At 37.0% G+C, this 281,436-nt stretch overlaps 5 protein-coding genes across 10 annotated transcripts; 4 read left to right on the top strand and 1 right to left on the bottom strand.

The window, feature by feature from the left end:
* Positions 1-45,350: 45,350 nt before the first annotated feature.
* ALB (albumin) lies at positions 45,351-62,262 on the top strand. The gene is made up of 15 exons (XM_084885556.1): positions 45,351-45,513; positions 46,127-46,184; positions 47,051-47,183; positions 47,670-47,881; positions 48,719-48,851; positions 50,050-50,147; positions 52,307-52,436; positions 53,104-53,321; positions 54,490-54,622; positions 55,723-55,820; positions 57,531-57,669; positions 58,457-58,680; positions 60,040-60,172; positions 60,803-60,870; positions 62,096-62,262. Exons 1-14 carry the CDS (start codon positions 45,435-45,437, stop codon positions 60,842-60,844), a joined length of 1,830 nt encoding a protein of 609 aa, XP_084741682.1. The 5' UTR covers positions 45,351-45,434; the 3' UTR covers positions 60,845-60,870; positions 62,096-62,262.
* A 9,502-nt stretch (positions 62,263-71,764) lies between these two features.
* Positions 71,765-96,016, top strand: AFP (alpha fetoprotein). 2 transcript variants are annotated; one of them, XM_084902525.1, is made up of 14 exons: positions 71,765-71,848; positions 72,775-72,907; positions 74,732-74,943; positions 76,030-76,162; positions 77,265-77,362; positions 80,503-80,632; positions 83,173-83,387; positions 85,000-85,132; positions 85,782-85,879; positions 86,428-86,566; positions 88,365-88,588; positions 89,718-89,850; positions 90,815-90,869; positions 95,377-96,016. In XM_084902525.1, exons 2-13 carry the CDS (start codon positions 72,833-72,835, stop codon positions 90,857-90,859), a joined length of 1,635 nt encoding a protein of 544 aa, XP_084758651.1. In that variant the 5' UTR covers positions 71,765-71,848; positions 72,775-72,832; the 3' UTR covers positions 90,860-90,869; positions 95,377-96,016. The 2 variants fall into 2 exon arrangements, with proteins under 2 accessions (XP_084758651.1, XP_084758650.1); XM_084902524.1 differs by lacking the exon at positions 95,377-96,016 and adding an exon at positions 91,213-91,359.
* A 3,993-nt stretch (positions 96,017-100,009) lies between these two features.
* Positions 100,010-120,942, top strand: AFM (afamin). The gene is made up of 15 exons (XM_084891088.1): positions 100,010-100,176; positions 102,515-102,563; positions 102,868-103,000; positions 103,692-103,903; positions 104,739-104,871; positions 105,483-105,580; positions 106,352-106,481; positions 108,240-108,451; positions 111,961-112,093; positions 114,182-114,279; positions 115,728-115,860; positions 117,224-117,444; positions 118,667-118,799; positions 120,060-120,117; positions 120,799-120,942. Exons 1-14 carry the CDS (start codon positions 100,092-100,094, stop codon positions 120,093-120,095), a joined length of 1,806 nt encoding a protein of 601 aa, XP_084747214.1. The 5' UTR covers positions 100,010-100,091; the 3' UTR covers positions 120,096-120,117; positions 120,799-120,942.
* Positions 120,943-124,972: 4,030 nt separating this feature from the next.
* LOC311623636 (alpha-fetoprotein-like) lies at positions 124,973-157,024 on the top strand. Of its 4 annotated transcripts, XM_084885992.1 has the most exons (14): positions 124,979-125,093; positions 126,213-126,264; positions 126,411-126,552; positions 128,121-128,332; positions 130,356-130,488; positions 135,654-135,751; positions 136,761-136,890; positions 138,389-138,603; positions 140,441-140,573; positions 144,033-144,130; positions 146,384-146,522; positions 147,772-147,998; positions 151,198-151,330; positions 156,535-157,024. In XM_084885992.1, exons 1-14 carry the CDS (start codon positions 125,009-125,011, stop codon positions 156,577-156,579), a joined length of 1,842 nt encoding a protein of 613 aa, XP_084742118.1. In that variant the 5' UTR covers positions 124,979-125,008; the 3' UTR covers positions 156,580-157,024. The 4 variants fall into 4 exon arrangements, with proteins under 4 accessions (XP_084742121.1, XP_084742120.1, XP_084742118.1 ...); XM_084885995.1 differs by lacking the exon at positions 126,411-126,552 and having other exon boundaries at positions 124,973-125,093; XM_084885994.1 differs by lacking the exons at positions 126,213-126,264; positions 126,411-126,552 and having other exon boundaries at positions 124,973-125,093.
* Positions 157,025-157,826: 802 nt separating this feature from the next.
* Positions 157,827-214,876, bottom strand: RASSF6 (Ras association domain family member 6). 2 transcript variants are annotated; one of them, XM_084886028.1, is made up of 11 exons: positions 214,624-214,876; positions 201,419-201,517; positions 182,215-182,293; positions 180,157-180,293; positions 171,658-171,755; positions 170,146-170,330; positions 165,407-165,508; positions 165,034-165,085; positions 162,586-162,704; positions 162,391-162,488; positions 157,827-162,292 (listed from the first exon to the last, which is right to left on the bottom strand). In XM_084886028.1, exons 2-11 carry the CDS (start codon positions 201,481-201,483, stop codon positions 162,217-162,219), a joined length of 1,011 nt encoding a protein of 336 aa, XP_084742154.1. In that variant the 5' UTR covers positions 201,484-201,517; positions 214,624-214,876; the 3' UTR covers positions 157,827-162,216. The 2 variants fall into 2 exon arrangements, with proteins under 2 accessions (XP_084742154.1, XP_084742155.1); XM_084886029.1 differs by lacking the exon at positions 214,624-214,876 and adding an exon at positions 214,536-214,588.
* Between the last annotated feature and the right edge of the window lie 66,560 nt (positions 214,877-281,436).

Below are 281,436 nucleotides of genomic sequence, written 5' to 3'. Positions count from 1 at the left end.
AGAGGCCTCATCCCAAAGTAGCTCAAGTGAAAACAAACAAACAAAAAAACACAGTTGGTGATTGTGAACACAAGGTGGCACTCTTGTCCCAGTGAGTGACATAGAGCAATCCATTAGTCAAAGGATGCACCACTTCAAGAGATATGATTGGTCTGAACACTAGGAGTCTGCCTGACAGTCAGAACAGTAACTGGGCACAGAGTCAGCCACATGTGGGCTTCAGAAAGTGGACTAGTGTAATAGAGCAGGGGGGAAAAACGTCATATAGCAACAACCTAAGAAAAATAAGAACCAGTGTCTGAAAGTATGTAATAGTATACTCATTAGTTACCTTCATTATTTATTTTAATCTTTATAACAGTCATCTTTTCACTGCTGCTCCATACACATGCCCAAGACAATGATTAAATAAAGACATTTCTAGGTAGAAATAGTGGCTCCACATGGTCTTTGGAATAAAATCCAGCTCTATCTACCTCCAATCTTCCCTTTTTCTTCATTACTGAAGTGTCTGAGGTTCCTGAAATGCAACTGGTTCTCTTGCATCTGCTTTATTGTGTATGACAGCATTCCACCTAGGATTTTCTTTGTCCTTCCATCTTTGTGGATGATTCCTGCTTCTCCATTCTGTGTCAACACAGACATCACTTCCTCTTATAAGCCTTCTATGACCACCTCCATGTGGCAAGAGTGTGAGGACTGAAGTATATGTAAAGTGCTGACTGTGAGGGAATAAATAGAATCTACAAGTCCAATTATATTTGCATACCAATTATTTTTATTTATTTATCCATGGGTGTTTACTATCTCTTGAATCATCTTCTTCTGGTCTGTAAGGGAATGACCAGAATGCTACGTAATAGTTCCCTTCATGAAGTGTAAGATGACATTTTCTGTCAAATGAAAAATTTGTGCCTTATTCAAGATCTTATGCATAATTATGGTACACTTACAATGTGGGACACTATGATGTTATAAAAATGAAGGCTCCCTTACTCTTTGAGACAGCATGGAAGGATCTGGAGAGTATCATGCTAAGTGAAATAAACCAGTCAGAGAAAGTCAAGTATCACATGATCTCACTTATATGTGGAATCAAATGAAAAAACAAAATAAAACAAAACTGATGAACAAAAGAGATCCAGAGATATAGAATCATGGGACAGACAGGAAAATCTACTAGGGAAGACAGTGGTGGGTGGGGAGAGATTAATTAAAGAACTTATATGCATATATGCATCACACATGGAAATAGACAATAGTGTGGTGAAGGCCTGTGTGTGGGGAGTGTGGGGTGGAGGGGATCATTGTGGAATAAAATGGGACATCTGTAATACTTTTAACAATAAAGATAAATTTTTAAAAAAGATCTTATGCATAATTGTGAATTAAGGCCTTTGACTAGTCTGGGACCTGGAAAGAATGAGAAACCATCTCTAAGTAGGCAACTTGAGAAAGGACTCCTTATGGAGGTGTGGGAAGTGTTTAGAAAAGCAAACGATCCTAGGGCTAGCAAAATGAGGCCGTAGTAAGCCTACTAGGCCTCAAGAAGCAAGGAGAGGGGACAGATTGGGGAACTCAGAGAAGGTAGCTGTAGGGAGAAGACCGCCTGATCAGAGCTGAATTTCTGCAGACAGAGACAGCCTTTCTATGGTGACCAGCAGGTGGTGAGCTGGGAAATTCCTGTTCTCACCTCATTCTCCTACCATCCCAATCTGCCACCAAGGGTTCCCATTGACAAGACACCATGGAATATCGAGGGCAAGGGATTCAGTTGATACAGTTCACAAAGATCAGCCTACTGTGCCATAGATTCAAGGATCACACCTTAGGAAGGGGATAAGAGAAATAAATTAGCCATCACTTTATGGAGTACTGTAAGCACAATGGGTTATACTAGCAATGGTCGGCAAACTCATTAGTCAACAGAGCCAAATATCAACAGTACAATGATTGAAATTTCTTTTGAGAGCCAAAGTTTTAAAACTTAAACTTCTTCTAACATCACTTCTTCAAAATAGTCTCTCCCAGGCCGTGGTATTTTGTGGAAGAGCCAAACTCAAGGAGCCAAAGAGCCGCATGTGGCTCGTGAGCCACAGTTTGTAGTCCATTGGGTTCTAAGAAGGAACAGGGACAATGGTAGCTCAGAGGCAGGTTATTCCAATAATATTCCAATTTACAGATTGTCCGGAAGGCTTCCTAGAACAGGTGATTTGGGTAGACTCCTTAAATTATTTGTAGCTTCTTTTTTCATATTTATTTAATTCTTTGAAGATCTATAGTAGATTGTTTCTATGGGTTTTCTTTTTCTTCTTTTCCAATTTCTACCTTCTTAACTCCTGTTTTAATTCAGTAGATATGTATTTATTCTTTTGTTAAGTCAAATTTTTAATAAGATATTGTTGTTTTAGGTGTGTGACATAGTGATTTTATATTTGTATATACTATGAAATAATCACCACAATAATTCCAGTTAACATTCATCTCTACATACATAGTTCCAATATTTTTTTTATTGTGATGAGAACTTTTAAAATCTACTCTTAGAAAATTTTAATTATATAATATTTTCTTACTACTATAGTCATTATGCTATATATTGTATCTCCATAACATTATATGTGGAAGTTTGTAATTTTTAACTCTCTTCAGTCATTATGTACACTTCTCCCACCCTCTCTGGCAACCACCAATCTGTTCTTTGCATTCATGAGCTGGTTCTTATTTTATTTTTTTTAGATTCCACAGATAGTTGAGATTTTATGGTACTTATATTTCTTTGACTTATTTCAATTAGCACAATTGCCCTCAAAGTCCATTCATGTTGTCATAAATGGCAAGATTGTCTTTCATTTTTATGGATGAATAATATTCCATGGTATTATATATATCAAATTCTTTATCCACTCATCCATTGATGGACACGTAGGTTGCTTTCATATCTGTGTTATTTTAAATAATGCTACAGTGAACATAGGGGTGAAGATGTCTTTTAGAGTTAGTGTTTTCATTATAATCACAAAAATACATAGAAGTAGAATTGCTAAATCATATTGTAGTTCTATTTTTAATTTCTTGAGGCACTTCCATATTGTCTTCTACAGTGATGGCACCAATTTACATTTCTAACAATTCACAGAGTTGCATTTTCTCCACAATGTTACCAGCATTTGTTAGTTCTTGTCTTTTGATCATAGACATTCTAGCAGGTGTGGAGTGCTATTTTATAGTGGTTTTGATTTGCATTTGTTTTCATTTATTTATTTTTTTGCTATTGAGCCATATGAATTCTCTATATATTTTGAATATTAACCCCTTGTCAGATATATGGTTTGGAAACATTTTCTACCATTTGGTAGATTTTATTCCATGGTATAAATGCACCATGGATTTTTTTTTTATTCACTCATTCTACTGATGGGTGCATTGGTCCTTTAAGAGAATTCCTGCCTTTAAGAGAGTTCCTGTATTTCCAACCTTCTCTCCCTAGCAGATAGCAACTCTATTGCTTTCACAACCAGATGTTGAGTGGGCACCTTTTTCAGTTCTGATTCTCTGGGCTTAGAAGTCCAGCTTTGAGTTTAGACAGCAAAGTTATCAGTGTGAACCCCCCTCCTTTCTTCTCCTCCCCCCCCCCCCCCCCCACACACATCTGAGATATCCCTCTGAAACTTCAGCTGCTGCCTGAGGGAGTCTGGCCAGCTCTTTTGCAACTCAGCACTTCCTAACAGCCTCTGTGGTCTCTACTTTTCTTCCTTGGCTATCAGGTTTCTCTCCAGCTAGACTTCAGTTGATTATTCAGGATGCTTTTTCTTTATTTAAATTGTAATTCCAGTTTGGTCTGGGAGAGTGTCAGTGTAGCTTTCACTTACTTTGCCACCATTTTGGAATCTCTCTCCTGACACCATTTCTTGAAGAGACTGCCTCTCTCCCATTGTGTATTTTTGGTTCCTTTGTTATAAAATAATTGATCATAAATGTTTGGGTTTCTCTCTGGGTCCACTATTCTGTTACATTGATTTAGTATCTGTTCTTATGATAATCCCATAGTGTCTGATTACTATAGTTGTACTATATAGTTTGAAATAAAGGAGAGTGATGTCTCCAGCTTGATTTTTTCTTCTCAAAATTCTATTGGCTATTTGCTGTTTTTGTGGTTCTATGAGAGTTATACAACTTTTTTTTCTTCTATTTCTGTGAAAAACATCATTGGAATAATGATAGGACCTGCATTAAATGTGCAGATTGCTTTGGTTAATATGGACATTTGAACAATATTTACTTTTCCAATTCATAAACAGAATATCTTTGAATTTATTTGTACTTTTTTATTTAATTTCATCATTGGCTTATAGTTTTCAGTGTACATATCTTTTACCTCCTTGGTTACATTTATTCTACAGTTTTTTAAAAAAATATAATTGTTATCATATTGTTTTCTTAATTTTTCATTTCTGATAATTCATTCTTAGTATACAGATATGCAACATACTTTTGTATACAAATTCATGTACATTGAATTTTATTGATTTTTCCCCACTGTATTAATTCTTAATTATGCTTGTTTAATATTGAGATCAGCAGTATATATTTTACAAATTGCTGGACCAATCTCTGGACTATTTTTGTTCTTTTGCATTTGGGATGACCACAAGATTTTAATTTTCTTACTAATTTTTTTGGTAACATTTTAGTGGTTTTGGAATTGCTTAATAAGGAGCTGAAGTAAAGACATTCTATGTATGTAATATTTAGTTATTATAACTACTGAAAGAATTAGGGTGAAAAGGAGAACTTATCTGCATAGGACATGTTTAAGCATGTAGTTATTATGCATATAGGTAAATATTAATACTGTCATGAGCTTCCATGAACATAAATGTTTGGCTGCATCTCTAAATCCTACAAAGTGTGGATTACTATGTCAAATGGAATGAACATTTTTATGGTTCTGGATCCATATCGCCACATTGTCTTCAGAAAGATTGTACACTACTATACACCAATGTCACATGTTTTGACTATCACTGTGAATGATGCATTTTTTACATATTCTGGTTTTGCTTTCTGCTTCCTGTTAGCTGGCTGTCATGTCAACTTAGCTTTATCAGTGGCCTTTTCCCTTGCAACAGCAATTGGTTCCAGTTTTCACCTTCTTTTCATCTTCCCAGTACTAGCTGTATTTCACTGCCTTAGATATATGAGCATCAGTAGTACCTCTTTTAAGATGTCTGAGTCCCAGCTTCCCCCAAGATACATTGTACTATCCTCCTACTAGTATATGTATAAATATGTTCTTATTATCTCACTATTTCCTTTGTTTATAGTCCATTTTCCATTGGCATTAGAGTTTTGTAGATTTTTAAGATCTAAATAATCTAGTCTGGCATGCTGAAAACAGAAACCCCCAATGCTATTATTTCTTTTTATCCCTGTTGTAACTTTGGCTATGTGTTCTCTATTGCAATTCAAATTTCTTTTGCTTTCTCTTTTTTTCTTGGTCAATTATGCCGGAGGTTTGAAAATTTTATTAATATTTTTAAAGGACCATATTTTGTGCATAATGAATTTTTCTGTTTTATCTTTTTTTTTTATTTCACCAACTTCTGCTCTTATCTACATTTTTTGTTTTTCATATTTATAAGTCTTCCTTCTGCCTTCTAAAGCCCCCTTCCCCTGCTACAGATTTTAACAGGAATTAATTGACAGAGAATAAATGCAATTTTTGTAGTCCTAATCTTAGTTTTTATAAAAAGCAGAAAAGAATAATGTATTTGAACATGAGAGACAATTGTTTAAGAACCAACTAATATGGCCCCCAAACAAATGTATTTTTGGAATTTAACTTTTATTTTCCAAATATACAAAATTTATTTATTAATTTTTTTTTTAATCTTTCCTCTCCTCTGTTTTCTATATGTAACCATTGTATTACCTGGCTGTAGGCACAGGTAATGTAATGGTTACGTATAGAAGAATTGGAAAGGTTATGACATCCAAGTCTTTCTCAGTATACATTGCTTATTTGAAATCCTGCATTTGCTGCAAGATATAATGAACTGCTCTTTCGCTACAGCATGGTGAAGGCTAAGAGACAGGTGCTTAAATCTGATGTGGGTTTGTATCCTGTTTACTTTCCAACTAGGTCTGTAGCCTAGGGTAAGTTATCTAACTTCTCCAAATGTCAATTCCCTTATTTGCTGTGAGGGTTAAAGTGAATTATTCTGTAAAAGTCAGTTCTGGGCACAAGATAAGTCCTCAATGAATCTTAGCTTCTTATAATCACACAGATCCAACCTCTATGGAAGATATTTTTTCTCATATAAAACATTGTAGAAATACCTATCATCTATTAATTTCCTGAAGTCCAAAGGTAGAAGAACTTAATGTTCAAAGGCCTCCATGACCATGCAGTGACATTACATGGAAAAAAAACCCACAAATATTTGGATAAACACTAAGGAAATGACAGGTGTTTGCGATATTGGCTGGCTGATAAAGTAATTTGAGTTGCTTAATGGTGCACAAGGGCAAGGCAAAAACAGTCTCTTTAGATGTGTAATGTCTTCACCTTTAAGTTCTTTTTTAGGTACTTAAAAACTGGGGAAAAAACATTTTTATATCTTAAGTGCATGGGTTATAGACACCCTGAGGGATTTCTGATTTCTAAAAATCAAAGAAAAAATGTTCACTGTATTTCTTCTCTTTAAATGTGAATTACATTGCTTTGTATATTTCTTGCCTTATAATTTATGCACTGCTTGAAATGTTTTAAACATTAAAATAATTATCTGCAAGAAGGCACAGCAATTCTCCTGGAGCCTTGGGCTCTGTCAAAACTGAGTAGCTTTCTTTGCCCAAGCTTATACAATTAATCAATCAAAGACCTATATAATTGGTCAGTTCCTTTCCACAAATATGTTATGAGCACTTAAGACAGGCCAAAGAGCTTTGTAAACAGGACTGGCATCTATGAGCCAAAAGGCTACCTACACATGTATTGCTGGAAATAGAGAGAGCACACCAATGTAAACACCATTAAGGTATCATTTTAGTAAAAGAATTACAGGAGTCTCCCTAATTTCCAAGACAATACTGATTCTTCACCCGGTGATGGTGGCAACAACATTTGATTTTAAAAATAATACTCTAAGTGACTCAAGAAAATCTCTGAGGCATTATTTTTTATAATTTTTTAAATAAAAGATTAATACAAATACATGAATTTGATAAAATTAATTTGCAAATCCTTAGAGGGATTATCTGGCCCAACATAGTTTACTAATAGGTAATTAATGTGCACCTTTTGGGTAATTAAAGCTAATGTTTCTGAAGAAGTCCATGCCTTTCTTTTGAGTATCCTTAGTACTTTGTGGTATTTTTCTTTCTTCTTACCACTTCATCACTAACTTTACTGTTTTTCTCTGAAACTCTGGTTTCCATTAAGCTTGTGGAATTGCTGCCAATCAGGAACTTTCTAGAATTACCATTTCATTAGCCTTTGAATTTTGGTTCTCAGCCAATAGTGTTAAAATCACAGTAATGCAGTCTAACGTTGTCTGCCTACAAGTGCTGCAGTATGAAAGAGCCCGATGATAATCTTCAGTTTTTACAGAGGCTGACTGAGCCCCAACTAGGTTAAAAAATGTGTTAAATTGCAGAGCAATTTCAAGCAGAATAAAGATGAAAACTCACAAAAAAAGAAAAAAAATATTTACAGGTTTGTAGAGTACAGTATAGAGAACATAATCAACATCTTATCTATGTATGGTGTCAGATGGATAGTAGCCTTATTGTGATGATCACTTTGTAAGGCATATAAATATCTAATCACTATGTAGTACTTCTGAAACTAATATTATATTGTATGTCAACTATAATTTTAAACAAATTATAAGAAAAACCTCAGGTTTCTTAACTCCTTGTTTAATAATACCTTTTGCATACTTGACAGATTCCCCCTCCCCCCCCTCCCCCCACTATTTGAATAGTGTTATAGAACCTTCCCGCATGTCCCCAAAAGCAAACAAGAGATTTATGCATTCGCGCCCAGCCAGCATGGCTCAGTTGTTGAACATCAATCCAGGTACCAGGAGGTTTCGGTTTGATTCTTGGTCAGGGCACATGCCCAGATTACGGAATGATCCCCAGATGGGGGTGTGCAGGGGGCAGCCGATCAATGATTCTCTCTTATCATTGATGTTTCTATCTCTCGTTATCTCTCCCTTCCTCTCTGAAATCAATAAAAATATATTTTAAAAAAGAGAGTTATGTATTCTAAAGTGTTCGGTTTCTCTGTCAAAATATAATATTCACATAATTTATCTTTAAAAATATTTCATGGAGTGTGTTTGATAGAAGCAAGGTTCCTTTAACTTTGTTGGAAGAAGCCACCTGGAACTCTTGTTGTACACTGTGTAATAGTAAACATTGGAAATCTTTTGTAATTTGGAGAGACACCAGATGAAATAAAAACAGAGTAGCAAATTATATTAAGAAAGCCCTTAAAATTCACATTTTTATATTTTTCAAATACTATTTCTCTGTAGAAGTGCTATAGTTACATTATAGAATATCTGGAAACTTCAGAGGGAGAAAAACTCTGGTTCAACTTTAGAAATGTAATCTCATCACTATTTTGCTTTCTAATTTACACTTTTCCCCATATGTCCACTAAAAACACAATTATACTTACAGTACACACTTAATTGCCATTTTGAATTTCTTTTAGTTAATAATATAATGAGAATTATATTTTTAAGTGAAAAAATTCAAGAGGAAAAAGTAAATTTCCAAATACTTTTGTTTAAATGTGAGTCAATTATAAGTTGATTACTTAAAAGTTAATTTTTTTATTGTTTAAAGTATTACATATATCTCCTTTCTCCCCCAATTGATCCCCCTGCCACTCCCACCTCCAGGACAAGCCCCTACAGCCCCAGTGTCCATGTCCATTGGTCATGCCAATATGCATGCATACAAGTTCTTTGGTTGATCTCCTATCCCCTTTTCCCCTGCCTTTCCTCTGAGGCTGGACAGTCTGTTCAGTGTTTCTTTCTCTCTGGATCTATTTTTGTTCATCAGTTTATGTTGTTAATTACATCCCACTATGAGTGAGATCATGTGATATTTATCTTTCCCCTACTGGCTTACTTTACTTGGCATAATGCTCTCTAGGTCCATCTATGCTGTTCAAATGGTATAAGTTCCTTCTTTTTTTAAAAAAAATATTTTATTGATATTTTTACAGAGAGGAAGAGAGAAGGATAGAGAGTCAGAAACATCGATGAGAGAGAAACATCGATCAGCTGCCTCCTGCAAATGCCCCACTGGGGAAGTGCCCGCAACCAAGGCAACCAAAGTACATGCTCTTGACTGGAATTGAACCCGGGGACCTTTCAGTCCTCAGGCTGACATTCTATCTACTGAGCCAAACTGGTTTTGGCAGTTCCTTCTATTTTATAGCAGTGTAGTATACCATTGTGTAAATGTACCACAGTTTTTTAACCCACTTATTCGCTGATGGGCACTTAGGCTATTTCCAAATCTTAGTTATTATAAATTGTACTGCTATGAACATAATATTTTTTATTCTCACCAAACCAGCCCAGCAAAAATTGCTAAAAGGATTGTTGTAAGAGGAAGAAATATAGAGAAAGAGAAGTACAGAGGTATAAAGAGTAGGAATGGCAAAAAATAATTACCTATCAATAATAACCTTAAATGTAAATGGTTTAAAAGCTCCAATCGAAAGACATAGGATAGCTGAATGAATAAGAAAACATGACCCATTTTTTTTTTTACTGTCTAAAAGAGACCTACCTCAGAAAAAAAGACTCACAAAGAATAAAAGTGAAGTGATGGAAAACATTTTCCAGGAAAATGGAAATAAAAATGAAAAGCTGGAGTAGCAATACTCATATATAATAAAATAGACTTCAGAATGAAGGCCATTAGAAGAGACAATGAAGGCCACAGCATAATGCTAAAAGACTGATACAGAGGACATAACTTTGCACATGTACCCATCAAAGTAGCATCAAAAGTCTCTCTACAGGTTCAAGAAGGTTGAAATCATATAAGCATCTTGGATCACAATGGCATGAAATTAGAAATCAACTACAGTAAAAAAACTCCAAGACATTAAAACAAAGAGAGGCTAAATAGCATGTTATCAAAGAATGAATGGGTTACCAATGAGATCAAGAAATAAATTTAAAAAGTCCTGAAAACAAATGAAAATGAACACATAACAGCATAAAATCTATGGGACACACTGAAAGCAGTCCTCTGAGGGAAGTTCTAAGCACTACAGGCATACCTCAAAAAAACAATAAAAACTTCTAATAAACTACCTAACCCCCTACAACCTAAAGAATCAGAAAGATAACAATAAGCAAAGCCCAGAGCAAGTATAATAGAAGGAAGAAAATAATAAAAGACATAAAGACTAAAACAAACAAACAAAGCCAACACAAAATGTTAATGAAACCACAAGTTGGTTCTTAGAAAAAATAAACAAATAGATGAGCCATTAGCCAGATTCATCAAGAAACAAAGAGAGAGGACCCAAATAAACAAAATCAGAAACTGGAGTAAAAGATAACAACTAGAGTTTTGGCCAGCACAACTGAATGGAGGATAGGCCCATTTAATTGAGTTTGTGAGATTAGACATTTGGCAGAAGGTATTAATTTCTTTCTGCATGTGTCTGTCCAATTTTCCCAGCACCATTTATTAAAGGGACTGTCTTGACTCCATTGTATGCTCTTGCCTCCTTTGTCAAGTATTAATTGAGCATAATGGCTTGGGTCAATCAGGCTGCTTTGAATACAGTGGCTTTTTAGTATAATGATATCTGGTATTGTGATCTCTCCAACTTTGTTTTCTCTCAGGATTGCTGCAGCTTTTGGGGTCTTTATTGGTTCCATATAAATTTTTGGAGTGTTTGTTCTAGATCTGTACACTATACCTTTGGTATTTTAATAGGGATTGCATAGAATCTACAGATTGCTTTGGGTAGTATGGACATTTTAATGATGTTGATTCTACCAATCCATAAACACGGTATATTCTTCCACTTGTTTATATATCTTCCTCTATCTCTTTTTTCAATGTCCTATAGTTTTCTGAGTACAAGTTTTTACCTCCTTGGTTAATCTTATTTCTAAGTATCTTAGTTTTTTGTTGCAGTGGTAAATGTGGTTGCCTGCTTAGTTTCTTTTTCTGAGAAATCATTCTTGGTGTATAAAAATATCATTGATTTCTGGGTGTTGATTTTGTTTCCTGCTACATTGCCAAATTAATTTATTAAATTGAGTAGTTTTTTTGTTTTGGTGGAGTCTTTAGGGTTTTTTCTATGTACAATATTATGTCATCTGTGAATAATGACAGTTTTACTTCCTTCTTTCCAACTTGGATGCCTTTTATTTCTTCTTCTTGTCTGATCACTATGGCTAGGACTTCCAGTATGCTGTTGAATTTGAGTGGTGAAAGCAGACATCCCTTCTTATTCCCATTCTTAGAGGAAATTGTTTGTTTTTTTCCTCATTGAGTATAATGTTGGCTGTAGGATTGTCATATATGGTCTTTATTATTTTGAGTTATGATCATTTATCAGTTTGGGTTGACATCCTCTGTAACTTCAAAGTCTACTCAACTCCCCATCAGATAATATTCTTCCTGACTGCTTTGTAATGTACATATCCCCAAAGAGTGAAAACTTTAGCCATTTTAAGAACTGATAGTGATTTGAAGACAAATCTTTTCCTTGATCCAAGGAGGACAGGATGGAATCAATTTAAAATTGCCTACTTGCTGGTAGAGCAGAAGAACGGAATGAATCTTTTACATAGAATTTTATGTGCTTGGATATATTAGGTAATGAATTTTAGAAAAATATAATTGCGAAGTTCCAGCCTTCCTAAGCATTGACATTTTCAAGAAATCCAAATATATGCACAGAGAGGATTTTACTTAGATTTGTATAAAAATGAAGTGCACTGGCCATAAAAGTTAATGTTTTCATTTTCTTCAAAGTCTCTAACTTGGGAGACAGCTAAGATGGCAGCATAGGTAAACACCTGTACTTGCTGTACTAAAAGACAGAACAGCTGTCATCCAGAGCTGTGGGAAAGCTGGCTGAGTGGAAGTTCTACAACAAGTGGTAATGAAGAAAGCACATTGAGACTGGTAAGAGGTGTGGAGGCATGGAAGGGGCTGGCAACCGGGTGGGCTGCTTATTTAATGGGGAGGGAGATACAAGTTCCTGCTTGCTCTGAACTCCAGTTTTGGGCAAGACTTGGAAGGACTCAGACACACACAGGGAGAAATTGGATTGTCTGGCATTGGGACAGAAACGCGAGGGTGGCTTTCTTTCAGATGGAGGTGCTCGCAGCAGTCATTGTTCCTGCACCAGGATCTCTCTAGTGCAGGGCTGACTGGCAGCCATTGCTGTTTTCTCTGCCCTGGTGATTTCCTGAGACCCTACCCCTCCCAGTTTACAATTCCACCTAAGCTGTGCACAGCAGCTTTTACATATGAATAGCCTATCCTGTCTCAGTCTAAAACCTGTCAAACTGACAGCAGCTGGGTCAGGCCTGCAGCAGCAGTCTGCCTTGCTTCACAGCTGGGCCTTTCCAAACACGATACAAAGAGGAGAAATCTGCAGATCTCTCTGTAGCTCCAATTAGGTGGCCACAGGCAGTGGCTGACTTTGCACCTCCATGGAGACCCAAGGGCCAGTGTACCCAGTGGTCAGTATGAGACCATACCAGATTACAATTCTTCACATCAATAAGTAACACACTAAAGGAGCAGACTAAGTGAGCACCAAAGCCCCACTGAAGCAAGTCCTTCCACAGAAGCTCTTCCATTGTAGACACAGCTGGTCCTCACAGCCAATTGGCCTGGATGTCAATTCCTCCCAATGATACTAACAGCAATCAAGACTTAACTACAATAAGACTGTGTACACAGCCCACAAAGTGGTGCACCAAGAGTGTCCACCTCAGGTGATTGGGGAGGTGAGCCACTGGGCCCTACAGGACATCTACCACACGAGGCCACTCTATTAACTCAAGGAGACTTAGCAGCTACCCAATACAGAGGAACAAACACAGGGAAGCAGCCAAAATGCAGAGAAACATGTTACAAATTAAAGTAATGGATGAAAGCAAAATACTTGATATAGAGTTCAAAACCACAGTTATAAGGTTACTCAAGAATCTTCTAGAAACGTCCGAGGAACTTAGACCTTCAAGGATCTTAGTGAGAATGCAAAAAAAAAAAAAAAAAAAAGGAAAAGGAAAAGGATCAGTAAAAAATTAAGCATACACTGACTGAAATAAAGAATAATATACAGAGATAGACAGTAGAATAGAGGATTCCAAGAATCAAGTCAAAGACTTAAAATACAAAGAAGCAATAAACACCCAATCTTCGAAGAGAAAAAAAAAAAGAATCCAAAATTTGAAGATAGTTGAGCCTCTGGACAACTTCAAGCATACCAACATCCAAATTATGGGGATGCCTGAAGAAGAGAGAGAGCAAGATATTGAAAAATTATTTGAAGAAATAATGACAGAAAACTTCCCCTCCCTTGTGAAAGAAATAGATTTACAAGTCCAGGAAGTGCAGAGGACCCCAAACAAGAGGAATACAAAGAGGACCACACTAAGACACATAATAATTAAAATGCCAAGGACAAAAGACAAATAGAGAATCTTAAAAGCAACAAGAGAAAAACAGACAGTTATGTACAAGGGAGTACTCATATGACTATCAGTTGATTTCTCAACAGAAACTATGCAGGCCAGAAGAGAGTGGCAAGAAATGTACAAAGTGGACGAAACTGGTTTGGCTCAGTGGTGGAGCGTAGGTCTGCGGACTGAAAGGTCCCGGGTTAGATTCTGGTCAAGGGCATGTACCTTGGTTGCAGGCACATCCCCAGTAGGGAGTGTGCAAGAGGCAGCTGGTCGATGTTTCTCTCTCATCGACGTTTCTAGCTCTCTATCTCTCTCCCTTCCTCTCTGTAAAAAAATCAATAAAATATATTAAAAAAAGAGAAATGTACAAAGTGGTGAATAGCAAGAAATTACAACTAAGTTTACTATACCCAGCAAAGCTATCATTTAGAATTGAAGATCAGATAAAGAGCTCCACAGACAAGAAATAGCTAAAGGAGTTCTTCACCATCAAACCAGTATTATATAAAAGGCTGTAGGTATTCTTTAAGAAGAGGAGGAAGAAGAAAAAGGTAAAGGTAAAAATTTATAGACAACAAATACCTGTCTATCAACAAGTGAGTCTGTAAATCAAAGGAATAAAAAAATCTGAAGAACAGAATAAACTTATGAATATAATAGAAAGGGAGTGGACTGATAATTCTCAGAGGGAAGGGGGTGTGAAGGGTTGGGGAAGAGATTGGACAAAGATCTTACACTTAAGGATGAGGACAGCGGGGGAGTGAGGATCCTGGGTAGAGTAGGAACCAGGTGGAGGGGAGCTATGGCGGGGAAAAAAGAGAACATCTGCAATAATCTGAACAATAAAGATAAAAAGTCTCTAAATTGGATATAAAACATTATTTAAAATTTTTTATATATGTATAATACACACAATTAAGTATATATATGTTATATATAAGGGATATAACACACAAACATTTTCTCCTGTCAACTAAATGAAAAGGCTTCTGAAATATGTGATTTCAAACATCATTTAACATCTCTAGGATTAATAGGATGATGTAATAAAATTTGCCAGTTCTAAGATTCACAAAAGACTACTTCATATATTAAATATTTGATCAATTTTAATTTTAATCATTTAAAATATTTGTTCAATACTAATAGCAATTATTTTAATAGATTGTACATTAATATGATTCAAATTTTTACAGAGGCATAAGTGAGTATTTAATAAAAACGATTTATTCTATAACTGTTCCATAGTCAACCAGCTCCTCCCCCAGGAGCCAACCAATGTTAACATTTTCTAGCATATTGTTCGAATCAATTCAGATTATTTTATGGTAAATTATTCAACACTTATAAGTGTTAATGCACCCCTTTTAAAAACTTAAGTGATAGCATATTATACACTCTGTTCTTATTTTCCTTTTCTATACATTTTACGTTTTTTTCCTAAAATATATACCTTAGAGAACAATGATATGTGTATATAAGGGCTTTTTTCTTTCCTTGTATAGGGCATGGTATTCCACTGAATTGATGCACTAATGCATTTCAGCATTGAAGATCATGTTAAAATAAGCATTAAATCATTCTTGTGTGAAATGTTGCTGAAAGAATATAATTCATTAAGAATTATTCTATTACCCCCTTGATGATTGTAGACTCATAAAAGATTGAAACCCATTCCACTAGAGTAGCAATAGGACCACACATGTTACTTTGGTTCACATTCATCCAATGGCGTCAGAATGGCAAATGATATTGGTTATTTTACATTTACACTCTTTTCTGCAAGGCCAGATATTTTAAAATCCCATTGAATATCAAACTTAGAAGTATTTAAAGGTCAAAGAGAGGAAATTCTCTCCATGCAAGTGAGAAAAAGGAGATTTATATTTTTCAAAAGTTAGTAACTTTTATAGCTTGTCTTGAATTAAATACCTGCTAAAGAACAAAAATTTAATGGAGTCAATTAGAAGATCTAATTGTCTTGACTGAATGATTCATGAATCAGGCAGCATCCCAACTAGTAAGCAGAGAAGTGCTCTGAGAAGCTGTAATATGTAAGAGGCTTTTATAGGCAGAAACTGGGCTTGACAAGAAAATTGTTAGCAAAACAAAAGATAGGATTGTTCAGAAGTTACCTTCCCTGGTAAAGTTGGGGTCTTGACAAGCAGTTTGCCTCAGCTTCCTTTTGGGGGATGGAGAGGGCTCATTTGACCATTGCTACTGACCAGCCAATTCCAGAATGACTGAAACTACTCTTAGGTTGGATGCCATGAACATTAGCACAAGTGATTCCATGTTGGGTCTCTGGTTTTCCTTAACACATAAATGGTGTTTGAAATAAAGGAGACATAGCACTTTGTTCAGAGTGATGAGATATTGGGAATAAGTATGGGAAAAATAGAAGGAATGGGTGCCTTTTCCAGTGTATTTGTTTGCTTTTTTTTTCTTTTCTGTTGGGAAAATGATCTCTGTCTTGATAATATGTGAGCACTAGTCCCATGGTTAAGTATTTCATGGCCTGAATCAATAGGCTCTTTGTAGGGGCAGTAAAATTTTGTGGTAGGACACATTGTAGACAAACATGGGTGGGTGATTTCTCTGGAATAAAACACATTATAAACATTCTAGATTACTTTCCATGTGACAATAGACTTACTGATTAAATATTGCCAAAGGGGCTGTTATCCTTTACTGGGTTGTGCTTCTCTGAGTCCTTTAAAAAAAAAAAAAGAAATTCTTTATTGTTGAAAGTATTACATGTCTCCTCCCCCCCCCCATTGACCTTTTCCCAGCCACCTCTTCCCCCAGCATATGTCACCACACCTCTACTGCCTGTGTCCATTGGTTATGCTTATATGTATGCATACAAGTCCTATGGTTGATCTCATCTCCCTTCCCTCCAAGACTCTATTATTTTTTTGAGTCCTTTTGAGAACATAAGGTTGTTATCTCAAGGTAGTCCAAGGACAGTTATCTCAAGATAGTCCAAGAAGGACCATCCAAATGATGGTCACAGTTCAAGACTCTATTTCCTTTCTGTTTTGGAGCTAAGGTAAAAATGAAAGATTAGTATTTAGCTTTCCAATTCTGCCACACTTGTGAGTGTTTCAATTTTACTACTGTATAGTACTCTGCAGTCTTTTCTTTAGTATTCCTACATTTAATTTCCCTATTCCACAAGGTTCATGTACTTTCCACACAGGGGAGAAAATGCTAATGTCCATCACCTGTAACTAACATAAAGCTCCATGAGGAACATATTTGGCTACACTCAGATAAAATGGCTGATGAATTCATCAAATAAGGTTGTCTTACCACCAACTTCAAATGAGTTGGGCCTATGAGTATAGCGTACATAACTTTCATTCATTTAGGTAAAACTATATTAGACATTATCAAGACACAGTGTTGTAGATCATATAAAAAAGTCCCTGTCATTATGCAGGTGTATTCATTTCTTCTATGTGAGGGCGTCCTCTTAGTGCCTCATGGATACTGTGTGAGGGAGGCTTCTTTCTAAGGGCTCTTGTTGGAAACAGCAGAACTGCTTTTTGCTTCCTTCTCCACATTTCAAATCCTATTTTCCTTGTTGGGAAAATAGATCTCAGAGTGACACTGGCTCTGTATTCATCCTCTTCTCTTTTCTCTTGCCCCTGTAGCCTTCCTCTGGAAAAGCTCTCCATTTTATTCTGAGGTAGAATGGAATGTCTCTTAATCCCATTTTCTCTATCTAAAGTTTATCAAAGCAAAACAAACAAACAAACAAAAAACAATGTAGCCTGAGACCATTCGTGTTTAGATATGTGGATGAACAATATTAAAGTGTAAAAATATTTGACTCATTGTTACTTAAAAATCCTATAATAATGGATGAATATTAACAGCTCCTTTTCTTTGCATTCCAGCTATAACATTTTTAATCCTCCTGAGGGCATTGAATAGGGAGACCATATACAAAGACGTAAAAAACATTAAAAAATATTATTCTAATTAAATATGTCCATATTTTCATATCTATGTCTATTGATCCTGCCCCTGCCTTCTCACATTCAGTAAATTGACTTTATTTCTAACAGTTTGCTGCAGGTAATTGTATTCTCTCATTCTAAGGTTCTCTTCTCTCTCTGTCCCTAAGAGATCCTCCGGGGTCATTATTGGCATCCAGATTTTTATGAATATTACTTCTTTCACCCCTAATTAGGTCATGCCAACTCTCAGTTCACTATTTCCTCCTTATATCCAGCAGACATGTTTATATCCCCAACCTTTTAACCCCAAGCCTATTTCTTACCTTCTATATACTTCCATGCCCTTGAAACCTAGACCTCCAGTTCATTCGCAAGTGCTTATTGGACACAAATTATGTGTAATTGTCTCCTTTTGGTATTTTGTATTCATCAATCTGTTGACTTTTGATTGCCTTAAAAGATCCTGCATTTTAAAAAATCCTAAATTGGTCAAATGATACCGATTCTAAGACTCTCATTTCTAGATTGAAGAGGTGCTGCTTTCCTTTATGTATCAGAGCCTAGTACATTTTTAGTTTGGATTTTATTTTATAGAGAAAAAAGTCTATAAATATTTGAGCAGAATACTGATTGCACATTATGCTGTGGAACAGTATTTGTAGGAGTAATGTACAAGATTACTTGTGGTTTGAAATGTGTATACACATTAATACATTTAAACAAAATAGAAATGAGAGAATAAATAGACTGAAAGAAGGAAATGATTTCTGACGGAATCAATAGAAGGCAAAGCAGCCATTGGTTAAGAGATTTAAAAAAAGTGTTGCCAGCAGTTAAGCAAATATGGAACTAGGTAATATACTTTTATGGAGATAAACATAACAGGGGCAAATAAATGTCATTGACTGAATCCTTTCATATGCATGAAATATATAGGAAATGTGTTCCTTCAAGGTTGAATACTTGAGTTGCAGTGTCAGAGCAGTGGTTTAGACAGAAGTTATTTGGAGGAAATTGAACAGGGAAATGAGTTATTAGGTAATTATGCATGCAGGGCCCAAGGCTATGGCACACTTTTCTGATGATAGAATCTCACAACAAGATCAGCTGAATATTCTAGTTAAGAACTGAGCTCTATAGGTTGGTTCATCTGCCTTGCAGGAGTGGGGAGGCTTAAGGATTTTCCAGTTTTGCATTCTCTTACACTTAGTCCTGTATTTCCAGGACATCTTTTCCACAGCAGGAGTGGAAGTTGTAGAACTCCAGGGTTCCAGACACTCCCTTGGTTGGCTGTTATTTATTTTTCTAATTGGGGCATTATAAAATTATAAATGTTTCCAGATTTTAAAACAAACAATTTCTCAAGTTGTCTTGATAAAAGAGGATCTTTCTCAGGTTATCTTTACTCTGATGGAATGTCCATCAGCTTGAAACCAAGATTAGAAGATCAACTGTCTGCCAAGACCAGGCAGGAGTGACACAAATGTCCAAAATAGGCTCAATGTAAAACCATGGGGAGTGACTTCCTCTAGTAAATGGACAGGGTGCTCCACCCAATAACATGCAAATTCAAATACTTTCCGAACATTCTTTACTGCAGGGCAAACAACATGAATACATGAGTGTTTGAACAATGTGTTTTAATGTAGTTTATGTTAAAATTGAGGACCTCCCACTGAATTTCTGCTCTTGACATGCTATGGGCTTGTCACATTCTTGCCCTATATTAAATGAATGTACAGGCTGGACCTTCTATTTTATATCATATCTTTGCTCGTGACTGAGTTAAAATTTAGGAAATGAAAAGGCACTAAGAATTATCCTATGATTGACCCTGAATTATCCTTTGATTGACCACACCATTATCTTGGGGTTTGGAATAAGTCAACGTCTGCATTGTTACTATTAGAATTTATTCTACCCTCCACCCACTTCTAAAAAAGACTGAAGCTATACAAAAACTTCGACAAAAAGCAGAAGCCTCATGGCTCCTAGCTGAGAGCCCTGCTGTCTTGTGCCAGCCAATTAAAGGCAGCTGCTTTGGAGAAAACAAAAACAAATAAAAAGCACATCTCAATAAAACCTCAGTAAAAAAAAAAACAACCAAATGAATAGTGTCAGAATTTAACCTGTTTCTTTATTTTCTCTTTAGTATTTTTAATGCAAAGAAGTAATTATTGGCCAATATTAGAATAAATATTCTGAACATTATTATCAGTGATTATGGGAAATTAATTTACTTTAATTAATTTAAAGTAAGGGTGGGGGTAAGGAGGAGAGATCAACCAAAGGATTTGTATGCATGCATATAAGCCTAACCAATGGGCACAGACAACAGGGAGGTGAAGGCATGAGTGGGGGGAGGGATGGGAGGTATAATGGGGAGGATAAGGAGACACATGTAATACCTTAATCAATAAAGAAATTAAAAAAAGAATATTACAAAGCAAAAGATAAATTTTATAATATTTACATTTTAATAAGATATTTTAAGATTAATTTCAAATAGGTGTAATTCCAGATCCCATAGTCCTGAAGAATAAAACAGAGAGGCATTGACATCTTTTCATATACAGTGTGGGTGAAAGAAAATATAGGAAATACAAGTGTTTTTATTCAGCCCAAGGAATATTAGATTTAGTTTGACTATCTCTTATCAATGAAAATTTCTGTTCATAGGTAGGGAACAAAGTTCATTAAAAGGCAGGTGGGTATATCCAAGGGTTTGTTCAACTTAAATAGATACATTATCTCTAAGTTTTCCAAACAAAAATGGCCAGTTCAAAGTTCTATGACCAGTGGCAAGCAAACTGAAGCAATCAGTGCAAGCCTGGTGATGCGCTGTTAAAATTTCAAAGGTTACCATGCGTGGGCTTTAGAATTTGTTTAGAGGAACATGGTAACCTTGACTCTCAGTAAAGTACAAATTTATTCATCTGAGCCCCATCATTCACATATAAATAATTAATTTTTTCCCTCTAGGTTCAGGTAATCATATTCCACTATAGATTACTTGGTTCTTATAGCTGAGTGATTATAAACTGGCTTTTCCCCATGCCTTGCCATTTTAAATTGTTATATTTAGAGTTTAATTTTAATCCAATTTACTCAATTCAGTGGCAGGTGGCCCAACACAGTTATAGGTCTTTGTGCCTATAACAGGATTAGGCTTGGACTTGATTGCCAAACTCAGGCATTTTTGTGTGTTCAGTTTCTAAGTGCTAAAACATAAATAGACCTGATTTTGCTCAATAAATTAGAGAGATCACTTTTAACTAAAATCTCACTGGTTAACAAAGATGAATCTTACCTTGGAAACATATCAATGTATATGGTTGAGGTTAAAAGTTCTTAAAACTCATTTACTCAGTGAGTATCTCTTAAAGTTCATTTATATCCAACTTAAAGTTCATTTATATCATTTAAAAAAACATTTTTACTGATTTCAGAGAGAGAGGGAGAGAGAGATAGAAATATCAGTGATGAGAGACAAACAATCATTGATCAGCTGCCTCTTGCATATCCCCTACTAGGGATCAAGCCCACAACCCAGGCAAGTGTCCTGATTAGGAACTGAACCTGGGACCTTTCAGTCCAAAGACTTATACTCTATCCACTGAACCAAACTGACTAGGGCCTTTTCCCAGTTTTAATTTGAATGCTTCTCAATGGTCTTTTAATGTTTCTAAAAAAACAAACTTGCCTTTCTACTTTATAAGGCATAACCAAAACCCAATTGTTATCTTCTGATTTTATTCTTTCATCTGCCACAAGAATAAGTTATGTTTTTTTCTTGATATATTTGCATTAGTTGTAGGTAAATCTTTCTCTTCTTTCATAAATTCTCTGTTTAGGTATTTTAAATGAAAAGTATGATAATGAAAAGCAACTAGATCTCAAACTTAGAAGAACCAGGGATTTTGTTTTGGCTCTACCAGTCATTCACATTTCAACCTTAGTCAAGTTTATTCTCTTTTGATTATTCTCATAGTCTCCAACTGCTGTTGGAAGAATTATATTTAACATTATACAAGATATTACATTATACTGTTATAAATTTTTATTGTAATCATTATTTGATCCTGGAATAAAAGACTATGGCCTATTCAATTAAATTATGTGGATTACACTTTGAACTACAAATAAATACTTATGGTTTAACAAATGATTTCTTTTTTATTTGTGGGTTTAAATGGCAAGCTTTAAAATATACAAAAATAAATCATATACAGTTATGGTTTTAGCCAAAGACAATATTGAACAGAATGAAATTAAATAAAAATCAATTTGGAACAATAGTACAGAGCACAGAAATAAACCCTCACTTACATGGCCAATTAATCTAAGAAAAAAGAGCAAAAGTATCAAATGGAGAAAAGATGGTCCCTTCACAAAGTAGCTCTAGGAAAACTGGATAGACACATGCAAAAATTAAAACTGGACCACTCTCTTACACCATCTACAAGCTAAACTAAAAATGGATTAAAGACTTAAATGTAAGACATCAAACCATAAAATCTTAGAAGACATGGATAGCAAACTATTTGACATCAGTCTTAATATTTCCTCAAGCAAGGGATACAAAAGCAAAAGTAAACATATGAAAGTATATCAAACTAAAAAGCTTCTGCACATAGAAGAAAACCATCAACAGAATGAAGAGATAACCTAATAAATGAGAGAAGATATTTACAAAAGATAAATGATAAGGGGTTGATATCCAAAACATATAAGGAACACATATAACTCAATAACACACACACACACACACACACACATAATAATCCAATCAATACATGGGCAGAGGACATGAAGAAACATTTCTCCAAAGAATACACACAGACAGCCAACAGTTCTATGAAAAGATACTCAATATCACTAATCATTAGGAAAATGCAATTGAAGACACAATAAGATACCACTTAAATAGTTAGAATGGCTATTATGGAAAAACCCAACATTTGACAAGTGCTGGGAAGGATGTGGAGGAAAGAGTACCCTAGTCCACTGCTGGTGGGACTGCAAATTTGTGTAGACATTATGGAAAACAGTACAGAGAGTCTTCACAAAACTAAAAATAGAACTACCATATGACCCAGCATTTCCACTTCTGGGTATTTATCTATAGAAAATAAAAACAGTAATTTGAAAAGAGATATGTGCCTCTACATTCATTGCATCATTATTTACAATAGCCAGAATATGGAAACTACCTATATGTCCATCAATAGATGAACGCCTAAAGAAGAGGTAGTACATATATGCAATGGAAAATTATTTAGCCATAAAGAGAATGAGATCTTACCATCTGCCAAAACACAGATGGACCTATAGGGCATTATGCTAAGTGAAATATGTTGAATACCTCCCCCCCCCATATAAACAACAAAACAAATGAAAACAGAACAAAACTAAAACAGATTCAGAAATAAGGAACAAATTTATGGTTGCCAGAGGGGAGGGAGGTGGAGAGATGGGTGAAAGAGGTAAAGGGGAATATAGTCAATAATAATGTGATAACTTTGCTCGGTGACAGATAGTTACTAGACTTAATATGGTGATCACACAGCAAGATATATAAATGTCAAATCACTATGTTGTATTCCTGAAAATGATCGTATTAGAAGCCAACTATACCTTAATAAAAAATATATTTATTTTATAAAATTCAGGTGGTGGTTTGCCATATATAGGGATCAAATAATTTGGTTCTGTAAGCAGTAAATTGATTAATAAAATACTAGGGCTAGCCCTAGCCAGTGTGGCTTAGTGGTTAGAATGTTGGCACTCGAACTGAAGGGTAATGGGTTTAATTTCTCCCTCGGACAATGGGTACATGCGGGGCCAGTCATATTGTGGGGGTGTCTCTCTCATATTGATGTTTCTCTCTCTCTGTCCCCCTCCCTTCCACTCTCTCTAAAATCGATGTGAAAAATATCCTCTGGTGAGGATTAACAACAAAAAATATACTGGGATTCTAGCCAGTTTGGCTCAGTGGATAGAGCGCCAGCCTGTGGACTGAAGAGTCCTGGGTTTGATTGAGCTGGGTTGTGGGCTCAATCCTTAGTAGGGGGCATGCAATATGCAGTCCACCAATAATTCTCTCTCATCATTGATGTTTCTATCTCTCCCTCTTCCTTCCTCTCTGAAATCAATAAAAAAATTAAAAATAAATAAAAATTCTGTAACCATCCTTCCTTTCCTTATCTCCCTTCTCCCCAAACCCTATCACCCTCAACTCCACGTCTGGCTCCTAACTTTACAAGCATCTACTTTGAAAAAAAATAATGGGGATAATATTGCTCTCTAATAAATGTATTTGTTTTTTTTAGTAGAAGAGAAAACAGAAGAAAATGGCTTTGTTTTCTAAAAATAAATTTACCTGTTCTACAATTAATTCATCAAACATTGTTGTATATCTACTCACTCATTTAACAAATACTTATTGAAAGCCCAGTATTCTATTCACTGGGGATAGAGTAAGAATCAAGATGGAGGGTCTCAGTTCTCCAGGAGCCCACAGTCAAGAGTGAGAGTTGTTTTGTAATTAAGAGTGAGGAGCCAGGTGGCCTTCAAAAGGCAGACTAAACTGAGGAACAAAATAGATCCAGAGACATGGAACAGACTGAGGAATCTTAGAGGGAAGTGGGGGGTGTGGTGAGAAGAGAATAACCAAAGAATTTATGTGCATATATCATAACCCATGGACACAGTAGTGGGGTGAGGCCTGGGGAGAGGTTAAAGACCTGGGGAGAGGGCAGAAATTACCGTAGAAGGGGAAATGGAGGGGCATATGTAATATTTTCAACAAATGAAGATTAAATTTTTAAAAAGGCAGAATAAAAATTCAGATAATAATAAGAAGGCAGGAAAAGAGATCTGCTTCCTCATGAGAACCCTATTTTCAATTAAAGAGCAAATATCATTAAAATGTTGAGTGGAATTTCAAGATGATAATTTTTTTCCCCCAAGGACAATTTACTTTTAAGCACAGTTAAGTCAAATTTGCAGCAGGAGTTTTGAGTCACACTTCCTTCTAGCACTCCAACAGCCCACATATGGTCAGCCCTGCCCCCGACCTTGGCTAATATGTAGGGAACCTGGAGGAGTTCTATGAGTCTGAAATAATCGGTGGGTCCCATGATTCTTAGGTATGCAGCTCTGTGGAGTGGTTAAGAGCACCCTTAAATAAATTAATCTATTTACCTGATACTTCAAGTTCTTCATCTGTTAAGTGGGCATAATAATAGTACCTGGCTCAGCTGTGAGGATTAAATGCTTGCAAATGTGTCAAGTGCTTTCAACAGGGACTGGTCTCTCATAAGTTCTTTTTAAGTGCTTCTTTTTGGGAGTAAAGGCTCATTTCCACTTACTGATGCTACTCAGCCTAATCTCCTGGAGACTTGTCTCTTGAAGATATAAAGATGTGGAGTCAGTCACTCACTTATTCTTTCATTCACTACAAATATTTATTGTGCATTACCATATGTCAGTCAATCACCTACACTCAGTAAACATTTGTGGAAGGATTGAATAAAACAATGATTGCTTCGAAGAGCATAATATATATCAAGATGATCTTAATATTTCTTTACATTACTTGCTGGCATATAATTAAATTCTATGAATAAAACAGTGAAATAAAAAGAGAGACATGCTTTAATCAGAAATAGTTTTCATTGTTTAAAGACAATCACTATAACATTTATTGATAAAATGGTGATGGAAAAATAAAATAAAAATAAAAATAAAATAAGATAAATTTCATATGTATTCATTAAATATGAGCATATATATAATATTGTGGCTAGAAATTGAACAAATGTTCATTGTGAGATATTGATGATGAAACCAAAATGAGTGAACTTTGAAAATGGTACTTAAATCTTATTTCTTCTGAAAATACTTAAATATGAATTATTCTCATAGAATTGTTTAATTTATAAATAATAGAGGAAATGAACCTGAATAATTTATTTATATCATTATTTTCACATATATGCTATTCTGGGTCTTGATATACTATATTAAGCATTTATGAAACTCCTGGGTTTGCCAAAAATTTGGTAGAACATAGATACATTTTCAAAGCAAAATTAGTTTGAATATACTTATATACATGTAGGTGCATGTGTATATGTATGTTTTGTACATAAAGCAGTTATGTAAGAATGCAACTTTCCTTAAATTTTGTAAATCAAATTCAGTTCAATTTTCATCTTCATCAATTTGGGGTCTCCTTGCTTTCTCTGAGTTGGCTAAGACATGACATGGTTGTCAACCTGTGGGGTGAAGGGTCCATTCGCCTCTTAGTTGTTTATATAGTTATCTGCCAAGATGTGAATTACTGCCTAGCTGGCCCTCTGTTCTTTCTTCATGTAGCTTGCCTATGAGATGCCCCTCCATCTTATTGGCAACCCTTCAGTTCTGTTCAAGTTATCTTTTTCTCCTATACCAAGCTTGGGAATATTGGAATAATTTCATTGCTTCTCTCTATCTCTATAAACCTGCCAAGGTTGGGGCTTCTTAAGACATGCCACAGCTGAAACTGGTTTGGCTCATTGGATAGAGTGTTAGCATGTGGACTGAAGGGTCCCAGGTTCGATTCCGGTCAAGGACATGTACCTTGGTTGCAGGCACAACCCCGGTAGGGAGTGTGCAGGAGGCAGGTGGTTGATGTTTCTCTCTCATCGATGTTTTTAGCTCTCTATTCCTATCCCTTACTTTCTGTAAAAAAATCAATAAAATATATATAAAAAAAGACATGCCACAATAATTTCTTTCCTGGGGTCTTGCCCCCTCCCACAGCCCTTCCTGGAATAGAACATGCTCCCCCCCGACAAGATAATTTTTTTTTAACCTTTCCTATGCTATATAAGAAAAAGAGAGTCTGTCAGACAAGCCTTCCTCTCTGACCTCCAGGAACCATATCTTATTACTCCCCTCCATGTCTAACTCTCTCAGTCTCTGGGATTACTCTAGTCTCTTCTCATATCCTCTGATCTCCCCCAAGTATTTCTCCCAAAATGTTTGTCTACCTTAGGAATACTGTCAGCTCCTCTAAGAGTTTAAGTTTTAGAAGCAAAGATCATAAGGAACCCTTTGTTCATGCTTTCCCTAATTTTACATTTCTTCTCCAAAGCAGTTAGCACAGAATGGACTAATTACTCAATGCAACATTTTCTGAAGAAAGATAATTTACTAGAAAAAGAAATGTTACCCCATCACAAAGATCCTGGTATTTTAGTTTGTGGGGACAGGTCATCTTCAGTTCATTTGGTAAATATCCATGGACTGTACTGTCAATTCCAAAAAATTTGGGAATCCTCATCTAAAGAAGGAGGTCCTAAATCATTCTGTATTGTTGAATTAAAATGGAAGGTAAAGATCTTTAGAGAAAGTATCTTTCCTGTGATGTTTTGGAAAATGATAAAAAGGGACCATTTAACTGTGAGCCTTAATTCACTTAAAAAATTTAAATAGTGCTTAACACCAGAGGAAACTTATGAATAATACATAGTAACTATTATTTCTTACAGTAGGAGCTATAAAACTGAGACAGAGATGTAATTCAATCCAAGGTCATAGCACATTAGTGGCAGAATTCAGAACTGACTCCTTATATCAGAATTCTGCTAGGTGCTCATTACTATTCTAGGTGCTTAATGTGCAGATATAAAATAAAATAAAATAAAAACTTCTAGAGTTTTTTTTTTTGATATTTTTTTCCCTTTAGGGATTCCAGGTTAATTTTGGCAGCTTTTAACTGTATCATTAAAAGATTTTAATTACAGGGAAAATGTAAAGGTTCTTTAGAGAGTGTACAGGTTAGTCTTGCAAATACTTTCTGGAGTTACCAGTGCAAGTACCATGAAGAACTGGATATAAGTAAATGGGCATGTGTATTCTCTCTTTACCTAAAGTATATTCTGTTTTTTGAATTTCTTAGATTCTTCATTCCAATTTGTTTGCTTGTTTTTTTCATTGTATTTTTATAAAATTTATATTTATTGTTGAAAGTATTTTCCCCCATGATCCCCTCCAATCTGCACGGGCCCCTCCCAAGGACTTCACCACACTATTGTCCATAGGCTATGCATATTTGCATATAAGTTCCCTGGTTAATCTCTCCTCACCCCTGCCCTCCACCATAATTACCACACATACATTTACTTGTGTTCTTACAACATATAATAACACTAAAGTAGATATAATAACCAACATTTATTTTATATTTACTATGTGCCTGGTACTATCCAGTCATATGTATGAAATCACTGATTCCTTTAAAACAAACTCATGTTCCCAATTTATAATTGAGGCATACAGAAGTTAAGTAACTGTTTAATGCCAAAACCTGGCAAATGGCAAGAGGTAAACCTGTGTGGAAGGAGGATCACATTCAGGCAGACTGTGAGCTTAGTGGCTTCTCTATCTGAATATGAAAGTGGGACTTATTTGTTGAATTTCTGCCCATGAGGTCTCCCAGACTGATAACAAAATCTGCAGGATTCAGCATTTCTCTTTCTCTCCACATCCAGGGAGGTCATTCTCTGTGTGGACTTTCTGTAATTCATTTGCCCAAAGTATACTTTTCCATGGACATAGTTCACTCTTTGTTGATTAGAGTTGTAAAGTATTTGCTGTCTTCCTGTGTTTTGCAAATTATCTGTGGTAAAGGGTTAAAGTATAAAATATTGAGTCAATGGCCTTGAATGTGGTGGATGGTCTGATATTATTGTTTAAACATTTTTAGTGAATTCATTCTTTAATATGCTGAAGGATTTCTTCAAGATGCTTTTTTTGTATGGAAAAATAATTAACTGTGGTTACGGGTGGTTATAAAGTTTAAGAGGTTGGCTATCTCTACATATTAAAATTTAGAAGTACTATGAATGCATAAAATTGCTTATTGCTTGCACCTGTATTTAGCAAGTCATAGCCTAATGTCTTGTATTATAGATTTCATGGCTTTTTAATTTATAAAATCTTTGGGAGAAATTACTGTGCATATTCACAATGTTGTGCATTTGATAAAGGTCCAAAATTGTTTCTGCTACAATGTATATTCTCAAGAAAGATTTTGAATGAACTATTTATCCAAATTAAGCACAACTATTAACCTATCTCATTCTTTGCACAAGATTATTTAAATCTTAGGGTCAAGATATATAGATGTGGTCAACAGGATAGGTATTGAGTCACAAATTTAGAGAGTGTGATATGACTAAGCAATTATTGCTCAAGAGGATAACCAAGTAATATCACACAGAAATATCCACTTGCAAGTCAGTGGGACTATAGTAAATATAGAAATTTATTACCTTTACTTTGGTTTTCATGTGTCACATACATGTATAACTAATCATAGTAATTACTTAATGAGTTCTATCCATATACTTGCCATATATTTAGCTCTACTAAGTACTGGTGGTAATACAGAAATAAAATAACTAGAAACTTAAGGCCTCTGATAAGCCTCTGCTGTGTTTAAGATACATATACAGTTAGCAGTCCTATCTACTACTAACCAGCAACATAACTTTATTGTTACTTTCTTAGACTTCTACAACACAGACACTCTTGGTTTTCCTCTTCCTTCATAGCTTCTCCTTGCCAATAGGTTTCTGTGGCTCTTCTTCCACCATCAAGACCCTCCCTATATATTGTAGTTCTGTCCTTGGCATCCATTTATTCTCTGTCTACAATCTCTTCTGAAGTGATCAGATAATATCATTTAAATCCAGGGCTTTAAACACACCAATGTTTAAATATATCTATGTGATCTAGTTTTTCAATTTTTTACTCATAGCTAGAACCACTCCCCTGAGTTTTAGATTCATGGATTGAACAACATGACATTTCTACCAGATGTCTGACATATTTTAAACATAATAATGCCAAACAGACCTACTAATTATCTTCCTTAAATCTGGTATATCATTCCTCACCTTCCTCTCCTGTATCCCTACCCATAAATGGCTCCAGCATAGCTCAAAACCCAAGAGTCACTATTGCATCCTTTTTCCTCCTCATATATCACATTTAATTTATCAGTAAAGCTGACAGTACTATATATTCAGAATCTGACCATTGGTAACCATTTCCTTTGCGATAATCTTAGTTTAAACTACCACCAGTTCTTGCCTGGGTTGTTGCCACTGCCACACTCTACTGGATTTCCTACCTCCACTCTTGCCCACTGTGGTATGTTACATCAGTGTCTTTCTAAAGTTTGAATTAGATCTTGTCATGCTGCTACTTAAGAATAAATTTAAATCTCCTTCCTGAGGTCCCTAGAGCTCAGTTTCTGCCTCCCTCTGGATCTCATCTTTTTCTACTTTCCCCTGTTCATTGCACTATTGCCACCCTGGCCTTCTCATCCCTTCTTAGAGCCGTTGGACTTATTTTTACTTCAAATGACCTTTGCCCTCTGCCCCAATCTCATATGCCTGTCTCCTTGTCATCATTCAGATCTCAACTGAAATGCCACTTTCTCAAACAGGCCTTCTTTGACACCCTTTTAGAAAGCTACTGCCTTTTACTAGTCACATTCTCTAATAGTACTTGATTTTATTATCTTCAACTTAACAGTACATTAAATTAGATGTTTATTTACATTCACTTGTTTATTTGTTGTCTTTTCCACTGGAATATCAGCTGCATGAGGTCAAGGGTTAGGCATATTTTGCTCATTGCTGAATCTCTGGCACCTACAGAATGGAGGCTGGCACATAGTAGGTTATCAAAAAATATGTGCTGATGGACTGGCTAATTGACCTTTATATTCTTGTCTTTAAGCAAAGGGCATGGAACCAATTATCTCTAATAATCTTTCCAGTCCTAAAATTTAGTTCTAGTTTATTAACACTGAATTGGTCTGAATAATGATGATAGGAGAATGTCCATGTCATACTGATATTCTAAGATACTGATTAAGTCGCACCTGTGACCACCCTGCCCAACAGAGATCTCTCCAGCCCTCCCTATGTGGACAACTTTAGAGACTATACAGGCCAGTCTGCAGTTAGCCATGTGCTATTTTGCCTTCTTGGTTAAGTGCTCTTACATCTGTGCCTATTGGTGCAATTTCATTTGAACATTTTTGAGGAAAGAGCCTATGCTGATTCCAGCCTGCTTTTTTCTCATGGTAATAATGACAATGCCAGCTAAAATTCAGTGAGTGTTAATATATGCCATCACTTGTTCATGAACTAACTTAATCCTCAGAGTGACCCCAATAAATAACATTATTTCTAATACGGAGGAGAGAAAACCAAGGGACAAAAATTGAATAAACTTTCCCAATTCTATATAGCTGGTGATGGGGCTGGTGTTTAAACTTGGGAAGTCTGTTTCTGAATCATTGCTCTTAATGAATGATAATGCCTTATATGGTATCTACTATGGATACTATAAACATGAAAGACACTTGATATTCATTAAAAAAATGAATGAATGAATAAAAAATATGCAGTAGCAGTTCTATGGAGTGGCTGCATATCTCATGAGAAAATTATTATATAAATAGTGCTCAGAACCACGAATACCTTGCTTTTTTTGGGTGGCTACTTTCACGAGGTTTGCATTTATATGTACATTATAGTCCACTCTGCCTCTGCTTAACACAGCAGTTTTGTATCTGAGAGCCCATCTGTCTTCAAACAAATTCCATGGATATCTCGTCTAATTTACTTAGCTTGAAAGGGCAATTATTAGTACAACTAAACTGAAAACAAACTCACACCACATCTTCCGAGGAACAGCAGGTCTTTGTGTGCCTTAGAAGGACTTTGCTTTTAAAGTTATGAAAGAGTATGCTTGCTACATGTCTTCTAGACGTGGCAAAGTAAACCATTGACAGTTAAAATATTTTAAAACTTTGACTCCTTTAAACACTAGAAAAAAATAATGTAAATGAGTGGATTCTGATTTCATTTATTGTCAGATTATGTGAAATTTGAAATATTCATGGATGTTTTAGTGCCTCATTCCTAACCTGGCTGCCAGTGTCTATTTTCCTCTCCAGCTTGTATTGCCATCTCTATCAACTATCTCTCTTGCTGCTGTAGCCTCTGGATTGTTACAGGGAGGGAAAAAGCAAGGTCTTTAGGACACTTGGAGATATTACTTCAGGAGAACAAAGAATAAAGCATAAGATAAAGAGGGTCCATCCTCATGTTATGTTATGCAGCCCAAATACAAGAAAAAATATTTCTACTGACAATGCTAATATATATTTTTTAATATAAGGAAATTGCTGCCTGAGTTCTTAATTGTTGCTTTATTGCTCACTACTGACCTTGGCCAAATTATAATTTCAGTTACTTTACCTTAACCTCAGTTTCCTCAGTTGTAAAATAGAGATAATAACAGTGCTGCCCCCATAAGGTTGTTTTGAGGAGTAAATGAGCTAATGCAGAGCACTGCTGAGAACAGGGATTGACACATTTAAGTACTTTATAAATGTTTATTAAATAACTTTATAAATGTTTGTCATTTTCCTCCTGACACACTTAGTAGAGTTGATATAGTTCTAAGCTAATGTAAAGGCACTTGAGTGTTAATAGCCTCATCATGACTAAATGAAAAATTTCTATGGTTATTATTTTTGAAATATTAACAATAAGCTCACGGACTTTCATTATGCTTTCATGGCTATCAAGGAGTTGATGAACTCCAGGCTGGATACTGTTGATCTGTTTGTTTATTCATTCACTTGTCTATTCAACTTACATTTATGGAGCTCCTACTATATGGCAGGAATGTGTAAGATCCCTTACAATAATCCTAAATTTGACAGAGCTGGGTACTTTACAACCCTAAAATCCAAGAGATCTGACGAAGAACTAAAACAAAGTAGCAGAGATATTGGAAGTGAGTGAGGAGAAGGTAAGCCTGGGGGAGAGAAGATTCTGAGGTGTGTTCCGAAGAAGAGGAGGGTTTAGATAGGTTGAAAGTAGGAGGGAGTCTTCATGGTAGGAGACAACCTAATAAAGAGAGACTTTTGTTTTGGAAATGAACTTGGCATGCTGAGAAACATGGAGATGGCCTTATAGTATCATGTAGAGTCTTCTTACCTTTAGTGTTGTCTTATATTTTGGAAATTTTCAAAAGTCTCACCATGAATATTACCCACTTAATGAAGGGAACTTTTATGTGAATGAGAAAGAAGGTTTTGCTATTGAGACCATTCCTGCATTTATTTTTACATTCACTTACTCATCAACCTAAGACATACTATTGAACATGCATCATGTACCAGTCATACCAGTCATGTGTTATCCACTGGGAATATTATAATAATGGAGAAAAATATAATCTCTGCTTTCATTAATGATATAAACTAGTAGAATTAGATTACTGAACATGTTGAATACCAATATAAGAAGCTTGGAATTCATTTAAAATGTAATGGGAAACATTAAAATATTATAAGGAGAGGAAAATTCTAGGATTAATTACAGAGTCAAGGTCTGAAAATTAATTGTTTATTATAATAACTCAGGCATGATTTAGTGAGAACCCAAACCAGAGTGATGTCAGCATCTACTCTGCCTCTGCTTAACTCAGCAGTTTTGTATCTGAGTACCGATCTGTCTCAGATACAAAATGTGAAATTTTAAAGGAAGCATCAAAGTTAGGGACAAACTTTGTAACATTTCAGAGTAAACATTTATCTAACAACCACAATGATCCAAACTGGATACATGAGATGTGAGAGGTATTAAAATTACTGTAACATTATGAAAATGAATGACATGGATAATTATGGTATCATAAGTTAAATGGGTAAATTTGGGGGGAAAAATTAGATATGAGTCATGGTGGGAAGATGACAAATTGATTTTGAACACACTGACATAATGAGCTTATAGCAAGTGGATTTAAAAGGGAGAAACTTCAAATTTTTTGACAATGACTATAATAATAAATACATTTTATATGGTAATTTTTTTGACAATGACTATAATAATAAATCTTCAAATTTTTTGACAATGACTATAATAATAAATACATTTTATATGGTAACCCTCCTTAGTTTTTTCCAGATGATCATTTTGCAAATCTTTTTTCTCATACTAATGTATGTATCAAAAATTTGAAAAGATACTTACAATATTTTAAAAAATATTTTAAAATTGTATCTATCTATATCTATCTATCTATCTATCTATCTATCTATCTATCTATCTATCTAGAGACTTTGACCAACTGCCTTCTGCATGCCCCTTCCAGGGATCAAATCTGCAACCAGGGCTTGTGCCCTAACCAGGAATCAGACCAGCAACCTTTTGTTCATGGGACAACACCCATTCAACTGAGCCATACTGGCCAGGGTGATACTTACACTATTATACTCAATGTGTTCTGATCAATTCTATTCATTTTATTTTGCTAATAAAAATGTACTTGTCATAAGACACTAAATTTATTTCATGATACCAATTAAAAACTGATAAAAAATACTTGAAAATTGGGATCTTACTGTTGTAGGTGTGTTTTAGAGATTTTTTTGGAAACAAGGAGCTTGTTTTAGAAATTTCTATAAATAAAGGGCTTGAGATTTCGGAAAATAAGAGTCAAGGCTAATATATATTTTAGATTGTGTCATATGGCATAAGAAAATAAGTTTATATTAACAGGATATACAATAGAAACTTTTTCTAGATGATCATAGCTACAGAGAGATTCCAACACACGAATAAACTAGACATACTCCAGGGTATGGAAACCATTAGAAAGAAATAGCATGTAATCTAATAATTATTTTTTCCTATAAAAACACGTGTTAGTTTGAAAATAGGATGTCTGTGTTGATGTATATTTTCACCAGATTTTTCCTATTGAGTAAAGTAATGCTAACCATACTCTCTCCTCCCCATCTCTGAAGACACATTTCATATTGGATACTTCCTAGGAATATGCTCATAGTTTTAAAGTATACTCAGAATGAACCAAATAATAACTTTTAAATGGACTGATTTAGGCTATTGTAGTTGCCAGTTTGATTTGGCTGAAGAGGAAGAAATTGTACCTACGTGGTTAGTGGCCATGAGTAATTTTCTCTACAGGTGAATGTGCTTCACTTAAGTGGTTGAGTCATTGGAAAAATTTTCATGTTTTATCTCTTTAAACACTTTTTTTGCTTACTCACTCAACCTGAATATAAAAGAATATAAATAGGAATTAATATTGGTTTGGGACTTGAATTGAGATGGGGAGAGCAAAGAAGTGCCAGCCATATGGCCCTTGCTAAGAACTGAGCAGCATTTTGGGCAATTTTGGGCAATGGATGTGGCTGTTGGGATATATAGCATTGTAAACCGCAAATGCCCAAAGGCTAGAATGCTTTTTAGTCTCTTTAGTTGGTCAGGATTGAAGGAAGTCAGCTTCTGTTAGTCCCCTTGCCTCCACTTTATTTTTCTAACTAAATGAATTCCCAGACTTCATTTTAATGAGAAAAGAAAAATATGTAAGGACACACAATAGCAAGTTGCTCATGGCCGTAGTTACCTCTTGATCAGTCAAACTAAGCTGGCAGTCAATTGAAGTTTAGAATGGCTCCTATATCCAAGCCATTCAATGGATCTAGTGAAAGAATGGTTTATATCTTCAAGAATATTATTATTTTGAGGATGTGGGACATAAATTGTAACATTTCAGAGTAAACATTTATCTAACAACCACAATGATCCAAAAAAAGAAGAGAGAAAATGTTCCTTACCAATCAAATAGAGATTATAAGGTTCAAGCATCAAAGTTCAGGCCCTAATGGTTATTTACAAGGGTCTTTAACCTCTGCCCCAGCGACCTACTTGGTGAGATTTGGAGAACCTTAGAACCAATGCCTCCGATTTTTCTCTTCAGTTTCTTATGTCTGAGATCCCACTCATTAGGGATTTACTGACAGATCAGCAGTCCTTTTTAAAATGCCCCTTTTTCTATGGAGGTTAGGTGTTGTTTCTATAGGAAACAGAGTAAAACCTACTTGTCTTTGCCTGCAAATTTAGAAATGACAGTTCTGGCACAGGGTGTGCAGAGAGGAGCACATAGAATTAAAGCAGGTCCTAGTGGTGGGCTTAGGGCACCTGAGAGAAGAATAGTGCTGGGGTGAGTCTAAGACGTGGGTTTGAGGTATGCAGAGGGCAGTGAAAGGCTGGAGAAGAAGGTGAGTGCCACAGAGAGTGTTTTCTGACTTTTTAGTTTAGCCCATGACAATGTCTCTGCTCACTGCTTGCCCTCACTTTGCAAATAAATATTTATTTTTTCCAGTTTCCTCAAACATTCAACTCCAAGTCTTCTTTCTTAGTGTTCCATTATACACTTTACAGAGAACATAGAAGCCACCATTAGTAGAACCCTTCATACTTCCTTCTATCTGCTCACAAGGAAAAGTATTCATTGATTCTAAACTCCCTTCAGCTGCCCCATTCTCATCAAATTTCTTGGAAGAGATAATAAATAATATTCTTTGACTTTACCTCTGACCTCTAGATTGTGTGTCTATAACTAACAATATGACATTTCTTCTTAGATGTCTCAAAGGTGTCAAAGATTCTTACAAGCAAACATGTCTAAATCATGCTAATGATCTTTCTATGTAGCTCTGGCTTTTGTCATACCACAACCATTGAATTATACAAGGCAGAAGGCTAGAAATCATCTCTACTTTTCTTAGCACCCATTTTTTAGTCCATCGAGTACTGCTAATTTTATTTCATGGGGGAGATCCAGCCCCCATCCCTGGCCCATCTTGTCTCTCTGGTTACCATGGGCTCCATCATGTACTATGAAAGGGCCTCCTTTAGGTGTATGTGGAAACAACCTCTCGTGTCCTAGCTCTTCCAAACAGTTGCCTCTTGGTCTCTTCTCAGGCCTAGGGGTACATATATCAGTGATATGGCCTGCACATGGAAGGCGTGCTTTTATGTAAGGGGCCTTATCAGGCACAAGAAGAAATTTAAGGCTATTTGAACAGGAACTTCCAGGATCAGGGTGCCTGAATCATGGTCTAGAAAAGGAGGAAGACAAGTTTTAGTGGGCATATACCCTTGTATTTGTGGACTTTTTGCCCTCTGGGATAGAGCATACCTGGAAGATGCCAGAGAGTGCCTTCTAAAGCATGGGAAGAAGCTCTGCTCTTTTGTCTGGGTCTATGTTTAGTACCATTCCTAGTATCTCTCCAATCTGTCCATTTCTCTTCTTTTCTACACCATCGATGTAGCTCAAAATTTCACCATCCCTTGCTAGGACTATTGCATTAGTGCTCTATCTAATCTTCCTATATATACTCTGGCCCTCTAAAATCTCTTCACCACATTGGAGCCAGATAACTTTCTGAACCCCAAATCAGATATTATTGAGCTAATTAAAGACATTGAACTTCTCATTGTTTTTAGAATAAAGACCAAAATATTTAATATAGCTAAGATGATGTGCAATGCCATTTATTTATTATTATCATGTTTCATGTCATGCTCTTCTTCCCTTCATCTCTTTGTCTAATATTTCTTTTTAATGCTTTTTCTTACTTTAAGCATTTGTACATGTTGTCCCCTGTGACTGGAAGGCTATTCTCTTCCCTCATTACTCATGCCCATTTAAAAAATTCTCAGTTTAAAAGTCATGTACCCAGGAAGCATTTTCAGACTACTAAGACCACAGTATTACAAAGAAATGCAGCCTAAATCAGGAATACTGTTTCATCACTTACTAGTATAATTGAGTGATCTACCAGCTTGGTCAATCACCTTAGATAAGCCCTATGGAAATTTGGTAGTTTTCTACAAGGGCAAATATCTTTCTTTGGGGCTTGTAATATTAAAATGACAATCCCCATTCTTAGCTTTGCCTAAAAATATAAATAACTGAACATTTTGCTTTTCTTTTCTGCCTGCCAGCTTTATTTCTTACTCCTACAGGAAGTGCCATTGTCTTTTAAATGAGGCCTCTTTCCTTTCTGTTTTTGGTCTTTTGTCAAATATTTAGAAATTACACATGGTCATATGTGTACTTCCCCTATTCATACCACTTCTTCAGTCAATGTTCCTTCACAAGCAAAAATGAATATAAAGAATGCAAATTTGAAGTTTTACCATTGGTTGAATTGCATAGGTAACTACAGAGTTTAGAGCCTACATATTTTATTTATGCATTAGATTGCCCTTGGATTTAAAGCTTCTCCACTATTACTTCTTTACCACTCCAGGAAACCTTGTATTCTACATGCACGGTAACTTATTTTATTGCATTAGAATTATCATTTTATCTGTCCATCTTCTTAATAGATTGTTGGCTCACTGAAGTCAGAGACTGTGTCTCATTAAACTTTTGTACTCCTCACAGCCTAGCAAATGGTTGGCATTTAGTGGGAACTCAATAAACTTTGAGCATGAATGAAAACTACATGGTGCTACTTAAAATAAACATAAAACAGTTTGCTGGATTGTGCCTTGTCAGCAAGAACACCGGTGTTCTTAAATAAATAGTGAGTTTGTTGATGCCAAGACAATATTTGCTTTTGGATCTCATCATTCTTGATGTGTATTTTTGACTATTTTCCCATGTGACAGCCGAGAGACATTTGGACTCATCAATAACTATTATTTACTTTTAAATAGTGAAGAGGAATTTATATAATTTTAATGGATGCATAACTGTCTAATGTAAATATAATAATAAAAATGGAAGTGAAATAGCAATTTTGTATATTTAATCTGGTAATTTAAACTATAGTTGTCAAATACACTGAATATCTCACAATTGTGAATCAGAAGCATTTGGAAAGAGAGTGCCATTATTAACATCATGCCATTGAAATGACTTCTTTCTGTTGTTTGAATTCATTATTTTGGCATCACATTCTTAAATGAGCTTTTTTTGCCAACAAAACCTTCAAAGCTATAAATATTACTCTAATAGAATTTTGTTCTTTTCAATGTCTATATAATGGAAAACTAATTTAAAAACTTAATGCTCATATATGAAGTAATAATATTTAAAAATTATTTTGAAAATATTTACTTATATAGCTTATCATAATTTTGCTAGAGGTGAATTTTAAAAACACAAAACACAAGTCAATTATTTATTTGATATATTTCTTAAAGTTATAAATTTTTTGAATAAGATAATTCATTTCTTGATGTTAGCCCCTACATAGGTTCCTGAAAAACTGACAGGAATTTTAAGAATTACATTCCAAGGCTCAGCTGGGTGGCAGGGCAGAGAATTTTTAGCTGAAGACTGGCACTGGAAGATTAAAAAATATCAATTAAATTTTAATTTAGAAGACATCAGGAGAAAAAATATTATCTTCTAATGAAAACTTTCTAAACTTGTTCCACTGAAGTTTAACAGAGGGATATTTTAGCTACACAACTTTTATTGCTTTAAAATATATTTTTAATTGATTTCAGAGAGGAAGAGAGAGGGAGAGACAAATAGAAATATCAATAATGAGAGAGAATCATTGATTGGCTGCCTCTAGCATGCACCTCAGACAGGGAATCAAATCGTGACCATAGGTCAATGTTCAACCACTGAGCCATGCTGGCAGGCAACTTTTATTATTTGACAAGAGGTTTTAAAAGTTAAATTTTGTAACTTTAAATTAAACTCATTTTAGGTAATGAGTCTCTTTAATTATATTCAGGAAAATATTGAAGAAGAATAAACTAAGAACTATTAAATTCTCAGAAGTATATTTATCTTTGATCTGTAGCTATCATTATGGAAAGGAGTTAACTAGCATTAATTTCAATTTATATGTTTATAGAATATGCTGTTTTTTCTGTTAACTTATATAAAGTATGGATTCTGGGCATTAGTTATATTTTTTATTGGAAAAACAATGAAAGAATTTGGGAAAGTGCCATTTTGTGTATGTAGTTTAGAAGTTTAAATTACCTTTTTACTAAAAAAAAAATGTTAACCTGAACTAGGTAGAGAATAATGCCTAAGGATCCATTGGGCAGCTCAGCAATGAACAAATTCTCAAATTTGGTTATCAATTCCCTGACTTGATACAGGTTTCTCCTTGCTATTCAGAAGTAAATATTTCTTACAAAATCTTTTGTAAGCCGAAATAGTGTAAAGCAAAGAAGCAATTATCATAATTTGTATGGAAGAAATTCTTGAGTGATCTCAGACCGCAAATTCAACACATGCAGTATTTACTTTGCTCACTAGGATTGAAATGCTTAATTATACTCAATTGTAAGCTAAACAAAACACCCCTATTAGCTCTCTTAGGCTTTTCTGTTACCTTAGGACACATCTTGCTAACGGATGCGCAAAATAAATCTGGATAAAGCACAGATGCTCACAGACACAGTTCAAAGCGGTGAGACTTGATGCTGAGATGCTGAGTGCAGTTCCTGAGGAAGGAGCTGAAGGGCCCCTCTCTTTGCTGGGGTATGTGCTACCTGTATAAGGGCTCCCTGCAAAACATGCTGACCGCTGTTTCAGTTTTCATAGTTTTTGTTGTAAAAGTAAAAATCCTTTAAAGATTTCTTTTTGTTATAAACCCCAGATACTGCCCTGCTCGGGTTGCTCAGTTGGTTGGAGCATCTTCCCCTACACATAAAGGCAGTGGGTTCGATTCCTGATTAAGGCACATACCTAAGTTGCAGGTTCTATACCCGAGATCGGGTGCATACAGAAGGCAACTGATTATTTTCTCTCTCTCTTTTTCCTTCCCTCTCTCTCTAAAATCAATGAAAACATATCAGAGTGATATGTTAAAATAATAATGAAAAACAAACAAACAAACAAACCAGGTACTAACGTAGTTTTTTTTTTGTTTTGTTTTTTTTGTTTTTTTTTGTTTTGTTTTTGTAAGAGCCAAGTGGGGGAATGTGAACTATTGAAAAGCAGGGGGTATCTTTATAGTCATTCTACCAGCCAGGTCCTTTTCTCATTTCAAAAGACTGTAGCATGGGAATAGGGAAGCATAGGCTGTTCAAGATAGAAAATCCTTACAAATAATTCAATTCATTCCTAGCTGGTTTGGCAAGTGGCTAGCAGATCTGTCTGCAGACGGAAGGGTCCCTGGTTGGATTCAAGTCAAGGGCACAAGCTCTGGTTGCAAGCTCCATCCCCAGTAGGGGGTGTGCAGGAGGTAGCCGATCAATGATTCTCTCTCATCAATGATGTTTATTTCTCTCTCTCTCCCTACCCCTTTCTCTCTGAAATCAGTAAAAATATACTTAAAAATATACTATTGCTGTGGAGGTATATACAGATCTGCATGTTTGAGTTTGGAGCTAGAAATTGACATGGAGTTGCATTAAGCTGCAGAGTAAGGAGCTGAGATAAATTTGAAGTAAATGGTTAATATATTTGAGAGGAGTTAGATGTAAATCCCAGAGGCCCAGTGAACATGAGAAAAGGCAGAAATGGGAGCCTCCTGCTAGGGGATATTCAGAATCTTCAGCAAATTTTTTATTTCTTACTAATGCAAGAAATATTGGGATGGGGGATGACTTATGGAGGGTGATGAGAGAAACATTGATATTTAGATTACATCATAATTTTTAATTTGCATGAGATATGTTTATGCACATTCCATACATTTTGAACAATTCATTTAAAAAAATATATTTTATTGATTTTTTACAGAGAGGAAGGTAGAGAGATAGAGAGCCAGAAACGTCGATGAGAGAGAAACATCGACCAGCTGCCTCCTGCACACCCCACACTGGGGATGTGCCCACAACCAACGTACATGCCCCTGACCGGAATCGAACCTGGGACCCGTCAGTCTGCAGACCGACGCTCTACCGCTGAGCCAAACCGGTCTCGGCTGAACAATTCATTTTTAAACTTTTTTTTTTTTTTAATGAGAAATGTATTTTCACAAGTAAATATTAAATCTCTTACCATGTTCAATTGGTTAGTTTAATGCTTAATAGTTTTTTGTTTTTCTACCTTCTGTTTTTTTTTTAAAAACAGCCCAGGCCCTTCATGGATAGGTAAGATCTGCATGTATCTACAGTACAGTAGGGAGAATGTTAAGGAAAGATTTCCATGTTTTTATTTTTCTCGCCAAATGAAATCAAATTTCCCCTATTTTCTAAAGACTTTTTAAAAAATATATTGATTTTGTATAGAGAGTAAGGGAGAGAGATAGAGAGAAGCATTAATGAGAGAGAGTCATTGATCAGCTGCCTCTTGCACACCCCCTACTGGGGATATGCCCACAACCAAGGTACATGCCCTTGACCAGAATCAAACCCAGGTCCCTTCAGTCCCCAAGCCAACACTCTATCCATTGAGCCAAACCAGTTTCTGCTATTTTCTAAAGACTTTTGATTCAAGAGGTTGTCTATTAAAACACTGTAGCTATTGCTAGATATTGTTGTCACATTCTATGCATATGTTTCACTTTTTCCTAAGAGAAGGTGACTCAGAAGTAGTAGTCTATCATAGAAGGGGACCACATAAAGGCTGAACCAAGAAGATGGCCAGTTGGAGAGGAACCTGGTTTGAAGGACTTGCTGAGAAGCTTCAGGAATCCCAGGGTAGTAGGAGAGTGCAGGTTTAAGGTTATGATTCACAATACAAAGAAGTGGGGGACTGGTCCAAAGAGATATTTCATCTGCTTCAATACTATGCCAATTTCATCCTGTCAAAATGAATGGAAAACAAAGGACAAAGGGTTAAAAACTCAGGTTTAATTCCAAGTTATATTTATATTTCAATTAGGCATTTTTTTTCTCTTCTAAATGATCAGTGCACTACTATTCTTTCCATAAGAAGCAATTTTCTTAACTATTTTCCCATAAAATGGAAAACATTTAAAAATCACTGGAGCTCATTTCCTACTTACTTAAAAACTAGATTCTGTAAGCCATGTTTATAACTCTTGGTTGAAATATATGCATTTATTCTCATGCCAGAGTCCTTGGTTAACATAAGAATTTAAAAGCTTGAAGAACAGGTTTAATCTCCAACATCTACAGGGAACTTATACAACTCAATAAAAGGAAGATAAATGATCCAATAAAAAAATGGGCAACGGACCTAAATATAATCTTTTTAAAAGAAGAGAGAAGGAAGGCCAAGAGACATATGGAAACATACTCAAAGTCACTAATTATCTGAGAGTTGCAAATTAAAACGACAACGTGGTACCATCTCACACCTGTCAGAATGGCTATTATCAACAAATCAACAAACCACAAGTGTGGGCCAGGATGCTGAGAAAAAGGAACCCCCATGCACTGCTGGTGGGAATGCAGACTGGTGCAGCCACTGTGGAGAACAGCATGGAGTTTCCTCAAAAACCTAAAAATGGAACTCCCATTTGTCCCAGTGATCCCACTTCTAGGAATATATCCCAAGGAACTAGAAACACTAATCAGAAAGGATATATGCACCCCTATGTTCAGAGCAGCACAATTCACCGTAGCTAAGATTTGGAAATAGCCTAAATGCCCATCAACAGATGAGTGGATTAGAAAACTATGGTACATCTACACAATGGAATACTACACTAATATAAAAAAGAATGAATTCTTACCATTTGCAGCAGCATGGATGGACCTGGAGAGCATTATGTTAAGTAAAATAAGCCAGGCAATGAAAGAAAAATACTACATGATCTCACTCATTTTTGGAAAATAAAGAACATTATAACCTAATGAATAAAAATATAGATACAGAGGCAGTAAAGCACTGAACAGACTGTCAATTTATAACAGGAAGGCTGGGGAGTGTTGCGGGGGTGGGGGGGAGAGATCATCTAAAGGACTTGTAGGCATGCATATAAGCACACCAATGGACACAAGACACTGGGGGTGTGGAATGAGGGCATGCGACAGGGGGTAGGGGCGACAGGAGGAAGGTCAAAGGGGAAAACAAAAGGAGATATATGTACTACTATATGTAATACTTTATAAAAAATAAAAGCTTGAAGAACATTGTATCTATAAATCACTAACATTTATTTTTTTATTCTTCTCAGTATAGAATACATTTGCGCAGTAGAAAAAATGTTGGAATTCTTACTTTAGAAATTCACAAAATGCAAATGTTAAAGCATTTCTTATTAATTAAGATAGATTTTTAAGCATGAAGATAGTATTAAGAATAAAACATTTTAACTTTATAACCACTTATTAATCTTTAATAATGATATGCACAAGAAATACACCTTATTGGTAATGCAGGGAAAGATTCAAGAGTTTTGATTTTTATGTTTGAGAACTATGGGATCTTCATGGAACATAGGAAAATCCATGATCAGCTTCTAAAATCATGAATGACTTTTTTTTTTGGTTTTTCCTCTTTTTAAAAATATATATTTTATTGATTTTTTTACAGAGAGGAAGGGAGAGGGAGAGAGTTGGAAACATTGATGAGAGAGAAACATCGATCAACTGCCTCCTTCACACCTCCATAATGGGGATGTGCTCACAACCAAGGTATCTGCCCTTGACTAGAATTGTACCTGGGACCCTTCAGTCCACAGGCTGATGCTCTATTCACTGAGCCAAACCAGTTAGGGCATGGTTTTCCCTCTTTATTATTGTATTACAATATGATATTGCAGTGCAAAGTAGGAGGAGAAACAAATATTATTCTTTTAATTTATTAAATGAAACATATGTACAAAGTATATGTGTGCATGACAAAAGCTAATCTTGAGCATTAGTAATACAACTAGAGGCCCAATGCAAGAATAGGGCTTCCTTCCCCTGACTGCAGGCACCGGTTTCCCTCTGGCACCCAGGACCTGGGATTTTGCTTTGACTGCTGTCTTCTGCATTGCTCTGGCCCTGCAGCTCCTGTAGCTCCCTGTGTGCTGCCCAGAGGCCCAGCACAGCAGGGGTGGGATGGAACACCTGCGTTGTCACCATGGCGATGACACAAGTGTCCCATCCTGACCACTACCAACTTTGTTGTGCCAATTTGCATATTCCCTCTTTATTGGCTGTGGGAGCTGCCATCTTTGTTGAGAATTGATGGTCAATTTGCAAATTCCATCTTTATTAATAGGATTATACTGAATTACAAGAATTTCCTGTTTGATCAAGTCTTTCCTGGAAACGCATTAAAAAATAACACTATTTTTGACATCAACTTCAAGTCAAAGGTACTTACTCTTTCTCAAAAGCTAAAGAAAAGCTGGCATAATTTATCCTCCAAAAGGAATCATTTTCTCTATTTAGAAAATTAGAATAGTTTTCTATTCTAATTTAAGATTTCTCCAATGGAAATAAGTCCATAGGCAGACATTCTTTTATTTCCATTCATCTGTGACATAAAGGGCAAGTCTGGTTCCATTATTCATTATAAAAATGAATAATGAATTTGTAATATATATGGTTCAGAGCTTAGCTCTTTTAGTATGTCTTATTCCCATACTGAGTCATTGGTTTGGCTAAATTTTTGCAAATATTAAAAACTAAAATGTTCAAATGGTAAATCACAGACAAAGAACATGGTCATGAATGACAGGTACAGATTGTTTAAACTCTTAGGTAAAATTTGATAAGATATTTTACATAACTTGAATGAACTGACAAGGTCTTTGTGGAGCAAACAGGTCCAGATGGCAAACATACGCAAGGGATTTAGTCAAACAATTTTTTGGCAAGAACATTATGAATTTTGTAATCAGGTGGAAGCCAATGAAATACAAAGATGAGTCTAGTTAATAATCTACAATGATCGGTTAAAGAAGTATATTAGTGCTAATTTCTCTCCATTCATTCTACCTTTCCCTTCAACCCCACAAGCCTTTGGCACAATGAAGGGGATAACCTTCATTTGTGTTCTCTTTCTTTTCAGCTCTGCCTACTCCAGGGGTGTGTTTCGTCGAGATGCACGTAAGAATTCTATTTTTTTTTTCATTGTTCAAATTTATTTCATTTTACCAGTAAAAGAAAGTTTCAGGAAACCTTGCATCTATAAAGAAGTAAGCTTTCCTTTAGCACTAATTTCTAGATTGTGACAATATTTTGCATTTGTGAACCTTTAGAAAGTTATCCTAAGTGAAAAAGGTGGGGATTGTTTAGTGACTGTCTTTTCCCTTTGCATATGATGGGACATGGAGGGACTTAAACTTCAGTTGAAGATAGAATTCATAACTCGAAATTGTCAAAGCCTTTATTATTGCACCTTAATGCATTAAAACAACACAACCTGTGTTGATAGCCTTATGAATAAAATTTGTGTTTATATTTTTTCCTTCATACGGTCCTCTCAGTAGCATTATATCTTATCCAACTTTGAATATAAAGCTATAAATATTTAATGATTTTTCAAATAGTATCATTGGCGATTGAACATCTCTTATTTAAAAGCAGAAGAAATAGTTCACTGTCATCCCAATATTTTTGAGCAAATGAATACTAAGTCAAATGGAGAGAAACATAAAAAGTCATATAATAACCAGTTGTTTTCTTCAGTATTTAAACAAATCTTCCTTCCCCCCACCAGACAAGAGTGAAGTTGCTCATCGGTTCAAGGATTTAGGAGAAGAATATTTCAGAGGCCTGTAAGTTATAATATTGAAGAGTCAAATTTAATGTGTCTAATAGGATTGGTTATTATTCTGAAGTTTTCACATTCCCCTGTCATCAGAGTCCAGATGCTCGAACAGTACTGTTTAGTAGAATTTTCTGCATTCACGATGACATTCCATATCAGTATTGACCAATGTGCTAGCCACTGGTCACACATGGTTGTTGAGAACTTTGAACTTGGCAAATGCAACTGAGAATCAAAAGTTTTAGTTGTATGTAATTTTAATTAATTTAACTATATAGTTACACGTGGCTGATGGCTACTGTATGGGGAAGTGTAGTAGCTCTGGAACTCTTACATAAGCTTGATTGAGGGGAAAGACTTTAAAATATGGTTCCTTTCCCAGAACACTCTCAGATTCCTTTACCTAGCAAATTGATGTCATTTCTAGAGAGCATTTTAATATGTTTTTAATTTAGTAAAGAACGAGAAAATAGTTTATTTTTTAAAGGCCAATTTCATTCTATAGCCTGATTAAAGGAGATGTATGTATGATTTTTGTTTTTTTTGTTTTAAATAGTACAAGGGCCTATGTAATGCCCCTAATCTTAACAATTATACCTATTTAGAATGCATGTTGCTTGCTATGTGGTCATCTGCTCACTTATATACTTAAATATGGTGGAAACACATATCTTCTTTGCTTAAAAAACCACATATACCAGTTTAGGCCTCAGATGATTGCTGATGTGAATAGTCTCTCAGGATAATAGGAAGAGGCAAAAAATATTATAGCACATTTGTTCTCTAGCCTAGCAACCTATTTGTTCTCTAGCATAGCAACCTATTTTATATTAAAGTTTTATTATACCAATTTTTTTATGTCCTATGTTTCAGGGTGCTGGTCACCTTTGCCCAGTATCTCCAGCAATGCCCATTTGAAGAGCATGTAAAGTTAGCAAATGAAGTAACCGCGTTTGCAAAAACTTGTGTTGACAATGAGTCAGGTGAAAATTGTGGCAAGTCCCTGGTAAGTACATTGTGATTTTGAGTGTTATTTCTTCTTATTTTAAGTAACTCTGAGCACTACAAAGGGAAAACACCCCATTTTGGCTTTCTCTATTATTATTAAATGACCATATTTGCAAGCAACACTCACAAATGGATAGAGCCATCATTTCTTCTATGAGAGAGACATTCTAGCTATGCCTATAGTTCTAAAGCTTTTCTTTATTGAGGTCACACACAGTGATCATAATGGATTTAAATACACTTTCTTCTCTAATGTGCCCTTCTATTTTATCCTCTGTAACTAACAGTGTGATAATTACTTCTTAAAAAATTACACATAGATTATCAAGTCAGGGGAAACTCTCTAAACCTGAGGAAAAAAGTGAGTTGTAATATCATATCCTCACCAAGATTTACCAGAATATAACATTTTTAATACTGTTCTTTGGGTGAAAAGAAAATAAAAACACTGCCTAGCAATTTGAAGCCTCTCTCTTCCATTTAGCACACGCTTTTCGGAGATAAATTGTGTACGGTCGCATCTCTTCGGGACACCTATGGTGACATGGCTGACTGCTGTGAGAAACAAGAACCTGAGAGAAACGAATGCTTCCTGAAACACAAAGATGATAACCCAAACCTGCCTGCATTGGTGAGACCAGATCCCGAAGCAATGTGCACCGCCTATAAGGAAAACGAACAGAAGTTGTTGGGAACGTAAGTAATCAGATTTTTAAATCCTTATCAGAGGGTATATTTTTATTGATTAGGGAGAGAGAGAGAGAGAGAGAGAGAGAGAGAGAGAGAGAGAGAGAGAGAGAGAGAGAGAGAGAGAGAGAAAGGGAGAAAGGGAGAAAGAGAGAGACATTGATTGGTTGCCTACAGAATCAAAACGTGTTTCAGCCCCTTCCCTTCTCCCCCGCCCCCGCCCCCCCCCCCCCCCCCCCCAGAACTTTGGTGTAGGAGAGGATTCTCCAACCAACTGGGCCATACGCCCAGGGCAGGAATCAGATATTTGTGCTTCAACATTAAAAATTATAAAATAGGTCAAGACTCCTTATAACAACTACTATAAAAATAATTTCAACATTAAGACTTAGAAGCTTTTGTTCTAATGACAAATTCAAAGAAATACTACTTACTGCTACAAAATTCTACACAATAAAAAATTTGATCAATTATCTATTGGAATTAATTGAAACAGGATATGATCTGTATGGAAAACATTAACAGTTCCCTTTTCCCTGGCAATGCCCGCATGATGGTTGTTCATTACTTAGGGGTGTCCACATTAAAAATTATGAACTAACTTCATTTAGTTTTTGCCAGAATTAACTTTGCTTATTGTCTGAATTAACTTAATTTTACTTTATACATGTGCATATAAGTTTAATCTTTTTATTGACTTAAATTATGACAAAGGCAAATTGGTTTAATTGATAAGTTAGATATCTTTGAGTTTTGGAGTTTCTAGGGAAATTGTTGATAATAATTGTCCCTGTAATACTGTCTGCTACAGAAAAAATGACTGCCTCTTCTTCTTTAAAATTATAGGTACTTATATGAAGTTGCCAGGAGACATCCTTTCTTCTATGGCCCAGAGCTCCTTTACTTTGCTGAAAAATACAAAAAAGTTTTGAAAGAATGCTGTGCAGTGGCTGATAAAGCTGCCTGCCTGGGACCAAAGGTATGCACAGCAGAACAGAAGATCCAGTTAAGACTCAAACCTCAGATTTGGGACACTTTATGGCTAGATGAAGGGTACCTAAGTCTCTGATATAAACTTCTTTTCTTAGTTAAAAAAAAAAAGCCTTCCTTACTTTATTCACCCCAAAGATTTTTCACCTGCATTGAAGGTTGATGACATTCTCATTCCTCCTTCTAAGTTTTACCCAGCAGATCTCATAGAGAACCACTGAGTATGTGTCTAAATACCCTCTTCTTTTTATAGTGAAACTAGAGGTCTGGTGCATGAAATTCATGCACTTTGGGGTTGGGGAAGGGGAGGGTGTCCATTGGGACGTGCCCTCTTGCAGTCCAAGAGCCTTTGGGGGATGTCCAACTGACAGCTTAGGCCCACTCCCCATGGGAAGTGGGCTTAAGCCAGCAGTCAGACATCCTTAGTGCTGTAGCAGAGGCAGGAGAGTTTCCCTGCCATGCTACTGCTGTTGCACTTGCCATCCTGGGGCCCAACTTCAGGCTGAGCCGTGCTCCTCCTGTGGGAGAGCAATGAACACCAGGGGCAGCTCCTGCGTTGAGCATCTACTCTCCTGGTGGTCAGTGTGGGTCATAGTGACCAGTCATTCTGCTGTTCGGTCAATTTGCATATTAGCCTTTTATTATATAGGATAAACTCATTTGTAAAATTGCACAGCAAAGGGCCACAGTTTTTGTTTATCTTTTCATGAGTCTTTCCTATTGTGGAGGGAATTCAAAGTGGAGAATTTCAGTGCTTCTAGAAGCTTGGCTTGTTTCATTCATTCCATAAATTTTTATTATGTACTCATCATCTTTTCTAGGCAGTTTATTGATGTGAGAGTTGGTGAAGGAGGGATTGAAATGGACTTATGCAAAATTAAGAAATCAATAAAATCATATTCCCTGGGATGTTAGTATACTTTGTTCTTCTACCATTCTCTTCAGTTCCCTTTTCTCTGGGCATGCCCCCAAGTGGGTTGTTCACTACCTAGGGGCATCCATTATGACCGGACTGATTTTTCCTCTCACCACACAGCAAATTAATTATTTGCCAATGGTGAATACTTGGGAGTTTAAGCGTACAATATGTCTTTAAAACTTAATTTGTTAAAGTCTTATCTGAACTTATGAAGGGGTGCTTTATATAGAGTTTTAAAATATATTTCCAAAATTATTTCTTTTTGTAGTTGGATGCCTTGAAGGAAAAAGTAGTGGTTTCAGGTGCCCGACAGAGACTAAAGTGCTCCAGTCTTCAGAAATTCGGTGACAGAGCTTTCAAAGCATGGTATTTAAAATTTAGTTTTTGTATTTTATAATGATGTAAATGATGATGGTTCAGTTGACAAAATTGTACTTTCATATGAGTTTTTTTTCTTAATTTTCACGTGAGGATATGTTTTTATTGATTTTTTTTTTTTAAGCAAGAGAGGGAGAGAGAGAGATCGATGTTAGAGAGAAACCTAGATCAGTGCTTTCCCAATCAGGGAAGACACCTGCTACCTAGTTATGTGACCTGATCAGTAATCAGAAAATCTTTGGGGCATGGGATAATGTTCCAACTAACTGAGCCAGGGAACATTTGTATAAGTTTTTACACAGTACTTTCATGTATATCCTTCTTGTTATCTAAAAGTCAGAAATTTAACAGAAGTGAAAAATCAGAGCATAATTGACAATTCATCATTATTTTTGTTATATGTTTTCAAAGTAGTAAAAAAAATTAGATGATTTTTTTGGGTAATTCTATGATAGTTATTTAAACTCCCATTTACTTCTAAAGACAAGAGGTCTTACTCTTTTTTAAAAATAATTTTTTTAATATATATTTTATTGATTTTTAACAGAGAGGAAGAGAGAGATATAGAGAGCTAGAAACATCGATGAGAGAGAATCATCGATCAGCTGCCTCTTGCACATCCCCTACTAGGGATGTGCCCGCAACCAAGGTACATGCCCTTGACCGGAATCGAACCTGGGACCTTTCAGTCCGCAGGCCGACGCTCTATCCACTGAGCCAAACTGGTTTTGGCTAAAAATAATTTTTATTTTTCAATTATAGTTCATACTAATACAATATTATATTAGTTTTATATGTACTCCAGTGATTAGATATTATAACTTAAGTAAGTGATCATCCCAATAAAACTTGTACCCATCTTTAGTTATTAGAATATTGTTGACTATATTTCCTAAACTGTACTTTATGTCCCCATGATTATTTTGATACTACCAATTTGTACTTAATTCCTTCACATTTTTAATAGGGATTTTATTCTAATGGTCCATGATTTTTATACTGTCATAGTCAGGGTTGTTATTTAATTTTGTCTCCTCTAGCCCCTTGCAATTATCTGAAACTATCTGCTTGTTTTTTAAGTTGTGATAATTAATTCAGCCACAAGATCACTTCTCATTTTCTTATAGTTCCAGCTCCATACTTAATTTATTGCTTTTGCCTGGACTTCTATTTTTATATTACTTAGCTGATTCTAAAAGCCAAGAACCCCCTTCCTACTCTCATCCCAATTCCTAGTTTGCCTATCAACAGCAAATCAACATGAACAGAAGATAGAATAACAGACATTTTGCAAGGTTTTTAGAAACCATAATTTGTACTATCTTTGCTTGTCACCTCTATCATCTACACATTAAAATCTAACAAATAATTAAACAAAATCATCCAATGTGAAACAATGCACAATTAAACAGGCTGTGACTGGTTTTGGCGAAGTATCTTTTATCAGATTTAGGCAAGTCTGAAATGATTTGTGAAAGCTTGTGGTTATTAGCCATTTCACATCTTGTCATCAGGCTTAGAGACTGTGCTGGATCAATTTCTTGGTAAAAATACATTAGACTCTCTAATCTTGAAAATTAACCTTTCTTTTCTCTGTGTACTTTGGAACTCAGCAAGAAGGCTTTTTATTGGTAACAAAGACAACTGGAGTTTGTGTGACCCTTTCCAGTTTATAAAATGCTTTCCTATTCACCATCTAATCTAATTCTCACCACAGTCCTCTGATGCAGCATGCTGTGTGTCTCTTCAGGGCTAAAGCTCAGAGAATCTAAGTAACTACTTGAGGATCACACTGATATTAAGCAATAAAGTTAGACCTGGAAGTCAGATATGGGGTCCAAACCTGATGCTCTCATATGTCACCTCTTTCAGGATGCATCTTTGATTTCTGATTTTATGAATTGCTGACATTTTTCTGCCCACCACACAAACTTATTTAGAGTAGAGAATTGTGCCCTAAAGAAACGTTTTGCCCTAAGATAACAATTTGATTTAGAAATAGCACTAAAATGAGAATGAATGAATTTTATAAATTATTTCTGTATTTAATTTTGCCCTAAATTTTTTCTTAAAAGTACTATTTTTGTAGTGCTTTCACATAAAATATTGGACTTTAATAAATTGTGATGGGTGAATTTTCTTTTTAGGTCCCTCGCTCGCCTGAGCCAGAAATTTCCCAAAGCTGACTTTACGGAAGTTTCCAAACTGGTGTCTGATCTTACCAAAGTCCACAAGGAATGCTGCGCAGGTGACATGCTTGAATGTGCAGATGACAGGGTAAGAAATCCTCAGCATTCTCTTTAGTAACATGCGTCAGTGGGTACAATGAATTTGCTTAGTATAATTGTTGATCACTAATAATAAACTGAAATTATCTTCTATGTCAAATATGCTCAATTCTTTTCCTGCCTTGTGGCATGTTATTTATTTATTTATTTATTTATTTATTTATTTATTTACATGGCTATCCCATTCACAAAATGATCTGATAAATACATTCAGTAATTTCTAATTCCTTTCAGTCATATTCTGAGAACAAAAGTTTAAACTGAAGTAGCACAGCTGCAAAAGTAGTTTACAAAGAAAAATTTTTGGGACATGTGACTATTCTGTAACTGAAGAAATTTGTATTTCTTCATCTCTACATATTTTTCACCCAGCCCTCTACTATTGGGTTTTAATTTTGAAACTTAAGTGCCTTAACAGTAGAAATATAGATTTAATAAATAACGGTTATTGACTAGCTTTTAAACAAGTGGAAATATTTTCATAGTTCTGAGTCTCCAGATTTCTGAGCATAGACTGAAAATGTTCATAGAAGGCAGGTTGGTATGTACATGGTCTTAGAATACAGTGGACATGTTCTCCCAACGTAATAGAAGTCTGGAGAGGAAGCATAGGGATGTCAATTTAATTTGAACAATTTTCATCAACTTGCTTATAGGCAAATCTTGCCAAGTATATGTGTGAAAACAAAGAGTTATTATTCAACACTAAACTGGAGGGATGCTGTGGTAAACCTTTGTTGGAAAAATCCCAATGCATTGCTGATATGGAAAATGGTGATTTGCCTGGTGACTTGCCCACATTAAATGCTGACTATGCTGAAGATGAGAATGTTTGCAATCACTATAAGGATAACAAAGATGTCTTCCTGGGCATGTAAGTGGATAAAGAAGGATCCTTTCATAGCTTTTATAGGCTCTGAGGATTTAGAAAACAGTTCTAGGCTTTTCTTTGGAGTTGTTACAATTGTTGCCTGCAGTGCTACTTTATCCTTTCTTCTCTGAGTCTTCAAAAGTTTTGGAAAAAATCAATTGGTTTTTAAAATATGCATAAAATAATATCTGCTCATGGCAAAAATCTCAATCAATAGAAAAGAGGAGAAAGTAAAATTTTCTATTACCACACCCTCCCCCATTCTTTGCTCCTTATGAATATTTCTGGCAATAACTGTAGAAACATTTTGTGTATATATAAATTATATACATATTATTAGCTTATTTATTTAAAGAGTATTTCTTGAACTTTAGCATGACATATATGGATAAATATAAGTCATACATCTTCATAGCTCTGTATCTACCTTTCAGCAGAATAGGTGTATAAAAAGAAGTATGGAGTCTGCTAAGAGGCATTTTAATTTGCGAGTAAAGACCAGATGTTCAGTAGCATGGCAAGGCAGCATACAATTAAATGATAAAATAAATGATTATTTATAGTCAGTAAGTGGTGGTAAGCTTTTGAATTTTTTTGTTGGATTACAATAGCATTCTGTGTACTAAATAATATTTTACAAAATTATGTGCCCTTCAAGATTTCACTCCTACATAGAGGAAACTAAAAATTTAAGAATATCTATCTATCTATCTATCTATCTATATCTATCTATCTATCTATCTATCTATCTATCTATCTATCTATCATCTATTCGAACCTTTCTGAGATGAAGTCCAAAGTAAACAAAAGAAACATAATAACAGGTATCATTGATCAAACATTTCATAGGCACCAGTGTGTATTATGCACACCCTATGACCTGTGTTTCTCACAATCCACCTTCTGAGATATGTCCTATTATTATCTCCATTCTAAAGAAGAGGGAACTAAGGTTCTGATAGTTTTAATCAGTTGCCTAAGGTGATATAGTAAAATAAGTGTTAGAGTTAGGATTTGAATGTAAGTCTGAACCCTAGCCCCTAGCCGCCAAGCTTTATTGATGGGTTTGGTCAAATTGAACCTTTGGGGTATGAGTGATGCTTGTGGTTAGTTAGGTGATTTTTCTTGCATATTTGTTCAACTAAGTCTATTTTATTTTCATCTTAATTAGGTTTTTGTATGAGTACTCAAGAAGGCATCCTGACCATGCTGTCTCAATGATACTGAGATTTGTCAAGGGATATGAAGCTACACTGGAGAAGTGCTGTGCCACCGATGATTCTCATACATGCCTTTCCAAAGTGGTAGGTTTCTCAAAGTTCTTTGGTGATTCCAATAATAAGAGAGAAAAATAATGCCAGAAAGCAATATATTCTATAATGCAATTGAGATATTCTCTGGAGATAATTTCAATTTTGTGCTCTTAAGCATTTTAGGGGAAATGGCCTCAATAGACTAGTTAATAAAAACTAGAGTAGTATATATATATAAAAACAAAGCTCAGAAAAGAGCAAGCTCTAATTTCAAAAATATTGACCACATCTTTCCTCTTTTTCATAGAACAAAATAAGATAAAGGAAATGTAAATGTTAATTTAAAGTGCTATAACTTAGATATGAAGATAATTAACTTGATTTCAAGATTTATCTAGTATTAAAAATTAGTATCTTAAGGAAGATTGTGAAATCTATTCAGTTAGAATATTTTAAAATCTTTTTGAGAAGGTTTAGGAATGGTCTTACAAGAAATTTAGTAAGTTGAGAAAATCAGTTCTCGAGGACTTTTAATATATTTTGCTATGCTAACATGGGATTTTTAGCAGGTTTAGAATATTTAGCATTTTCAACATGTGGAGTGGTTTCCAATTTTTTTTTTCCTTTACCAAGAACCTGCTATATGCCAGGCACCATGGCTGGATTCCATGCCCAAGATAAAATCTCTTATTTCAGAGAGCTTAGGATCCAACTGGAGAGATGGCTTAAAAATAATAGTGCTTATAATCATAGCTATAATTTATTGAACTTCTACTATGTTCCAAGAACTATTGCAATTTCATTAGCTCAGGTGGTTTTTATAGAGCATTCTCTGGGTTGGTACCATCTTCATCCCCATTTTAGAGGTGAGGTTCCTAAAACTTGGTGATTAGAAGTCAAGTTCCACAACTAGAAAAGGAGTCAGATGACCTTGCTTAAAAAACCAGCAGTGTCACTCCAGAGCTTGAATATTCTTAATCACCTATACTATGTAGTGTGGATATACTGTAACAGGTTTGGTATCAAAGGTTTATTTACATGACTTTGGGAAGAAACATTCAAAAAACCTCTCAGTCTACCTATAGGGGCAAAAAACATCCTGCATCTGGTCCATTGGTGGAACCTTTAAACACAATTCTTTTATTTTTTAGTTTGATGAACTGAAGCCACTTGTGGATGAGCCAAAGGGATTAGTCACAAAAAATTGTGAACTCTTTGAAAACCTTGGAGAGTATGGCTTCCAAAATGCGTATGTATTTTTGCTTTTGACTAATGTCATTCTTGATCAATTTGTAGGTTTTTAAATTTTTATTTATTTTATAAAAATTTATCTTTATTGTTGAGTCTTAGAGTTGTCCCCTCTTCCTTCCCCTCACCCCTCAGTTTACCCCTTCGAATCACTCCCCTCTCTCAAGGCCTTCACCACACTATTGTCTGTGTTTATGGGTTATGCATATATGAATATATGTTCTTTGGTTAATCACTTCTTGCCCCCCACCCATGCCCTCTGTGATTCGTTAGTCTGTTCCATGTTTCCAGGTCTCTGGATCTATTTTATTCATCAGTTTATTTTGTTTACTAGACTCCACATATAAGTGAGATCAATTTATAATTTTTAAGACTACATATATATCTCACCTGTCATAGAACTCATAATCATGAAAATACAGTATATATTTATAACTCCTCTCCATAAAGAAAGACTGGAGAATGAGAGATAAAATAGTTGGTGGGTTGAAGAGACCTATATTTGAGTTCAGTTTAAAAAATTAGCCTCTTGAGACTGGGAAGGAAAATACTAAATATTTTGCTATAGGAACTGAGGATGCCCTCTGAAAGTTAAGGAAGAATTTATGGACAAAAAACAGAACAAAACAAAACAACAGCAATGCTTTTCCAGAATAGCAAATAGTTGGACTTGAATAGCAGTGACTCAAGAAGTACTGTAATATATAAGTTGATGAATAATATCCTGATCTAATAGAGCCTTACTTGTGGAGCTAAAGACAAAAGGGACACACTATTAGCTAGATATTTACTGATCATTGTCAACACTCTTCTAACTGTGGGTGCTAGGGATAGCAATAATTAACAAGTCTCTTCCCTTGAGTAGATTACAGCCATACATTGCCTTTCAATGGTGGTTGGAATTCCTAATAAATGGTTGTTACCTGGTAGATCTTACTCCAGGTTGATGGCATACTTTATGTCTTTTAATCCTTGCACCATTCCTACTGAGTCAGGTACATATCCTCTTTTTTATAGACGAGAAAACTCATCCATATCTTTCTAATTTAGCACAGTGCTGCTATTCAAAGTAGCATGACAGTTGTGAGTAAGCTAAACACAGAGTTAATAAAGCTGTAGTAATAATCCTAACCTGCATGTCTTTTTAAAAAATATATATATTTTATTGATTTTTTTACAGAGAGGAAGGGAGAGAGTTAGAGAGCTAGGAACGTCGATGAGAGAGAAACATCGATCAGCTGCCTCTTGCACACCCCCTACTGGGGATGTGCCTGCAACCAAGGTAAATGCCCTTGACTGGAATTGAACCTGGGACCTTTCAGTCCTCAGACTGACTCTCTACCACTGAGCCAAACCGGTTTCGGCATGCATGTCTTTTTCTATATGAGCAACTATAAAGCTACTTCAGCCCACCCCTGCATATTAAACTCTCAGTAGATTTCATTGGAAGAAAGAAGCAATTAATAAATGAATTTTAGTAAGCTAAGTGACTTTCCTAAAATTAAGCAGCACAGCTGGAATTCAAAGTTAAGCTTGCCTAGTTGCTTAGAACAAGGTCTTCCCCGAATTCTACTTCACAAAACAAAAGATAGAGATGATTTTATGAATGGAAAATAATTGTAATTGATTTTGTCTAATTGTTCTTTGCTTCACCTACTATGTTAGGAAAAATAGCTTCTTGCCTGGTTGAAAACACAGTCTTTTGTTACAGGCTCTTAGTTCGTTACACGAAGAAATTACCCCAAGTGTCAACTCCAACTCTTGTGGATGTCTCAAGAAAACTAGGCAGAGTGGGCAGTCACTGCTGCACGCTTCCAGAAGTGAAAAGAATGGGTTGTGCTGAAGACTATGTGAGTCCTTTAAAATATATAATAAGTCAATAATGATGAATTTTGCCTTTATAACGTTACCTTTCAGAAGCAGGAGTGAACTAATGTGTGTGTGTGTGTGTGTGTGTGTGTGTGTGTGTGTATGTGTGAGTAGAACTTGGTTCTCTATATCATCCTGACCATCAGAATGAGGATTGAGACAAGATTCTGAAGATGATAAATTATTCTGAAAAAAAAAAAATCCATGAGTATTTAATGCTTCATCCTAGCATTTAAAAATTTTTACTTTTGGGAGGTCTTCCTGTATCAGTATAAGACTGCTTTCTCCCACTCCTGCACATGTCCTAGGAATCACTTCAAATTATTTTAATGAATTATTTTCTCAAATGTAGTCATGGATTATTCTGCAAATGTAGACATATAAAAAAGAAAAGACTTTATTAAAAAATTATCCTTATTGCTGAAAATATTACAGATGTTTCCCTGCTTCCCCCCATTCACCCCCTCCTTCCTACTTCTGCCCCCTCCCCAGGCCTTCACCTCACTATTCTCTGTGTCCATAGGTTATGCAAATCTCTTCCTGGTCCTCTTTCCCCGATTTGCCTCTGAGATTCATCAGTCTGTTCCCTAGAAGATCTATTTTGATCATCAGAGTATTTTATTCATTATATTCCAAGTGAGATGAATCTTGCATTCAGTGTTGCTAGTTAAAATACAACACTTCTTTTGGTCTATTGGAAAGTAGGAGTTCATGGAAAACTTTTCATTATGCTCCTTTTGAATTTCTGCTCTACTCCCTGTTCTTCAGCTGTCCGTGGTCTTGAACTGGTTGTGCGTGTCACACGAGAAAGCACCAGTGAGTGACAAAGTAACCAAATGCTGCACGGAGTCATTGGTGGGCAGACGGCCATGCTTTTCTGCACTGGAAGCTGATGAAACCTTTACTCCCAAAGAATTTAACGCTGAAACATTCACCTTCCATGCCGATGTATGCGCACTTCCCGAGCCTGAGCAACAAGTCAAGAAACAAACGTGAGAAACATTTCATTCCTACACGTGCTTGTAATCTTAATCGGGGAAACTGCAAAATATTCTTAAGTAGTATTAAATTCCTTAGAAAAAAGAACTTAAGTATTTGCCTTCTTAAGGTGATAAAACTGTCAAAATTAAAATGGATAGGTTTTTGTTCTCTTACCAAAGTAAACAATAACAACAAAATTATATTATAAATTTCTGTAGAAATCATTCAGAATAGTTATGTGGAAAAAGGCTGCCTAAGTAATAAGATTAACATTTTAGGACAAGTCCAGTAGAAAAAGCTGAACAATTCATTGATTCATTGTGAAGATAGCAAATTAGTTAGTAGAAGTCTTAGAAAAATTTATTTCTAGGCATAAGTGATTATTTGAAGTTTGTTCTATGGCAACCCACAGGCAAGGTAAACCTCCAACATGTGACTTTTGAGAATGGAATTTGGGTGAAAGACATCTAGAAATGCAAGTTCTGAAGCATGACTCTGCTTCTGTCACTAGGGGTTAGATAGGCAAAGCACAGTTGCTATCATGTCTGGTGGGTTCTGATCATGGCCACAGACTTAAGAGGAATATTGCAAAACTTGTGCTCACACGATTCTCTAGTACTATTATCTCTGCAGACGTCAATGAAAGAGAACCACCAGCTTCAATGAATTGGATAGTCTTGTTTCCCATGGCCTCTGCATATTCATTTTGAATGGGCCAATTAAAGACCAAAATGATAAATTCTTGAATTAAAAACTTATTAAAAATTTTAAGTTGATTTCAGAGAGGAAGAGATAGGGAGACAAGAACAACAATGGTGAGAGAGTCATTGATCAGCTGCCCCTGCACACCCCACATTGGGAATCAAGCCCACAACCAGGCATGTGCCCTGGCCAGGAATCAAACCATGGGTTGATGCTCCAACCACTGGGCCATGCTGGCCAGGTTTTGATTAAAAACTTTTAAATGGAGTCCAAATAATTAAGCTTTGAAGGATCGTTTTTAGCTCTTAAATTGCTATAAACTTCAACACGGCACACATTTAAAAATCTGAATACTTTCTAAATGTAATAACATAATCATTTCTAGAGATTTAACTGAAAAGAGATTTATTGATATAACAGATGTTAAACAATTTACTTTGATGATTTTATTTGAACCTAGCATCAACACCATAAAAGTAGATTTTGTTCTCCTCCTTGTGGAAATGAGAATATTGAATTTTTATAGTGATAAGCTTGGGCCTCAAGCTCAAAGTTGCCTGGCTTTAAGACTTATGATCTCAAACAACAGTACTAATGTCTTCAGCATCTACATTTTTCTCATGTGAGTAACCATTTCCCTGTTCTGTTTTCATTTTGTTTAAATGCAGTGCACTTGTGGAGCTGTTGAAACACAAACCCAAAGCAACTGATGAACAACTGAAGACTGTTATGGGAGAATTCACAACCTTCTTCCAGAAGTGCTGTACAGCTGCTGACAAAGAAGCCTGCTTTGCAGAGGAGGTGCAGGAGTCGTCTTCATTTTAATATGCACAGTGCCCTTTATTGCTGCTTGATCAGGCTAGGGCTCAGGAGACTGTATCTGAAGACACATATACATTGGGGCTCCAAATTTTTCTTCTACATACAGTTGTCTGAAAAAAAAAATGACTTAAATTAATTCTTTTTAAAAAATCTCCTGCTAACTTGAAGCATATTATTAGATATTTGTAGCATTTGTTCTGTTTCCAAAGTTGGGTCACATATGAATTCAAATAGAAATATTCAGAAGTTTTGAAATCTTTTTGGTAAAGACATAGTTAAAACAAAACCTTTGTTTAAGCATTTTCTTTAAAAGTATTGGTTTGCAATTGGGTTGAATCTGTGTGCTTGATTTCTCAGGCGGGTGGAAAGTTTATATTTAAATGTCTGAGTCACTTACTATTTTTTCTTTACAACTTGAGAGTAATGTTTTTATTGCTTTGGGTGCAATGAGTGTTCATAGTTTTCTCCTAGAGATTCTAGTACTAAGCTGGTATTAAAGGGTATGAAACATGGAAAATTATTTTGTAATCATCAATGGCTGTATAAATATTCATTTATCCTAATAGTGATGCTAATACTTCCCCAAACTTCTCATTTCTTTGTATTCAGGGTCCAAAACTTGTTGCTTCAAGTCAAGCCGCCTTGGCCTAAAAACAACACACTCACAAACATCTCAGGTAATATTCTCTGGATTTCCTTTAAAAAATTAATTATAATAGTTAATATTATAATAGCTAAGAGCCGTATGAACTAGTGCCAATCACTGTTTTAAGGCCTTTGTATATATTAACTTATTTAATTCTCACAATAGTTTTCTGGATTGAGTTCCATTATAATTCCAATATTTCAGATGGCAAAATGAAATTACAGATCAAAGCATAGACTAAGTAGTTAACTCATTGATCACCCAGCCTCTGAGAGGTGGAGCTACAATTAAAAATTGAAACCAGAGCTTGACAGTTAATCACTGTCCTGTTCTGACCTAGTGTGACACAGTAGACAGAGCCATTCAACTCAGCAATGACTCAGAGTGGATGACTTCAGCTATTAGGCAAGATGACATGCATTTTTGAAGGTTAAAAAAAGTTGAATGACAATGATTTCACAAAGTTCAACTTAATAGCTCAATAGCAAATTCATGTCATTGGAGAATATGAGAAATCTGTTATGTGAATTCCTACTTAATAGTACATAATCTGCTACTAAGTTTCCATGTGTCAACATGCTGAGTTTTAATAGACTTTCTCTTCTTAGGACAAAAAGGCCCACTTTAAAATTTAGATGTTTGACCATAAACACGTTTTATCCAATTTTGGTTGTAATATGTTGAGGAAAATTAAAAGAAATTATATATAACACTTCTCTTTTACATGAAAAACAAGTTGTGCAACATTTTTCTGAGCATTAATTCCTTCTATATTTTCCAAACTGACCTTGATGCTTATTCCACTAATTGGACTTTAACTTACTCTTTGTCACATGATAAAACCTACATATTGTGCATTCAGACAAGGAAGACCTTCCTGTCTCTGCAAATTTGGTTGTTTCAAAATGTGGTTTGTTTCAGTCCCAAATGGCAATTAACTTGAAGAAGACACCTTGTGTGTTTGCAATTAGTGTAGGTAAGAAACAGCTGTTAGGTAAAGGACGGAGGATTATGAAAGTTTGTGACTCTGAATAAGTATGAAGTCATCAGTGATGAAGAGAGGACTTTACAATACCTGGTGGGGTGTCTGCTCCCCTAGCTCAGCAGAAGAATTCAGCTGCCATGGGTTGAGGGCAAGCTTGACTTATTTTCGTTGGTGAAAATTGGAAATTAAGCTATTTGACATTTATTGAGGTAGATTTGAAAAACACAAGCCATTTTACAAACGGTATTTATATTGTCCTTTTATTTTTCAGCTTATCCTAAGAGAAAGAGAGAAACGAAGACCCAAAGCTTATTCATCTGTTTTTTCCTTTCCTTTGGTATAAAACCAACAGTCTATCTAAAGTACATACATGTCTTTAAATATTTTTCCTCCTTCTCTGTGATGCAATTAATAAAAATAAAAAAAAACCTAATACAATGGCTCAGGACTGTTATTTTTAGAAGAATAGTTGCCATCTTGAACATTTCGTGGGTTCCGTGAAAATCTCCTCTGTGTTCCCCACTTCATAGGAGGACTTCTAATTCCTAAGGAGTTAATTAGTTAAAGGGAACATTAATACTCTTCTTAGTTAAGGATTATGAACATTGAAAGTAATATTTTAGCATTATTATAATTTTGAATAAAAGAGTAAAGATTGTGGTCCAGTACGATATATGAAACATGGCATTCCCTTACTACTAGAGCCCTCTAAGCAATGTGAGGCAATAAAGCTACAGATCATTGTAAAAATAGTTAATTTATTTGGGAAATAAACCCTGACCCTAAAATAAATGTAACAGCCTAGGATGAGAATACATAAAGAGTATAAGAAACTTAACAAGTTTGTAGAAGCATTAGTGGAAGAGGGAATTAGGAGATCTGGAGAAAAGTGCATGTGATGTGATTTAGGAATACTAATTGAAGAAGTATTAGGGGTGAGAGGGGGGTGGTGTCTCTCAGCCCAGCCTGCACCCTCTCCAATCTGGGACTCCTCAAGGGATGTTAAACTGCCCGTTTAGACCTGATCCCACCGGATATCCCTCTCACAATCCAGGACTGCTGACTCCCAACTAATCACCTGCCTGCCTTCCTGATTGCCCCTAACCACTTCTGACTGCCAGCCTGATCACCTCTAACCACTCCCCTGCTAGCCTGTTTGCCTCCAACTTCCCTCCTCTGCCAGCCTGGCCACCCCTAACTGCCCTCCCCTACAGGGTTGATCACGTCCAACTGCCCTCCCTTACATACCTGGTCCCTCTCAACTGCCCTCCCTTGCAGGCCTGGTGCCTTCCAACTGCCCTCCCCTGCTGGCCATTTTGTCGTGGCCATCTTGTGTCCACATAGGGGCAGGATCTTTGACCACATGGGGGCAGCCATCTTGTGTGTTGGAGTGATGGTCAATCTGCATATTACTCTTTTATTAGATAGGATAGAGGCCTGGTACATGGATGAGGGCCAGCTGGTTTGCCCTGAAGGGTGTCCAGGATCAGGGTGGGGGTTCCCTTGTGGTGTGAGGTGGCCTAGGCGAGGGGCCTGTGGTGGTTTGCATGCCGGCCATGCTCCCAGTGACCTAAGCAGAGACTCTGGTATCTGGAATTTATTTACCTTCTATAATTGAAACTTTGTAACCTTGAGTGGAGGCCTAGGCTGGCCAGAGTGTGTGGAAAGCTTGGCTTCCTCTATTGAAACCCAAGCCTCTCAACTGCTCTCTGTGGCTGTAGCCATCTTGGTTGGGATTAATTTGCATAATTGCTCTGATTGGCTGGTGGGCATGGTTTGAGCAGAATGGTGGTTAATTTGCATATTACTCAAGCATATATATATTTTAAAAGGCGAAAGATTTATGCAATCTGAAGAGAAACCAGAGTAAACATATATATATTTTAAATCAAGATGTTATATTCAATATTGGGCTTCTTTTCCCTGGTCCAAGAAATAGTCAAGAATATCAGACTGTTGTCTACAAATTTACATACTTAAAAGTCCTTTATAGTCTTGTTACTTTGTATAGTTTTTATTTTTATAGAATTCGTTTCATACTGTACATGCTATTCCACAACTTATTTATTTTGTCTTTAATAATAATAATGCTTATAGTTTTAGTTTAAGTATGATTTTTGCAAATGATTTTGGTACCAAGTTAAAATGAAAAGCTCCTTGTTTATCTGGAATGTTACAATCCACACCTTTCCCCATTCACACCCAACTCCACTTTGGCCTCATACTGATTGTATCAAATAATTTCCCCATCTGTTAGAATCATCTCAAAGGGGGAAGAGAGCCTGGGAGGGGAGAAATGGAGATGGAGTGGCTTGTTTAGGGTCTCAGAGGCAGACATAGAAGATTTTGAGGAAGGTGTTTCCACATAACTGGACTAGGTCTCAGCACTCTTACCTGGATGTCTTGCAGTCCAGTCACCAAATGGGTATTTAAAACTTTTGGAAAAAACATTCCAAAGTGTGGACTCCTGGAGCCCAGCTTCCCCCAATTTATTCATGGTCAGGCAAATTCCCCAAATTTCCTGAACACTGGAGCCTAAGAGTGGTCCAGGAGCCCAGTGCCTTCCCTGGTTCTGAGACATCAACTTGGAAAGTGCATCATCTGCTGTCTGGCTCTCACTGTATGTCTTTTTCTACACGATATGGGAGATTGGGCAACCAGATAGTGCAGGCACTCAGATATGATTCTGTGTGTGTGTGTGTGTGTGTGCGTGTGAATTGTTCTCATTTCTCAACAGGAGGTACATAATATCCACAAGATTTATCACCAGGAATTTTAAGATTGAGCACTTTGTTACAGTAGAGATTGCCAGTTTTCTATAATACACTGTACAATTATTACTTTTCCCTTTCCATATCTATTTTTGGAAGCAAGTCACTAAATTTAGTCCCAGTAGAAGAGAGTGGGAGAGAACATGAAGCTCTTGGAAGGATAAATATTGACATATATATTCAAAATTCTTTTGTAAAAACAATTTTCACTTCTTATATTTATTTATTCACTTTTTTATACTACCATGAACTCAATTGTATTTATTTTACACTTTAGGTTATAATACAATACTATTGTATATTATTGAATTTTGTGACTTAAATTATTCCAGCTTTGGCTTTTGGGGGTTATCAAATAGGCTCCTTGTGTCCCTTTGATGTGCCCCTGAACTTTATTTTTGAACACATCTTAACTTTCTGGCACTACAAAAATCTCCAGGCTCATCTTGCATTTTCCCTCCTTCAGACAGCCATTTCTTCAGGGAGCTTTGATTCTGTTTACTACAGAGTGGTATTAGGAACAAAGTTTTGAGCCCAGGGTGTAGTCATTGCTAATGGGTTATCATTGCTTCTAGACTGTTTCAGGGGACAGCTAAAAATGTAGGTTTGTACACTAACCCATGCATGTACACATACTTATATATTTTTTTACGTCTACATCTGTCTGTCTATCAATCTGGCTAAATATGAATGCATACTGATTTCTCTGACTCTGCTCCAGAATCACAGAGTTTATTTGTCTTCTCTTTTTGTTTATTTATAACTTCCTCTGACAGTGAAAAACTTGGCTCCCCTATCTACCATCCATTTCCTTATTGTTCAACCCCAAGATACAAGTGAAGGAATTTCAGAACTGTTGACTCATACCTCTATGAGAAACAAATTTATAACTAGAGCACAGTATTTATGTATACTTCCTTTTATCTTTAGCATTATATTTTCCAGTCAAAACAAAAGATAATTTTTCAAAGTTACTTGGGGCAGCCCAATATTTCCTCTTCTTGGATGAGATTTAGACCAGTGAGTTTTAGATGAATCATTCACATTGGACACAAGGTGAGCTTGGATTCTGTGCTGTTGACTGAACTTTGGGATGATCTGAGTGTGTGGGCAGCTCTTTCCTGTCTGTATCAGTGGTATAGTCTCTGTCTACAGTACACAAAGGAGGCAGGTATCTTTACCCAGTGTGCTCCCTGGGTGCACACTGCTTATTGGCAACCAGGACGGATACTGCAAGTCCTTCACAAAGTTCACATCAAGTGTCATGCAGTTTTCATGGTGGGCATGTCTATTACTTTTGAGGGCTTTGGAGAGCATTGCTCTGTAATGCCCCTGGGCCCTTCCAGTTGAAGTCCTCTCTCGCCTCTGTCAGTGTAGTTATTTTGTGCTGGGTTGGTATTGAGCTCTTCCAAACATGCCTCATAGGAATGGGTCACTCTTCTTGCTTAACCACAGCCCCTCACATATCTTCCCTGTATATGGAAGTCTGGGATGCAGTTAACATGGACAGAGATCACATTCTAAAAATGAAGTCATTATGGTCTAAGAGTTCAGGAAGAAATAAGTGTTGGAAGATGTATTCGTGCTAAGAAAGGCATAATAGTAAATTTAAGATGACTTTGCATTTGTGGTTATCATCAATGAAACACAGTGATCATTAAGGAAGTTCTTGGGAGCTAGAATTCATGCTGATGTGAGGGAGGATGTATCATTATGAATAATGATGAAACAGGTATTAAATATATAGTAAAAGAGTACTATTGAGGCAAGAATATTTATTTGTTTCAATGCAAACAATCTTCAAGGAATGATAGCATTGCTACCTTTTTCCTGAGATAGCATATTTAAAATTAGCCAGGAATGAGATGCACTTGACAATAAAGAAGGTAGTACCAACTTCAGATATTATCTGAACCTGAACAGGAAGATATGGTGCCATAGGAAGAATCTTCATGTGCACATATTGGACAATAAATAAGTAATTGTTGCTTCTCTACTCATTATTCAAAATCTTAATTACCAAATTGGTGTAATTCATATTGGCCCATACTGGTGTTGCATAAATCCCGAGGACATCATTAATGTAGAAAGGGAATGTAGAAGCCAAGGCTAGATGAGAAAAGGTAAGAAAGAAGTAGGGGGAGAGATAAAGAAAGGAGGTTGGTTAGGGCTCAACATGAGAAGAAAAATCAGGTGGTGTTGATGTAAAATGAAAGCCTTTTCATGTCTGATTTCAAGTTCCTTGCTACAAACTAGTGTTGGGGTTCTTTGAAAAAGCAATTGAGAGGTAACCAATGTATGGTTCAGGACAAAGAAGAAGGAGTATGTATAAGAGGGACTATAAAGCATAGGTAAAGATAAACTTTAGCAGTACCAGGAAATAAGAGCCAGAGTTATCAAGGATAAAGGCAAGCAGTCCTCCATGACTCTTGAATTCTTAGAAATCTAGAGAGGATGGTGGTGGTAATTCTAGTTGTTCTTCATATATGGGATCAGGATGGAGGAAAAGGTACTAAATCTAAAGAGTCAAGAAGGCCCTATTGGGCTGGAAAACTCTGGGTACTTTCATCCTACTGGAATGTGAATTATATCTAATTGATGGAGTTTGTTTCAAGCTCTACAACTTGTGACAAGACTCCTTCCAGCACTGTCCTCTTCTGAGATCTGTCCCAGGGCCTCTATACCCTGAATGTCAGAGAAAATTATAAATGCAGAGGGGGAAAAAGATTTCAATAATGCTCTGTGGTGAATAGGGTATTTGTATAATATGAATTAGTGGCACAATTAGTGATCCTGACCACAACAATCTATTCATTTTCTATGATAAAGGTTCTTCTTTGTGCCAGACATTGTGCTAGGTACCACGGGACTCACAAAGATGAATCCTTGAATCCAACAAGTAACCTATCTAGGAAGAATTGCATAAGCTTGCAAATGACCGAGGTAAGGCTAAATGAGAAGTACCATGGAAAAACAACCAACCATTCAAGCTAACAAACAACTAACGAAATGGATCCCAGAAAGAATATGTAGTCCAATATTGTTTGGAGAGAAGTCATTTTCTAGCAGTCACATGCATAGCTTACTTGCTGTGAAGAAGAGTAGATATAATATTTATCATGAATACAATGCTAACCATGAAAGCAAGCGTTATATTTTTAAATTGTCTCCTAAGTAGCAGATACTTTAAAGGGATCACTTCATCTATACATAAAATAAAAAAAACAACTTTAGGTGAAATATCATTTTTATTATATATATGAGAAAACTAAGAATCAGAGTGATTAAATTATTTGCCTAATGTAATATGAATAATAATTGACAAAGCCAGAATTAGAATCTGTCTGACACCAAAGTCCAGTTTACTATGCTTTGCTGCTTCTGAGCAGTTGCACGTATTTAAGAAAAAATAAACAGACTCAGAATTCAGGCAGTGGAAAAACATTTGATGTGCACTATGTACTTAGATCGAACTTTGAACAATGACATATAGATCAAAGTTTGTTTGCAGTTAGTAGAAAAACTCTGGTTCGAAGCTCTTCTTTATTGCCATCTCTTAAAATTTGGTGATCCTTCGGGTGACCACGTTCTCTACAATCACTCTCTCTTCTTAATCACATGGCTGTAATAACCTTCTCCAAGATGATGATTCCTGAACCTCCATCTCCAGCCTCAATCTTGGGAGAGAGGGTAAGAATCACTACTCAACTGCTGGTCACCTTCTCAACTTCAAGGTCTTCAGGATACTTCAACACACAAACCAGGATGTTCTGCTTAATAATTACTCTAAGTCAATAGACACAAACCAGTTCTGTTTGAGTAATATGGTCACTCTATCTTGCGCTCAATACCTATATCCAAAACAGCACGTATTCATTAAGTTCTTTTGATTTTATCTCATTCATACCACTTAACTTCATCCACAGACCTCATTTCCCATTAGCACTACTCTCATCCAGGCCACTTACTGGATCATTATAGCAAAAACTTCCTAACATATCATTAGCATAATCTTGTGCCCCTCTATATCAAAAGAGATGGCCTTAAAGCACACATGTGATTTTTTTGTTGGCTTCCTTTTGTAGTATTCTATTATCTTAGGATTAGGTGTAAATTTGATTTAAAAGGTCTTCGAGATGTGGCCCCTGCCAGCTTTGCAGAAAATGACCTTTATGGAATAAATTTCCTCATCTTTAAACTTTGTACTTAATTGAAAATACATGTTTTCAGTTATTTATATACACCAGGCTTGCCCTCACCAAGGGGATATTTCCACGATTTTCTACATTTGCCTGGACATGTTTCCCTCCCTTTTGTTCTGATGTCCAGGACAATGTTACTTACTCCAGGAAGACTTACCTGACACGCTCTGAAAATGTCAGGTGTTTCTTTTTTCACTCTTCTTATCATTGCATCCATCACACTGTTTTATAACTGCTGATATACTAACTATCTGTTTCTCCCATGAGATGCTAAATGTAGCAAGAGTGTGATGGTGCCTGCTTCTTGTTACTGATGATTCTAATCAAATTTCAGTGCTGGGTGTGCAGACGTCATGCTCTTGTTGAATGAATAAGTGAAGCTCCCATCTACGATGTGCTACTCTGTGCAAAGCCCTCTTCTGAGCCACTTATGATTATTAATTTATTTAATCCTCAGTCATTTATGAAGGAGGTCCATTACTGTCCTTATTTTATAGATGATAAAATAAACCCAGAGAAATTTAAATAACTTATCCAAAGTCATGCAGCAATAAGTGACAGGGTAATTCAGACCTGGTTCTGAGCCCACATGTTTAACCATGGCACTGCACTGCCATTCTGGTCATATGGTGAAAAATGGCAGAGGTCAGCTTGGTGAGTGAGAACATGGAAGGAGATTAAAGGAAGACACAAGACCAGCACAATATCAGAGGAAAGATCCAAGAAAACCAAACAAACCTGGACTGACAGTAAAGCTGTTACTCCTGGTTTAGTCTTATTAGCGTCCTGATGAATGATACTGGTGACTGTTACAACACACCTCAAGCTTAATGTGCACATAATATTTATAATTATGTGTCTATTTATATCTATATCTATAATATTGAAATAATAAAAATTTTATAAATTCATATTATTTGCCAAGCTTTTTAAGTATCTCCCTTCAAATCTTTTTTTTTTAACCCAATGAGACCTTATTTATTTATTTATTTATTTATTTTTATATTCCTTTTTTTAAAATTGATTATGGTCTCACATAATTGTCCTTATTCCCCCATTCCCATCCCAAACCCCTCCCTAGATATGCCCCCCCCCCATTGTCCATGGCCACTGGCTAGGCCCATATGTATGCGCACAAGTTCTTTGGTTGATCTCTTCCCCTTACCCCCATCCCCCCTTATTTTCCCTCTGAGGTTTGAGAGTCTGATCGCTGGTTCTCTTTCTCTGGGTTTGTTTGTGTTGTTCATTATTTCCTCTAGATGATGCCTCAGCATACCAGCAGACAGCAGTCCCCTCAAATCTTTTGATGAATGATGAAATTGGATTATCCAGCCTTGAGCATATTTCCATATCATTGAATATTATTCCACAAAAATATTTTTGGCTGCATATTATTCCATCTTATGAATGTATCCTACTTATTCCCTATAAAAGCTGATTTGATTTTTAAATATTAACTATAGAATAATGAATCAACTGTGAATTTTTAGAAAATACTAGGTCCCAATGCCAAAAGATTCTGATTTATTTTGTCCAAATACTTAAAAATGGACCTTATTGGCATATGAATCAGGTGAAAAGGATTTTTGAGCGAAACAGCAACATAATAATTAATCAATGGATTCTTTAGAGAAAGCCTGAGCTGGTCATTGTGTCCAGAGCATGGCATGTGATAGGCATTCAATTAATATTTTTTAATGAATTGATGGATTTAGTTGAATTTCATACAAAATCTGTTCTCTTTTTTTTATAATCTCATTCATTTTTTCAATTTGAAAGGAATGAATTATTGTACAATTTAGGAAAAAACAATGTCTTTGAATATTCTGTAGTTTGAGAAGAATATTTGTTATATTTTCAACATGGGATGAATTTGCAACTTGTTTTTTTTTCTTTTTTCACCCAAAAGAGACCTGTGTCCTTGAACATTAAATACAAATAATCCTTGAACTGTTAATTATTGGCAAGTTGTCCATTTCAACTTAAGGAAATAAAGTGACAGATATACCAATAAAAGATTACTAGTTAACAGGCACTGCTTGAGAAGGGTATAAAAGTATTTCAGCATGATTTTCAATATTCTTGCCTGACCTTTGCCAACAACAACGAAATAACCAGTAACCATGAAGTGGGTGGTATCAATTCTTTTAATTTTCTTACTAAATATTACTGAATCCAGAACAATGCATAACAATGCATATGGAATAGGTAAGATATTTTGTTTTAATTTTATGTCTTTTCTCTATATTAAAATTCTTCAATTTGAATTTATTCATTTGTATTAATTTATTCATCACCCTTACTGTTCTACACAGGGGAAAATATTTAATTAGTGAATATCTTTAAATTCATGATAAACATAACTTTACAAGAGGTTTATAAAATTATGGCAGTGTTTAACATTATCTGTTGAATGGTTTGTATTCTTCATGCTGAATTCATTTTTGTACAGTATTTATTCAATTGATATACCTATTTACATATATATATATATATATATATATATATATATATATATGTATATATCTGACCATAATCCTGGTTCCATTACATGAAAAAACCCCCAGACTGGTAAAATAAGTAATATAAGTAACATATTTATTCTTTCTTTTAGAGAAAAATGGGTTATCTAACTGAAGAAGATGGATACAAATGGGCAAGCAAACTATGGTGTAAATATGTACAAAAGGATGGCTAAATTAATAATTTTAATCATTGATTTCCAAACCTACTAGAGCATCACAGTACAGGGGGAGAAACAAACAATTAGAAGATATAAAATATGGATTTTTAGTGTTGTCTTCTATAAATTATTCTTAACTTTGTTTCTTAGTTTTCTTAAGTACAAAATTAAGACGTTTGGATAAATGATTATTAATGTCTTCTTATTTCTAAAATTGTTTACTTCCAACTTAAATACAAACATTTACATGTAATAATGATTACTTTCCTGGTTGCAATTGAAAACTCCATTTTTCATGGTTTATTTTGCTTTCCAGCTTCCATACTGGATTCTTCCCAATGCTCTGCAGAGGTGAAATTAGCTGATCTGTAAGTTTTGCTTGTGTAGATCCACTTTAAACATGCAAAGCAATGATAAATTTAGTTAAGTAATTAAATAAAATTGGGTAGTCCTATGAGTTTTTTTAAATATAAAAGCATATTAGTCAATGTCAAGAAAAGTTATATGTTTAATATCAGGTTGATATTTTAGAGGTTGAGCATTGGTCTACATCCTAGATGTTAGCTTCTAGATTTCTTGCAATTCCATGGGACAAATCAAATCAGATTTTAGATACTGAAGATTAGTATCTGATCAGTGGCACTCAAAAAGAATTCAGGAAATTTTCTCATCAATACCAATCAAATGATATTGCAATATTTTCTATTTTGAATACTATTTAATCCTAGTAATAAAATAGAAGAGATAAAATATTAGATTTTCTGTTATTTTAAATATAGTGTGTTGTTCTTTTGAATGCTATTTTTCTGTACCACACTTCTGATGTTTCTAATAAGGAATTTAAAGGAATGTGTTAGTTACTACTACTGTTTGCACATAGAGACCTGCTAAAGCAACACTTTGGGTCAACCCCCAAGCACATCAGTCTTGAATCAGACCTTGATCATGCTGGGAGTAAACACAGGCAGATGTCTGATGACCAATTCTTTGCTTAAATTTAAAAGAAACTACAAAGAATATAAATACCCTTGATTATAGTTGCATTGCAAAAGGAGGAACCACTCTTATAGAATACTCACTTATTTTGATTTTTTACAGATATGTGTATATTTGTGGGGAATGAGGACAAGGAGAAGAATTATATTTTTTCCTGAATGGTTAGAACCTAATTTCACATTAATTTTTAGTAAAGGTTACCTCCTAAATAGGTCATAATATAACAGAAACAAAAACAAGTGAAAACTAAACTTGATATAAGGTGCTTCCTCAGCATTTATATGTATTTTTGTTTCAGAGCTACCATATTTTTTGCCCAGTTTGTTCAAGAAGCCACTTATCAGGAAGTAAGCAAGATGGTACAAGATGTATTGCCTGTAATTGGAAAACCCTCTGGCAATGAACAGCCTGCAGGGTGTCTAGAAAACAAGGTGAGTGAATAATAATAATAATAATAATAATAATAATAATAACAACAACAACAACAATAATAATTATTGATACAATAATAATATTTATTATTTGACCAAAATTTAACATGTAGAAGAGAAGATACAGGATAGCATAAGAAACACATTTAAATATTTGAAGAATTATTGTGTGAAAGAGGCATTAGATTAATTCTGAATTGCTAAAGAAGATAGAAGAGAAAACAATGACTAATTATTGAAAAGAGACAATAAAAGCATGGTGATTAGGAGCTAATGTTCTGAAATAAGCGTGTCTGGGTAACCATAGGCATATTTCTTAACTTTTTTAACCTTTAGTTTCCCTATCTACAAAATAAAGAATAATAATAGCTTCCATTTCAGGATTATCATGGAAATTAATATAATTCTAATAATAGGAATTAATTTTATTAAGTGACAGGCTTTATTCTAAGAAGTGTTACATACATATTGATACTCAAAATATTTTATGACATAGAACATAGCACTGATGAATCAGAATGGCTGTCCAGTGAGCCAAGAGACCCTGGCTGGGTCTTATTGGCAGAATATCAGCTTTGCTTGCAAATATAATTGATTAAATCTTTATGATAATCCAAAGGATAGATGCTAGTCTTCCAGTTGAGGAAGCCGAGCCATAGAGAGGTGAAGCAACTTGCTTAAGGGAGCCCAGATCCAATCAGGATTTCAACTAGGCCATGTGGCTGCAGCACTAATAACCCTGGAAGCTTCACTACACTATACCCTGCACTGTAGTGAATGTGAGTGCATAGCACATAGGGTTACCTAGCAAACGGCAATGACAAAACTTGAAGCCCACTTAAATTTAAATTTCAGGGAAATAATGAATACCTTTTCCAGTATAAGGATATTCTAAGGTGGAAGATCAATAAATGATAGTTGTTGTTACTTTATTTCAATATAGAAAAGAACTTTATACTGATTAGAGCTACCTTAATTATGGAACAAAATGCCCAGAGAATCTTTGTCATGGTGGGTTGATGAAGTGATCAAAAGACAATGGACCTGGAATACTAAGAGGAGATGCCATTTTAAAAATATGAAGCACTTTCAAATATGAATTTGATGATTTAATAAAGACCCCTGTTTTGCATCTCTATTTTTGGCTTGTCCTGATAATCTTTAAGGATGTGTATAAAATCAACATCATACATTTCATATTGCAACTTTATCTCAGAGGAGAGATTCGGTGTAATTTTACAGATTGGTGATTTATCTTTATCAAGTTAAAGGCATGATTTTTTATGTAGATTAGGAACTGGAAGACTTACTTAAGATATCCCAAGTTCTCTAAATGTTAGCAGCTCTGAAAGCTAAATTAAAAGTTTCCTGAAATGAATGAAACACACTATTCCTCAGTGTCATTGTTCAGAATATTGGTGGCATCATCTGACCTTGGTAAAGTTAAGGCAACAAAAAAGGTTTTTAAACATTTAAAATGTACTTTTTAAAATATTTTGGGTAAATCTCTAATTATGCCCCATGAAAAATATTCAATGTTATTTTTGTTCCATTTCAGATTTTTTTTTGTGTGTCTAAAAATAATATCCAGTGTGGTGATTGTGGGGGAGAAGGAGTGGATAGAAGTGGATGAGGGAATAAATGGTGATGGGGGGGGGGGGGGGAAACCACACACACACAAAAAAAACTAAATATGTTGAAATTGTTTGGGGAATCATTTCCTTAATCTATAGTTCTGATTTTGGATATTAGAAAAAATTTAGTGTGTTTCCCAGATTTATTAAAAGTCAGTTGTCTTTTATTAAAAAGAAATCTTTCTTCCAGCTCTCTGTCTTTATGGAAGAAATTTGTCATGAGAAGGAAATTTCTGAAAAGTATGGACTTTCACACTGCTGCAGCCAAGGTGAAGAAGAAAGACATAACTGTTTACTGGCGCATAAAAAGGCTTCTCCCACATCCATCCCACCTTTTCAGCTTCCAGAACCTGTCACGAGTTGTAAAGAGTATAAAGAAAACAGGGAGGCGTTCATGAACCGGTAAGGATCCGATACAGATGGAGATTAAAACCCCAGAAAGGGAGCAGTCCCAAGCAGAATATAACATTTCTGCAAATCACAGTTGCACTCTAAAACATGGAGGAGGAGAAGTCCTGGGTCCTGCACTGGGAAGTTGGGTGAGCAGCTTTCAGGGAACCTTTCTTTCCTCCGCATGCCAGAGAGATGCAGCCAGGGCCACACAGCAGACCCGCCAGTGTTCCTGTGGCCTCTTGGGATACATCTTGGCTTTTCCCTTCAACTCTCTCAATTTTAGTTTGCCCAAGGATGTATTAGTACCTCACAGAAAGACTTATTTTGAAGCCAAATATTTGGTGTTTTGTGTTAAACTAATTTCCTTTAAATAAAATCATGTGATCCAGGAATAGGTAAGATACACAAATATAGCTAACATTTATTGTGCACGTAGGATGTTATCAGAACATGTGTTCTTGCCGCACAGGATCAGATCTATGCTCACAGCAGCCTTTGAAGTCTCCTTGTCCTCTTTCTCTTCATTTTTCTTCCTCTTTCCATTTTGCAAATGGATGAGGAGATTGAAATTTAGAATATTAGAGAAACTGGGTTAGGGCACATGGCTCATACACCCCCAAGCTGGGGTTTGAACCCATGTTCTCTGTAAGGAAAGCCTGTATCTAACCCTTAATCACTGGTGTCTCCTCGGTTGCTACCTCAACCAGAAAACTGGGGAGACTGCCCTTAGAATAAATCTGCTCTGGAGACAGACAACATAGATAATTCTATTCTGCACTGATGACGAAAAATAAATCCACCATTCTGTTTTACTTGGTGGTTGTCTGGCCTTGCTGGGCCTTGAGTAGATTTACTGAAAAGGACATTTTAATAAGAAGCATAGTAAGCCTCTCTGCCAGTTTTGTTCTCAGAATGTGGTATCTGTTGTCCAATTTTTTTTTCCCCCGGGGGATTTTTAATGAGAAAATTTTTTCATAGCACCTGGATAAAAAATATGATGGTTTTCTGTATTTTTAAACATATTTCAGAGTTCCCAAGCAGTAGTGGCCTTATTTTATGTGCTTGACAATCTTACAGTTCTATTTCATTTCACAGATACATCTATGAGATAGCAAGGAGGCATCCCTTCCTGTATGCACCTTCACTTCTTTCTTTGGCTGCTCATTATGACAAAATAATTCCACTTTGTTGCAAAACTGAAAATGCAATAGAATGCTTCCAGACAAAGGTATTATATTTGTGTGAATATCTGAACCAACACTTTCACCTGGCTATGACTCATTAAGACCAAAGTTTAAAATGGAAATATGCTTTGTATAGAAGGTCATTTCCAGAATAGAACATATTTCAATAGTCTTATACTCTTTGGGTTAAAAAACCTGATATTTCTTTGTTTTTATTCATTCACTTATTCTTTCATTCAGCCAAAATTATTTTATTATTAAGGAAGTGAGTCTGGTGGGACTAAAGAAAGACAAATGTCGAGATGATAAATGAAAGAGAGGTGAAAGAAAAAAGTGAAAGAGGATAGAATAAGAGTAGGAGAATAGGAGCAGCAGCAGAAGAGGAAAATAGTGAAAAGAAAACTATGATAAGTGCTTTACATTCATTATTTCTTTTAATCATTAGAACAAATTTGAGGTGTAAGTGCAGGTGACCCAGTTGACCCTTGAACAATATAAGGGTTAGGTGTTCCTTATGAAAAATGGCATAGAGCAATGCATACTATCAGCACTCCACATTCGTGGACTCCCAACCAAAGATAACAAATAGTACAGGCATTTATTGACAAAATCCACATTGAAGTGGACCTGCACAGTTCAAATTCATGTTGTTATTGTTATTTAACAATCAAGACAACTTAGGTTGAGAGAAGCGAATAGCTTTCTTAGAGTCAGAGAGCTAGAACAAGATCCACAATTAATTGCTTGCCACCAGAAACCCTACAACAAAAATTTTCAAAGGATTATAACTATTTCCAGAATGTCAGTCTGTGATACAATCTTTTTTTTTTTGTGACTGAGCAGAAATTTAATAAATTATCAGGTTTTAATCGGTCTTACAGTTCTTTATTCATTATACCAAATATGAAAGTTATAAGATTTTTGTTTTAAGGTATTTAAAAAAAATCTATGTGGCATAGATGCACATAAACCAGCTTAAAATAATAAATAAACAAATACAGTTCTACAAAAATATATTTATAATTTTTAGTAAAACATTTATTTTATAGAGTTTCACACTTTACCTATATCTATTGTTTTGGAAATTATTAGAGGATGTAATAGAAAATACATGCTTTCTTGATGCTTTGTTTCTTCGAATTTTAGGCAGCATCAGTTACAAAAGAATTAAGAGAAAGCAGCTTGTTAAATCAACATGTATGTGCAGTAAGGAAGAATTTTGGTCCCCGAACCTTTGGAGCCATGTAAGTTAAAAGTTCTATCTAGGGAACAAGGTGAGGTCTGCAGAATTACAATTTTGTAATTTAAGTTCATTTTATCTTTGTCACTATAGTAGGGAGCAGTTTCCTTTGAAGAGAGCTAATTTGATTGAGAATCACGAAATCTTAGCATTGGAAGGAAGCTAATAGATCAATTTGCTGTTTCACATTTATTAATCTAGATGAGAAAATACTTAAAGATGGTATCTAGGACTTAAACTGTTGATCTATTCTAGATACTCTTACATTCCTGGGCTGTAATCAAATTATACCTCATAGGCTGTTTTTCTAGATTCTCTTCATAATAGACTAGTCTTCACTGATGTGTCATTTAATATTGTTTGCTTAAGAACAAGTCCCCCCCCCCCCCTATTAATTTTGCTTCCTAGTCTGCTTTCAATTCCATTATGTCAATTGCTCCTTTCCATGAAAATATTCACTTGAGTCAATAATCTAAGAATCGAGTCACAGGAGAAAAACAAATGGTCATGTGTGAAGAACTAAGATGTATTCTAGCTGATGAAAGCAATGTTACTCACTGAAGTTTGTGTTCTTGTCCCAGCTGCTAAAAAGCTCAAAGGCAAATTTGGAATTTTTCAATTGTCCATATTAACTCTTACACTAGTCATATTTACCTTCTCCCCTTTTAAATTGCCTTTATCTGTCTATCAATCTATTATATTTACCTATCTTTATCTAGCTACTTGAGGCTTGGTGCATGAATTTGTGCTCCAGTGGGGTCTCTCATCTGGATTGCAGGATCGGGCTGAACCTGGCTCTCCAACATCCCACAGTGGGTTCTGGATTGCTAGAGGGTGCAGGCCAGGCCAAGGGACCCCACCAGTTCACGATGATGGCTGGGGAGGGACGCAGGAGGTTGGCCAGCCAGGGAGGGACTGCGACAGGGCTTCAGGGTTGTGTCCAACCCTTCTTGCTCAGTCCTCATAGGCTGGACACCAGTAGCAAGCTAATTTACCCGTCAGAGCGTCTGCCCCCCCTGGTGGTCAGTGCATGTCATAGTGATTGGTTGACTGCCCTCTGGTGGCCAGTGTACATCATAGCTGGTTGTTAGATGCCTTGGACAACTAGATGACAGGATGACCATACACTTAGCATATTAGGCTTTCATTATATAGGATATTCTATCTTCTATCTATCTATCTATCTATCTATCTATCTATCTATCTATTATCTATCTAATCTTTTTAACCACCCATCCTACTTCTATCTTATTTCTTCTATCTTTGTTGTTACAATGAAGAGGAATATAATATAAATCCAGTTAAATCATCTAGTCCAACCTCTTCATTTTACACATGAGTAACTTGAAGGCCACAACTCTTTATCCAAGAGTATACTGCTGGACATCAGAAGCTAGTTTTCTAGGTCTTGTCATGATTTATTTTCATTATACTTATTTGTCTACTACATCAGTGTTCTTTAATTTTCTGTATTCTGACAATGAACCATTGAAGTCAGATACAAAAATCAGAACTATCAATGGTTTAGAGCTGTGCTATCCAATATGGCAGCTGCTGGCCCCATGTAGCTCCTGAGTATTTGAAAGGTCACTAGAGCAAATGGGAAATTGGGCTCTAAGTGTAAAATATAAACCAGATTTCAAAGACTTGTTATGAAGAAGAGGATGTAAAATATCTCATTAGTAGGTTTTAATGTTGATTTCACATTAAGATAATGTATATTTTAAAAATTTTACATTCAATATTATTTTGTATTAGTTTTAGGTGTACAGCATAGTGTTAGACAATCATATACTTTACAAAGTGATTCCCTGCTATTTCCAATCCCACTGGTCCCATAAATAGTTATTACAATATTATTGGCTATAATCTTTATGCTGTACTTCATATCCATGTGACTATTTTGTAACTATTTTGTAACAACTTGTACTTCTTAATCCCTTCACCTTTTTTTACCCCAACACCTCCTCCCTTCTGGCAACCATCAACCTGTTCTCTGTATTAAAATATTTTTGGTATGTGGTGTTAAAAATACTATACTATTGAAGTGAATTTAACCTGTTTTATTTTACTTTTCAATGCAACTGCTAAATTTTTAAAATTACACACTGGTTAAAATATTATATAAATTTTATGAAGAAATATTTCTAGGAAATATTTCTAGGAAAACATCTGAGCTGCTAATCAAAAAGTATTAATTATATGCATTCACATTATATTTCTTTGCTAATTTGCTTGTAAATTACACAGTTAAGAATATTGCACACAATAGTAGCCTAGATTTAACTTTTTAGACATGGAGTTAGGTCCAAGATTGACTGAAATTTCTTCTTGGGAGAGGTCAAATTTATATTTATCCTCTCATTCTATTAGAAACTTAAAGATTGATTCATTTAAATTTATCTTAGTAATAACTATAAATTAGATATTTTTCTAATGACTTTATTATTTGATATCCATAAGTGATTAAACTTAAATGTTGTGAATTTATGAAGAAAATTTATCTTCATCAGTTGTAGCATCACCAGCTGCTCTAGGGAGTCTCACCTAGACATCTCTTAAATTTAATGAAATGCAGAAGGAAAAAGATTTTTATGTCTTACCTCCCTTTTGGGCCACATGACATGTCTTGGTATGATGACACATCTGAATGTATATTCTGTTCCATTTTCTTGTCCCATTTTATTGATTTACCCATATAGACCCCTCCCTGTATTCTCAGAATTATTATTTCTTCCTCCCAAGTAAAAAATGATTGTCATACTTGTGGAATTTTCCATTTCTTACTGGTTTATTCTTTTTTTTTAATTTTTCACCCCACTCACTACACTGATCCTAAGTGCTCAGCATCAAGGATGAACAGCAAAAAGATAGGTTTCATCACAATTCCTAGGAAGCATTTTAGGTAAACATAAGTCACTTTCAAACCTTTTGTGGGACCAAGTCATAATTATAGAGCCACTCCCCTGAGAAATTGCTGCAATCAAGAAGATGTGTAACACTTGTCTTTCCCTCTTGAAATGACAAGGTTATTTCAGTTCTTTGTCTTTGGAAATGAAATTATATTTCTACTTGAAAAATGCTATTTAATTTTGATAAATAATCTAGATTTATTTTTAATTCTTGCCCCCCCCCCCTCTCTAGAACCATTGCAAAATTGAGTCAAAAGTTACCCCAAACTAATTTTACTGAAATTCAGAAACTGGTCCTAGATGTGGCTCACACACATGAGGAATGCTGCAGAGGAAACGTGCTGGAGTGTCTGCAGGATGCGGTGAGGAGTCTTGCTTCCTAAAAAAAGGAGACATATTTCCATCCCCTTTTCTTCCTTTTGCTCTCATTCTAAACGGGAGAAGGCTATCTGAGTTGAGCTGGTCATAGGCGATGGTAGCTAGCTGAATCAGTGAAGTTAGACTTGGTGCTAGTGAAGCAAACCATCGTTTATCGATCCTGCCTTTCACTTAAGAGATGCTCTCCGCTTCATTCTTACTTCTGAAGGAGATGGAACCATCTCAGAAGGCCTCCACATCAGATTTGGGGAGGGGGATCAGACTCTTTACTTTTAACGTATTTGGTTTTCATCCACGTGTTCTTTCATTTGACAAAGACATATTAAATAATTTCTATGCAACAGCCACTGTAAAGGACATTTGTCATCAATGCACATGCTGACCTCAAGAACATTTATAGGCTTATAGGTGAGCTAAGACAGATGACTTCCTTGGGGTAGTTGTTGTCTTTTGTTTATTGTTATCTTCATAGGCTGCCAGCACCTGGGAGACACTCTATTATATATTAATTGGAGGCCCAGGACTAGGCCTAAACCGGCAGTCGGACATCCCTCTCACAATCCTGGTCTGCGGGCTCCTAACCTCTCACCTGCCTGCTGGCCTGATCGCTGCTTACTGTACCCCCTGCTGGCCTGGTCACCCCCTCACCCAAACCCCTCCCCCCACACACACACACCGGCTTGGTCACCTCTCACTGCCATCCTGGCGCTTAACTGCCCCCTTCTGCTTGGGCATGGTGGTGGAAGGGAGCTCTGAGCTCCAGCTGTGGGCGTGGTGGTGACAGGGAGCTAGCTTTGGGCCTCAGGTTTGAAGGCCGGCCACGACCTTGATCATGGGAGTCCCAATATTCTGCCATGCTCTATCTTGGGCCCAGAGATCCCTTTCACTGCTGGGCATGACCAGGGGTATGGTGGCAATAGGGAGCTCTGGACCCTGGGTTTGAAGGTCAGCCACGTTCCTGATAGCGAGGGACCTAGAGTTTCACTGTGCTCTGGCTGGGGCCCAGAGCTCCCTTATGCCACTGCATCCAGACCAGAGTCCAGGGACTGGTCATTTGGTTGTCCCTCACTGCTCTCCTCTCCTTCCCCTCCCGCCAGCCTGGTTGCCCCATGCAGCCTCCTGTTCAGTTGTTTGTTCAGTTGTGATGGCCCCTGGCTTTTTATATATTAGGACAGATTTAGTATATGAGTACAACAAAGTAACACAAAAACTATTCTATAAGGTAAAACTACAGCCTTTCCAAAGACAGGTACAAATAAAGGGTTCTAGGAAAATTAAAAACCAAGACCACACCACCCTAACAACAGATTCCATTGAGAATGCCATAGTCACAATTTTTGCAGTGTGGCATTGGTCTATTTTGGCCAACCCTAGGCTTCCTAGAGATTGTATGAGAGGTCTGTCTATTCCGAAATCACTCCCTCTCTGGTCCTTATGATATATCTTCTTCTCCAAGGAAACTTAAATATGGTTTTCAGAAGATGGAAAGTGAGGGCAAAATGTTCACTTCAGTGGCAATTTGGCTGAGCTAATCTTGGAAGTGAGCAAGGAGTCACAACTGCAGGGAGAGTGACAGTCTTTGAGCACAGGTAGAGACCCTGGTGTAAGGAGTGGGGAAAGATGAACTGAGAGGGGGCTACCACCGAGACAGATTTTCTTATTTTATTTACTTTACCTTTTAGAAGAATTTACATGCAGATAAGGGGCAGTGACTGAGGACAATTTTGTCTTTCTTTGAGGTCAGTTTTCTCAGTGTTAATTGACAATTTGATTACTTTGTATAGTCATTTAAAAATTGGTTTTTCAATTTTTTTGGAACTCATAAGCACTTTTTCTTTTAAAGTGGAAACATTAATTGCAATATGATATGTAATTTGGATTTTAATGACGAAATTATGGGTTCTAATCATCCCTGTTTAGAATACACAGAATGTTCCGTCCTGTCAGGGGAATGTGCATTCTCGGGTTTTCTAGCCACTGAGGTGAACTACTTCATCATTGATAGGCTGCCCTCTGGAGGTCATTGTGGGTCACTGCAGATTGTTTTGTTATAGAGCAGGTTTGGCTCTCCATGTTATAGCAACAGTAAATGTATTTAGCAGCAAATTTCAACATTAATAGAAAGATATACACAGATGTGCATGTCATTTGTCTTGAGGAGTACATTTATCTCTTGTTTTTAAAAGTTTCCTATTAAATGAGTAGGTTTTAGAGGGAGACTATCAAAAAATTTGAATAAACGGGTAGAAAGGAGTGAGGAAAGGCAACATTGGGAGAAAACACTAAAACAGGAGACAAGGTAAAATGTATTATTCTTTCCCTACTTTGATTATACTTTCCTTCCCCCTCCCTCCCTCCCTCCCTCCCTCCCTCCCTCCCTCCCTCCCTCCCTCCCTCCCTCCCTCCCTCTCTTCCTTCCTTCCTTCCTTTCTTCCTCCTTCCACTTTTCTTCCTTCCTCTCTGAAACTGGCCTTGAGGTTCTGCATTAAACCTTATAATGTATACTTTATTTTTTCTATCACAGGAAAAAATTATGTTCTACATATGTTCTCAACAAGATACTCTGTCAAGCAAAATAGCAGAATGCTGCAAATTGCCCACACTTGAACTTGGTCAATGCATAATTCATGCAGAAAATGATGACAAACCTGAAAGTTTATCTCCAACTCTAAATAGGTTTTTAGGAGAGAGAGATTTCAACCAATTTTCTTCAAGGGAAAAAGACCTCTTTATGGCAAGGTAAACACACTCTATCAACGTACATTCACATAAGTAAAGATTATGTAACTGACAGCTTTGTGTTGTTGAAATGCAGAGTGAAGGCTATGGATTTTTAGCTTGGTATGTGAGAATAATGCTAGAATGTACTTAGCCAAAATATATTTGAGCAGAAAACTAGGGAATAAGGAATGAAATCTATTTTATATGGATGGGACTTACCCCATACTATTATTAAATGCTTGCTTTTTAGGCTGTAGTTTAATTTTATATGAATTTCTCTGGAATCTGAAGCATTGTCATCCCTGTTTGGATTACTCAGAGGAAAATCACCTTTGAACTTCCACATAGGATGCAAATACTTTTTAAAAAGAAGGGTTTATGATTCAGAATGTGCTTTTTCACTGTGCATATTTTACCTTCCCTCCCAATATAATGCAATAGTTAATGCTAGATAAAAGGATTTTTATTGGGACAGTTTATTTGCTATTTATTGAATTCATGTTTTATTTTTTTAAGAAAATAAAAAGGTTTTTAGAGACATTTGCAGTCTAGTAATTTGTTGTGATTAATGTGGCGTGTTCTCCTTCTGTTTGCCTTTAAAGGAACAAGCAGTCAATGCATCTTCCTTTATTGTACAGTGTATTTCTATGGACACTATTAGGGAGGAATTTGTGCAGCTCTAAGCCATTATATATAATGATCTCCAAAGTTCTTTCTAAATTTAAGAGTCTGTTTCTAATGTAGTAATGAAAATAAGGGCCCAATTTTCTCTTTAATATTCTCCAAGGATATTACTCTATTTTTACATTAAAATTAGACATTCACACATTGATTGCACAGCTAAATAAAATTATGCAAAATGAGAACAATGCCAAGATTTAAGAATCCATATTGACAATTTATTGGTGGCAGAACTCACATAACCATTTCTATAATCTGGGAATACAATTAGTAAATTCAAGAGTTATCTTTGAATTTACACATCTGTAAATGTCCACAGCTTGTTGTGTATGTAATTGAAGCAGTTCCTCAATTGGAAAGGTTCTTTGCAGTAGAAATTTTTTCAGCCGAGAATGATCTTCCCCAAGAAACTTGTGTGGCTCCCTTCACCCAGGTTTCTGGTCTGAAAGAGCTACCAGAGGGAATTTTCTTGACTGCACACTCTAACTTAGGTGTCACCTCCTTCCCTCTATTCTAACTTCCTTTATTTCTCTTCATTGATTTATCACCACTGAAAATTAGATGACACATTTCTTGTTTATTTTTTTTCTGCCACCCTATAATGTATGCTTTTGAGAGGTCAGGCATTTTATCTTGTACATTATTGAAAATTTGCTGCTTAAAGAAATGCTTGCATAGAGTCAGCACTTAAGAAATATTTGCTGAATAAATGAATGTAAAGTCCACAATTAAAAAGCCAAAATGAAGGTTGCAAAAGAAGATAAAACACAGCATTTTAAAACAATCTGAGGTATTATAATTTGTACTAATAGTTTTGCCATGCAGATAGTTTAAATTATATTTGACCTCCAGGGTTATTTATTTGAATTTTAGTTTCTGCTTGCCATATAACAAAGGAAGACTTTATCTCTTGATTGTAATAATATTATTTTTTTCAAACATATTTCAGATTTACTTATGAATATTCAAGAAGACATACTAAGTTTGCTATTCCAGTAATTCTAAGAGTTGCTAAAGGATATCAGGAGTTGTTGGAGAAGTGTTCCCAGTCTCAAAACTCTCTTGAATGCCAAGATAAAGGGGTAAATTGCTCTAGCTTTGTAGGAAGACTATGAAATATTGGATAGATATGGTCCATTAAAAATGCTGTTAGTTGCCTGGGCAGGTTTGGCTCAGTGGATAGAGCGTCGGCCTGTGGACTGAAAGGTCCTGGGTTCTATTCCGGTCAAGGGCATGTACCTTGGTTGCGGGCACATCCCTACTGGGGGGTGTTCAAGAGGCAGCTTATTGATGATTCTCTCTCATTGAGTCATCTAGATATTAAGTAGCTATTAACTAGTTGTCAACAACTAGTGGCTTACTTGGGAAATAAAAATGTTATCCATAAGTTCTTTGATGCACAGAATAAAAATAACATTCATTTTTAACAGCTCCAGAAAAGCAAGAATTTGTATAGAAAGAACTGCAATCCTTTATCCAAAGATTGAATTCTGTCATCAAGTAACTTGGTGTTTCACCAAGTTTTAAACTTAATTTTCTCAAAGTCCATTTGCTTTAATTCTCACAATTCAAACTTTGCCATCTTTAATATTTAAAAAAAAATCCCTCTAAAATTGCTTTCTCTAAGATTGGTATCATCATAGAATAAAATATAATTGGTCAATTTTTACATACAAAGTTGTGTGTCCAAGAAGAGAAAAAAAATGTATGAAATAATTTTTGTATTTTCAGGAAGAAGAGTTAGAGAAATATATCCAGGAGAGCCAAGCATTGGCAAAGCGAAGTTGTGGCCTCTTCCAGAAACTAGGAGAATATTACTTACAAAATGCGTAAGTTGTTGTTTTTTTTTTAGCAGTAATTTTGGTGATTTAAAATTATGAACCTATGAGGGAAATATAGATATACATTAATCTCTCATCTGACTCTAATTTTAGCTCCTATTTCAGATTGGGAGTCAGTATAATGTGATCACCCGATTTCCCCTGGGAGAAGGCAGCCCTCCGAGTCCCCTGGTTCAGGAAGCAACATGCATGGCCTATAAAGTCCGATTGGAGGCACGGCTTTAGTTTCCCTCAAATCAAGCAGTAAAGCTATCCATTCTGTCAGAGTCTGTCGTCCTTAAAGCACTAAGAGATCCAAGTTAAAATCAATGAAGCTTCCAAGGTTGGGAATAGGAGTCAACCTTCTGCCCAGGGGTTGCTTTCCCATTGTGATAAGTTGGTATCACATGAGTAGAAGGGGTGGTTGTTAGAATAATCTCATCTCCAAAGTTAGTCCAAACACCCTGTGGATGATAAAATGAGCTGCGTTCATGTCTTCTGACACCAAAAGAGACTCGTGAACGACTCAGCAGGATTTGGTGACAAATGCCTTTCAGGTTTCTTGTTGCTTACACAAAGAAAGCCCCTCAGCTGACCGCCCCTGAGCTGATGGCCTACACCAGGAAAATGGCAAGCGCAGCAGCCACCTGTTGCAGGCTCAGTGAGGAGAAACAATTGGCCTGCGGTGAGGGAGCGGTGAGTGTTTTATCCAGGCTCATCGGGTTTCTGCTCTGTTTGATTGAAATGACCTCAAACTTCCCATTTAGAGGAAATGGTAAAAACCAGTGCAGAGGTGACGTTAGTAGACTTATTCACGTAGTTGCAGTCAGAGGGGGTGTGAGAACTCAGCTCTGATCAGTTAGCATGGGGTCAGGCTTCCTGTCCTAGAACTGCTGATGGAATGCAACCAGTTTATTCAACAATGTCTGAGCAAGCTTTACATAAAGGGCAGAGAGATTGGCCAACGCATCATTCACTCCATAATTTTCTTGTTTTCTTCATTGAATATTTACTTTAATGTTGAAAAGAAAAAAAAAAAGCTTCATTTTTGATGGATTAAAATAAGTCATTTTCTTTTTAGCCATACATTATACAACATAATTTTATCCTTTGTAGTATAATCGTATTGTGATTTTAGGAATAAGTTGTTCCCTTTTGGGTGTAGGGTACAGAACAGGGTAAGTCTCATGTCCTCAATAGTAAAATGACTGATTTCACCAGTGTCCTACATATGATTACAGTTTTTTTTTTTAACAAATATTTTTTCTGAAAGTCACAATTATGACCAAAATTGTATACAAAAATTTCCCCTTTTCTCTTTTTAATGATGAGTGATTTGCCACTTAATTTACATGTCTTGGGACTTTTCACCAGAGATTAGAAGGAAAAGGAGAATTTCTTGTGATTAAGCATAATCTTTGTTTTTTATTGAATTCTGTATGTTGGGAGGATGCAGGGATATAGGATGTGCAATGGTTCAAGAGTATGTTCTGGGGGGAGAGGGCTCCTAACTACAGTCCCTTCCCATTTTCAAAACTTGTTAGTCATTTCACACTGGGGAAGCTAGTTACCTCACTAAACTTGAGCTTTTTCATCTGGCATATCATCTTCATAAGATGGCTGTCACAAGGTCATATGCCCAACTCACTTGTATTAGGACTAGCCTAAGACATATTGCACACAAATGTATGCTGGCCCTTATTACAAGTTATTAGTAGGTACTCGAAAATAGCTCCGAAGTATGGAAGGTAGGAGGATTCCACATTAGGAAAGCCTAAAACACACACATACACACACACACACACACACACACACACACACACACACACACACACAATGGCTAAATTTGTGCTATTCTTACCTTCAGAAGGTGACTCTCTGGGACACAAAAGTAAAATAGAAAACTCAACCAGATAACAAGGAAAATGTAAGCTATGTATTGATTTCCTAGGTCAGGGAAGACACTTTTCCCCTTCGGAAGCATCTTTCAAAGAACTAAAATAGAGTTGAAGAGACTATCTTCAACATCACCTATAGGACACCTATCACTAAATGCTGAAGTTCATCCCAAATAAATGGGTAAACAAGAATCTACAATGTAACTGAAACTGGTTTGGCTCAATGGATAGAGCGTCGGCCTGTGGACTGAAAGGTCCCAGGTTCGATTCCGGTCAAGGTCATGTACATTGATTGCGGGCACATCCCCACTAGGGGTTGTGTAAGAGGCAGCTGGTCGATGTTTCGCTCGTCATTGATGTTTCTAGCTCTCTATCCCTCTCCCTTCCTCTCTGTAAAAAATCAATAAAGTATATTAAAAGAAAAGAATCTACAATATAGCAATACATGATCCTTTACAGACAGCAAATTTTTTGTAACATTAATTAAGTTATAATATATTAAAATTATTGCAATAATTTTCTGGAAACCTGAATCAATTTTATGGCTAATGCTTACTCCCCTTCTTTTCTTCCCCCCCCCCCATTCTCCTAACTAGGCGGACCTTATTATTGGTCAGTTATGCATCAGGCATGGAGAGACGCCTATAAACTCTGCTGTTGGCCAGTGCTGCACTTCTTCATATGCCAACAGGAGGCCATGCTTCAGCAGCTTGGTGGTGGATGAAACTTATGTCCCTCCACCGTTCTCTGATGACAAGTTCATCTTCCATAAGGATCTGTGCCAAGCTCAGGGTGTAGCACTGCAAACAATGAAGCAACAGTAAGAAATTGTTATTTGCTAGCACGGAGAGGGCTGACACCACCAAATAGCAGTTGATATTTCTATGCTACACACCCAACACTCTTGGGCTCCTCGGGAGAACAGCATTACTCGGGAGAACAGAAAGTGGCTTTTAAAATAGTCTTCTCTCAGTGACTTCACAGCCTCACTGGGATGTAGATCTGGAAAAAATCAGTAAGGCAGACAATGTCCTGTTTGTAAAAGCAGTTTCTACTGGAACTATTGTGGTAATGCTATTTTGGGACTGCGGAAAATGAGCAATTTATTTTGGGGAATTAGGATATATCTTTACAATAAGTCTGTGTACTTTTATTCCAAAAAAAAAAAAAAAACAACAACAACCCTAAATCTTTTTTTTCCTTCACATCATTTACTCTTTGAAAAGAATATATTTAATTCAGCCATGAAGTGTGGGTGTTAAGAAATGGAATGCGCATTTCAATTAATTGTGGGAGGCATTCTGTAATGGTAATGGTAAAGCAAGTCAATGAAACACATGGTCTCCAAATCCCCATGCATTTTAATACTCGCCTGTTTTGTAAATGGTCTTCCTTCATTTTGGAAAACCTGGTCCTCCCTTTTTTTCTCTGTTAAAATCTGGGGCATGTTGCAAGGTACATACAGTAAGAATGCTATCTCTTCCGGAGGCCTTTCCTATTGCTCTATCCAACATTCATTCCAACATGAAAGCATTGCTCAATGAGTAGAGCAGGCAATTAGTATTGCTAGTGCACAGGTAAGGGTCTCATAATTATGAATGGCAGGTATTGGCAAATCTGGGCCTTTGAGAAGAGAGAATTGGAACAATATTCTGGATAATTAAGAAACAGACTGTATTTCACTACATGTAAGTGTGGTGGCGCTATTAAACAATGTTTCCTCTATAATCTGCACAAATGCAGACCAGTGGAACACATGGCATGTTCCTACACTGTCTTTCTAATGAAAGTATTAGACAAAGTGTGTGAGCTAAGTCTGGGAAGGGGCTGATGGGAAGAGGGTTTATGACGAGGGTTGCCAAGACTGAATATTCTCTACGAGAAAGGCTTTAGAAAAATATCATTGCATAACAGACTTCTCTCGTGTTTTGTTTTGTTTTAAATCATAGGTTTCTCATTAACCTTGTGAAGCAAAAGCCACAAATATCAGAGGAACAACTTGAGGCTGTCATTGCAGATTTCTCTAGCCTTCTGGAAAAGTGCTGCCAAAGTCAAGAAAAGGAAGTCTGCTTTGCAGAAGAGGTATGTGCAGCTCATTTTTACAATCAAAATACTTAGTACAGAATTTTCTGCAATGAATAGTGAAAAGAACATACCACTGATCTATAACTTTAAAATAATGCCAGAGAGATGTAAATTTCATTTAGAAATAGATTGAAGAATTAGGTGACATTTAAAAAACAATCATAGTTTTCTCACCAAATATTAGGAAGTAGTATAATTTAAAATATATTAAGAAAATTATTAATTTTGGTTTATTTCCTAGTAGATAAAATAGTAAAGTGAATATATAGTTAATTGATGATAATTTAGGTAGTTTCTGACCTAAAATTTATTTGTTAAGCTGAATATATTAAATGGATTATTAGCAAATGAATTGTACAAACAGGATCCTGGAGAAATATTTACAGAAAATATATTTAAACTCCTTTGGAAACATGGCTTTGAATATCAATAGAGTAGTAGTTAGGAATTATCTTAATCTAATTATTTAGAAATTTTAGCTTTATTTGTAACTGGCTACATTTTGTAAGTCTAATTTATATTATTAAATGTCTAAAAATATAACATCACTATATTTAAAAATATATTGTATAATTTAGCCTTTTGCCAATTTTGTCTCTTTCCTAGTGTAAAAGTTTTTAATATAAATTCCAAAGATATATAATATTTAGAAATCTTGAGCTTTTAATAGATAATATAATTAAATGTACTTGAGTGTGCACATTTAATTATATTATGTGGCTGTGTTTCAGAGATTAGTGTAGGAAAAACAAAATCTACTATTGCTTTGAATAGATTTTTCTCTCTCTCTGGTTGCCATCGTGTTAGCTTGTTGGCATCAGAAATGTATAGCTTTATTTTTTTTAAGTTGTTTCTTCTATAAACCTGCAAATTCATGCTTGGATAGTGGAGAATTAACTGTATGACTAGAACAGTAACTAATTTCTTTTTCTAATGATTCTTATTTGTTCTTAATTTGCAGGGTCAAAAACTGATTTCAAAAACTCGTGCTGCTTTGGGAGTTTAAATTATCTCAGGTAACAAAAAGTTCAGACAAAGCTAAATGCTGTTGAAAGTCCCCAAATATCAATCTATAGTGAAATACACCTTAATAACTACCATTAAATGCATTTTCTACCAAATAAATGCAATTCAATAAAAATCTTTATTTTAAAGATACTGAAACAAAATTATGTCTAAAATGTTCATTAGTGACTCAGTGAACTCAAAATTCTTTGAGGTTGATTCAGAGGCCTCAGGGAATGTCATCAGAACTTCCTATTTATGTAATATTTCTCTGTTATCAAATAATAGAACCAGTAAATCTTCTGCACTTACTCATTTAATAATCCATTTAATATACTTTTGTTCATATTACAGGATGAAGAGAAGAAGACAAAATATGTCTTTATGATTTGGTGTGAACTTTTTAATTCTAAATGACTAGTATTTTTTATGAATTAATGAAATAATGAAGATTTTTATGTGGGATTTCCTTATCATAGAAATAAAGTATCTTCAAATGTCTCCTTTTTCCTACTTGCTTCTTTATGAAAACCTAATGATGATTTCTTTAAATAGTACTTTACATTTTTCTTTCAAATCTGTTGCAATATCTGTGGACTTCATTGGATTTTGTTGTAATTCTAAGAGGTATTAATTTGAGATCACAATAAGATGAAGTAGAATTCAATTTGAAAGCATTAAGTAAGAAAAATACATATATATATATATTTTTTCTTTTTTGGTTAAGAGGGAAGTTCAATATGATAAAAATATTGGAAAAATCTATGATGTTTCAGTGAAATACATTAAAAAATGGAAACACAAGGACAAATTGACATCAATGCAATAGTAAATTGGAGATTTTAAATAATTTTTACTTCTTTGAAAAAATAAGTCAGGCAAATAAATAAAGATTCAAGGAAACATCTAATCAAGGTTAAAATGACCTGCAGGCTGCAAAATCCAGTATGTAGTCACTTCTCGGTCTCTAGCTTACTTGAGTTCTCTCAGTGCAACCTGACAGAATTGATCATTCTCTTTCTTTTCTTTTTTTAAATTTCTTTATTGACTATGGTGTCACATAATTGTCCTCATCCCCCCATTCCCATCCCAAACCCCTCCCCATGTATACCCAACCCCTGTTGTCCATGACTTTTGGTTAGGCTTATATGCATGCACACAAGTCCTTTGGTTGATATCTCCCCTTTGCCCCCACCCTCTCCTACCTTCCCCTTGAGGCCCGACAGTCTGATCGCTGCTTCTCTGTCTCCAAGTCTGTTTCTGTTAATCAATTTATGTTGTTCATTATTTCCCCTAGATGGGTTATAAGGAATTCCCTTATAAGGACGGAAACTGAAACAAGCCATAATGGTTATGCTGAGAGGCAAATGAATCAGTCTGCAGTGTGTTCTTTTCTGGGTCAACAGTTCTTTTGAGTCCCCATTTCAATGTCAAACAGTTCCTTATGTGTACATGTCAGCCATGATATTTCAGATCTGGTTAGTTGACAAATGATGTTGATGCAGTTCCAACCGTCCCTGGTTTGGTCCTGGGCATCCTTCAGTGACACACAGCTCGTGTCTGCTAGTATGGCAAGGTGTTGTCAGCGTCTTCCATCTCTGGACTGATTCTCTTCTGTCTTCATGGCTGGGGCACTCCTGTCAATTCCTCCTCTGTTGCAGGAAACATTTTTCTACTCTGCTTTGCATTTCCCTCCAGTCTTATGGCTGCACCTCCCAAGTCTTCTTCACTTTAGTTTCTGCAACTCTGACCTCTAAGTACTGGAGTGTCTCAGAGCAGCCTTTCCTGAATCGAAACTCACTCTCTGAATGATCTCAAACATATTAATATTTGTTTACAATAAACATTTCTATACAGCCCAGATTTTTTTTCTTAATTGCCAGCTTCTTTCTTTACATTTCCATGTTGATAATGCAGAAAGAACACAAACTTAGCACATTCCAAACTGAACTATTCTCTATCCCAAACTTGTGTTTCCCTCCATCTTGTCAATTCTTCTAGTTTCCCAAGCCACAAGCCTTAGAGTCATCTCTGGTTCTTCTCTTCCATATCGCCCCTACATTTAATCTATGAGCAAAGTCTGTTGGCTTTACCTTCAAAATACATCGAGAATTTGACTCTTTCTCAATACCTATATTACAAGCCAAAAGCACACATGGATTATTGCAATAGTATCTTAATTGGTCTCCTCTCAAGTATCTTTGCCCTACCCCCTCCAGTTCTGGTTTCAATATACTAAGTGAAATAATTCTTTACATCATTATGCCTGGAAACAAAAAATCACAGGAAGATTGAGACTCAGAAAAACAACAATGGAAGAATTAGGAAAGATCTTCAAGAGTAAATATGTTTCATTAGAGATCAAGGATAAGATCATCCACATCCCCAAATTCCCAATTACTATCTGTGGATGCGAAAGTTGGGCTAGTATAAAGGGATGATAAAAAAATTTGATTCACTTGAAAGGTGATGTTGGAGGAGAGTTTTATGGATACCCTGGTCCACCAGAAAGACAGACAAGTGGGTCTTAGAGCAAATTAAAGTAGAAACATCCCTGGAGGCAAAAAAATGACAAAACTGTCTCACTTTGAGCACATCATGAGAAAGCAGGGTTCTTGGGGAAGAAAGTAATGTTGGAAAAATAAAAGGCATCAGGAAAAGAGAAAGACCTAATATGAGATGGATGATTCCATAAAAGAAGCCATATGCACGAATCTGCAGGAGCTAAGCTGGGCTACTGAGGACAGAACATTGTGGAATCACCCATTCATAGGGTCGCCAGGACTTGGACCTGATTCAATAGCTTATAACACACACATTATGTCAGTTTTTTAAACTAAAAATCTCTAGTGTCTTCCAATCTCACTCAGAGTAAAATGTAATGTCTATACACAGTCCCTACATTGTGGTCCCTTTCTGCCCTCTTCTTTTTTCGCCTTTCCCATTGGGTCCCTTTGCTCGAGCCAGTGGTCTCCTTCATGTTTTTCAAATCATCAATCAATTTCCTGTTTAGATTTTTGCCTTTGTGATTCTTCTTGCTTAGAAAACTGCCCTCAATATTTGTGGGGCTCACTCCATCACCCCCTCACACTTTCTACTCATTATCATCTACTGGATGTTAATGTCTTCCTTTAGTGTCCTATTTTAAATTATACCATTATCACTATCCCCCACATCTCTTGTTTTTCTTTTTTTTTCTGTCTACCTCCACTAATGGAAGCCCCATGAGGACAGAGATTTCAGTCTGTTTTGTTCACTTCTGTTATCTTCAGCACAGAGAGCAGTGTATGGAATATAATAGATATTCTATAAATATTTATTGGATATGTGGAGGGATGCCTGTATATTCTTAGAAGGTGGTGAACTAGAGAGGTTTCTAGCTTCATCCTCTAAAAGGCACACTGGGGAGAGGAAGAAGCATGGGTCTAAAAATTAACATAAAAAACATGAGAAAACACATTTATCCTTCACAAGGAAAAGATCTGGTGTGTGTGTGTGTGTGTGTGTGTGTGTGTGTGTGTGTGTGTGTATGTGTGTGTGAGTGTGTGTGATGGGGGTTGGAAAGTGGTAAGAGGCTAGGGTAGCAGGTTTTAAAGAGGATGAATAGGTATGTGTTGGGAGGGTAGAATTAATTTGTGCTCTTGTCTGTACACTAATTTGCAAAGAAGACCATCACTGGACATGTTGCTTCTGTGAAACAAACAGACGCAGTGATCATATTGCCTGCTGTCAACAGGATTAGATTCATTTTTCTGAAGTGAGGTTTGATAGTTTGTGTCTTTCAAGGCATTTGCCCATTTTTATCTAAACTGTCAAAGTCATTGACAAAATATTTTTCAAAATATTTCCTTGCTATCATTTTAACATCTATGGTCATGTCACCTTTCTCATTCTTGATATTAATAAACTAAAAACTCCTGTGGGAGTGGCAAACTGTTCAAAACAGGTGAGCACGAACAGCCTCTCTTAAGAATTTGCCCCCACATCGTCCATGGACACAGACAATAGAGTGGGGAAGGCCCGGGAGGGGTGGGTGTGAGGTGGAGGGGATCAATGTGAAAAACAAACAAGCAAGCAAGCAAGCAAACAAACAGACAAACAAATAGGACACTTGTAATACTTTCAACAATAAAGATAAAAATAAAAATACTTTAAAAAAGTACAAATTGGTAGATACAAAATAGTCAAGAGGTTATAAACTACAGCGTAAGAAATAGCTATCAAGACTACATTATAAAATTTTCAAAAGCCTCCTACTATTTAAATAAAAAAAGGGGGGATGGTGGAAGAATATCATGTAAGGAAAAATATCCTGAAAGTAAATTACATCTAGAAAACTTGTATTTTAGAAAATTTATTGTAATGCTAACAGCAAAACACCCATGAAAAACACACATGATATCAAAACAAGCCAGAGAAAAATCATTTGAGCAAAAAATGAAAAAGGATCCCAAGTCAAATTTATAGAAAATATTCCTTTATTAACTTTTGGTCAAGAATATGTTTGTATATTTTCAGAAAACAACTCTGAGACCATGTAAATTCTGGCAACAGAGAGGAAATGATAGGACTACTCCAACCATGAAGACAGAAGAGAAGCAGTCCAGAGATGGAAGACACTGACGACACCTTGCCATAATAGCAGTCAGCAACTGTGTATCACTGCAGGTTGCCCAGAACCAAACCAGAGAGGGTCGGATCTGCATTACCACCATTTGTCCACCATCCAGAACTGAAATATCATTGCTGACATGTACACCTAAGGAACTGTTTGAAATTGAAATTGGGTCTCAAAAGAACTGTTGACCCAGAAAGAAACTCACTACAGACTGATTCATATGCCTTTCAGCCTAATGATTACTGATTGTCTAATTTTTTATTCTTATATTTCCAGTAGGACATGATCTCACTCATCTAGGGGAAATGGTAAACAACATAGACTGATGAACAAGAACAGACTCAGAGATAAGGAGCCATGGGCCAGACTGTTGTACCTCAAAGGGAGGGTGGAGATAAAAGGGAGAAATCAACCAAACGACTTATGTGCATACATATGAGCCTAACCAGTGGTTAAGGACAATAGGAGGGTGGGGGCATGAGTGGGGAGGGGTGGGGCATTCAAATGAGGGGTTGAGGACAAATATGTGATACCTTAATCAATAAAGAAATTAAAAAAATATATGTATTATTTTTAATTTTTTTTTTAAAAAAGAAAAAAATATATATGGTCAGTAATCTTATCCAATAAAAGAGTAATATGCAAATTGGCCATACCTCTGATACACTAACAAGCCACTCTCACCAGCCATGCCCACCAGTCAATCAGAGTGAGTATGCAAATTAACCCCAACCAAGATTGCTGCAGCCACAGACAGCAGGAGAGAGGCTTGGGTTTCCCAGGCAATGGAAGAAGCCAAGCTTTCCACCTGCACTTGTCCGCCTAAGCCTCCACTCAAGGCTACAAAGTTTCAATTATAGAAGGTAAACAAATTCAAACACTAATGGCAGCAGCCAAGGAGCAAGCAGAAGGCTTGGCTCCTCTCCAGGCTACAAAGTTTCAGTTGTAAAAGGTAAATAAATTCCAGATACCAGGGCCTCAGATTGGGTCACTGGGGGGCCTGGCGGGCCTGCAAACCACCACAGGTCCCTCACCCAGGCTTCCCCATGCCTCAAGGGAACCCCCACACTGATCCGGGACACCCTTCAGGGCAATCCAGCTGGCCCCCACCGATGCACCAGGCCTCTATCCTATCTAATAAAAGAGTAAGATGCAGATTGACCATCACTCCAACACACATCATGGCTGCCCCCATGCTGTCAAAGATCCTGCCCCCATGTGGATACAAGATGGCCACCACAAGATGGTCAGCAGGGGAGGGCAGTTGGGAGGGACCAGGCCTGCAAGGGAGGGCAGTTGTGGGTGATCAGGCAAGCAAGGGAGGGCAGCTGGGAGGCACCAGGCCTGCAGGGAAGGGCAGTTAGGGGTGACCAGGCCAGCAGAGGAGGGAAGTTGTGGGCAAACAGGCTGGCAGGGGAGCAGTTAGACATCAATCAGGCTGGCATGGGAGTGTGATCAGGCTGGCAGTCAGAAGTGGTTAGGGGCAATCAGGTCGGCAGGCAGATGAGCAGTTGGGAGCCAGCAGTCCTGGATTGTGAGAGGGTTGTCCCAGATTAGAGAGGGTGAAGACTGGTCTGAGGTACACCCTTCCCCCTCCCCCGTGCACAAATTTCATGTACCAGGCCTCTATTATTGAAATAACTATCTATGGTGCCAGGTGGGTACTGGAAATAGCAGAAGGAACGCTATGAAAAATATATGATTGTCTAACTGCTAAACTGTACACCTGAAACTAACCCTATAAAATAAAGAGGTAATATGCAAATTAACCATCACAATATCATAAGATGGTTGTTCCCACAGCAGAGGCAGGGTTCCTATAATGAGTGATGATGAGGGACCTGAGGCTGCATGGTGCCGGCTCAGGGCAGGGGACCTGAAGCTGTGCCCCCTGCCCAGTGGGGCTTGACTAGGGGTCTCAGGCTGCACCCCGCCCCCCCACCCCTGTGCTGGCCTGAGGGACCTGAGGCTGCACTCCCCAACCGGTGGGGCTTGATGGGGGACCTGAGGCTGTGCCTCCTGCCCAGCGTTGGGCCAGCAGACTTGATGCTGTGCCCCCTGTTCAGTGGGGCTTGACAGGGGTGGAGCCAGCCAAGTCTGGATCTCATCCAATGGGGATGGGCTGGCCAGGTCTGGGACTTGTACAATTTCGATGCACCCATGGGTGGGCAGGGACTTGACTCTGGGTCCCCCAGCATGCCCCAGACTCTGACAAAAGGAAGATTTTCATATATATATATTTTACTAATTTCCTTTCATCTCTGACATTTCTATTATAGAGAAAGGACAAATAGCAATACTAAAATATTTCCTCTAATTAATTCCCTTGTAATGTGCATAAATTTCGTGCACTGGGCGACTAGTAAAAAATAAAATTGAGCAAGAAAAGAAAAAGAATGAGTTCTCCCAAACTTTTCCCTGCTCCATCTGGCCCACTTATATAAGGAATCATGGATTACCATGTAAGGAATTTGTCTTCCTCAAAGAGAGTTAAGTGAGATTTTAGAGAATTGCTTGATAGCATGGGATTAAATTGGTAATAAATGATAGTGGGGTTTCTGGAAACCCCAAAATGTTCATGAACTAAATCTATAATTTCTAAAGAACTCATGAGCCGTAAAAGCAAAGAGCTGAAAATTCTTTGCTCCCACTCTGGGGTGTGAATGGGGCGGGCACCATCAGCATGTGGGAGCAGCAGTGGTGGCAGGAGTGGGGCTGCTGGCAGACAAGGGCCCGGGGGCCCCGGTGGGAGAGGCTGGGTGGGTGTATGGAGGATGGGCCAATACCTGCCCCTTTGCCCACTGCAGCTTTGCTGCCCACAGTTCCTTTCAAGGTACATGAAGTCATATACTGGGCCCCTAGGAATAATAATAAGGGAGTATTTTGAAAAATATTTTTCCAATAAGTTTGATAACTCAGATGAAATTGACAAATGCCTCAAAAGACACAAATTACCAAAGGTCACTCCAGAAAAAAAAATATAATCTGATTAATTCTGTATCTGTTAAAGAAATGAAAAATTTCATTAAGGTTATTTAAATAAAGAAACCTGCAGGCTTAACTGGTAAATTCTCCTAAACATTTAAAGAAGAAATAATTCCAATTATACAAAAACTCTTCCAAAAAATTGAAGAGAAAGAAATATTTTCCAACTCATGAGGCCTGATACCCCCCTTTCCCCCGCCTCCCCACTCCTGAGGATACAACCAGAAGTCAGCCACCTACCTATAACCCAGAAGAGAGCTCTCATAGAATTTGAACATGTTGAGGGGTTATCTCACATTTCCAGCTTCCAGAACTGTAGGAAATACATTTCTGTGGTTTAAAAGCCACCAAGTTTATGGCATTTTGTTAGAGAACCCTAAACTGATTAAGAATCTATCCCTTCTCTCCTGTTCTCCCTTTCTCCTATAATAATACCTCTTCTTAGTTCTATTTAATCTACCTGTTCTTTATTTTTCATATCTAAGCAAATATGTATATAAATATGTTCCTATTACACCATTCTATCTTTATTATAGAGTGGTTACATATTTCAAATGTTGTTCTAGACCTTGCTTTTTTCACTTAAAAATGTAATCCTGACAATCACTCAATATTATGCATAATTTTCCCCCTAAAATTTTAAAAACAGCTTCATAAAATCTCTTTGTGTGTATATCTATATTTTCTTAACCACCCTTCTATTGATGGACATTTGGATTATTTCCATTCTTCTACTATAGCAAACAATGCCACAATGTATAACCTAGTACTTTCGTCATCTTACCTAATAGTAGAGAAACATGTAAATTGACCATACCTCCACTATGCTCATAGCCAATCAGAGTGGGTATACAAATTAACCTCGGCCAGTGGATAAATTCCCCAGCTTCCCATTCCTCTAAAAGGATGATTCTAGGAAATCTTCCACTTCTTGGACAATTCCCAGTAAGATTGCACCCAGTTGCTTACACTGTTACTCTTCTCATTAACACCTGATTTGTTAGCTTGTTTATTTATTTATTTATTTATTTTTATCATGTACTTTAAAATAGTTCCATATTTAGGATCATGTTCTTAATAAATATATTTATTCAAATTTGAGTGATTGGTTCAAATAACAAATATTTTTAAGACTATTAATCCTTATAAACTTGTTTTTCAAAAGCTTTGAATATATGGGTACCTGTTTTGCTATATGTTTACCAGAATATTTTAATTGTTTTATTTTTCTTAATTCTATTAGGTGTAAAAATTATTATTGTTAAATTTGACTTCCTTTGATTACCAACAAAATTTAATATTCCCCTAGTTGTGTTTGGTGAATTATTTACTTTAGTTCTTTTTTTTTCTTAGCATTCACAATATTTCAATTTTTTTCGGTTATTTATTTGATTAGGTATTGTGCATACTTGCTCTATGGACTTTTTTCTAACTCAATAGATTCTTTTTCCAGTAAAACACATAATTTTTTCCTAATTAATAATTAGCAAACGTTCTGCAATGTGGTTGAGTAGCAACCAAATATGAGGTTAAACAGGTTACTTTTTTACTAGTAGTGCTGGAGAATGATATAAAAACTTGATTTTCCTCAATCACATTACTTTCCTTTGTGAATGTGATTTCTAAAGAAATGGGACAATTAAAACTTGCCAGTTTTGTTGTTTTATTGTTCTTTTTGACTGAATGCCTAAACTTACCCACAAAGCCTCAAGATGGTAAGAAATTTACTTGTATATTAGCTAAGGAATGACTAAGTTGGGGTAATTTCTATTTTTAACTTGTATTCTTTCAACTTAATTTTTATTTGTGTTCTTTTTTTTTTCTCTCCCCTGCCCCTGTTAGTTTGTATATACTGATTGAATATCCGAAATTATTCCAGATTTTGTATTTTGGTGATCATAGTACCCATTCCACAGACAGAAACCTAGTTTTATGTTAGTATGGAAAGTATTGCTGGGAGATAATTTGGATTTGAAAATATTCATATTTCTCACAAATGTGGATAGTGTATAGTAAAAGCGAACACTAAATTTGAGTTGGGATTTTTCTGGAACCTTTAGTTGTTCAACATATCTCCAACAGGGTAAAAAATACCTTTAAGGTATTCTGGACCCTGCTTCTTTCAACTATATAGTTTCTAAATCTCCCCAAACCTGTACATCCCCCTGCTCACAAACCTGGCCAAGGAGTGACCTTTTGGATGAAAGGGTGACATTTATATTTCTTCTGTCCAAAGGGAAATTTTTGAACTTAATCTGATCAGAGGAGGTATCTTGTTGTAATTTCTTTGGCCTGAAAAGAGTGCCTTTTTGTAACTTGCACAAAGATGCAGTAAGTGTTTTGATTGCTACATAATGTACATAATGGCCTGAAGATGAGGAGTGTGTCTTACTCAATTTGATAGCCCACAGTGCCTGCGAGTGAGACCCAGTCACAAGGCTTGAACAAGAGTGGTCCTTCTTGAGTTTTCATTCTCATTTGCCCCTTGTAACAACTTGTTCAAAAATGCTATTGATTTTTTTCTCTGATATCTTTTGCATCTATGTTTTCCTTTGTATTTCTATTATCCTACTAAAATCAATGTCGTGTTAATTTCTCAATAAAAATCTCCTGGTGGTTTTGCTTTTTTGGTTTTTTTTTAAATTTTTCTATCCATTCATTCACTCCTCTGTCCCTCTATTTGACATAGTTCTTGTCACTTTCTATTTATTAGTCACTGTGGGAGATCCCAGCTGGTTTTTCTTAGCATATAGAATAGAGAAATAATAATTTCAGATACACATTTCAATGGCTCTTTATGGCTTCCAATTTCAGCCCAAACTCACAGCTTTCTATGCAAGACCCCCATAGTCTGGACCCAGGTCCTTTCTATTTTAAGTTCCATTCTTCTTCTTTATCGCCAATGTTCTCATCAAAGTGGATTTATTGACTTTCCTTAAAAACATACCAAAATGTCTCACATTTGTATCCACATTATTCTATCTACACAGAAAGATGAGTCTCCTTATTTTTCTGTTAGCTGAAATATTGCACTTCTTTTTTTTCAGATTCAACTCATATGTCACACCTACCATAATCCATTTTTAGTTACTCACCCAGGGATCATAAAGCATGCCTTTTAGATACTTACCCACCTTATTTTAGAATGTCATATACATTTTATTTATTTATTTTTTCAATTATAGTTTACACTCAATATCATTTTGTATTAGTTTCAGGTGTATAGTATAATGGGATTAAGAAGTACAAATTGGTAGGTATGAATAGTCATGGGGATATAAACTGCAGCATAGAGAAAATATTCAATAATATTGTGATAACTGTATGGTGTCAGATAGGTACTGGAAATATTGGGGGGAATGTTTTGTAAAGTAAATGATTGTCTAACCAATATGCTGCCATATACATTTTAAATTGCATTATACATAATCATGTTCATGAGTCACTTGTACTGTGAGAGTACTTAGGAACCTGATGTCCAAGGATGGGTCATCATTTGTTGTCTCATAATGTACAGCTCAATATTTTGTAAAAGTAGTCGTTGTGGAAAAATATAAATGTGCTTGGATTATGCTCATTGGGAGGGAATCGATGACCTAAGATTAGTCCAGAGATCACCAAAATAAGTATGTTTGGCTAGCACTGTAAATCCTACTGACCATCAACATTGCTGTATTGTAATATTACATCATCAATCAGTTTACCTTCACATTACTTTTATAGTCTTACATGATAAATACTTAACACAGAAGTGGTGCTTGTATTTCACATTTGTGACTGGGGAGCCATCGATGGCAAATCTAGTCTGGTCAGTTTGAGATGAATTCAAAGTCAACTCAATTTAATGAATGTATCTTGAAAAACAATCAGATGTGATTAAGATCCCATATTTGGTTCATATGACTTTTTTCTTCTTGTTAAATATACCAAAATATTTTCTACCATTAGTTCTCTCTTTTATACTTTGTGAACTTAAATAACCTATATAGTTATTGGGAAACTGTTAAAAAAAATACCAGGATATTTTATAATTTTAATATCTTTGCTTTTCAGATAATTTTAAAGTTACCCAGAAATTTATAGAGGACAATCTTGGATATCTGTGAGTTTCTCTAATGTCTTTTTGATGATGATGATGTTTATTATAATCTAATCTGATATATTCCAGAACTGTTAGTACTTATTAAAAGTAATTTAATTAAATAGAAACCATATAAAAAGTAAATATAGTATTAATCATAAAATTCAGATGAGGTCATTGAATTGTCAAGAAGTTGTACAATTTGTAGCCTTACACTTTGATAATTTCCTGAGGTTAGTCAACAAGTGGATGTCCCTATGAGTTTGTTGGACATTCATGGAAATTCTGCAGGTAATCATTGTGTACTCTGTTTGGACTATTGCAGCACCACCATTTCATTTGCTCAATATGTTCAGGAGGCATCATTTGAGGAAGTCGAAATGTTGGTAAAAGCCATGACAGAATACAGAGATCAATGCTTGGCCAACAGGAAACTCCCTCAGTGTTCAAAATTAGCTGTAAGTAACTTGTTTCCATTTCATAAATAAACAAGATTATTTGTCAACACAGAATTTTTGACCTGAAAAATTTAAAATAAAAATACTATATGCCCTTGTTTTATTTTGACTGGTATTTGGGATAAGGCAGTTTCCTAGGAGAGGTGCAATTCTGTATTATGATGCACAAGAGGATCCGATCATGAGCTCGCAGTCCAGGCTGTATACATAAAGTTACAGGGCAACCAGAGTCTGGCAAAGCTCAGAGAAGTACGGAGGTACCCTCCTTCCTGCCTCTCTCAATGTGTACTCTACCATCACACCCTCTTTTCCAGGCCTTTCCTGCACCAAATCACCATCTACATCTCTAAAAAAGTCTTACTAAACACCTTTACTAAATACTTTACCAATACACTCACACTCTGAGCTCATCACCTTGGGAGAGGTGGAAAAACACTGTTATGCAAGGGATTTATAAGCAGCAAATAAAAAGTACGAGGTTAGAGAGCCTCAGGATAGGATAGAAAAAGTTTCCTGAAAGTTTGCCAAAGGGATGGTTGTCAAAGGTGTGGGTCAATATCCTTAGCTGCTGAAGTTGGGAAAATTGCAATATTTTCCTGAAAGGGGGATGCTCACTAATCATTGCATCATTTCAAAATGGTGAGAAAGTATACACTGAATGAAAAATGTCTTTTTCCTCTCTGTTGTCCAGAATGATGCTTTACTAGAAGCAATATGTGCTATGGAGGGGGTGCCACAAAAGTACAACTTTTCACACTGCTGCACTAAGGTTGACTTTGAAAGAAGATTCTGTTTCTTCCATAATAAGAAAGATGATATAGGATTTCTACCTCCTCTTCCTACTCTGGATCCTGAAGTGAAATGCCAGGCTTATAAAAATAACAGAGAATATTTTCTAAGACAGTAAGTTTAATAGAAAAATGATCTAATTGAAGAAATCTCCTTAGGCTAAAGATTACCTAATATCTATTTCCAAGGAATATAGTGGTGCTCATTGAGTGATTAATTCATCCCGTGTTTATTGTGTCAGATTCTGTGTTCAGTGTTGAAAATATAAACATAAGATATGAAACCTGCTTTCAAGATCTTCTTATTAATGATGTGCATTTTCTAATGTGATAAGCCCTAGAACAGAAGTGTATACATGGTGAAAAATTGCTAGTGGAGGAAATAATATTGCCATCCAAGGGAAGGTGCAGCTTTTACTGAGAATAAAGATGAAATCAGTAACTGTTTAGCAAAACTCTGTTTTCAGTAGTACAGTAATTACAGAAACAGACACTTTTTCTGTATACTCAGAGATTGTAAATCACAAGTCTGTTTGAACATAAGTGAACTTGATCCCTGAATCTCAGATGGAGTGTGTCTAGGTAGCTGTTCTTTAAACATGGAAAGGAGAGATGCCAACCATCTGGCAGCATAGGAAGGGAAGTCAATAGCCATATCTCAATGTTCAGGATTATAACTCATCAATCTCATTTTAGAGTTGGAAATTCAATGATAAGACTGTAAATTCAATGATAAGACTGTAAATTTAATGATAATCTCCACTTTTATTGGAGACTGGATAACACTGCCATATATTGAAGATTTCTAATAGGAAGTCCTTCTTTTAATAGTACTTTGATTTTCACACTTTGATCTCCTTGTCTTTTTCTATCATTCCTTTCCCTTCTCTTGTTCCCTCTCTATTTTACCATTCTTTCATTTCTTTCCCTTCCTATTTTTTCTTTTATAGCTATCTCTATGAAGTTTCTAGAAGGAATCCTTATGTTTTCACCCCCACTCTTCTAACAAACATGGCTCATATTGAGGAGATTACTAAAACATGCTGTGAAGAACAAGACAAAGCTAACTGCTTTCAGACAAAGGTAGGGATTTCATTTATTTCATGGATAAGGATAAGGAGACACCCAACTTTCAAATTTAATTGAAAATTAAATTATAGCAAAAGAGTTGTTCACCATTTATAACCATTCTCTTCCTACTTTCACCAGTTTTCAACCCATTGACCACTTGCTCTGATCTAAATGTCCTTATTTCCTGAGACCCTTGACAGACAATCACCCATTTCCAGGGTCTCCCTTACGGCTTTGTCTTACTTGCAAATTGCAAGAAAGCTCTAGTGAATTACTATTCAGGGTAAAGTTTGACATTTTATCTATATCCTTGGCAAGTTTTCTCTTAGATATGTAACCCTAACATGGGTTCATCCCAGTAAAGAAGAAGAAGATCATAGTGTACAGCCTGACTCACTTCCCACCAAGTCAATGTAGTTATCAGAAAGACTGGCCTCACCTTTCAAATGTGTCACAAATGAGTATTTCTTCTGATATGTAAATTTATTACAATAAAAATCTCATAGATTTTTAAAAAATTTTCTGAGCAAGTTTTGGAATAATTTGGCTGACATGTAGTTAAGAGAGAAGAGAATAGTGGGATTTTGCTCTTGCTTAAACGGAATTTTCTTTTTCTCCTTCAGGCAATACGTGCCATGATATACTTAAGAGGATTATCTTCTTTTCAAAAAACCGTGTGTGGGGCATATTTGAAATTTGGACCAAAAGCCATAAAATCTACGTGAGTGTTATTATACATATCTAGTATCTACTTGTATTTTTTTTTTTGTGTGTGTGTTCCATTTTTGTTAAATTGTTGATGACTTTTTATTTATACTCTTCCTAGTTCCTCAGTCTACGTGGATAACTCAGAACCAGGGCATTGTGTTGGGATGATAAAGACTTGGGAGGTTGGGAGAGCCCAGAAAGAGAGAGGGCTAGTTCTGAGATATTTTATGGTTAGTTGAGAATATGAATTGGTCTGAGAGCTCCCAGTTAAGGAACTAAATCCTCCAAGTGCTTTAATATGACATATCTACCTATCTTTGACCTTAATGACTAGAAGACTACTTTACATGGATACATTTTATCTCAATTGCTTGCTCTAACCAATTAGTAATGGTGCTAGTACAATGTTTTAAGAAAAATTCTGAGATTTCAAGTAGATCAGCAGGACAATGGCCTGTGATGGGTTACCTATGCTGACCATAGGCTCACAACTGGAAGTGATGGTCCTAAGAGGATGAGCTTTGCTGTAAAAATTATGGGAGAGAGCACTTCTATCTGGTTGTTTTATCCTCAGTCCTGATATAGGACTCAACTATAAGCCTAGGATTTTCAAAGCTGTCATGCAGGTCATGCAATGTATAAACAGCTATTTGGTAAAGACTTATGTGAAAAAACAAGGGTACCAATACTTTTTTGCAGCTACTTACACTGTATCATCAAATAACTCCCTCTTGTCTTACTTGCTGTTCGAGATGTTTTAGTGATTTGTCAATTCTCTTTCCAGATACCTTGTTATACTTAGTCAAAAATTCCCCAAGATTGGATTTGAAGACCTTACCTCCATTCTAGAAGATGTTTCTTCCAAGTATGATGGATGCTGTGAAGGGGATACTGTGCACTGCATCCGTGGCAGGGTAAATATTCTCTAAAATCAAGTAAAGGTAGTGATTTTTACAGCCATTTTTTTAATCCTAAAGTTGCACTAATGTGTGGCTACTTTACCATAATGGAATGCGAATGTTAATATATTGTTGAATAAAAACAAAATAAATATAATAAGAAAGTAAAATGTAAAAATATATGCCCCCCCAAAAAAAAACCCCTTTTTTTTTTAATACATGGGATTGTTTTTAGATTATTCAGCAGATTTCATTTTATATGGCTAAATGTGTTTGACATAAAACTTTATAAGTATACTTGTGAACATTCATTAACACCATATTGAAATATTCTTTAATAGTGCAAATTCTACCCTGACTAGGTGATGTGGTTGGTTGGAGCATAGTCCTATACACCAATTCCTGGTCAGGGCACATACCTAGGTTACGGGTTTGAGCTGATCAATGTTCCTCACAGCAATGTTTTTTTCTCTCTCATTAGCTACTTATTTTTATATTGTTTGTTTATGGGCATGTGGATTTTATAATAGTAAGTATAATGTACTGAATTAAGATATAATTAAAGGTTTTTCTATGGAGTTTGGAGCTGAGACAAATGGATCATATTATATTTTTAATATTTTCTTTGATGCCTTTATAGAGAAATAAGAGAAACTGAATTATTGTTCATTCAAAATAGAAATGAATTCCAGACAATATGAATTCCAGATATGTATTGCCTCGAATGATAATGGCCTTAGGTGAGATGTGTATATGTTTGCAAAGACTTGCTCTCTGGTTCTATGTAGTTTATGGAAAACATGATTCCAACCCCCATTCCACTTCTCACCTCCACCCAGAGCTGCATCCCATTCTTCACCCTCAGTAAGCATCGGAAAAAGACTCTAGGCAGGAGGAAGAACTTGAGCAAAACCAGAGAGCTCTGGAATATCCTGGTGTTTTTATGGAACTCGATGAAGTTCATGTGAACTGCAATAGAGAGTAGAAACAACGTTCAGCCTCATTATGGAGAGTCAGGAGAAGGAATTAGAGGCCAGATCAGCTTATAAAAAATATCTAACTAATGTATAAATAAGATAACCTCGTCCTCTCTCTTATTTCCACAGCTTTATGTGGAGATCAGAATTGGGATGAGGGACAGGGAGCAAGACTAGGGTAGGTTTTTCTATTTTGTACATATTTGATAGTTGGAACAGCTTCAAATTAATAGTATCTATCAGAAAAAAACAACAATGAGTAGAATGGTTTTTTATGTTTCAGAAGTCTTCATCTGGTAGTTACTAGAGTGGTTCATTTGTTTACCTTTCTTTCTTTCACTTACCAAATGTTTATTGAGTTTCTAGTATGTGCTTGGCAGTGTAGTTTTAGGCCACATGGAAGAAAACTAGGATTATAGATATAACATATCTTGGTAGCTCTCATTGAAGCACAGGTAAACTCTTATGGGAAAGAAGCAATATGTAGAATTTAAAATGCCAATATACCAGAGAAATAGGGTTAAAGTATTTAAATTACTACTATTTATCAATAAATATGAACTTGTATAACAGAGCTTACTTTTCATAGTCATATCATCTAAAATCTTGAGCAAAAAAGCTTATTTTAATATGATACTTTATGTATATTAAATTAATACAAAATTTAAATAAATTATATCCATCAAAATGAAGCAATTTCAGATGCTATGCTCATGGTTGGCTTTGCATTTCATTAATGAAGGAAAATTCAGGCCCAACAAAGTTGGGAAAATAAATTCATTTCTCATTTTTACAGAGCAAGGTTATGAGCCATATTTGTTCAAAACAAGATTCTATCTCTAGCAAAATTAAAGAGTGCTGTAGTATGAAAATACCAGAGCGTGGCCAGTGTATAATTAACAAGAATAAAGATGACAAGCCAAAGGATTTATCTCTAAAAGCAGAAACATTTACTGACAAAAATGTGTGTGAAGAACGAAATGCTGACCAAGAAACCTTCATGGATAAGTAATGTAACTCCATATCGAAATTTATAAGGCAAACAGAAACTTATGATTTGATCTATTTTGGCTAATTTGGGTGGAAAGAATGGTCACCACTTAAATCATTGGGTATGATATAATTTTAAAAAATCATGGTTGTAGATTATGGTATTTTCACAATTTTAAGAAAATTCCACTGTGTTTTTATAGTGATGGCTAATATTTATTGAGTACTTAGTGTGTGCCAGATAATGGGCTAAATACTTTATATACACTATCTATTTCAATTCTTACAAGGTCATGTAAAATAAATGATTCCCCCTATGTTTTCAGATGAGGTACAGAGAAGCTCAGTAACTTGCCCAAAATTCACAGCTAAAAAAATGACAGAGTAAGGATTTGACTCCAGAAGGTTGTGGGCTTTACTGTCATAGGATGCCACCCCATCTGTTCAAGGCAAAACTAATGGACTTGGAACCAAAGGGACAAGATATATATCCTGATTGAGTCACTGGTACAAGTTAACCTTTCTGTGCTTTAATTTACCATCTATAAAATTCATGGAATATTCATTCATTCATTCATTCATTCATTCATTCATTCAAAGTTTATTGATAATGAAATATAATTCAGGAGCTTTACTAGGTTTATTAGAGGGTTTCTATATCTCCATCAGCTTTCATCAATAGGGAGTATAATATGAGAAGATACAGACATATAAATGAGTGCAAGAAATGTTCTTTTATTCCTTGCACTATATGCTAAGTAATGTGAGGGCAGAGAAGAAGGAAGTGGTCAATTGAACTTGGGGCTGCTGGAAAAGCTTGATCAGAAGAAAGTTCTTGAGGAAATTTTGGTATCCCAGGGGGTAGAGCATGGGTTGAAGTATAAAACCGCTTGGTGTATATGTGGCTATGAATAGGGTATCTGCAGAGAGAGACAGGGTAGTAAGAAGTGAAAGGGGTCAGATCATGCAGATATGCTAAGTAACAAGATGCTGCTGAAGGATTTTCATTAAAGAATGAGGAAGGACAAAATCACTTATTTTTTTGAAACTTCATCTGGAATGAATCCCAGTTTGGGGCTTAGGTGGTGGGGTAAGTAGTTTTCAGATTCAACGAGATGAAAAGCATGGGGAAGAATAAGTTTTGGGGAGTCTAATAACATATTTGAATCTATGCACATTGACTGTGAGGTGCCTGTAGAATAATTAATTGGAACTGTCAAGAGAAAATTTTGCAGGACAACCTGGAGCTCTGGAAGGAGGCCTGGACTGAAGGTACAGGCTATTGAATATTTAGCAAATTTTAAGTGCTTCTCACCTATTATATATATATATATATATATATATATATATATATATATATATATATATGTATGTATATATATACACACACAACCCTCTGAGGTTAAAATATTTTATTATTCTCATTTTATAAGCAAGGAAACTGAAGCACAGAGGTTAAGTAAATTGCTTTAAAGTCACATAGCTAATATGCAGTGGAGCCAGAATTCAAATGCAAGTAGTCTGACTCCAGACTCCTGTTGTTATAACCACTGTGATATATTGCTTCTCACAAGTCATGGTGCTAAGTCAAATTAAAGTCAACCAGCTGATAAATATAATGCATTTCACTTGAGCCTGGCAGAGGCATTTCCTAAAGGCAAGCAATTTTTATCATCATCACGATCTCCTCCTCCTCCTCCTCCTCCTCCTCCTCCTCCTCCTCCTCCTCCTCCTCCTCCTCCTCCTCCTCCTCCTCCTCCTTCTTCTTCTTCTTCTTCTTCTTCTTCTTCTTCTTCTATTTCTTCTTCTTCTTCTTCCTCCGCTGCTGCTGCTGCTGCTGCTGCTTCTTCTTCTTCTTCTTCTTCTTCTTCTTCTTCTTCTTCTTCTTCTTCTTCTTCTTCTTCTTCTTCTTCTTCTTCTTCTTCATCATCATCATCATCATCATCATCACAACATAGATAGCGTTTGAAGTATAGGGAGAAATGATAGAGCAACAATGAGCATGTTAGGTCAGAAATAGAGATTTAAAGTGCAGTCTTTCTGGGTGTGAATGTTTGATGTAAGACTTCAATCCTACCCTGCCAAGCTAGGGTAGGATTCTAAGGGTTTTTGTTTGTAACATTTTGGTGATGCTTTAGATGTAATTTTATTCTTGTGGAAAGGTCCATGACTTATGTCAGATATTAAAGGGAGCCTTTAGTTATCTGAAAGATAATCAACTCTGCTTTAGGGGATGGGAATATATCCTACAAATGGGACTGAGAAGGCAGTTGGAAAAGGAGAGATGTCAGAAAAACCAAGATGAATCAAGACAGTCAAAGGCTGCAAAGCAAAAGGGTTAAAAAATTGTTCCCTGGACTTCAAAAATTCTTGTGAGGTACTGCTCTCAAAAAACATGGAAGAGCCCAACTTCCCTCCTATGCTGGCCTGGTCACCCCTAATTGCCCTCCCCTGCAGGCTTGATTGCCCCCAATTGCCCTCCCTTGCAGGCCTGGTCTCTTCCAACTGCCTTCCCCTGCTGGCCATCTTGTGGAGGCCATCTTGTGTCCACATGGGGGCAGCTATCTTTGACCACACAAAGGCAGCCATCTTATGTGTTGGAGTGTGGGTCAATTTTTATATTACTCTTTTATTAGATAATATTATTTAAATGATCACCTGAGGAGATTTTTCTATTGATTTTTAGAGAGAGGGAGAGAGAGGGAAAGACAGAGAGAAATATTGATGTGAGAGAAACATATCAATTGGTTGCCTCCTGTACACACCCTGGCCAGGGCCTGGCCCAAGGAGGATCTGGCAACCTAGGTATCTATCCTTGCCAGAATTTAATCTGGGACTCTTCAGTCCATAGGCTGATTCTCTAACCACTGAGCATAACAGGCTAAGACAGAAAGACCATTATAATTTATTTTGAATGGGTAATGTTTTCTTAAGGTGAAGACTGTGAACAAATGAGTACTTAGAGAAGAGTTCTCTTGAGAAGAGTTTAAGAGGAGAGTTTTATAGTTTAAAAAAGAATGAAGTAGGCATCATATAGAAACTAGGTTCAAATTCTGTTTTTCCATTAATAGCAAGGTGCTTAATTGGTCAGAGACTTAGTTTCCTCAGCTATAAAATAGTACTTATCTTGAGGACTAAGTATATCTATAACTATATTTAGTTGAAAATCTGAATGCATTTTCCAGCAGAATTATACATGACCTGTATTTTCTCAAGTATTGGTGGTATGATATACTATTTCTGATGCTTTATTAATTAAATAATCTTAATAATTAATTCTAAATAGCTCTAACAATTTTATCCTCTAAGTAAAAGCATTGTTAATTTAAATCATTATATATAGAGAATTTAGGTAAAATGATCGCCTGTAGTTATATTGCCCTCCTAAATCACTCCCTGACCAAACCAGAGGAGGCATGGCATTGAGAGCAGACTTATATTAGATCTGACTAGACTTAAAAATAGCAGGATTTTGTGTTTTGTTCATTCTCTGAGTTCTAATATACAAGGTACTTTATACATCACAGGTTTCTTTATGAATACTCACGGAGACATCAAGAACTGTCTACACCAGAGCTTTTAAGAATTGCTAGTGTGTACGATGACCTCCTGAAAGAGTGTTGCAAAGCAGATAACCCTCCAGACTGTTACAGTAACATGGTAGGTTCCATTCCGTGGGCCCAGAGGAATAAACAAAACCCACAAATCAAAACAACAAACATATAAAAATTGATATCTATTCTTTAATTTAGTCTAGGGGGTAGAATATGTGATTGACCAATCTGAGTCTACTTTGAATTCAGTGCAAGGTGACCACTAAGAAGACCAAAATCAGTGGGTTATGTATAATGTTCTGAACTATTAATCCTGTGTGTTGATGAACCAACTTCCCATTAAACACTTTGCATTTGTATTTTTATTTATGTACTCTGTATCTTATTGAATCATATTGAATATTTTTATGATTGTAAATGTAATAAATGATTATTAAAGAGAATTCCAAAAGTACCATAAGTTACAAAGAAAAATATACAAACTTTCTGATTCCGTCACCAAGAAATAGTTATAATTAACATTTCTTTCATCTTTTGAATTAAAATATTCTTACACAGGGTGGGGCAGAAGTATAGTTTATAATTGTTCATATAGAAAACAATATAATAATTAATAAATAATAAGACAAGAATAATCTGTGTTTTGTGCACTCAAACCTACTTTTGCCCACCCTGTATATGAGTGTTTATCAAAATAAGATTAGAATAATATTTCTGATAGAATTTTTGAATGTGGCTTTTATTTAGTGTTATAGAAATATGTCATTAAATGGAATTTAAAATCTACTTTTCTTTAAACAGAGGTATACCATCATAAAAATTTACTTAATTGCTTTTCTACTATGTTGGGAATTTTTGATGTTTAGTTATTAGGTTATTTTTAATCTCATAAGCAAACCTGAAATATCTTTATACTCATTTTTATTAATAGTTATTATTAGTTATTTTCTTAAAATAGATTATTAGAAGAGAAATTATTAGGTTAAATATGTTGACATAAAAATTTAATATAAATGACTTAGTTAATTTCTAGAAAGTTTTTACCAGCATATAGTCCTACAAGAATACTTAAAAATGCTCATTTTACTCTCACCTTCACCAATGTTGCACATGAAAATGAACTTTACTATATATATATATATATATATATATATATATATATATATAGTGAATATATTTTAAGCAAACCTTTGATTTTTTTAATGAAATTAAGCTTTTCCCATATAATTTTAGCTATAACAATTATGTTTTCTATAAACAATTTAATCATGTTAGTTACCCATTTTCCTATTGAAATTCATGTTTTTAATATCAATTCATATATATATACTCTTTTTGTATTATAAAATTATTTGAAATTTATGATTTATTTCTCATTCATTTGATATATATGCTGTTTTTGGTTTATTTAAAAAAAATTATTCCACTTGCCATAAAAGCCAGTTTATATTCATTTATATTTGAGCAAGGAAGTAAGAAGACTTGAGGTTCGGTACAGCTCTACCCAGAGCTACCACTGTCCCTAAGGAGGAGGTCTTTTTCTGATCCTTAAATGAATCATACTGCTATAATTTTTTTATTTTACATGGAGATACAATTTGTCCCACAGCATCTACCCACTGGTGTATAGTTTTCTCTCTGGTGTTGACTCAGAAAGTGTCCAATTTTATGTCTCATGAGAGAGAGAGTTTATAAAGTATTTGAAGACAACTTTTGGAGGTTCTAATTTCCAACATGAACTAGTGAAAAAGAAGGTATAACATAAAAAAGTAAATGGGACTTAAAATATTCTTTAGCAGTACTTATTAGCTGGATCATTCTGGGCAAGTCACTATTTCACAAGTTCAGTTTAACAACTGCTCTGTCGATTTAAAGTGAAAATCGAATATATAATAATCCTTATCACCATGAGATTTGAATTACACTTTGTAAACTGGAAAGCTAAAAAATGTATAAAAGTCTGATAAAAAAAAAGTTGGACTTTCATCTTTAAGCAAAAAATATCTATAACTATAATTAATTGAGATACATATTTTTACACACACACATATAAAGAAAACTATCCTTGATTTAGTGAGTAGTATAAGCTAATAATGGTTTGAAAATAGTATATAAATTAAAAAAGCTATTTGACAACAGTTTATGATTAAATTTTAAATAAAATATTCATAAACATAATCGTTCTTATTTTCAGGAAAGCAAATTCAATGAGACAACTGAGAAAAGCCGCAAAATAGTACAACGAGAATGTGAACATTTCTATAATTTGAAGCAAGAGGACTTGAAATACCAGTAAGTTGTTTGCACAAGTCGGTTAACACTTGTGACCAGGATAAAATAAAAAGAGCCACCAAGTGTCAACATTTTAGTTCAGTCATTCAGTTATGGTGAATTCATAAACTCTGGGAAAGAATAAAACCACAAAGCCAGGAATGTACATTGAGCTAGCATAGTAAGCTCTTATCAGGAAAGAGGCTAGAAATCAAAGAAATATAGGATTCTGGAGAAACTGATTCTATAATGCTTTAGTTTTTGTTTGGACTTGTCTTTCCTACTCTCAACCCAGAATTTCTGGATTCTTCCACATCTGAAGGTGAGGGTGAGGTGAAGTAAACTTTAAGTGGTTACAATTTCCCAAGGAAAGGATGGTTTGCCAGGATTTAAGCCCATCTTACTAAGTTTGTAGAAATAACTATGGATTTGCTTAAAGCTTTAATATTTATTTTCTAGTGCTCTAGTGAACATTCATAGATAATATGCAACTTATTCTGGATTTTCTTAATTAATTTCATAGTAATCTAGTGTGTGTTGAAACCAAACATCTTCAAATCAAACAAAACACTTAAAATATTGTTTTTTGTTTGTTTAAAGTATTGCATATCTCCTTTCTTTCCTGGTTACATCCTCTGGCCACTCCCAACCTTGAGGGCAAGCTCCCATTGCCCCAGTGTCTGTGTCCATTGGTCATGCTAATATGTATGTTTACTTTGGAAACAGCCTAAGTGCCCATCAGCAGATGATTGAATTAAAAAACTGTGGTATGTCTACACAATGGAATACTACCAGGCTGCAAAAAAAGAAGGAACTCTTACCATTTGCAATAACCTGGATGGTACTGGAGAGCATTATGCTAAGTGAAATAAGCCAGTCAGAGAAAGATAAATATTACATGATCTCACTCATATGTGCGGTATAATGGTCACCATAAACTGATGAACAAAAATGGATCCAGAGATAAGATGACACTGAGCAGACTGAGTCCAACCAAAATATGTTTTAACTATTTCTGCAATCTGGCTATTTGCTGGGAAGTCACTCAGCCCATTTAAATATCTAAGTTTTTTTCATTTCAGTCTATCCTTTTCCACTTGTATTTATTAAAGTATCCCTTTACAATATTTATTACCATGCAAGGGATTTTAAGCAGGATTTTACGTTCTAGCCAAGGTATTTGCTGCCAAGGAGCTCCTCATTTCACAGGTAAAACAGGAAGGGCAAATTTGAGAGTTTCTGAGATCACCGTGAAATTAGAAGGAAACCAAAATACAGAGATCTAGAAGGCAGGGTGCAGGAAAACAGGGTGAAGAGACAGTTCTCTATCTTTTTATGAGAGAGCTGAGGTTCACATTGTCCTTACTAGTGCATTGACTGTAATCTAAAGTGTTGGGGTTTCAAGTAGCAAGACAAGGAAAAATGGGTATCTGCTTCATTCAGAACCAAACAGACAAATGTTCTTTCAGCAACCTTATCAAATTCACAAAGATAGCCCCTCAGCTCTCCACTGAAGAACTGATCTTTCTTGGCGAGGACATGGAGACAGCTTTACTCACCTGCTGCACTCTGAGTGAAGAGTTTGGCTGCGCTGATAATTTGGTGAGCATGGCCCATGTACCTAACTATTCCTACCAAACAGAATTGATACTTATAGTCATAATGTCCTCAAAATGTATACACACTTTAAGTGATGATAAAGTCAGTGTTTATTAACATATAGTTCATTTTCAAAATTTAAAAGTATCTGCAGAAATTGAATTATTTTGTTTTGTCAATGTCAATTGTTTTCAAATTGATGACCGTTTGGTCCAGGCACTGCTGAAAACCGCTCACCAATGGAATCACAAACATCAAGAATCATTGCCTTTGGTATTTGTACACCCTCGATTTGCCAACTGTTGCCAGTTTTGTACCATAAACTTTATCTTTTATGTGTCCCCATAAAAAAAATGTCTTTTCCCAAATCTTATTCTGACTCCACCTATTATTTCAAATCAGTTAATCCGGAAAAGGTGTGAAAATTAAGTGAGTTACCAGTTGTTATAGTGTGTCTACATTTTTATACACACTGAATAATTATGAAGGCAGTATTTGTACTTCAACTGCATTTTCAAACTTCCAGTAGCATTTTAGGATTAATTTCCTTTATTCAAAGCTTAATCTGGCTGAAAAGAAAGAAACGGGTATTGAGCCATCAGCTATTAAAGTGTGTATACATGTATTTGGGACACTCTGTATATGTCCTCATTGCTTTACAGAAATTATGTGTTTTCCTCTCTTTATTGTTTTTAAGGAATTGTTAAGCAAGGAATGTCAAGTTTTCTTTTTGATTCACTGAATCCAAATCCTAAGAAGAAAAAGAGAATGTCTTAAATATTTTCTTGGAGTTCTCCAAATCATCTTTCTTACCTCTTATTAATATGGAAGTAATTTGTGAGGACAAATGTTTTAGGAATCATAATAATGTTCCAGAAGGATATAGAAAACCTTATCATTTTAAGCAATGCTACAAAGTCTCCCTCTTGCCCACCAGGTCAGTCAGGGAATTGCTGTTTCCCTGGCCCTCCCAAACCAACACTGCAAGTTGAGAGTATTTTAGGGCTAGGGTGAACAGTACCCTGGGACATGTCCCAGGAGAGACATAAATCTAAGGGCCACCGTGTTTGGCTGCCACTTTCATTTAGCTGTTTGCAGCTAACAATCCCAAATTTGTACATGTGATAACAAGCAATCTATCTCTAGGCATTTGCATGGCTGTGGCTTGAAATGTTGTTATATGTAATGCCACTTAGGGCCCCGGCTCCTACTTTTCTGTGTGCATAGTGTCATGTTACACGTGCATGGGTTTTTCTGAGTAAAGTTAACAGTGGACACATAACGATTTAATGGTTCACTTAACCGTATTTCAGAGCACTATTCAAGTTTTAAAGTCCTATCTGAGTTCCAACTTTCATTGGTGCAGGTGGATTTAGTTCTTGGAGCGGTATGTGGAGTAAAGAATCGAACCGTCAACGCTGCTGTGGACCACTGTTGTAAAAACAACTTTGCCTTCAGAAGGCACTGCTTTGATGCCCTGGAAGCCGATAAAACATATGTGCCTCCATCTGCCTCTCAAGGTTTATTCACGTTTCACACAGACTTGTGTCAGGCACATAAGGAGGAGCTCCAGAGAAAGAAAGAGAGGTACTACCATTCTCTTCCACTCATCTTTTTCTACAGCGGGAAGACACATCGTGTGTTAATGGGAAGGTTTATTGTAATGGATATGTGATTTCAGTACTACAGTCCTTTTCCTTCCATCAAACTGTCCTGTCCCTCCAACTCAGAAAAACACCATAGCATATTGATTGCATCGTTTAATGTTGAAACCTAGCTAGCCTTTTCCTTTGCTGTGGACATGGAGTGTCCAGCAGAAAGTGAGTTGGGAAAGTGAATTAGGATACCCAGTAGAAAGGCTTATCCTATATAATAAAATCGTCCCTTAATTATACCATGGGCCCTTTTCTGTTTTGAATCATCCCTTATTTAAAACAAACAAACAAATAAACAAACAAACAAAAAACAGACCCCAAAAACAAAAAACAAAAACAAAAACAAACTGCAGAATGAATGGTTCCCATGATGCACCAGGGGAAGACGCTCAACGCAGGAGCTACCCCCTGATAGTCATTATGCTCCCACAGGGGAGCACTGCTCAGCCAGAAGCCAGAAGCCAGGCTCATGGCTGGCATGCGCAGCGGAGGTGGTGGGACTCTCTTCGGCCTCCACAGCAGTGCTAAGGACCCCTTGGGGGAGCAGTCGGACATCCTATGAGGGGTTCTGGACTGTGAGAGGGTGTGGACCAGGCTGAAGGGACCTCCCACCAACCCCAGTGTATGAATGCCATGCACGGGGCTTCTAGTAGGATTATAATGAATCAAATTTTCTTAAGAGAATGCCCTGAGAATCTTACTTAGTGTTTGAAATAAGGGGAGGCCTAAAAGTGACAGGAATCTTACTTTTATTTTCTTAGGCAATACTATAAATGTCAAGAAATAGACTAGTTTTTAGGTTTAGGCAAAGTCTGTATCAAGTGGAGTGGAAGTAAATTTTCTAGGAAGATCAAATGTAGTCACATATTCTATAATACCGTGATAATGAAGACATAAAATATATTCACATTTTTTTATACTATCTTGCTATACAAAGCCCTATAAAGAATGTTACCATGGAAATCCGTTCCATAAGTTTAACAGAAACATTTCAGGAGAACCTTTCAAAAGTGGGGACCTTTTAATTTTTTATACTCATTCAAATTGAGACCCCTCCCTTCCCAAGATATACGATACTATGACAAGCATTTTGGAGAAGAAGAACTTAAGAAATTTTTTTATAACTAATTCTATTTGACATCTTTGGGTCACAGGTTTCTTGTGAATTTAGTGAAGCTAAAGCCTGAACGTACAGATGAGGAGCTGCGGTCATCGCTTAAGGAGTTCACTAACCTAGTGGACAAGTGCTGCAAAGCCGAGGAGCCGGAAGCCTGCTTCAAAGACGAGGTAGTTACCTCTATTTTCCCCTGGAATTATCCCGGTGTTCCCAAATAACATGCAACAGAACTCCCCACAGGGTTCCAACTCATCCCCCCATGACTCAGAGGCTGATCTTAGAGGGCGTCTTTGCTACACAGCTACTATGCAGCCTGTCACTGATAGGGTTTTGGCTCTGTCTCCTTGGTGACAACATGGTGTAAGAAAAGATGTTAGGAAAACCTGGGTTCAGATGCCACCAGTCTTAGAATGAACTGCAGTTCATCACCAGTAAATAAGGATGGTTGGCAATCATTGTCCCTTAATTATACCATGGGCCCTTTTCTGTTTTGAATCATCCCTTATTTAAAACAAACAAACAAATAAACAAACAAACAAAAAACAGACCCCAAAAACAAAAAACAAAAACAAAAACAAAACAGCAGTCAAACTGACTTGGGAAGAAAATTAATCAACTTCACAGGCAAATGTAAAGGGCATGAGTATGTCAAGTCTTTCAGGCATTAGTATGTGAAGTCTCTCATCTTCCTGACCTTGTCCCACCATCCCTAGGTGGAGAAAAGATGTGTTTGAAGTGAGGAAGTGGGAGGTAAGGGTAGGAGGGAACGAGGAAAGAGAGGACATGTGTCCTGCTTCTTCTCACTCCAGTGACCAGTCTGACGGACACACTGTGGTGTCCAGGCATCCTCAGTTCTTGTGAATGCAGCCCCAGTGATGGCTCCTTGGAAGTACTTCTTCACCCTTTGCCAACATTGTTTATCACCATTTCTTATGTAGCAACACCAACTCTACTCCAGCCTTCCTCACAATTCACACACACACTGACTTTGTGCACAATCGGTAATTGTGCACATTCACAGGCGCACACACACCCGCGGCTTTCATTTCGGTTGAGAACCCTCTGTGCTTGCATTGAGTGCTTAGTCTATGAGAAATTTATTTTGAAACAAGTCATTAGTTTTTTTTAAAAAAAGATGTTTAACTTAATTAGGGCATAAGTCAATATCTAGCATCTAACCGAGTGACTGTGTACCTGAGGCAGCGTGAAAGGAGGGATAAATTCACTGGCAGTTCATGAAAGGCTTGGGGTGTCTGGACTCAAATTCATGTGAAGAAAGAGTGTTCACTGTCTCTCTGCACAATATGTGAATAGTTTAATTTTTATTTCCAAAATTCAAGGCATCATGCTTCTCTAAATTTAAATAATGTCTTAAATTTTAATTAATTAATTAATTTACTTACTTACTTATTTCTGTTTCTCCCTCTTAGGGTTCAAAATTGGCAGCCAAAAACCAGGCTTCTTGAGAAATAAAAAAGAACAAGCAAGGTAACATTTCAATCAAATGACAAATGTGTTTGTAGCTTCTCTGGTTGTCCCGGCTTCCCCATCCTAGTGCGCCAGGTCTATTTCTGGTTTATCCCACACGCCTTGTACTAACAGACCCTGATATTGAACCTGTGACGTTCCTCTGGGTGCCTACCATTCCTAGTGGGCTGGCACTGCCGCCCTGAAGATCAAATGTAGTCACATATTCTAGAATATGTGTCCAGCAGTTTTCTAAATAACCCAAAGGCACCCACTCCTCTGGCTCAGCTGTTACGCTCTGCTCTCTGGACCAGAAACGGGAGACAATTAAATGTCTGGATGTTGACAGAGAGAGGAGGGGTTGGCATGGCAGACAAGCCTCACAACCTGTTCCAAGAGTCCTACTGCAGCATTTACATAAACAAAAAGCAATGCTGTGATTTCAAAAAAATATATAGATAGATGTGCTTTCTTCTGCACATTAGGTGATATTCATATACAAATTCTAGGAACAAAATGTTGCGTAGATATAACAATGATATTCAATGCCCAGGAAAAGAGACATGGCCACTGTAGGGAATAGGTTTGTATCTACAAAAGGCAGAACACAGCTATTTCTATACACATGACTTTCCATCACCCAAGCTATAATATTTCACATTCTTTTGTTTCATAAGATACTATTTTTTTTTTTCTTCCCAGGTTGTGGAGAAAAGAGAGGAAGAACAATTTACCCACTTCCAGCTGTCCTGAAATTTCATTTTCTGAGAAGAATACAGTAAAAAAAAAAAAAAAACTTACCTAAAATGTTATTGTAACACAAAATATAGAGTTATTTCTCAAAGACTGATGTCATGTGTTTTATTCCATCAGTATCTCTGGCTCACTGGCTAAATCTATTCCGTAGACAGAAGGATTCAAATAGCAAAGGTGTGGGCATAATCCTCACAGACTCCCTTCTTGCTGCTATTGGCAAGGAAAAGGGGAGTTGAGGGCTCCCAGCATTGCTGCTGCTGCTACTACTACTATTATCAACTGTCACTTAATGCTTTCCATGTACCAAACACTGTCCCTAGGTACTTTTCAGGCATTATCGCATTTAATCCTAACAATCTATGCAGTATACATCATTTCTATTCTTATTTTACAAGTAGGGAATCTGAGGCTTGGGGAGATAACTAATTCATTCAGGGTCATATGACTCATAGTTGGCAGAATCAAAGTTTGAGCCCTCTAATTCCAGAAGGATATTCTTAGCCACGTACCCACAACCTCTCAGGTCTGGCCATGCTGCATGCCTTATAAACTCTGTTATTTAGAGAGAAGGAAGACTGATAGTGACTCTTCTCACCCTCCATCCCAAGCCAAAATTTCTGTGATGTTGCAGCTGTAAGTGTGTGGCAGTGATGTCTAAGCAGAGGGAGTGATAAGAACTGGGAATCCAGGAAGTGAAGGTTGATCATTGGTGCCGGGTCTGACCATCCTTACCAGTCTCTTAACTTTTAAGGCTTTAGTGTTTCAATGTCTGAAAGTGAAGATGATGATCACTTAATAAGTAATACTTGAGACTATTCACAAAGTTTTTTTGGTATGGCATGGAAGGCATAATGTTTGGGATTCTTATTCACTTATTCAACAAATATTTATCAGACTCTTATTGTGTGTCAGATATTGTGGATACAAATGTGAGTTAACTAGACATGGTTCTTGTGTCTTGCTGGGCAGGGGGGAAGGTCCATAAGCAAGCAATCACACATGTCATAGGTGCAGAGCTGGGAAAAGGGCCCTGCTGTGGTACACACTGCACAGGTCTAAGCTGAAGATACAGGGTGAGAAGAGGGTGGGGAATTTCAAATTCCTACTGTCATTAACCTGCTGCATACTAGCGGCTTCAGACAAGTTCTCTGCAACCTAGACCTCCATTGCTTTAGGTAGGATGGAGAATAACCTTTATGTCACAAAGGCTTCAGAGAAACATATTAAACCACTCTACTACAACATCCCTAATACAGTGGCCAGCAGATGATAGGTATTCAGTTCATGGAGCTATTTTTTCCTTTTGCCATTTTTTTCTAAACACTTATTTACTAATAAGGATGACAAGGAAGAAAGTTTTACGTAAATAATAGATTATAAATTCAGCCAACAAAAGTGAGACTGAGCACAATTAGCTAATTCTATATTGTATCAAATAGTGGATCCTCTTCTGTGTCCAATATTATGCTAAGAGCAGCAGCTATGGCACCTGAGCCCTAGAAACCTGTTACCACCACAAGGCTCTTCATCACAAAGGAAACTGCCACACAACTCTCTGCTGATGTGCTAGAGAACAAACTAATACTGACCAATGTGATGTGAAAAGGGGAGGAATGGTTTATTCAAAACACACATTTTACATGGAGAAGTGAGGACTCAGAACCACTTATTCTGTATTGCTCAGACAAAACCTAAGGAGTAGAACATACCTAGACTTGTGCAGGAAGAATGCTCTGGTACTAGAGATGCTTGTAAGTGTGATACGCCTCCTGATGCACTAATGAATGTCAAGACTAATGAGTGCACGAACAACCACCACCCAGGATTTTGGTGGGGTCTAGGGATCCAGTCATGGTTTTTTCTGAAGTTCCTTTGAACTCTGTTTCCATTAGTTGGGCAAGGATCAAGTTTTCTGTCCAAATAACATTTGTTAAAAATTATCAGTGTGTTCTGTACTTGTACACCTTCCATTTCTTATATTAAAGGTCAGGTTGAAGATCTAACTCTCTTAGGGAACAAATCATTTGCTGTCTTTTGAATCCTGTCACAAAACTCATTCCTCGCCCTTTCTTAAATAACTACTTGTCTTTCCTCTGGTCTGAAATTCCACCATCAGGCTTAACATCTTTTTATGTTTTCAAAAGTCTTACTCTGAGAGGATGGTTCTCCTGGGAAGTTAATTTCATTCAAGTTTTTTTTTTTTTTTAGAAAGATTAATGAGTTTTACAAGTTCCAATTCCAATCAGTTAACAGTGGCTGTCCTATGGCATAGTTCTGTGAATAATTTTAAGACTGAGTCTAGGTTCAGAGAGAAAGCATGAAATCATCAATGAGTAATGTCATCCCTAGAATAATAGATCCATTTCTGATAGTTCCCAGAGGTTTAGAGTAAGATCTCAAGGGGAGGGCTCTAAGAATGCATGACTAAAGAAATGTTGAGCATTGGGACTATTTAGAGAACCCTGAAAATTATGACAGAAACCTGGCAAAGACACTCTTCCATTTGCTGACCCTGGCTTTCTATCACACATGGCCATCAGTATTCTTTACATTAGCCAGTGTGTCCCAATTTCAAATAATAATAGTTTTGTTTTTTTAAACAAATATCTCTCTTAGTTGTGATATACTTTGCCTAGAAGACCAGAAATGAGAATACATGGGTAACAGAATCAAGCAATGGACTGCCTGCCTTAGAGATGGCCTGATCCAAACCCTTCATCTGCAAATGAGGAAACTGAGGACAGGAATGATTAAAGTGGTAATCAGTGAGGTCCCATTTCCAAAAATGTGGACTTTACATTTATTTTAGAATTTTTATTTAATCAGTAGTTACCTGTTTCCTGCCTTAGATGCAAGAATTCAATGACAGGCAAGCAGACAGTAGCTGAGGAATGTTGGGACCTCAGCTTTTGATACTAGCTATTGGCTGGTATAGGCTCTGAAGTCAGACAAGCCTTAATCTCTACCTGTGAGTGCATGAGCAAATAATATGACCCTGTCTTAATTCCTTATTCAAGAAAGGGTATTGCTATTATCCTATCTAATAAAAGAGTGATATGCAAATTGACCTTTACTCCAACACACAAGATGGCTGCTCCCATGTGGACACAAATGGTCACCACAAGATGGTCAGCAGAGGAGGGCAGTTGAGAGGGATCAGATATGCAAGGGAGGGAAGTTGGGAGGGACCAGGCGTGCAAGGGAGGGCAGTTGGGGGCCATCAAGCCTATAGTGGAGGGCAGTTAGGGGTGATTAGGCCAGCAGAGGAGGAAAGTTGGGGGGAACCAGGCCTGCAGGGAAGGCAGTTAAGGGTGACCAGGTCTGCAGGGAGGGCAGTTAGGGGCAATCAGGCTGGCAGGGGAGCAGTTAGGCATTAATAAGGCTTGCAGGGTAGTGGTTAGGGGTGATCAGGCTGGCAGGCAAAAGCGGTTAGGAACAATCAGAAAGATAGGCAGGTGAGCATTTGGGAGCCAGCAGTCCTGGATTGTGAGAGGGATGTCCGACTGCCCATTTAGGTGCGATCGTACTGGTAAGATTGAGCCTGAATAGGTAGTCAGACATCCCTCAAGGGTCCCAGATTGAAGAGGTGCGGGCTGGGCTGAAGGACACATACACACATACCCATGCATTAATTTCTTGCACTGGGCCTCTAGTATGGTAATAGCGCCAGGCTCACAATAAGCATAAATCAGTTTGGTCCCATTCCCTTGTGCTTTCTCCAAAGGCTCGTGCTTCCTACTTTTCTCAGGAACCTGAAAAGGTGTCTAGCACTGAAACTTGGGCCTTAACCATTTATTTGAATTGGGGGTGGGTTCATGTTTATCTTCTTCCCTCAGTTTAGAACTTTGACCGTGTCAGCAGATACTTTCAGGAAAAGAGATATTTACCCAAAGTGTTATTGATTACTTCATTGCAAGGCCTACATGGTGTATTATTAAAAAACCAAGTACATTGACATAACTCATTTTAAAATCCAGTATTCGTTAATGAATGGCTATCCATCAACAACATTTCTTCATTGCTATGAATTCTTTGACTTGATCAAAGTCATAGTGGCCTGGCTAAATATTCACCAGAAAAAAGTTTAACTATATAAGGGGACTCTTCAATTCCCTCAAATGATAGAGCACCTTCCATAAAAGTTTGTCTGAAAAAAATGAAGACTGTCAGATTCATATATTTTCTTGCTTTCTTCAGCCACATTAAATGTCAAACTCTTCAGAGAAGTTTACTAGATGCAGGTAGGGAATCCTATTTCCAATTTATACATTCCATGTGCCCAGAGTAAGAGGTAATGACCTACTAAAATGAATATGAAAACACTTCTCTTTCTCAGTGTTCATCACTGTCATTGGGTTGTTAAAAATTGCTGGAAATTAACTTATAGAATGAATGAATGAAGAGAGCTAATATATTGAATCAATTCACAAGAAGACCTCATTTTAGACTTATTTTCACTCTGTTGAGAAATTAAAGCAGGGTCATATTATTTGCTCAGGTACTCACAGGTAGAGATTAACTTGCATTTAAAATTTGGTAAATGGCTTTAGATAAATCAAAAGTATTCATAATAGCAGAATAATATTAGAGCTACATTATTTAGTACCTATTGTGAGCCAGGCACTATGCTTGGTGCTTCAGACAGATGATTTCATTTAATGTGAACAACTATCTAGTGTAATAGAACTTGTTTGCATTTTTATAGAGAAACACAAATTCTGAGAGCTTATTTTTCAAAGCCACATTAAGCATCAGAGCTCAAAGTTGAACTCAGAATAGCTATCTCTAAAGCCTTTTCCTATGTTAGTATGGCAAATAATAGTGGTTTCTTTACTTACTAGATAGCTGCTAAGCTTTATAGAAGCTATTAGTATAAGAAGGAATACATTGTTTTCAACAGAAAACAATGTGGTGAGTGGAGGTGATGAATAAGATGAAGATGACGAGCAAATCCAAACATGTGAGATATTACTTTTGTCAAATGAAGCAAACTCTAATTTTCTTAATATTTTTTAGTGTGGTATTGAACTCTTCTAATGTAAAGAGTTAAATAACCAAATCATCAAGTTCAATTATTTTAGAAATTTCAATATAAGTACATGTAACTCATTTGTAGGCCAATGATAGATTTCAACTGCACAATATATTGAATAGAAATGTCATTCTCAGAATACAGTCTAAATACCAAGCAAAGATATATTCTAGTAATTTTTCTAATTTATTATGATAATCAAAAATTCCTCTAGAAATTTATGAGTGAATAAATATAGATTTCAGAACTGTAAAGGAGGATTTCAATTTGGAAGTTTTCCTGTTATGCATATAAAGCCTCTTTCTCTTCACTCCCCCTCTCCCCCCAGCCATGCAGCACTCTAATAGCCAGAATTATCTGGAGGAGAACTTAAGAGACATGTGAGTTTTATTGTCAATATACTTCTATCTGAAACTTAAAATCACATTAATTATTTAGGGGGAGTGGAGTGGGACAATGAGATAACAAGAATGATGGTGGAAAAGGATTCAATTCTATCTTTAACACTCACAGTGTCATGTTCCAGCATTAGCATTATGGTTGCTCAGTTTCTTCAGAAATCCACTTATGAAGAAGTACAAACCATAGTTAAAGAGTTACTAGATTTTGCAGAGAAGTGCAAGAGCCTCAAGCCAAATGAGTCACCTTCAGAATGCTCTTATCAGTTGGTATGTGAACATCTTGTGCGCTCTCTCTCTCTCTCTCTCTCTCTCTCTCTCTCTCTCTCTCTCTCTAACTAAATTGCAAGCAACACATGTTGTTATAAGGAGGGCTCACTGAATAAATTGGTTGAAGATTGTAAGGCAGCAATATGTACATATTCATACTTAAGATATAATCTTTATAGTTTTATAAACTTATAGTTTATTAGTTCAACTCTAGGACTCTTTGAATCAAACATTCAAGTAAATGAATTATAGCCTAAATGTCAATTTGTTAATTTGATTTCTTTGCATCTATCACTAAACTACTGTAGTCTGACATCTTTGTATAAAGGTTCCTGGGAAAATAAAGTACTAATTTTAAAATGTTTCTTAGAGAATATGTAAGAGAGGAAAGAAGTGAATATTATTATGGGCTCTTTTCCAAGTTAGTAGATAATCTTGGAATCTTAGGAATTACTATTGTTTCTTATAAAGTATGTCTATCTTGTGATTAGCAAATTCTTGATAAAACTAACATATTCTTCTATCTATCTATCTATCTATCTATCTATCTATCTATCTATCTATCTATCATCTACCTACCCACCTATCTACTTGATCAATTATTCTCACTGCAAAAATTTAAAATACAAATGAGTAGTTTTCTTCCTTATTTGTAATATTTTTATCCCTTCTTTTACAGCCTACCTTTTATTAGACTGCATGTAGATATAGAAAAAATCATTAGCTTTATAAGAAACAGATTTTAAATGAAGTACTTATGTCAGTGGCTAGACTCACTTATTTTATAGTAATTTCTTCTTATTTACATTTCAAAAGCTGAAGATTTTAGTCCATTATCCCCCAAATCTTAAAACATTTCATTTGAAGTTTATACTATTCCACACATTTACCAAATACCACCAAAAGATATTTGAAAACTAACTGAATTATTACATTTCCACTTGAATATTTGACATTAAATACACATTGCTTCAAAGTTCAATTCTTAATATAAGTTTCCATGGAAATAAAACTAGGAAGTTAGGAAAGCAAACTACTATCTATTTAGACCCTGGACATTCTGGCTTATGTTTATTTTAATACCTATGAACTGTATGAAAATGAAGTAATTACATAGGGAAGGAAAGAATAATAAATTCTATTTGGTCAATATCCAACATGTGGGAATTTAGACTTAGAAACCTAAAAGACTTTTGTTCAGAAGAACTATATCCAGTGACTATTGGATACAAAGTATAACATTCTGCACTCAGTTGCCTATTAAAAAAAATAATTCCTGCCCTGGCTGGTTTGGCTCAGTAGATAGAGTGTGGGCCTGGGGACTGAAGGGTCCTAGGTTTGATTTCGGCCAAGGGCACATGCCTGGGTTGTGGGCTCTATCCCCAGTAGGGGGTGTGCAGGAGGCAGCCAATCAATGATTCTCATCATTGATGTTTCTATCCCTCTCTCTCCTTTCCTTTCTGAAATCAATAAAAATATATTTAAAAAGTAATAATTCATTACTCTTCCTGTGGTTAGGAATGTAAAATACACATGCTTCCTTTTTAAGTTATTATTTCCTCCTACAGATGGCCACCTTCTTAGAACATATATGTAATAATCAAGGAATGGCTGACAAACATGTATATTCTGACTGTTGCAATATAAATAACACTGCAAGACACAAGTGTTTCCTATTAAATAAAAAAGATGAAGCAGATTACAGGGAAATATTGCAAATTCCGAATCCTGAGCAGATTTGTGAGGTGAACAAAGAGAATCAAGCGTTAGTGAAGAAGAGGTAAGTCGTTTCTCCTTGCCATTGTCTTAGAAGAAGAGTATTTTCCAATTTTGAAGACAGGTATTTTTTTACATAACAACCTCTGAGAACACAATGCTCTATTACATGGAATTAAAGTGAAAATTTGAGCATATATATATATATATATATATATATATATATATATTCCCCCTCCCCCTCCCCCCGACTGACAATTATGGTCTCAGTGAACTCAGTTAGGTTATGGAAATGTCTGAGCCATGAAAAATTGAAAGTGACTAGAACCTATAATGCACCCATCTCCTTAAAGGTTAGGTTAGTCAAACTAGAAGCAAATGAAGTTGAAATGTACAGTCAAGCTTGTAAAGCATAATAAACAGAGAGTACTAGAAAAAGAGATCAGGTAATACCTCAGGCAAGGGGCTGGCATTTGGGATGTTCATCAGGGGATATGAGGGGTGGTATCTGATAAGTGTGGCCACAGAGGCTGTCATTGGGACACTAGGAATAAGTAAGTAACAATTGTAGATGTCAGGGGTGAGTTTTCTACTCAAAAACTCTGGTTCTATAATTCCCACCTGGAGTGGACAGCATATGGCAAATGAGTAGGCAAGCTTACATTTTGATTTTCTAGTTAACACAGGAGTCTATACTTTGAGAGCGGTTTGCTAGCAAGTGACTGGGGTTTAGAGGCAGGAAATCAATACACAGAGAATTAGAAATGACAAGAGAAATATAAGGCTTCAGTTCTCAGGGAATCCAGTTCTGACCATCTTACCAACACAGGCTCAGACACCAAGAATGAGGCAAGGATCTGATTGCTGGATCTAGAGTGCAAGATCATAAAAGAAGTTAGGTTTCAGGTTTTAGTCATGAAACTCTGGGCCAGAGATGAGTGGGCAGACAGCATGACAATGCTGAATAATGCTAATTTTTTAAATTCACCCATGAGAAGGGCAGAATTGCGGCAGCAATTACTGAGCCTTCATGAAAAAATTAAGTGGACTTAGCCACATAGGGAGAAAGGATGATGGTACAGAAATTGGAGAGGGTTCCAACTTGTCTGACATTAAGGGCAACCAAATGGGATCAGAAAATTGGCTACCTATTTACTGTAGGTGAGAATTATAGAATCAGATTTGAGTTGAACTTTCAGAGATTAAAAATTCTAACCAATACTCAGGCAGCAAATTTAACCTCTTCTTGAATATTTACAATAAAGTCAGTGATTAAGAGACTATTTTATATGCTAATTTTAACTTATGTGTATACAACTATAAATATTTAAGGGACAAATAATTTTCTAATTACTTCCGTTATAGTTATAAGTCAAGAACTTGAATTAATTCTCAACCAAGGAAACAGTAATTTATATAAAAACTGTAGAAAAAGTCAGCTACTTTGAACTGAAAAGATAGCACAACTTTCCTAGTCTAGAAAGAACTTCTAAATTTAACTCTTCTGTACTCTTGTATAATCCTGCACTTACAATTCAGCTTAGACTATTAAATTTTCTAATTTCTTTGCTTATGTAAGAGTGAAAAGTTTTGATTACTGATTCTCTTTCCCTCCCCACTACCCTAGAGGTACAGTTGGTCACTCATGGGCACTCAGAATGTCTGACTAACCTCATAATAATCTATCCATTGTGAACATTTGATGCATTAAGTATAGTGCTAGTTCATACCTTTCACCATGATATTCTATGTGGTACAGGTAAACAAAACTAAGTGAACCCTAAATTATTTTTAAATATATTTTTATTGATTTTAGAGAGGAAGGGAGAGGAAGAGGGGGAGATGGAATCATCAATGATGAGAGAGAACCATTGATCGGCTGACACCTGCACACCACCACTGGGGATCGAGCCTGCAACCCAGGCATGTGTCTATGATCAGAATTGAACCCAGGATCTTTTGGTCAATAGGCCGACACTCTATTGACTGAGCCAAACCGGCTATGGCAAACCTAAATTTTTAAGAAACAGTATCAGCATATGTTTTTGAACTCTAAAGTTCACAACTTCGGGTTTGTCACATTACAGGTACATTTATGAAACTTCTAGAAAGCATCCATTCTTGCATGGACCCACTATTCTGGCCATGTCTTCTTGCTATGAAACAGCTGTTCAGTCATGTTGCCAAGAAGAAAATAAGACTGAATGCTTCCAGATGAAGGTAAGATACTCGTATGTCAACTGTTATTCAGGGCCTTGCTATGCGAAGTGTGGGCTGTGGACCAACGGCATATGCATCACCTGTAAGCTTGTTAGAAATGCAGAATCTGCAGCTCTTCTCCAGACTTACTAGACAAGACTTCATTTTAACAAGATACTTAGGCGATGTGTATAGTTATAAAAATTTGAGGAGCATGATCTAGCATAGATGTTACTCCATAATAAATATTTAAATCTTATTTACTGTTGCTGCATAACAGAACACCCCAAATTTTAGTGACTCAAAACAATAATTTTATTCTCTTTCATGATTTCTGATGAAAGATTGAGGAAGGACTCATCTGACCACTTCTTTCTCATGGCCTTTCATGTGGTTATAGTCAGACAATGCTTGGGTCTAGAACTCTGAAGGGCTGAAATACAAGGGGGGTGCTTCAACATCTCTTTCTTCTCAAATAATCTCAGGGCCTCTGAAAGCAGTCTCTCTGCTATTGAAAAAAGAATGCAAAAACCTATAGGTATTTTTCAAAAGAATTTATTTGAGCCAAACTGCTGATACTGCCAGGAACCAAAATCTCAAATGCTTGGGGAAATGGCCGTGTGGCAGTTTTATACATTGGAAATTAAGGAGGGAATGAAGCTAAAGAATATTACATAAAGGTGGGAGAAAGCTAGGCAGGGCTTGGCTTTCAGGACAGTTAACAAGATTATGAAGCATTTCAAAGATATTAACATAGATGTACAGAAACAATGGGCAGGACTTGCTGAGGGAAAGAGAAACATTCTGCTAAAATGTCAGCCCACCATATGCGCCCAGTTAGGAAGCTGTGATCAGATCATCCTGTGAGCTGCTTTTTTTTTTTTTTTTTTTTTTGTGAGATTTATTATAGTGCCTCTTCATTGTCCACAATGCCTCAACAAATTTGGGCTTCCTTACAGCATGGCAGCCTTGGGCAATTCCACTGCTTTCCCATGGCCAAAGCCTTTAAGAATGAATATTCTAGTTCTAAAGCAGAAATGGTATGGCCTTTCATGATCCAGACTCAGATGTTACTTCTGCCATACTTTATGGTTAAAACATCACAAAAACTCATCAATTTGAAGGGGACAGTATGTAATAAGCCTGTACCTCTTGATAGAACTGTCAATATCTCACTGTAAGAAGAGCATAGGATAGAAACTATTGCTGTAGTCATCTTTGGAATATAGTCAGCCACACTTAACTTTAACCATGTGGCATTTTGTCCTTCATTAAATTATGTATAAACTAGAGGCCCAGTGCACAAAATTCATGCACGGGGGGGGGGGGGGGTGTGTTCCCTCAGCCTAGCCTGCACCCACTCCAATCCATGACCCCTGGGGGATGTCGGACCACTGATTTAGGACTGATGGATGGGGCCTAAACTGGTGGCCAGACGCCCCTCTCACAATCTGGAACTGTTGGCTCCTAACCTCTCACCTGCCTGCCTACTGATTGCCTCTAGCCCCTCTGCCTGCCTGCCTGATTGCCCCTAACTGCCTCTGCCTGCCTGTCTGATCACCCCTAACTGCCCTTCTCTGCTGGCCTGATTGAGCCCACAACTTCTCTCCCCTGTCAGCCTGATCTCACCCCCAACTGCCTCTACCTGCCTGATCTTGCTGCCAACTGTCCTCCCTGCTATCCTGATCTCACCCATAACTGCTCTCCCCTGCTGTCCTGACCATCCCTAACTGCCTTCCCCTGCTGGCCTGATCTTGCACACAACTGCCCTCCTCTGCAGGCCAATTTGATTCTGATTGGTCAGTTTCTATGCCAGTGAGCGTATCTGGGCCTATCACCGGGGTCTTATCAGAAAGGCAGGGCTAATCAGCAGCCCTGGTGGAGGCCTGGAGAGAAATGGAGGTGGCTGTTGACCAGGCCGGGAGAGAAAGAGGCAAGTTCTGCCTGGTCAATGGCTTCCACAGAGGCTACCGATCAGACTCTGCCTCTCTCTGCAGGCCTTTTACTGGGCCTGATCTGCAGCCCCCTAGGCACCAACAGTGGCCCCAGTCAGTGCTGTGTTGCCAAGGCAACCCATCACCGATTTCCGGCCTGGTTAAGCCTTTGGTTGTAATGGTTGTTACAACCCTGGCTCTTTATTCTATAGATAGTTGTAAATGTGATTGATTTCATGATAAAAGTATGTTTTGTGTGTGCAAATTAAAGGTTCTAAATATCAACATACAATAACCATTTTTTTCTAGAGGAGGCACCAGATGGATTTTCCAAAGGTTCTTATGAAATGAGTAGTAGTTTGATAATCATGTTGATGAATTCCTCAAGGTTAAATGAAGTGCTGCTTCTTTCTTGCTGTCTTTTTTTGTTTTGTTTTTTAATCTTTTCAGTGAGATTTTTCATCTCATATTTCTCTAAACTGCTATTTCTCTATTCCTTTATATCTGTTTTTCCTATTGAGCTCATTATTATCTACCTTGTGTAAGAAATTAAATTATATATCTAAAGTGTTTCTGGCATATGCTAATTCTTCAATAATTATATCTATTATCATTAAACTGGAAGCCCAGTGCACAAAATTTGTGCACTTGGGAGAGGGTCCCTCAGCCTGGCCTGTGCCCTCTTGCAGTCCGAGGCTGCAGGGAGCAAGCATAAGCCAGCAGTCGGACATGCTTAGTGCTGACACAGAGGCGGGAGACACTCCTGCCACCGCCACTTCACAGGGGGAGTGCCACTCAGCCAGGGGAGCTTCTGGTTGAGTGGCGCTCCCCCTGTGAGAGCACACTGACCACCAGGGTGCAGCTCCTGGCTTGAGTGTCTGCCCCCTGGTGATTAGTACACGTCATAGTGACCAGTAGCTCCACTGTTCAGTCTATTTTCCTGTTAGCCTTTTATAATATAGAATATATATAGATTATATATAAATATTTCCTACTTTTTCATTCTCTTAATGAACACCAATTCTTTCAGAAGCCAATTCTGTATTCCTAGTAGGACAGTCTTTTTTTTTTTTTATTGCTTTTGGTTTCATATTAATAAAAAACAAAAAGTAAATGATCATGCAAACTTATGTTTCATTATCTGGTATTTCTGAAGAATGAGCATTTTCATGAAGATGCATTTTCAAGGTAACCTGCTGCTTACTATTTTAAGTTACAAAGTTTTCTTAACCTTAACCCTTGCAATCAAAATTTTTCCTTCATGTATAATATGCCTCTATAATGTTAAGCATAAGCAAATGTTTTTAAGTTAGCTAAGAGTTCTTTTCTTCTCTACCTTGCTTTGTGATATTTAGATTCACTGCTTCCAAGATGTCTGTTCCTAGCAGTTCTGGCTCCCAACCTCAGAAAAAATTACATAACCAACTGTGCAAAAATTATATCTGTGATCAGACACAACCTTATGAACTAAATATTCAGAAGCTCTCTTATAAATAAACTAGAGGCTCGGTGCACAAATTTGTATATGTGTGGAGTCCCTCAGCCTGGCTGGTGATCAGGGCTGACTATAGCCTTCTTGCCCAGTCCTTATTGGGGCTGATTAGGGCTAGCCTGCCAGGAGGAGGGACTGTAGGAGGTTGTGAGTTGGCTCCTGCAGGAGGTTGGTTGTGGGAGTGCACTGATCACCAGGGGTCAGCTCCTGAGTTGAGTGTCTGCCCCCTGGTGGTCAGTGTGCATCATAGCAACTGGTTGACCAGTCATAATGGTCACTTAATCTTTTATGCATAGATAAATAAGCTTGTTTGTACTTAATTTCAAATGTGTATTATTAAAGACAAAAAGGATATTCTATCTAATAAAAGAATAATATGCAAATTGACTACAACTCCAACACACAAGATGGCTGCCCCCATGTGGACACAAGATAGCTACACAAGATGGCCTGTAAAGAAGGGCAGTTGGGGGTGATCAAGCCTGTAGGGGAGGGCAGTTAGGGGTGACTAGACTGCCGTTAGACACCAATCAGGCTGTCAGGGGAGTGGTTAGGGGGTGATCAGGCTGGCAGGCAGAAGTGGTTAGGGGCAATCAGAAAGACAGGCAGGTGAGCAGTTGGGAGCCAGCAGTCCTGAATTGTGAGAGGGATGTCCGACTGCCCGTTTAGGCCTGATCCTACTGGGATTGGAGAGGGTGCAGGCTAGGCTGAGGGACACACCCCCTGCGCACAAATTTTGTGCACCGGGCCTCTAGTTTATAATTAATTATAAAAATGTAATTATAATTATTGTATCAGTTTTGTGGTTTGAATATTTCCTTTGTATATATTTTTTAATTTCTTCTTAAAAATATAATTGTAAGGTGCAGTTACCCAAAGTAAAAGCATTGTGTGGTCAATATAATGTTTTCAATGGAAATATAGACTACTTCTGAAATTTTAAACTATTACTTACCTTCTCACCACTCAGAAATATCAAATTTGGTATTTTTTTTTTCTTTACAGATTTTATTTTGTACATTGTGAAATCACACTAAATATAGAGTTTTGATAGAAACTAAAACATCTTACTTTTTATTAGAAATATACATCTTTTGAAAAATGTGCTATTTTTAAGTTAACCACCTCTCTGCTATTGAAACATTTTATTTGTCTCCAAATTTTTGTTATCATAAAATATATTTTTTGAGTAATTTCATTTTTATTTATTTTGAAAAGTTTATTTGCAATTGTTTCAAAAGTAAAAATCCCGAGTTAAAGAATTAACATATTTGAGGGTACTGCATTAATATATATTGTAAAATTAAAACATATATTATAGATAACACTTGGACACATATCCAAGATGAAAGAGTGAGTTACTTGAATAAAACCAAAATACAACTGAAAGTAATATTGAATGTATTCTAGTGGCTCTTTGGACTTCCCTTTGCTCAGTTTCTTGTTCTCATTTACATTCCCAATGTTTTATCACTGGAACAAGTGATCTATGAGAAAGAAAGAAAGATGTGTATGTATATATGTATATATATATATATATATATATATATATATATATATATATATATATATATATCTCACACACACACAAAAAAAAACAACCCAAAATTATGCTGTTGCATTTGGCCTCTTTAAATTTGACACTAATTTTTTTCTAATTTTGAAAAAATTTTCAAAACACAATTTTTACTTTTTCTTTTCTTTATGAATGATGAAAATAACTACCATATTTCTCTGAGGTTTGTTTTTGCTAATTACAGCTACAACCCATCGCAAAATACATTAGAGAAATATCTTTGAGGCATCATCATTTATGTGAAATTGAGACTAAATTCAACCACAAAGTAGCAAAAGCAGTGTAAGTTACCTATTCAGATTGTTGGACTTTGCTGTTTCTGGATCACCCCTGTTGATTAAACTCATTTGAAAAATAATTTATTTTTCATTTAATAATGTCTCTCAGAACAGACCAGGTTCCTTTCTCTACACATATGCTACTTACCCTGCCTGTGCAATAGGGCACACAGGGCTGGGCATGAAATTGCTCAATTGTCATCTCCTCCCATTATCTCCTGCCTCAGTTTTTTCTATCTGCTCACCCTTAGTCTCTTCCTCAGTGCACAACGGATTCCATATACAGAAGGAGGTACTCACTTATTCTGCATGGTAAAGGCTGGAGGACAAAAGCTATTCCTTTTTTTCTGATAAGATAGGAAAACATTGGTTTCAATGTTACACAGAATAGAGGAAGTCAGTGGTGTTTCTTGGGGTGGGAATGGAGGAGTAGGAAATGGGAGAAGAATTTGATGTTATCCAATATGCCTCTTTCCGGGCCTAGATTGTGTTTCTGGTCAAGTTGCCCCTATAAACATGCATCTGCCTTATATTATCTTTCTCTACAATTTAGGACAACATTGGACTGCCTCGAAGCTCAGTTCTCCTTACAGGGCAGGCGCATTTTCTTTATTTCCCAAGAAATTTCAGGGATGTTGTTCAGTTGTTAACAGAGAAAGGCAAGGGAGACCCAAGGCTCCTGTATTTATTGTCTTTGTGATGAAGTATTTTACTTGGAAAATCAGATCAGATAAATATCCAAATCACTACTCTAGGCAGCTCAAGTCTTTAAGCAATAATTTAAATGATTAAAATGACTACATTATCCATGACTATGAGTTGAATCATGTTTGTTTTGTAACTTAGATATTGTATGACTCTGGGTGCCATCATTGAAGAAATAGAAAGCATTTAGAATACACTCTTCACCCTACATTTAGAATGTGTTTCTATCCTTTTGGTTACTCAATGAACTAGAACTAACTTCAAAAATGATCAAGTTTACATTATTGTTTAAAATTTTTTTTTTCCAGGGAATTGGTTCTTTTGACTAAAAAACAACCTAATGCTAACTTTTCTGAAATTGCCAAACTGACTGCTGATATTAAAAACCTTCATCAGACCTGTTGTGAAGGAAATGCAGTAGCATGTGTGTTTGGCAGGGTAAGATCTTCTGTCTTCTCAAAATTCACTCCAGCCTTTAAAATACTTATAATTCTTACCATAAAGAAAGAAGAATGGGGGGAGGATGAAAAGGTTAAAGGGGATCAACTATATGGTAGTAGATGTTGGGTGCTGAGCATACAATGCAATGATGTATCACAGAATTGTGCACTTGAAATTTACATAATATTATTAACAAATATCACCCCAATTAGTTAATTAAAAAACCCTATATTGATTAAATAAAGGTGAGAGTGGTAAATAATGAATCTGAAAAAGTAATTATCATTTATCAGATTTTGGTATTTAGTTATGCTAAATTCTAAATAATGAATTAGAATTATTATCCTTTTGAATTTTCTGACATAAATTAAATAATGAGAGTTACCTTTCTGTGAAGGTTTGAAAGAACTTGTCTGTGAAATGAACAGGGATGAAGACAGAAACTGGTGTGACAGTTTTCTCTTACCTCTAAGAATCTTTACATATAAGGATGAATGATTCTAGAATGTTTTTCCTCTTCTTTTGTTTCCAACTAACTTCTTTATGTCCTTTAAGATTCAAATTATTCAAGATATTCACACTACATATTGCTTTTTCTTCCTAAGTATCATATATACTAGTATACCTTTCTTACAAATTCTGTTATAATACATTATTATTGTTTAATTGTTTGATTCTCCAAGTAGATTGTGAGTTGCTTAAGTGTAGAGACTAGATTATTCATGCGCACACACAATTATCTGTGTGTGCATATATATAGATAGGTAAATGTATGTAAGTATAATAGTAATATTATTGTAATACTAGAGGCCCAGTGCATGAAATTTGTGCACTCGGGGGATGGTGTGTTTTCCTCAGCCCAGCTTGTGGCCTCTCTTAGTCCAGGAGCCCTTGGGGGATGTCTGACTGATTGCTTAGGCCACCAGTTGGACATCCTTAGTACTACCATGGAGGTGAGAGAGGCTCCTGCCACCGCTGTTGCACTCACCAGCCATAAACCCAGTTGTGGGAGCACACTGATCACTAGGTGGCAGTTCCTGCATTGAGTGTCTGCCCCCTGGTGGCCAGTGTGCATCATAGCGACCTGTCATTCTGCTGTTTGGTCAATTTGTTTATTAGTCTTTTATTATATAGGATATGTAGTAAATGACAGAGACAAATGTTTCCTAAATAGATATCTTACAACAATAGTAACAATAGCAAGACAATAAAGCTCTTCATTTGTATTTTGTTGACCTAAACATAGAAACAACAATATGGTCTATTTAAAAGAAATTGTGACACTTGTAAGATAAAAAGAAAAGCTTTTTAAATTAGAATGAGTCACTACAAATGATTTTTTTGATCTCTCAGTTTGCCAAAGATAAAGCAATATAAGATGAGAAGTTTTTTTCTCTCTTGTGTTCTATTAATAACAATAAATAAATAAATAAATAAATAAATAAATACGTTAGAATAAAATCTTCAAAAACAACTGCTCCCTTTTCTGTTTTAGAGCCAGCTGATGAACTATACCTGCTCTAAACAGGCTTTCCTATCCAGCAAGATCACTCCATGCTGTGCACTGCCAGTGCCATTCAGAGGAGAATGTGTTATCAACTCTGAAAATGACAATAAACCTCATCTTTCATCCCTGCAACTCAGTATGTTTACAGAGGATCAATTTGTATGCAAACAATTCTCTGACAAGCAAGACGATTTCCTACAAGAGTAATACAGATTTTTGTAAAATCTTAATGATGGGATATTATATTTATGGATTATTTAAAATGGTATATAGAGTTGTAAACTTAAATAATGACAATGGTTACCCAATGATGTGAATGAGCAACTAAATGGAAACTGTGAGCAGCAGGAGATGTTTTGTGGAGCCCAAAGTTGGCAGCACTACATAACTCCAGCCACAAGTTACTATATTGGAATGCAGGCTTTGGGTGGTTAGGTCTACTGCATTTTGAGAGATTCTGGGAGTCTTTTAATTTTTAAATGTTGACAACTAACTCAGGAACTTTTTAAAAAATGCAGTGGGGATCAAATGTTTGCAACCTTTTCTCTAAAAGGTTTAGAGTCCTATAAGTAAGAACGCTAGAATGATATATCTGGTCAGCTCTTCTACTGTATTTTAATTATTATTTTTTAAAACATATTTCTTATTGATTTCAGAGAGGAAGGGAGAGAGAGCAAGAAACATCAATAATGAGAGAGAATCATGGATTGACTGCCTCCTACTGGGGATCGAGCCCACAGCAGGAGCATGCGCCCTTGATTGGATTTGAACCAGGGACCCTTCAGTCCAGAGGCCAGTGCTCTATCCACTGAGACAAACCAACTAGGGCAATTCTTCTATTTTAATTAATACTTACTCTCAAGGCTATAATGTGGCATTTAAAGATGAGAGATACAGATGGAGTATTAATATCTCTGGTATCCATTCACAAGTGCATATTAATTTGTGCTTAAGACAAACTGATTTCAATATTATTGTATGGTTAAAATATTTCCAAGATCACTTTGTGAAATATTATTTGGATTTGTAGAAAGTCCATAGATATGTTTCAGAATTTATATTTGATATTGGATTAAAAAGTAAGTGTTACTTCCTGAACCTACTTATTCCTAAACTTGCATCTGGTACTGAAAAAGTTGCTAGGCCTAGATTTTTACATTAGACTATGAGTTGGGAGACTTGATTTCCAGTCCAGCTTTGCCATTTGGCATGTTGGTCAAACCACGAAATTTCTTCAGGCTCTTGTGATCCGACAGTAAACTGAGGTGGTTGAATAAGATGACTTCTAAGATACCTCCTGCAATTCTGACTCCTTTGAAAATATCCTAGACTCAAAATTTCCTTTCTTGTAACCTAGAAGAATGTGTAGATTATGCATGAACTACTCATGCTTGAAGGTTTATATGGAAAAGAACAAAAGATGGTGATTTAATATCTAGCCAGTGATTTAATATTTTTCAAAAGAATTGTAATACTTATAAAATCTAGCCTCAACTAGAATTGAGAAAAATGTGTTCTCCCCCAAGTTAATAAATTAACTTGAAATTAATTTCTAATGAAAGCCAAGAACTATCAGCTAATTAGAATATTTGAGTTTCAAGTTCTGGATCATCACTCATTACTGTGTTTTATTGATTTTAGAGAGTGAGGAAGGGAGATAAAGACATAGAAACATTGATGAAAGAGAAATATCTATTGGCTGTCTCCTGTACACCCCCTACTGGAAATAGAGCCTGCAACCTGGGCATGTGCCCTGATTGGGAATTGAACCAGTGACCTCTTGCTTTATGGGTCAACAGTCAACTATTGAGCCATCCTGACTTGACTTGGCTACTGTGTAACTTAAAAGACATTATATATATTTATTGATTTGGTTTCCTTACCTCAAAATGTAGTCAATAAAATTACCTCTCAGCCTCCTAAGGTTTCTAAATGTTTAAGGACAGTTAAATATTGAATATATTATAATTGGCTTTTGAAAGAAAACTCATCACCTTTGAATTTTGCTGTTTACTTTCAAATATGTTCATATGGATACAGGTTTCTTTATGAATATTCAAGAAGACATTCGGAGTTGGCAGTTCCAGTGATTTTAAGAGTGGATTCAGTATATCAAAAGTTATTGGGAAAATGCTGTGAATTAGAAAATCCTCTGGAATGCTATAGCCATGGGGTAAATGCCTTTTTATTGCTTAACCTGTTACTCCTAAGTGATTACAAGCACAGAAAAAAACACAGTTCTGTTAGTACTGCTACACTTTAGTAAGATGATCATACATGTTCTGGCTAATTTCACTACACATGGAATATCACTGCCATCTACCATATTTTCCAGCGTATAAGACGACTTTTTGAAATGAAAAAAGTCAACCGAAAATTTGGGGTCGTCTTATACGCCGAGTATATCCCGAAAAAAAACGTCTCGATATGTCGCTAAACGAATTTTCCAACTCGATCCAGCACCAATCACTGCAAGGCTGCTCGGATCGCCTCTCTAACTCAGCCAATCCAAGCAGGCTTTTTATGCATGCAAATTATACATGTTCTGTACCCGAAGCTACACTGTGTTCTAGTAAAAAGCCTGCTCAGATTGGCCAGAGTCAGAGAGGTGGTCTATTATAACCTTTGAACCTTTGCTTGTTGTGATTGGCTCACCGTGGTACATACAGTTGCAGCACAGGAACATTCTGTGTAGCCAAAGCTGCTGTATCAGGACACATACAGTGAGTTAAAAGGTACCTTAATAGAACATTCTGTGTGTAGCTGAAGCTACAATACTGTATAACCCCAGCCTAAAAGATTAGTGGGTGTACAACAAATGGCTGGTAGAAAAGAACCCATCATGGCTCCAGCAAGAAGAAGGAAATTTGAAGCCAGTTTCAAACTGAAAGTTGTAAACTTTGCCAAGGAACACAATAACGGTGCTGCGGCAAGACAATATGGAGTAACAGAAAGGATGGTCTGAGACTGGAAAGCAAATGAAGAAGCATTAAAGAGTATGCCAAGGTGTAAGTGTTCATTAAGAAGAGGCACCCCTTATTGGCCAGAACTCGAAAAGCATGTAGCAGATGTGGTTCTTGAGCATCATCAAAATGGTTATGTAGTGACACGAAACAAAATACGTATGTTTGCACTTCAGTGGGCCAAATCTAACCCAGATAACAGAGAAGGATTTAAGGCCACTGTATCCTGGAGTACTAGGTTCTTGGAAAGGCACAATCTGGTACTGAGGCAAAAGACCAAAATTGCACAAAAATTACCTGCAGATCTTGACGGCAAAGTAAGTCTTTTCTATCAATATGTAATACAACAGCCCAAGAAACATGGCTATGCATTAAGTCAGATCGGAAATATGGATGAAACTCCTATGAATTTCGATATGGTTGGAAATAAAACTGTTAATCCAAAAGGTGCAAAAACAGTGTTAATTAAAACAACAGGACATGAGAAGTCCAGTTTTACAGTGGTACTAGAATGTACAGCTGATGGTGCCAAACTAAAACCAGTGATTATTTTTAAAAGAAAAACAATGCCGAAAATCAAGTTCCCTGTTGGAGTTTTTGTACGTGTGAATGAGAAAGGATGGATGGATGAAGAAGGGGTAAAGCTATGGCTTGATAATGTATGGAGTAGGCGACCAGGCGGACTTTGTCAAGAATGTAGCCTACTGGTGTGGGATATGTTCAAGGCTCATTTAACTACCAGCACAAAGAACAGGCTGGTAAGAATAAACACAGATGCGGCAGTTATTCCTGGAGGATTGACATCATTGGTACAGCCACTGGATGTGTGCCTAAACAAGCCATTTAAAGATCGCATTAGAGAACAGTGGAATGAGTGGATGGTTAGCAACAAAAGTTATTCACAAAAGGAGGAAACATGTGTGCGCCACAATTGGATGTTTTGTGTAACTTTGTCATAAAAGCCTGGAATGATATTACTGAAGAAACAGTAATCAGGTCTTTCAAGAAGTGTGGCATATCAAATTCTTTGGATGGTATGGAGGATGACTTCTTGTGGCAAGATGAAGGGGAAGCCGAAGCTGAAGCCACACCATCTGATTCAGAATTTGATCCATATGATGACTGTCTTACAAATGTACCACAAGAAGTCATTGATGAACTTATGATGTCAGAAGAAGAACATGATGAGGATTTTGAAGGATTTTAAGCTCACAATGCTCCTCTGCCCAGAAAAACCTTTTATCATCCCAGTCAGTCACAAACAAGCGTTTTCTGCAAGTTCTTCATGTAATTTTCTTTCCAGATGATGCCATCATTGTTAATGTTCTCTTTTGGATTTCTTGTTTCTCGGTCAAGTTCATGGCATTGCCATTTGTGAAGAGACCTTCCATTTATCGTATCAATGTATGGTATATTACTGTATGTTCGAAAAATGTAATTCATTAAAAATTTAATTGAAAAAATAACTGGTGTTGCCTCGGAAGTGGGGGTAGTCTTATACAGCGAATATAGGCCTAAACCTATGTTTTAACTATAAAATTAGGGGGTCGTCTTATACGCCGGAAAAATACAGTAAACCAAAGGCCACATCATCATACCACAGTGACTCTCTGTGCAAATCACTATCTTGTAGATTCTGTATGTCCTGAAAGCTTCACTGTGCAATCTCCTCTTTAAAGTCAATGTCTGCTTGGCATGGTAACAGGTAGCATGACAGCCCAGCCTGTTGGGAAGGTCAACTATTTGTACTAAGCAGGCCTGGAAACTGTCCCTATTTTTGGCCATAAATCATATTATTCACAGGCAGCAGCTCCTGTTATGCATTTGACATGAAAAAATGCAGATGGCCTTACACATCTGATTGATTGGTGTTTTGGGGGGTTTACCAGGAAACAGGCTTTTGTCATTCTAACCAATGGCTTACATACTTATAGAGTGTGGGGTGGGGGTGAGAGTGGAGAGTGAAGGGAAACAGTTTGCATGTCGGGCAACATTTTCCCTACAACAAACACTGCCTATCAGGATCAGAGGAACTTAGTTTGGTGCTCCTACCAAAGTATTCAGCTTGCAAGGTCACGTGTATCTTCCCAATAGAATTAGTGTGTTCAAAAACTGAATTTATAGTTATCACTGAGAATTCCCTTTGATTCATTTAATGTGGACTTGTTTAGTGTTTTACTATATTCAAGGATGCATGTTTTTATTGCACCACCACTTCTTAATACATGTCCATATTTATTTACCTGTACATTTTCTCTATATTTGCTGTTTATGTAAAAAGACAGCATTATTAAAAATAACCGGTAAACACACACACACACACACAAAACACTGACCAATTAAACTTAGATCTATAGACTACTGTTAATGATCTCTTTTTGGCTTGATGAATGATTTAGCTTATGCATGTAAAATACACTATTTCATCACAGTGAGTTTTTATCATGGAAAGCTAAATATTTCACTGTCCCATGTTTTCCCCCACAAAGTACATGGTCATTCCTGTTTTAGCAAAATGTGTTTTTCAAGATTTGTTAACTCAGTAAGTAAATAAAGCCCTGGGTTTTAAAAAACAGCTACAGTAAATTCTTATAGAAGATGGTTTTGTAATTTTACCTGAGATATATTGTTACAATGATAGGTAAACACTGATTATCTTTATTTTTCAGGAAGAGATGTTCCAAAGAGTGGTTCATGAAAGCCACGAGCGTGTAAAAAATCATTGTGATTTGCGTGAGCAATTAGGAGACAGTAACTTCCACGACAGGTATGCTTGTAAGATATTGTCCAGATTTATACTTGCTTAGAGAGCTTTTGCTAACTCCTGATGCTGAGAGTTTCAAAGAGTCTATATCCAACCTTAAAACCTCAGAGGCTAAGGGAAAAATCCATTCAGAATTAGCTTAGCTATCTTTGTCTCCATAAGATAGATGACCACATAACTTTTCCTCTGTTTTCCAGGCTAGATTCCAGATTCCAGGTAATGCCCAGAGGTTAAGGAGCCAAGCAGGCCCTGGCTGCCTTTCTGCAACCCACAGGACCTCCCTCCCACACACCTGGACATTTAGCTTAGGGCTTTGCCTGCAATTTTTTGAGCCAAAGCTACAACAGAGATCTAATGTAGGATCCCTGTGTCCATTTCAAATCAGATCCATATAGAAAATTTAGTATTGTCACCACTGAGAGTACAGATACCTTAGTTAATTGCCAGAGAGAGCCCACACTTCTTATGTGCAGAGAGACTGGTAAATCCCACTGTATTTCAAAGATTAATACATCAAGAAGCAAAAGCCAAATTTTAGAAGTCTTTAAGATCACATTGCAACAGTCTATTTAGAAAAAGATTATTGAGGCAAAGTTCAGTTTGACATAGTGTCCCATAGTATTATTGGTCTTAAATTAAATGTCCAGAATAATGGATACAGAAAAATCAGAGAGAATATGTTGCTTATTACTTTTCTTTTATGTTGTATTCAACTGCTAATGTCTACTTTAAGGATTAGACCTCTGGTTCTCAAACTTTAGAATTACCTAGACTCTAGAGGACTTGTTAAAATACAGCCCCGCCCCAAAGAGTTTCTGATTCCTAAGACTGGATTGGGACTTGGAAGTCTGGGCTTCTACCAAGTTCCCAGTTGTGCTGATACAGGTTGTCCAGGAGTCACAATTTGAGAACCACTGGGTTAGGATGACTGTTCTATTGGATGTTATAGCTAAATTTGTTCCCCAACTCCATTATAATATAAATGCAAGAATTGACTCTGATTTTTTTATGCTCCTCAAATCCAAGTCTTTAGAGTCTTTCTCTTTAAAATCTCTCTTCATATCCCTCAGTTCCCACCACCACTCTCCTACTTCAGGCTACAACCATCTCTCACCTAAATGACTGGAATGGCCTCCAGATCTTTTCTTCACTCACACTTCCTTGCCCTTAGCTCCAATCCATTCTTTATACACTAACCATGATTATGTTAAAAGCAATGTAAATCTAATTCTGTTACTAAGCTATCTTTCCTCTCCTTTCTACAGCTACCCCCAATCAAGGGGGGAAAAATCATATTCAATGACTTCCAAAAGGTTCTCCTTCCACTTTCATTCCCCTTAACCCAGCTCATTTTTAGTTATTGCCAGATCTCAGCTCACATGTCATTTCCTCCAAGAGGCCTGTCATTTCTCTGTGCACTTACATTCTATGTGCACCTACAGAACTCTGTGCTCCTCTCACTCCGCCAAGTGTATTTGTCTCTCTCACCACTAGAGTGTGATCCCTACTGATTGTTTCCTGATCATTACTGTAGTACCTATTCTTTCACATTGTAGACAACTAATAAAGGCTTAAATGGTCTATGCATATATTTATTTTGGAAACTGTTCACGTTTGATTTTGCAGCAATCCAAATTAGCTATCATAGTTATCCTTGACAAGTAGAGCAAAATTTTTGTATAGGTTATTTGTCCCTGAAGACAATAATTACTGAAGTCTTCAGAGTCTGACAAGACCAATCTATTCAAATTATATTTCTAAAGATACAGTTTTAACAGAAACAAGTTGAAAACTTTTATGGATATTCATGTCCCTACATTATAAATGACAGTGATATTTTTCCAAATATTACCTATTGAGAGAAAAAATATATATAAAGCTGAATATTCCCAGTAAACAGAAACAGAAAAATAGGATTTTACTGAATACCGGTTTAATTCGGGACATAAACTTATTTATTCCACATAAATAAGGTCGCATGAAAGCTAGAGAGAAAACTCCCAGAGTGGCAGTGTTTCTATGTGTTAATCCTTCTCTGGGCAACATAGTTAACACTACAATGTGTGAGATTGGAAGAGAAAGCCAGGTATATTGAATTAGCCACTGGGCTATTGGAACAAGGTAAAAGGATACAATTAAATCCAGTTTAATGCCATGTTCAACCTCAATCAGAAACAATGTCAGATATTGAGGAAAACTCTGCAGAATTCTTCATTTTAGGCATACAGCAATTGTAAGAGGAACTTGCTCTTTCAGGCTCCTGGTCCTTTATGCTAAGAAAGCCCCACAACTATCTGCTCAAGAGTTGGTCATGTTCACAAAGAACATGGCGGCTGCCGCCACCAAATGTTGCCCTCTGAGTGATGAACAGCAGTTTGCCTGCATGGAGGACGCGGTAAGCACATGTTTTTTCAAGAAATAGAACAAAAATTGAAGAAATAGAACAAGGGGTGTGATTCAAGCTCAGGCCTGTTGAGTCTGATATCCCCAATGTTAGGGAAGTGATTGCCTTACCCCTGTTGCTAATCAAAGCCAACTGGCATGAGCTCACCTGAAAGAATTTCTCCTGGGGACAGAATTATTAGGCTCTATGGACAGGTCATAGATATACCCTGTGCTTTCTGAGGGTTAGAGATTAGAACTTCAAGGACAGGTAAACATGAAGTCATTCTATCCCCATGAGACATTCTTTCAGGGCAGCTCACGCAGTTGGCTTTGATTAGCAACAGGGATAAGGCTATCACTTCCCTAACATTGAGGATATCCGACTCAACAGGCCTGAGCCTGAATCACACCCCTTGTTCTATTTCTTGAATTTTTAAGTCAACAAAAGTGACTTTTTATTTGATTTTAAATTTACTTTGTTTGGGTGACATTGGTTAATAACATTATACAGGTTTCAGGTATACAATTCTATTACACATTGTCTGTATATTGTATTGTGTGTTGACCACCACAAGTCAAGATTTTTCCAGAAACTGCAAAGGTAATGCTGACTTTAGACTAACTCATCCTAATCAAATGCATAGAAATAAGTACCCAGTCTTCCTCCTGTGTTCTTTACTCTCACAGTGCTTATCACACAACACTTCTGACACAAGGCATGTGTGGGTTTTTCTCCACAATAAGCAATTGTCTGTGACACAAGCTGGATGTCCTACAATTTAAATTAGTCCTGATACTATCCACCAGGAGAGAGCCTTAGATAGCACAGGTTAAGGGCTCAATTCTACAAGATGATAATTACAAATCTAGGTTGTGCTTCTGACAGATTAGCTACATACAGAAGAGGTTCACACAGCTTCCATCTAGGGTTTGATTAATTTGCTAGAGTGACACACATGACTCTGGGAAACACTTCCTTAGGTTTATAAGTTGATTAAAAGATATGATAAAGGACAGAGATGAGCATCCAGATACAGAGACTCATAGAGTGAATTCAACTTGAGGATGATAATGAGGAGGGAAGCCAAGTCTCAGAACTAGGCTGCACCTGACTCTTCCTTTCCCCCAACCAGTAAATTCAAGGCTGACAGAGCAGGCAATAGAATTTTAGAATACTTAAATATAACTTTATTTTCTATGGGTAAGAAAATAACAGCTGCAAACCTAATGGCTCTTATTCTAATTCTCTTCTGGGAAAGGCTAAGCTAATTCTTGGAGCTTTGTGCAGAAGACATGAGACACAACCTATCAATGCTGGTGTGGGTCACTGTTGTGATGATTCCTATGCCTTCAGAAAGCTATGCTTTGATGATCTTCAAGTTGATGGAACTTATATTTCTCTACATTTATCCTGTGACCAAATTATCAGCCTTAAAGAGGACTTGTGCAAAGCTCAAGAGGAGGAAATCCAAACTGAAAAGCAAAAGTAAGAATTTTTGTTGAATTTGTTCAATATTTTCAACAAAGAAGCAGGTATAGAGAACCATAAAGCAGGTGCAGATATTAAGTGCTACATAATGAATGGAGCTGCTAAATATGTTAAAAGGTAAAGTAGAATTGAGAACATTATGCAAATCTGCAATTGTGGCTATTATGGGTACTGCCCAAACTTGATCAGAAAATGAGACTGAAGTCTGTTAATCAGGAAATATTGACATAGAAGTACGTAAAAATAGGGTTCGATGATCAAATAAGTTTGATTCTTGCTCTTCTCAGAAATGTATACCTTCCATTAACTGTGGAAGTTGGAGAAGTTTTGCAATAATCTATTTAGCTACCGTGTTTCCCCGAAAATAAGACATCCTCCGAAAATAAGATCTACTTACAGGTTTCCTTCTGAGTGAAATATAAGGCATCCCCCCAAATAAGCTCCCCCTAGGCTAAACATGAGAGATTTGGTCCACTGATTCTGAAAGAAATGGAGTCACAAGAAATTCACCAGGAATTCAGGAATTGGATTGTTATGATGATGTTCCAAAAGATGATGACATGATTGTCATGGAATAAATGAGTAAATTCTTGCTACTGTAGGATTCACAGTTTGTCTGGTTTGTGTTGACAACTACTGTACTACCATACCATATACAGGTAATAAATTTCCTTTATTTTCATTTAACAATAAATGTATACCATATTCTTCTTCATGGAAAAATAAGACATCCCCTGAAAATAAGACCTAGCACATCTTTGGGAGCAAAAATTAATATAAGACACTGTCTTATTTTCGGGGAAACATGGTAGTTCTAACTTACCATCATCTGGGCCATAGAATCTACTAAGATTCTGCAGGACCAGATTAAAAGGATATAGAAATAGATGTTACTTCTTCATAAGCAGAGTTGGAAAGTCACATGTAAAGGGCATGGATACAGAGAAATATGGACAATTAAGTCCATTTTTGTAATCAATCTGTCTCATGTGAATCACTAATGTAGTTGTTGAAATTATAGACAATGATGAATGTCAAGATATGATGGAAAGTGAGGCAATTTATTGGGTCTAAGGCCATCAAAAATTAGGTGGCATGACTAAGCTTCTTATGTGTGACAGGAATAGATATAGATGGAGGATGTTATAAACTGGATGACATATACTTAGAAGAAACTATGGCTTTTAAAAGACATTGGAGGAGGGATGTGTTGGAAGCAGTAAAAGAAAACTAGGTGGTAAGGTAAGTGGAGTTCAAGTAAAAATAGTCTTCTTTTTTAGAGGCTCAGGAAAGCTGTTTCCTCTGGGGAGCCATGTTTTCCTATAGAGCAAGAAAGAGAAGTTAAGAAAAGAGGCTGTGGATACAGGGAACTTTTTAAATGAAAAAGCCTAAGTTACAAAGGAGACAGAGGATGAGTTAGAGAGGGTCAGTAGGAGATGGGTCAGAATAGGGATGTAGAAGCATCATATGATGACAGATAATTTGGGAGACTTACTTAGACTTCTGACTGTGACTGAGGGCTGAGGCATGACCAGCTTAGCCTTAGAAATAGCACATGCAGCAAACACACACACCTAGGGGAGCTGCTCTTTCCCCTGGCTACCCAAAGCATAGGTGATTAAGAGCTTAGTCATGCCACCTAATTTTTGATGGCCTTAGACCCAATAAATTGCCTCACTTTCCATCATATCTTGACATTCAAACAAGTACTGATGTTTCCCCAAATTTCCCCTATCCCATACACTTGGATGATGGAATGGAACTCTTATGATCAGATCTTAGAAAAGGGGCTATTTCTTTGCTGCTGCATACAAAAAATATATATCCTTCTTAGTGGCATCAATTATCCATCTCTTCACCCCACCCCATCTTGAGCCTAGAGCCAAGATATCCCCATGGTCTAGGCATTCTCCTTTAGAATGAATTCTGCTGAGGATAGACGTGATATTGAAAGCCCATTTGGCATCAACAAAAGGTGACTGTTCTAGGAAAAGCCAAAGGGTGAGATTCTGGTTTCTCTGAGTCAGCAGGATTCATTGAAAGTCCTCCAACCCCTGACAGAGGGTCAGTTCCCATATAGTGCACACCATACTTCCTGCCCTTCTCACATGCCCCTGGGCCTCCTTGCTCTTTTTCATCCAAAAGCATTACAAGTCTGCTCTTTGTGTCTATGAGTGTTTCAATTTTATTTGTTTGTTTCGTTCTTTAGATACCACATAGAAATAAAAATCACATGGTATTTGCCTTTCTTTGTCTTATTTCACTTAACATAATACCCTCAGTCTAGGGAAATCCATGCTGTCACAAGTGGTAAGATTTCATTCTTTTTTATGACTGAGTGACATTCCCTTGTATATATGTATCACTGTTTTTTACTGAGTCTACGGATGGGCATGTGGGTTACGTCCTAGCTCGACTGTTATAAATAATGCTGCAATGAACATAGAGATACATATATTTTCTCAAATTAGTGGTTTGGATTTCTTTGGAAATATACCCAGAAATGGAATTGCTGGGTCATAAGGCAGTTCCGTTTTCAATTTTTTTGAGGAAACTCCATACTATTTTCCACAGTGGCTGCATCAATTCAAACTCCCACCAACAGAGTATCAGGGTTCTCTTTTCTCTATATTCTCACCAATAGTTGTTTGTTGATTTACTGATAATAGTCATTCTGGCCAATGTGAGATGATATCCCAATGTGATTTTAATTTGCATGTCTCTGATGATTAGTGGTGTTGAGCACCTTTTCATATATCTATTGTCATATTGGTCTTCTGAATGTCCATTTTAGGAAAATGCCAAGTCTACTTTTTAATTGTATTGTCATTTTGGTGTTGAGTTGTATGAGTTTTCTAAATTTTGCATTATTAACACCCTTATTGGATGTGTCATTGGAAAATGTTTTCTTCCAAGTAGTAGGTTATCTTTTCTTTTCTTTTTTATGCTTTCCTTTGTTGTGCAAAAACTTTTAGTTTGTTATAGTCCCATTTATTTTTTTGTTGTTTATTTCCACTTGCCTGAGGAGATGTCAGAAATAATATTGCTAACAGAAATGTCAGAGATTTTTACTGCCTATGTATTTTCCTAAGACTTTTATGGTTTCGAGTCTTACATTTAAACCTTTACTCTATTTTGAGTTTATTCTTGTAGAAATCAGGGGTGCTTTTATTTTTGCAACTCATTTCGGATTCAGGCTCCTCAGCAACCTTGTGAAGCAGAGACCAAATGCAGCAGAGATGCAGTTCCAGCCAATTATTGCGGATTTTACTCAGCTGGTGAAGATGTGCTGCCAAGCAGAAAAACGTGAAACATGTTTCCAAGAAGAGGTATTCCTGTCTCCTTGTCTATTCTCTTAACACTCTTAGGACTTATTAAAGTTAAAAAACAAAATAAAAAACAACAATAAACCCCTTTTCTCCATTCCAATCTGTAGTGGATTAGGAAAAATAGGTCAGCAATTTTCAACCTTTTTCATCTCATGGCACACATAAAGTATTACTAAAATTCTTCAGCATATAAAAAAATATGCTTTTTGCCTATGTGACCAAAAACAGGTATAATTTTGATTGATTTACAAGAAAGTAATAATAATTACTTACCCTTTTTGCTCTAATGTGACATTTTTAAAAAAAAGCAGTGGCCTATACCTGTATATGAGGATTTCTGGTCCAAAGAATTTGCCAATCAGACACAATCTTATTATGCATTATGACCAATAAGATAACTCTATTATATGATCTATGCAGACAGTCCTCGGATTATACCAGATTTGATGTACGTTGTTTTGTGGTTACATCGCCATCTCCCATTTATTTATTAAAAAAAAAAAAAAGTTCCGTCATTTTGACATATCTACATATGTGCTTTTTGTTTTTATTACTTATTCACCACAAGTAAAGATCAGGAATTGTTATCTTTCTTTTAAATTTATTTTACTGTTTCACTTCATTACTGCTGTATATGTGCTCCATGTCAGTGGGTTCTGACTCACTGCGAAAATCAAGTTACATTGCTCTGTAGAAACAGACCTCCAACATAACCCGAGGACTGCGTGCATATTTATGGTTCAAGACAGGGCATTCATGCCTGATCAGAGTGGCTCAGTGATTGAGCACTGACCTATGAGCCAGGAGGTCATGGCTTAATGCCTGGGTTGTGGGCTCAGTCCCCAGGGGGGCATGCAATGATTCTCTCTTATCATTTATGTTTCTATCTCTCTCCCTCTCCCTTCCTCTCTGAAATCAATTAAATATATTTTAATGAGAGAAAGGATATTCACATCAGCAACCATTGTGTTGGCTGTTATCATTTTTTAATTTAACAATCTAAGGGAAAGAACTGAGTGCCCCTGACTAACTAGTCAGGTATTGCATGTTTTAAAAATTCTGCCGCACACAAGTTGAAAATGGCTGGTCTCCATCGACTGGTGTAATTGGGTTTAGGATGTGTAAGGATATGTTAATATTTATATTTATTTGAGGAATCTAGTAGTGCTAAACATGATTTAGAGATGAATACAAGGGTCATGCTATCAGATGTACTGGCGATGTTTAGGATTGGGAGTGAGGGGAAGAAGGTGAATTGAAGACTTTGGTAATTGTAGAAAAATGATGTCCTTGGAAATTGAGAGGAATTTTAAGGAAATAACAGTTTAAAGAACTGACTGTAGTTTTGTTCCAGAAATTTTCAAGGGCACAATCAGGAAGAGTCAAATGTAATTTTTAACTAGGAAACATAAAGATTTTATTTTCTCAGTAGTCAGATCACTAGATTAGGAATTAGAGAAAAGAGGAAAGAATAAATGCCAGAACAGAGTATCTCTTTGTGCATACAAACTGAACTGCCTACCAGGAGACTGTTTTTACTAATTAATGTAATTGCATACAGTTAACAAGTAAATGACTTTTCGTAAGATGATGAAGTTGTGTGACTTAAATTTCATGGTGGCTCAGAATATTCATGTAAATTAATACAGAGGAGGTGGGGTGGACTGCTCTCCCAAAGACATGACTTTAGGAACAGAAACTTGGATACAGTAGCTAATAGTATGTAAGCAGAAAAATGCAAGGATAAAGTTAAAAAATAATAATAAAGCAGCCTTTACAGTCAAAACTGTAAAACCAGCTCGGGCTGGTTAGGACTGGGGCTAAGTTTAGCAATGGCCCAGGAAAATGTTTATACAGGTAACGATTTTCATGAATGCCTAATTACCTTCAGTAGTTCTTTTCTACCTATTCAGCTATATTATGTGCATTATATTAAAAGTCATATATCTATGGTCAAGTAAAGAGTAGGCAAATTACAGCTCTCAGGCTAAATTGGTTCCACTTCCTGTTTATGTAAATACAGTTGTATTGGGACATGGCATGCCCATTTATTTACATAATGTCTACCACTGCTTTCTGTCTACAATAATAGAATTGAGTAGTTGCAGAATTAAGTTGTGTTAGGAGACTGTGGTAACTGTAAAACTCTCCATATTTAATATCTGGCTGTTTACAGAAAAAATTTTTTTTTGCTGACTCCCAGACTAGCTGATACTCAAAATGAGAATAATCACCTATACTAGGATTTATTTAGTTATTTTGAAGCCTCTTTACTTTTTTGTGAAGTATTCAGAAAACATGTATCTACCTGAGTAACAACCACATAGCCACACAAATAAGCTCTTTTGCAGAAGAGCATGTGCTGGGCATTCCCAAGAAAGTTTTCTTGCTCTTGAGTAGGAATTGTGCTTGCTTCATCTATTTAATAGATTCTAGTTCATCATTAGCATGACAACAAGATTTTTTGTGCTTTTCCCCACACTTTTTGCCTAATAGTAATCTTCAACCAAATAGTTGAAGAGCCCAAATAGTTTTCCTTTCCCTCCCCTTCCTTTTCTATTTTCTTTTAGGGTTTCTTCCCATACTAAAGGAGATAATAGAAGTGATCTAAAAAATATATTATGTTCATTAAAATTTGTTAGAATTACTTCTAAAATGTTTATTATAGGTAATTATGCATCATCTTTAAAGTTTGGCCAAGCTTACTTTTGTACATGTTTTTTCTTTTTTGAAAAAAAATATTTTTATTGATTTCTGAGGATGAGGGAGAGGGAGAGAGATAGAAACATCAATGATGAAAGAGAATCATGATGGTGTGCATCCTGTATGCCCTCCACTGGGGACCAAGCCCCACAACCTTGGCATGTGCTCTAACAAGGAATCAAACTGTGACCTCCGAGTTCATAGGTCAATGCTCAACCATTGAGCAACACCAGCTGGGCTGTATGTATTTTTTTAAAATGGTCTCAGGGAGATCAGCTTTCTGGGTCCTCATATTTTTAAATATTATTTATACATATATTTGCACAGTATTTTTGACGCTATGCCAGTTGGGATTCTTTAGTTGTAAATAACAGGATCAAATTGTACCTAACCTAAGTAAAAATTCATTTATTGAATGGATAGTGGTGTCTTCAGGAATCTTTAGGAAGTTTAAAAAATAGGCTAGGCAGCAGACAGGAGCCAAAGTAGCTCAGAATCAATGACTCTCTGATCTTTTAGTGCTGGTACACCACTTCAGGTTACTCTTCTGAGCTCCAATTTCTGCACTTTTGGTATATCAGTTAAAATCATATCAAAAGCTTTCCTTTGGTTTCCCAGAAGTTCATTAATGTCCTTACATTAATATGGGATTGATAGGGCTTTATTATTTAAATAAATTTTGTACATTTTTACTGTTATTGGATTGGATTTTGGAAAATATGAGAGACAACACATTTTAAAAGTATATTGGCAAATTATGTCCAAAGAGTTTCCAGATTGGAAAAAAGATTTAAAAGTATGTCCCTAAGGATATGGAGAAATAAACTGGTAATGTTTATCCCAAAGTCTTAGGAAGGGTAACATGCTAGCAGTCTCCAGCATTAAGGGAAATCAGAGAATGGCTGATTTGGTCTCAGGGTAAGAAAGATGTTACCTCTTTCTCTTCTCTTTTATCTACATTTCATCAGATAAGTCCATATTTTGTATTTCAAAATCTAGCTTGGGCCTTATCTCAAAATGTGGAGTTATCACTTCTTATCTCACTCAGGGCATTCTTCATTATTATAGTAATCCTTTCCAGAGCAACCCTTTTCCTTATCTTTACGAAAAATTTCTCCTTCCTTTCCCAGCATTGGTTATCATAACAAATTACAAATTTATCAAGAAACTATGGAATAAATAAAGTCAGAAAAGACTGATATGTAGAAATATGAGTTCCCCCAATATTGTTAGATTCTGAGAAAAGGAGCAAGATTAAATATGAGAATCTTGAGGTTGCTTATGGCAAAGTTCTTATGAAGATTGATATAAAAATCATGGCTTACCAAAGAAATGATAATACTTCAACTCCAGAGGTATTTTTTATTTATTTATTTATTTATTTATTTTTTTAAACATATATATTTTATTGATTTTGTACAGAGAGGAAGGGAGAGAGATAGAGAGTTAGAAACATCGATGAGAGAGAGTCATCGATCAGCTGCCTCTTGCACACCCCCTACTGGGGATATGCCCGCAACCAAGGTACATGCCCTTGACCGGAATCGAACCCGGGACCCTTCAGTCCCCAAGCCGACGCTCTATCCATTGAGCCAAACCGGTCTCGGCTCCAGAGGTATTTTTTAAAATGAGTCTAAATAGATTCTAATCACTCTAGATAACTCAAATATGGTGCTATTTGAGGGCAGGAAGAAGGACTAAATTAATCGACTTCTAATCATTTTCCACAGGATCCTAGGGTCTCTTAGGAGTGTAAGTCCTTTATTCTCATTCTCTCTCTCTCTCTCTCTCTCTCTCTCTCTCTCTCTCTCTCTCTCTCTCTCTCTCTCTCTCTCTCTCTCCCCCTCTGTGTGTGTGTGTGTGTGTGTGTGTGTGTGTGTGTGTGTGTATCTTAGCAGTAGAGTTCTGGGTGTCCCATCCTACTTTACTAAAAATCTCACTTTTATTTATCACAAATAATTTCTGTTAGAATAACATCTAGAAGGTAAAAATTGGGGAAAACTGCTGAAATTTATGTAGAGGTTTATAGCATTATATATAAAGGGGGTAGAGCTATTCTGATCTATTTTTGGGGTTTGTTTCTCTTGAATTTCTGTGTGATGATTTAGCACAAAATTAGCCTAGAGCAATTTTAAAATTCAGTAAGAAGCTGATGTTGATGTCCATTTTGCCTTGCAGCAAAAGCATCTCATATATTTTGTGTGTGTGTGTGTGTGTGTGTGTGTGTGTGTGTGTGTGTGTGTGAGGAGGCAGCAAATTTTTATTTATTACAGGTCTGGGGTTCTGAAAGTGGGAGAAACGTTGCAGTTAATTAAATCCTTAAGCTAAAGGACTGGGCTTGTGAGAAATTCCAAGACAATGAGAAGCAGGCACTCAGAGCCCAACTCAGGAATGAAATAGGGAACTCTTAAAGATTTTCTATATAGGGGTCAGAATTGTTTAAATGTTTTTGTTTGTTTTTTCCTCCCTCACACATGTGCTTATTTTCTTTTTTTCCTTAGGCATCCAAACTGATAGAAAAGTGCCAGTCTCTCTTGGGAGGCTAAATGATTCCGGAAATGTCAATGTAGGATGATTGCTGGGATCTGCATTTTATTCTTCACCAATAATGAAACCCAGTTCTAATATTCAAACCAACAATTATTCGTCAGCTACTCACAACATTGCTCAAGAACACGAGCCAGTCTACACTGAATTCTCCTTTCCTACTCAGCAGAGAAATCTACTTATTGTACAACCCACTTTCATTCTCCATTTCCCCCATAATCTTTCTGCTTCTTAGAATCAGCAACAGAAATAGGACTTCACGGCACTTTTGAAGAGCCTCAGGTAGATGTAGTGGGCTGTCACATCCACTGGAAACTGGCTACTGGGTTTTTGGAGTAAAAGTTATCCCAAATGCAATTGGAGTTTCTGTCTCTACCACTTCTAAAAGTGATCATCAAAGAACTGAATGAAGTGTGCTCTGTAATAAAGTTACTTTCATAATTATTTTGTCTTCCATCTTTATGCTATATACATGATACAGACATTGGAACCAATGGATCCTAATATATTTAAATTAAATTGAGCTTTCAGTGACAATTTATAATAGTATTTTCCCCAGAAATCCTGGCATAAATGGCATAAAGAACTTACCATGGACTTTTTACTATTCCAGGTCTCTTTTTTGTAAAACTAACTAAATAAATAAAGTTGAAATATTTTAGTGCTTACTAAATATTAATTTAGAAGACAAATGCATGCCATTAAAGGTTTTTGTCCTGTCTAATTGCATCCTATTACTTTTTTCTTTCATGTGTAGATATACCAACATAATAGTAAACTTGCCAGCTTTACCACCTCATCTACTGCCTTGCAAATGGACTTTGCCACCTTCGGTTTCTGAAATCTATCTGAATAGTCCTAAACAAGATGCCACAGTAACACCGAATAGTAACACTGAAATATCTGAATATTTTGCACAGCCAAGAGATAATAAACTATACCATCATATCCAGGGAAATCACATAGAAAAGGCTCTGTTTGTACTTCTTCAGCAGCTTGACCATATTTGTGAAAAAGGATGACTCTATACAGGCGATTTTATAAAAATATTTTAGATAATTTATTTACTTCTTCACTAATTCACTCAGGCCTTTATTCAGTTGACTTTTATTGAGCACATTCTATACACAATAAGAACAGCAAAGTATCCAAAGTATCCTCTATCAATAAGTATACTATCTGGAATTGAATCTGAACTATTGTATAACTGATGATGAAATATTTGAACCATTAAGACAAGTATAAGTGGTTTTGTGACAAAAATTTATATTCTTTTATTTTGCAAAGATGACTCTGAAGTGAACATATTTTTTTTTTGCCTTAGAAATTGTATTAGTTATCTATTGTGATATAACAAATTATTATAAAATTTAGCAGCATACTACAACACATGTTTCTTATTTCACACAGTTTCTGAGAGTCAGGAATCCAGGGAAGGTTTAGCTGAGTTTTCTGGGCCAGGGTCTCTCAGGAGGTTATAGCAATTAGACAGAGGTGTAATCATCTGAACGCTTCACTAAGGCTATCTCATGGCCCATGCATATGGCCATGGGTGGAAGGCCTCAATTCATTGTTGGATTTTGGCAAAAGGTCTCTGTTCTCCTCATGTAAGCTTTTCCCCAGGGCTGCTCTGAACATGGCAGTTGGCTTTCCCCAGAGCCAGCGGTCCATGAAGGTGAGCAAGGAAGATGCCACAATGACTTGACCTAGTCTACAAAGTTACGTGCTATCACTTCCGCTTTCCTCTATTCATTGGAGTTGAGTCACTAAGTCCAATCCATTTGTAAGGTGAGGAAGATTAGGCTGTACCTCCTGAAAGAGGAGTGTAAAGTCACTAAGGATATATTTTCAAACTACCACTGAAGTGATGTTAATACCTCACTTAAGTAATTTAGTTGAACTTTTTAGCATGTAGTAGAACTCTGTTTGCATGTACTTGCTATTTTTTGTTAACTTTTTAATCATAGCTTTTCCATTTCCTACTTTAAAAAGTAATACATGTTCATTATAAAATCCTATATAATAAAGAGGCAATTTGAAAATTGACCATCACATCCTCGCACAAGATGGTCATTCCCATGTGGTCACAAGATGGCTACCATAAGACTGCTGGCAGGGGAGGGCAGCTGTCGGTGACAAGGCCTGTAGGGGAGGGAAATTGGAGGCAACCAGCCTGCAGGGGAGGGCAGTTGTGGGGGACCAGGCCTACAAGGAAGGTCAGTTAGGGGCAATCAGGCTGGAAGGGGAGGGCTGTTGGGGGAGATTGGACCAGTAGGGGAGCGATTAAGATCTATCAGGCTGGCAGGAGAGTGGTTAGGGGTAATCAGGCAGACAGGCAGGCTAGCAGTTGGGATCCAGCAGCCCCTGATTGTGAGAGGGATGTCCAACTGCTGGTTTAGGCCCGATCCCCAGCAGTTGGGAATCCCCTAAGACAGTGTTTCCCAAAGTGTGGTATGCGTACCCCCAGGGGTACGGGAAGAGTTTGGTGGGGGTACGCGTTGCACCGGAGTTTGGTGGGGAGATGCACTGCACTGTGCTTAGCTGCGCCAAATTCTACGTTCTCATGTGTATGAGGGGTACTCAGCATTACGAAAATTATAGAAGGGGTACACATATGTCAAAAGTTTGGGAAACACTGCCCTAAGAGGTCCCAGATTGGAGAGGATGCAGACTGAACTGAGGGACAACCCCCCCCCCCCCCAGTGCACAAATTTCAGGCACCAGGCCTCTAGTATTTAATAAGCACAGAAAAATTTTAAAAAGTGAATCATTGATAATTCTATACTCCAGACATAACCGCATTGAACATGTCTTTAGTTTGTGAGTTGTATGTACAAATACCAGTGTTCACACACATATAAACACATATTTTATGGATAGGAAACATTTTAGAATATTTGTGTGGATAGTCTTATTTACATAAGAAGAATTTACTCCTATCATTAAAATTTATTTGGGAACAATTCTAATAGCTGTATAACATTCTATGGATAATTATTTCTTTTCTTATTTCATCTTTTTTCTATTTTTGACAATTATGCTATTTGTTTCTTTTGACAATAAATAGGAATATAGTAAGTATATTTTCATAATGTCTTTGTATGACTGATTATTTCAATATGATTCTAAAAATAGAATTATAATATGAAATTATAGCTTAATTGCTTTCAAGTTATATACATTTATATTTCTACAGTAGTTTGAGAGTCCATCTCATTGTAATTTGTTGAGTATTTAATATTATCACTTTTTAATCTTTACTGTTTTAATAATATGCCAAAAAGCATATTTTACTTTACTTTGTGTTTTGTTGACATGCCAGTTATTTTTGCTGTTCTGTTCCAAATTCATTCATTGCTGTCAGCTTTGTGAAAGGGATACGGGCCCTTTAAATATGTTTTCTTTGCAGCTTGGATGCCATGATTTGCCAGCAGAGGGCACTAGAGAAACACCGTAGAAAGATGTCTGTCTTTCCTGATTCCTAGTGGCTGGCTGTGTGGCTGACTTTTTTCTCCACTGCTCTGCCCAGTGCTAGTTTCCAGTGGCTCGCAGCATTCTCTAGCATTTATTTCTCCCACTGCTTTCCCAGTTTTTGATTGGGTTTGTGGTGGCATAGTCTGGAGCCTCAGTGCAGGCCTGTGCCCAACTCAAATCATTGCTGTCTGCACCTTCTCCTCAACTTGTTTCATGTTCCCTGAGAGGGCCCTGTGAGCTGGCCATCTAGTGAGCCACTTGCCAGGCCTTAATCCCATGCAGCTTTAAAGATGCCACAGAATCAAATCATACACAGAATTGTCCTAGGTTTCTTCAAAGCTTCCAGTCCTAGTAGCATCCTTGACGCTCTGTGCTGACCCTGCTGCTCAGCCTACCTGTTCCTCTAAACAGTTTCCTGGGGACCTCCAGACACAGACCCTGTGTGATCTGAGCCTGGCACCTGCAGCGAAGTCCCAGGTCTCTCTGCACACCTGCCCACCTGCCCCAGCTGGTCCACCTCCCAGAGGTTGTTTTCCTGCTTGCCCTGTGGCTGTGGCCCTGCTGGGTGTGTTCACCTAGCCAACTTCTCCTCCATCCAGTGGGTTGCAACCACACCTTCTCCAGTGAACTCTGAATCCCTTGTTCCAAGCTTTTCCTTTTTGGAGCACTCTTCCTCAGCCATAGGCAACCCTTTAGCATTCTCTTTCCATCTTTTAGTTATTCTCCTATCACAGCTTAATAATACTTTATACCTAACACCTGTGTTTAAATGACTGTGTGGTTTCTGTCTCCTGATTGGACACAGAATAATTATGTTAAGACACAACTTTTTCATATACTTAGTAGCCATTTGCATTTCCTCTTCTGTGATTTTATTTTACATCTAATCTGCCTTTTTTTTTTTTTTTTTTTAATCTGTCACTTTGGGTATTTTTCTTATGGATTCTGTAGACTTTCAACATATTAAAGGTAAGTCTTTTGTCATATTTATGACAGATACTTGATGACGCTTTAAGTTTATTTATTTAAAAATATTTTTATTGATTTCAGAAAGCAATGGGAGGGGGAGAGAGAGATAGAAACATCAATGATGAGAATCATTGATCGACTGCCTCCTGCACACTCCCTATTGGGGATCGAGCACGAAACCCAAACAGTTTAATACAATGGATCTGAGAAATGCAAATAGAAGTAGTTTCCAGAATGGAAGAAAGCTGCATAGAATTCCATTTTAATATAGATTTCATAAATAAAAACACAGATGAGACTGCCATTCTCAGTTTTCTTCCAAATTGGCTTAGCAACTTGTAAATACCTTGAGCACTGTTTTTTAGAATGGGATGCCTTAGAGAAAAAGAGCAGAACTCCAGATTCCTTTCCTAGATTAGGCTTTTAGAGCTTTGCATATCCCTTTGTATTCATTCAGTGACAATGGTTACTGTGAGCCAAGTCTTGGCCAATCTGGTTAAATATGTAAAGTTCTGTGGTATTTATGTTTGGGAAAATAAAGAAAACTAGTTCTGTTGACCTAAAAACATTTTTAAGAAAGTCATCAGTAAAACAGCAATAATAAGGGGGCTCAGGTTTAGAAAATTACTCTTAAGAGTCCACAATCCTTTCCTTCCCAAAGGATTTATAGCTCTGAGGCTACAGATTGCTAAAAGTCACCTATCCATATAAAGACAGCCCTAGATTTTATGAAAATATTCGAGTTTTTAAGGAGCTATAAGATAGTCACCATCAGATTTCTTGGTGGGAGGAAGTATATGCCTCTGTTTTATTTCACAGCTGGCAGCTTTGACTTCTGAATCATTTCTGAGAGTTGGTTGTTGATATTCCAGTTCTCTTTACAGTTCAAGCTAAATGACACTTAAACTGCATGAAATTGAAGGCGCCATTTAAATTCCAGTTCGTTGTTTCTCTATGAACGCTATTTGGAATACACAGTATCCAAGGTTATTTCAGTTACTGAAACTAAATTCAAGCTCATTTCAGTCCCACTGTGAACTTCATCACCTCTGAGAGAGACAAGCTTTTTCAACATTTGATTTTCTATAAGCTGAGTTCATATATATTTGCATGAATGCAAGTATAGGGTGGATAGACTCATGAAGTAGTAACATCTCTCTGATTTTGTTGAAGTGTTTCAGCAATAATGGGCACTAAACCGTCGTCTCTGATTTTACTACCTGTTTACTTCGAAGACATTTCAGTATAATAGCCTTTTCGGTACTGAATCTGAAAATGAAAAGGAGAAAAAGAGTATTAAAATTTGGACGCATTTAGCACACTGAACTTATTAAAGGAACAAGCACTTTAGCATGCTCTTGACTTACTTTGTTTTTATTCTTTGAATCTCTCTTTTCTCTTCTTCATTTAATCTCTGAAGGATGGATTCCAGGAGAGAAAAATGGAAATTAATGTACTGAGCCACCTGAAAATAAAATGCACAAAAGGTAAGCAGAATATTTATGTGAGAGGTGCTCAGTCAGGAGCAGGCAAAGACAGACTCAGGGTGATGGTATTCATACATCACTGCTAATTTCTTCTGTATCTTTATCCATGAGGAAAATGCGAGCATTCTTTTTGGAGGGTCCCTGCAGGAGCCTGTGCAGTAGTGGGATGTCTGTCTTCTTCAGCCGTCTCCTTTCTGCAAAAGAAAACAAGAACCAACTGTAGTCAAGAGTTCATACTAGGGAAAAAGAAGAAAGGTAGTTGGACTATTCATTTTCTTTCTTTAGCTTGCTTTGAAAGAAGAACTAAAAAAATCCATGTACAAAGGAGACACTCACTCAAAAGAGTTGAATTGAAATTAAAACCTTAAAATAAACTAAAAATGAACTCCTTTCTCTTATTATTCTCAAAGTTTGACTCCAAGAATTCAATCTTGCCTTTGGTTAGGATGTTCAGAAAAATCTGCAGATCCATTTATGACTTTTATCAAGCAACACACTGCAAAAATCCTTTATAATTTTTCATTCATTCACTCATTCATTTATTCAACAAATGTTTATTGATTCTTTCCTATTTTGTTGAACAAAAAGCCATCTTTCTAGTTATTCAGATCCAGTACTTTGAAATTATCTTCAAGTCTTCCTTTCTATTTTACCCCCCATCCAATCCTTAGCTCTTCCTTAAAAATATATTCAGAATATTTTTACTGTTTCCTTCATCTGTGATAATTCAGCCATGATAATGAGATAAGAAAGAAAATAACAGCCATTTGGTATATTCTAATTTCCAACTTCTACCACAAAAGCACTTCTAGCTTCTATCAAAGTAGCTTTCACATCTGTGATCTCATTTATCCCTCACTAATCCCCCTGCTTGCCTGATTTGTGGGCAGCCATTTGTGAGGGTATGATGGTCAATTTGCATACTACATCTTTATTATATAGAATTCCCCTATGATAAGAAATTTTGTCTTTAGCTTTTTGTTATTATAAACAGTGTTGCACATAAATCTGTAGATATTAGTGTTTTTATTTTTGTGAAATAAATTCTCACCAGTGAGATTGCTGGGAGAAGTGATATATATATAAAATAAATTTTAATAAATACTGTGGTGATGAGTTCTGAAAAAGCACAGAAGGTCATATATTTACCAGAATTGCATGCAAATATCCTTTACTTTGATCTACTCTAGCCAGAGATAGAATCACTTAAAAATATTTTGCCAATCTGATAACTATGAGATAATAATGCATTGTGGATTGAACTTGCCTTTCCTTGACTACTGAATTTCCTTGAATACTTATATTTCCTAGAGTTTAAGACTTTTTCTAAAACTCTTTACTGGTCATTTTAATTTTTTATCCTTTGAATTGCATTGTCAAACTTCCTTCTGTTTTTATTGAATTGGTTATAAGAACTCTTTGATATTTTAGGTACTAATCTTTTTTTCTGATATTCTTCATAATTTACTGTTTATATTTTTTACATTTTTTCTACCTTTTTAAACCTTTCAATGTTTTTCCTGAACTAGAATATGAATATATATATATATATATATATATATATATATATCCTTAGAATTTTCAAAAATTATATATATTTCTAACATTTAAGCTTTTAATAGTGCTTTATTTTTTTAATATGTTTGAGAGCCAGCTTTAATTTTCTTATAGTTATTCTGACACCAAAATGTGTTATTTTATTTATTTCTGGCTTACACTTTCTGATACCTAAATTATAACCGGGGATATAACATTCCAATGTTTTCAATTTTGAGGTTTTCAAAAAATTGAGTATCACCTTGGGTTTTCTCTAATCTCTCACTCGCTGCTCCTAGCATCTGATGCATAACACCTTCCCAATGCCCTGGTTCTAACATTTTAATGTCTACCATCACGTTCCAAATGTGTTTATCTATTGAGGAAGAGTAACACTCTTACAGTGTGTCAGGCATTCTGCTAAGAAAGAGATAAAAGCAAGATCAGAGAAAAATCATCTGTAATGATGACTTCAGTAAGAGTTACAGTAAGAAGGAAAAGCCAAAAAGAAATGATGACTTAAATCAGGGGTCTTCAAACTACGGCCCGCGGGCCACATGCGGCCCGCAGAGGAGTCTGATCCGGCCCGCCAGGTTTTTTGGGCAGTGAGCGCAGCCGAGGTGTTACAGTAGGAATTAGTAGTTCATATAGTCCGGCCCTCCAGCTCTCTGAGGGACCGTGATCTGGCCCCCACTTTAAAAAGTTTGAGGACCCCTGACTTAAATGCTTAACAGTTCCTGGGAAGCTTCATGGATTCTCAAGGGCTCTGATCACCATTCAGATAATTGGATGTTTGGCCAACAAGCAAACTTTTTTGTATTATAAACTCCTCCAGGATACCTTATCTTTGGTTCCTATAAAACACCCTCCCCTCCTTTCTTTTCTCTCATCCTTTCACAAATGGAGTCAGTTGCTCTCCTGCCTTCCCTATGGGCAGAACACTGTATCACAGGGGGAACATGTAAAAAGGTGATCAAGCTTTCTTACCTCCTGTTGCAAAAATAATGTAAAGTGCAAAATCCTGGGCACTGTTTTCAATCTGTCAGTGGAAAAAAAAAATACACGTGAATTATCTGTTGCCATGTGATGTTTTCTAAGCCAACCAGACCCAAATTATGTACCTATTTCCTCCCTTTCATTTTTCACTTTTAAGCATCAAACCTTCTCTGTTCCCTGGGAAAAATGTAATTTCTCAGGGCAAAATTAATAAAAGGTGTCACTCATAGGAAAGAATGCTTCAGAACTGAACATTGATTTTAGATTTACATGTTCATAGGTCTTTTTCAGACAAACGCATTAAGGTGTCTATAGTTAAATTATATACAAGATATTTATACCACAGTTAAGTGATAAAAATTACCTTAAATTTTTTAAGAAGTTGCTTTATTACTTCTTCAGTGTTCATGTTACTGTTTATTCTGACCTTAGTTTCTGATTCAAAGGCTGGGGTGAAAATTGATGTCTAGAAAAAAAAATATTGTCATATACATCTTTAAAATTACATCAAAGTAATAACAGTCAATATTTTGAAACTGTCCTTTGGGCAAGAAAATTCAAATCCAAGGTCACCATTATATAAAGCTTGTTTTCCTTTTTTTGCTTTATTTGTTGTTTTAATATTATGTCTCTCTCTCTCTCTCTCTCTCTCTCTCTCTCTCTCTATATATATATATATATATATATATATATATATATATATATATAATTGATTTTTTACAGAGAGTAAGGGAGAGAGTTAGAGAGCTAGAAACATTGATGAGAGAGAAACATCGACCAGCTGCCTCCTGCACCCCCCACCTGGGAATGTGCCCGCAACCAATGTACATGCCCCTGACCAGATTCGAACCTGGGACCCTTCAGTCCGCAGACTGACGCTCTACCACTGAGCCAAATAGGCTTCGGTTATTATGTCTCCTTTTAAGCAGCCTCGTGTTGTTTCTAGAGTAACTTAGGTAAAACATTATTCGAGCATGTTCAAAATATTTTCACTAGATAATTACACAGTTCTTTAGTATAATTTAAGATTTCAAAATAAGTTAACTATTACAACTAAAAACAAATAAAAATTTACATAAATAGACTTTTTTAAACACGTGTCACACCTTCCTTCTCTTTAGAAATAATTGTTTTAAATTGTTTTCAGTTTGAATCTTATAAAATCATTTCTTTTTGCTTGGTGAGAAATGATCCAATGTTGGCAATTTCATATGGTTCAGCCTATATCTCAACTAAGGTTTGGAGTAAAAGTGCTACCGATCGAAAATCTAGAACAATATTTCCAATAAATTGCTCTATTTAAGAATCTGCCATCTAGATGATACTTGATAAAAGGTTTCTGTGGTCAGATAAGTCTAAGACATTCCTCTTGGGGGTTAGAAATGCACCATAAAAAATGTTATAATCCTATATAATAAAAGTTGACTGAAAGGCGGAATAGCCAGTCACTATGGCACACACTGACCACCAGGTGGCAGATGCTGAATTCAGGAGCTGCTCTCAGCCCACAGGTGCAGGCCTGCTGGTCCCTTCCCTGGCCAGCAGGCTCTGATCCACAGGGGAAGCCAAGGGTAGGTGGCGGCAGATGTGGGTGGTGCCAGGCCAAGGTCTCTGTCCCTCTGGTCACCCCCCTAACACAGAGGATGACCAATGTCAGGGGCAGAACCAGTGACCAGGTGGGAATGACCAACCTCTTGGTCCTTCCCCCCAGCCAGCAGGCTCCAATCACTGATGGCAAACAGGCAACCAGGGGGTGGGTGGCGGCAGGGGGTGGGGCCGGCTGCCAACAGCCAGGGAAGATAGCCCTGATTGCAGGCCAGGCCTAGGGACCATACCCATGCACGAATTTCATGTACTGTGCCTCTAGTAAGCATATAACCATAAATTTTTCACTCTCAGTTTGATCATTATTCTTACAAATAATATCCTCTTTAAGTATACCTATTAATAGCCAATGGCACATACTTTGGAAAATGCTGACCAATATTTGTTTAGTTAGGATTTCCCTAACTTATACATATTTCATGGTTACGTATGTACACAGGGACTAAAATGTGTTGGTACATAGGCAAGGGCTGATTTATCTATTTAGGTAAGTCAATATGTAAGCAAATTAGTGTTTATTAGGCAAAATATATAATTCATAAAAATAATGACATTATTCCCAAGAGTGACATAGAATTCTCAAGTAAATTTTTTAATTTTATTTTTTCCAATCAAGCAATTATTAATTTAGCATAGTTGTAACTATGTGTCAAGATCTAGTCTAAGCCCTTTATAAATACAAATTTAATCTTTGTAACAATTATAGATAGACAAAATTAACTTTATTATGATATAAATACGTGTTCAAAATTTAAAAAATAATAGTGAGTGGAGAAAAACACTCAAATAGGACTTCAGAATAAGAATAATATCAATGGATTACAGTAGAAAGAGGAGCAAGACAAAGATTTTCCTCTGAGGAGAAGTATGTAGAGAAACCAAAAGTCACTATGGGAGACAAAGAAAATATGAATTTTGGGGTGATTTGTTTAATGGAATGTTAGATAGATGAGTCCTATATTGAGAGATTCAGTAAATAAACATCAAAGTATATATATGGAGGACGTTTGGGATAAATTTTTGTTAAGTATGTAGAAAATTCAATGTTTGAGGACATTGTAAGGCATGAATTGGTCACAAATATCACAATGTAAGCATCTAATGTGGATGTTATCCACAGCCTAACAATACTGGCACTACTAAAAGGTTTCATGGTATAAAAACACATTTAAAGACTATATCAGTCCTGGCTGGTTTTGCTCAGTGAATAGAGAGTATTGGCCTGCAGACTGAAGAGTCCAGGATTCGGTTCCGATTTGGGTCAAAGTCACATCCCTGAGTCACTGGCTCAATACCCACTAGGGGGCATGCAGGAGGCAGCTGATCCATGATTCTCTCTCATCAATGATGTCTCTATTTCTCTCTCTCCCTTCCTCTCTGAAATTAATAAAATATATCTTTCACAAAAAAGGCTATATCAATTTAGGTTTATAGATGTTCAGAATTGTATACCCATTGATAGGATGCTTTGGGTTTGGGGGTTTTCTTTCTTTCTAACTTTCTTTCTCTCCCTCACCCTTCTTTTTTTCCTAGTTATTACATGGCAGTGAATGACATTTATGTGAAATACCTGCAGTCCCAGCTTGATCTCTTTTAATCAACAACAATAAAGCAAATGTAAATGGAGTTCTTCCTTTGTATTTGGCACTATGCTTAATTCACCTTATTCCATTTAATCACATCAACAACTTGGTAAAGTAGGAAGGATGAAGGAACTAAGGCTAAGAGATTCAATACATTTTTATTTTGCTCAACAAGAATTTGAAATCAGGTCATTAAGCTATAGCATCTAAGCACTGAATCATGTAACCCTATGCTACACAGCCAACTTAGTGCCAATTTCATTCTTAGTACAAGGATCCCATCTGGAAGCCAATTATTTAGTACAATGTGGCTTTCACGGCCTTCTTTAACATGAGATAACCACACACAACATAATTCTGAGGAAGAGCAGGAGATCTGTAGTTGCACATCTGTTGGGGACTGTCAGTGTTACTTTATGGCCAGGAGGATAATTCTTGAACCAGAAAAGAAAAAGTATATTTGAACAAAGCATTCAGAAGAGAGGTTTGTTCCCCTCAGTTTCCAAAGGCACAACACTGATACCCTCACAAAGATGGAAGAGGAAGAACTAAGGTAGAAAGCCCTACAGGAAAAAGTTTAAGGTAAACGAGTTAATAATTTATATTAAAGAGCTTAGAGTGGTGCCTGACACGGAGTAAAGTGCTTTTGAAGTATTTATTCAATGAATGGATGAGTGATTGCTAAATGACATGACATGAAAAATATTGGTTTTAGAAAAATAATACATTTTCTGCCCTGAATTAAGTAAACTGTCTTACAAATAGCATGGAAAAGCACATGCAAATTTAACACATTTCAAATGAAAAATAACAATACAAATTATATCAAAATGACAGCTAGACTTATATAGAAAATGACGTGTATTTGTACAAGACCTGGAAATGGCCATGAAAAGTGAGAAATCTGATTTATTGGCGTAAATAGGACTTTTAAATGTTAATGCTTAATGTACTTTATTATTATTTTAATCTTGACCTGAGAATATGTTCATTGATGTGAGAGATAAGGAGAGAGAGAGAGAGAGAGAGAGAGAGAGAGAGAGAGAGAGAGAGAGAGAGAGAGAGAGAGAGAGAAACATTGATCAGTTGCCTCCCGTACATGTCCTGACTGAGGATCAAACCTGCAGCCTAGGTATGTGTTCTGAATTGAGCCAGGAGTTTTGGCACATGGGACAACACTCCAACCAACTGAGTCACCTGGCCAGGGCTGTTTAATGTAGTTTAAATAAAACTCTATTGTAGCACTTATATTATTCTAATAACAATTTCCATTGTATTGGTTTCTTTGCCCATATTTTGAGCTCCTTTCTGGCAGAGGCATAAATTAATTCCTTTTTATATTGCCAGTTCTTGGCACATACCAGCCACTTAGATAAGGTTCATGCATAAGGGTGACTAAGAATTCGGGTTCTGGAGTCAGGCAAAGATGTATCCAAGTTCAAAGTTACTATTAAAAGCAGTGTGACCTAAGACAAGTTGCTTAACCTCTGTGAACCTCAATTAACTTGAATGTAAAGTAGGAAAAATAATTGTACCTATTTCATAGCATTGTTGCAGTTTATTAATGAGATAATAAAAAATCAATTTAAATAGTTAACCTAATTCATAACACACAGCCTACCCAATATAATAATATTCTATAATAATAAAAGGGTAATATGCAAATCAGCCAAACAGCAGAACAACCATCCAGACGACTTTCTAGAAGACCTTCTGTATGAAGCAGGGCTGTAAGGGCCAAGGCAGCTGGGGCTTCGAGGGCCTTACCCTTGCACGAATTTCATGCATCAGGCCTCTAAGTTAGATATACTACTACTATTGGCTATTGCTATTTAAATTGTAAGATGAATTGAATGCTATTGTTAGGTTAATAGACAATGCTATTTTAAATGACACCAATAGAATTATAACTCACTTCATGGTTATAAAAGTGTCCGTTAATAGAAGCTCTATGTTTCTGTCTGTCTTTTCTGTCCATCATTGGAGTCTTCATCCTTTTTCTCACCAGGGTTGCTTCACTCATGGTTCTATAGAGCAATGGAGATTTTGGCTCTTCATCAGCATGAGGCTTCAGAGTGCTGCTGTGATAAGATAAATAATCTGGGAAGAATAAAGATAATAGGCACATATCATTTAACCGCCCACCTCTTTGCATCTTGGGTGGATTTGTGTATGTATTTAGTAATATGTAACTAAGCAATGGACTCTAATGCTTTTAAACAGCGAGAGAATAGCAATGCTCTTATGTAAGAATAGGGTCTGCTGGTGGCATTTGTGTTCTATTTTACCTTGAGATTTTAAATAACTTTCTATTGTAATTAGAGCATCATGAAATAGGCATGAGACACTTCATCTTTCTCTAGCACTGGTCCTCAAATACAAATAAATAGATTTTTTATTATATTTTTGATGTTGAGATATTGAGAGTCCCCTGGGTTTAGATGAATATTTTTTTTCTAAGGAGCTAATTGGAAAGATCCTTATTTAAAAGATGTCAAGAGGCCAGGGAATTCTGGAAGGACATCATGTTTGTTATAGAATATGATTTGTTACATGAAAGCAGAAGCTGAATTAAGAATGGTTTGAAAAAATAAATAAACATTGGAAGTTGTCAGTAAATTCAGGAAGGTAATATTAATATGAAGCCTTGTTCAGTCTGAAGCCAACTTGGTAATATCACCACCAGAAACACGAACCTGCCTCCCAGCCTCAGTCACACTCCTTCTTGGATCTCTATATATTATACAAAAACCAAAATCTTTGTAAAATATAAGATATTATAACTGATACTCAATAGTCTCAGTAAGTGATAGCCATTAATATCACATAAATTATTATTGTCATTACTATTGATGCCATTTTTTATAGGTGCTGGCATTTTCCATTGGTTTGGCAAATTGATATGAACTCATTTGATGTTCAATTTACAAAGGAGGAAAGTAGATTTTTCTCTTTTTAAAACAAATGCTTGAAATAACTCTATCAAATATAAATAGTGACCTTAGTATATCTGCCTCTTTCTGAGAAGCAATATTATGTAAATACCAACTAAAATGGTCAACTTCTAAAAAGAAGTGAAGTTCAGTCTGAGATGCATGACCTAACAAAAAAGCTATTGAATATAATAAATAATCATAATCCTTGGAAAAAAACATTGAACAATTTTCTGAGAACAAACTTAATTCAAGACTTCAGCTCTTCCTAATCTAATAAATTTAAGTGATTTTATGTAATTTTTAAAAACTATCATTTTTCTAGAGCTAAGTAATGTTCTTAAACATTCATCAGAACTGTAGTGATTTAAGCCTTTTTTTAAAAACATAAAATAGGAGTTGATTATGTAGTAGTGTGTAAAATGTTAGACTTCAGAGAAACATTTATAATTCATGCTTTAAAGTCTCCTCATTAATAACAGTTTGACACTGACCTTCCTGGGAATTCATTGCTTCGGACTCTGGAATCTCATTCCTGTCTAGTTCACTAATATGATAAAGATCATCAAATTCTCCCCAGCGTGTCATTCCCCTGAAAGATAATAAGTCTTATAAGTGACATCAATTCCATTCATATTGAGGTCCATGACGGTTTTCAGACTTATAGCATTTATATTAGTACTGTGGGCCTCTATTGGTAGATATATCAACCCTGATTTCTAACAATTTTACATTATTAAAATAATATTTATACCAGAGTGGACAGCATGTATTTTAAATATTTCATTTACTTATTTTGAACATATCTTGACACAATAATTCAATACATAGAAATACAGGTTACATAGATTCTATAAAATGGATGTGCAAGTGGAACTGGTACAAACCAACATAACCTGTTGTTATACAGACATCTTATAATGCTCTAAGAGAGTTTAGATACAAAAAATGTTCATTCTGTCAACCTGCATTGAGTTCCTGTTTTGTTTTTTTCCAAAGCATTGTTAGCTAAAGTGACTCCAAAATAATAAGGTACGGTGCCTATCGTCAAGGTCTTGATAAGTATGAAGAATGCAATTTACAAAGGAGGAAAGTATATGGAAACTTCTTTTCTAGAAAATTATGATTTATAGGGGATGCTAACAATTGCCAAAGCATCCTAATGCCTACAATAAATAAAACTAGGCAACTGCTTATTATTGAGCTAATTTGCGTAAAATTCTTAAAATAGTGCCCAACACATAGTAAGTGCTCTGTATGTGTTAAATGATCATAATTGTCCTCATCTTCACTATCATCCTCATCACAATCACCATTATCTGTATCATATTCATGATGGTGCAGGAGCCATTAGAGATCGAGGCTATCCCCAGATCTCTCTAGGTTAATGGATACTATTAGTGATAGGACCAGTCTTCTTCCTACTAAAATCTCTTTTGTAATGTTTGTTTTCCTTATCACCAAAACATATTCACCAATAGGGTATTTATGGAATTAATTCTGGTCGCAACAAAAAATGCTTGTTAATATTAGTGGTCAGTATCCACAAATTGATAAATGTGATACTCCACATAAAATGAAGGATAAAAATCACATATTCAATAGATGCAGAAAAAGCATTTGATAAAACACAGAACCCATTTATGATAAAAACACTTAGCAATGTGAGAATAGAGGGATTAGACCTCAACATAATAAAGGCTATATGTGAAGCCAACATCATGCTCAATGAGCAAAACAAGTGTTTTTCTTAACATCAGGAACAAGTCAGGGGTATCTACTTTCATTACTTTTATTCAACATAGTATTGGAAGTCCTAGCCATGGCAATAGGACAAGAAGTAGGGAAAGAAAAGGCATCCAAATTGTAAAGGAAGAAGTGAAATTGTCATTATTTGAAGATGACATGGTATTTATAGAGAGAACCCTAAAAATTCCGTCAAAAAACTACAAGAACTGATATATGTGTCCAACAAAGTAGCAAGATACAAAACAAATATCTAAAAATCAGTTGAATTTTTATATACCAATAAGGAACTATCAGAAAGGGAAACTAAGAAAACAATCCTATTTGCAATTGTATAAAAAATACCTTGGGATAAATTTAACTCAGGATGTGAGAGACCTTTACTTGGAAAATTATAAGACACAGAAGAAATAAATTGAAGAAGATACAAATAAGTGGATGCATATACTGTGTTCATGGATAGGAATAATCAACATCATTAAAATGTCCATACTGCCTAAAGCAATCTACAGAGTCAATGCAATTCCTATCAAGGTAACAATAGTGTATTTCACAGAACTAGAACAAATATTTTGAAAATTTGCATGGAACCCCAAAAGACCTCAAATAGTAATCTTGAGAAAATACAAGGTTGGGAGAATCACACTACCTCATATAGAACTATACAACAAAGCCACAGCAATCAAAAGAGCATGGTACTGGCAGAAAAACAGATATATAGACCCAAGGGACAGAATAGATAGTCCAGAAATAAACCCACACCTTTATGATCAATTATTATTTGGCAAAGAAGGCAAAAACATACAATGAGATAAAGATAGATGATTCAATAAATGGTGTTAGAAAAATTGAACATACACACTCAGAAAGATAAAGCTAGGTCACCTTCTTATAGCATATACAACAATTAGCTCAAAATGAATAAAGACTTAAATGTAACATTTGTAACCATAAAACTACTAGAAGCAAACATAGGCAGTAAAATCTCTGACATCTCTCTTAGCAATATATATATATTTTTCTGATATGTCTCCTCAGGCAAGGGAAACAAAAGGAAAAAAATAAACAAATGGGAATGCATCAAACCAAAAAGGTTTTGTACAGAAAGGAAACCATCAACAAAATGAAGACAACCCATTGAATGGGAGAACATATTCACTAATGATACTTCTGAAAAGGGGTTAATATTCAAAATTTATAAGGAACTTATAAAACTCACCCCCCCCCCAAAAAAGCAATCCAGTTAAAAAATGGGCAAAGGATTTGAATAGATTCTTCTCCAAAGAGTATATACAGATGGCCAATAGACATATGACAAGATTCTCAATGTCACTAATCATCAGGGAAATGCAAATCAAAACCACACTAAGATATCATCTCTCACCTTCCAGAATGGCTATCATCAATAAATCAACAATCAGCAAGTACTAGCGAGGATGCAGAGAAAAGGGAACCCTCATGCATTGTTGGTGAAAATACAGATTGGTACAGCCACTATGGAAAACCTTATGGCATTTCCTTAAAAAAATAAAAGTGGAACTGCTTTGTGACACAGTGATTCCACCTCTGGCAAGATATCCGAAGAAACCCCAAACACTGATTTGAAAGAATATATGTACCCTTATGTTGACTGCAGTGTTATTTACAATAGCCAGGGTTTGGAAATGGCCCAAGTGCCCATCAGTAAATGAGTGGGTAAAAAAGCTGTGGTACATTTACACACTGGAATACTACTTGGCTGTAAAAAAGAAGAAAATTTTACCTTTTGCAACAACATGGACAAACATGGAGTGTTATGCTAAGTAAAATAAGCCAGTTGGAGAAAGACAAATAATGATATGATTTTACTTACATATGGATCTAATGAACAAAATAAACAAACAAACAAACAGAAACAAACTCATAGAAACAGAAAACAGTATGGTGATTAGCAGAGGGAAAGGGAAATAAGGGGAGTAGTAGAGGGCAAAGGAGGATAAACGGTGACAGAGGAGATTGGACTTTAGGCGATTGTTAACACACAATACAATATACAGATGACATATTATAGTAGTGTATACCTGAAATATGTATAATTTTATTAACTAATATCACTCCAATAAATTCAATAAAAGTTTAAAAAAGAATACTAGTGCTGGTGAGTCTAAATAAATGTGATTCTTTTTTTTCCTTAATTTTTGAATTATTTTGAGGTCTTTTTACAATTTTTATATCATTTGAGCCTCACAATAGCCTTAGGAAGGAAATAAAGGGGATCCTAATATATTTATTGATTAGTTTTCCAGTGAACTCTACTATCTAACATATAGTCAGTCAAAACAAATATTGTAATGTCCAAAAACTATAAATAATAACTTTCACACAAAGGAGAAATATTCAGGTCCTAACCCAGAATCTATTCTTATGATAGATGAAATTATTCATTTTCCACAATGTATAGAAGATTAATAGACAAAGGAGGAAGATACAATTATCATAAAAAAGGGGGTAGCAATTGAAAAAACAGACTACTGAAGAAAAACAGAAACTATAAAGGAGAAGCAACCTGATGTTATTTCATATGGGGGTGATGAAATGAGAAAGAATGCAAGACCAGTAATGTACTATACATTCTTGGGGACCCTGGCAGACTTGACACCCATTCTCACTTTCTTATAGCTTAGTGGTGTCACACTACTACCAGGAAACAAACATGGCTCAATATAAGCAGTGTTTAACCCCCCTTTCTTCCTACCATCTTAAAAGACTACACCAATTTCTAGTTTGCATAATTTGAAGTACCAACATATACAGCTGTGCACATGACCAAGTTTGAAGATAGTTACTCAGAGTTTTCAAAACAAAATAAAACAAAACAAAACAAAAAAACCCGACTACAACTTTATGTAATATCAAGCAGTTTAACTTGCCCCAGTAGGAGACTGTTTGCATTGCTCTGACCAAGCTTCAGGATGTATACCATTAGCAAATTTAAACTGTGGCTAGGTTTTCTAATGAGTTGCAAAAGAAAAAGGAGGTAGAAATTTGATAGGCAAATAGCAGATGTCACTTCTGTACCTATAATGTAAGAAATCCCCCCACTATTGATATTATTGAAATGTACACCTGTCCAGTTTTCTGCTCTTTATTTCATTCCACTATGACTTGTCCAAAATGTGTCAAGGCTGACTTTGGAAATATATGAAATGCAGAAAGAAAAACTGATACAAACAAGCATAATAAGGCTGTCTTTTTTTTAATTTTCAAAAGAAAATACTTGGACCAGATATAAGAGATCAAAGTACTCTCTATAGAACTCATTCTATAAAGGATTACAAGTGGTCACAGCTCAAACAAACTGATTTATTTTAAGCTTCTACCACTCCCATTAAGCTGACTCAGTGTGACTCATTTCTAATATAATTAAAACAAACTAGTGTAACAAACGGATGAATCTCTCAAGGGGTGAACTGAAAGGCAAGATGGCAGTGCTTCCTGCAGCTGAGAACACACCTTTTTTCACTCCACATCCACCCACTGGAGCTACAAAATCTGTGATCCTGTGGCTGCAGATGTGTAAGTTCTGCTGATAGAAACCCAGTGTGGGGAAGGGAACATGAGAGCAGTTCCACAGAGTGAGGGAATAGTCTTTTTATGTCCTCTGCTCATTTCATTTCACAATTTCATTTGATCTCAGTATTTAAATGAATGAGGGTGTCTAGCACTGGAGTGCAACAATGAGGAGAACCTTAGGTGGCTCTGCCGCCCACTAGGAAAGCCCAGGCCAGGGGGCAGACCTTCTGAATAATGCTGCACCTTCCTTCTGAGTGTTCAGCTGGTTCCCAAGAGAGATTCTCGCTAATTAATTGCAGCTGAATCTATTCTTGCTCTGTGTGGGTGAAAGAGAGGAGTGGGATCTTTTTCTGACAACCCTCACCCACCAGAACTATCTGATACACTGCAAGTGTGAACTCAGACATTCTCCCATAGCTCTCATTACTGTAGTAAAAACCAAGCAGTTTTCTGGGTAATTCTTTCTCAATCTTAAATTAAAGAGATAAATTCCTGTTTCATTAACAGCAAAACTCTGATAAACCCTGGGAAATACATCCTGAGGATAGTCATTCATAACCTGCCACAGTATGTGGAGAGGCATTATTATTACCTTCTCTACCTGGACTTTTAAAACGTATCCCAAAATTCAGGATTTATAGGAACAAGTTCCTTATATTTTAAATTGACACATTAAAAATATCTTGGGATATTAAAAACAATGACAACTTAAGTGATAATACAATGTCTTACTGCATCCCCTTGACATCTTCCCATAATGTTCCATACTTATCAAGTTTTCATGAATAAAATCATCAAAAGGAGCTGACTGCCAAGAGAACTTGGCAATGAGTTCTAAGGCAATATGAAGAATGATAGCTAATTTTGCCAAATTCATATCTTGTACGATTTTCTTAAAGCAGGGTCCAAGGGTAATTTCACCTTTTCAATGATGCTCCTACTCATTTAGAATCATCAGCTCCATCAATCACATAGTATATGAAGATGAAGGATACAGGGCTTCGTCTAGGTTTGTGGTCTTCCTTCCACTCTTCCATAAGTCCTGGACCCTTTGCCCATTGGCAATCCTTAGCTTGGGTGGAAGATTAGTCAGAAGTAGTATATGTACAGAGAATTCTCACAAAGAAAATAATTTAACCATCAGGCTTCCAAAGGCTTCATTTAATACTATATTTGAGTCTCTTCTTTGAGTCAAGCACACTGCTGAGTAATGGGGTAGCAAATATGAATAAGATATACTCCTTATGCATGAGGAACCTAAAGGCAAGATGGGGAGATAGGTGCATAACAATATTGGTAGTGGCATGGTCTGAAATGGTATAGAAAAGTTGTCAGTGCATCTAGTACAGACTGAAGTATTAAAAAAGACTTTCTAGGGAATGTGTTATCCAACCTTATTTACAAGCATCAGTAGAAGAGACTGAAAATAAGTATGGAAAAGCAGGTAGACTTCCAGGCAGAGAGTTAGTGAAGTAAGAAACTATATGCTATATTAAGGGAATAAAAAATGTTCAGACTTGCTGGAGCATCATGTTTGAAAAAGATTGGCAAGGTGCACATAGTGGGGCTTCAGTGTTATCTTCAAAGGAAAAGTGGAGCTTCCCTCATGGTGCAAGCTGTTTTTTCTTTATTTTGGTTGAAGACCAGATTGGGGAAATAATCCTGGCAGCTCTCTCTCCATCTTCTCCTCTGCTCTGGTAGAACTCTTGGCCATCTACCTATAGATGGGAGATGAGTGAGGTGAAGGTTTACTACCTTCACACACACACACAAAAGGGAGATGAGTTGCAACTTCAAGGATTAAAGAAGAAGGGAGGTTGGATGATAGAAGATCTATTATTATTATTATTATTTTTTTTTTTTTTGAGCAATCTCCATAAGATTTCCATAATGGCTGCACGAGGGTTCCCTTTTCTTCACATTGTCACCATTTCTGGTTAAAACTCATTTGTTAACTTTTTGATAATAGTGTGCAGTAGTTCCTCACTGATGATTAATGATGTTGAATATCTTTTCAAATGTCTCTTGGCCATTTGTATGTTTTCTTCGGAGAGATTTTTTTTTTTTATGTCCTCTGCCCATGTTTTGATTGAATTGTTCGTTCTTTTTGTTATTGAGTTGGATGAGTTTCTTATATATTTTGGATAGTAATTCCTGACCAGATATATTATTTACAAATATAGTCTCCCATTCTTTTAGTGTCTTTTCATTTTTTGATGGTTTCCTTCACTGTGCAGAAGCATTTCAGTTTGATGAAGTCCCATTTATTTATTTTTGCTTTTGTTTTCCTTGCTCTAGGGATTATATCCAAAATGATATTATATCAAATAGTGTTTGATATACACTATTTGATATAATATCATAAAACTTAGAAGAAAACCACCTATGTTTTCTTCTAAGTTTTATGGTTACCATACAACCCAGCAGTTCCACTTCTGGGTATTTATTTAAAGAAAACAAAGACACTAATTTGGAAAGATATTTTTACTCTTATGTTTGCTGCAGCATTATTTATAGCAGCCAACACATGGAAGCAACTAGATACCCATCAATAGATAACTGAGTAAAGGACACACACACACACACACACACACACACACACACACAAACACACACACTGCAATATTACTCAGTAATCCTGTATTTTGAGACAACATGGATAAACTTAGAGGGTATTATGCTAAGTGAAATAAATCAGATAGGTAAAGGCAAATGTTGCATGATTTCACTTATATGTGGAATTTCAAAAAGGAAAACAAATGAACCAACAAAAGAAAAGCAGACTCAGAAACAAAGAACAAATTAATGAATGTCAGAGGGGAGGAAGGTAGAGGAATGGGTTAAAAAAGATAAAGGAAAATATAGTCAATAATTGTGTTATAAGTTTGCACAGTGACAGATGGTTACTAGACTTAGTGTAATGTTTACACAGTAAGATGCATAAATGTTGAATCACTATGTTGTACATTTAAAACTAATATAATATTGTATACCAATTATGCTTTAATAAAAATTAAAATAAAAAAGGAGGAAGGGCGAGTGGAAGAACAGAAAAAATATAAATTTGATTCCTTTTGAGAATATTTATTTGCTTTTCTAAAAATAATGAAAGGTAATGAAAAAATCAGCCCAACTTATTTATTCAAGGTCTGGGTGCATAAACCCATACAGAGAACTATTTTGTACACTTACTGAACTTCAGCTACACTTGCAGTGCCTTGTTGAACAGAGTCAGGACAATCAGGTGGAGCATAATTAAATCTACTTTTCAGAAAGCAGAAGAGCCCTTTTTTTCTAGATAAATTTAAAAAAGAATTTGTATCCTCTGCGTGTGTGTGTGTGTGTGTGTGTGTGTGTGTGTGCAGGCCAGGGATAATAAAATCTTGCCTATACATTTAATTTTTTTTCCAATGAAAACATGCAGTCTTCAAGGAGAGAGAGAAGCAATACAACAGAGAGATCAAGGTCATGGGCTCTCCAGTCCGTAGACCTGAGGTTCAGTCCAGTCCTGCTACCTACTGATCAGATATCTTGCATAATTACTGAATTCAGAGTTCTGGTTTCTGAACACCTACTTCATAGAGTTGCTAAGGGATTCAGTGAGCATTTAGAAGTGCTCCCATCTGTAAGAGTGCATACAATAAAGGTAAACATGCAGGTTATTGAAAGAATTAGAAACATGAATTATAGCTTACATTTTGGAAAAGACATCTGGTGACTTCACAGTAAAAGAAGGAATTTGCTTCTCATCTTGTATTTTCAGCTGTATGGGCCGTTTCACTCCCCAGAAAATGTCCAACATTCCTTCAACAATTAGTTTACCATCGTCAGTCTAGGGAAGAAACCAAGCATCTCAAAGATTCTTTTTTGTACTATTTATAGAAGGTAAATGATTCAACTGAAGATGTAGAAATTAAGAATACAAAGCATCTTAATAAATAAATTTTTAAGTGGGATTGGTTGGCTTTTCAATTTATCTTCAAAAGAATTCTACTTTAGCATTGGAGGAATGTTTTTTAAGTTGGAAATATTTAACAAAAGAAGAAAAAATATTTTATTTTTGATAACAGCTATAACCAGTGAAGTAAGACACAATAACGATGACGCGCCCAACAGAGGGCACAGTATGATAAAGCGTTTCCTGAATTTTATGATTCTGCAAAGTTTGCTCTCTCACATTGTTCAGATCCCAGGGTTAAATTCTTCTCCTCCCCACTAAGTAAGTAAATATCTTTTTTTCTCCTCACCCCACCTAGATTCTGGAGCCTGCTCCCCCACTTCAATGTTCTCCACAGCCAATGACACCATCTGACATAACATACATTTTACTCCTGTTTCTTATCTGCCTACTAGAATTTAAGCAGCATGAAGGAAGCACAAAACAAACTTCTAAACATCAGGAATTCTGTGGGAACTATTGAATTAAAATGTAAATCATCATTTTCTTAAAGTTTTTACCTTTTCCTAAATTTTATATTTTTATAATTATAGATATTAGAGATCTCTCAGGTATTGAAATTATTTAAAATTTGATCCATTTCTTTTTAAAGGGATCAGTTGTTCTTCTGTATATAATTACATTTGAGAAGTTATTTGAAATACCCCATTGAAGTAAATTATTTAAGCTGACTAGTAAACATTAAAGTGCTTTGTAAATATCCTCTGACCCAAATGCAGATTTAAGCCAAATCATGGTGACCTATAGTCAGTGTTCTACTACCATAATTGAAGATTTCAACCAGAATATTAGAAAATAATAATATTCCCTGGGATCAGGAAGATATAAAAATGGGAAGCAAGCAGCATTAGAATACAAGACTGTAGAAAGAGGTGTGGAGAATGAGGCATTCAACTGAAAGGAAGGAAGGAGAAGAGAGAAAGGAAAGCAAGAAAGAAAGCAAGAAAGCAAGAAAGCAAGAAAGCAAGAAAGCAAGAAAGAAAGGGAGGGAGGGAGGGAGGGAGGGAGGGAGGGAGGGAGGGAGGGAGGGAGGGAGGGAGAAAGGAAGGAAGGAAGGAAGGGAGGGAGGAAGGAAGGGAGGAAGGAAGGAAGGAAGGAAGGAAGGAAGGAAGGAAGGAAGGAAGGAAGGAAGGAAAGAAGGAAGGAAGGGAGAAAGGGAAGAAAGAAGGAAGGGAGGGAAGAAGGAGGGGGGGAAGAGGGAGGGAGGTTGGTTTAAGGTCAGTGTGTACAGTAGCCTATCAACTGCATTCCTGAAAATGTTTTCTAGCTTCAGGACTTTCCTGAATTGTTTCTTTAACATTTGAAAGTGTATTATTATAATATGGTATGCATGCACTTTGATGATCATGTATATTAACAACCAAATCAGACTCTATTACAGATATCCCATATAGTTATGATTTATTGAGTCATTCTCCACTGATAGAGACTAAAGATACCTTCAAAATTTTTTCCCATTACAAACGATATCACTGTAAACAGCTTTCTGTATACATCCTGGTGCATTTGTAAGAAAGTATTAGGACAGATTTCTAGTAAAATTGCTGAAAGCACATGTCATTAACATTATTTTAAATTATTTCATTTTCCCCCAAAATTCTGAGTAAGTTATTGATGTCCCAGGACTGGAATTTTATTGATATACTTAAGGAAATTATGATCAACTTAAAGATGAACCTGTTTCTCAGACCATTTGTGCTACTGGCTTATAAACTCCAACTCATCCCAACTCCTCTGGACCTTTATGATTTTTTTCCTGTGAATCAACTGTATTTAATTTATTTGATGGGCTTACCTGTCCATATGAAATATGCAGATTTTCCTGGTTCGCATAAAAAATGTTATAGGTCTTCAATAAAGAATTAAGCTGCTCCCTAAAAAAAATTAATAAATAAAATACATTCTGTTACAACCAGTCTTAGGCTCTTTCATGCTGAAAAACAGTAATGGTGCTTCCAGGTTGTAGAGGTATGAGATGGAAAGAAATGGTTCAATGGGATCTTTACTCATCTGTCATTTTAAATTAATGTAGGTCATTGAAAACGAAAGGCTTCTTAGGATACAAATAAACATTAAAGATACTAATTCATAAATTAACAGCCAAATAAAGGAAAATGACTCTGGCCAAAAGTGGTGAGGAGAGTGCTCTACAGCAGAAGGCAGCCATGAAATAGACATTTGGTTTTACATTCCTTTTTTGTTTTATAACAGTTAGCCACTTAGAATGTGCCTGACACTGTGCTTCCCACTGAGGATAGAGCGATGGTTCAGAAAGGGTCTCTGCTCCTGAGTTTCTGCCTCTTTGTGACGGGCTGTGCCAGGGGGAACACTGTATTCTGCCACACCTCCATCCTTTCCTCCGTGCTGCCCACCACTCAAGATGCTTATCTTACCTTCTCCCATGGTCCAAGCTATCCTCTCTCATCTGGATTATGGCAACGGTCTCTTAAAAGCCTCCCTGTGTCCGTTGTCTATTCTCAACAGCAGGAACTATTTTAATGCACTCTTTATCATATCTCTCTTTTGTTCAAATGCTTCCCATTATTAGGAAGAATGCCAATATCCTTCCAATGACTTCAAAGGCCAGATGTGATCTGGTCTGCTGTTACACCTTCAGGGTCATTTCCTACCTCTCTCTCCTTAGCTTACTACACCCCAATCACTGACCACCTGAGGTGCCTTGAACATTCTCATCTCAGGGCCGTTGTATTTGCTGATCCCTCGGCCAGAATGCTCTTTCCCCTGACACAATCACAATGTTAGCATGCTCATTTAAAAAAAAATTACTCAAAAGTCATCTTCTCAAAAAAGTCCTTCTTGACCATCCAATCTAGAAATATGCCATCTCAGACATTCAGATCTTGCTTTCCTCCTTGCTTCTGTCCCTTAGTCATCATCAAAACTTGTATACATTTTACTTATATTCTTATCTAAAATAATAAGAGCATAATATGCTAATTAGACTGGACATCCTTCAGAATGAAGCCAGGGCTGTGAGGGAAACCCAAGTCCCCTGGTGCCTGCCTAAGGGAAATGTGGGTTCCAGATGCCAGAGGGAAGCTGGTGCCAACAGCCGAGGGAAGGAAGGCGTACTCCTGCACAAATTTCATGCATCAGGCCTCTAGTAATATGTAATTATATATTTTTATATATTAATAAATACCCATATATTATAAGAATATGTGTTTTTATAATATTGTCTTATATTCTGTCTCCCCCACTAGATTATTTAGATCTCTGAGAATGGCCAAGCCTGTGTGTGTATGTTTTTAAAAAATATTTTATTGATTTTTTTACAGAGAGGAAGGGAGAAGGATAGAGAGCTAGAAACATCAATGAGAGAGAAACATCGATCAGCTGCCTCTTGCACATCCCCCATTGGGGATGTGCCCCCAACCCAGGTACATGCCCTTAACCGGAATCGAACCCAGGACCCTTCAGTTCACAGGCTGACACTCTATCCACTGAGCCAAACCGATTTCAGCAAAGCCTGTGTGTTTTGTTTACATTGTATTTTATGTGCCTGGAAGAGGGCCTGGCACATAGTAAGAACTCAGCAAATACTGGTTGAATGAAGTGACCAGAGAAATTTTTATTCTTAAGAAAACAAGATATACCAAAGAAAGGAGGAAAGGGTTTTAAAAATATAAGCAGTTTTATAGAGGAGAAATCTCATGATATTACATTTCCAAATATATAAATAATTAATATCCCTTTGATCCTCAACATATCTCTCTCCTATAAGAATTTTGGCTCCATGAAGGCAGAAATTTTGGTCTTATTTTTTGCTGTCTTCTCGGTGCTCATAGTAGGTTCTTTTAAAATAAATACTGAGTATTAAACAACAGAATTCATGTATATTAATTTTTACATGTTTGAGATTGCCTAAACATTTTTTTTCCATTTGAGTTTTCTCTGTCATATTCCATGTGCTTATTTCTAAGAATCAATACACTCTGCACAATCACTACATAAAAAAGTTTCTACAGAATATGCACCCCTATGTTCATAGCAGTGTAATTTATAATAGCTAAGATTTGGAAACAGCCCAAGTACCCATCAGTAAATGAATGGATAAAAAAGTTGTGGGGTGTTTACACTATGGAATACTATGCAGATTAAAAAAAAAGGGGGATTGAGAAGAGATATACCAAAGAACTTATATACTTATATGCATAGCCCAAGGACATGGACAATGGGTAGTGAAGACCTGGGATATGGGTAGGTGTTGGAAGGAGGGCGTAAAAGAGAGGTGGAAATGGGAGATATCTGTAATACTATCAATAATCCTATCTAATAAAAGAGTAATATGTAAATTGACCATCACTCCAACATACAAGATGGCTGTCCCCATGTGGTCAAAATGGCTGCCCCCATGTGGACACAAGATGGCCACCTCAAGATGGCCAGCAGGGGAGGGTAGTTGGGAGCGACCAGGTCTGCAAGGGAGGGCAGTTGTGGGCAATCAGGCTAGCAGGGGAGGGCAGTTGGTAGGGACCAGGCCTGCAGGGAGGGCAGTTAGGGGTGACCAGGCCGACAAAGGAGGTAAATTGGGGTGACTGGGCCTGCAGGTAAGGGCAGTTGGGGGGTCCCAGGCCTGCAGGGGAGAGCAGTTGGGGAGGAACCAGACCTCCAGGTGAGGGCAGTTAGGGGTGACCAGGCATGCAGGGGAGGGCAGTTAAGGGCAAACAGGCTGGCAGGGGAGTGCTTAGGGGGTGATCAGGCTGGCAGGTAGAAGAGGTTAGGGGCAATCAGGAAGGCACGCAGGGGAGCAGTTGGGAGCCAGCAATCTTGAATTGTGAGAGGGATGCCAATTGGAAGAGGGTGCACCCTGGGCTGAGGGATACAACCCCCCCATGTACAAATTTTGTGCACTGGGCCTCTAGTAAAAATATATTTAAAAGAAAAAAAGAAAATTTCCATATCAATATTGAAAAAAAAAGAAAAGAAAAATTTCTACAGAATTCCTGTATGCTATATCATTCCATTTCCCAACTGGGTTACTTTATAGTTTTAGTGTTCATAAATATTTCTGTTCTAAATATCACTGAACACACTGATTTTGTTCCTTTGGAGACATTGCTGTGGGATATTTCCTAAAAATTGCAGTCTTGGTGTTGACTACAAACACTTTTTCAGCTCTCATTATTGAGTGTCAGGACAGCATATAGACATTTCTGGTTCACATTCTGATATGCTGAGCTGTGAGAGTTGTTATGAAAGCAATGAATTTTTATGTAACCTTATTCCCTCAGCTTCTCTTTCTGATAAAACTGCATCATAAAGTACAAGTATCTTCCAAAATATTTACCTCAGGATTATGTATAATTAGAAAGGTTATTCTCTGGGAACAAGCTATTTTCTGTTCCCAAACAAAATCTGACTAAACCTTTAGCCATAGAATTAACTTGGGGGATTGACAAACAAATGACCCAGGGAATTGGCAAACAGTAGTCCTGGGCCATTTTTTTTTAATAAAGGTTTATTGGAATACAGCCACACTCATTTGTTGGCTTGTTGTCTGTAACTGCTTTCCTGCAACAACAGCAAGGCTGAGTCCTTGTGGCAGAAACCAAATGGCCCACAAAGCCTGAAATATGTTTTATCTGGCTCTGTCGAGAGAGCTGGCCACCCTATCAGCCCTGTGTAACACGGGGTAACTGAATACCACAGGAGTCTTCCATACTTCTTTTCACCATAGGCAGGATCTTGCTGACTATTAATGTCACTTTGAAGGATATTGGAGTGTGGAGAAGAGTTGAGCTCAGTAAAATAATGTTAAAATAAAATTAGGTAAGTTAATGGTGCAATAAAGCAAATAATTCCCAAAGGAAATTTCGAAGATAGGTGAACAACTATAACAATAGTGAGTGCATTCCAAATACAGTATTTAAAAAATCGTCACATTTTAACTCTATGTACCTGACCAGAGGAACTTTTGAAGATGATTTGTTTATACAGCTGATGAAACAATGGGGGCACAAAGAGTGAATTGATCCTCTGCTGACTGATTCAAATTATGCACCCTAACAGAAGACCTGTAGTAATGGCCACTCATTCATTCACTGTGTGAGCACAATCATGAGGCCGCCGTCATATTCAGAGGGTGGGTGAGAGCTTAGAAGATCTACAGCAAACATGGGAGGGTGAGCATTGAACCTGGAAAGTGTGAAGAGCTTACCAGGAAAAGTAAACATTAGCAAGGCCATGTAGCTCTTTCTATAGTTATTTGTGCAGAAAGCTCAAAAAGTTGGGATTCTAAGAATACAACACAGAAAATGGGGAGTGGTGAGCGATGAGCTGAAGAAGCAGACAGGAACCTCGTGAACCATTTTAAGAGGCTTAGAATTCACCCTGCAGGCAATGGGCAACTACTGAAGGTCCCTGTCAAGAAAGAGACATGATGATGCTAAGGGCCAATAGGGAACTCATGGGAAACAGATTTCAAGACTGGATAAGATGCAGCAGGAAGAGCAGGACCATTGTAACAGTAGCCTTGTTACTGTTCCACGGAAAGGTGCCAGATGCCCCACATATATGGGAGGTTTTAAAGCATTAAAGGGATCTAGAATAAGTACAGGGGATTATGCGGTTTAGGAAATCCAAAGGTAATTACCAATCGTTACCTAGGCAGTCCCTAGTCAGGAAAAGAGACACTGATTTAAGGTACACTGTAATTTATCATTGGTAATTGTAATAGATTTTAGAGTACATTTAAATGTTATATATGGATCTCTCAAAAGAGCACCCTTCCCTCTAAGTCCCCAAAGAATTCATCCAGCCCAAACCAGAAAGCTTAGCCACTGTTCAGGCCCTAACAAAACTGTGAAGTAGGTGATAAGCAATGGATTCCATGTCCCATCTTCTCAGTTTATAAATCTCTGGTGTATAGACGCTGTAAGGATACTCAGGAAGTAGATGTAAGGTTCAAACAGCCTGTTTACTTTATGAGTGACAGATAAGAAATCTATTTTCTAAGATCTGGATATTCAATTAGAAAACATTGCACAGCATATCATCTGGATTGTATTTTTACAAAACTAAGGGATGGCAAACTTTCATATAAGCTGGATGTCTAACTAAATGAACACAGAATCACAAGCTTCCCCAGGAGAGAAGCAGGCATCACACATTGGCAGTGCAGAGAGGGGATCCTGATAAACGCTGACAGACACCCAGAATTATTCATTACAATTCCCAGAAGAGTGCTAGCCAGGGAGAGACTTATCATGGAGTGACAGGTGTAGAGGAAGGATGTCGGTGAGAGCACAGGGTCCCTGTTCCTTTAAGGCTCCCAGCTCAATTTTAATGAGTCACAATGGATCAACTGTAAAATGCTTAGGTGTACTTTGCACTTTGTGGCCTGAATTGCAGCTGCTCAGCAGATGGGAATTACCCACAATCTGACGTTTGCCATGAATAACAGACTTAGCAAGAAATGAGTTCCTCAATCTTATCACGCTATTTAGCTGCTGGAAGAAACAATTTTATAAAACTGTAATACGCATGGATATTGGATGGCACGGTATACAGAAATGAGTTAGGAATAGGTAGAATGGATGTCAAATACTAGTTGTAATAAGAGTGCTTTCTCTTGCTTTACTAATGATTCATGGCACAATTAAGCGGTTATCAGATCCCTTTCCTGGAAACCAGAAAACCCTGTCCCATTCTTTACTAAGTAGCCTTTACAGTTTGTTCTCACTGAAGGCAAGCCAGAAATAGTGTTGTATGCTGTATTTCAACACACACTTAAGAGACTGCCACATGACACAAAATAAACTTCAGAGGAAAAATATGGCCCACGCAGCCACCAAAGACACGTTTGGCCAAGGCTGTGCTTCCTGAGTTTGTGTGACTTCTGCCTCTTGGAGTCTTGCTAAAAATATTCAGGCTTCACATCAGGCAGCTACTGAGCTGCATGGAGGCAGCAGCACTAGGAAAAGTTCCGCTGTGTGTGTTGCCTTAACAGCAGGAACCTCAAACATGTAAGAGTCTCTGCAAAGATATGAAAAACCGAGGCAGAATAAAAACGCTAATCTGCTCTCTTACACAGGTTATTTCCTGCTAAAAAGCCCCCCCCCCCTTATTGATTTTGTTCATAATGTTAAATTTTAGCAATGAGTTAATTTCATGTCAGGTTCAAAAAAACAATTTGGACTTACGGTATCTATAATAATAAAAGGGGAATATGCTAATTAGACCAAATGTCCTTCCAGGCGTCATTCCAGACATCCTTCTGGAAGAAGCCAGGGCTGGAGGGAAGCAGCCTGGGTCCCGAGTCCTGGGTGCATGCCAGCGGCTGGAGGGAAGCCTGGGTTCTGGGTGCCAGAGGGAAGCTGGTGCTGGCAGGCAGAAGGAAGGCCTACTCTTGCATGAATTTTCGTGCATCGGGCCTCTAGTGTTTTTATAAAATAACTAGGAGTTAAACATGAAAAAGTAACAAATTGAATTTTCTGGAATTAAGGTCGGATTTTTAATTTTACTTGCTGCAGTTCTGTACACCTCCCGAACTCTATATAATATGTACATAATTAATTAATAATATTTTTATAAATTTACTTCCATAAAAACACAAGTAAATGCCTCCATGTTTGGAGAAAGGTGGGACTAGAAAATAGAACAGAGAATAAGTACAACCTTATCATTAAGCTGCTTGCCAAGACAAATCATCATTCCACATTGCTGACATCTGCAAGCAGGAGCAGAATTCTCTTAACCCACCTTACCCCTCATTACTGTCAACTTGAATCCCGGAATTAACACTGCAAACTTTTGCAGCCCCTCTTCCAGAAGTGGCCCCAGCCCCAGGTCTTATTTGCCTTTGGCCTCATCTCCTGGTTCAAATGATGAGGGAAGAACACTTTTCAACCTTTGCATGCAGACCTTCCCCAGTTAGCAAAGTAGGTTACTCACATTTCCATTGCAAATGAGGCTTGGGTTCTATACAGTGAAAACTGAGAAGTTGGAAAGAGGAGGACTATCTTGATTGAAGTAGAAACACAAAGCCTGAATTAATAGGGAGCTCCAAATTTGCCTAACTCATCCTGCCTTCCTTTGAAAGGGCTGTCCTTTGGAAATGGAAGGGATTCTAACATTTCTAGCAACTTTGCCAAGGTAGCCTTAATCATTGCTGCTGTTTGGGGCGAGGGCACCTGTGACTTGTTTATTCTTCCAAGTAGTGTTATATTGAGGCCCCAACTCTCTCCTCAGTGCTGACAGCTGATAATTTTAACATTGGGAGAGGAAAAGAGAGAAAAATCTGGTGATTTCATGAAATCCAAATCTAATCAATAAGGTAATATGACCAGACCTATCTCGCTTCCACCACATAACCACCATCTAGCTGCTTCCAGCCATTTTGTGACATTCATATTTTCTGAGCTATTCATCTTTTCAATATGGCCCTGCAGCCATCAGTAGATAGAAATGTCAGCTTTCTCAGTCCCTCAAGTCCTAGAACTCTGATAAGAGCAAAACAATGAAAGATTAGGGAGTCATTTCACAGTATTAAGAAGAAACTTGAGCCAGGCCAGTGAGGCTCAGTGGTTGAGCATCAGCCTATGAACCAGGTCACAGTCTATTCCCAGTCAGGCACATGCCAGGTGGTGGGCTGGATCCCCAGCAGGGGGCGTGCAGGAGGCAGCCAATCAGCGATTCTCTCTCATCAATGATGTTTTTTTTTTTCTCTCTCCGTCTTCCTTCCTCTGAAATCAATTATATATATATATATATATATATATATATATATATATATATATATATATACATATATAGTCAGCAGATACAAAACAAAACACCTAAAATGCGTGCAAACTCCACTGTTTAAGAGAGCAGCTTCACCTACTCAGAGCAATCTCACTAGATAAGACATGGAAGAGGGCATAAAAAGAAAGAGACAAAGGGGGATTGTATCATTTTCCAAAGTGCTGGTTTCCTGAAGAAAACAGGAATGTGCTTTATGTCTGATACCTGATTTTTTAAGAGAATCCGTTTAAAAGGGTAAATATCAATATTTGATATTTTAACACTCTAGAATGTTTTCCAACAACTTCAGATGAGGGAAGACACTTATCCATTCCCTTTTCCTTTATGGTCTAGCTTCTAAAGATTTTTTTTAAAAAAATTTATGAGTTATTATTATAGTTGGTGGCTGCAATGAGCTGCTTCCATATCAGACCTTGGTTTCTGTTGTCACATGCAATTAGTGCCCAAGAAAATATATTGTGAGAGCTACAAAAAGAACTGTGTATCTCTGTATGTATGCCCAGCATGAAACACAGTGGCACATATGCTTTTGCTAATCAGTGGATCTCAAACTGGAGCTAGCATCAGGATCACCTGAAGGGCTTGTTGAAACAGATTGTGAGTGGCATCCCCCAAGTTTCTGAGTAAGTCTGGGATGGGTCCTGAGAATTTGCATTTCTAACATGTTCCTGGGTGACTCTGATGCTGCTAGGCTCGGGATCATACTCTAAAATCTACTCTTAGGGTGTGAAGAATCAATGTGATATTATTCTTTTAGGGGAAAGGAAATTTTTCTGTTGACAGATTGCAGGTTGAAATAGGTGGCCATTCCAATTAACACTAAAATAGCCATATGTAACTGGCCCACTAACACTTCTGCTCCTCCCCCTGTATTGCTGAAGTAAGGGGTAAGAGAACACTTTCCTTCACACATTCCTGGGAAAAGGTTTGTTCTAGCTTTCTATTGCTGTTGCTACAAATTGCCACACCTCAATGGCTTTAAACAACACAAATATGCATATTAGTTTACAGTTCAAAATGCAGGTCTCACAGGCTATAATCAAGCAGTCAGCAGGGCTGTGTTTCTCCTGAAGGTTCTGAGGGAGAATATGTTTCTTGGTTTCCTGGCTGTCTCCAGTTTCCAGGGCCTGCCCACATTCCTGGGCTGCTGGCTCCCCTTTCCATGTTCAAAGCCAGCAATGGCCATTGACTCATTCTCACCAGGAAAACTCTGACACTGACTCCTCTCAAAGAGCTCTCCTCCCATGATAAAGGACCTTTATGATTACACTGGTCCCACCTGGATAATTTATCTACTTTCCTCTCAGCTGATTAGCATCCTAATTCCATCTGCAGTCTTGACTCCTTTTAGCCTTGTAATGTAAAATAGTCATAGCTTCAGAAGAGCAAAATGTAAACATCTTAGAGGGGCCATTATTCTGCTTATAAGAGATTTAAGAGCGACTCCTATTCAAATAGTGTCAGAACACCTAGGAGACATCTTGTTAGAAATCAGAATCTATATTTTAAGGAAGATCCCCAGGAAATTTGTATGTGCATGAAAGTAGAAAGAAGCCCTGATGTAGATGAATCAGTATTTAAGGGTAACACATGTAAAGTCTAAATACTAAGTTCCCAATTCAGTTTTTGAGGTAGGTCAACCTACCTCCTCCCCTTGCCCCCTCCACCCCCCACTCATTCATAACCATCCAAACCCTCCTGGAAAATTACTATGTAACAGACAATGTAATAGATGCTGGGGGCTCTGCAATCAATAAGGCCCCTGCCATATGGAAGGAATACAGAAGAAAAAAGAAGAGCAAATAAAGATATGCTAATTTCACAAAGGGATACATCCAATGAGAATAATGACACAAGATCATGTGATGCAGTGCACTGAGAGGACATTTTTGAAAGGGCCATCAGGAAGCCCGAAATATTACCAGTAAACTGAAACGTCAGTGAAGGAAAGGAGGCAGATGTGAAGAGTCAAGGAGAGTGTTCAGGCAAGAGGCACAGTGGGATTGAGCGTGGTATGGTTGATGGCGAGAAAAGGGAAAGAATGGTTCAAGATGAGGTCCTAAAGGTCCCCCAGGCCAGCTCCTATTGGACCTTTGAGACTCCTTATGGTAAGGATTCAGCAATAGAACTTTAAGGCTTCAAGAGAGATGCTGTGACATACATTATAAAGAAACTTCTGGCTGCTGGAGAAGGATGGACTGTGGGGACAGGAGGTGGAAGCAGGGAGCCCAATTCCGAGACTGTTGCAGTTGTTCAGGAAAGAGATAATGGTGGCTCAGACTAGATGGTGAGAAGCAGTTGGATTTTGGAGGTGGAGCTGATTGGATTTTCTGTGTGGAGAAATGGAGCAATGAGATTGGGATCTAACATTTTTTGAGATCTTGCTTCTCATTTTATCCACGAGCTAAATTCCATTTCAGGTGTTTCTAAAACATGCCTTATAGATGAGGGGGAAGAAAAAAAAAAAACTAGTTGAAAAGTAAACACAGTTGCGCCACGCAACACCAGTTATTATGGCAACAGATGGAGGCTGGCTGTAAAATAACACCCTTTGGGAATGAACAGCTGGGGGTTTTGTGCTTGTTCAGGATGACTGCCTGGACTTCACAGTCTGCTGCCCCTTGATGGGGAAAACGATATCCATTATTCTGTTAATGAAGTCCTTTAGTTATTTTACTGCTACGCCTTCCAGCCTCTGGGACTAGGGGATTGTTACAAGAGTGTCTGAAACACAACAGGTGGTCAGCGATCTGCAGGGCTGTCCTTGGGAGTGTGAGCTAACAGCAGGAACTTTCCTTACCTCTCCCTTCTGGAATGGGGTCTTGACTTTGACCATGGATTTCCTTACATTTGAAAAATATAGATTAAGCAACCTCCTTGTTTCTCTTGTGGGCACGCTCCAACTATTCTCCACACTCTATAGAGAGTATATAGAACATATCTAATCATATATTTTGTTTAACATCCTGAGCTGTTTTCCATTGCTCTTGGGATAAAAACCCTCAATACTTATCAAAATAGGTCAAGTTTTGCTTGGTTTCTCCTCCTCTTTAGCTTCCTTTCAGAAGATGTTTTCCCTGTGACCTGGACAGACCTCAGCCATGCTGGTGCCTTTCCTTTGCTGGGGTGGTTCTCCCTCTGGCCATAAAGATAGTGAGCTGACTCCCAGTGTCAGGAATGCTTCCCCCTCAGTCCCTTAAACTTGTTAGTCCCTTCCTCCTTCAGATCTCTGGTACCTGACCCTACTTAGCCTAGGTCCTTATTCTCTCCTAAATCTGGGCTCCTTTCCTTTAGGACACTTACCCTCAGTTTGCTATCAGCCTGTGGTTCTCAAAGTATGATTTTTAAAAAAGATAATTTAAGACCTGTGGTTCTCAAAGTATGATTTCCAATCAATAGCATCCCTACCACTTGGGAACTTGTCAGACATGCAAATGATTACTCCAACCTAGACCTACTGAATCAGAAACTCTAGGAATTGGGTCCAGCAATCTTTAGTTTAATAAGCTCTTCGAGTGATTCTGATGAAGGCTCACGTTGGAGATCTGTAGCCTGAGATTGCCCTTGTTCATTTTTACTCAAAATTCCATACCCCACCTTCTAGTACATCTGACTTATGGCCTCAGTAATTATTTGTTAAGAGAATGAAATAAAAAAAAATTAAATCATGACTTATTTTTAATGGGGAAAAACATCTTTCACCAGTATAGCTAACATATCCAGAAATTAAACTCAATAAATTAATATATTTTTATTTTACTAGACATTTGTATTGAAATGTTTTCAGTGTATCTTGGATAGATGATCTAATTGTTTATTAATGGATTGAAGTAATAAAATAGGTAAATGTAGAGTAAATCAATTTTATTGGGAATAACAATCATCAATATGCTTAATGACTGTGGACAATATATATTAATTGAAAAATATCTGATAAAGAGCTCAAATATGATATTTTTCACATGTCTGGGGGACTCTATTGGCCTTTTCATGACGTAGTAACAGATGTGGTACCCAATTTCTCCTAAAAATTTTTGTGTGTTGTTTTTGCTAGATCATCAGACATAAATAATAATACTTTTAAAATAAAATTTTAAAAAGTGTTCACATAAAAATTTTTTCTCATTCTTAATATGATTGTCCTAAACACATCTCAAACGTTTTGCCCCTGGCTTATTTTAGAATCCTGACTCAGACAAAAATGTGTCTGCGAGGGCTGGCTCCCTCATCCTTTACTAGAGACAAGAGTCCTGCAGACTTCAGGGAAGTGGTGCTCTCTCTTCATAACCCTACCTTCAGGGCATGCTGGGGCACGCAGTGTTCACTGGAGTTCCTTTGCTCAAGAGAAGGCCTTGGCCGTGAACTTGGGCAAATATTGCCCTCTGGCTTTACCAGCCGGGTAGGAGCAGCCTCTGAACACTGGTTCTTTGTGCTGGATTTGTGCTCAGAGGTGCAGGTGGCTGGTTCCTTTGTTTCAGCAAAGGGCGCTGGCCAACATGCTTGGGAAAAGAAACTGTTTGGAATAATGCATTTTCTGCTAAAATTTACTACATCATGCGAATTAAAGTTATTTACTCAGGATAGGCATGCACACGTGCCTTGTGGGCTGCAGTTGGAGGAGAAAAAGCCTAACAGGTTCTCAGAGTGAAATCTGACCTGCATTCTAAAACTGAATTTGCACTTTATTCAGGCACTGGGGTTGGCATTTACTCACCTCAAAAGTGCCCTGAAGTCAGCCTAGAACCTGTAATAAAAGTACTTCAAGAGCAACCACATGGAACCATTCTTTTTTTAAAAAACTCAGCTCACTTAGAATGGTTACCAGGTAAAGCAACAGGGTGATGACCCCAGGCAATGAAAACAGTACCTGGAACTTGAGTCATGTGAGCATGAAGCTAACTTATGCCAACACCCTTCACCCAGGGAAGTTTCTAAGCTCAGAGAATTCTCATCCAGGAGTAATGCATGCATTTTATATTGATTACTGTGCTATTAATATTAAAATCTCTTATTTTATTGATGACATGTCGTTCTTAGGAAATTTGCTGAATTAACCAAATTTCCATCAAGCAGATTCTGTTTTCCTATTAATTTCCATCATTTTTACGTATTTCTGTGAAGAAAAAGAAAAATCCCTTACTAAGTTGGTAATTGTCTTGTTTGCTAGAACAATGACTGGTACAGAGTGGGAGCTGAATCACCATTTGTTAAGTGAATATATAAATAGAGGTGTTTGCCAGGTTTGTGATGTGTTGGATATCATAGGTGGCCAGGGATATTATTATCATTTCGGGCCACTATTTTGTAAAGATTTTCCCAGGCTCCAGGAATTCTGTTTATTTCAGGTGGTCCTCAGTCCTCAGACTTTAATCCTTTTCCTACTGTGAGCAGTGGTTCTTAGACTCCACTAGGCAACAGAATCACCTAAATAGTTCTGGGGTGGAACCCAGGATCTGCATTTTTACAAGCATCTGATTGGGAAGCAGGTGGCTCAGGCACCACATTTTGAGAAATGCTACCGTTATGTCAAGTGTTTGTATTTACTTTATCATCTGGAATTCCAATTAATACGTGGATGGTAGGGTCTGAAGTGGGCTCTGGGTTATAGGAGATAAACTATAAATCCTTAATTCAGTCAATGAAAAATATGACATAAAATAAGGGTCACTAGAATCACAGATCCTTCTTTGGAAATATCCTCCTTCAAAATATATAGTTTCATTGTGACCTAGTTTACTGCAGGCCAATTATAAAATGGGAAGGCATAGAGATTCTCAAATTTTGTTAGCTTTCTTTCTCCTCTTGTATTCCTGATAATTAGAAAGTATATATAAGTGATTAATACATTCTGGCTGAGAGCGGTGGCTATGCTATCAAATTAATCATGTGTGGCTTTCATGATTTTGGCTAACCCCAAGTATCATCTATTGTTAATGTTTTTCTAATTGACTCCACTTTTAAGTACGATTTTATTTGTCTTGAGCAATAATGTTGGTGAAATAAAAAATTTTATGTGCTAATTATATTTTTCTGACATTTCCCATAAATGGTCAAATAAAAGTCAATTACCTATGTTCCACTTATAATCATCCAGGTACCCCACCTGGGAAATAGGTTGCAAAAGATGCTTAGGGCTTACCCTCAAAGGATTTAAATTCTACCTGAGGAAATCATCTGTTATGAAACAATAAGGAGTGTAAGCTGCTGGTGAGAAAAAAAATCATCAAAGATTTTTAGAAAGCTAATTTTTGTAGCAATAACATTAGATATATTTGTACTTTTTGATCCAATAATTCCACTTCTGTGAAATAGCTCATGTGTATTCAAAAAATTGAAGCCATCTTGAAGGTCAGAATTAAAAGAATGATTTTATTTGATACTTCTATATCATTGAATGCTATGTCATTAAAGTCATCTTTAAAAACATTTTCAAATAATAAGTAAAAATATTTCTAATATATGCCAGGTGTGTAAAACAAGGTACAGTATGACTTCAACTATGTCAAATAGAATCATTAGAAGACATGGAATCTGACAAATTAAATAGTACTGATATATATTTTTCCTTGGTTTTGAGGTTATGGTTAATCTATATATTTTTAATCTATATGTTTCTATATTTTCTGTTTTATAATTATACTAGAGGCCCGTTATGTCAAGTGTTCGTATTTACTTTATCATCTGGAATTCCAATTAATACGTGGATGGTAGGGTCTGAAGTGGGCTCTGGGTTATAGGAGATAAACTATAAATCCTTAATTCAGTCAATGAAAAATATGACATAAAATAAGGGTCACTAGAATCACAGATGCTTTCTTTGGAAATATCCTCCAGGGATCACCTGGAGTGCACAAAATTCGTGCACTCCAGGTGATCCCTCAGCCAGGCCTCAGCCCTTAAAGGATGTCTAACTGCTGCCACCACTGCTGCATTCACCAGCCATGAGCCTGGCTTCTGGCTGAGTGGTAATGCCCCTGTGGGAGTGCACTGACCACCAGGGGGCAGCTCCTGCATTGAGTGTTTGGCCACTGGTGGTCAGTGTGTGTCATAGTGATTGGTTGTTCTGGCATTTGGTTGATTTGCATATTAGCCTTTTATTATAAGGACTAGAAGCCTGATGAACAAAACTCGTGCAAGGGCCTCAGCCCCACCACCATGGTGGCCGCTTCTGCCTCACCCCTGCCACTGCAGCTTTGTCTGGAAGGTCGTCTGGAAGTACATCTGGTCCAATTAGTATATTATGCTTTTATTATTATAGATGAATATAAATATATAAATTATAATAATTTATCAAAAAATCATACTTCATAATTAGGAAATACATATTTTAAAATAAAATTATCACAAGCTAATTAAAATATTACTGCAGTTCAGGGAGGATTTCATTGGGAAAGTGAAAAGCTGAGACTGGAAAACAATAAAATATTACAAAAGAAGCAGAAGTTGACTTGGTACCTATCAGTGTATGGAATGGGTGTCTAAGTTGGCTAAAACTTGTAATTTTCATTCTGTGACTACTCTGTAGAGAGTTGAACAAAAGTAGGGGATGTGGTGATCCAGGATAGAAGTTACCATTGGATGGTCATGGCTACAGTGAGATAGACATAATTCATTAGAGCTGAACTAGGAGCTCTAGAAAGGGGGAAGAAAACTTTATTCTTTAGAGAAAGGACCAGGAGAATAAAGAACTAGAGGATAAAGAGAAATGCATGCATATAAATGGTGGGGATTAGCCAGAATAGGAATACCCCTAAGAGCAGACAGGAGTCAGGGCAGGCACAGGAGCTTCTCTATGACATTTGTCTTCAGGTTTTGTCAGGGAAGGGAGGTTGATGCCAGAGTGTGCAAACAAGAGACAGTGTACTGAAGTTACCTGATACCTGATGCGCTTTAATCTGATCACAAGGGCAAGTCTAAAGGTTTGAGTGAGAAAGAACCTTGCTTCCTTGGTAATCCAGGCGGCAAAGCTGCTGTGTCATAGCTGAAGTCAACTAAGGGACAATGGTTGTAACCTCAGCGGTTGTAATCTGAGATGTGGGCCCCCAGGACAGTTTAGCAATACTGGTGGGGCAGATGGGAGACATGATTTCATGAGCTGAACTAAGTCATGCAGAGCTGAATAACAGGAAAATGCGTACATGGGTTTATACATTCTTCTCTTATAGTCTGTACTTTTCCTTCTCTGAACCTTCCTCCCAGTGTGGTAACTTTGTTTACTTGGTTGGGTAAGCTTACACTGCACAGAAAGCATGCAGGCAGGAGGAAACACTGGTGCAGCCTAGGGCTGTTGTTTTTAGAGACACCACTCTTACCGTAATTTTCTCCGGGAAGAGGAAATTTAGTAGAGGGACCTTCTTGGGGCTGTCCTGGGCTCTCATCCTGTTCTTTGCCTCCTGTCATTCTCTTGGGAGCTTCTTACTTTTTATTCACAACCTCCCACCTTCTCCATCATTTACCTACCTTGAAACTAACTTGCTCCCTGCTAGTCTTGCAGATCACTCAAACCTTTTCTTATCTTTTTCTCTTCCCAACCTGTCATCTTTTAGGTCCTCTCAACAATGCTCATCTTGTGACCAGGGACATCTCTGACCAATAGCTAGGACCTTTCTGTAGAGGTTATGTTCTCTGACCTTCATTGTCAATGTTTCAGTTAAATTTCCCAGTTCCTCAGTTTCCCTGCTTTCCTTGTATGTCCATCAATGCTTCAGTTATCTCGACATCTCAAAGTGGTGTCATTCATATATATATGTTATGAATGGCACATATGTAATGGGTAATATAGTAAATATATACTGCTCTCTGTTCAGTCTCCATAGCCATTCTGCTGACTTTTCACACAATATACTTCTTCCTTGCCTCCTTGTTTTCTATTTTTCTTACTTCATTTCACTCTTTTCAACCTTGGATCTGGAATCTTCTTTGTTTATACTTATTCCCTTGTTGATCTTACTCATTTGAAAATGTAACATCTGTAGAGCTGAACTCCTGATCTACCACAAACTTGTTCATTTATAATCTTTATAAAATCAGAGAAGTTTAACTCCATTTTCTCAACCAAAACCTTGGAATAATCCTTGTTTATTCTCTTTCTCTCACACCCCACATCTAAACCTCCAGGAAATCCTATTGTCTCTTCTTTAAAAATGTAACTAAAATCTGAGCTTTTTTTTTCCCCCTCCACTGCTGCCACCTTGGTCAAAGGCACTATCATCTCTACCATGGAATATTATCACCTCCTGGATAGTTTCTACACTTCTACTCTTGTCTCTTCATTCTTCTTTTAATTTAACAGCCAGACTGATTCAGTCACCCATGAACTCAGTATTCTTCAATAGCTTCTCATCGTGGAGGTGGGAAAAATGAAGTCTTAAAATGGGTCATATTTCATATCTCTAGATATGAGACCCTCCTTATCTAGCCCCATTATGTCTCTAATGTCAGCTTCTACTGTCCTTCCTACTTCACTTCTCTACACTGGCTGCCTCTGCCCCTACAGGCACGTGCCTGCCTTAGGTTTGTGAACTCGCTGTCCTCCTTGCCTGGATCCTCCCAGCCAGATACCTGCACAGCTTGCTTGTGCACCTCCATCAGGTTTTATTCTAATGTTACTTCCTCACTGAGGACTTCCCTGGCTTCTTACATGAAATCTCACCTGCCTGCTGTCCACTCCCAGAACTCAGTACTCCCTTTCTTGCTTTATTTTTATTCTTCATACCTTTTTGGTATGAAGAATAAAATATATATAATTTTTATATATATTTTATAAGAATAAAATATATATAATTATATAATATAATTATCAGCAGCTAATAATATATATAATTACTCATTTATCTTACCATACTGACTGTACAGTAATCCACCCTTATCCACGGGGGATACATTCTGAGACCCCCCCAGTGGATTTCTGAAACTTAGTACCAAATCCTGAACATACTATGTTTTTCCTATACATACATATCTTTAATAAAGTTTAATTTATAAAATAGGCAATTTCATAAATGGAAGATTTGTTCTTACTATAAATCTTAGCAACCTCAGCATAAAAATTTTTTCTTTCCTTATTAAGTTAAGAATGTTTACCTTTACTTTAAAGGAAGCACGGAAGGCTTCTCTTTGGCATATCTGAATCGCCAGCATCCCTAACCCAGTATTTTGGGGCCATTGTAAAATAAGGGCTACTTGAACACAAGCACTGTGGTACCCTGGCAGTGGATCTGATAACTGAGGCAGTTACTAAGTGGCCTTTGGGCAGGGAGCCTATATGGCCTATATGCTAAGCAAAAGGATAATTCATGTTTTAGGTACAACAGAGTGGGCTGGTGAGATTTTATCACCCTGCTCAGATTGGTGAACAAGTTAAAACTTATGAACTGCTATTTCTAGAAGTTTCCATTAAACATTTCAGATTGCAGGTAACTCTAACTGTGGAAAATGAAACTGTGCATAAGGGGAGACTACTGTATTCCTCTTTAGAAGGCAAACTCATCAGGGTAAAGGCTTTGTTTGGTTCATTGCTGAATGGTCAGGATCAAGAAGAGTACCTGTCTACAGGGAGTTTGTAAGTATTTGAGGAATGAATCCACTATCTTGTACTTAATGTCTTCTTCCTACTTCTTACTATCTTCAACATGGCTTTAATTCCATTTTTGATCATATTCGTTCCCTATTTGATTTCCTATTTCCAATTCCCAACATCACTTATGTCCACCTCCCTCCCTCATTTATTTGGCTTTGTTTCTCTTTATTGTAAGACATGCTCTAGCTCAATGAAGTTCAGTTCTTATATTTTTTATAATAATTTTTAAATCTCTACTTTATTTTCCCCAAAGCAACATAAGATGCTATTAGCTATGTGTAAGAAAATAGCTGTGGATGTTGGCCATATATTGCATAATCTAATGGAGAACAGTAAAAATGAAGTGTGTCCTGAGGACACAAGAGAGATAGAAGAGATGACAGGAGACCCTATGTTGGGCTCTTGAGAATCATACCAATGATTAAAATAAAAATTTAGCCATTAGACCACCATTTATAAAATGAGTAATTGTTCCATGAAAGGCTATAAACCAGTCTGTAGGACATCTTTCTTCAATTTATTTAATGTCTCAACTGGCGATTCATATTATTGATCTTGTGAATGACATAGCATGCTTAGAATGACATAGTGCTGGGTATAATCCACAAAGGACTGGCAACTAGAATAACATGTAAAACAGATATACAGTTACCCAGTAAGGAATGTCCTCTCATTGACGAAGATCCAAGAGGAGTACTGGTGGGGCATCAGAGTCATCTTTCCTCCCTTTTTGAGGTCATCGATGGATACCCTAAAACATTAGAATGATATTAATGGCATGCACCTGTGATGCATTCATAAATCAGTTTCTGACTTAAACTGACTCTTCTTGTTGTGTCCCTAGTGTGTAAAAGTATTTGGGGAGGGGGAGTGTTTAAGTAATGTTTCATATATGGGCATGAGGGATGGGTTGGGGAGAAAAGGAAAGAGAATATATTTTTTTTTTACCATGTGTCTTACACTCTGTAGGTGAGCCAGGTTATAGACCTTCTCTCATTTAATCCTGCGACAATCTATCCCAGCAAGGTATGCAGGTTATTACCTCCACTTCAAACTCTTAGTAAGTAACGGAGCAGATCATTTGAAGCACGGCCTGAATATCTTCATGGCCTCTACTTTGTTTCCTTTTCACCAACATTTTTGCAATTTGGAAAAGGTTATATCAATTAATTTTTATTTTATTTTATATAAATTAGTCCATGCTAAGATTCTTTTCAAGGATTTTTCTATGTCTAAGGGAATTAATACTGAGGATAAATGAGATGTTCTGCAAAATCTTCGTTTGTAAGAAAATAAGGTTAGAGTTCAGAGTTCAACTACAATGAAGTGACTTTGTAGTCACTTTCTAAATGGCCTCCTCCAAAGCTCTTTTTCATGATTGCTCATAATTTGTTTTGGGAACATGTGTTGTCTTCTCTGCCCACTCCTGCAAGCCCCAACCCACTTAAGTTTTAAGATTCTTAGATGTTTTCCTCTGTTCTAATTATTCAATCTATGCTTTTGAGAAAAATCTATTTTGTCTCTTTTGATGTGATCTTTCATTTTAAACTGAAAATTGTTTTCTTAGTATAATTTAGGGAACATGGTAGTAAAGGACAGAGAACAAACAATTTAATTTTGACAATCTAAAATGAAAGATGATAAAGAGGACTTATGAAGAAATATCAGATAAACCACAAACATATTAACTTGCCAAATGGTCTTCCCCTTGGTAATCAATTTGAGAAACTGGCAGTTGTGGGACAGAGAGAGAGAAAGGCAAACAGGGCAGACCATAGTTGTAGGAAAGTTAGAACACAAAATCCAATGTTGGCCCATGATAAATGCTAATGATTTGCAAATTTATAAGTGGAATCCTGGATCAAAGTTATAATAATAATAACTTTATGGTTGATGGCTCTCTTAGCTATACTCCTGGTAAGGAATGTACTTAAAATATCCAAATCTGTCATTACTATTATTATAAAGAATCTTATTTCTGAATTTTTAGTATTTGATTTGGAATACATTCTAAGGATTTTTCCCCCATTTTTTCAATTTATCCACAGTTCTAATACTACCAGATTTAGTTATTTATAAGTTATCCTCTTGTTCCATCCCTCTATAAATGCACAGCTGTGCTTGGAGTGTTGTTTTTTAATATATATATATATATATATATATATATATATATATATATATATAATTTATTTATTTTTTACAGAAAGGAAGGGAAAGAGACAGAGAGCCAGAAACATTGATGAGAGAGAAACATCAATCAGCCATCTCCCACACACCCTAGACTAGGGATGTAACCACAACCAAGGTACATGCCCTTAATCGGAATCGAACCTGGGACCCTTCAGTCCGCAGGCTGACACTCTATCCACTGAGCCAAACCGGTTTTGACTTCTTGGAGTGTTTGAAGCTGCCACAGAGCTTACATTTTATTGATAAATATAAAAAGAAAAAATGAGATACCATATGAAAAATTCTGCCCTGCTAGAATAATGTTTCTGAAGACTTTCTGGTTATATTTTATAATAAAATCTCCAGAAATTTATGAAAAAATGTAGAAGTCTTCTGTTATTATATTTTAAAATAAAATTTCCAGAGACTTGTGGGGGGAAAAATCAGTTTTAAACTTCTGCTTACTTAGCAGCCCCATGTTATTTTATTTAAGAAGATGTTAATTACATCTAGAAAATTTTTACTTTAGAAAATTAACTTTCATTTGTAATTCTAAAAGAAGACACCCATGAAAAACACACATGTTGTCAAAACAAGCCAAAGGAAAATAGTTTAGGCAAAATATGAAAAAGGATCCCAAGTCAAATTTATAGAAAAGATTCCTTTATTAACTTTTGGTGAGAATATGTTTGTATATTTTCAGAAAACTCCAAGTTCATGTGGATTCCTGCAACAGAGAGGAATTGACAGGACTGCTCTAGCCTTGAAGACAGAAGAGAAGCAGTCCAGACATGGAGGTCGCTGACAACACTTTGCCATTCTGGCAATCAGCAGCTGTGTAACACTGCATGTTGCCCAGGACCAAGCCAGAGAGGGTCGGACCTGCATTACCACCATTTGTCCACCATCCAGAACTTAAATAACATTGCTGACATGTATACATAAGGAACGGTTTGACATTGAAATTGGGACTCAAAGAACTGTTGGCCCAGAAAGAAACTCACTACAGACTGATTCATTTGCCTCTCAGCATAACCATTATTGCTTGTCTCATTTTAGGTTCTTATAAGTGTATTTCTAGTATCACATGATCTCACTCATCTAGGGGAAATAATGAACAACATAAACTGATGAACAAAAACAGGCCTGGAGACAGGGAAGCATCGATCAGACTGTCAAGCCTCAGAGGGAAGGTTGGGAAGGGTGGGGGTAAGGAGGAGAGATTAACCAAAAGACTTGTATGCATGCATATAAGCCTAACCAGTGGTCACAGACAACGGGGGAGGGGGGGTGGGGGGGTGGGGAAGAGGAACAATGTGTGAGGTGGGGTTTGGGATGGGAATGGGGGGGATGAGGACAAATATGTGATGCCATAATCAATAAAGAAATTTAAAAAATAAAAATAAGTTTCTGTGATAAACATCTATTACTTTTATAACAAAACAAACAAACAAAAAGAAGATGTTAAATCCCAAAGGCTTCTAGGGTCCCAAATGAGGCATTTTGCTAAATTTTTGTGGCAACATAGGAATACAAGATAGCTATAGTAGAGAAGAGATCCTAGAGGTATGAAGAAAAGAGAAAACTGTATTAGGTAGAGTGTAAAACTTCAGAATAAGTGGCCCAATGCAAGGAAGGATGAACCAATTTGGTAAGTTTTTGGAATATTTCTAGAAAGAATTTTCTCCTGTAAGATTCTGTGCAAGGAAACATATTCTTCCTATTACAGAAATTAAAACCAAGCTGGCTTAACCCTGCCCATTCCCGCAGACACAATTTTAAGTTTTCAGGCAGCTAAAGTCAAGCCCAGACTCGCAGGGTTGATTGTGATATAACATCACTGAAGTCTCCTTCAGGCTCTGGAAACTGTGGTCAGACATGAATAATATCCTCCTTTAGGTTGTCATATAAATGGCATTAAGGGATAACCAGAGATTTTAAGTATAATTTCTATTCATTCCATTGCGTCAAGCCTACAGAATTAAAAGGAACATAGCCAGAATAAAAAGGTAGGCTGGAGAGAAAAGATGAATTTTTTTATTTAAAAAAGAGGGGGAGGGATTTCTTTCTTTTTCTTCTGAATCAGATTATTTTGTTTGGGATAGGGTGTATGGAAGACATTTCATGTTTTTCTTTCTCTAGGAGACTAGCAGTTCAAAACAAAACAAAACAAACAAAAGCAAAACACACACACACACACACACACACACACACACACACACAAAAGCTATTCTCACATTTCTAATGCATATTTTTCCTTATAGCACATTGTTAGTTTGAAATTGTGTCATCTCTTTGAAAGCTATGAGCACATTTCATCAGGCATATTGTAATAGTCTCTAAGCTGAATAGTTGACGAGTTTCCCATTATGCTTTTACCATTCTGATCTCACTTCATCTTCTGGTTCACAAACCTTCCTGAGATCTCATTCTTAGCAAAACAAATATAGCCCAGGACCCTTAACATGACATTCAGGCTTTCTGTAATCCACTCAAACCTTCTCTCTCAAACTTAAACTTGAAGCTACTGAGAAACTACAAGGCCTTCAAGTCTAATGAAATCTCAAGCCGCAGAGTGCTCTGCCAGTTGCTTTGTATAGGAGAGCAATTGTCACTGCAGGTCCAGATTTCTGCTTCCTTCTAGTCCCTGATCAGGTTTGACCTTTTCAAATCTCCCACAGCCTATTATCTACCCTGTTGTGATGCCATTTTCTGCATTTGACCTTGTATTGTTATTATTGATTTATGTGTTGGCTACTCATCTCCTTTTGCTCAACGAATATGTTCCTCTAGATGGGAATGTCATCCTCTTTGATAGCACATCATTTAGAGGAACTCTCCACATCATGGAGAGGACTCAAGCCCCAGGGGTCAGAAGCTCAGCAAACTGGGCAAATTAGCTCTGTAGGTCAAAAACTACATGAGGTATTTTAGGCTCCCTTGGGGCAGAGACACAGCACACTCTGTGAGCCCAATAAATCCCACTTTCTCATTCATAGAATGTCACCTGGGCTGTTTGGTTACACAGCCCTTGCTCTTGTTTCTAAAACCTGAGTTTTACCTCTAGATTTGTGATTCTAATCACCCACAAAGAAAAGTTATTGATGCACCCTAGTAACATTTCCCCAATGGTTACCATGAGGTTCAAACACTACCTTCCCCCTCCTGAATCAAGATAAGTTATCATCTATTTCTTTAATTTACCCCTCCTTGCGCCTCTCCTCATATATTCCAATAGTTTATTTTTCTCTGCCTCTTATCAGCATTTGACAAGGTTGATTGTGCTCTCCTTTTGAAACACTTTTATCTTTAAGGCTTTTTAAAGTAATCACAACAACCCTGACTTATTTTCTTGCTGTCTCATTGGCTTCAATATTTTAGCCTCCTCTGTTGAATCACAAAATGCTGACTTTTCATGTCCTTGGCCATCCTCTCTAACTACACTTTCTTCCATATAATTGAATTAATCTCCATCACAGCCTCTCTGCGGAGCTCAACTATGTACTTACTCTGTTTGGATGTCTAACAGCCATCTCAATATCAACCTGGCCAAAACAAAACCACTGACTTTCTCCCATGCTCCAGAATTCCCACCTCCACAATTCTGCCCAATTAAGTACAAAAACAAAGAGTTGGTCTTATTTTTAATTCTTCCATCATAACCGGATTCCTATCCAAAAATAAGTCCTATTGATTCTATCTCCCTATGTAACCTGAACTCAAAAGCTCCTATTTCCAAAGCTATCGCTTTGAGCTAGGCCACCATCATCCTTCTCCTGGATTATCTCATCAGTCTCCTGACTGGTCTCCCTGCATTCACGTGGTGATCAACATTCCATTCCTCACACAGCATCACGGCAATTTCAAAGATCAAGTGACTTTTTGTCATCCTATGATTAAGACCTTGCAAAGACTTGCAAGAATGAACTAGAATAAAATATAACCTTGCGATTACTCATGAGATCCTGTCAATCTCTTCAGTATTCGCTTCCTTTATTATTTTCCTTATTGGATCTATATCATTCTCATTGGCCTTCTTTCTGGTTTTCAATTATCCCCTAAATTCATTCCTGCCTCAGGGACTTATACTTGCTGCTCCTCCTAGTTGGAGCATCTCTTCCTCCCCCAACCCCTACCACCATTATGCAGATCCTGCCCCTGCTTCTTCTCTCAGAGGCTTTCTGTAAGCAAGTCTCTGTCCCTCTTACATTATTTTCAGCTAGTTACATATCAGTATCTGAAAGAATCTTATTTATTTACATTGTCTGTCTTTCCTAAGTACAACACTAATTTCTTACAATAGGGGCTTTTGAAAATTTGCCTGTGTACATCCAAATATTAGAATTTGCATGGGAAATGAAAGAATTTCAATGAATATTTGTTGAGTGACTAACTGAATATAAAATTGCAGATACGGTTCAAAGAATTAAGAATTATTTATAAACATTTTCTAGACCTCAGCTAAAATAACATTTTAGCTGAGACTAGAAGTTGGACATATTTTGAACTGAAGAACCATGATGGAAGCCCCTTAGAGTCACAAAGTGAAAACAGACAGTGATGGGCTAAAGAATCATTGCAGAAGACTCCTGTTTGTATTCATGAACTAGCTAAGGCATCATTAAGGGTGGCAAAAAACAGCCTTGTAAACTGGTGATCTATGCTGAACCAAAGCAAAAGATTTCAGATGGGATTAAGGAATTTCAAAAGCTCTGACCTTAGGAAGAAAAACAATTGAATGGAATTTAGGGAAGAAAATAAAAACAACATAAATTTTTGTTCATGGATGGTATATACTAATTAAATAAGAAATATTTAATTGACCATATCTGAATCTAAAAATTAACAAAGCAAAATATCTTAACAGTCTAGATACCAGAAAGGTAAAAATTTGATTTGGTAAAAGTCTCATTTTATTATTCACTAAAGGCCCGATGAATGAAATTCATGCAAGGGGCTTAGCCCTCACAGTCCTGGCTGCCTTGGCCCTCAAAGCTCCTGCTTTGTCTAGAAGATCATCGGATGGTCATTCTGCTGTTCAGTTTAATTAGCACATTAGCTCTTTATTGTATAGGATTGCTGAAGTGATACATAGATCTATGAATTCAGATAATTTTCCCTCTCCATTTCCACTAACCATGATTCATAGCAAATTAAAAACTGGTTTGGCCCTTGTGAATATCTTTTAAATGATGAAGATTTGGTGGACTTTAAGTAGTTTCCTCAAAAGGTTCAAGAGGATGATCACAGAGACTATGATTAGCAGAGATAGAGAGGATTTATGAAAACAGAAAAAAAAATTATATAGAAGCCTAGAGTTCTTACTTTGGACATTTACCATTATTTTGATAGACTATAATAAACTATAATTTGAGGAGGAAAGCAATTGCTATAAATCTATAGACTTTACTGGGAGGGCTCTTCAGTCTTGGGGCCAGAGCTTACACACTTAGATTGTATATGAAATAAGATTACTCATTTAATAAGTGTGGCTATTTATTCTTTCATTTTGTCCAGACAGAGTGGAGCTCAAAAGACAACAATTAGAATTAGATAGGTGAGCAATTAAGTTCTGGAGAAGTAAACAGTTCTGAAGGTACTAGGCAGGTCTAAGGTCACATAGATCTAGGTGGCTCAATAGGGAAGGAAAGAGACTAACAGGTAGAATGGACCTGAGCAGGCAGATTAGAAGCTTGAGCAGGCAGCGTGGGAGCACTGAGTGTGTGGGCAGCAGAGACTGAAGAGCATGAGAGAGCATCAGTGGTTTGTCTCCCCCTGCTCTGTATCCTGCCTAGATGTGGGCTTGCCCTCACTGACCCATTGCCAGAAGGAAGCCAGGAAATGGAAGGGGAATCCAAGCTGCAATGAACTCAGAAGGACTCATTTAAATGACCTTCCTGTGCCCAAGCATGGATTAGTTAAATGGTTACCTGTTTAAAAGTGGAAAATTTGGTTCACTCCTTTGTATAGTCAACAAATATTTCACAAGTTCCTTCTTTGAACTCACATCCATACTAACCACAGGAAGTATAGCCTATATCTCTAGCTGTAATCCCTGATGCCTGAGGTCAGTGGGTCTATAGTGTCAAGATGGTCATAATTTTAGAATGAACTAAAACAAAAAATATAGGTCTAACTTCCCTAGGATCCCCAGCCAAAGAAAAGTTTTTACTGCCATTCCACAGGAAAATATATGCAGCTTTCTAATTACTTACTTCTTTCTCTTTCCGAGTAATATATTTTATTTGATTATTTTTTCCTTTTTAAGAGAATTATCGCTTATTTTAGTTTTGTATTACTCAGAGTGAGTATATATGTAGACACAAGTATATAGATATAACATATGAAAAATAATGAATATATTTAATATATGGGAAAGCATATTCAAATAATATTAAAATTGATAGCTTTGAAGTTGAATGATAGTTATTTTCTATCTTATTTCATACTCACTTTTAAGATCACATACAAAGAAAATATATAACATACACCATAAAAATTATAAAAAACATAACACATTGAAATAACAAGTGTATATTTCAATTATTAAATAAAATCATATTCAAGGTGGTACACATGAAGTTCTTTTTTAAATTATTGTTTTGGCTTGAAGAGGCAATAGAAAGTTGAAAATATATATTCAGTTCCAAAATAAAGCTATAAAGAAAATAAGCTCTGACCTGGATTCATAAAGTTGAGAAGAAAAGATCTATATAAAATTATCTAAAAAAAAAACAACAACCCACCTATAATTCTATTTATTATCCAAAAGAGTCAAGAAAAGTATGGATTCTGAAAAACATTTGTCTTCATATTTTTTCTAAAAATGCATTTCATTTGCAGAGATGGTAAAAGTTCAGAGTTGGGTTATTTAAACTATCATTTCATTAAGTGATATTGATTGCAGTTACTTGTTTTGAGATAAAAATAAAACAAAAATGTATTAAAGTACTTGAATTTAAGACAGCACTAAACAGGATGTGGATCAAATAACCAGACATCTATGTGACCATGTCATTGCTCTCAGTTCCAGTAGATTCCAATTTGAAATGCCAAGCTTTTAATAGTACATTTTATATTTACACATTGCTAAGACCACGTGCCTTGTTCTTCCCAGAGTGTCCTCAGGGTAGTGAGGGGGGCAAGAGCAGTAGATAAAGCAGGCTAGCTTTAAGACATGTCAGGATTCAAAGAATCTTGCCAGCCCACAGTCTAGCAGCCTAGAAGGGAGCTGCTCAGTCTGCCAACACACCTTCTGGAATTGCCAACTCACCTCAAGGATTTTCTACTTCATCTAAGTTTCCAAGAGGACATTCTAAGGTGACTTCACAGACATCATGACTCATCTTTCCTGTTCATACGTTGGCTGCAAAAGAATTGGGAGACTCTCTTCTCTTAAGCTCCATTTACTAGGCCTGGGATGATGTTGATGAAAAGTTGTCTTTAATCATTTCAGCTACTAAACTAGTACCCTCATCACTTAAAAAGAAGACACCTAAAATATTGGTTTTGTACTTGAGATGATGTTATGAAGGGATGAAATCACTATATAGTATTTGACAGCTCTGACAGACATTAATTTAATTTTATAACAGGGCCTAGTCCTCTCTAATCCTGGACTTGGCTGCAAAGAGAATATTCAGAAAACGTTCTTTCTCAGAGGCTGTATTTTCAATTGAATCAAACTTGAATATGTTTTAAAAATCTAAACGTTCTATGAAGCCCACATATTTCTTTTTCTTTTTTTCCTCCATGTATTTATAACAACCCTAAATTTCCTACCACCTTGTAACCAATGACTCTATATAAGTAGGTTGAATGTTAACATTAGATTTCTATTTCAAATGAAAGTGTAATATGCTTCTTATTTTACAGAGTTAAAAATATCAGATGTAAATCTTTTAATTACATGTTAAAAAGACATGTAATATATATATATCAATATATATATATATATACTATTTTGAATATATTTGAAAATTTATTTTTATACTATTTTGAATATATTTGAAAATTTATTTTTTTCTTAATCACTGTTGGTTCTCTCTCTCTCTCTCTCTCTCTCTCTCCTCCCATCCCAAAACATTTAATAGTCTAACTTAAAATGTTATATGCATTAGAAATAGTAGAAAAACACATGTATACTAAAACAGTCTTTAACAAGGAAGATTTACCTACAGTTATGTGGTTAAGTAAGTTAATTTCAAGTAAGTTAATCTCAAATATAGTTAAGTATATTTATTTTAATTGATGGCACTGTACATTGTTGAGACCTATGCCTATTAAGAAATAAAATCAAATAACTTGGTTTAAGAAGTTCTAACAGTTGGTTTGGTCAAATAATTGAATTGTCACCCTGCCCCTAGGAAATTACCTTCAGGCCACTTCACAAAGGACATTCCCTTTCGCTTAGACCACATTCCACTTGCAAAGACCATTATCTCTCCTCTCTGGACCTTTCCAGGATCCAGACCTGCACAGGAAATTCTCCACCCAGAAAAAGCCTACCTAGAGTCCTTTAAAAGCTCTGACTCTCCATTTTGGGTGCTGGCACCATTTTGGGGGCTCAGCTCACCTGGTATACAGATGACCTAATAAATTTATAAGCCCTTACCACTTTGGCTTTGTGTGTTCCCTCTTCGGCGACCCTAACACTAATAATATCTACTCAGTGTAAAAGCATATTTCTGCTTTGAAAAATGTTTAGTAAAAAGCAGCACTGAAACTTATTCTAAATGGATTTACTACTTTTATAAGTTTTTAATTAAACCACATTAAGTTCAATCAGACTCTACAGGACAGTAATGTAGTCAAGTTCAGTTTGGTTGGTTTTATAATTCTATCCCCAATTCTCCAGTCCATATTCAATTATAATTACATTGGAGAATTTTAACTCTACAATTTGGATAAAAAATCATGCCCATTGATAGATGCATAGATAAAGAATAGATTTGCAGTAGTAAGTACAGGAAAGAGAGTTTATTCACTATTATAATAATCATAACATTAATGTCTTTGTCCATAGAAATAACAGTAAACCACTTTTGCCCATTTCTGTATATACAATGGAATATTGAGCAACAATAAACAAGAATAGAATGGCCTGGCTGATGTATCTCAGTTGTTGAGAATCAACATATGAACCAGAAGGTCACAATTCAGGGCACATGCCTGGATTGTGGGCTCAATCCCCAGTAAGGGGCATGTAGGAGGCAACCAATTAATGATTTTCTCTCATCATGGATGTTTCTATCTCTTCTGCTCCTTTCCTCTCTAAAACCAATAAAAAAACATTTTTTTAAACAAAAGCATGGAATCTTGCCATTTATGACACATTAATAGATTTAGAGGGTATTATGCTAAATAAAATGTCAGGCAGAGGAAGATAAATACTGTATAGTTTCACACATATGGGGAATGTAAAACAAAACAAAACAAAAGTAGACTCATAAAAACAGGGATCAAAGTGATAGTTACCAGAAGGAAGTGGTTGGGGGAATGGGTGAAAAAGGTGAAGGAGAATATAGTTAATATTACTGTGATAAATTTACATAGTGACAAACACAGACGATTACTAGAATAGTGTGTTGGGGGGTCACATTGTAAGGTGTAAAAATGTCAAATCACTATTGTATATCTGAAACTAATATGACCAATATAAGATTGCATAACAACTATTCTTAAAAAAATAAATTTTACAAAGTCAGGTAGTATCAGCATTCACACACACACATACACACACACAAAAAGATGAATAGGATTGACTACAAATCACTTAAGTGTTTTATATTAGTAAAATAAAAAGATAACATTTTAACAATGGAAATACTTTGCTAGTCACAGCTACTAAGTCTGCCTTCCTCAAAGTTATGAACATTAATATAACTCACAGCAATGTTGCCCTGGCTGATGTAGCTCAGTTGGTTGGAGCACTGTCCCTTACACTGAAAGGTGGCTGGTTTGGGTTCGATTCCCAGTCAGGGGACATACAGAGGCAATCAATCAATGTCTGCCCACCCCCCTCTCAGAAATTAAAATTTAAAAAAAAATCTATAAAAAAAACACTAATGGCAATATTAATAAAAGTTCCCTTTAAATGAAATTTCATAAAATAATTGAAATAATTGAATAATTGCCTATAATTTAAGTTTAAGAGGCAATGACCAACAAAAAGATAGTTACCATTCTTTTATATATTTTGGCCACCAACACAAATGGAAGTGTACATCACTTCAATACAAACAATATAATATGTACTGCAATGTAAAGTGGTGGACTCTATGGTCTAATTTTTTCCAAGTTATTCAAGGGGCAATCTCTTTTACTAAATTCAGACACGATCATGGGTTCCACAAGATGGGACTGTGTGAAATTCTCCTACTAAAATTATACTTTAGTGTTAGAAATAACAGATGGATATACATGTGACTTTTCCAAAGTAAAACTGATTGAGTAGCAAATAAGTCTGAATTTGCCACCATCTACTCTATTTGAAAAATGGCAAGAAGCCAGGGAATGTCATTGCTTCATAGAAAGACAATACTTTTCCCACCTGCCACCTGCTCACAGGTCCTGGATCCACAATGCCTGGTCTCCCCTGCTCAGCTTCTGCTTCCTGGTGTGGCCCCTTTGGCAGAGCAGGGTATTCCTTCATGCGAATAGGAGGCAGCATGTATAGAATACTTGCTTAGTGTTTAGCTCCCTTTGAAGCCCTATTGGCAGCTCCTGTTAGGATGCTCACTTTTAGAGAGGACAAACCGAAGCTTAGATAAGTTGATTCACTTGCTGTGGAATAAAATACCAAGTGGCAAAGCCAGGACTTGAACCAATGGCTCTCCTGCCTCAGAATGTTATCCTTAACTCACGGACTCCCATGTAATTAGCTATGATTCTCCTTTCTTTTTTTTTTTTCTTTTTTTTTTTTTTTGGTACAGTCTTGAATTATATCAGAAATCCTTTGCAATTTTTTTTGGGTGGGGTTACGTTTTTTGTAGCTTTGTGGAAACAAAAGCTTAGCTGACTGAACCTTTTATTTGTTTATTTAATTTTTGTTAATCTTCACCTGAGGGTACTTTTCCATTGATTTTTAGAGAGAGTGGAAGAGAGGGGGAGACACAGACACAGAAAGAGAAACATTCATGTGAGAGACACATCAATTGGCTGACTCCCCTCACCTACGTACCCTGACCGATCTCACCTATGTGCCTTTAGGCTGGAAACTGCAGGCTGACACTCTACCCCTGAGCCAAACGGGCCAGGTTTGAACCCTCTAGTTAAAATACCTTCCATGCTAGCTGATTCAATACAACATTGCAAACCACAAGAACACTCAGAGGCAGGACGATGGCATGGCGAGAGTCCAGTATCGCTGGAGAGTAAGCACAATTCCAGGTCCAGTGCTCACTGAGCCATTTCCCTGAAGCAAAGGGAGGAGGGGCTCATTGGTCACCCTAACCTCCATACCTGCCCCCTCTTCCCTCCTTCCCCTCTCCTCACAGGCATACCTCATCAGGAAAGAGCATTCTGAAAAAAAAAAAAATCTGAGGAAAAATAATGCCCTTTTCACCTGTTACACTAAGAGCAGAAGGAACCTCTTTTACCTTAACTGCCCGGCTGAACTTGCTTGCGACAGTTCATTCCCCTGCTGGGTCACAGACTCTGATTGCCAGAAAGTCAGCGCTCACTCACCTGTCCTGGAGGTCCGTGCCAGGTGTGGGAGGAGGGGAGCGCAGGCTCACCTGCACACCGCTGGGGCTCTGCTCCCGGGACACACACACACACACACACACACACACACACACACACACACACACCACTTACACACTCACACACTCACACAAGGTCATCAAGCCCCAGAATCTGTTAGTTAATTATTACTTCCTTTCACCACCGCAGGGCAGGGAGATGTCAGAAACCTGAGCCACTCCCTGTGCCTCAGTGCATGTTGGGAGTGTTTACTTTCTTTCTTAGGAGGATCAGCTGATAGACACCCTCCTTTGCTCCTTGTCACACATTTTGAGAAGTGAACTGACACACTGATTAATGCTTTACCCATTGAGTTGGACTGATTCTACTCTCTATTTTCTAGAGGAATAGTCCATGTAAGAGATGACAGCAACTAAGACTTAATGTTGTTGTTGTTGTTGTTGTTGTTGTTGTTATTATTATTATTAGAGAGAAAGAGAGGAAAAAGGAGGGAGGAGAGAGAGAAAGAGAGGGACAGACAGAAGTATAGATTGGTTGTCTCCCTACACGCTCTTACCGGGAAGCAAACCCCAACCTAGAGGTGTGCCCTGTCTGGGAATCAAACCCAGAAAACCTTTTGGTGTACTGGCCATGAGCCACCCAGCCAGGGACACCTGTGTTTGTGTTTTTATGTTCTTTTTCAATTAGAAATTTCAATGTTTTTTCCATTTTCTCTCTCTCTCTCTCTCTCTCTCTCTCTCTCTCTCTCTCTCTCTCTCTCTCTCTCTCTCTCTTTCTCCTCCCACTCCTTTACCCACTAGTACATTTTCATCCACAGTAGTGCTATGACTTGCTAAACCCCAATAGGAACACAGCACCTGTGAAACTGATCTATTAGGTCTGGAGTGGGCTGTAGGCACCTGTATTTCTTTATAAGCGCCTCAGTAGAATCAGGTAGTCATCAAAGTTTGAAACTACTGTAAAAGTATAAAAGAGGAAATGAATAATAACTTAAACCCTACCTATTGAATTGGATTTGGAGAATTTGCTTTTCCTCAGTACTTCCAATTTCAAGAAAGCCACCGAAGTCTAGTTCACTAGACTGATTGTGGTGATCATTTTGAAACGTATACAAATATTAAATCATTATGTTGTACACCTGAAATTAATATAATGTTATAATGTCAACTATACCTCATTTTTTTTTTAAAGGCTACCTCTTTGAAACTACCAAAATGCCAAAGCTTTAAAAAAAAATTAAATAAGATCAGTCCAAAGAAAGGGGTGAGCACCAAAATTTAGAGACCCTTAGATGACAGATGCTGTGGGAATAAAAAGTGCTTTTACCACACCAGTATTTCCTGGTGTCATCGATGCTTTACCTGTTTCCTATGTAAAACAACTTTGATAATATTTTAAAAAGTTTTCAAGTATAATCCTTAGAGCTTTCAAAAGGAATTCAATATTATTCCTGCAATGAGTTTAGTAAGCAGAGTTGATATCTCGTGTCCTGAATGTTCAAGTGCTGAATTCACAGATTGATTGATCGTCACTCAAGATTTTCAGGTCACATATTTGATTGATCACAGTATTTCAAAAAGCCAGCCAGTTTAGCTAGTTAACTTATGGTCTGTAGAGGTCAGAAACAACCATATTTATCATTCTTTGGATGATTTTACTAGAATCAGGTGAATGGATTTTTTTGGGTCACAGTCAAAACTTGTACCACCTCATTTATGAAGACATGGTATTACTTGTGAGTATTAGTGTGGTGGCCATGCTGGCACCACAAACCCCGCTGTTATGGGCTGACCTTTTAATAATGATTAACAGGACCTGCAGTGTCTATACCTATCAAGTCCAGGACTTATTTGTTTAATCCATGCTCCACCCCCAACATCTGCACTCCGTGGGCATCATTCCTTTATGATCAGTATCAGGGCAACTGTTTTTGCATTTTTTATGTGCAAGCATCCTGGAAACCTTTCTTCTGATTACTAATTTGTAACTGGTTCCCTCCTGGTAGAGGCTCAGTGACTCCTTTTGTTTTTGAGTACTTACCCTTTTGCATATGTCATGTTTTGTTTTGTAATATAAAAATACATAATCACACTTGTGATGTGGAAATTTTGGAAAACACAGACATATAGAAAAAGACGGCTTACAATTCCATCTCTCAAATGTAGTTACTATAAACAATTTGGTGAATGTCTTTATTGATATAGTTCCTCTATGGGTATTTACCAAAATGCTACTACATTTGGCTTATTGTTTAATAGCCTGTTTTTATTACATAAAAGATCTTATGAATAATTTGCCATATGTTAGTCAGTGTTTTTTCCCCCACTGCAATGTGATTTTAACTAGTTACACTATATTATACCATTGGATATACATTATCTATTTAATCAGTTCCCTATTGTGGAAATTTATGTTTCTATAAACAACACTGTAGTAAATGTTTATATTCTACTTCACACACCCATGATAAGGCCTATTATAGCTACATTTCAGAAATTAAAGTTGCCTGGTGAAAAGGAAGGACCTTTTAAAAGGATTTCTCTTTTTTTTTTTTAAGTGTCAATTTTATACTCTGAGGGTAACCCTTGAATTATTATTATTTGTTTAAATATTTATCAATTTGAAAGCTTAAAATTATATTGTATTTTAAATATGTATATTATTGATTACCTGTAAGATTGAACTCTTTCTTTAAACTTTTCCTATATTTTTGTTTTCTTGTTTATTATATTCATTATCCATCTTTTCTGTATTGATTTATAAGATCTCTTTAGATATTAAACACATCAACTCTTTGTCATATATGCTGTGATTATATTTTCTAATATTGTCTGTTAGTTTTGTTTTATTATCTCTTTTAGGGCATGGAACTGAGTGCTGGATTGACTGCCAGTAATGACTCTGATTTGCTCATGCCTCCATATATCTCTTGGAAGAAATATTTAAACTTTCTTACACTGGTTTGGGCTTGGCCATGTGACTTGCTTTGGTCAATGAATTAATATCAAATTATATAAGCAAAGGCTTGAAAATCAGTTGTGCACTGGGACTTACCCTCTGTTGCTCTCAGAGTCGTGAACCACTGTACTGACAAGCCTGAGCCAGCTTGTGGGATGATGGATGATGAGACCTTGGCCCAATTGTCCCATCACACCAGCTAGCAGCCTAACAGCAGAGCCACCAAGCTAACTGCAGTGACTGAAGACCCATAAATAAGTCCAGCTGAGAACAGCAGAACTGCCCAGCTGAGCCTTGCCCAAAGCACCATCAATGGCTGTGTTAAGCCACTAAATGTTGGTGTTTATGTTTTAGAGCACAGGCTAACTAATACATCAGGAGGGTTTCCTTTCCCTCCCATTCACACACAGATGTGTGTGTGTGCGCACACAAATGTGCATAAACACCAATATAGTGTTAATTGGGAAAAAGAAAAATACTTGTATCACAATGTGTTCCTGCCACAATTCTGCTGTAGGGATGCAATGACTCATGAAAATGGAACAGAAAAGCAGTGAGGGAAAAAGATGTGAATTATCCTTAGATTGAGTCATTTCTAAAGACCATTACATCATATCTGAAAAATATGTAGAGATGATTGTAACTTGAAGAAAATAAGTGGAGAAAAAGAAGTTGCCTGATTCTAACATTCTGTGACCCAGTTGCCATGGACCACTCATATTGAGACAGGACAAGTGGAATAGGGAAACTGGGACAGATAGCCGAACAAACTGACAGAGCAGTTTTCAGCAGACACAGAAGGTCACCTCCTTGGAGATATCATCCAGGCCTCAGTTGTATTTCAGTTCCAGACCCAGCGAAGCAGCAAAACCAAGTGGGCAACACCAGGACCAGCTGCAGTGACTGATCAGCCCCTGCCCTAACACTGACCAATCAGTGGAGACCACAACCCTAAAGAAGCACACCTAGAAAACTGATTAATATTCTGCTGAAACTCTTCCCTGATTCCTCCCCTAAGATTCTGCCTTGCAAAAGAGAGATAAAGCTTCAAGACAAAGACCCAATGGTCACTCTCCCTCTGGGGAGCAGCCCAGCCATTCTCTTTCCCCACCCCTCCCCCCCAACAGGCATGCATCTCCTAAATGCTAAAGGGCTCCAGGCAGCTTGCAACCAGGAGAGCAATGGACAGTAGCAGCTCCTCTGAACCTGTTTTCAAGGACCCCTTTTCTCTGACTTCCCAGAGGCTAAGGCACCCCAGCCTAGGCTCTCCTGTTGCTTTAGCCCTTCTTGTTTTACTGTCCCCAGCTTTAATAAATGTTCCCTCATGGTCACTTGGACTCATGATGTGAAATTTTTCTTGCACAAAGTCAAGAACCCACACACAACCAGCCTGCTCTAGGCAGAAATGCCGAAGGCCAGTTCCAGTTTCTGGTAAAAAAAATATCAGCTTGTTTCATGGATTTTTTTACTCACTTCATAGCCTAGAGTCCTTGGAACCTAGGCTATTATCTAAGTGAATTGAAAAAAGAAAGCAGAGTAGCTCTAAACACTAAGGGGATTCCCAATAAAAAACCCAACTGGAGATTGCCTTAATAAGGAAGCCAGACATTCACAATAAGGCAACATAATAATTTACTTTTCCAATATGTAAAGTTCAAAATAAATATAGTTTACAACAGGGAGGTTTGCCAGAGAGATCTTAATAAATTACAGCAATTATAACATTGATTCCCTGGGAAAAAGTCCCAAAATTTATCTTGAGTTTGTGGAATAAACTGCCATTTCCTGTTAAAATTAAGATACATGTAATTGTTTTCCTTTTAAAAAAATAAGACTTTAGAACTTTAATTTTTTTTTTTTAAATCTTTGTTGAGAAAAAAAAGATAAGGGATGAGAAATTTCTTTTTAAAATTCCCCCAAAACTTTAACTAAAGTGATGTTACTGATGTAAAGGTCATTTAAAAACTTTTGGGTAGTTGATAAATTTTTTAAAAACCTCACCCTATGTGATTATTGTATATTCTGCATTTAAATTGACTTTTTTTCTTTTACATTTTTTAAATTAAATTATTATCTGTGTACATATTTTAACATTGCGCCCCCCCCCCCCATATATACCCTCTCTCCCCAGAGTTTTGTGTCCATTGGTTGTATTTATATGCATGCATACAAGTCCTTCGGTTGATCTATTATCTCCCCCAGATCTCCCTCCCCTCCCCCTGTAATTCCACAGTCTGCTTGTTGTTTTACTGTATCTATATCTATCTTTTGGTTCACCAGCCTATAATGTTCTTTATTATCCATAAATGAGTGAGGTCTTATGGTGTTTCTCTTTCATTGACTGGCTTATTTCACTCAGCATGATGTTCTCCAATTCCATCCAGGTTGCTGCAAATGATGAGAATTCCTTTCTTTTTATGGCAGCATAGTATTCCATTGTGTAGATGTACCACCATTTTTTGATCCAATCATCTGCTGACGGGCATCTAAGCTGTTTCCAGATTCTAGCTATTATAGATTGTGCTGCTATGAACATAGGGGTGCATATATCCTTTCTGATTGGTGTTTCTAGTTTCTTGGGATATATTCCTAGGAGTGGGATTACTGGGTCAAAGGGGAGTTTCATTTTCAGTTTTTTGAGGAAATTCCACACTGTTCTCCACCAGTCTGCATTCCCACCAGCAGTGCACGAGGGTTCCTTTTTCTCCGCAACCTCGCCAACACTTGTCGTTTGTTGATTTGTTGATGTTGGCCATTCTGACAGGTGTGAGATGGTACTGCATTGTTGTTTTGATTTGCATCTCTCGGATAATTAGTGACTTTGAGCATGTTTTCATGTGCCTTTTGGCCTTCCTTCTGTCTTCTTTGGAGAATATTCTATTTAGGTCCATTGCCCATTTTTTAATTGGATCATTCATCTTCCTTTTATTTAGTTGTATTGTAATATAAGCTGTCTGTAAATGTTGGAGATTAAACCTTTATCAGTGGTAACATTTGCAAATATGTTCTCCCACACAGTGGGCTTTCTTGTTGTTTTGTTGATGGTTTCTTTTGCTGTAAAAAAGCTTTTTATTTTGATGTAGTCCCATTTGTTTATTTTCTCCTTAGCTTCCATTGCCCTAGAGGCAGAATCAGTGAAGAAGTTCTTTTGGTATATGTCTGAGATTTTGTTGCCTGTGGATGCTTCTAGTATTTTTATGGTTTCCCGTCTGATGTTTAAGTCCTGTATCCATTTTGAGTTTATTTTTGTGTATGGTGTAAGTTGGTGATCTAGTTTCATTCTTTTGCATGTGTCTGTCCAATTTTCCCAACACCATTTATTGAAGAGACTGTCTTGACTCCATTTGTATATTCTTGCCTCCTTTGTCAAATATTAATTGAGCATAGTGACTTGGGTTGATATCTGGGTTCTCAAGTCGATTCCATTGATTTATATTTCTGTTCTTGTGCCAGAACCAGGCTGTTTTGAGAATCGTGTCTTTGTAATACAGCTTGAAGTCTGGTATTGAGATCCCTCCTACTTTACTCTTCTTTCTCAGGATTGCTGTGGCTATTCGGGGTCTTTTGTTGTTCCAAATGAACTTTTGGAGAGTTCTTTCTAGGTCAGTGAAATATGCCATTGGTATTTTAATGGGGAGTGCATTGAACCTATAAATTGCTTTAGGAAGTATGGACATTTTGATGATGTTGATTCTACCAATCCATGAACATGGTATGTTCTTCTATCTATTTACATCTTTCTCTATCTCTTTTTTCAGTGTTATGTAGTTTTCCGCAAATAGGTCCTTTACTTCCTTAGTTAAATTTATTCCTAGGTATCTTAATTTTTTTGGTGCGATGGTAAATGGAATTGCTTTTTTAGTCTCTGTTTCTGTAATTTCACTGTTGGTGTATAGAAATGCCATGGATTTCTTGGCATTAATTTTGTATCCTGCTACATTGCCAAATTCATTTATTAAGTCAATTAGTTTTTTAATGGAGTCTTTTGGGTTTTTTATGTACAATATAATGTCGTCTGCAAATAAGGATAACTACTTCTTCTTTTCCAATTTGGATGCCTTTTATTTCCTCTTCTTGTCTAATTGCAATGGCTAGTACTTCCAGTACTATGTCAAACAGGAGTGGTGATAATGGACATCCCTGTTTTGTTCCTGTTCTTAGAGGGAATGGTTTTAGTTTATGTCCATTGAGTATGATGCTGGCTGTGGGTTTATCATATATAGCTTTTATTATGTTGAGATATGATCCTTGTACTCCCACCTTGTTGAGAGTTTTTATCAGAAAGGATGTTGGATTTTATCAAATGCTTTTTCTGCATCAATTGATAGGACTATATGATTCTTATCTTTCATTTTGTTTATGTGATGTATCATGTTTATTGATTTGCAGATATTGTACCATCTTTGCATTCCTGAAATAAATCCTACTTGGTCATGGTGTATGATCTTTGGGATGTTCTTCTGGAGCTGATTTGCTAGAATTTTGTTGAGGATTTTGGCATCTATGTTCATGAGGGATATTGGCCTGTAATTCTCTTTCATTGAGTTGTCTTTATCTGGTTTTGGTATTAGGGTGATGCTGGCTTCATAGAAGGAGTTTGGAAGTGTTCCTTCCTCTTGAAATGTTTGGAATAGTCTGAGGAGGATAGGTTTTAGTTCTTCCTTGAATGTTTTGTAAAACTCTCCTGTGAAGCCGTCTGGCCCTGGGATTTTGTTTGCTGGAAGCTTTTTGATGACTGTTTCAATTTCTTCCCAAGTCACTGGTCTCTTGAGATTTTTAGATTCTTCCTGATTGAGTTTTAGAAGTTTGTATTTTTCTAGGAATATGTCCATTTCCTCCAGGTTGTTCAGTTTGTTGGAATAGAGTTGTTCGTAGTATTTTGTAACAATCCTTTGTATTTTGGTGGGGTCTGTTGTCATTTCACCTCTTTCGTTTCTGATTTTGTTTATTTCAGTCCTCTCTTTGTTTCTTGGTTAGCCTGGCTAGAGGTTCATCTATCTTGTTTATCCTTTCAAAGAACCAGCTCTTGGTTTTGTTGATCTTATGTATTGTTTCTTTGGTCTCTATGTTGTTTATCTCTGCTCTGATTTTTGTTATTTCCTTCCTTCCGTTACACTGGGCTTTTCTTGTTGCTCTTTTTCTAACTCTTTGAGTTGTAGAGTTAGATCATTTGTTACACTTTTTTCTAGTTTTTTGCAATAGGCTTGTAAGGATATGAACTTCCCTCTCAAAACTGCTTTTGCTGTGTCCCATAGATTTTGGATTGTTGTGTTTTCATTATCATTTGTTTCCAGGATGTTTTTAATTTCTTCCTTGATTTTTCTGGTAACCCAGTCTTTGTTTAATAACATGCTGTTTAGTCTCCATGTGTTTGATTTCTTTGGATTATTTTTATTGTAGTTAATTTCCAGTTTTATGCCACTTTGATCTGAGAAGATGCTTGATATGATTTCTATCTTCTTGAACTTGAAGAGACTTTGCCTGTGTCCCAAAATGTGGTCTATATTTGAGAATGTCCCATGTGCACTTGATAAGAATGTATATTCAGTGGCTTTGGGGTGGAATGTTCTGAAGATGTTGATTAATTCCATCTGGTCTAGTGAGTCATTTAGGATTGAAATTTCTTTGCTGATTTTTTGTTTAGATGATTTGTCCAAGGGTGACAGTGGAGTATTAAAATCTCCTACTATGATTGTATTGCTATTAATCTCTCCCTTAATGTCCTCCAGCAGTTTTTTTTTATGTATTTGGGTGCTCCCATATTGGGTGCATATATATTGACCAGGGTTATTTCTTTTTGTTGGATTGCTCCCTTTAGTATTATGAAGTGGCCTTCATTATCTCTTGTTATGTCCTTCACTCTGAGATCTAATTTGTCAGATATAAGTATTGCTTCCCCAGCTTTTTTTTTCATTTCCATTCGCCTGGAAAACCTTTTTCCATCCCTTCACCCTCAGTCTGTGTGCGTCTTTTTTTCTGAAGTGGGTTTCTTGTAGACAACAGATATATGGGTCTTTGTTTTCTTATCCAATCTGTTACCCTATGTCTTTTGATTGGAGCATTTTATCCATTTACATTTAAAGATATTATTGATAGGTACTCATTTGATGCCATTTTTATTCTATACCCCTGTGTTCCTTCTTCATTTTCTATTTCTTTATTTTTACAGTAGACCCTTTAACATTTCTTGCATTGCTGGTTTGGTGGAGATAAATTCCTTTAGATTTTTTTTGTTTGTGAAGCTCCTGATTTCCCCTTCAATTTTGATTGATAGCCTTGCTGGGCACAGTATTCTTGGATTCAGACCCTTCCTTTGCATGACTTTGTATATTTCATCCCATTCCCTTCTGGCCTGATGAGTTTCTGTTGAGAAGTCAGTTGCTAGTCTGATGGGGGTTCCTTTATATGTAACTTTCTGTCTCTCTCTGGCTGCTTTTCAGATTCTTACTTTGTCATTGGTGTTTGCCAATTTAACTATAATGTGCCTTGGCATTGGTCTTCTGGGATTAATTTTGCTTGGGACTTTTTGAGCATCTTGGATTTGTGTGGGTTTTTTCTTCTCTATCTCAGGAAAGTTTTCTGTTATTATTTCCTGAAATACGTTTTCCATGTCTTCCTCAGTTTCCTTTCCTTCTGGAACCCCTATTATTCTAATATTGTTTTGTTTTGTATTTTCCCAAAGTTCCTTTAGGGTCTCCTCCTGCTTTTTAATTTTTTTTTTTCCATAAGCTGCTCTAATTGGGTATTTTTTTCCATCTTGTCTTCTAGCTCACTGATGCAGTCCTCTGCTTCTGCTAGTCTACTCTTGATGCTTTCTATTGATTTCTTCATAGTAGCAATATCATTTTTCATTTCCTCTTGGTTCATCTTTATTTCCTCTTGGATCTTCTTCAATTCCTCTTGGTTCTTCTTCATTTCCTCTTGTTTCTTATTCATGTTATCAAATTTCTCTTCCATTCTTTTTAGCCATCCTATGATCATTACTCTGAATTCTTGCTCTGGTAGGTTGCTTGCCTCTAACTCGTTTACTTCCTTTTCTGGTGATGCCTGCTTTTCTTTCATGTGCGGGCTACTTCTTTGTCTCCCCATGGTCTCTCTTTTCAGGATGTCTGGCTATGTGGTATTCCTTCTCCTTTCCGTGGGTGATTGAAGGATTCCCTTGAATCCACGTATTTGCGCTGATTGGGGCGTCACAACTGCTCAATGGTCTCCTCTGCTGTGGGTTTTCCAGGCCTCAGAGAAGATCCTCCTTTCCTGGTAAGATGGCGTAGCCTTTCCTCTGAGCCCGTAGCTCCAGGAGAGGTAACTGTCGCCACCGCAGAGCTGGCTGCTTGGTCAGGAAATCCTGTCCAGCGGACCCTTCCTTACCTTCCTTTAGAGTTCCTCTTCCCCTTAGCTGCCAATCAATATTCCCTGAGCGACTCAGATGCTGCTTTTATCTGTTCTGGGGCCAGGGTCAGAACAAGTCCGTCTGTTTGGCAGCCATCTTGTCGCCTCCCTATATTGACTTTTGAATCAGGCTATGATTTGCCCTAATGCTGGGGGGAAATGCCACACACCTGCTCTTACAACTTGAACAACGAAAAATAATTATATTAACTGAGAAGTGATAAAAATAATTCCCGTTTGTAATCTTCAGTGTGGGCTGTTTTTCAATAGTATTAATGGCCAGTGGAAAGAAGTCAGCTTAGTTCTTGGAAGTTTACTGGAATGTGACTGAAATCTAGGTGGGGACATGGCTCATTTTGTTGATCACCAGGGTTGATTCTGCTAATCTGGCTGGCTGTGCTAATGTTCCTCTTCCCTCCCCAGCACCATGTCCATCCCGCCCAGAGCTGCTTGCTCCCCTAACTCAAAGAGGACTACCTTCCCAGACAAGGGAAAAGTTTTCTTTGGCCGGGGGTATAGGACTAGCTGCTGGGATCCCTGCTAAAAACAAACAACTTTAAAAGGTTAATTTGTAGGAGAACACAGGACAGTCAACTTCTAAGACTCCATCACATTAAAATGAGGTGCTGCATATGGCAATCTGCCTTTCTTTAAAAAAAAAATATTGCTATGTGCCAGGCAGGTACAAAGATGGTCATACAAAGACCAATAAGACAGCCTCTGCTCTTCAGGAGCTAACAGTCTTGAACATAAAGATGGATTCCATTTGTCTTCTCTGCCACAAGAAAGAAAAGATTTAAAACCACATACATTTTCAAAATTCAGTGACAAAGAAACACAGGATATAATGGTCTTATGATAGATTTTTAAGAGGTAAGGAGATATAAGGGGTTTTAAATAGATATATCCTTTAAATGAGTGCAGAATCATTTTCAAATAAATGAAATGACCAGTAATCATTCTCCCACCCTAAGTGTTACTGCTTTTTAAAAACTGGTAATTGTGTACAAAACACATAGAAATTCAGTAGGCCTGGCTGGTGTGACTCAGTGGTTGAATGTTGATCTATGAATCAGGTCATGGTTTGATTCCTGGTCAGGGCACATGCCTGGGTTTTAGGCTTTGACCCCAGTAGGGGCATGCAGGAGGCAGCTGATCAGTGAATCTCTTTCATCAATTATGTTTTTATCTCTCCCTCTCTCCCCTTTCCTCTCTGAAACCTACCGTATTTATCAGCGTATAATGCGCACTTTTTTTAACCCTTGAAAATGAGGAAACAGCATGTGCGCGTTATACACTGATAAATACGGTATTTAAAACTATTTTTTTTTTTTTAAAGAAATTCAATGGAATGTGACAGTGATTGCTGTTTTTCAAAATATGACACTTAATTAATTTTATTTGTATTCCATTCTGCTTCTCTGTTCCCTTTTCCCCAACACACACACTTCTTAATATTATAGAAGACATCTCTGCAAGTTTTGGGGAAAATGAATAAGATAACAGTATAATAATAACAATGTATTGTATGAAAATTTAATTCTATGTGACAATAGCTTGTAAGCAATTAAAGTCAATGTACTTAAACAATATCAGCAAGTTGAATGTTATAGAATGTCATATTGTCACCTGGACATTCTTTGGGAATGTATTGAAATAGTGAACATATTTTTAAACAAAATATTGTAATATTTGGTATGATTCCTGGACAGAATACATGAAATTAGAATTTGCTAAGAAATAATTTGTTATATTACTTTTAAACAAATAACACAATCCTAATTAATACAGACCTTATATGATAAGTTCTATACTTGTCCCCTTATGTTTGCTCTATTACTAAAAGACCACATGATTGACAGCTCCCATCATTTCACATTTATTCCAACCATCCAGTTACTTATAGCACACATTTGGCTCAGTAGTCATGCTTGAGGGTAACAAAATGGTTTTTTATCTTTTCATTTAAAAGGGCTCATACTTAACGGCCGACTTTAAAAATGTTATCAAGTGTAAATTATTGTTTTTCTTAGAAGGCTCCACAATTGCTTTCCATCTCCCCCTTAATAACTACAACTATATGTGGGTCATACATTCTAAGCATAGGAGCTAGTGTAATTTCAGAAAATAGGATATAGCTGAGCTTATGTTGGTTACAACCACAACATGCAACTCCTGGAGCAAACCCTGTTTGCATCAAAAGATCCTTCGTGGAGTCAATAGGTCACAGTATATTGGCAGAACTAGGTTTAACACTTGAGTGATGCAATTATATGTCTTCTGGGTTGTATACTCATTAGTTAAATAAAATGCTGATCTGGAATAGATGTTAGACTATCTGAACCACTCTCATTAAGCTATGTATTTTTTTCTAATTTATACCTATAGTCTTTGCTTCTTACATCTAATATTCTGCACTTTTGCTGCTTTTATTTTTTTTGTTGGTCCAACAATCCTAAGGATATAGAGTTTTTACCAAATTTATTCTGCACTATGACCTAGATTTTCTGTTTAAATAAATTCATTTGAGGAATAATACCATGTACCCATTCTAAGTGTACAGTTTTGAGCTTTGACGAAAGTGGACATCCTGTAAATACCACTGCAATCCAGATGGAGAATATTCCCATCACCCGCATCGTTCCTCAGGTCCTGACGTACATAGTTCCTCACTCCTACCCACAGGCAGCTACTTATCTGTTTCTTATCACAGCAGACTATTTTGTTTGCTTTGGAACTGCAGCTGTATAGTAACCACAGCGATCTTACTTAGTTCATACATGTACTTGAAATCGCTAGGGGTTCTGATGGAGATTTATTTTTTTCTTTAACAGGTGTTTGTTGATCCTCTATTATGTAGCAGCCATTTTTCACCAATCTTCTTGTCTTTGCTTGTGATGACAATAAAAATGGAGATAATTTTATAACTGTATTTCATAGGTAAACTTTAAAATTGCTTGCCAATATGCAATATGGAAGTTAAGGAAAAGAAATATTATGAATTTCCAGGTTGGACAATTTATTTTGCATTGAGTGTTGACTTTTATTGAGCATAACTGATATATAATAAACTGTACACATTTAAAGCATTCAACTTAACAAGCTTTGACATATGTACACCCCATGAAATCATTATCACACTCAAGATAATGGACATGTCTATCACCCTTGGAAGTGTCCTCATGATCCTGCTCCCCATTCTGCCCTTATAAGAATTCTAATGGTTCCACATCTTCACAATCATTTGGTATGGTTTGTCTTTTTAATCTTAGTCATTCTATTAGGTATTAGTGGTATCTCATTGTGGTTTTAATCTGCATTAGCTTAATGACTAATGGTGTTGAGTATGTTTTATGTGCTTTTTTAGTATATTTTTGTGATTATTTGAAATAAATTTTCCAATATTTTAAGACTTCTCTGATGAGACCGGTGGTGATATTGACAAATGTGATGTTTTAACATAAGAACGAAATGTCGGAAATGGAAAGATTTAATTCTTTTTTATGGCCAATAAGTATTCCATATATATATGAACATCACATCTTATTCAATCATCTATTTATGGGCACTTGGGTTGCCTCCATATCTTAGTTACTGTAAATAATGCTGCAATGAAAGTAAATTTTCAAATGGATTTCTTTGGCTATATACCTAGAAGTGGAATTACTGGGTCAAATGGCAGCTCTATTTTTTATTTTTTTTAGGAATCTCCATTATTGTTTTGCATAATGGTTACACCAATCTGCATTCCTATCAACAGTGCATGAGGGTTCTCTCTTCTCCACATCCTGGCCAGCATTTGTTGTTTGTTGACTTGTTGATGATAGCAATTCTCATTGTGGTTTTGATTGCATGGGTGAAGACATTCCTTGTATTACATAATGTCAGATCAACTTCTAACATTTTAGTTGTGCCACCCTTTAACACTGACCACTGGCAGACAAATGCAGTCCCTTCAATGCCCAGCACACCTGCAGTTTAGGGAGAAATGGAGTGTGCTTTCTTTTGGTCTTGGACTATGTAGAAGCTTATCAATGAGAAAAGGAATGTCAGAAAGGAATGGTTGACAGGAAGGAGTGAAAGAGTAGGAAAACTCGATGTTCTTAACATGTTTTTCTCCAGACATGTTCTGAAATGTGACATTCCATTCCTGTAATCTGTCATTTTCTACTCTACAGCCAACGGTTCCAACCTCCCAACATGTTTCTGCAAGCAAAGGTCTGAACAAGGAAGCTACTGCAGAAAAATCTCTTTTAGTGGTGTTAGCAAAATTTAATTGAAATGTAGATCTTAGTAGTCTTGCCCATTTGTGCCTTTTAAAAGGACCCCAGAAAGAGAGGCCTGTAGCTCAGGAACTGTAGCACCAATAGCCTCACTCTAAATCCTGTCTCCACTTCTGATTTCTCTTAGTTTCCCCATCTGTAGAACAGGGATAATAATGAAAATAGCAATATATACTGTATAGGGTTGTTGTAAGGATTAAATGAGTAAGCACAGTGAATGTGCAAAACCTTTAGAATGGTTCCTGGCACAGAGAGAGCATGTGTGAGTGTTAGCTACTGTTTTAATGCCTGAAATAGTTACTGGTTATTTCTCTCCCCTTTCCAACATATACACATGCACACCCATACACATGTATAAATATACACAGATACAAAGTTTTTATGATATTGATATTAAGATGCATATTATCTCCTTAGGGTGTTGTATACAATTAAAGGTGCTTTGATTTAAAGTGTTTTCAAATACTGTAGCTATTCAGGGCAATAGACAAAAGGAAGAATGTTTTAATTTCTATGGCATTTTTCTAGGGACAAGTGTTCTTTTATGAGTCAGCGTATGAGTTAGAAAAGAGTGTGGTGGGGTATTTTGGGGGATTTTCTTCCTCTTCTCAGTTTTATGACCATTAATCCACATCCATCTTACCAGTTGCCCGATCCCCTGACACTCCAGAAAAATTAAGGCCTGGGGAGAACTCATTGCACCATTTTGCACACAGTTTAGCTTCCTGCTTCCAGACCAAGGTCTCATGAGCACCTTCACTTAAGAAGACTCAACCTTCCCAGGTTGAAACTCAAGATGTGGTGTGTTTTCAGGCTTTGAGTGCACCTGTCTCCTCCAAACTCCCCATCAGCTGTCATCAGAAGTGGTGAGTTGGCTTTTTTAACCTTAGGCTCCTATTGGTACAAGTTCCTGGAACCTGAGCCTGAAAGATTCACAGTTCCATTGCAATTTTATAGCCGGAGGGTTCCCTTGTTCCTATCAGCATAGCCTCTCACCTTGAGTCTGGTTTCCTTGCAAAGTCTTTTAAGATTGGGGAGCTTGAGGCTGCAGGCACCATGCTCAGTGATGTTGAAGCTGCAGTTCTGGAGCTATACCTTAGCAGCTTCTCCTTTCTACACATTGCTGCTTGACTTACCCATGGCTCTGTACACTGCAGACTTCAATACATTTTCTTTGCTACCACGCAGAGTGGCTGCGCTGCGTTCCTATCTTTCTTTGCTCTGATCATTTGTCTCAACCCAGAAATCACTGTAAAAGGAGATGTGGACACTCTCACAGGGATGAAATGTGGCTCAGCAAGGCCTCAATGGTGACCCCATAGCTCACTGGCCCACGCTCTCTACCTGCAGCACCGGAACTCAGCCCCCGCAAGCTCTTTCCTCAGGGATTTCAACCCAGTCCTTTCATGGTCTTCTCCCTGACTTCTGTTCGCAATCAGGTGAGGCCACACCCCTTCCAGGGCTGCTGGTTTCCTGTGCTGACGTTCAAGCCTGAGGGTTTCACCCTTCGGCTCAAGTAGTAATCTGAAACCTGAGCCTGAAAACAGTTCCTGGGCAGCACCACCCCTAACTGCCATTTCCTTTTCAGTAAGGGTAAATCTGCCATTCCATTGTTCAGGCCATGAAACATAGAGACAGCCTCAACTTCTCTCTTTCTCCCCTAATCCAACCCACGGACCAATCCTATTTGTTGTATCTTCAGAATATATGTAGAGTGCGCCAATGATTAACTCCCATGTTACCATCTGGTCAGAGGTATCCTTGGCTTGCTCATGGATTTTGGAAAACTTAATAATTGGTTTCTTGCTTCCAGGCTGTTCTTCCCACACATTCTATTTTCAAAGTGGTCCTTCTAGAGAATTTTTTTTTAGCTCCACTTTCAGATCATGCCATTCACAATGCTTTAAAAAGCTCAAGTGGCTTCTTAATTCACTCAGATCAAAAACTGAAGTCCTGACAATGGTCCTCGAGGCTTTGCTCAATCTGGCTCCTTGTTCCACCACTGACCAGATCTGACTGACCCCTGGTAACGACTTAGAGTGTGTTTGTTTGCAGTTGCTATTCCCTCTACCTGACATACATTTTCCCCTAGGTGACACATGCCTATGGCTTATCTTGAGTTTATGCTGAATAGTCACCTCTGATCATTCCACTTAAAACTGCAACCCTACCCCCATCCCAGGGCCACCATCCCTGCTTGGTTTTCTCCACACCATGCATTCACTTTTAGATTTTCCTTTGGTGTATTGTTCACCTTCTTTCACTTGCATATAAACTCCTTGAGAACAGGGTTCTCATCTCTTTTGCTCTTGGCTGTAATCTCCGTGGTTTTAGTTGTGCCTGGAATGTAGCAGACACTAAAGATATATTTGTTGTTTGATTTACAAATGAATGGATCTGCAAATAATTATATTTACTTTGGACTGCCTTATTAAGAGAAAGTCATGGTGCTACATTTTGTTTCAATGAGCCCGTATAATATCGGGCCCTCTATTACAGAAGGGAGTGGTTTTGTTGATGATAAAATATTTTGCCAAACACACCATGAAGCCCTTCTTGATGCCTCAAATCATAAAGTTGAGTACCATTCCCATCCATTCCTATGAACACATTAGGCTGACACCATACTTTTGGGGAAAACTTTTAGCTTAACAGACAGTGAGCTCTGATCGAAAGATAATTTTAGAAGGACTTATCTTCCCCTGGATCTTAACAATGTGAGCCCCTTTTTCACATTGTTTAGTTGCATGGAATCGTAAACAAAATGGTGGTAGTATCTTTCCTTTTTCTGATTCAAAGTGGTATTGTGAGAATAAATAAGCATTTATGTTTATAGAAGTGTTTTTGCTAATTATCTAAGGCTGTGTGGGACTCTCCAAGGAGTCTTTATCAAGAAGACCTGATTTATGCATGAAGAAGTCCAGCCTTGCAGCCACTGCCCACCCAGAAGCCACAGGTAATCAGGCAATGGTAAGTACTCTGGGTGCAGCTGGCCTGGGCACCAGATATAGAGAGAACACGGGCTTTAAACTTTATTCTGCATCAGAATCGCCCCAGCACCTTCTAGAACACAAACTCCTGGGCCCCAGTGCCAGAGTTTCTCAGTCAGTAAGTCCTCGGTGAAATCTGAGCACTTGCATTTTGAACATGTTCCAGCTTAGGGATCAGACTTGGGAATAGAATATAGACTGCTGTTTGCTGCTGTTCTTTGCTGGATGCAAACCTCTCCTCCATCCTCGCAGCTGGACCTGGTGCCCAGGCTGGAGCTCTCCAGCTGCCACATCCAGGGCTCCCGCTGGTGGCTGAGTGAGAGAGGGACCAGAAGTGATGGATGGAAGTAAGCTCAAGTCTTCCTGTCCTCCGGCTGAGCTTTGATTCTGCAACTATGAGGATTGACATTTCTATCTCTTACAAGTGGTGATGACTTGTACCAAAAGATTGATTTGGTTAGTTCACTGATTTTTTAAAGGCAGAAAATTGAGGGCAGGAGTAGATTAAGTAAGTGTCCATACACACATAGGACACTTAGTAAAGTGCAGATTCCTCCTACCACCACCATGACCTCGCAGGAATGCTGACATATTAAGTATATCTAAGGTAGTTCAAGAAATAACATTTTAAATAAAAACCTAGATGATTTGACAATGGGCAATCAGGGAACCCATTTAAGAAATATTTGATTTAAAAATTTGCCCACGTTCACACAGATAATAGCATACATGAAATAGAACCATGTCTGATTCACTGAAGTATGTTCCTGAGTGCCTACTATGTGCAAACAATGTTCTAGGCTCAAAACAGACAATGGATCAAAAGATAGACTGAATCACTCACGCCCTTTCAGCTATAAATGAGCCATCTCTTTGTAAATGAGTCTGAAACAAAATTCTTGAGATGAACTATGCTTTATTTGTGCTTCAGTTTCAGTCACTGTTATTTAAAGAAATGGCAATTATGGGCATTGTTTATATAGCATCAATTTAAAAAGATAATAGCAAATAGAGAATGTTTTCTCTAAGGAAATCCTTTAAAACACCACATAATTCCATATTATACAACACAAGTTAGCCTAATGCAATTCAATACGATACATTTAGTGCATACAATACAGCAAGAAAACAACGTAATGCAATACAAGGCAATATCTCATTGCAGCCGCAGTGCAGTAGAGTCAGCTCCTCTCTCATAACAGGTCTTAGTCTGTGAGGCCCTCTAGTGGCAGAATTGAAAAGCTTTCTTGTGGAGGTTACAACTGCCACTTTCAATTGAAGGAACACAAAAGAAGATAAGGTTCAGCTGTTTTATTACACGGTTGAGGTAATGGATTTAGAGACCTGAGTTTCTACCTGAGCTGGTAATAAAGTAATTGATTGTGCTGTCCACACTACTGATTATTTTCAACATATTCTTTTGATTTGTGATAAATAAATAAGTTGCCCAAGTTCATCCAGACAATAGAATATATGGAACACAACTGTGTCTAATTCATTAAAGAATAGTAATCAGCCGAATTCTCCAGCCAGCAGATAGGAGACTGGAGTGGCAAATACAGGAGTGTTAGAAACCCTATGACGAATTAACATATTATAAATATGGAAATAGAAAATGTAACAGAATATAATAATAGAAAAATCTGTATCTTCTAATAAAGAGTTATCTTCTCTGTGGTTGGAAAACAGCTGCGTCTATGCTGTTTGGAGACAGCAAGGAGAACGTTAATGATAAAAAAATTTCCTTATTTTTCAAAATGTACATGTACAATTATTCATTCAATTCATACTTATTCAGCGCCTACTGTGCTTTCATTTGTTCAAATGAAACACACATATACACATAGAGCCAGTTCATTGCACGGTAGGACCCTTTTCCTTCCTCACACATTTACTGAGGATGACGAGAGCTTTTGGTCCCCAGCACTGTGTGAAGCACCAGTGGAGCGAACAGTCATGGGCTGACTCCTTCATTTCCTTGTGGAAAGTGTGTTCTCTGATTGAGCATGATGATATATGTGATCCAATACCAGTGAGTCAACCTCAGGTAATCCAGTTAGGTGACTCTTGGCACTCTAATGCCTAATTTTGATGGTAAATAGACAAGTATAGCAATTTTGGCTTGAGAAGGTCTCAGTGATCAGGGATTTAGGCTCTTTGAAGGCAAGTTCCTGGATCACCTGGAAGCCTCTAAGACAAGGAGAGGTGCCCACTGAAGAGAAATAAAATCTGCAGTGGATTATGGAGGAGGGATACAATGTCACTTGCAATTCCAGGATCACTTGCAGTGAGAGGGGTTATACTTGCTCCCACTTCACTTCTTCTCCCATGTTTCTCCCAGGAAAAGAGACTCCTGGAATCCTGGAAGAGCTGCTGCTCCCTATCTGTATGTTAGGAAGTAGGTGTCAGCAGTGCTGGGATAATCCACAGGAGATATTTGTCAGTAAACATAAATATGGCCCCAGATTCTCCCTCATTGCCTAGTTATTGGAGTGTTTTGAGCAGATGGCCTTCAGTTCTGACACTTCAGCAGTTGTCTCAGCTGCATAGTTGCCAGGGTTCTTTTCCCATCCTTACAAAGGGTTCAGCATTCTGGAGAAAGGGGCTGATGCATAGGTGATTAAAGAGTCCAAGGACAAAAGATAATTTTGAAAGGTATTGGGGGTCAGAGGAGCTGCAGCTAAAGCAACTGAAGACTACTTTCTTGACTCAGGACCCTGCTTTTATTAACACAATTTGTCCTAAGGCAAGGTGGAGATTATACACTTCAAAGGGTAAGATTTTCAAAAGGTAGAGTACAGAAGCATTGTCAGTTTGGGGAATAGCCTACAGCTATTCAGGTTTTTGGCCAACAGGAGGCAATAAAATGCCCTGAGCTGTCTGGCAGTTAACAATCCTATTCAGGTTTGGGGGAAGTGCCATTTAGCTGTTCCAACAGGTAAACTACATATGTGGCTCACCCTTGTTGAGCCACTCAAGCTTCACCAACCTTTTGGTGAAACTCTTGCAATTATTGCATGCTGGAATTGGTTCCTGGCACGTAGTCACCTTACCCAAGGCCATACCCTTCTGTGTCCTGCCCACATCATTCACTGGCAAAGTGGAGGTACAAAGACCCATTTGACTCAACACAGGACAGCTCTGATGGGCCATTGAAGCTCCGTAATAAACACATAAGTTATTACTTCGTGAAAAATCTAAGAGATTTCAGTGCAAGTTTATTTAAAGTTTCTGCTATTGTTTGAAATTAGGATGCTATTAAATTTTAATTACTATATATAAGTTGATAATAACACCTTAAACATGTAACTTTTCTTTTTTAAAGAATATTTACATAGAATAAAGTCTCATGATCAGTATTACCAACTCAAGGCATATGTATAATTTTGTACCTTCTGTGGCCTAATTACTTTTCAAAGGGTCATGCAATTTTGCTGTGGGATCATCAAAATATATTCCCATATAGTCCATGCTTGGTAAACACCTCCAGCTCAGGTATTTCTAAACCTTTAAAATTATACCTAATTTTTCTTGGTATAAAGATAATTTGCTTAGCTAATTTTGAAACTTTCTCTAAAAAAATTGGACAAAATCTAAAAATTTTATCTACATATGAATGAAAGAGATAAGAAATATCATCAATTTGTTCTAGTGAAAGTTGCTATTAACTTAATAAAATAATTTTCTACTCAAATTATAGCCTTACAACTCTTTTTAAAAGCTCTTTGGACCTTTTTTAGTTTATTTGGGAAGATTTATTTTAATGTTTACTGCAACATTTGTATGATTTTGAGGAAGAGAAAAGCTTCCCCTCATACTTAGGAGTTGGCCTGGCACTTCCAGCGAGGTCTTAGTGTTCTCCTGTTGAAATAAACAATTTCACAGAATAGGGACATCAGACAAGCCACAGGGTGATGAATCAAGACGCAGAGGAGACCACCTCATAACCACATTGGAACACAAAGTCAGGAACATGGTTTAAGCTGTGAAATTGACCAAACATCTCTCTATCCTGGCTAATCAGAATGGCTGCTGCTTTTTTACCAGTCATGGTTTTAGCATCGCTTTAGTCTTCTCTTGGTCTAAGTAAGATTTATTAAGATACCCAACTATGGAAGTGTCCCACTTCCTGACAACATAAAATCTAGAGCAAAATCCTTCTCCCTATTTCCTCCTCAAATCACCTGACACAAGCCCAGATTCTACAATCACTTCTTCCTGATGCAGTTTTAGGGAGACGCTCCTCCCCTCCATGTGCTTTCTCTCCCACATGATGAGCAACACTGGCTACTTGTGCAGCTACAGCATTGCCCTGGGTGAGGGCATGGCAACTTCTTCATCGCATTAGTAACATCAATTTAAGTTGGCTAGAACATTGGAGGCATGGCTGACATATTCTAATCTAGTCTTCCAGGTTAACTTCTCTAACTTGTACAATATTTTCTCTTCTGAGTTCCTCAATTTTCAGTGCACTTTTTTTTTTCAAACAAGAAACAGGCCAATAAAAATATTTATTAAACGCTTGGCCATATATATGTACATATGCCTGTATGTGTGCCTATGGAGAGGTGACGATCTGGTTAGTGTTTGGCCTATGCACTTCTTGCCATTTGCTTATATGGCATTTTGAAACTTTAAGGCCTTTTCCAAACTGGATTGTTGCTGATCCAACTACCTGTGGGTAAGTAGAAAGACCAAAGAGAGACTAGTGGGAAATGTGTGGAGGGACATAGGTTGTAGAGAAATCTCTCATGAGGGCAAGGCTAGGGCATGTGGTTCAATGTGGGGAGCCAATATTTTGTAACTGGCAACACGTGAGGTCAGTGGAGAGACTGAGTAAGGCTTTGTATATGTAATTCTCTGAATTCCTGAGGAAAACTTCATGGGGGAGATGGTTTTGAATGAAACAAGTAGCAACCAGTCTGGTCATGTTTTATTTCTCAACATTATTTCCTGTTCTGAGACTAAAAGGTACACTATGTTTGCCCATGGTTCTGCCAAGTTCTCAGAAACTGAAGCTTTCCTCAAGTTTGACACAAACTGTGTCTCACACAGTTACACAAGTTGGTGAATAGTAGGATGACTGATGCAGCGTGAATGCCTTCACTCCTCAGAACCTGCTATGATGAATCGTAAATTACAAAATCCAGATCGGCTGCACAAGAGGGATCTCTGGTCTGGTGACAGTTCTCCATCTTTTGTCTTTAGGAAGACGTCCACAATGAAGCCTTCATTACTTTATGTAAAAAAGTAAATCCCTCACTTAAAGTTACTTCGTGCACTGAAGTTCACAGTACTGGAATCCGTGTATCAACTGAGAGCTTTCAGTTGGAGAAAATCTGAGTCAATGTAAATTTATTGGCTCATGTAACAGAAAACTGAAGGAAGGTCTAGATCAGACATGTCTGTGTCAAAATCTTGGCTCTATATCTTCGTTCTGATTTTTTCCTCAGCTGGGATATGACCACCTGGTCACAAGATGTCTGCAGCCACTGGGACACATGCTTCCTCATCCATTTCCAGGGCTGAAAGTGACACTTTTCACAACATCACATGATATTTCCAGTTCTTTATGCCGATTGAGCCCAGGGGTGTGAAGTAGGCCGATTGATCCTCACCTGGAGCTGGAGGACAGTAAGTTCTCTTCAACATGGTGGCCCCTGCATGGTTACCACCTAGTCACTAAAAGTATTTTTTTCAAGGAAAGCCACAGATGTTTCAGATGTGGGGAACAGAGGGAAGAGTGGGAATAGATACTGTCTAGGACAGGGGTCTGCAACCTTTAAGACATAAAGAGCCACTTGGACCCATTTCCGAAGGAAAAAAAAAAACCTGGGAGCCGCAAAACCATTGCGACATTTAAAACAAATATAACACTGCATATATTGTTTCTTACCTTAATGCTATATACCAGATCGTGCAGTTAGCTGTCAATCTGAAGAAAAAAAGGACTTTTTCACTTAACAATGTAAAATATATTTTTGCAAATTAATAGCTAATTAAAATATTTAATTTACCTGGTTAATGGGATTTTTGCTCCTGAACCTCAGTGCACAGTGTCTGCACATCAGGGCTGTAAGACGTTACCTTCATTTTCACACAGGCTTGCAAGTTGTCATCTGTGAGGCGTGATCGATGTTTGTTTTTAATATAGTTCATGTTGGAGAAGACTCCATACATATGTGGAGCCGAAGATCAACAGGACTCCAAATGCATACTTTTTCTATATTTATATAAGTGTTGGGGATGGCATTCCATGTTTCGAATACAAGTTTGTCCTGTTTGGGAAGGTTTTCAATATCACTCCATTTAAGATTCTGAGCCAGAATGGCCTTCTGACGGGCAACATCCTCAAGAGTAGCGGTCAAGCATTTGAACTTGGACACGCATATATCTTTGTCGGCTATATCAGCCAGTTCCATCTCAAGATCAGGTTGACTTACACCTGCAAATGCAGTCATATTCAATAGGGATAGATCGATTGCCAGGGGAGTGACAGGGAAGGATAATGTGGTTTTTTCCTCTCTGAACTCACAGAATCGTTTCCCAAACGAACTTTGCATTGTGGTGATTGCAGACTTCAAATATTCCAAATTTATCATATCATGACTTTGTTTGAACTCTCTCAAAGAGGGAAAGTGAGACAGTGTACCTCTCTGTAAATCTTTGACAAACACTGTCAACTTGCGCTCTAATGCCCAAACCTCCTCCAGCATGTGCAGGGCTGTGCCTCCTTTCCCCTGAAGGGTTGTATTTAGTGTGTTTAGATGTGCTGTCATGTCTATCATAAAATGTAATTTTTCCAGCCACTCTGGTTGTTCCAGCTCAGCAAAGGTGAGCTCTTTGCTGGCCAGGAAAGTTTTTACTTCTTCCAAACATGTGATAAAGCGTTTTAGCACCTCGCCTCTGGACAGCCACCGGACCTTGTTGCGGAGCAGGAGGTCAGAATATATGCTTTCCACCTCATCCAATAGCAAATGGAACTGGCAGTGGTTTAAACCCTTTGCCATTATCTTATTAACAATCTGAATGACCACATCTATCACTTTTTAGATTATCCACATTTGTAGATATGGCATTAATTTATTTCCATTGATTTTTAGTGAGAGTGGAAGGAGGCTGGGCCAGGACAGGGATGCTGTGGTTGCCTAGCGACACTAAGTCGCCCGCAACCTGCCACAGAGAGCGCTGGGAGGGCCGGAGGCGGGCGGAGGTAAGTGATACAGCTCCCCGTCCGCCCCCTGCTATCGGCCCTGCTAGTGTCGGCCCTGCTGGGAGCCGCGGCAATGCTTCAAAAGAGCTGCATGCGGCTCTGGAGCCGCAGGTTGCAGACACCTGGTCTAGGACTTCCCATTTTTAAACATTATTCTTATAGGAAGTGATATCTCATCTTACCTGTAAGTGGCAGTGTTGGGCTAAAAACACGGGCTCTGGAGTGAGCAGCCACTGGATTCTGAGGTCCACCAATTGTAACAAGATGGTTATAGGCAAGTTTCTTATCCTCTCCATGCCTCATCATCTTCATTTGTAAAAGGAAATTAGTAGAATCTTCCTTGTATAGCTTCTATGAGGATTCAGTGGGATAACACACATACAGGACTTAGCACAGTGCTTGTCAATTTCTAAGTTCCCGTACTTGGAACTTTATTTGCCATTAATGGACTCAAGGGCATCACTTTTATATGTTTGAGCATCATCCTGATGCCCAGAGGGTTTTGGAGGTTTTTCTTCCTATCCTCAGGTCATTTCTGTCTATTAACTAATTTATTTTAGGCAGATTCAGTTCTTTGGGCAAGATTTAGAAAGTGGTCTGATACTAAAGAAGTGATGTGTTGTGGTACATTGCAATATAAATGTTCAAAAAGAATCCCTCCACTCACAGGGTTCCCAATGGGGAGGTTCCTCCCAATGGGGAGGTTTCAACCCATTTAAGGTTGATATTTACAACCTTAAATGGGTTGAAAACAAAGTTCCAGTACTATCTTACTGTGTCTCTATGGTTTCTTGTTAGGAAAATCACCAAATAAGGCCTGATAAACCTACACATAGCAACTAGTCTTGATATTCCTGCTTAGTCCCTTTAGCTCAGTAATTAAAAAGCTGAATAATACTAGTTTGGCAATAATAAAGTGATTTTTCTTTTGGCCTGCAACTCTTTTATTTCATTTTAATTGAAGTAGATGTGAGATGAGAACAGTGGTAAGCAGAGAGAAAGGAAATGAAATAACCCCAGTTATTTGTTTTAAACTCACCCAAATGATGGCTAAAATCAGAGCTTGATGAATTAGGGGTGATTGCATCAAGTAACTTTGCTTTTCAAAGTAATTTATCATCTGCATGTAGAGAAGTGATGAACCTGGTGAATTTGAAATGGTTTGTATTTACATGGGAGCAATAAGAGAGAGGGAAAGAGCATCAACTTTGGAGACAGAAAGACCTGTCCTCAAATCCTGACACCACTGTTTATCAGATTTGTAACCCTGGGAAATGTCTTAACATCTCTGAGCCTTAGTTCCCAAATCTGTGAAAGAGGCAATGTTACATTCTTTGTAGAGTTTATGGGATGATTAAAAAGGATAAATACAATTGTCAAGTATATGATAGATATAAAAAGCACAAAAATTATTCTTATTTATAAAAATTTATTGAACATGTACAGTTGTAAGGAAGGATATGTGTATATAGAAGCAAAGCATGCAGTGTTCAGAATTCCATGACTTCTTGTTAAATGTCCTACATCTGATCAAAAAACATTCTCCTGCCCCAGGATCGTAAGGCTTAGTTCTAAAACTGAGAAATTCATATACTTCCTAGTGTCATTGAGGAGAGAAAATAAACTGGAACTGCCACCATCAGCCCACCAAATCATTGTTCTCAAGCTTGGATATTGAAATCCCTTGAGAATGTTAGAGAATCTCAACTGCAGTCCAGAACAATGAAATCACAATTTCTGGGTGTGGGACCCAGCCATCAGTATTGGTTAAAGCTTTTCAGAAAATTCAGAGTGCAGCCAAGGTGCTTTTCAAACTATCATTTGCATATGAATCACTTCTTGCTCTTATTAACTTGTGGGTTCTTATCCTGTAGGTCTGGGAAGGGGCATGATCTCCTACATGTCCTGCATGCTCTTAGGCAATACCAGGGCTACCTACACTTCACTTGGTGTAGTCAGGCTATGAGATATTTCCTCATTTCTTCCCACCACTGCCCAGTTCTGGGACAAAGCCCTTTTGTAAAAGATATTTTCTCTTTCTCAGGAATTGCTTCACTTCACCTACTCTTCACTTCAGTTTAATTGAGATATGGTAGTGTATAAATTTAAGGTGCAGAGCATAATGACTGGACAATCATATATTACAAAATGATTACCACAGTAATGGTAGTTAACATCCATCAACTTATATAGTTATACATTTTTTCCTCTCTTAGCAACTTTCAAATATACCATACAGCACTCTTAACTATAGTCATTATGTTGTACATTATAACCCCAGAACACATTTCTCCTTTAACTGGAAGTTAATAATTTTTTACCACCTTCATCTAATTCCCTTACTCCCTACCCAACCCCTTACAAATCTGTTCTCTCTCTCTCTCTCACTCTCTCTCTCTTTCTCCCTCTCTCTCTCTCTTTCTCTCTCTCTCTCTCTCTCTCTCTCTCTCTCTCTCTCTCTCTCTCTCTCTCTCTCGAGTTTGGGGTTTGTTTGTTTGGTTTTAAAGATTATACATATAAGTGGTAACACACAATATTTGTCTTTCTTTGTCTGACTTGTTTCACTTAGTATAATGCCCTCAAAGTTCCTTCATGTTGTCCCAAATGTCTGTCACAATTTCCTTTCTTTACATGGCTGAATAATATTCCAGTGGTGTGTGTGTGTGTGTGTGTGTGTGTGTGTGTGTGTGTGTGTTACATTTTCTTTGCCCAGTCATCTGTTGGTGAACACTTAGGTTGTTTCATGTTTTGGTTATTATAAATAATGTTGCTATGAACATGGGGCTGCATGTATTTTCAAGTTAGTGGTTTAATTTTCCTTAAGTAAATATCCAGAAATGAAATTGCTAAATAAAATGGTAGTTCCATTTTTAATTTTTTATAGTGGCTGCACCAATTTACATTCCCATCAATAGTACACAAAGATTCCCTTTTCCCCACATTTTCACCAGCACTTGTTACCTCTTGTCTTTTTGATGATAGGCATTCCCCAAGCATGAGCTGATATCTCACTGTGGTTTTGTCTTGAATTTCTCCCAGGATTTTTTTTTTCTCCTGAGGTCATCTCTATCCATGACAGTAGAATGTTAATTTTTTTTCTCCAGGAGTTTTTCAACTTTCTCTATTTTTCTTAAAGTAATTATGATTTGCGAGAAACATATACATCTGTTTTTAACACAAGATGATCCACAACTTTATCAACAAAAAATTGTTAGATTATTTGATAAATGTGAAAGCCTTCAGAAATGTATTTGACTAATCTGAAAAGTTGTTAAAGAAGATAATTTTTACATAACGGAAAACCAAGAAGAGGTTTTCCGTTGTGCAAAAATTCAGGCAACATTTGTTTAAATTAAAAACTATCAAGAATTGTTGAAACTCTGACATTTGGATTTGAATCCATAAATTACTTTAGACCAAACTGTCTTGTTCAGGGTTGTTTAACTAAATTCCACTGGTCAGAATATTACCTATAGCTGACTCTGACTTAGGGCATAGGAAGCAAAAACTCCTAAACAAATCTGGTACTTACCCAGGATATGCTGTAGGTAAATTTACTTTACAGTTGTTCTAGGACATCATTTGAGGGAGAGCCAGCATATTTAGTATCCATTTCTTATTTTTTTTAGCTTTTTACTTCTTTCATCTGACATAGAGGATCAAGCTAATGACATTTGAATGAGATATATCTATGTTTAAAATCTCAGCCTTTCCAATTTGCTATCTTTGGGCCTGGGACTATATACTTTGTTCATTTGCATAAATACTTGTTTATTATGATCTCATATAACAAAATCAGGAAATAGTTGATTTTAAGAGTGGCTCAGCAGCTTGACTATGTTGTCATGTTATCAAGGCTCTTCTTATCCCATCACATTGACAATGTCTTTTTCAAGATACTGTCCAAGTATCACACCTGCACAAGACAATGTCCTTAGTAGAAAGAAAGCATATCTATCATATGTTTCTATCTTACTAGGAAAGAAAGTCTGTTCCAGGATCCTCCCTAATAGACTGCCCTGTTATCCAACTGGCTACAAATGGGTCACAGATCACCCCAAAAGGAGAATGAGATTATCATGATGGATTTATATTCATGGAGGGTAGAATTCACATTGTCTCACTGTGGATAGCACATAGTCAGATGAGGATCTATTAACAAGGAAAAGGGAATAGGCTGTTGGATTGACAATTGTTTATCTCTATCACAACACTGATAAAGTGTTTTTTTGTTTAGTTCAAATACCATTGAATTAGGCAATTGCACATTGGCCCACAGGGAGCATCAACAGGCTTGTTAGCCCCAAGCTGATGTATTGTTTTACATGAGAAAGATTTTAGTTTGCATCATGGAAATTTTATTTCTAGGAACAAAAGTGATTCTTATTTTGTTACCATCAAAAACTTGAAAAGAATCCAGCTAGCCATTGGGAACAGTATGACTTTTGTTGCTCTGTGCAAAATCTAAGACTAAGCAAATGAAACTCTTTACTTACAAACAAATACTCTAAGATAACATTACAGTAAGCCTCTCTCAGAGGAAAGAGGACAAATTTTGCTACCCTTGTTATCAATATATCATCAATATCTGTTGCTTCCAGTGATATTATATTACAAGTTTTTCACTGGAAGTATCTGTGTCATATTGATCTTCATGCTCTAAGATGCTAACACATTTCTTGGCTCATAAATAGAGGTTCAATAAGTGTATTGAAAATATCAAAACATATGATGGCATGCAAAGTTACTTGACAAAGTTTTAAGATAAGGTTTTTGTCTTCGCATTAATAAATACATTTAATTCTTTATATTATCATATTCAGGCAGTTTGGCAACGGCCTTTCAGCTGTTGCAAATGCACCAAGTGGTATTGACAGTGTCAACTGGTGAACCGACATTACTTGGCAGAGCTGAGTAGATGTGGGATTAAGATGTTTTCATAGCACAAATCCCTCCATCCTTCCCAAGCTTGTTGGGGCACATTAGTCCCAGAGTCCATAGCTGAGAGGTATCAGTAGTATAGGAGCCAATTCATCACCTTTGAAGCCCCACTGATGCCTCTGTGTGAACCAGAGGAAGGATTCACTCTAACTCGTTTGGCAGCTTTTCATGAGGTGGCTGATTAACTTTGGCAGTCAACTCATTTCTCTGTTTGATAAAGATGGAACCAATATGCAATACTAGAAATTTCTTGAAAATGAAATACTCAGATATTGAAGGAAAGTATTAAGAATAGCTGTCCATCAGGAAGTTTTGAATGTGATTTTTCTGAAAGGTGTCCTATCAGTCACCCAATGCAACACTTTACATTCTGTAGGGCAATTCAGAAACTTGTGCCAGGAACCTTTCTTCTCTCCTGAAACACTAACACTACAGGGCAGAGGGGCATGTGCATCCATTAGCACCTCTATGTGGACATACTGACCCAGAACTCTCTTGGTAAGAGGCAGTTCAGTGATGATTGGCCATCTGGCAGGTCCCTGGCTGGGCAGGTTGATTTGTGCATTTCCAGTCCCTTTCAGCCTGGGTAGGTCTTGCAGTCTTTTGTGAAGGGAAGACTAAAGCGTGAACTTCCTCACCTAGGACTCCTTATGGTTAGAAGTTGCCTGGGGCTGAAACTGTCATGTTGGGAGGAACACTGAGTCAGAATATGGCAGGAAAAGTCTCAGATTCTGGAGCTGCATTTCCCAGCTTCAAATCGTTGCTCTGCCCTCTCTGTGTGACCTCAGGTGAATTGCTGCCCTTCTCCTGGTCTCATTGCTCACTTTACTCAGCTCCAAATAGGGTTGTAATACAGGTTAAGTGACAACACTGTCTACCTCAGAGAAAGCAATTTGTAAGTAAGATTATCATCATTTGTGTTGATCCCAATTCCGACACTTTAGCAATTCTATACAGGGCCTGTACAGCAGTAGCATTTATTTAGAATGTTGCTTGGTTATACAAGAGTATACCAAAATAATCTCTATAGTGACTTAGTTGTAAACATAATTTTACATTAGTATTTTTATTCAAAATTTTCTTAAATTCCTTTAAAAAATAATTTCTTTTATTTTTAAGTAAAAATTTAAGCTTTTCAAGGGCTGGGCTACTAATTTGTTCATATATTGAATACAGAAATGCTACATGTATGTCAAATAAAAAGTAGACTGTTTTTCAAATAAATAAAAAAAAATCTATTGAGAGGCAAGCTCTTCACAATGCCAAAACAGACACAGTCACGAGGTTCCTTGTTTCAGAACAGTTAAATTCCTGGGTTGATTTCATTGTTCTCAGTTTAATAATCTGATTACTTTATCACATAATCTCTCCACTAACATCCATGACTTTAAGATACCTGGAACTCATCACGACTTTCAACTTAAGGAGGATTGCATGTGAGGATTACTAATGGCTTACCTGAAGACAGAGGTTGCAGTATTGAGACATAATTCCTATTTGGAGATTAACGTCATATGGAGTTAAGGTCTGTTTTTTTACTACTCACCTGAGGACATGCTTAGAAACAGGAAGGGAGAGAGAGAGAGAAAAACATCAATTGGTTCCCTTCCATACACATTCCAACTGGAGACCTAACCCAGGACCAAGGAATGTGCCCTGACCATATCTGGGAATTGAACCAAATAAGCAACCTTTTGGTGGACAAGATAATGCTCTAACCAACTGAGCCCCTCTGGCTAGGCAGTTAGGATCTTTTTTAATCAAAGAAATACCTACTTGGCATTATTCAAGTAACACAGGAAACCATGCCATCTAGGTGAAATGTTGATAAAACGTGGCATTGTGGGATGAGGGCGGCTGGGGAGAGGTCAATGGGGGGAAAAGGAGACATACGGGGAAAAGGAGACATAAACAATAAAGAATTAAAATTTAAAAAAAATCAAGATCATTAGAGAAATGAAACAAAATAAAACTAAAACTAAAACAAAAAACACATGGCAGTGTGTTCTGGTCTGAAAGATAACATTTTGATCATTTCTCTGGTCATTTAAAACTTGCATCTATGTATTGTGTACAATTTCTTGTTGACGACTAAGAATAAATAATTTCAACAAGGCAGTAGGTTTGGCTCAGGCAGGCAGTGCTGCAGGGCTATGAAAAGCACTGGCTCTGGAATTGGACTTTCTGCAGTCAGATCAATGCACCAGCACACTTACCTAGTGTGACCTCAGGCTGGTTCCTTGACCTCTCTAAGGATCTATTTCTTGTCCAAAAAAATTGATATAAAATAGTACCTATATTAGGTTACTGTGAACACCATATTTGAGAATATACATAAAATGTTTAGCCCAGGCTCTATATAGTTAGGGTTCATTAACCTCAGCTATGACCACATTTTACTATTGTTTGAAGATACTTCCTACCATGATCCTGTATTGATAAGTAACAGAATGAGGAAAAGAAGGCTCTTCCTGGTTAGCATCAAGTCCCACTTTATTAAGGGGAATTCTAATTTGCATTTCATTAAATGATTTTAATACTTGTGAGACCAGAAGGTCATGGAATTGGATACTTACCTGTTTTTTTTTAAGGACCTCTGAGTCAGGTTCAGACTAGCTGCCACCTTCTAGTATTTTCCTCTAGTATCTTCCTCCCTGCTTTCTCCAGTAAGCCAAGGAGCTGTTGAGAAAACTGTCAACAAAGAAGAGCAGGTTTCTGGAAGGAGGAAATGACATGTCTGAGGCCAAGTTTCTGTAGAATGATTGAGCCTGTGTTAATAACAGCCAATTTTAATAAGCATCTACGATGTGCTGCCACTGAGTTAAACACTTTACAAGCATTATGTCGCATACTATTCATAACAACCTTTTGGGAATGGGACTTTCATTACCTTATTTTTATATGACATAATGAAAGTAAAGAGAGGTATCTTATTTGTCCCAATACCCCTAATTCTTAAGACTAGGGTGTGCTCTGAACACTATACAATCCTGAATACAAAGACATTGTGTCTGAAAATTGTTGCTTTTTAAGGCCTGTAGTGTAGATATAATTTTGAAAGGAGAAAGATTGACTTCTTTTGAAATTTTCCTTTATCTTTATTTCCCCAGGATTTTTTTTTTTAAAGTTAAGTAACAGCTTTATTTTCTGATATAGAAGCAATTAGAAAAATCAAAGGAAAAAAGACTAAATAGAAGACACATTTCTTTTGGTCACTTACAGACTTAACTCACTTTAATTGCTTTCTAGACTTAACTATCTAGGGTTGGAATTAATTAAATTTACAGCATGATCAGGTTGATCTTAAAAATATTTAACAACTAGTACAGATGCTGGCCAAGTGAGGAAGTAAGGCCTGGAGGGCATCATTAACCCTTTAATTGCTGGAGCCAGGGTATCTCAACACCCTGGCAGCTGGGATGACTGGCAAGCAGTTAGAAAATAATGGCAGTGGGTATTTGCCAAGCATTATGGAAGTATATACCATATCATTCCAAAAGACAATAAGGATATATGGGTTCAAGGCCTATTTCTTTTAAAAAAAATTTAGATATAACTGACATGTAACATGATATTAGTTTCAGATGTAGCCCATAATGATTTGATATTTGTATTGGCAGTGAAGTGACCAGTAGGCAGTAGGTTTGGCAATAAATCTAGTTAACATCCATCAACATACAGAGTTACAGTTGTTGTTTTTTGTCATGAAAACTTATAAGATCTACTCTCTTAACATCTTTCAAATATATAATACAGGATTAATTATAGTCCCCATATTGTACATTACAACCCCATGCCTTATTTATTTTTTACAGCCGAGAGTTTGTACTTTTTAATCCCTCTCTCCCATTTCACCCACTCCATGCCTCTGGTAACCACCAATCTGTTCTCTATATTCATAATCTCTTTATTTTTTATTTGTGTTTTTCAATTGTCTCTTGAGTGTGTGTGTCTTTTATTTTATTTTAACATAAGTTAGATCATATGGTATTCATCTTTCTCTGACTGACTTATTTCAGTTAGCATAATGGCCTAATTGTCCATCCCTGTTATTGCAAATGGCAAGACTTTCTTCTTTTTTGTGGCTGAGCTATGTTTCAGTGTATATATGTACCACCTTTTCCTTATTCATTCATTCAGAGATGGTCACTTAGGTTGTTTTTGAATCTTGATTATTGTAAATAGTGCTGCAAAGAACTTGGGGGTACATCTGTCATTTTAAGTTACAAAGAAGAAGGGAGAGAGATAGAGAGTTAGAAACATCGATCAGCTGCCTCTTGCACACCCCCTACTGGGGATGTGCCCACAACCAAGGTACATGTCCTTGACCAGAATCCAACCTGGGATCCTTGAGTCCACAGCTGACGCTCTATCCACTGAGCCAAACCAGTTAGGGTGGGAATGACACTTTAAATAGAAGTCAGGGAGACCAGTTGGATAACACCATATTTAAACTGAGACTTGAAGGAAGTGAGGGAGCGAGCCAGGCATTATATTGGGTGAAGAACATTCCAAGCAGATGACAACTCATTCAAAGGTCTTTCAGTCATTTTGTTTATTAATGAGCTTGTAATACAAGGAGTTGGGTTCTCATTACCACTTAAGTATCTGGTGACAGTACTGTGGGACTGGTGAAGGATAGATAGAAAGCAAACCAAGGTAAATAGCAGGTACAAATCTGGGTGGAATCAAAAGAAAAAAAGAAAAAAGAAAAGGAAGAGTTTTTAAATTTCTGAGTGTAAATTCAAGCAAGGTCATTGGCACATGCTACTTTTTCCACTCACTGACTTGCCAGGAGCTCTCTGTGTTGCCCTAGATTTCAGACTTGAACATGTTTTCTGGGCTCTGTTTCAAAGCTTCCTCTTTGATACTAGCTGCAGCCTCTCAATAGGCCCTTATTCCCCACATTATTTTTCTTTCAGTTGTTTGAACTGTGGTGCAGAGTCTCTCTCTCTACATGAACTAGCTCTGCTGCTCCACGGCTTTCTTCACAACTAAGCATTTACGGGTAATGAGGATTTGATGAATGTACAGGTCTTGACTCAATGATTACTATTGAGAAAATTTAGGTTACCAGCAATGCTCCCTTCCCTTTCCCCAAAGAGGTCGATGTGTGTTGCTAAAGAAGGTGGGAAACCTGTTCTTACTTGTGAAAAAAATCCACAAGGAACAACTCTACAGTGCCAAGGAATGTTGGTGTTGACTGAGGTCAAGCCAATACTTTCTACAATTGAGAATCTTAATAAATATCCGTTGAGTTGAACTGGAAACAACTTACTTAGGACATTTAAGATATTTACTGCTCTATGTGTTCAAATCATCCTTGGCAAATAACAGTGAACATTTTCTTTAGGGAAGATTTTTATAAATGATATTTTCTTTAGTCATATAATGTCTTCATTCCTCTCCTATTGCTCAGGGTAGATATAACCTTAATCATTGCTTAAGGAAAGCTCTACTGCAGTAACTCACTGTTTTAGAATTTAATGGAACCCCAAAAAAGCTCTAAGTTTATCTTACATTCTAGAATTTGAGGCCCAGAGAAGTTATATAGGATTAGAAACAAGGTTCCTGATTCTCAGTTTGGAATCTTTTTCATTACAACATTCTGCCCTTCATGGTTTTCTGTTATTGCTTCACACCCCGGAAGCATCTTCCCTTTTCTGAGGCAGCAAATATAGGGGGGAAAATACACTGCTAGGAAACCTGGAATCCTAGAGGCAAAAGGTAGATTCTTACTAGACATAACAGTCACAATTTAGCTCAAGGCCGAAGATGGTTTGAGAAAGATATAGTATAGTGGTTTTCCAAACAAATAGTGTTTTCAGACAAACAGATGATGACTGTTTTCCTTTCTCACTATAGTTACTCGTCAAGTTGTTTTTTAACCGAATTTGTCATCAGATAGAATTCTAGCAGCTTTTTCAGCTTAAGGAAAACTTAATCAGAGTTATCCAACAGCTGAGCTTCAGCCCCATGGAATCATAAATAAAATCAGCTAATAATTTAAGCATAGTAACTAATTTCTTTCTTGCTAGTTCTAGACAACAATTTAAGGTAGATTTATTATTCTCTTATTTACCTCAGCTAATGGGATAACAAAGATTTTATTTGAGTCAGCCAATTGTTTATCTACAGACAAAAGGACACAGGTAAACAGAAACCTCTCTTCTCAAAATACAAAGGAAAAGTTTTGACTCATCACTTTGAGTGGAGTCTTATAAAGGATAAATTTTAATATATGTGACTCATAAAAAAAACACACAGAAATATACATTAAGCACAAGAATGAGAAACCCCCTAGTCTTGGTGTCTTAGTCACAAATATATATAAAGTATATTCACTATTTGATATGCAATGTTCAATGGATGATTATTGAAATCTCTACCTCTTCTCTTTTTTTAAAAAAAGAAGTTTTAATGTCTCAAATGGAAAGAGGCTTATGGCAACAGGGAGAAGTTGGACAGTGTGGCAGTAGTTACAGAGTGAGTAATGTTTTGATTTCATTTTTTTCTTAATCAAGTATAAGATGTTAATGCCTTTGCAAACACAGTTATTGCTGCACCTGAAATACACAGTGGAAAATAAGGCTCACTATAATAAAAGCAAATAAAGTATTTGAATAATAATGATACTAACAAAAACCAATAGATAGCTCTATTGAACTCTGCCTGCACACCACCTGTATAGAGCTCATTTATCAGTACACTAATTTTTTCCCTTTCATTTCATGGTGAATATTGAATCTGGAAGAACTGTTCTATTTCCCTGAAGGTTGTTATATCTTGATCTCTTCCCCAGCTCTCCTTCTCTTCCTCCTCCTCCTTCTTCCCAGTCCCTTACATTTTAGTCATCCTAATGAAGGATAAGGAAGGAAAAAATGGACAAAACATTCTCATCAACACATACTTTTAAAGAGTTTACTATGTGTCAGCCCCCAAAATACCAGTAATCTCTGCTCACCTGAAGCTTACATGGGATTTGAAGAGCACAAAACAGTGTACAATAAATAAATGAGTACTATAATAATTACTTCTTCTGAGAGGGTTGATTTAGTTGGGAAGCTCAGAAGAGGCCTCAGTTACAGTGATGATATTTGTTTGAGCTGTGACTTAAGCAATGCACAGCTCTGGGGACAGAGCTTTTCAGGCAGAGAAGAAGACCCTAAGACAATTGAACCTGGAATGTTTGAGGATCAAAAAAAGGCAAGGACAGCTGGAGGACAGTGAGTGCCCCCTAAAGAGCTGAGATGGAGCAGAGTGTGACAATCCTGAGGAGCTACCAGAAGGAATCAGTACCTTATTCTAGTTACAGTGGGAAGTCATTGGAAGTTTTGAAGCAGAACAGTGGCATAATTTGATTTATTTTTTAAAATGATCACCCTGGCTGTTGTAGTCAGGTGAGACATGATGATGTTTGGACCAAGGTAGTATCAGTGAAGACAGAGAAATGCTGACAGGTTTGAGATGCAATTTGAATATAAAAGCAAGAGGACTTATTGATGGATTAAATAGCATGGCAATCTTGACTTTTAATTGAGCAACCAGGTGGGTAATAGTACCATTTACCAAATTGAGGAGCAGCTGGTTTGTGGAGTAATAAGAGCCCTCTTTTGGCCAATACATCTGGGGAGATATCTAAGACTTCTAAGATGAACATTGTTGCAATGACATTTTATTTATAGACTATATAATATAGTTTTAACATTTTCATTTCTGTGACTGATGGATAGATTACATGGGCAGATGGGGAGAAAGAGACATGAGTAAAGAGATGAGGGGCACAAAGTATGGAAGAGAGGGTGTTCACCTTGTGGTGGTTGTTGCTGACTGCCATGCCAGGTAATCCATCTTCGCTCTGCCTGGGCCACGCCCTAGAAGTTCACTCCCTTTTCCTCATTCCCATGCCTTCTCTAGACCACGCTTCTTGGTGTTGAGATGAACTTCCAAGGAAAAGGAAAACAGCAATTGGCTTCTACACTCTTTGTTTTACAATCGTCATTTATCTTTAAAATGCTACACTTTTCTTGATTTATTTGTCATTCCAGTTGCCACATTAAAGCTTCCTTATCTCTGAACTTCAGGGTTCACTGAGTTCTAGGAACCAGGAAAAGAATATACTTATTCCTATTCAATAATAACTCAGCATTTACCTTTTTGATATTTCAATAAATATAAGCAATTTGAATGATTCATTTAGAGGAATGTTTTTTAAAACCATAAAGTAACACTAAGGATAGATCTTATCAATGATTCATTGTCTTTCACACAGTTTTCAAGTGAATTCTAAGTTTCAGAGGAATCTTGGTTTAAAGTTACTAGTTAATATTTATGTCAAACACTATTACATTTAAAAATTTTTTATTTTGAAATAGGTTAATAAGAAATTGCTAAGATAGTACAGAGAGGTCTACTGTACCCTTTATCTGGTAGCAGCTATTATTTTTTAAAAATACTACTATATTTGCTTTTAATTAATTCAAAAGAGCAAATATTCTCATATAATTGGATTTTTGGTTAAAAAGTCTATATTTGTATTTTTGCTGTATATATATATTCAGAGCAGAATTACCGAGTCACAAGGTATTTATATGTTATTTATGGGGATTTAAAATTAATACATTTATTATCTAATATTTAAAAATATAATAGCAAAAAGGAAAAGATATTTAAACTACCTATAATCCAAGCACTGAGACTTAGTATTATAAAACTATATGTATAATGTCTTCCTGTGTGAATGAAGGAAGAATGTTCCAGGAAGAGGGACAAGCCAGTATAGAAGTCCGGTGCAACAGATTTCATGTCACTTTTAAGAACTGGAGACAGCTCAATATTATAGGATAACAGACAGTGTGGGAGAAGATTATGGAGAACTCACTAGGGGCATGTTAATAGAGGACCTTATAACTTCCCAATTAAATTTAGTCTTTATCCTAAGAGCAATGAAAAAAATCATCAAAGATTTTTCAGGTGAGAAATAACATAATCAATGTTGGGTTTTAGAAGATAATTTCTACCTGCAATGTGGGGAAAGGAGTAGAGTGGAAGAAGACTTGAGGCAAGAAATAAGATCTCCTGGTAATTCAGGTAAGAGATGATGGGTATGTGGACTGGTGAAATGTCAGTGGAGAAGACATTTGGTTATTAATAGGATCTGAAACATTAAGAGAGAGGGACAAGTCAAGGAGAGCTCCCAGTTGCTTGGACAACTAAATAGCTGGCGATTCCATTCACAAATAAGAGGAGGGGAGATCTGGGTCAAGAGGAGATAATAAAGTTTTGTGTTTACTTGATTGGGATGAACCTCAGGCTATCCAAATGGGTATGTCCAGGTTAGAGAAGATACATCGTTCTTAGATTCAAGAGAGAGGTCTATCTTGAAAATATGGTTTGGAAGTTATTGGCAAATAGATGGCTACTTAGGTAAAAGGAATTCTAATGAAAAAGAAAAAGACTGAAGAGAAAAACAGTTATATTTTAAAACATGGGGGAGGGGGGAAATGAGACTATAAAATAATCCAATGCAATGTAGCCACAGAGAAAAAGGTGGAACTAGAATTGTGTAATGTCAAGCAAAGAAAGGTTTCCAGGAACAGGGGAGCAGGACCAAGTACTTCTGAGTGAGCATATGGAAAGAAAGAAGTATTAAATTTGTCTACATGCCCCTCCTACCTATTTTTATTTTATTGATTGTTTTTTTTTTTTTTTTTTTTTACAAAGAGGAAAGGAGAGGGATAGAGTTAGAAACATTAATCAGCTGTCTCCTGCACAACCAAGGTACATGCCCTTGACCAGAATTGAACCTGGGACTCTTCAGTCCACAGGCCAGCACTCTATCCACTGAGCAAACCAGTTAGGACATACCTATTTTAATGAATATAAATATTTATAGATTGCTGGAAGAATAAATTTCTTTCATGCTGAGAGCAGCTACACTTAACACTACATAGGTAGTGAGGATCTCAAATGATATTTTATTAGATACAGGAAGCCAACAAAGTTTAGGCAGAGACTGTTTTCATGAATAAATGTTTAGAAAGGAAGGGTCATGGAAGAATGACAGAGATGGGCTTGCTGGACTCAAAGCACAGAGCCACGGGCCAGAGAAGTGTGGACGTTCCTAACCTCTGAATGCCTCTTGAAGACAATTTAAAGGACTTTTAGGAACTAAAGGATGGATGGGCTTCTGAGTTTATCTCCTGGGAGTGATCCCCAGCAGAATGTAAAGAAGAAAGCTGTTGCCAGTATTTTATTTGAATGAAATGAAGGAGGTGGGAGAATAACATTATGGATAAAGCAGAGATGATTCTCAAAATATCTCTTGATAGTTTAGACTGGTTGATTTGTGTGCTCTTATCATCAATAATCCAGTGTTTTTCAGTGGTAAATAGTATGAATGGGAGTCTAGACTGTTTCTATGTATTATAATCTTATCTAATAAAAGAATAATATGCAAATTAACCATCACTCCACTATACCCACAAGCCATGCCTGCCAGCCAATCAGGAGTGGATATGCAAATTAACCCCCAACCAACCAAGATAACTGAGGCCATGGAGTGAGCACAAGGAAGACTTGGGTTTCCCTGGCCATGAAGGAAGCCAAGCTTTCCACATACCCTGGCAGGCCCAGGCAGGCCTCCACTCAAGCCTACAAAGTTTCAATTATAGAAGATAAATAAATCCCAACAAAAATGGTGGCAGCCATAAAACTGGAGAGAGCAGGAGGCTAGAGTTGCCTCTGGCAATGGAGGAAGCCAAGCTTCTACAACCCTAACCTGTATTGACCTTCGCTTAAGGCTACAAAGTTTCAATTGTGGAAGATAAATAAATCCCAGTTACCAAGGCCTCCACTTGGGTCATCCCCATGTCCCAAGAGAACCCCCATCCTGATCCGGGATACCCTTCAGGGCAAACCAGCTGGCCCCCACCTCTGCACTAGGCCTCTATACTATCTAATAAAAGAATAATATTCAAATTGACCATCACTCCAACACGCAAGATAGCTGCCCCCATGTGGTCAAAGATCCTGCCTCCATGTTGAGACAAGATGGCTACCATAAGATGGCCAGCAGGGGAGGGCTATTGGGAGGGACCAGGCCTGCAAGGGAGGGCAGTTGGTGGTGATCAAGCTTGCAGGGGAGGGCAGTTAGGGGTGACCAGATCAGTAGAGGAGGGAAGTTGGAGGTGACCGGGCCTGCAGGGGGGAGCAGTTGGAGAAGGAGGAGGCAGGTCTGCAGGGAAGGGCAGTTAGGGGTGACCAGGACTGCAGGGAAGGGAAGTTAGGGGCAAACAGGCTGGCAGGGGAACAGTTAGGCATCAATCAGGCTGGTAGGGGAGTGGTTAGGGAGTGATCAGGCTGGCAGGCAGAAGCAGTTAGGGGCAATCAGGAAGGCAGGCAGGCAAGCAGTTAGGAGCCAACAGTCCTGGATTATGAGAGGGCAGTCGACCATTCTTTGAGGGTTCCTAGATTAGAGAGGGTGCAGGCTGGGCTGAGGAACATCCCCCCTCCCCCCATGCACAAATTTTGTGCACTGGGCCTCTAGTTTTATTTAAATATTAATTTTTTTTATTTTATTTTATTCAAACTATGGTGTTAATGGCCAAAAATTAGAAGATTTTCTTGCCCCTTTTGATTTCTCCTAAGGAGGGAGGTAGAATCTCTCAATACCTACATAGAATATATATATGAAAAATAGAATATATATATGAAAAAGAATATATATACATATATATATATTTCATATATATATATTTCATATATATATATATATATATATATATATATATATATATATGAAAAAGAGAATATAACAGAAGAGTCGAAGCTATCAAGCTCTGGCCTGGGCTAGGCCTGCTGGGTCCTGCTATCAACAGCATGTTTATTATTATCTTTTTAAGTATACTTGCTTTTGTTTTACTCAATCCTGTAAACAAGTGTTGTGCAAATCCTCAAGCTCAGCCATTGTATGGAGGGACACAGGTGAGAGACATGGCCTACTGTCTTCAGGAGCAGACAGTTCCATGATGGCAGGATCAAGGGCCATCAAATTTATCTCCATATCCCCAGCACCTAATACAGAGGGAGTGTTCAAAGATATTTGCTTAATTAAAATATGAGTATTGCACTGAGGCCAGGCACACAGGCTATATATATATATATATATATATATATATATATATAGCTAATATGCAAAATGTCCCCTCAGGAATTCCACCAGGAGATTGAGAGATTGATTGCTTGCTATGACATGTGCTGACCATCAGGGGGGTGGCGTGGAATGAAGGAAGGCCCCGGCCAGCAGCAGGAAGGCCCCAAAGGGCTCTGATAGCACCAGGCCTCTAGTATTTTTATAAAGATTCTGTGATTCATGTTCTAGCAAACAAATATTGCTGACAGTACTTAGGGGAAACACTCTTATCTAAACACAGCATACAATCTACTTGATGATAAGTAAATAAAAGTATAGATTAATAGGCAGTGAAACTCAAAGATGACATATACTTTAAGACAAATACTTGTTTTAAACTGTTTTGAAGCAGACTATGATATATTGCACATGATATAGGGCCTCAATCAGTACCATTTTAATAAGCAAAATACATTTTAATTCACAACCTGGGGTACCGGATCCAGCTGGTATCACAGGTCCTGAAGGTAGGGCTAGGAGGTTTAAGAGAAATAAAGACAAGAGAAAGCGGGGCTTCAGGAGGACTGCTAGTCCATGGTGAGACTGTAGCAGCTTTATTAGTTACAGGCGTACATTTATGCAGCCTTTCTGGGCATTTCTCCAAGTACCCCTTTCCCAGGACAAGGCCGCCTGTCAGCTCCTTAAGGCGTTCTTGGAAAAAGATACATAGAGCAGGCATCTGGCTAGATATCATTGAGAACAGCTTAGCTGAGAACATCCAGATAAGTCATGCATCACACGCACTCCCTAACAATGGGGCTATGGTCTGCCCTGTCCCTAGTTGACCCCGAAGGCTTAGGGGAGAGCAGGTAGGTGTCCCTACCCTGTGCTCAATCCTTGCCCTCGGGCCCCACGAAACACGGCTTCCCACACTGGGGCTTAGTTTGTTGCTTCCGTCTGGTGGGCACTGTCATATTTACATTAAATTTCAAAAGCTGCAATGCTGCAGACCTCTCTGTGCAATGTTTGATTTCATGTCTGCAGTATTAAGTTTTTCTATGGGAATTAAAGATACTTTCACAATGCAAGCATTTTGTGTTTATTTAATACTGAAATTCAAGAGTGTCAGTGGGGTGACTTCACTGAACAATCAATAGAAACCAAACACTTAAAACCAACAACACAATATAACTGTGAGATGGCTCTGTGAAAGGTTATATTTATGAGCTGCTATACTTTAGTTTTCATAATAGGTCAAGACTCAGAAATTATGGAATTCTGTAAAGAGATGAAGAATTAAAGGGATTTTAGAGAATCCAGTTGGGATTTTAGGGAATGCATTTAAGATTAAAATTTCATTGAGGCAATTTTAGACAATCCAATTAAGAATAAAATTTCCCTTTACAAGAAATATCCTTAGGCAAGAGGAATAACTTAACAAGTATTTCTAATAATGATTTGTGAATCATAGCCATGCTAAAGCAATCTTCTATAGAAAAAGGGGGTAAATGAGAGGCACTCTACACCTGTCCTGAGCCAGCCCTGCCTCTGTTGCCAACATCATGGGCTTTGAAAGTCTCTGCTTCTGTTTCTTCATCTGTTATAGGAAGAAGTTAGATTAGGTCAGTTGTCTATAATAATACAGATTGTAAACTCCTTCTTATAATAAATACTTTATGTTATTCCCTAAAAAGCAAAAATAAAACACAGAAGCACTATAATCACTTTACACACATAATTTAGTGGATCTCAGTATAACATCCTTTCCATAATATAGGGAAGAAATAGAGGGAAAGTTACTTATAATTAAACAATATGTGTTATATATAAATGTCCAAGCATAGGCACACTAGAAGACAAGGTGAAGCAGAAGGATACATGTACCTACTTACATTTGAGCAAAGTGAATAATTCAGAAGCCACTCTATTCAAGCAGCAAACAGAAATGAAAGTCCAGGAGTCTGAGTGAACACTAGAATAAAAACAATGTTTTTATGAATTATTTTGAAAAGAAAAAGTCTTGGAAGACTGAGTAAGTTGGTTAATTCAAATACCATGGGGAGGTAAGAAGAATAGAGAACACTAGGGGATATCTGTGTGTATGTTTTTTAAGTGCAGTCAGAAGACTTCTCTGAAGAGGCATGCTTGCACAGAGAACAGAAGGAAGCAAGGAAGATCATGCAAAGCACAGGGCGACTCTGATGGGGTGTTCTTAGAAAGTGAAGCAGCTGATGAAGGTCAGTTCAAGAAGGACACATACTGGTAGGTCAAAGGATAGGAGTGACAGAAAATGAGGTCACAGAAGTGCCACCGGAGACCATGTAGGGACTTGAGAGAGACTCTGAGGACTTACAACTTTTGTCTTAGTGAGATGGGAAGCCAATAGAGATAGTGAGCTGAGCAGTAACATGATGAGACTTATATCTTTTTTTTTTTTTTTTTTTAAGATTTAAGAGGAAGGGAAAAGGAGAGAGAAACATCAGTGTGAAAGTAGAATAATGATCAGCTGCCTCCTGTACTCCCCCAACCAGAGATTGAGCCCGACCTGGAATCAAACCAGCAACCCTTCAGTGCACAGGACCACACCCAACCAACTGAGCCACACGGGCCAGAGTGATACCTGTATCTTAATAAAAGCTTTTCTTTCTTTCTCTTTCTTTCTTTCTTTCTTTCTTTCTTTCTTTCTTTCTTTCTTTCTTTCTTTCTTCTTTTTTTTAATTTTTTTTATTTATTAAATTATTATCTTTGTACATATTTTAACATTGCCCCCCCCTCACATGCATACCCACCTCCCCAGAGTTTTGTGTCCATTGGTTGTACTTATATGCATGTATACAAGTTCTTCGGTTCATCTATTATCTCCCCCAGATCTCCCTACTCTCCCCCCTGTAATTTTACAGTCTGCTTATTGCTTTACTGTCTTTATATCTGACTTTTGGTTTGTCAGTTTATAATGTTTTTTATAATATCCATAAATGAGTGAGGCCATGTGGTATTTCTCTTTCATTGACTGGTTTATTTCACTCAGCATGATGTTCTCTAGTTCTATCCAGGTTGCTGCAAATGATGAGAATTCCTTCTTTTTTATGGCAGCATAGTATTCCATTGTGTAGATGTACCACCATTTTTTGATCCAATCATCTGCTGACGGGCACCTAGGCTGTTTCCAGATTCTAGCTATTGTAGATTGTGCTGCTATGAACATAGGGGTGCATATATCCTTTCTGATTGGTGTTTCTAGTTTCTTGGGATATATTCCTAGGAGTGGGATTACTGGGTCAAATGGGAGTTCCATTTTCAGTTTTTTGAGGAAACTCCACACTGTTCTCCACAGTGGTTGCACCAGTCTGCATTCCCACCAGCAGTGCACGAGGGTTCCTTTTTTTCCGCAACCTCGCCAACACTTGTCGTTTGTTGATTTGTTGATGTTGGCCATTCTGACAGGTGTGAGATGGTACTGCATTGTTGTTTTGATTTGCATCTCTCGGATAATTAGTGACTTTGAGCATATTTTCATGTGCCTTTTGGCCTTCCTTCTGTCTTCTTTTGAAAATATTCTATTTAGGTCCATTGCCCATTTTTTAATTGGATCATTCATCTTCCCTTTATTTAGTTGTATAAGCTGTTTGTAGATGTTGGAGATTAAACCTTTATCAGTGGTAACATTTGCAAATATGTTCTCCCACACAGTGGGCTTTCTTGTTGTTTTGTTGATGGTTTCTTTTGCTGTAAAAAAGCTTTTTATTTTGATGTAGTCCCATTTGTTTATTTTCTCTTTAGCTTCCATAGCCCTAGGGGCAGTATCAGTGAAGAAGTTCTTTTGGCATATGTCTGAGATTTTGTTGCCTGTGGATGCTCTTTCTTCTTTTTTTCTTTATTCAGAATGAATATGGTCCAATTAAACATAGAATTGTAAGAGAGGAAGTAGGTAGACCAAGAGACCAGTTAGGAAGTTATAAAAATTCTTCAGGTGAGAGACAATGGTGGCCTGGGCTTAGCAGAAGAGGAACTGGGAAGTGGCTGAATTTTAGAAACATATATGCTAAATAGAGAGTAGATAGAAGTAGCAGATTATTGGATGTAGGAGTAGGAGAAAGGGAATAGTCATTACTAAAATCAAGATTTTGCTTGAGCAATCTGAAGATATTTACTTTCTGAAATGGGGAGTGGTAAGTGTGGCTGAAGAAATGACTTTAAAATTTTACTTTATTATGGTTAATTTAAATAGTTGCATGAGCTGGTGGCTACTGAATTGGACAGCATAGCTCTAGTCTAGAGAGAGGAAAGTTGGTGAAACAGACCAGAGAAGGTCAATTGCTGGAGTGATGACCTTGAATAGCTGAAAGAAAAAGGGATCTCATACAAAGGTGTAGGATTTGGCCTTGAAAGGGGCATGGGCAGTTGATTCATTGTAACAGAAGGGATGGCATGTGGGTTCAGATACAGGTATGTTGGTGAATGTGGTGGTGGAGTTTTATGGAATTTCTCTTTTGATTGCTTCTATGTATTCAGTGTAATAAAGTATGTGTCCAGGAAAATTGCACATGGCAGGGCTAACAATGCACTCTTTCACTTGTGCTTGGAGGAAGACAATAGCAAATTCCCAGTCCTGTTCTTGCATTACTTCAGCCTGTAAGGTTTCCTAATGCCCCACTGACCTACTAACATTCCTGAGGTTCTGAGCAGTATCATAGGATCACCTAAATAATAGTTACCCAGGAGATTAAGTCCCAAAGGCGGAAACACATTTCTGCTTCACTGAGTTGTGTTGTGATCTCATTGTAATGCTACTCTGAATGAAGACAAAGATCGTTCTGGGAAAGAAAACCCTCCTAATTTATGTGGCTCACAACATAAGCTTTACAACAAAGGGAAAACATTTTGGACTTTGTGAAATAACCCAAACAAGGAACTCTGGAGTTCTGGGGGTCCAGACAGAGAGGTGTGGATTGTGATCTCACTCTCTCTCTAAGGACCTTGCAGAGCTGAATTTCCCACCTTCCTCTGGAGTGCCAAGGGCCACATTTTAATCTGCCTGATCAGCTTTCTCTGAGGCCTGCCCTTAAGCATCTCAGAATCAACTTGTCTGAACCAAAACTGGTCAGTAACAGGATGAGCTTTTAACATTCTTTCTCTGTCCTTCTGGAATTGAGTTCATTCAGGCTGAGATGACAAAGAGAGACAGATCAGGAGATTGTTAATCTGAGGGTGAAAGATTTGATTATCTTGCAGGTAGCACTTTTCTCCAGAGCATTCTCTCTCTTCACTCCTTTGTGATTCAGCAGGGAGAGATTTGAAGATAAAGGTATAGTGGTGAGGTCAGTAGGAAAGGAACCCTTAGGATTCCTAAGAAAAGATGTAAAGGGACAAAGGGGCTTTGGAAGAGGAGAAAACAGTAGTAGGAAAGGGTCAGAGGTTCCTCAATCAACTTTAAGGGGATGACCAACTGGGCGAACCAAAGGCCAACAACTGTGACATTGCAGCAGTCAGAGAAATGTGTGCCCATGGCCATGCAATAGGGTTCAGAAACCTCTTTAGACTCCCAAGTTATTCTCTCCTTATAGTTTCTTTGCAACTTTTTCAGCTATTTGTCAGAGTTTCATTTAGGCCATGTGGGATAAACTCTGTGCTGATCCTTCTTGTCCTGGATACGGACACAGTTTTGAGGCTTCACACATATTCAGTTTACCAACTGTATACATAAGTGTTAATCAAGTTTCAGAGCAGGACTCTGAGAGGCACAGAGAAAACAGTTCCATCTATCACATGTGGCTGAGGAGATAGGCAGGTCAATAGGTGAGGATGGCGCAGGGCCTGACTCAGGGTCTGGGTTAGGTCTGGGAATGAAAGAAAAGAGAACTCATGACTTTCTCTTTAAGGAATGTACTTAGTTCAACAGGGAATCAATATAGATAAGGAGTGTTTCCTGTTATGTACAACTCCTCATAAGGTTGAGGTAGGGGAGTGCTAGATGTGGAGGAAGATTTGAAAAGGAATTCTGGAAGTAATTGTTGAAAAGCTGTTTTGAAAAGATGTAGAAAAAAGATAGGGAGAGAGATATATGGAGGTGAAGAAATTTGAGGTCTATACAAAATAAAGTTCCCCTTAATAGGACTTTATTTTGACTGACCTACAGCTCACTAATACTTGGCCAGCATTCATACAAGCAAAGCTAATATTTTAACTTTGTCTAAAGCTTTTTTATTGAACCATTACATTTGCTATTTTATTATCTTTTTGAAAAAAAAATAATTCACAGCTTTCATTGCATAGTGCGTTGAACCCATCACATATATAATAAGTTTGGGGGAAAGACTGAAGTACAGTTTCAATGGTTAGGACTCCCAGATGAGACATCTACACCCAGAGTGTAAACATATATTTCTTTCAAGTCTGATGTCTTTGGGCAATTAATAGAATAAAATTTAAACTTAAATCATTTTATGATAGCATAAAATAATGAGACATGAGCAGGAAAAATGAGGTATCATAATCTTACTTTTCTTGATCTTTCAATGGATTCTTAAAAAAATTGCAACATGAGGTAGACTCATTGTTTAATGGTTTGGGATCCTAACTCCTCACAGCAACATTTGCCAAGACACTTAATCTGTTTGGTTTTAAGAAAAACCTTTCTTTTCTTTCTTTCTTCTTTTTTTTTTTTACATTGTGAATACAAAGAATAAACTTACGGTTGTTTATTAAAGAGATTCTAAAGAGATTCTAAAGTGTTGGCATGTCAATAGCAGGAAACTCACTTCCCAACTTGCACTTGACACTTAAGAGGCATCAAATTGCTCATGAACTAATAGCTGACAGCTATTGTTATTTCCTGGTGGAGATTTCACCGTGAGGGCAGGAGAAGGCTGAATACTACGTAGGTACTGTTCATCACGTGCCTTCAGATATATGTTCTTGAAGGTCTGATTAAATATATAGGATTAAATGTCACTTAATTAAGTAGAGAGGAAACTGTAAGAGAATCAGACGGTGGAGTCACCTGTGGTTCCAAGCATCTGCTGGATTTGAGCTTTATCTACAACTTTTTTCACATGCACTAACTCAGGAAATGCTGCTCATGGGATGAAGCTGCTTGTCAGGCTTATGACGCAGGAAACTGAAATATTAGCCAAATGAAGTGTTGCACCATCTAGGCTGTTCACTCAGACCACATACAATTTTGAACATGATCATCTGTAGCCTCAGATCTGCCAGCTGAGAAACAGAAATGAAGCACTCAGGGGAACAGTCTGACGTTGGCTGCAAAGAACAATAGGGTGCCTGCAGACACAGATCATGCTGTTTTCTTTCTTGCATATGGCAGGTGATGACAAAGTTATGCAAATATGACATGAATACATAATTTCTCAAAGGCACTTCCTTTGTGCCAAACAGACTCTGGATAACTTTAGCTTATTTTAGAGCCTAGCTCTCCCAATTTTCCTACAAACTAGAGCCAGGAAATGTTTCTTTCTCAGAAAGGCTTAGGCCCTACAAAGCAGGGCTTGGAGTGAGAGAGTCCCCAGGGCTGGGTGAGAGCAGGAGGCAGTTTCAAGGATGTCAATTCCTTTCTCTGTCATGACCTCCCATCTGAGTGGCTGGGGTTCACATAAGGAATAGTAATTATTATCTAAACTTAGGGACAGAAGTGCCTGGCACTGAATGGTAAAACCCCATCATTTTATTCAAGCTCCCACTCAAAAACTCTTCTTGACTAATAGGATCTGAACATTGACTCTCTAAAGTAAAAATACAGTGACCACTACTACATCAAAAGGAAGTGTTATTAAAATAAAACAAATATACAGAAGAAAGTATTTTGCAATGGGAGAATTGTAGTATCTCAGTTTTATTGTTGGTAAGTGTTTCCAGCTGCCCTAGCTGGTTTGGCTCAGTGGATAGAGCATTGGCCTGTAGAATGAAGGATCCAAGGTTTGATTCCGGCCAAGGGCACATGCCTGGGTTGTGGGCTGGATCCCCAGTAGAGACATGCTGGAGGCAGCTGATCAATGATTCTCACCATTGATGTTTCTCTCTCTCTCTCCCTCTCCCTTCCTCTCTAAAATAAATAAAGAAGTATATTTTAAGAAGTGTTTCCAGGTATCACTTAGAATCCCCTGAGTTCTACCTGCCATACTCTATGAATACACTGCCCCCTAGGAGTTTGCCCTTTGCCTAACAGTTCTCTCCCGGTAGCACCATTTTCTCCCTGAGCTTTCAGATCTCTGGCTTTACCCAAGTATCTCTCATGGAAGAGGATGTTTGTCCTAGAAGTTTGTGCTCACTGGATTGATTGGGAAACATGATTCTTTTGACATTAACCAATGGTCTAGAAACTAAGTGTTAAAAGATAAGAATTTATTCCTTTTGGAAGAGATATTCCTTCCCAAATGTCCTGGACTGGCAGAGTATTCTTAAATTACTGTGTGTAGCCTCCAGGGAGGAGTTCTCAGTGATCAGCTCTTTATTGTCCCCACCCCATTTCTACCAAAAACACTTTTCCAAACAACAACCAAAGAAAGTTGGCATGCCTTGGGATAGGATATGTTACATTATCTTAAGTAAAGAAGGAGAGTGATGCCATTTTACAAATAGAAGGGAACTAAAAAATAATCTACCCCAATTCTTAATTTTCTGATAAGCAAAGAAATGTTTAGAGAAGTCACATATTTAAAATTGCTTGTTGGTGGTAAAAAAATTGTAAGTTCTCAATTTCCACTTCAGGGCACTCTTCATTGTGGCATGGTGTCTATTATATTAATACTAGAGGCCCAGTGCACAAAATTCATGCACTTGTGGGGGGGTGTTTCCTCACCCCTGTGCCCTTTGGCAGTCCAGGAAATCCTTAGTGCTGCCACAAAGGCAGGAGAGGCTCATGCCACCACTGCTGAGCTCACCAGCCTTGAGCCAGGCTCAGGTCTTCTGGCTGAGCGGTGCTCTGGCTGTGGGAGTGCACTGGCCACCAAGGGGCAACTCCTACATTGAATGTCAGCCCCCTGGTGGTTAGTGCTCATCATAGCGGCTGGTAGTTCCACCACTTAGTTGGTTTGCATATTAGCCTTTTATTATATAGGATTATTACAAGGGCCACAAAAAAGTGCATTCAATCCAACACATGGTTATTGAGTCTCTACCATGGACTATTGCAGCTTATTACTTGATAGTCACAGACTGAGGTGCTGAGTGTACCCAAAAAGACCCTGCTGCCCCAGAGCACACATTTACTGGGAAAAAGATGATAAAGAAAACACTATTTTTATTATGGTTATGACTTTTGGGTGTCATACTGCACAATGAGGTAATTTTCACTGAAAATGGCTGGCTGAAAAGTTATTCTATAAGCAATTGAACATGTTTGTCTTTTGTGACATTCCCAATTGAAAACATTCTGGCTGTAAGAGTGCACACCTCAGGGTAGCTCTCCCGTTCTCTAGTTTTGAAGTGTAGTTAAATAATTATGACAGAAAGTAGGGGAACTATTTGGAAGGCATGTAAGAAGGGCAGTTATTAGCACAACCACAGAAATGCAAATCAGAAATTGACCATAAATTGATTGGGAAAATGTGTTTTACAGTAATTATTATTATTATTATTATTATTATTATTATTATTTTGCTAGGAGGTTTATTAGGTCAGAATTTTCTCTTAATATTTCTGCATAAAAATTCACTTTTGATGAACATTAATCATCTCATGAAATATAAGTATATAAAAGAAGTTGGGAAGCTGGGAAGCTGGGAAGAAACGATAGCAATGAGGTCACTGCAAGGTGAGCTTTCAATAGAGACCTCTCCCAGACCTGGGTAAAACAGCCTACAAACCCTCCATCTCCTTTGTTTTGAATCCAACTTTTTTCTTCTTCTTCTAAACCAACATCCTGTTGACTGGCTTACAGGTTAGAACACTGGTACTCTAGATTTTATAAAGAAAATGTTACCTATGCCACAGTGTATGAGCCAAATTATCTAGATTATTCTAAGAAGGAATTGTGCTTACAAAACTGAATAACTTCGGAATTTCTCAAAGAGAAGTCATTCATGTATTCAGTAAATTCCATGCTAGTTATTCTTTCCTCAAGAGACAAGACCCAGCCCTTGACCTGGACCTTTACAGTCAAGATGGGGAGACACCATGAGATGGACAACTCTTCTAAATTTAATAGGAGTTCAGACTGAGAGTCAGATCATGGATGTCTGGGATTTGTGTGAAGTCAGTCAGAATCCTATTCATATGAAGTAGAGTTTTCTCATTAAAACAATCATAGACCAATTAAAACAATCAAACTCCTCTCTCAATCCAGGACTTCCGTCTCCCAACTGCTTGCCTGCCTGCCTTCCTGATTGCCCCTAACCACTCCCCTGCCAGCCTGATTAATGCCTAACTGCTCCCCTGCCAGCCTGATTGCCCCTAAATACCCTCCCCTGCCAGCCTGGTCACCCCTAACTGCCCTCCCTTGCAGGCCTGTCTCCCCCAACTGCCCTCCTTTGCAAGCCTGGTGCCTGCCCAGCTGCTCTCCCCTGCTGGCCTGGGTTCCCCTCCCCCCCCTCCCCCCCCCGCAACTGCCTTTCCCTGCAGGCCAGTTGCCCCCAACTTTCCCCCTCTGCCAGGCTGGTTACCTCCCAACTGTCCTCCCCTGCTGGCCTGACTGCCCACAACTGCCCTTTCTTGCAGGCTTGGTCCCTCCCAATTGCCCTCCCCTGCTGGCTATCTTGTGGTGGCCATCTTGTGTCCACATGGGGGTAGCCATATTTGACCACATGGGGGCAGCCATCTTGTATGTAGGAGTGATGGTCAATTTGCATATTACTCTTATATTAGATAGGATGTCACCCCAATAAATTCAAGAAAAATTTTTAAAAAGAAAGAATAGAGAAATCAAGATGGAGGCAAAGGTAAATATTAACTAAACTGCCGCATCACACAACAATTTCAAAACTACAACTAAAAGACAAAAACGTCTATCACCCAGAACCACAGGAAAGCTGGCTGAATGGAAATCTTACAACTAGAAGGGAAGAGAAAGGAGCACTAATGCTGAAAAGCTGAGACACAGCGGGTCCTCACAGCCAAGTGGCTTGGAGGTCAATTCCTCCCAGTGACACCAACAACAATTAAGACTTAACTACAACAAGGCTATATACACAGTCCACAAAGGGGTGCACCAAGAGTGTCCACATCAGGTAACTGGGAGGCTGACCCATTGAACCATATAGGACACACACCACACAAAGCTACCCTACCCACTCAGGGAAGCAGTGAAAATGAGACAAGGAAACAGGTCACAAACAAAAGAAATGGAGGAGAACAAACAACTGGAGATAGAGCTTAAAACCACGGTTATAAGGTTTTTCAAGAATTTCCTAGAAAAGGCCAATAAATTTAATGAGACCCTCAAGGATATGAAAAAGGACCAACTAGAAATTAGAAATACACTGAATGAAATAAAAATTTTATAGAGACCCAACAGCAGACTAGAGGAATGTAAGAATCAAGTCAAAGATTTGGAATACAAAGAGGCAAAGGACACCTCTCCAGAGAAGCAAGAAGAGAAGAGAATCCAGAAAGTTGAAGTTAAGGAGCCTCCAGAACAACCACAACAGTACCAACATCAGAATTATGGGGGGGGGGGGGGGGGGGCAGAAGAAGAGAGAGAGCAAGACACTGAAAACCTATTGGAAGAAATACTGATAGAAAACTTTCCCCACCTGTTGAAAGAAATAGACTTACAAGTCCAGGAAGCGCACAGAACCCCAAACAAAAGGAATCTAAAAAGGACCACACCAAGACACATCATAATTAAAATGCCAAGGGCAAAAGACAAAGAGAGAATCTTACAAGAAGCAAGAGAAAAACAGTTAGTTACCTATAAGGGAGCACCCATATGATTATCAGCTGATTTCTCAACAGAAACTCTGCAGGCCAGAAGGGAGTGACAAGACATATTCAAAGTGATGAATGGCAAGAATCTACAACCAAGATTACTCTACCCAGCAAAGTTATCATTCAGAATTGAAGGGCAGATAAAGAGCTTCACAGATAAGAAAAAGCTAAAGGAGTTCATCACCACCAAACCAGTATCATGAAAGGTATTTTTTAAAAAGGGGAAAAAGAAGAAAAAAGTAAAGATAAAAATTATGAACAACAAATACATATCTACCAACAAGTGAATCTAAAAATCAAGTGAATTAAAAATCTGAGGAACAATAAACTGGCGAATATAATAGAATAAGTGGCATAGAATGGGAGGGAATTGATAATTCTCAGGAGCAAAGGGGTGTTTGTGTGGGGAGTATAGGAAGAGACTGGTCTAAAATTGTACACCTATGGATGAGGACAGCAGGGGGTGGGAACTGGGTGGAAAGGAGCTATGGGGGTGGGGAGAGAAACAATTGTAATAATATGAACAATAAAGATTTCTTAAATTTAAAAAAATAAAATAAAATAAAAGAAAAGAAAAGAAAGAATAGATCACCATAGCATGGTGATGTGAGTGGCTCTGAAATAGGGAGTGAAGTGTGGCCAGTCTGCTGGACCTGAGCCTGGGGATCTGGGCCCACCTTCTCAGCTCTGCACCTGAGCAACTTTGTGAAAGACAACTATGTTCTTGGAACCTCAGTTTCTAATTATCTAAATGCAAATAATTTGCAAAGTCTAAATTGTTATACTGCTGTGAGTGATTATGCATATTGATGTCTAGATTACTACATTTTGAGACTATAGTAGAGTGAAGGTTACAAATAGGGTGAAAATCCAATCATGTATTGAGAATCTGCTTTGGGTTAGGCAATATGCTGGTGTGTGTGTGTGTATGTGCACGCGCGCATGCGTGTGCGCATGCATGTTTCTAGTTACATCCTTTTCATACCAGTCTTGTAAAGAGAAATTATTAGTTTATTTTATGGATAAAACAACTGGGATTCAGAGAGTTATCTAGAGTCCTAGAGGCAATGAGCAGAGGGGATGGGATTCTAATTCTGAAATTACTTGACTTTATACTTATGCTTTAACTGGGCTAAGTGGCCACTCATACACAATGAATAATACTATTGGAGAATCTCCTAGGTAAGTGCTTTACTGACATGCAATTTCTCTGCACAATAAAATGAGAGTGCTTTATGGTCCAATGAACAGTTTTGAAACTACAAAAAATACATAAGGATCACTTATTATTTTAAAAAATTTTATGCTGTGACATTTACCACTATCCTTTCTGAAAATGGGAAACTACAACTGAAAAGTCTAAAGTAAGATTAAGGATTTAGTTTGAAACATGACATTTATTTAGATTATAGTTTAATAATAATTGGTGGATTATTCATTTTAGGTCGTTAATTGGATCTCTAACAAACTTTCATAATAATAACTATCATATAATGGTGTTTATTTGTGGGCTCAACATGCTAGCTAAGGTCATGTTGACCTCACTTCTAGCTCCTTTCTAAATCACAAGTGCTATTTTTTCCAGTCTTTCAGATGAAGAGAAGGAGATAGAGAAATCCAGAGGGGAGGGTCCAGTCCAAAAAAGGCTGCCTTACCTGTAAGATGATGCTCTGCTGTCTCTCCTCCTGATTCTAAGACAGCAACAGAGGGATGCTGATGAAAACAAAACAAAACAAGAGATTAGGCAAGCTTTCTAAGGATCAGGTCCACTCTCATGAAGATCTGATCTTTCTGATTTCTACATTGCTTAAGTTATTAAAATAAATGTGCATCATTATGTTTACTATGACACCAGCAATAAATGTAAGGACATTATGTTTTCTTGCCAGAATGCTGAGTCAGGTTTACATAATTGTCAAAAGGAAAATGAGTACTTTAACCTGGTTCGCAGAACAACTGCCCAGATGATCACAAGTTCTTGAATTTCAGTTGTGATCCGTGTTTTGGACAATTGGCTTTCCTTAGTCTATGATGACAGAACAGAGTTGTAAAAAATGGAAAGCTTAAAGGTATTTTTGGGGAAAAGAACTTTCTTTTCTTTTTTTGGGGGGGGGGAATGGTATGTGAGATTACATATTATCAGATAATTCTTTGGACTAAAGTTTTCAGTTTCAATCTTCTAATTTAATTTTATTTATTTGTGGTAAGAATGAGTGCTCCCAATTATTTAGCACTAATAGTTTGCTAGTTGCTTTCTGAAGGCTTTATGGGTATTAACTTAATTATTTACTGACTTAATTCATAACCATATTTTGAGGTAAGTACAACTGGTATTATATTTTAGTCTGTGGAGAAAATGAGACATGTCCCAAGTCCATATTGATGGTACTCTTTGGAAATGAGTCTTCATTCTTGCGTTTTCTGATGTTATATGTCTGTTTTAAAGCATTATCCTGTAAGTTTTAAGCAGCATCTTTATTATGCTATTGAAACAGGTTTCTAAAAACATTATTATATATAAAGACCAAAACCAGTAAGAATAATGACAACACTTTCCTAACATCTGTGTTAACACACTAACTCCTCTGAACAATACTGTTAGGTAGGTAGACCTTTCATCTGAGTGTTATGGATTAACCACTAAATGCAAGGATTCAAATTAGGCATTCTGTCTCCAAAAGCCATTTGCTCTTAACCACAATTCTATTCTGCCTCTCTGATCTATTAATTTAATTAACTACATATAAGTGCAATTATTTTAAAGAATTACTCTGCATCTTTAAAAATTTATACACATATGCATTTCAGACTTTTATCCATTCTCAGAACCATTGGTCTGCCAATGAAGATGAGCATTTTTTATTTTGGATACGTTATGTTTTCAATTTCTATTGTTTCTCAAGTGAGATATCAGGTTGACGGTTGGATGTTCAAGTCTAGACAACTAGATATTCAAGCCTGGAGCCACTTGGTGTCAAGTAGAATGAATTGATTAATATCAAAGGCTGATAGCTCAGAGTCAGGGGGCATTAAGAGGCAGACATAATGGATTTTAGTTTTAGCTCTGTCTTTCAAACAGGGGGATCTGGGCCAAGGTTTTTCATCTCATTGAACCTCAGTTGCTTCCATTATGAAATGGGGATTTATTCAACAGACATGTATTGAATGCCTGCACTGTTCTAAGTGCTGGACATAGCCAAGAACAAAACATACAAAAATGCTCATTCTTCTTGAGTTTATATTCTAGTGTGAAGGGGCAATGTGCAGAGTTAAGTAATAAACCATTGAAAAAGTGATATGTGTGTGTGTGTGTGTGTGTGTGTGTGTGTGTGTGTGTGTGTATATATATATATATATATATATATATATATATATATATATTTATTTAAAATTTCAAATGCTTGTAAGTATCAAAGAAAACAAGGAAGCAGGGAAGGTGTGAGAGTGTCGGCTGGAATAGAAATGGGGAGCTGAGGATGGTGAAGAGTTAAATTGTAAAAATTGTAAATGATACAAATAGTTTTCTTAGAGCTGTGATAGCCCAATAAAAATGGAAACAAATAATATATTTTTAACTTTCTGTTTTTATCCATAAATCAGGCTGTATGTACTATTCAACTGTATAAAGATAAAACAGAATGCTATTATTTTTAATCTGTTATGGGTATTCTTAATTATTATCTGGAACTAAAGAAAGATCAGTGAAGACCCCAATTTAAGTGATCCAAAATTGGTCCAAAACTCCAAGCTGAGCTATACTTCAATTTGGATGTGAGTAGCAGAAGGAAGCATAATTTATCCCTTAAAAAAAAGGGGAGGGGGAGAGCTGCCTTTTGTTACACAATTATATTTCTAGTACAATGCTATAAGCATGTCTATAATATTAAATCACAAAAATAACTCTGAAAGGAAAATGGAATATGCAATGTTGCCTTCTGTTTGTTTCTGAAGGGATGAACTATTGTTTCAGATATTTTACAGTTCTATAATAAAAAAGTAGCTGAAAAAGATTTGCTTATTTGACATTTCTTATTTTAGTGCACATTATTAGGTTATTCACTTTATTTTTTTTATTTTTTTCAATATCAAGAATCCATTTTATTTATTAACTTGTTTGTTTATTTATTTATATTTAACTCTATTTTGTATTAGTTTCAGATGTACAGCATAGTGGCCAGACAATGATATACTTTATACAGTAATACCCTTTGCCCCCAATATTTTAAGTACCACCTGGCACCATACATAGTTATTACAATATTATTGTCCATACTCCCCAAGCATGATTTATTCTGAATGACTTTACTTTTGGAAATTTACCAACATGTAATGTGAAGAACGTCAAATGGACATAACAATTATGCAAAATAATTGGCATCAAGCCTGGTACAAACAGGCACTTGGAAATGTTACTTCCTGCCACTCCTCTCTAATCCTTTTGCTTCACCACTTAAAAGCTCTGGATCATGACTGCTCAGCTACATTATTTCTGGGCATCATGACCCATGACTTTCCACTCCCTGGAAGGAATGCCGTCTGATGTTGACCCTAAATATCTCTTTCCCCTGTCACCTTTCTCCTTTCTTTATTACTTCAAATTAGGACATTCAAGTAGTTGAAAGTGCATTAATAATGCCTAGGTCACTAGGCACATAAGAGATGTTAACTAACAGTTAAAAACATTTTTTTTTTTAAAGAATAAAAAGGAAAACACACACACACACGCACACACACACACAAAATAAATAAATAAATAAATAAATAAATAAATAAATAAATAAATATCCTTGAGATGTTTTAGGCCGTTGTTAAATCTCATATTAGCAGTGCTCTGATCCCCATTTCCCCCCTACTACATAAGATGCCATGGAAGATGGCTCTTTCCCCAAGCCATTGCTTCTCTAATCAGTGTGCTTATCCTGTGCATAGGAGCATGTAAGGTCTCTTGTTCCTTTAAAGTGTTTCTTGGGAAAGAGTCTTCATGAAACACTACTCTCAAAAGTAGTTTGAGTTGTGACTGGAAGCCTCCGGTTGACCTTGACCAGTTGAGAAAAAAGCAACCTAATGACCTACACTTCCGCCTCCTCTCATGACCTTGCCTAAGTTTTGGGGAAGTTCTCTTTACCAGTAGAGGCTGTGTTGCAAACTTAAGTTCTAGTCAGTTTTATTGACCTCTCTTAGCTTGCTGTCTCTCTGTCCTTACTTGTGACTCTAGGGTTTGGGTTTAGATTTGTTTATCCTCTAGGAACTAAAAGGACCCTCCTTTGTGTCCCTGAACTTAGGTATGTTACATCTGGATTGAGATGTTTATTTACTTGCTTTAGTTCCTGATTTCATTTCTGGTCTTTGCTTTTGGAGAGAAATGTTTGTCCTTCAAATTGTGTCCCTTAAACCTGCCTCCTTCATATTTTCCTTCAAACGACATTACTTGCTGAAATTTTCTTCAGTATTCAAAAGCTAGTTAAATTTCATTCTCTTCCAAGAAGCCTTTCCTAACCCTCTCAGTTAGAATAAGTCTTTCCTCTTGGCCCCAGTGTTTTCTGTATTTTGACATCTTTCCAATGTCGCCTTATATGTGAAACTGTCTTAAGGAAAAGGGTCATCTTTCAAGCCTCTGCCTCTACAAGGTAATATCCTTGATTTGCTAAATTGAAGTGCTGGCCATTTCACCATTGTAAAGCCTTGTAGTTGTCACAGTTCAAGTGCTGATCATAGATGTCATCTAAACTGGAGCTTTAGGACATATGACACACAACAACAGGCCTGTTTACTATCAGGCTTTGTATGGTCAAATCCCAAACTTGACCATTATTCTAAAGAGGTAAAACAACAACAACAACAACAACAACAACAACAACAACAACAAAACTACTCTATGAGGTCAGATGCAAAGGACAGGATACAAGTTGGAAAACATTTCCGAGAAGACTTGAAATACTGCTGTATATAATCGTGGATAGGATGCCCATGGATTTGTTTCCCAATTTCTATAGAACAAAGGTGAAGGGGGTACCAGGTGAAGTTGAGAAGGGCAAAATGTAGAGAAATCTAAAGGAATGACTACTTTTTACAGTGAGTAATGTGCTTAAAAAAGCCATGCATCTAACCTACCACTCCATGAGAGGTCTGTGCAAATTCACAACGCTCCTCTAGTATACTTCAGTAAACCAGTTGTGGTGTGGTAGAAAGCGAGCTTAGTTTGCCTTGGAATCAGGCAGTTTGATTTAGGATCTGGCATTCCCCTACCAGATATGTGGGCATGGTAAAATCACTTTACTCTGATCCTCATTTTGCCCCTAAAACCTGCAAAATGGGAATATAGTAGATCCTGTTGGTGCTTATACCTATCCTGTTTTCCAGGCTGCTAGGAATGCTGGCTGGTACTGGTTCATTGGTGTCTCCTTAAAAGGAGAAATGCCTTGTCTGACATTTACACCCCTTCCTCTGATAATTCACTCTGTGGTAATCGACATCAGTGATGAGAAATAACAATGCCTGTCTTAAAGAATTGTTAGGATGAAATAAGATAGCATATATGAAAATGCGTAGGATGCTAAAGTAGGTGTTGAAATTTTCTTTTAAAAAGGAACTAAGAAAAATTATAGCTATTCGTTGCTAATCATGATGTCAGGATACGGTTAAGGATAGAATCATGATGTCAGAGTATAGTCATTACCTTTTGCACTTTCTAGGTCAGAATTCTCAGTGGAGTGGTTGGCTCATCAAAATGACAGCATGTATGTTCTCATACATGGAAAAGCTTTCTAAATCCTCAGAGGAAATGCTGCATCATGGTAGTGCCAATGACATGTAAAAGAAGAGAATGTTGTCCCCAATGTCAGACTGTTTCTTAACAACTTCCTGGAAAATTACAAATATTCATACTTTTAGATAAGTAGAACATTTGATGTGGCTCATGGCTACTCTCAACCAATGGAAGCTGATTTGAGTTTTGGCTTTTAGATCTTCAAAATAAGCAACTATTAGTAATTCTCTTAACAAATAATAATGCTAACAATGGTACTATTTATGAAATGGCTATTGTGTATTAATTACTCTGCATGCCCTCATCATATTAGTTAGTCCTTCAAAGTAGTTATAATTACCTCAAATTTACATGCAAGAAACTGGAGACTGCCGAGACCGGTTTGGCTCAGTGGATAGAGCATTGGCCTGCGGACTGAAAGGTCCCGGGTTCGATTCCAGTCAAGGGCATGTACCTTGGTTGAGGGCACATCCCCAGTAGGGGTTGTGCAAGAGGCAGCTGATTGATGATTCTCTCTCATTGATGTTTCTAACTCTCTATCCCTCTCTCTTCCTCTCTGTAAAAAAATCAATAAAATATATATATAAAAAAAAGAAACTGGAGACTATCTTTTAATGAAGTGCTGAAATGTCACACTAACGACAAGTGTGTCAGACTCAGGAATGGAAGCCAGGTTTCTCTGACTATACAGTCCATGCTTTGTAGAGCTAAGTTAGGGGTGCATGAAGAAAAATTCATGATCACATTTTTATTTTACAAATTAGGTCCAACTCAAATACTAGAACATGGAAGAAGGGTTGAGGATCATGGCATGAACTGCTTTTAGCTCTTTTCAAAGAACCACCAAAAGGCTTGCTAAAGAAATGAAAGAAGGACTTTCATTTATTTACTGGTGAATCATAACTTAGATATTGATGGCACAATTATTTCATAAAATATGGTAATGTGGGATAACATTAGGGCTTGCAATACTTATACATTTCACAACTTGAGGAATAAAAGCCTCCAACCTTGGGTGCAGAATTACTCAATTTTTCATGGTTATTGTGTGCACATAGGTCAAACATAGAAAGAAAATGTGGGCAAGGATAGGTTTGGCCAACTCAGTGGCTACTAAAGATAAACACAAGCTACCAATAGTGAGAACAGATTAACCTGAGTTCAGGAAGCTAGGTAAGAATGTTATTGCCAAACAGAAATATTTCAAGTCTCCCATGAAATATGTTTGGCATTACCTCCAAATATTTTCAACAAGTGCTCTCCAAAATTGTTGTTTACTGCTTGAGGAACGTTGCTTAAATATGATGCTTAAACAATATAGTACCTTCTAATGTGAATTTCCTCTGAAAACATACTTTAAATGCATCAATGAATGAATGACCCCTGAAAATTCTCCCTGAAGTCATATTAATTGTATTCTTAGCAATTGCTTAAAATTCACGATGCTGATAATGATTACTTATTAAAGTGTATCTGATCTGAGGATTTATTCAGCTTACCTTTACTAGATGGAGAGTAATTTTTCTTTTTTCATTCTTTTTTATGTTTATTTTTTTCTTAAGGATAGTCAAATTTTCTCAAGCCATGGAAAAAAATGATAATATGACTCAACAATAAACTGAAGACTAGTTGACCTAATATGGTAATTAAAATAATTAACAAGTTTAGAATGAATATAGAGATTACTAAAAAATTTCCTGATAATGTTTGGTTACCCATTAGTGCAGTATATTTAAGCTGATTTTATAATAGCCCATATATCTCAAAGATGTTATGGTTTTAAGACAAGAACTTGTATATCAGAAATTCAAATTCTTTCTTGAAATATGCAAAAGTTTACATTTTTAGGAAGAGAGATAACAAAAGCAAACCATATCATGGCCTTGTTATAGAGATTCTTTGAGAAAACTCAACATTCTGTGGTAATTGGATTGAGGAACTTTCAAGTATATGACATTCATTTTTTCAGACAGTTCCGTCAAATGAGATCAACACTTTTGTGGTTCTATGTGTAAATTCGTCACTAAGACAACTTCAGAAAGAAATGATAATGATGACTAACTCCTACTTCAGTAGATGGAGAATCTGATGCTCAGACAGATTGAGCAATTTTCTCAAGGACCTAGGATGTGTCAGAAACCAGCTTCCTGACATTCTGGCCAGTTTACACGACCTGAAGAATTCTTCAAGAAAAGGAGAAATTTACTACAATTATTTATTAGGTTTAATGAACAGCCTTTAATATTGCAGGACAGACTACTTTATCTGAAGTTAATTTGGTCTGGGGAGCATGTAATGAGATCATTTTATTTTATTTATTTATTTATTTATTTTTTAAATTTAATTAATTAATTAATTAATTTTTAAAATATATTTTATTGAGTTTTTTTGCCCCCCTTCCCCCCTCCCACACATCCCCTCCCTCCCCAGAGTTTTGTGTCCATTGGTTGTACTTATATGCATGTATAAAAGTCCTTCGGTTGATCTATTATCTCCCCCAGATCTTCCTCCCCTCCCTGCTGTAATTTGACAGTCTACTTGTTGATATACTGCCTCTATATCTATCTTTTGGTTCATCAGTTTATAATGCTCTTTATTATCCACAAATGAGTGAGGTCATGTGGTGTTTCTTTTTCATTGATTGGCTTATTTCACTCAGCATGATGTTCTCCAATTCCATCCAGGTTGCTGCAAATGATGAGAATTCCTTCTTTTTTATGGCAGCATAGTATTCCATTGTGTAGATGTACCATAGTTTTTGGATCCAATCATCTGCTGACGGACACTAAGGCTGTTTCCAAATTCTGGCTATTGTAGATTGTGCTGCTATAAACATAGGGGTGCATATATTCTGTCTGATTGGTGTTTCTAGTTTCTTGAGATATATTCCTAGAAGTGGGATTACTGGGTCAAACATTTTCAGTTTTTTGAGGAAACTCCACACTGTTCTCCACAGTGGTTGCACCAGTCTGCATTCCCACCAGCAGTGCACGAGGGTTCCTTTTTCTCCAAAACCTCGCCAACACTTGTCGTTTGTTGATTTGTTGATGTTGGCCATTCTGACAGGTGTGAGATGGTACTGCATTGTTGTTTTGATTTGCATCTCTCGGACAATTAGTGACTTTGAGCATGTTTTCATGTGCCTTTTGGCCTTCCTTCTGTCTTCTTTTGAAAATGTTTTATTTAGGTCCATTGCCCATTTTTTAATTGGATTATTAATCTTCCTTTTATTTAGTTGTATAAGCTGTTTGTAGATGTTGGAGATTAAACCTTTATCAGTGGTAACATTTGCAAATATGTTCTCCCACACAGTGGGCTTTCTTGTTGTTTTGTTGATGGTTTCTTTTGCTGTAAAAAAGCTTTTTATTTTGATGTAGTCCCATTTGTTTATTTTCTCTTTAGCTTCCATTGCCCTAGGGGTAGTATGAGTGAAGAAGTTCTTTTGGCATACGTCTGAGATTTTGCTACCTGTGGATGCTTCTAGTATTTTTATGGTTTCCTGTCTGATGTTTAAGTCCTGTATCCATTTTGAGTTTATTTTTGTGAATGGTGTAAGTTGGTGATCTAGTTTCATTCTTTTGCACGTGTCTGTCCAATTTTCCCAACACCATTTATTGAAGAAACTGTCTTGACTCCATTGTATATTCGTGCCTCCTTTGTCAAATATTAATTGAGCATAGTGATTTGGGTTGATATCTGGGTTCTCGATTCGATTCCATTGATCTATATGTCTGTTCTTGTGCCAGTACCAGGCTGTTTTGAGAACAGTGGCTTTGTAATATAGTTTGAAGTCTGGTATTGAGATCCCTCCTACTTTACTCTTCTTTCTCAGGATTGCTGTGGCTATTCGGGGTCTTTTATTGTTCCAAATGAACTTTTGGAGAGTTCTTTCTAGATCGGTGAAATATGTCGTTGGTATTTTAATGGGGAGTGCATTGAACCTATAGATTGCTTTAGGAAGTATGGACATTTTGATGATGTTGATTCTACCAATCCATGAACATGGTATGTTCTTCCATCTCCTTACATCTTCCTCTATCTCTTTTTTCAGTGTCGTGTAGTTTTCCGCAAATAGGTCCTTTACTTCCTTAGTTAAATTTATTCCTAGGTATCTTAATTTTTTTGGTGCGATGGTAAATGGAATTGCTTTTTTAGTCTCTGTTTCTGCAGTTTCTCTTTTGGTGTATAGAAAAGCCATGGATTTCTTGGCATTAATTTTGTATCCTGCTACATTGCCAAATTCATTTATTAAGTCAATTAGTTTTTTAATGGAGTCTTTTGGGTTTTTTATGTACAATATCATGTCGTCTGCAAATAAGGATAACTTTACTTCTTCGTTTCCTATTTGGATGCCTTTTATTTCCTCCTCTTGTCTAATTGCAATGGCTAGTACTTCCAGTACTATGTCAAACAGGAGTGGCGAGAGTGGGCATCCCTGTCTTGTTCCTGTTCTTAGAGGGAATGGTTTTAGTTTTTGCCCATTGGGTATAATGTTGGCTGTGGGTTTATCATATATAGCTTTTATTATGTTGAGGTATGATCCTTGTACTCCCACCTTGTTAAGAGTTTTTATCAGAAAAGGGTGTTGGATTTTATTGAATGCTTTTTCTGCATCAATTGATATGACTATATGATTTTTATCTTTCAATTTGTTTATGTGATGTATCACGTTTATTGATTTGCGGATATTGTACCATCCTTGCATTCCTGGAATAAATCCTACTTGGTCATGGTGTATGATCTTTGTGATGTTCTTCTGGAGTCGATTTGCTAGAATTTTGTTGAGGATTTTGGCATCTATGTTCATGAGGGATATTGGCCTGTAATTCTCTTTCATTGAGTTGTCTTTATCTGGTTTTGGTATTAGGGTGATGCTGGCTTCATAGAAGGAATTTGGAAGTGTTCCTTCCTCTTGGATTTTTTGGAATAGTCTGAGGAGGATAGTTTTTAGTTCTTTCTTGAATGTTTGGTACAACTCTCCTGTGAAGCCATCTGGCCCTGGGCTTTTGTTTGCTGGAAGCTTTTTGATGACTGTTTCAATTTCTTCCCAAGTCACTGGTTTATTGAGATTTTTAGATTCTTCCTGATTGAGTTTTGGAAGATTATATTTTTCTAGGAATATGTCCATTTCCTCCAGGTTGTTCAGTTTGTTGGAGTAGAGTTGTTCATAGTATTTTGTAACAATCCGTTGTATTTCGGTGGGGTCTGTTGTTATTTCACCTCTTTCATTTCTGATTTTGTTTATTTGGGTCCTCTTTCTTTGTTTCTTGGTTAGTCTGGCTAGAGGTCCATCTATCTTGTTTATCCTTTCAAACAACCAGCTCTTGGTTTTGTTGATCTTATGTATTGTTTCTTTGGTCTCTATGTCGTTTATCTGTGCTCTGATTTTTGTTATTTCCTTCCTTCTACTTACACTGGGCTTTTCTTGTTGCTCTTTTTCTAACTCTTTGAGTTGTAGAGTTAGATCATTTGTTACACTTTTTTCTAGTTTTTTGCAATAGGCTTGTAAGGATATGAACTTCCCTCTCAAAACTGCTTTTGCTGTGTCCCATAGATTTTGGATTGTTGTGTTTTCATTGTCATTTGTTTCCAGGATGTTTTTAATTTCTTCCTTGATTTCTCTGGTAACCCAGACCTTGTTTAATAGCATACTGTTTAGTCTCCATGTGTTTGATTTCTTAGGATTATTTTTATTGTAGTTAATTTCCAGTTTTATGCCATTATGGTCTGAGAAGATGCTTGATATGATTTCTATCTTCTTGAATTTGAAGAGACTTTGCCTATGTCCCAAAATGTGGTCTATCTTTGAGAATGTCCCATGTGCATTTGAGAAGAATGTATATTCTGTGGCTTTGGGGTGGAATGTTCTGTAGATGTCAATTAATTCCATCTGGTCTAGTGAGTCATTTAGGATTGATATTTCTTTGCTGATTTTTCATTTAGATGATTTGTCGAAGGGTGACAGTGGGGTATTAAAATCTCCTACTATGATTGTATTGCTGTTAATTTCTCTCTTAATGTCCTCCAGCAGTTTTTTTTATGTATTTGGGTGTATATATATTTACCAGGGTTATTTCTTCTTGTTTGATTGCTCCCTTTAGTATTATGAAGTGGCCTTTATTGTCTCTTGTTATGTCCTTCACTCTGAGATCTAATTTGTCAGATATAAGTATTGTTACCCCAGCTTTCTTTTCATTTCCATTTGCCTGGAAAACCTTTTCCCATCCCTTCACCCTCAGTCT

The sequence above is a fragment of the Pipistrellus hanaki genome (assembly GCF_964339955.1).
Source record: "Pipistrellus hanaki genome assembly, chromosome: 1".
Classification (NCBI taxonomy): domain Eukaryota; kingdom Metazoa; phylum Chordata; class Mammalia; order Chiroptera; family Vespertilionidae; genus Pipistrellus; species Pipistrellus hanaki.
Note: the sequence above shows the minus strand (reverse complement) of the source record. Positions and strands in the feature narration are given on the sequence as shown.

Excerpts from the sequence above, each read along its gene's own strand:
- AFP (XM_084902525.1), top strand. The coding sequence starts at position 72,833 with ATGGTACAAGATGTATTGCCTGTAATTGGAAAACCCTCTGGCAATGAA. Across the intron at positions 74,944-76,029 it reads AGGGAGGCGTTCATGAACCG|ATACATCTATGAGATAGCAA; the intron begins GTAAGGATCCGA and ends TTCATTTCACAG. Across the intron at positions 88,589-89,717 it reads CTGCAAACAATGAAGCAACA|GTTTCTCATTAACCTTGTGA; the intron begins GTAAGAAATTGT and ends TTTAAATCATAG.
- AFM (XM_084891088.1), top strand. The coding sequence starts at position 100,092 with ATGGGACAATTAAAACTTGCCAGTTTTGTTGTTTTATTGTTCTTTTTG. Across the intron at positions 102,564-102,867 it reads GAGGACAATCTTGGATATCT|CACCACCATTTCATTTGCTC; the intron begins GTGAGTTTCTCT and ends GGACTATTGCAG. Across the intron at positions 106,482-108,239 it reads TGCACTGCATCCGTGGCAGG|AGCAAGGTTATGAGCCATAT; the intron begins GTAAATATTCTC and ends TCATTTTTACAG.
- ALB (XM_084885556.1), top strand. The coding sequence starts at position 45,435 with ATGAAGGGGATAACCTTCATTTGTGTTCTCTTTCTTTTCAGCTCTGCC. Across the intron at positions 53,322-54,489 it reads AAAGATGTCTTCCTGGGCAT|GTTTTTGTATGAGTACTCAA; the intron begins GTAAGTGGATAA and ends CATCTTAATTAG. Across the intron at positions 55,821-57,530 it reads GAGTATGGCTTCCAAAATGC|GCTCTTAGTTCGTTACACGA; the intron begins GTATGTATTTTT and ends CTTTTGTTACAG.
- LOC311623636 (XM_084885992.1), top strand. The coding sequence starts at position 125,009 with ATGAAGACTGTCAGATTCATATATTTTCTTGCTTTCTTCAGCCACATT. Across the intron at positions 126,265-126,410 it reads GAGGAGAACTTAAGAGACAT|CATTAGCATTATGGTTGCTC; the intron begins GTGAGTTTTATT and ends GTCATGTTCCAG. Across the intron at positions 144,131-146,383 it reads GACAGTAACTTCCACGACAG|GCTCCTGGTCCTTTATGCTA; the intron begins GTATGCTTGTAA and ends TTGCTCTTTCAG.
- RASSF6 (XM_084886028.1), bottom strand. The coding sequence starts at position 201,483 with ATGACTCTGATGCCCCACCAGTACTCCTCTTGGATCTTCGTCAATGAG. Across the intron at positions 171,756-180,156 it reads CCAGATGTCTTTTCCAAAAT|GGGAATGACACGCTGGGGAG; the intron begins GTAAGCTATAAT and ends ATTATCTTTCAG. Across the intron at positions 165,509-170,145 it reads GACACTTTTATAACCATGAA|ACATCAATTTTCACCCCAGC; the intron begins GTGAGTTATAAT and ends TTTTTTTTCTAG.